The sequence below is a fragment of the Pocillopora verrucosa genome, chromosome 4 (assembly GCF_036669915.1).
Source record: "Pocillopora verrucosa isolate sample1 chromosome 4, ASM3666991v2, whole genome shotgun sequence".
In the NCBI taxonomy this organism is placed as follows: Eukaryota; Metazoa; Cnidaria; class Anthozoa; order Scleractinia; family Pocilloporidae; genus Pocillopora; species Pocillopora verrucosa.
In genome coordinates this window covers 15,758,472-15,992,826 of record NC_089315.1, presented here as the reverse complement: position 1 = coordinate 15,992,826, position 234,355 = coordinate 15,758,472, and the positions used below count along the sequence as shown (strand labels likewise).

The 234,355-nt window shown below is 38.0% G+C and overlaps 19 protein-coding genes, 3 long non-coding RNA genes and 1 pseudogene across 34 annotated transcripts; 12 read left to right on the top strand and 11 right to left on the bottom strand.

The window, feature by feature from the left end:
- The first annotated feature begins 3,809 nt into the window (after nt 1-3,809).
- Nucleotides 3,810-8,798, top strand: LOC131795546 (thyroxine 5-deiodinase-like; annotated as a pseudogene).
- Nucleotides 8,799-15,173: 6,375 nt separating this feature from the next.
- Nucleotides 15,174-17,471, top strand: LOC131795557 (type I iodothyronine deiodinase-like). Its single transcript, XM_059113141.2, has 2 exons — nt 15,174-15,795; nt 16,508-17,471. The coding sequence occupies exons 1-2, from the start codon at nt 15,319-15,321 to the stop codon at nt 16,766-16,768; spliced, it is 738 nt and encodes a 245-aa protein (XP_058969124.1). The 5' UTR covers nt 15,174-15,318; the 3' UTR covers nt 16,769-17,471.
- Nucleotides 17,472-19,087: 1,616 nt separating this feature from the next.
- On the top strand, nt 19,088-25,381 carry LOC131795540 (uncharacterized). Of its 2 annotated transcripts, XR_010717175.1 has the most exons (5): nt 19,088-19,923; nt 23,723-23,813; nt 24,441-24,470; nt 24,600-24,681; nt 24,949-25,381. It is a non-coding gene; the product is annotated as an uncharacterized lncRNA (long non-coding RNA). The 2 variants fall into 2 exon arrangements; XR_010717176.1 differs by lacking the exons at nt 19,088-19,923; nt 23,723-23,813 and adding an exon at nt 23,833-24,155.
- Nucleotides 25,382-25,655: 274 nt separating this feature from the next.
- LOC131796271 (uncharacterized) lies at nt 25,656-27,064 on the bottom strand. Its single transcript, XR_009341115.2, has 3 exons — nt 26,849-27,064; nt 25,880-25,929; nt 25,656-25,780 (listed from the first exon to the last, which is right to left on the bottom strand). It is a non-coding gene; the product is annotated as an uncharacterized lncRNA (long non-coding RNA).
- Nucleotides 27,065-32,876: 5,812 nt separating this feature from the next.
- LOC131796177 (tetratricopeptide repeat protein 28-like) lies at nt 32,877-47,511 on the bottom strand. 2 transcript variants are annotated; one of them, XM_059113799.2, is made up of 3 exons: nt 47,295-47,511; nt 35,824-38,894; nt 32,877-35,065 (listed from the first exon to the last, which is right to left on the bottom strand). In XM_059113799.2, exon 2 carries the CDS (start codon nt 38,878-38,880, stop codon nt 35,827-35,829), a length of 3,054 nt encoding a protein of 1,017 aa, XP_058969782.2. In that variant the 5' UTR covers nt 38,881-38,894; nt 47,295-47,511; the 3' UTR covers nt 32,877-35,065; nt 35,824-35,826. The 2 variants fall into 2 exon arrangements, with proteins under 2 accessions (XP_058969782.2, XP_066021119.1); XM_066165022.1 differs by lacking the exon at nt 47,295-47,511 and adding an exon at nt 44,342-44,498.
- Nucleotides 47,512-50,513: 3,002 nt separating this feature from the next.
- LOC131795634 (follicle-stimulating hormone receptor-like) lies at nt 50,514-61,861 on the top strand. Of its 2 annotated transcripts, none has more exons than XM_059113221.2 (5): nt 50,514-50,544; nt 56,831-57,046; nt 58,158-58,229; nt 58,600-58,671; nt 59,186-61,861. In XM_059113221.2, the coding sequence occupies exons 1-5, from the start codon at nt 50,540-50,542 to the stop codon at nt 60,738-60,740; spliced, it is 1,920 nt and encodes a 639-aa protein (XP_058969204.2). In that variant the 5' UTR covers nt 50,514-50,539; the 3' UTR covers nt 60,741-61,861. The 2 variants fall into 2 exon arrangements, with proteins under 2 accessions (XP_058969204.2, XP_058969212.2); XM_059113229.2 differs by lacking the exon at nt 50,514-50,544 and adding an exon at nt 54,352-54,488.
- Nucleotides 61,862-61,910: 49 nt separating this feature from the next.
- On the bottom strand, nt 61,911-81,600 carry LOC131795621 (prominin-1-A). Of its 2 annotated transcripts, none has more exons than XM_059113203.2 (24): nt 81,228-81,600; nt 79,746-79,810; nt 78,734-78,942; nt 78,433-78,553; nt 78,245-78,311; nt 77,227-77,310; nt 76,671-76,879; nt 76,063-76,137; nt 74,242-74,305; nt 73,704-73,780; nt 73,023-73,114; nt 72,380-72,532; nt 71,295-71,418; nt 70,340-70,437; nt 69,875-69,959; nt 69,096-69,242; nt 68,317-68,397; nt 67,747-67,833; nt 67,596-67,649; nt 66,975-67,055; nt 66,384-66,452; nt 65,804-65,893; nt 65,389-65,509; nt 61,911-62,518 (listed from the first exon to the last, which is right to left on the bottom strand). In XM_059113203.2, exons 1-24 carry the CDS (start codon nt 81,409-81,411, stop codon nt 62,415-62,417), a joined length of 2,541 nt encoding a protein of 846 aa, XP_058969186.2. In that variant the 5' UTR covers nt 81,412-81,600; the 3' UTR covers nt 61,911-62,414. The 2 variants fall into 2 exon arrangements, with proteins under 2 accessions (XP_058969186.2, XP_058969192.2); XM_059113209.2 differs by lacking the exon at nt 61,911-62,518 and adding an exon at nt 63,858-64,181.
- A 106-nt stretch (nt 81,601-81,706) lies between these two features.
- On the top strand, nt 81,707-85,871 carry LOC131795648 (ankyrin repeat domain-containing protein 65). Of its 2 annotated transcripts, XM_059113241.2 has the most exons (7): nt 81,707-82,167; nt 82,538-82,821; nt 83,304-83,571; nt 83,704-83,776; nt 84,118-84,282; nt 84,667-84,811; nt 85,574-85,871. In XM_059113241.2, exons 1-7 carry the CDS (start codon nt 81,832-81,834, stop codon nt 85,767-85,769), a joined length of 1,467 nt encoding a protein of 488 aa, XP_058969224.2. In that variant the 5' UTR covers nt 81,707-81,831; the 3' UTR covers nt 85,770-85,871. The 2 variants fall into 2 exon arrangements, with proteins under 2 accessions (XP_058969224.2, XP_058969232.2); XM_059113249.2 differs by lacking the exon at nt 84,118-84,282.
- A 962-nt stretch (nt 85,872-86,833) lies between these two features.
- LOC131796100 (leukocyte cell-derived chemotaxin-2-like) lies at nt 86,834-90,387 on the bottom strand. The gene is made up of 6 exons (XM_059113741.2): nt 90,239-90,387; nt 89,712-89,762; nt 88,940-89,039; nt 88,248-88,414; nt 87,655-87,840; nt 86,834-86,943 (listed from the first exon to the last, which is right to left on the bottom strand). The coding sequence occupies exons 1-5, from the start codon at nt 90,342-90,344 to the stop codon at nt 87,656-87,658; spliced, it is 609 nt and encodes a 202-aa protein (XP_058969724.2). The 5' UTR covers nt 90,345-90,387; the 3' UTR covers nt 86,834-86,943; nt 87,655.
- A 2,430-nt stretch (nt 90,388-92,817) lies between these two features.
- Nucleotides 92,818-97,558, bottom strand: LOC131795783 (leukocyte cell-derived chemotaxin-2). The gene is made up of 5 exons (XM_066165041.1): nt 97,420-97,558; nt 96,244-96,349; nt 95,309-95,487; nt 93,487-93,672; nt 92,818-93,020 (listed from the first exon to the last, which is right to left on the bottom strand). Exons 1-4 carry the CDS (start codon nt 97,475-97,477, stop codon nt 93,488-93,490), a joined length of 528 nt encoding a protein of 175 aa, XP_066021138.1. The 5' UTR covers nt 97,478-97,558; the 3' UTR covers nt 92,818-93,020; nt 93,487.
- A 2,157-nt stretch (nt 97,559-99,715) lies between these two features.
- On the bottom strand, nt 99,716-102,124 carry LOC131796111 (octopamine receptor beta-2R-like). The gene has a single exon (XM_059113748.2). It carries the CDS (start codon nt 102,105-102,107, stop codon nt 100,980-100,982), a length of 1,128 nt encoding a protein of 375 aa, XP_058969731.2. The 5' UTR covers nt 102,108-102,124; the 3' UTR covers nt 99,716-100,979.
- A 1,943-nt stretch (nt 102,125-104,067) lies between these two features.
- Nucleotides 104,068-110,869, bottom strand: LOC131795773 (uncharacterized). Its single transcript, XM_059113397.2, has 2 exons — nt 109,722-110,869; nt 104,068-105,563 (listed from the first exon to the last, which is right to left on the bottom strand). The coding sequence occupies exons 1-2, from the start codon at nt 110,865-110,867 to the stop codon at nt 104,436-104,438; spliced, it is 2,274 nt and encodes a 757-aa protein (XP_058969380.2). The 5' UTR covers nt 110,868-110,869; the 3' UTR covers nt 104,068-104,435.
- Nucleotides 110,870-114,591: 3,722 nt separating this feature from the next.
- On the top strand, nt 114,592-119,706 carry LOC131795664 (transmembrane protein 223). Its single transcript, XM_059113262.2, has 5 exons — nt 114,592-114,711; nt 115,301-115,576; nt 115,972-116,051; nt 116,255-116,376; nt 118,571-119,706. The coding sequence occupies exons 1-5, from the start codon at nt 114,634-114,636 to the stop codon at nt 118,690-118,692; spliced, it is 678 nt and encodes a 225-aa protein (XP_058969245.1). The 5' UTR covers nt 114,592-114,633; the 3' UTR covers nt 118,693-119,706.
- On the bottom strand, nt 119,686-138,435 carry LOC131795768 (Na(+)/H(+) exchanger beta). The gene is made up of 27 exons (XM_059113384.2): nt 138,061-138,435; nt 137,864-137,909; nt 136,345-136,386; nt 135,563-135,631; nt 135,137-135,218; nt 134,852-134,879; nt 134,643-134,743; nt 134,464-134,539; nt 134,085-134,155; nt 133,579-133,690; nt 132,998-133,079; nt 132,118-132,213; nt 131,813-131,934; nt 130,174-130,250; nt 129,517-129,645; nt 129,233-129,322; nt 128,809-128,874; nt 128,010-128,122; nt 127,310-127,366; nt 126,690-126,746; nt 125,811-125,852; nt 125,132-125,190; nt 124,442-124,521; nt 124,269-124,339; nt 123,029-123,194; nt 122,760-122,890; nt 119,686-121,970 (listed from the first exon to the last, which is right to left on the bottom strand). The coding sequence occupies exons 1-27, from the start codon at nt 138,299-138,301 to the stop codon at nt 121,787-121,789; spliced, it is 2,490 nt and encodes an 829-aa protein (XP_058969367.2). The 5' UTR covers nt 138,302-138,435; the 3' UTR covers nt 119,686-121,786.
- Nucleotides 138,436-138,498: 63 nt separating this feature from the next.
- LOC131795683 (kynurenine--oxoglutarate transaminase 3) lies at nt 138,499-149,801 on the top strand. Of its 6 annotated transcripts, none has more exons than XM_066165029.1 (16): nt 138,610-138,695; nt 139,465-139,516; nt 140,443-140,510; nt 141,175-141,226; nt 141,922-142,020; nt 142,211-142,288; nt 142,619-142,690; nt 143,258-143,344; nt 143,972-144,088; nt 144,179-144,299; nt 144,750-144,826; nt 146,007-146,096; nt 146,223-146,409; nt 146,897-146,973; nt 147,798-147,884; nt 148,509-149,801. In XM_066165029.1, exons 3-16 carry the CDS (start codon nt 140,449-140,451, stop codon nt 148,572-148,574), a joined length of 1,272 nt encoding a protein of 423 aa, XP_066021126.1. In that variant the 5' UTR covers nt 138,610-138,695; nt 139,465-139,516; nt 140,443-140,448; the 3' UTR covers nt 148,575-149,801. The 6 variants fall into 6 exon arrangements, with proteins under 6 accessions (XP_058969267.2, XP_066021126.1, XP_058969275.2 ...); XM_059113310.2 differs by lacking the exons at nt 138,610-138,695; nt 139,465-139,516 and adding exons at nt 139,746-140,099; nt 140,210-140,335; XM_059113284.2 differs by lacking the exon at nt 139,465-139,516 and having other exon boundaries at nt 138,499-138,695.
- Nucleotides 149,195-154,603, bottom strand: LOC131795675 (tubulin polyglutamylase TTLL11). Its single transcript, XM_059113272.2, has 5 exons — nt 154,182-154,603; nt 153,043-153,142; nt 151,893-152,784; nt 151,227-151,394; nt 149,195-150,789 (listed from the first exon to the last, which is right to left on the bottom strand). The coding sequence occupies exons 1-5, from the start codon at nt 154,530-154,532 to the stop codon at nt 150,441-150,443; spliced, it is 1,860 nt and encodes a 619-aa protein (XP_058969255.2). The 5' UTR covers nt 154,533-154,603; the 3' UTR covers nt 149,195-150,440.
- A 549-nt stretch (nt 154,604-155,152) lies between these two features.
- Nucleotides 155,153-183,716, top strand: LOC131796019 (hemicentin-1). 2 transcript variants are annotated; one of them, XM_059113679.2, is made up of 33 exons: nt 155,153-155,771; nt 157,024-157,220; nt 158,314-158,644; nt 159,554-159,778; nt 160,315-160,572; nt 161,518-161,784; nt 162,874-163,128; nt 163,408-163,677; nt 164,645-164,914; nt 165,523-165,795; nt 166,172-166,450; nt 166,941-167,216; nt 167,665-167,913; nt 168,594-168,863; nt 169,281-169,532; nt 170,126-170,161; nt 170,672-170,932; nt 171,276-171,446; nt 171,922-172,092; nt 172,567-173,032; nt 173,731-173,912; nt 174,392-174,454; nt 175,294-175,416; nt 176,121-176,252; nt 176,582-176,722; nt 177,699-177,812; nt 178,135-178,266; nt 179,503-179,631; nt 180,079-180,201; nt 180,780-180,902; nt 181,532-181,657; nt 182,079-182,199; nt 182,411-183,716. In XM_059113679.2, the coding sequence occupies exons 1-33, from the start codon at nt 155,504-155,506 to the stop codon at nt 182,775-182,777; spliced, it is 6,921 nt and encodes a 2,306-aa protein (XP_058969662.2). In that variant the 5' UTR covers nt 155,153-155,503; the 3' UTR covers nt 182,778-183,716. The 2 variants fall into 2 exon arrangements, with proteins under 2 accessions (XP_058969662.2, XP_058969654.2); XM_059113671.2 differs by having other exon boundaries at nt 157,009-157,220.
- A 742-nt stretch (nt 183,717-184,458) lies between these two features.
- LOC131796010 (membrane protein FAM174-like) lies at nt 184,459-188,146 on the top strand. Its single transcript, XM_059113660.2, has 4 exons — nt 184,459-184,635; nt 185,600-185,817; nt 186,336-186,415; nt 186,967-188,146. Exons 1-4 carry the CDS (start codon nt 184,575-184,577, stop codon nt 187,085-187,087), a joined length of 480 nt encoding a protein of 159 aa, XP_058969643.2. The 5' UTR covers nt 184,459-184,574; the 3' UTR covers nt 187,088-188,146.
- An 8,824-nt stretch (nt 188,147-196,970) lies between these two features.
- On the top strand, nt 196,971-210,129 carry LOC131795946 (hamartin). Its single transcript, XM_066165326.1, is given in 18 exon segments — nt 196,971-197,380; nt 197,491-197,580; nt 198,977-199,039; nt 200,013-200,157; nt 201,013-201,167; nt 201,901-201,974; nt 202,430-203,966; nt 204,399-204,444; nt 204,609-204,775; nt 205,347-205,423; nt 205,747-205,800; nt 206,720-206,816; nt 207,434-207,529; nt 208,209-208,342; nt 208,758-208,854; nt 209,219-209,287; nt 209,996-210,067; nt 210,070-210,129. Coding segments are annotated over 18 exon segments (3,264 nt in total). The 5' UTR covers nt 196,971-197,149.
- Nucleotides 210,130-212,453: 2,324 nt separating this feature from the next.
- Nucleotides 212,454-213,572, bottom strand: LOC131795980 (5'-deoxynucleotidase HDDC2-like). The gene is given in 2 exon segments (XM_059113625.2): nt 212,454-213,087; nt 213,090-213,572. Coding segments are annotated over 2 exon segments (567 nt in total). The 5' UTR covers nt 213,493-213,572; the 3' UTR covers nt 212,454-212,923.
- Nucleotides 213,573-213,683: 111 nt separating this feature from the next.
- LOC131795972 (aminoacyl tRNA synthase complex-interacting multifunctional protein 1) lies at nt 213,684-220,717 on the top strand. Its single transcript, XM_066165043.1, is given in 11 exon segments — nt 213,684-213,906; nt 216,377-216,398; nt 216,807-216,920; nt 217,016-217,146; nt 217,148-217,206; nt 218,232-218,338; nt 218,646-218,660; nt 218,663-218,718; nt 219,952-219,992; nt 220,250-220,412; nt 220,501-220,717. Coding segments are annotated over 11 exon segments (1,032 nt in total). The 5' UTR covers nt 213,684-213,708; the 3' UTR covers nt 220,627-220,717.
- A 395-nt stretch (nt 220,718-221,112) lies between these two features.
- On the bottom strand, nt 221,113-229,807 carry LOC131795955 (uncharacterized). Of its 2 annotated transcripts, XM_059113604.2 has the most exons (4): nt 229,661-229,807; nt 229,181-229,384; nt 222,584-224,942; nt 221,113-221,501 (listed from the first exon to the last, which is right to left on the bottom strand). In XM_059113604.2, exons 2-4 carry the CDS (start codon nt 229,338-229,340, stop codon nt 221,333-221,335), a joined length of 2,688 nt encoding a protein of 895 aa, XP_058969587.2. In that variant the 5' UTR covers nt 229,341-229,384; nt 229,661-229,807; the 3' UTR covers nt 221,113-221,332. The 2 variants fall into 2 exon arrangements, with proteins under 2 accessions (XP_058969587.2, XP_058969580.2); XM_059113597.2 differs by lacking the exon at nt 229,661-229,807 and having other exon boundaries at nt 229,181-229,480.
- LOC136280204 (uncharacterized) lies at nt 228,973-233,057 on the top strand. Its single transcript, XR_010717177.1, has 3 exons — nt 228,973-229,126; nt 230,553-230,599; nt 230,835-233,057. It is a non-coding gene; the product is annotated as an uncharacterized lncRNA (long non-coding RNA).
- The last annotated feature ends 1,298 nt before the right edge of the window (nt 233,058-234,355 follow it).

Below are 234,355 nucleotides of genomic sequence, written 5' to 3'. Positions count from 1 at the left end.
GCTGAAAGGAAAATCAGGTCGACTGTCAGGCGCGAGCATATTACCACTATTGCATATATAATCATTATTATCGATAGACTTTGTAGCTAATGCTAACACAACCTCGAAAATCGTTTTCTTCTTGAGGTATTTCTGAGTAATCTGTTTAAATAACGCTACTTAAGTCGTATATCTAGGGTTACCCCTCAGCAGCCTTGACTGGAACTGAAGAAAGCAACCCACGCTTATCTGCTACTTGCGACCGAATGACGCCAATAATACTTTAATAGTTTAGTTTGATCATGTTTTGAAAAGGTTTTGATTAACTGCGGTCCCCATGGGAAGTTCTAGTACTCGGCTATTTTCGGCGGCGATTCGACGTAGTTCCTGTAAGAGATCCGCTCAATATTTCCGGAAATCTGCTATGTTTTGAAATATCAAAGATGAAGCTTCATCGGCCATTTCTGTTTGTGTCTCTGTTTTATTTTTTCGGTTAAAAGTTAAAGGATTAGTCTGACTATTGCATAATAAGAAAATTGCTTTTAAGAAATGCACCCACTTACACTTTCCAGTGAATCTGCTTGGTGTCATCGATACGTTTAATGGTTCAGCTTGATCACGTGTTGAAAAAGTTCGGAATAACTGCGGTCATCATAGGTAGTTCTAGTACTTGGATATTTTCGGTGCTTCGACGTACTTTCTTTGAGAGGTCCGCACAATATTTCCAGAAAATTGTTATGTTTGAAATATAAAAGCCGAAACTTCGTAGTCCATCGGCTATTTTCGGTGATACGACGTAGTCTCTTTGAGAGGTCCGCACAATATTTCCAGAAAATTGTTATGTTTGAAATATAAAAGCCGAAACTTCGTAGTCCATCGGCTATTTTCGGTGATACGACGTAGTCTCTTTGAGAGGTCCGCACAATATTTCCAGAAAATAGTTATGTATGAAACATAAAAGCTGAAGCTTCATCGTCCATTTTTTTTCTTTTGTTTCATTTTCCGGTTAAAGGTCTAGGAAGTTATCTGACCATCACGTAATAGGAAAATTACATTTATTGAAGACAAAAAAAATAAAAAAAATAAAAATACTCACGCGCACTATCCAATTAATCTGCTTGGTATCTGAAGCTTTTAATTATGTATTTTACCTTGAAGTAGGTAAAATCGTCAAGATATTGAGTTTTATAAGAGCACTTAGTAATTACAATTTACTAATGATGGATTTACGGTTACTAAACTTTTAGTTGTACGCAAGAGCTACAACACAATATTTTACTCATTTGGTTAGTTTCGTTTTATTATTCAGCTTTCCCTGTTATAAGCGCACAATCGCTCAGGAGAAATACACAGGCGATGATGAAACGTCAGCTCTGTAATGATGATAAGTAAAACGGCAACGAAGTGTTTTTTTCTGCGCGATAATTAAGTTTTTTTTTTCTACGTGATAGTTAAGTACTTTTCTTTTGTACTTAAGCCGGAAAAAGAAGGATACTGTAAGATCTGTTGCCCTCCCGCCTTGCTTTGTTTTACTCTCCAAAAATACCTTTTTCTGTGCATGCAAGTACCTAACCTTTGACATTTTCAGTGGTTGAGGTATCGTCCATTTGAATTTTATTGAAAAGCCATCAATGTGTACCGGAAAGTTCCACCATGTGATGATTTATCTGTTCTTGCTACGCCGGCATCTGTGTTGGTTTTCTTGGATTACTTTCACCGAACCTGTACGTAAATTCTACGTAATTAAGAGCACACGAAGACGATTTTCTGATTAACTTAGAAATAACCGTGATTAACCAGTTAGCCGTGTTTTCGCCGTTCGGCGAGGTCTGCGCACAGTGCAGCTATTTTTGTCCATGATTTTGCGAACGGAATGCTTCGTCATAGTAAATTTGACACGTGCGTAAATGGTGAGTTGTAGTAATTTCGACATGCGCGTGGATAGATAGTCAAATGCTATTACAGCTTTAGTATTGCGCTATTATTACTGCATTTGCTATACAACCTCTTAGCTTGTTGTAAATCCTGATTTGCAATTACATAAATAACAACCCCACGTTCAGAGATCATAAAATGTTCACGTGACTTTCTTCAGCGTTAGCGTGACTATCTTCAGGGTTAGCGTGACCCTATTTAAGTTCTTGTGACTAGTCTGTGAATCTGTTGAATCGAATCTTCAAGATTGTTGAGCCATCGTTCTGCTTCAGCGGCGGTTGCGTGAAGTCGCTGAGTTACCCTTGTTTTGATCAAACAGAGCCGCGGGGAGTATTCTTGAGAGCGTTTTTCATAAGAGGCTTTAAAGGGGTTTGAACAACAATGACATCTAATAGGGAAAAACAATTAATAGATCCACGTGGAAATTTTGTGTGCTTCATTTTAGAATGTTGGACCGTGTGACTGTGTCGTATGTCAAACACGTGTACGAAAGGAAAAGGACATTACTGCAACTGTACTAAGTTCTCTTGAGCAAGTTTTTCTTTTCTTTGGAATTAAATCCGTTACAACAGGGACGGTTTAAGAAAGAAAGTGTTTCATTCGTTATAACAGGGACGGTCTAAGAAAGAAAGTGTTTCACTTAAGAGCTAGAGATATGTCTCGCATGTATGTTTATAAACCACAACAATGTCTCAGGTTGTTCGAATATCACTCGTTTTTCCCGGTAACCTACTGTCGTTGCAAACATACCTGGAATACTTAGAATACTTTTATCAAATGCGTTTGTTTTGCAAAATGGAAAATCTCGTCGACGTCATCTGAAGTCGATAACTTGGCCTTAACTATCTTCAATGCAATTGAAATCACGAAAATCGTTTTCTCTTAGCAATTAATGTTACCCTTCCTGAGTTGCCTGTTTATGAAGTGCTTTAAGGCTGAATATTTATCTGGGGTAACGCCACTAAACAAGCGTAACCCGGCGAACTCAACATGCTGCTTGCGGTAGCGAGCGACGTCATCGTCATACTTAGATATTTCTGTTTAATCATGTTTTAAAAAGGTTTTGATTAATTGCGGTCGTCATAGGCATTTCTAGCACTTACTACACTTTGTAACGGTGTTAGAACACTTGAAATAATGAACGCTTACTTGAGTTAGCAAAGAAGCCTTGATGCCGCCGTAAACGTTTATTCCTCTGCTCAATAGACTATGAAAAATTTTAACTGTTTAAGAAACTTTTTCCATCTTCCTTTTCATTATGTTATTTGATCACTTACGTTTTAGGTTAACTCTTTGAAGGGTTTGTTGGTTATCATAATGATTATCTAAACATTCTACTCAAAGGCGATAGTACTTCTCTCCGATTGGAATCAAGTGACGGGTCCGATGATAAACAGTAGAGCTATCTACAGAGGTTTGTCAAAATCTTGATTATGCGGTCGTATCATTTTTTTTCTGATGTCGTCGATTTTATTTTTTGGGAATAAGTGAATCGCTATGGAAACACTGGAAAGTAGTTGGTTAAAGAATTTTGAAGGAACAATAGTTTCGTGAAGCTATTGTGAAACGGACTGCATTTAATCCAACCTCCAATTACATCAACGTAAAAGTTGTAAAGTGTGATTGCTCAGAAAGGTCATTTACGTGACTGAACTAAGTCGATCAGAGGAACCATGCAAGGAAAAAAGAGAGAAAGAAACACGCCCCCTTTTTTAATCCAACTTCCAGTCACGCTAACGTACTTTTAAGCTTTTGGCACAAAACGATACAACTTTTCCTCCATCCAAATGAGATTACGAGTGAGCCACTAAGATCTGTTTTCTGTGATTATGTAAAGAGTTTCCTTATTTTAACGTAACAGCCAAACACTCGTTTGTTTATTGTGCCATGAAAACACGCGCACGCTTTCGAATACGTTCTGCTTCGTTTGACGCCAGCAGAAATACAGAGGGCACACTCGCGCAAATGAACGTGCAACTGAAATAAGCCCAATATCTTCAAGTGCCCCATACAAAACAGGAAGCTAGACCTTTCGTGACTTTACCCATGACACGCGAATTTCTTTGAATATTGTTTTTGTAAGCATGAATCATACCGATGTTAAGCTGATGACGTACTCACACGCACTGCACGTGTATATAAGTCGGTCAAAGAGGTATCGCAGTGCTTAAATGAGTTTTCGATGTCTCCAATCGTACAAAGTACAAGAGCTCTTCAGAGCCTTGCAGCAGCCGTGCTTTCTTCAGCAGCATATGCTGTTCTTTGGCCGCTAACGGTAATTCGTATCACTTTAGCAATTGGCTTGATGCGAATAGCGTCTTCGATCCCTATCCTCAAAGACAGAATCAAAAGATACAATGAGAAGTTCCTTCTAGTGCCCTATGAAGATTTCTGGCAGTCGTGGTGCAGCTGGAAAATGTTGCGCGCAGTTATGCAGTTAACTCTTGGCGACCTAAACAAAACAGCGCGACTTGGTTCTCCAGCGCCAGACTGTGAGCTGGTTTCGACAGACCAAAAAGAGTGCAGATTGCTAGATCTAGCCAGAGGGGAACGTCCATTGGTTCTTAACTTCGGCAGCTGCAGCTGACCTCCGTTCTTCATCCGTCTCAAGAACGACTTCACCAAAGTCGTTCGGGATTATGCTGATGTTGCGGACTTTAAGGTTATTTACATCAGCGAAGCACATCCAAGTGACGGATGGAAATGGAATGTAAGTTTTGGATTTTGTTGTTCTGTTTTTTTTTTTTCGTTTTTATGCTATCTTTGGTTTTGTTTGTTTGTTTGTTTGTATAAATATATATTTAAGCGAATCTTGCAATTCATATCTAGCGTTATCGTTTGTTGTATATCAAATTTAATTATTACGAAGCATCATTTGTTACTAAATTGTGAAGACGTTTCCATGCTTGCAATTGAAGGGATGAAATACATCATGCTTTTGTTTATCACTTAAAGTAAAAGCTTAGCCGTCCCCCATTAAGGACTGAGTATCAACGGAACATTTTTCGTTTATTAAAAACAAGCAACACATAGAGATTACCGTTTCTAAAGTTCGATTGAAGCTTGCGTGAGGTCAGGTGGAATTTGCTTTTCACTCTCTGCACTTTAAACATAGCTGTGAGCGACTCTTGAAAATGCAATGTTCTGAGGAAAATGCGATTTGACGTAACGAAAAACAGACTTCAGAAAGCATAGCTATTCATGGGCGGATGACGGCGGCAGATCATGTGCACCAGCATTTCAAAAAATTTGCGGTTAATTGAAGAGGAGTTATTTCACGAAAAACGATTATTTGTATTGGTGTGGAATTTGATAGCCTACATGGCAAGTTTGCGCAAGGATTTTTTCATAATTAGCTTTTTTAAAGCAGAACATCAAAATAAGCGCATAATGAGGTAGTTTATAGCAAGTATGATTGAAACCTCAAACATTTATTTTTGGCGTCAGAACGGCTCCCCGCAAGCAAACAAGATGCGATTAAAGTGACGTAATTCGTGATAAAAGGAAAACAATTGGAAGAGTTGATTTATTTTGCGTAATTACTCTTGAGGAAGACGAGAGAAAAAGGGAGTCAAACGCAAACTAATATGTTTCATATCAAACTGTTTGCTAGTTTTCAAAATGAAATTTGAATACTTTCACTTTCCTGATGATAAAAGGAAGTAACACAAAATTTTATTGATAATGTATTTATAGTTATGTCGTTTGGGTTATAGGGCCCATATGCCATTCAGTTTTGGCTTCCCTTCTTCAACCGAACAACAGTAGTTTAAAGTATCTGTTATGGAACTTGTTGGTCTTTTGAGTCTTCTTCGCGACGCAACAATCTAGGATGCGTTATTACGTGCGGAAATGGTCATACAAAACGATTTCAATGCGTGTATTAAACGACTGTTACCTTTATAATCAGCATCATTCTCTAAACTAATTGGTTCAACAGAACTGACCCGCGAAACCGGTGTCTGATCTTCTTGTCTCTCCCTTGAAATATTGTGAGCTGATCGATTAGTGGAAAACTCCAGGACTGATTCACCACGTGGTGCTGGTGGAAATGTTTGATATGTGGGATATGAATGAGTATAAGGTTGTGATTTTTTTGAGTCAGAAGACGAGTTAGATGAACTGAAACCTTATGGATCGTGGATTTTAAGTTATTTAAGTTCCGAGTTTTAGTAGACAATGATTTTAAGGGTATTGTCTCTCTTGCGGTTTCTTTCAGTGAAAATGATGCCATAACTCTTTCCCACAACAATAGAGCAATCGGTACCGGCAGAAACAATTTTCCACTTCGATCATCGTTAACGACTTCCTTAGTTCTCGTTGGCCCCGAAGCTATATCACGCTTTACATCTTGAAATTTCAACCTAATTCCCTATTTACTTAGCAAAGTTCCCTTAGGAAGTGCGTTTTTCCTTTCGCAGTTAACTCGTGAAGGGAAAACTTGGCATCAGTGCTCGCTAAGAAATGTAGACAAACCCGAGAGAAATTTCTTATTAACCCTCTACAATTTCCTTCACATTGCCCTCCCTCTTTTTGAAGAAACAATTTTCATCCTTGGCAAGTTTCCCTCGTGGATACCAAGGGAAACGTGCCAAGTCAAAAATACCAGTGTTAATTCTTGGCTTTTTCAAGGTTCTTTTCGCGATCTTCGTCTTCTGTAATCCCTCAGGGTTTTGTTTTGGTCTATTATTATCGCTGTTACCATGACATTTGAGCAGACGCATAATAGCGCAGGGCAAAGTCTGCCTCTAAAAACTAGATTCCAAAAATTTCTTGTTATCTAAGATAACTTTCAACAGGTGTTTCAGCATCACAGAATGTCTCAGTTTGTCTGACTGAAGATTTATTTATCGAACTTTTGATCTTTGGAAATAGGGATTTTTGTTAAGAAACTTACGAAAAACACTTCACCGTCGAAAACAAAGCCTTTAAAAATAGGAAGAGCATACAGAACTGTTAGTTTTATTGTAGTTTAGTTAGTAATTGTTCGTTAAACATTGGTCTGCAATTTAAACATATGCGAGAAAAACAAACAAATTCCATGTACAGTAATAGTTATGTGGAAGTACGAAAATGAACTGACTTTAAAAATTCACTCAAAACAATCAAGGTCTAAACCCAAGTTTTCTAGCATCTTGCTCAAATTGTTTTGCGATAAGCAAACTTCGGGGTCTCAAGCAGTTACACAAATATTTAAGCTTTTACTGAGTGATTTGATCGTGATATGTTCAGAATCAAGAAGTTGATGATCTTTCTATCAATAAGACTTAGTAAGATGTTGACATTGAATCAATGAAGACATCACATTGGTGATTTAGAACGAACAGTCAAACAGAACGTTTGTTCTCGAGTGCTTTTACTTACGGGCCAAAAAAAACTCTGATCAAATTTCACCAACACCTTCTTAAACGAATATCACTAATCGCATTTTTAAAGTGCAAGAGGTGGCAGAATCGTGTCTGGTTTACCCACATAAACCACACCATGATTTATTTCAATCCTCACATTTGTCTTTGCCAAAAGTTACCGCCAAATTACCGACTGTAAGCCACAGTGCATTTTGCCGCCTCAGACTGTAATTTTTTTGTGGTTCTCTATCGTTATCAAACAGTATAAAGACCTCCTCAGAACAGCAAACAGCAACAAAAAAGTTTAAAAGAGTGCTACCCCTCCGTCAGGATGTCTATAACCTTTTATTTTTGGTGATGTTTGCTTCAATTTTGCTGCGATTCTTAAATTATGGAATCGTTATTTAGTTGCATGACGGCTTGAAGCGAAAAAAAAGCAAACTGCCCGAAGCTATGGGAACATGCGATTTGCCAAGTCACGATTGATTTTATTTTTCACCTGATTGGTTGAGAGGAACGCACGATTTTTTTAAGCTAATCACTGGGCGCGTTGAAGCAAACCAGAGCGATCCCGTATTAATTATTTCATTGTTCACACAAAGCCTTCTATTTGTAAAAGTTTTAGTTTGTTTTAAAATACACTTTTTTGCATCTTTAGAACAATGTTGAAATTGCTCAGCATAAATGCTTGAAAGACCGATTTGCTGCTGCAGAAATCTTAAAGTCCAGCGGTTGTCCTGCCCCTGTTATAGTGGACACCATGAAGAATGAAGCTTCCATGGCGTATGGCGCGTGGCCCGAGAGACTGTTTATTATACAACAAGGCAAAATAGTTTATGAAGGGGGCACGGGTCCGTACAATTACGACTTGACGGAGGTGCAACGCTGGCTGGAGGAGTACAAAGCTGAAATAATATAGTATTGTGTAATGTAAAAAGAAAGTTTCTTAGACGTTAAAAGGGCCACGTTACAGTTTAGGCATCTTGAACAATTTCAATTTTCATGCTAGCTACTCTTGTTCCGTCTTAGTTTGTTAATATAATATACCTCTATCATATTTGTTAGCCTCATGGTGATAACATTTAGCGGACAAGTTCAAACTGAAGTTGGCTTGGCTGGTGACGAAAATGACTCGAAGATTAAAATTGCAACGTGGCTCTTTTAACTTTTGTTAAATTAATACGGCATATATTTATATTATTTACTATGTTATTTATTACCGTTCGTTCAAATTCCGAGCTTTGTGAAAGTTCCATATTTATTCATATTTAAGAGGAGCGTATATAATGAAAAGAAGCCCTCGTTTAGTTAATAATGTTGGTCATATAACAGATATTACGTCCAGAAATTCGACCACTGTTTTTTACAAGGTACGATTATCATGCACCCATGTCGTTGTTATTTTTGTCTGTGGTTATCGTGTAACGAATGAAAGCTGACGATATAAACCTCACTCGAGGGTTCATCAGCTGGATGTATTTGCTCGTTTAACAGAATGGCAGAAGTACGACAGTTGGAGTAATGAAATAAAACACTTGAAAGCAGTCTTCCTTTGTTTTTGTTGTGGTTTTTGATGATGTATGATACAACTGTTGCTGTTGAGCCGATGATGGTATCGAGGAAAAATGAAGATTGAATGTATTTAAGCCTGGTAAATGTTGCATCCCCTTTGCAATTTAACCCAAAGAGGTACATAAAATCACCTTGAATAGCGTTGCAGTGGTTTATTGTGTCTCTATATCAGTGGTTTTGAAGGCCTTAACCCAACCAAAGTGGAATCAGTAACATAAAGTGACATTGAAATGAAAATATGGCTGGATGATAATTATTATTATGGTATATTATTTTCCTGAAGCTGTTATATATCTTTCCAAATTAGTTTGTCTTGCTTTGGGTTTTTTTTTAGGAAACATTCATGTCCAGCTGACACACTAGGTCTGTCAGCAGAAATTAAGGCATTCTGTTAGTTTAGATCCACCATAGTTTGCCGCCGGATAATTTAAGGAGGCTTTGCAGTTAATGCAGTTCAATGATCTGGTACAGAGGATACCAAACTTGAAGGCTGTCCTTCATCCGAACTCGAGGTAAATTTGGAGAATTCCGCTTTCTTTGTCCTTTTTGTGGTAAGAGAAATGTTTAAATTGTTTATATATCAACTTCGGGGTAGTCTCCTCGCAGTATCTGCTTGGTCTCGATAAGACCAAAAACGATTGTGAAGGAGACTGACTTCACGCAGGCACCTCTAAGGTATTGAGACAGAATATTTAAAATTATAATTTTTACAACTTTTAGTACCACACGTGTAGAACGTGCACTTCCAACGCTGAACCTGCATTTAAAGCTTTCGATTTGGTAGAAGGGACTTGTTCATTAACGTAAGATGGTGCACTCATTACCTTGCAAAATCCACTTCCCCCGTCCCACCCTCCCGCGGGATCGATTTTTCCCTCGGCTACAAGGATAGAGTCCAAACAAGTGTTTTCCGTCTGTTAAGTCGTCGCAGTAATCTGGTGCTTCAAGAACAGGTAAACACCTTAACTTGTATAATGATAAATGGGACTTTCTAGGTTGCCATTTATGAGCAAGTAGCGAAAACTCGTCGCCGTAATGTTTCATAACAGGACATGTGCTTGGAGACATGAAATTCGTCTTAAGCCTCTTCATAAAACGCGGTATTCTTTCATTCGGAATTATTAGCGGTTCTTTGTGATCTTCGTAAACCTATTAACACTAATCGGAGTAAATTATATCGATTGCTATGGATGCCTGCGCAAGCTCATTGCGTGCTTTAATTAACTGCAAAGAATCCGCCCGTCCAGTGAAATCTTCAAGGTCACCATATCATCTTCAATGACTTATCAGCCGATGAAATATGGCCGAACACAACTCCACAGTTAGGTTTTCATTCCATATGCGTAAGGAACTGATACAATGTATTACTTCGGTGCTAAGTAGGTATAAAAGTGCCAACCACGGCTCAAATAGTCGTGTTTCCAAAATTCAAATGGTCATCCAAAGGGTCTGAAACGGGGTATGGTATTAAGTTAATATCTCTGAGCAAAGTCAGGTGTGCGTTCCGCACGGGCCAGAAATACAATAATTTCCTGTGTAGCAATTGTAATTACATCGTTGCGGTCGCCATGTCTTTCTGACGACTTGATTTTTTTCTCTGAAATGCTATCTTCAGTAATGTCGAGATTGCATCAAACACTGAGCAGAACTTTCTTCCAAGATCAGCAACCGGTTGATTTTCTGACACGTGCTGATTAATGGACGTACTTAAAGAATTTGTCAGATTTTAAGAAGCCTAATGGCGGGTAATTCCTTTTATTTAACAGTTTTCGAGCAGATATAGTTTGCTAAAACGCTGTTAAAAAGGCTATGGTGTCTATCACGATTTGAACTTGGCGTACGATGAAGAGTTCTCTCTGTTGGCAATTATGGGCTGTTATGATACAGGACTAGATTGTTTGTTTAGTTCTTTTGTTTCCATTGCTCATATGCTGTTGTTTTTCTTCTCCAAAGACTAAAAACCTGACTGAAGCCGGTAATTTTCGTTTTATTTCAACAAAACATGGTCACTAGGCAGGAGGTTACGATAAGCCAAGTGTTGCTTCCATAATGAATACACTCTTTCAGCGAAAATTGTTCGAGAAACGCGATACTTGCCGGCGACATCAGAATCAGAAAGTAGAGATTAGAGTAGATGACCTTCTTATCTTCAGTTAATCCCTGATACGAATAAAAATGAATGAAAAACACAGAGCATCCACAAAAATTCTTAAACTTGAGTGGTTTCGCTTGCAGTTTAGGATTATGAGGATTTATCGGATAAACAAATCCCTAAATCTAATTCCGTTAATTGCATTTTTAGAATCGCAAGATACGACAGTAACGCATAAGCTTTTTGATTTATGACAGAAGCTATATGAAGTTATTTGTCGGTTTTCGCCAGATCGGGCATTTATCCTTGATAAGAAAACCGATGACAAATTTTTATGGCTTTAATCAAAGGAATTCCCAGCGATTAAAACGGAAAATTACTTTAAAATTGAACTAATATCGCTGATGACAGCTATACCTCTGGTACGTAATTCGGTCTATAACTGTTGCTCCGTTTTCCAATAAGCACAGCCATTCATTTTTGTGTTCGTTCATCTTTTCCTTCAACCATTGCTATTTTGATCCGTTTTCCTACTTTCTACCTTGTTTTCATTCAGTCATTCATACCTGAGCCATAGATTCTCACATGAATTCTAAAATTGTCGCTCAGATTCGATAAAGGCTTTCAAATGCAGGTATATTCGTCTCAGAGAGGGTAGGTCAGTAAGAATCTTGAAGCTCTATACGCATGGTTTATTCTTGAGTGGGAAAATTGAAGTCTTACTCAGGAAGCTTATTCGAGGAGAGAGGACTAGTTATAAACTTGAAGCTCTACACAGGTGGGGGGGGGCTCATAAGAGAGAGAGGGAAGGGGGGTTGGTCAGAAACTATCAGAGTTGTGGATTTAGAAGAAAGGGAAGCATATTTCTTACTTTTCCATTGAAAAAAAAAAAAGATGTTTCTATCGCGCTCAGAAAACTAAGCAAGACGTACCTGACCACATGGCTTAGCACGTTAACTGAATTAACAACTTATATTCAATTTCAGAGTTAAATTACCGATAAACAACACAACTTCCGAGTAAGTTAAGGAGCTTTCACTGATGTAATGGAGATTTGTCAGACAATTTACCGCGCGACATTGATGAGTATTTTTTTTCTTATGTTTTGGTGGTCGTGTGAGCCTCATTGTCTCTCTCTCTCTCTCTCTCTCTCTCTTTCTTGTCGTTACAAACGTGCCTTTCTTTTATCGAGAGATGAAATTCGAATAGAGATTCAGCTTTTCTTGATGGAAAACAAATCATCTTTACTTGAAAACATTATTGGTTACCAATGTTTACCACAACAGCTACATATGCTTGATGTTCTGAAACCTGGGTCTTTGTGGTTTTCCGGTTTACAGTCTGTGAGATTAGGATCAAAGACGTAATTTTTTAACGTCATAAATGATAAAAAGGTGAAGTTGTAGCATTTACATAGCTTATAATTAAGGTCCGTTCTCTTTTGTAAACGAGCACGACCGCCTATTTACAGGAAATAAAGTCGTGTTTGATTTATGTTTGATTCACGGGCTAAAAGAAGGAGCGGCCGTAAAGCTCTTCTAAATCGGAACACTTAATTTATTTTAAAATTGCGTATCCTCTTGAAAGTAAGTTAAGAAGGCGAGTTTCCAAAAATGTCCAACTTTTACGAAGTCGTCTGAAGTGGAAACGACATATAGTCACTCGTGCACGGTACCAAAATAACAACTAACAACAGGGTCAGTTTGAGGGTGTGGCTTTAAGTTATTCCCAAAGCCAAAAAGAACCACATTACTAATTGATATCAGTAATCTCCCATAAGAATATCAACTGTTTGAAATTTCTTGTGAAAGGTAACACAGGTCATGTATATCTATTTCCCTTGTTTTCAAGTACACCTAGTATGTTCAAACTGTCTGTCTGGGCAACCAATGTGAACGTGAGCGCTACCGCAAAAAAAAAAAAACAGTGTTTGACCGATGATAGAACGGCAGGATTCTTTCTCCACTTTGCACACCACTCTTTTGATTGTAGCATTCCAGAGACGTCGACATGATACACTTACAATGATAATGAAGAAATGTAAACGTGTCATTCGTTCAGATCTTGTTAAGTGGTGATCTTTATTGATTACAGTGACCTTTCTCACAGAGGTTATCAACAGTAATTTCCGCATATCAATTTGTATGGTTACTTCACCAATCAACACCGAAAGAAAAAAAAGGGTCATCATGGTTTTTTTCCTTCGTCTGTTCAAACGTATATCAACCCAATTGCTCTGACGAAAGGCTAACGCTCAAAACGTCAGCCTTTATACTCTATACGGTGGCCAATTTACGTTTTCAACTCAGTTGATATCACTATATTACCCTGTTATACTCTCCCAGCGAAGCAGTACCACAGTTGCCTTTGTTCCTTAACAAGGAGAGAACAGGTTACCCAGTCGTTTTTACTTATATACCTCATAGATTGATTAATGATTCATTAGCTTTTATTCATTATGTGGGTATGTCTGTGTCCACTTAGTGACGAACATCGATGGAAATTTCCGATCTGACATTAGCAACCTTTAAAATTCTTTACCTTCATTCCGTTGTTTCTAACAACACTTCAGGAGACAGTTAGACATAACCATTCGGCTATCTTAATGCTCTATATCTTTTTGCATCAAAAAAGGTCTTACTTGAGAATTTTTTGCACCATATCGTTGCCTGATCTATTTTGTTGCCATCCGCAATGTTATGTTCAAAGTCTATGGTTACATAGCCCCCTTACCACAAAAATGCTCCATTTTACCGGCCTAGTGGCAATTTCAGCCGGGGGTTGCTATCCTGAGATCACTAGTTGTTTAAGCCCTGTTGAAATTGTTGTCGCTTTAAAACTAAATAAATGTGTCGATCAAGTCGATGAGAAAATTGCGGAAAAGTCGCTTTTACTCTTCCCTTCAGAGCTGTTTAATACTTTTATTGCATTACAGTTGAAATTTGACCTTTCTGCTTCACATCCTCTGTCAGTTGGTTTTGTGGAAACGTAAGGGTTGAGTTATTTTGAGAATGTGTCCATTTTGATCCCATTTATTTCCTCCGGGAAACAGGGAAAATATATGTTCAACTTTCTGAACGTCTAATTTTCATAATTCAGAGTTGATATGTAAGTGTAAACATTTTAGCAGCATAGTTGTGACTTGTTTTCTTCTCATTTAAAAAGAGAACTCGATGTTTGAGGTCACACAAACGGTGTGACCTTCATATTTGTGTTAGAGGAAATATATGGCATATGCCGATAATTCTTATTCTGTCGCACTAAATTCCGAGGAATATTCTCGATTATAAACAAAATAAACTTACCTGGAATGTTGTACATAGTCGTTTCTTTGGCTGAAACCGCGAATTTTCAATTATGCGCCAAGATGAGTGTCCGTTGACGAACCCTTTAAAGTGTTCAAAGTCATATACTGTGTTTGAGTCAAACAGACTGAACTGTTAAAGATCGTTTGTCTGCTTAATGCACGATTCCTTTGTTCTGTGGTTATTGTTTACGATCCATTGTTATACCCTCTTCAATCACGAATTTGCTCATTTAGTTTTATGATGACCCAAGTCAAAGAAGATGCATCAAACCTTTCTCTTCGCGTAGGCCGAGATGAATTGCTGTACTATATTGATGCTTTGTTACGTTAAACGATGAGTTCATTACTTAGCAGCTTACTCTTAAACATTCAATACGTTCGTCTAAACAACTTAATTAACAATACATTCGAGCAGTTAAATGAGTAGTCATGTATAAAATCACTGATTTTTGTCGTTTTATCATCGAAGTTAGGACGGTTCGACCTCTTCAAATCTTCAGGTCTGTTGCACTTTATCAGAATTGACGTCAGTATGAGTCGTTGTCACATTTTCCTCAAGAGGTGAATCTAATTAAGCTGAAGGTTGTAATACTTATTCCTAATTTTCAAAATGTCTTTTAACGGGAATCACTAAATGGAGAGGTAAAATCTGTGGATTGGATTATAGTTGATGTAACGGTTTTGACCGGTTAAGTCCCTCAGCTTAAAGACACCACTTGAAAACAACGCCCTACACTAATAGTTAGAAATACGATAGATATGACCCTCTGGCTGTACAACGCGGCCAGAAATTAACTCTGTTCCCGCTGAGATGTAACTGTCCTGCGGAGACTTTCAAATCCAATTTTTGCTTTGTTGATAGTTGTAAAAAGTGTTTCATCTTGAGGAAAGGAAACCCGAATATTCCGTGACTCCCACAGCGATAGTTCAAACATTCAACGCGAAAATTGATGACAAACATCCCAAAAATGCTGATTGTTCAATCATTTTCTAGGGTTCACTGCGGTCATTGGGAATCACTCTTATCGCTTCTGTTGAGTCTGCAACTTCAGAGCGAAGACGGCTTTTAACGCGCCAACGTGAAAATGTTGGCCGAGTTGGGCCATAACATCTTGCTGAGCTTAACAGCTCTACATGCCACAATTCTGGTCATATTGTTGAGAATCGGCTCCTCCATTCCCTATGTCAAAGAACGCATCCAGAAATTCGAAGAGCGCAATCTTCTGGTACCTTACCAAAATTTTTGGGATGAATACGGCGGAAAGAAAATGCTCGGATGCGTCTTAAAGATAATGTTAGGAGATGTGAACAAGACAGCCCGCTTGGGTAATCTAGCACCAAATTGCCGGCTTATTTCAACTGATGGTAAAGAGTGCAGGCTACTGGATTTCGCTAAAGGCACGCGCCCACTGGTTCTGAATTTTGGCAGCTGTAGCTGACCCCCATTTTTCATTAACTTTCTGAACAACTTCGCCAAAGTTGTTCATGATTATGACGACGAAGTGGATTTCCTTACTGTTTACATCCTCGAGGCTCATCCAACCGATGGCTGGCGCTGGAATGTAAGTTTGTATTTGTTTTTTGATCGCGTGTTTATGCAGTAGTTTACTTAAGGAGTAAAAGTTGATGCGTTCCTCTTTTGTAGCGCACCTGTTTTTCAGGTTCTTACGACTCATCTTGAATATCCAGCCATTTCTAATATTCAACCTCATTGATTATTGACAAGCCGCTACTTCAGCAGAAAAAGAATAGCTCTCTAGAAAGTTTCATAATTCAGGAATATTTTTGTTTTCCTGTGTGCATAAACAGTCACTGATTTGATTGAAAACATTTTCGAAAGTTCGGTTCGCCAACTTTACGTTATGGTCGGATTCCCTTCCTCGAGGGAAAGAATTTCAGGATGACAGGACTTGAATAGCTTTTATGTAATCATCATTTATCGAAAAAATAAAACGTAATGCTCATATGCCCGAGGCAATCAAACCAAAACACGTGATTAAGTCAGTTTGTAGAATAGTAATGAGATACTTTAATTTCTGTTGCATGCATAATTTTACGATGAAGCGATCAACCGATAAAGCCGAGGAAGACTCGGTCGAGGTCAAACGAATCACAGAATTGTAAAACCAGCTCACTCAAAGCCTTAAGGAGAAAGTAGCGTTGATTTGTCATTCTAACTTTTGTAATTGTTTACTGAATCATGTTGTGATGCCATTCAAATAAAACCTAGTGTAGGCTTGATTTCCGGTGATATTTTTTTCTCTATTCCCACAGAATAATGTCGAAATCCCTCAACACCAGAGTTTAGAAGATCGTCTTGCTGCGGCGGAAATGTTGAAAAAATCAAGTCGATGCTCTGTTCCAATCATGGTCGATGCGTTTGAGAACGAAGCTTCGAAAGCTTATGGCGCGTGGCCTGAGAGACTCTTCATTATACAAGATGGAAAAATAGTATACGAAGGGGGAACGGGTCCGTACAATTACAAAATAACAGAGGTGCAAAGCTGGCTGGAGAAGTACAAAGCGAGACTGTAGAGTGCTGTTAATTCGGTTATTAACTGTTAAAAAACGAACAAACAAAAGAAACACTTTTAAACATTGTCGCACTTTTAAACGTTCGTGTTCTCCCGAGACCGGGTTTTTTAGTTCAGTCACATGACTTATGTAATCTGTGTCCTATGTTTCTCGTCTGACCCTGTCAACGTTTCACGAATGACAGCCTCAGGGGTAAGCCTGCTCAAATTGTGGGTCCCTGTGGCTCGAAGATGAAAATGCTGACTTCACGGATAAGAAATGGAGGGAAAGGGGACGTGGCAACTCCCAAAGTATGGTGCTACATACGTCATGTGATCTAAACTATTTAACCATACTCTAAAGTAACTGTTACGTAGTTTTACTGATAAGACGTACATTGTAAATCTGTGTAATTGGCTCCTACTGAGAACGTATGTTGTAGTTTGCAGTAGCGTTACTATTACCAAACAACATCAACCTTCAAATCACATCAAAAAAAACGAAAAATGATTCCAATTGAATTCCGCTGTGTAAGTTAGTTCTTAGTGAAAAGCAAGCAAAAATGACAACGAATTTAGACGGAATCCATTGATTGTTTCCTGTAATCGAAATTTTTTTTCCCTTTTTGTAGGCTACCCCAACAATAGTTATCGGACGATAAACCTTTCAGAATAAAAAGTGTCCAACTTAGGATAAAAAATAAAATAAAATAAAAACAGAAATAACCTTAATGGGTTGAAATGAAATTAAAAAATATTTGTGTTAATCTTCTTCTTTGTTTCACATTTCGGGCGCTTTTTCTTACGTAGGCCCAACGGCTTTCACCTTTTAATGCTATGACTGACCCGAACGAAATTTCTCCTCACGATATCAGTAATAATACCAAGCAGACAAGTGATGAGAATAAAGAAAAACATCAATTAGGGGATTATTAGTTGATCCGATAACAAATTCTTCGAATTGACACAAAGGGAATTGTATCTCTGACAGTAAGGAGAATTACTAATGAGATCTTGGGAGAGAAAGGGTTAAATAGCTTGTGTTAATTGCGTTAACCAGCTCTTGACCGTGGTCTTTAAACTGTTGCGAACATGCTAGATATTTCCGTTTGTTGCGTACATACTTTAAACGATTTTGTCGCTATGACGAAACTGTTTCATTACCAAGGGGCTTATATTCGTGACATGTACGATTTTCTTTGCAGCCTTTCATAGAAAAATGCTTTTTGCTTTTGCTGTCTACGATCGAATGATAGCAATAAAGAAGAATAATAGAGAACCAAACAATACAAGCGCAAGCTATAGCCTTAACATGCAGACTTGGGAGTGATTGGATTATGTTGCCTACACCAACAAGATTGCAACATTGTGGTTTGTTACACTAGGCTTACAACGTTGATATCTTGTTTCTTGTTCACGCCACGCCGTGCCATTCCCATTGTTCGACCTAACCGAAACCGGCTTAATTGGAACAAGTCGAGATCACCGTCGAGCGTCATGAAAGCTGGCGTCAGTTCGAATCGTAAAAACGGAAAAAAAAAATAAAAGGTACTGAGTGATTTAAGAAAAAAGTCTCTGTCGGGGTAAACCAAAAGCACTTTGGAAGTTTTCGCCGACATACATTTATTTCCTCGATATTAAAGACTTGGTTATTAAACCTGGGTTCGATTCATTTGAGCTCCAGCTTTACTGGCTTGTAAAACTACTGAGAGGGAAAACTGAAAACAGTTTAACAACCCAAAAATGATTTAGCTTCATCAACTGAGTTGATGATGTAAATTGGCCACCGTAAAAAGTCTCTAAAGCTGACGTTTGGAGCGTTAGCCGTTCGTCAGAGCGAACACGAAGGGGTAGCACTCGAAAACCCCCACTGACGCAGCACCACAGTTCCTATAAAAACTATAATAATTTCGAGTTGGAGGTACTACAATTGTTATCCAGAGACAGAGAGAGTATAACGATAAGACGTGTTCTGAAATGTTGACCTCTTTCAATATTTGGTTGTTGTGAAGTATTTTGATGTGTTTATGTTTTTTTTAAGGTTACCATTGTGATAATCGAAGCCCGCACCTAGAGTTTCCTGCTTGTCGTCTGTTTTGTCTCGTTGTCTGACTATTTTCTTACCTAAATTGGAGATGTTTTTCACTTAATTGTGATTTCTTTTCAAACCGTTTAAATTTAACTGATTATTGTGTGGTCCTTATGTAAGTCGCATGCCAAGTGTTCGCAGGACCGAAAATGTAGTTTGTACCTTTGAGGGGCGGTTTCTACAGCTTATCTATCAAACATTGATCATGACTTCCCTCCGGGTGGTCAGTCTTATCTGGGTTTGTGTACTGACCTTGGTTCGGACCGACACCAAAGTTCCTGTTTTGATTTTGGCTTTCAAAGAATGGCTTTTTGTTTGGAAAATATATAGTATTTTGTTGTTTAATTCAGTCCACAACTTACATGAAAGTATTTGAGTCAGTTCTCTAATTTAGAGGTTTAATCCTCCAAAGTCAGTTGGCCCTTAACCCAAACATGCTCGCCAATAGAGTACTTAAGGGCATGTAACGGAGTCTTGGTGCCTCTCGGTAGCGCGGGTCTTCTCAGAAAATAGTTTCCCTCGTCACTGCGTCGTAACATATTTGGTGGAGACCTGAGCTGGATTCCCCCGTTCGGCGGCTTTGAGCCAGAATCTTCAAACCGATAGTACACCTCCTAAGCCGTGTAGACCCTTCAACAACCAACCTATGACTTGCAAACATTAATATCAAGGTTATGACTGAATGAAGATAACACTAGAAAGTCTATAACACCCTGACCGAACGTTTATGTGATTGTTTTCCTAAATAAAGTAAAATTAGACACGTAGCGTGGGATACCTCAAAATTCGCGCGATATCGCGCGTTGCCGCGAAATTCACCGTGACGGACGAGGACTGGAAAAAAATGAAAGAGAACAACATGGCGGCTGATGCGAAAAATGACGCTGGAAGCAAGATTGGCTGTAGTTTGTGTCCAGAACCTGTACGTCATTGGTACTTTTAGCCTCATATGGTTTTATAGACTTGTGATCCCTTACTAAGTGGTTCGAAAACGCTGGAAATGGTGAATGTTTATGCCCCCACGTGTCACTTGGAATACATGTTACTGGTGGTTAAAGAAAAGCGATCTTCAACTTGCAAGAGTTCAGGTAAACTATTCTCACATTCTTTCCCTTTCTGTTTTCAGTTCTGGACAACTTTCTGTTTGACCCCATACTCCATCATGCATACAGTTCTTGGATGAAAGAAACAATGACCAAAACAATCGGTTGCCTTTGGGACTGCGGTTTTATTTTGGAGTAGTATGGGGTTATACGGATATCTCTCCCAGTTCTATGTTCTAGACAGGTAACTTAAGACCTTGTCAACTCATCTTGATGTTCTATACCTGTCAACCTTAATAGAGTCTAATGCGTGAGATTTTTGTCTCCTCATGACCGGAATTTCCGAAAATGATCGAGCGACTTCCGATGATTTCTCAAACTCAACATCAAGTGTCGGAACATTTTCGGGAAAATTGAATTGAATTGAATGTGGATTAAAATAGAATGTGTAGCAGCTGGAGGAGAGAATTGACAGTGATATCTTGGGAGCTGATGGGTTAAAATACACTTGCCTCCATGAAATAATTGCTTGAATATAGTTTTAATCTTTATAAAGCAATATTCTGCTTTTGGTAGTTTAATGAGATAACAGGTGCAAAAAGTATTTTTTTTAACCAGTGAGAGAACTGTGCTCTACACTTGTTCCATTTTTTTCAAATTTCCAATTTTGGAGACTAAAATTGCCTCTTTCCACTGTAATGTACAAGAGAGAGTGTCGCATGCCATAATCAATCATAGAAAATTTTTTCAATCAGAATATGTGTTCTTAGTTTTCATGAGATCCCCAAATACTAGACAGTCAGCTGTCACAAATCAGTATGGTTATTTTACTTCCTTCAGTATTATCAACTTGATTAAAGTATATCAGAGGACAGTACAAAGATGCAATCAACATGTACCTCTGAGTGAAAATTGATAGATTAACAAGTGGTCAAATTATCGTATGTAGTGATGTCCTTTCACAATGAACTATGATTTCCCATGAAAGACCACATTAATAATGATAAATGGGTGTAACACGACAAGGTTAATTTGATTGCAAATGTTAGTGAGACTGGAAATTCTGTCAGATTTCTCCAATGTCCTTCACTACAGAAATAGATCAGTTATAGTCTATGTGCTTATTATTAATCTAAACACAAAGTTGGTCTACCTGTCAGTAATTCAGTCAACAAATGACACCATGTTCCCACAAAAAGTGTGGCTCCAATTTTTCTGTGTAGAAACAACACAACCCACAGTTCTTCTATTTATTCAGATTAAGGGCTAGCACTTGAAACATCAGCTTTAGAAAATCTACAGCACTATCAAAAACTTTAGAAACTTACCCTCTTGACTATGTGATTGTATTACAACTGTAGGCAGACAGACTTTATGATGGAATTACTGATCAGCTGACTGACTGTAAGTTTGGATTACTGATTAACTCTTTGTATGATTTATGATTGATTGACTGTACAACTGAATGACTGTTGGAATTTTTTAGTTAATGACTCAATAACTATTGACTGACTGACTGACTGACTGAGTTACACATGGATTGTATGACTCACAGACTGATTGACTGACTGTATGTATGGTTGTATAACTAAATGACTGACTGACCCACTGATGGCTGACTGATTGCCTAAGGGCCTTTCCACACTGATGAAAAAGTTGTTTATTTAGAAAAATTTTCTGTCATTCCCAACATTTACAAGTGCGGATGGTTTGTCATGACTTGGTAAAACTGGACAAAATCAACTAAATAAACAAAATAGTGATAAACTTCTCAATCATTTGTTACAACCAGAGTGCAATTAAACTGAAATCAGTTTACTAGAAAGGCAAAAATTGTCTTATGTTCCAAAACTCAGGGACTCTAAAATGTTTAAAAGACTTTGGATAAATCCTGGAAATTAAAGGTGGAATCCTTTGGCAAGCTACGATGGCTGGTCTTATGAACAGATCAGGTGCTGACAGAATTTGACAGCTTTGAAATTTTTAATGCAGATGGACAGACAAAACAAAAATTTTTCATGAAAAAATTTGTCTTTTTATTTTGTCAGGACAATTTTAGTTTTGTCTACCAGTGCAGAAAGGCCCTAACTGACTTACTGACTGTATGATAGCAAGACTAAATGACTGACTGACTGACTTACTGTGTGACTAACTGATGACTGATTGACGCACAGACTGACTGTATGAATGAAGACTAAATGTCTGACTGTCAAACTCATTGGCTGACAGACTGACTCACTGAATATTTAATGGTGTGACTGTCTGATTGAATGACCAATGTCAGTCTACCTGACAATCAATATGAAGGGAGTATAGCTCCCTTTTAGTTCATTCTACTCTTGGATATGAATTGCAAATTGTGGTGTGACTGAAATTTTTACAGCATAAGGCAACCCAGTGCAAAGGTTAAGTTTCCCCACCAAAACAAGATTCTACAGCATTTTTAACATCTGTGTTTTGCTGCCAACAATTAATTGTTATCATTTGTAGATATAGATGTACATGTATGCCACCCCAAAGTAAGCAATTGTTGTGAGTCACTAAAAACTTTAAAAATCCTGCAGCAAATAATTGAACTTAAGCAATCATAGTAGATGGCTGACCATAGCAATGAAAAAGAAAGTGGGAGAAGGAAAGAGTAAGAGAATACATATCTTTTAATATCAGCTTTTTGCTCCCCCCTTACCTCAGGACAACAATGTGAAAACAACATCATCAGTGCTCATCTAATTGACAGACTGACTGACAGTTTCTCTGAAATGGCTTTTATTTCTCTCGCAGACTTAGCGACTGACAGACCAAATGTTTAACTTTAAGAAACTGATTGACTATCCATTGTAGATTAAAAAGCTGTGTTGTTGTTGGAGGTTATTAAACTGGCTGATACATTGACTGACTAACTCCTTGATGACTTTCTGACATAAAGACTTCCTAGCTGAGTGACCAACTGACTGGCTTGGCAATAGTGTTATTGATTAATAGAGACATTCGCTAAATGGAAAGTTGACTAGATGATTGACTTGGTGTCCACCAAAATGTTTGACAAGCTCTGGACTGACTAACTGGACTTACTGACTAAATGACTGACTTATGTACTGACTTGACTGGCTTGTTGCCTACAGACTTACTGATCTACTGACCTACTGACTGGCCAACCGGCCAACCGGCCAACCGGCCAACCGGCCAACCGGCCAACCGGCCAACCGGCCAACCGGCCAACCGGCCAACCGGCCAACCGGCCAACCGGCCAACCGGCCAACCGGCCAACCGGCCAACCGGCCAACCGGCCAACCGGCCAACCGGCCAACCGGCCAACCGGCCAACCGGCCAACCGGCCAACCGGCCAACCGGCCAACCGGCCAACCGGCCAACCGGCCAACCGGCCAACCGGCCAACCGGCCAACCGGCCAATTAACTAACTGACTAACTTAACTATCTGGCTTATTGACTACTTGGCTGGCTGATCGACTGTCTGACTTACTTCCTCAATTACTGAACAACTGACTGACTGACTGATGGACTGATCCAAGGCTTTAAAAGGAGGGGGTCACGGGCACCTGTGGACCCCTCCCCCCTTGCTATGCTCTTGCCCACGAGAGTGAGCAAAAGATTACGAATTGGTGATCTATCCAAAGAGCCCAAACAACTGGGGAAAATCATCAGTTATACTACAAATTTGGAGTAGAGTCATGGGAATCAGTTCCACGTTTTTAATTTACTTTATTCGTTCAGTTTCTTAAAGCCTCATGACTTGAGATACTTCTTCACCCTGGTATAGTAAAATGTGTGGAAATTTGTGAGAGGCAGAACTCATTAGAAATTCTTTTGCGCTGATGTCTTTCAGGTAAACAGGGGATTGTTTGCAGAGACCTCGGTTGTACCTGAACTGTTCGGGATATGAACATGAACGCTGATATGATATGAACATGAAAGATGTAAGCTTATTTTGTTAACGTTAGCAACAGGTTAGATTGTTCTAGTTATGAGTAATGCTTGAAAATGTTGTCGATGATATCTCGAAGCCTTCATGATAACTGCGATACTTAGCCTCTTCTGCCTTGGTCAGAATAATGATCATCATTGGCCTCGTATAATTACAGGGGAGGAGTAGGTGTTAATACCGATGTTGTCGAAAGAATTCTTAGATGTTTCCTAATTTGTTTTCATACGATGAATAGAAAGAAGTCGCGTTGTGGTGAAACGTTGATTCTGTAGAAGTAGAATTTGTTACATACATCTCGCGCTGACTAACGGCAATTCTATAGGACTATACACAGGTAATGAAATTTTTTTTTCAGGAAAATTGAGTAGTTCTTTTCCGAGTACTGAGCAAAATGTTCGCTCGTATTATGTTATACCATCGAACAGAGGAATTTATTTTTTGGCTTCTACTTTAAGGACATGCTTTATCTGAGGAACGTATCAAATGTGCAAAAGACGAAAACTACATGAACAAAAGAAACCGAGTCCTTTGGGAAAAATTAAAAACAATATGCAGCTTTAGATATGGCAAGTGTCGACGAACAATAAAATATATTTCTCGCGTTCCTTTTCTTTTTCAGATATCGCAACGATAAGTTCAAAAGGTTAAGGTGAGTATAATATGTAGTTTAATTCGGGTAAATCCGTCTGAGTGAGCGCCTTTGCATCCACAAATATTTCTTCATTGTGGTTGAGCAGCAAAATTTTATTCATACATTGCTCTTTCACTTTTCTTCCAGATAACTCAGAGTTTTAAAACAATTTTAAAAAAAGAGGCTTAAATGGGAAGAAAACAAGGAATGCACAAGCGGTGGACGAAAGGTAGAAATTGTACAGCGAAAAGACTTCCATTGTATTAATAATGGTAATAGGACTGAGCGGAGTCCAGTTTAATCTGGAATCACACAAGTGATTGTCAAAATTGGACGACCGTGAAACGGGAGTCCGATTTGTTAATCACGAGTATGATTACAGACAGAATTGGACGACACGAAGTCCTGTTACCAATTAATCAAAACTATGACAATTTGAGAAAGAAACTAGACGTCGGTAGAAAGAAACTAGACGTCTAATCTATTTGTTCTTCAGGTTGCGAGAAGGAGCAAAGCGGAATGAAAAGGCCCAATACAGAATCGGAGTGGAAAGGAAGGAGAAATGTCAAGAATATCTCACTCTCTCTTGCAAGACTTGTACATGTACTTTTATAGCTTTACCGTTGTTTTTATTAAGCTCGTACACTTGTACAGTGTAGTGCAACTGGAGAGAAAGCGCAAATTGGGAGCCAGATAACGGCACAGACGGACATCCTTGTTGTATTTGAAGAATAATTTTTCTGAGTCTTTTGGCGGGAAATTTGGGTATGGCCCACTTGAAGTTCTCCCTACCTTACTTTAAGATGTCATGAAAAATGACCATATCCAGCAAGAGCCATTGAAAAATGTCAACCTTGGAATGAACGAAAAACTGGGGGTCGATCCGCCACCGTCCCCCACCACACCCACCTCTTATAGACAGTTTTTTTGTAATTTGAGACAAGTTCATCCTTATGGTGAAACTACATCTTTATTACGAACACATGCGTATTGTAAGACACATGCTTATTACGATATGTCGTACCACAATGTTAAACTTGTCTCATATTACAAAATAACTGTCTATAAGAGGTGGGTGTGGTGGGGGACGGTGGCGAATCGACCCCCGATTTTTCGTTAATTCCAAGGTTGACATTTTTCAATGGCTCTTGCTTGAGATGGTCATTTAGTGGAAATTTTTTTCTCCCAATACAACAAGGATGTCCGTCCGTCCGTACTTTACATTATCGAAGTGATCCACAAGGAAGAAGTTGGTGGAGGTTTTTATATTCCAAATAAAGACTTCTTTTCAATTTTAAATGTTGGTTGTTTTTTCAGGGCTGAGATACCTGCGAGATAGAGATAAATAAATGAATTACTCACTTTCTATGAAATTATTATATATGGCTACAATTTTTTTTCAACATTACAACAACAGTTATACTCACCAAAATATTAAGTATCCTGGTCTCCTTAGCCCTTTTGCTTGTAATCTCCGCTGTATTGGAAAGAAATAAAAAAAAAGAAATGTTAAAAAAAAAACTCCCAATTCCTACATAATCATCAACTTACTACTAGGAAATAATCCAGCAAGGTTTCGTTCGAATTTGTGCATCTTCTCCGTCGCATGATGAAGTAGCTGGCTTCTCGAAAATATCAGGGAATTTGCAGAACAACATAAAACGAGATGTAAATTTTCACTCCTACATCTAAACAGTAAACAGAAGGCAATACACGATTTTCACACTAACTTTTCACCCACTACGCTGGTTTGAACATTTAACGCAATGGTTTAGCTCACGATAAGAAATTAACCCTTCATGCAACCTGGGCTTTTCCAGTTTTCTTTTATTATTTTCTTCGTTCCCCGAGAAAAAAAAATACGTTCGAAATATATCAAACTGGATAAACCTTTTCGTCAAAGAAGAACGATTTAAAAGGAATTCTTATGTTAAAGGCTTCTCTTGAAACGTAAATACTCAAATGTAGCTCTACATTTCTAGTACACATGAAATTAGCCGATACGATAACAGTAGTTCTATGCCTTCTATGTTCTTATATGCCTCGTCGTAAATTTTCTCCCATGAAAATAAGTGGAATTTGGGTAGGCCTTTGTAAAAGGGGCCCTGCACCCTCGAAAGGAAATGAATATTTTTCAGGTGGACTGCGGACACGTACACCTTACCTGATGGTTCTATAATAAGCACAGATATTTTGATGGCAATAGGATGAGCTAAAAAGTTCTTTGCATAAAAAAAGTCAAGCCTACAAACCGGGAGGAAAAAAATCAAAGTTTGGATCGTTCAGTGCGGCCGTTTAGTTGCTCTCCTTCCCCTTAGAGGGTTAACTTGCATACTATTGGAATAATAACATGACAAATCTAGCGAAACATGAAGACATTAAAAGCAAAGTGTCACCTGCCTCGAAAATGTCGTTCCTCTTGAGAGTAAGCCAACCCTTGGGGTCCAACTCTCTCTTGCTTGAAATTCATGATGAGATGGAGCTATCCAAAATTTTCTGGTTGGGCTACTGTACTTCAAAGGGCATCAACGAAGTTTTCGTCATTATGGCTTCTTCAATCCAACAGGGAAACGATGTGCTAGACTTTCATATGAACAGATATCTTGTTTGAAGTGTGTGTTTCTTCAATCTGGAAATCAAAACATCACCAATTGCCAAGCTAATTATAAAAAGTAATACATTGCTTCATATAATATCATCTTCTGGAATAAGCATGCATCTAAACAAAGAGGAGGGAACTTGCTATTTCAGAAAGTGTCAGAAGATTAATCAGTACTCCATCAGGTGACCATTCAATGTTCATTAAGGAGGCACAGGCATGAGTTTATTATTGGGATATTCCCTTATCAGCACCTTCAGGAGAGCCTTTCTACCCACACTGTCCCTTTATGACAAACATGTCAGTAACACCTAACCAGTATCATATAATAGGCATGAAGCATTGAAGGGGGGGCACTTCCTAGTAATAGGCTTGTGGGGATGTGCTGGCATATTTACGACTTCACTGACAATAGTGGAGTAGCATTTTCAATAAAGTTTCTAGAATGGGGTCTCACATTTTCAAGGTTTTGGTTGTAAGAATAATTCTGGTAAGTTGGGATTTAAAAGGGTAACCTACTTAAAAGGCTTTATAAGGTAGATGTGTAAACATAAAATCACTTAGTTGGGATTTCAACAATTAAATTTGCCTATGAGTGACTAAGATGGGGTGTATAATTAGTCACAGAATAGACCATAATAGGGTAGGGGGTTCTTAGAGGCCAGCAGGACATACCCAGCACAAATTTAATCTTCAAGGATGCTTTCAAATTGCCTGATTTGTTGTTCTATGCAAAGAAAATCCTATTGTTAACACGCATTTTATTTTTACTTTTGGCAAAGTGAATGGGGATTTGCTTTGTCAATCAAAGAGAATTCCTCACTGAGACAAAGTGACCTACTTAGTCTCCATGGGCTGGGGATAGTGTTCTCCCATTTCTTATGCAAAGTCAAAGATCTGCTCAACACAGAAAGACAGTTAAATTTCTTAGCATCCCAGATGAAGACTGAGGAAGAGACTTAATGGGTGAAGCTGGCTCCATTCTAGGTTAAAATTAGTCACCCATCTCTTATACAGAGTTCAAGATCAGTTCAACGCATTAAGACAGTCAAGTTTCCAAAACAGTTTTCACACACTTCTCTTTGACTGGTTTCAATCATATTTAAAAAATAGAACACAAACAATTCAGATTGGAGAGCACTTATCAACAAAACTTATCTCCCCCTGTGGTGTCCCCCAGGGATCAGTCCTAGGACCTCTTCTATTTTTACTTTACATAAATGACATTCACCTTTGTTCTGATAAACTAAAATTTTATCTCTTTGCGGATGATACTAATATACTTTATGCTGATAAGAATCTTAAGGCGATCGAGCAAACGGTTAATGTAGAGTTGAATAACGTACATGACTGGTTAACTACAAATAGGTTGACATTGAATACAAAAAAATCAAATTTCTTAATTTTTCGTCCTCGTCAGAAAAAAATGCATTTTTCTCCACAAATAGGTATTTTAGATTGTGAGACAAACCGAAGAGTTAGTTTAGAGCAAAAAAGTTATATCAAATATCTAGGCGTTTTAATTGATCAAAATTTGTCATGGAAAAACCATGTTGACTCTGTTATCGTAAAAATAAGTAAAACAATAGGGATGATTGCAAAGCTGAGGTACTTCGTTCCCTCTACTGTCCTTGTAAATATTTACAATTCATTAATTCTACCTTATATAACTTATGGACTCCTTGCCTGGGGCAATGCGTCAAATGCTTATTTAAACAAGATTTTAGTTCTTCAAAAGCGAGTTTTGCGCCTAATCTATTTCACCGATCGAAGAGAGCATGCCATCCCTTTATTTGCCAAAGCAAAAATTCTGCCTGTTACGTTCCTATATTATGAAGCCGTAAGTAAACTTATGTTTGATGTGCACAACCAGAGGGCTCCCATTAATATTTTGAAACTATTTACTAAAACATCTCATATTCATACCTACAATACTCGATCATCCAAATCGCAGCTCTTTAGTACAAAGTACTCTAGACTTAACCTACAAAAAAAGGCTTTCTCGCGTGTTGGTGTCAAAATTTGGAATAAGATACCAAAAGAATTCAAAACGTTATCAAAACATTCCTTTAATAAACAAATAAAAACGTCTTTATTTCAGATACTAGATAATGAAGATTCTTATCTTGATGTTGAAAAGATCTCCTCTAAACTTAAGGACTGCATAATTAAAACAAATTGATCCGATTGCTTTCAGTACTAATTTATCTGCTTCTATACTTTATTGAACAACTATTGATGTATTTACCAGTTATGCTTCTCTTTATAATTTAACAATATCTAACTATTTAGTTTTTAATTTTCTTTATATATTGTAAATGTTTGTTGACGATTGACCCGCCTCGAATAGCAAATTTGCTATCTGCGGGTCAACATAATCTAAATTATTTTGTAAAAAAAAGAAAAATAAAGTGTGTGTAAAGTGTGTGTGTTTTTTGGTGGACCAAGTCTTAGCATCCCAGGTCAAGACTGAGGAAGAGACTTTATGGGTGAAGCCAACACCATAGTGGGTCAGTTATCAGTCACCCATCTCTTTTACACAGTTCAAGATCTGTTCTGTGCAGCAAGACAGCCCAGATTCCAAAACAGTTTTCACACACCTCTCTTTGTTTTTTGGTGGACCAAGTCTAATAGCATCCCAGATCAAGATTGAGGAAGAGACTGTATGCATGAAGCCGACTCCTTTGTGGCTCAGCTGCTAGTCACCCATCTCTTATACACAGTTCAAGATCTGTTCAGCACAGTAAGACAGTCCAGTTTCCAAAACAGTTTTCACATTCATTTTCACATTTCAGATTACAGCTACAAGTTCAAACAGTCAACCCAAAGACAGGCTGTAGGGCAACTCATTCAACTATTAGGAAGAAAAAGATGAGACATGGTTAATTAACGTGGACAATTCATGAATCTGATCAAGTTGATTGTTCATAACTTCAGAGTGCTTATACATTTAGAGAACATGACAAAGGTGGAAAATAAATTAACATGATACTGAAAAATGGTATTTTATGCAGATCTAAAACTAAGTTGCAACCACTGTGAATGCCATCTAATGATAAATATTCACCAGCGTGTAATCCACACTAACATATAAGCTGCACCACGAGTTTGGCAACTTGCAAGTTTTTGGCAAAGAAATCATAGGAAATCCCAAGTGGCGTCTTAATATTAAAAAGCTATTTTATATTGGTTGCTTCATCAAATTTCACTGTTTGTAATGAGCAACAGATATTTTTCAGTGGTGATTATTAATATCCAAATTCTCTTTTTAAAACATAGGAGGACAAATTTTATAGAACCAAATTCATCTCTGTCACACAGTGGAAAGAAATGATGAACCTTATACGAAAGAAATATGAGGAACCATAATAAGTTGCCCTTTAAATACCTGCAATCAAGAAATTGCAGCAAACCAAAAGAAAAAGATTCTTTTATGCCATCTAAATCACAGTCTCATTACTTTTCTCAGAGAAGATTGATTGGCAGAAATGTAACATTAATCAAATGCAATAAAATGAGTAAAAACATTTCATGCCAAACTGAAAGTTGCATTTTAAATGATAGGTTACAAATCCAAAGAATTTTTTTGTGAACATGAAGATATGTCTTTGCCCTTCAAATATTGCGGGTAACTAAACAGGCAAAAGGAACAAGGTTAGCAATAGTATTTGAAACAACAAAATCTGATTATCAGGTAATGGCCTGTAATGGTCAAAAACCAAGTGACTACTCTTCTAGGGGAAAATGACTCTCACCCTTAAACGATGACCAAAACAACAAAAGAATAAAGAAATTCTTAAATTATTGGAAATACAGTAATTGCATACTTGTGTTACAGTTACTGTAATAACTAAAGGGACCATCAATGCAGTTACATGCAGTACAATTAAAATACTGTATTTGGATGGTTAGATTCTGCACATTAAAAATGGATGTAAATATATCCTATTAGGTGTATAGTGTTGCTGATTATTAAATGGAAAGGTAGTCCTGGTGGAAATCCATATGTTCTGATTGGTTCTCATTTGAACCAAATGTGCACAATCCCATAGAAAACCATAGTGAAAGCTGATATGTTTAGGGCTGGACAGATTGACATGAACCAGACCAGAAAAATCAGAACAGCCCTGCACTCAAACACCTTGGTTTTTAAAATCTTAAGAAAAAAAGTTGTGTTTTTCAATGAGCTGTGGGTTTTTTTTTGTTCCTAAATGAAAATAATACAGAAAAGTTTTTACTGAAGAATACTTTTTGTAGTTGTCCTGCAAGTGCTTGTCTCTTGCCTCCTATTTAGGTTGACACAAAATTTTTGAAATTTTCAAAACTTAGGGACTTATCAAGCATTTAATCATACGACCATCGTGTGGTCATAATTATGATAAAATGCTTATTGACTCAGTTTGGTCAGGCCAGATGGTAAAATATTTGGCTCTTGGTCATGACACACAAACTATGCTGTGCCCACCTCAAACATCATGACCTCAAACCAAGTATTTTCCTGTCTAACCCTCCCACTCAGTCAACAAGTATATAACATCATGCCATGAAATTCTAACGGTCTCCATTTTAGAGTTTTTCGGCCACTTTTGCGCCACATTTCCCACGTAAGTACCATCAAACAGCAGATAAGATAAAATGAAAGATACAAGATGTCTAAAATGCCATTTTTTGCTCCTCCAGTGGCATCAGAATAGGCAGTTCTTCCCACCTTCCACTTGCACTGCAACTCAAAAAGGCCGCCATATTGTGTTTACTTCTTACTAGATCCCAATGTTTTTCGTTTGTGACGCAATTGCGTTATGCCCCACGCGCAAATACGCGGCAAAGCGCGCGTAGACTTTTCCACTGTTGATTGCTTTCCCGAGCTCCTGTAATTTTCGATTTTTGAGGAACTTCGTCCGGAGCAAATAAAACAAAGTCTTTTTGAGTTTGAGCACCTAGGTATCCTGAGCAATTTAGTTTTTTAGCCTTTCGTTCCTCATTTTAGCTCTTAGGGTAGAAACAGTTGTAGAGGTCCTGTAGAAAGCACAGGAGAGCACCCCTTCTGTAAATTTGAACTTAATCGAGTGTGAAAAACATCTGAGTCATCCCGCCGTCATGAATCAACGGTCTAGATGCATCATGCATGTCAAGCCAGACTAAGACTGAGTTATCAAACCGATTATTGATAGTGAAATCAATAACGAATGTTATAAGATCCTAAATTAATAACCTCGGAATTCGTCCAATTTGGCGCTATTTCTCAGAGCAGGAAGATGTTTCAGTTTTTGATGGGTTTACCTACAGTTTTACCTGCACAATAAACCATACATTTGTGACTAGTCAGAGTGCACTTTGTGTCTAATACCCCATTCACACCAAAGATTAAACATATTTTTATGCTGTTTTACTGAAATACGGTTATAAATTGATTTGCTGCTTAATTCCTCGGTATTTGAAAGCAACGAATTGAGGGACGTTTAAAGTCGATGTCATTTAAAATTCTGTTTGTTCCATATTCTCGATACTTTTTGCCTATCAAGTTTTTTTTCAAGCGTTACTTTGAAAACCCTTGCTTCCAGCTACCGCAAAATTTACCGTGAACCGATGAAATTACGCGCGTGATTGGTGCCAGTTAGGCCTGTCCCGACTTTGATCATAAAATTCTGGAAAGTTGCTCACTGGAATGCCAAAAAATTGCTTAAAACTTGCGAAAAACCCAAAAACTTGTTACTAAATTTCTTGATATTGTTATATAAAACATGTTATATGTAATTAGTTATTTCGCTTTTATCATCTTTTAGTGAGGCCGCAATGTCCAAGATGTCCAAGCTCAACTCGCAGGATGACAAGTGCGGTAATTGTTTTATTCTAAACATTATCAACATATAAGCTTTGTCTTTAATGAATGAAGGCCTTGTGACCCTTTCACTTCATTTATTAGTAACGTAACTTCTGATGTTTATTTCTGGTGATAGGGAGAGAATTGGAGAAACTATCAGCTAGAGGGTGTTCTCTCGATATGATAATAAAGTCCCTGAAAGGGAGAATTCTAAAGGAGTTTAGGAGTTCAACCTTTATAAACAATAACTTATTAATTAGCCTTGTTTCTCTCTCCCTCTTTCAGGTTTCCTTGATGAGACTAAACTGAATTAAATTTATATTATTTTTAAGGGTGGGGTTGGAATACCAGTTAGTAATATTCCGTAATGAGCACAAGTCAATGAAGTGACGCATGAAATGAAAATATAAAAGTAGTAACAAAACCAGCAAAATTTTAAAATAAAATTGCATTTCACTAATTGGAATACATTGTAAGACACTGGCGTTTAGTCGTACGTTACAACACATAGTTGCCTGAAGTAGACCTGAAGATCAAACTGTAAATATACACTTCTCCATTTGAAAACTTACTTATACTGTTTGAGTTTTGCTACTGATAAATTTTAGATCCGTGCATTCTTAGAGAAATTCTGAACTTTATTGTAAGGCATTGCTGGATCTACATCTTTTATGTATACTAAGCGGATTTTATTACAGTCTTTTGTTTCTATTTGAAGTCAATTCAGTTTGGTGTCTATTTTACTATGATTGACAGGAATCTGTTGAATAAATTGGTAGATTAATTTTAATGGATACACTTTGCATGATGAGTCCTTTTTGAAAATTATAATCAGAATTGACATCCATTTTCATTTACAGTTTCTGTATATGGCTAATTGCAGTGCTCGAAGGATAAACTTGTTTTAAAACCAATATTGCTCGTGTTGCAGTATACTTAAAACGAGGCCGCCAAGACAAGGGAAACAAACCATAACATTATTTGAAGGGCCAACCTCATTTCAAAGATCTCTCTCTCCTTCTCGCCTTCTGGAGCGAAAGAGAAAGAGAGAAAGAGAGAGAGTGGGCGAGTAGAAGAGGAACTCTGGGAAAGAGGTTGTTGAGCTATAGCCCACGTTCAATATCGTTCGCGCGCGGTCTGGGAGGCCGAGCCAAGTATACCTGAACCTCAAGTAGTTATCTGAATGTCACGCGTTGATAGCTTTTAAAAGTTTTTCACTCAGTGCGGAGTCATCTATTCTATCCAAATGCCACTAATCAATAGTCAACATGAAATGAAAGGAAATGTTGTTTGCACCGTTTTTGTTTCCGTTTTGGAATCTTGAACTCTTGATATGTACGCCATATTGGATTTTCTCTTATCTAGTTTCCAGTGTTTTTCATACGTAAATCAAATGCGTCACGCAACAAGCAAAATTTGCGCGGCAACACTCGAGCAATTTATGAGCATCACTACTAGTACTATCTACGGACGAAATCCTAAGGCGTTATTACGCGTATTGATTAAAGGAGGATGCCCGTTTTGTTAACAATCAAGAGAGAATTATGTAACCGATGGTTATGCATCAATTATGCATCAATCAATTCAAAGCTTCAAATCCCCCTCCCCCACTGGACACCCTCCGAGAATTTGAACTATAGAAGATCGGTTCGCTGAACCATTCACCTCTCGGGGCCAAAATCATGTTCACATGCTTAACGTAAGGACCAGATTTGATGGTCAATTTTATTATTTTATTGTACAAGGCAAAATCAGCGACCGTGGCTTTCTATTCATCGACTCAGCTTTAACACTTAGACATTGTGGACCTTTTCTTCTGAGCCATTTGCTCGTAAAGATGAAGTCTTCGCCTTAAAACACCTCCATGTTGAAAGATTCCGGCTCAAATTCCCCACCCCCTGGGCACAGATGACAGTCAAATGCTCAGGGAGAGGGGAAAGGGGGTGTTGAAGCTTCGTATTGATCAGCGTAATATTCGATTTCCCTTTTTTATTAGGGGGGGTTTCCATACCCTGGACGACTGCTACCATGACCATGCTCGAGAGCTTCATTTGATATCTGCTCGGATACGTAGTCACTGATTTCCTCGCTTCGACTTCGTGAAACTTGTTGGACTTGCAGGAAGCAGATTTCTGGTCACCAATAAACAATCAAGAAAGCATGAAGATATTCCTCAATGTGCTCTCACCTTACCTGAAAAACAGCAAAAGTTAATGTGTACATAGCATGACATGTTCTTTGAAAATCGAGTCCTAAAAAAGCCCCAGTCACATGTGGCCGCACTAAACCTTTTAAGGGCAAACAGACAAAACAGGTAGCGGTTTTATTAAGAGATACTCGAGTTCATGTTCCTCCTCTTACATGAGCAGTACAAAAGCAGACAAAAAAATTAAAAATAAACAGATTTTGAACTGTGAACTAGGAAAATACTGTGATTCAGATGAAATGGGAATTATTTTCAGAAAAAAAAAGAAACAAAACAATCTATAATAAAAACTGTTACCGCAAGAAAGAAAAAAAGCAATCTAGAGGTCAGCAACAAAGGGAAAAATTCAACTCAGAACGTATTGGGTGACATTACAAATTGGCCGGCCTGGATTTAGATGCACGCAGAGTGGCCAAGAGGTCAGAACTTCAGGGCCTGAAGATACCAAGTTTGAGGCCTAGGTTACTCTTACACAAATCCAACTTTGTTATGAATAAATGGGGTAAGTTTCTAAAGAAACTGTGGTGCAGCGTCGGTGCGAGAGTATAACGGGGTAATTTTGTATCATCAACTGAGTTGATAACGTAAATTTGCCACCATGAAGAGTTTAAAAGCTGACATTTCGAGCGTTAGCCCTTCGTCAGAGCGAAAGAAAGTTCAATTTTGCTATGCTTCGGATCATTAGCTGTAAAACCTACAGAAGGAAAAACAGCGTAGATACTTAACTTCTTTCGAAATTACTTACTCCTTAAAAGGTGAGAGTTACATCGTCACCAAGTAACACAAATGGAGCCCAATGCTTCTCATCGCTGTACAGCTCTGACTCTCGCATCTTCCTCATGGTCTGGTGAAGAGATTCACTTGCACTGAGTTTCTCGCGGATCAAGGACTTGTAGAATATGTTCATAAATGTCTTAGTAGCTCCATCATCGACAGCCCACAATGACATCAGAACTGAACGTGCACCGGATCCAAGAAAAGCGCGAGCGATCCCAACAACTCCTTCGGCTATGGAAGTCTTCCCACTAGCACTATGACAACAGCTGAGTACCACCAGCTTGGCTCTGATCCCAACCTGAGCAATGTCGTTCATTGTTAGCAAGACGTCTTCTTTCATAGGAACTCCAACCACAGACCTGTTGGGAGCAAGAGCTATTTCCCCGGCGGGTTTATCACCATGGGCAGCAATGTGCACTAAGCTCACTTCTTGGATTCTCCTCAGGACTTCCTCCTTTGTGGCCTCCTCTCCTATCAAACAGCGCACTCCCACCAACCTTGAAACCATCTGCGCTTCTTCTCTGGCTTTAGGCAATGGATCTAGAGTCTTTACACTTCCATTTATCTCTACAAGGCTAATCGCTGGATCTCCGACGATCAAAGCTCCACTTTGAGAGTGGTAACTGGCTGCCGAGTCGTGAATGAGCTTCAGTGTCGTTAGTGACGGGATGAGGCGGACCCTCACAGTTTCAGAAAGGTACTTTCCATTTTCATCCTTTAACGAGGCAAATGGTGTCAAGAAAAAGCTAGGTTCTGGGGATATGATGATCTCCGGGCTGTCTATGAGATCAAAAATAGGAGCAATCAAGGCAGCGTACGACTTGACCATGTAAGAAAGGCTAATGTAAGATCTGCTTCCGATTTTTTTCATTTGCATTTTCACGGAACCTTTGTTTGGTTTTATCTTTTGTTCTCGTGAAGCCAATACATCATTTTCATACAGCGAGGCCAATGAACGATCCTCACATTGCAGGTCATCCAAAGTTGACGAAGAAGTATCCATTCCTAGCTCTTCAGTGGCACTACTTTCTTTTGATAGCTCCGTTTCCAAGTCTACATTGACCTGTTTGAATTTTACATTTCCTCCTGTGTCGACAAACCACAAGGAGAATCTTTTCATTTTCAACGTTGCTATGAAGAGAAAGTTCTTTTTTTGTTCTTTTAAGAAGCTCCGAAGGGCATTTGGAGTTAACTCATTTTGAATAGGATTCCTGCTGATTCCGTAATTCTTCGAAATAAGATCAACCAGGGCACGACTTCGTCCGACCTCTAGAGTGAAAAGGGCTTGGTCGAAATTCCTCTCGCAAAGAAGAAGCCACGAAAGAGATTTGTAGCAAGAAAGGTTCTGATTATCCAATAAAATCTTGTTTGTTTCATCTCTAAGGGAAGAACGAGTACTTTGGTGGATTTTCATTCCTTCACGGAAGGTTTCTGTCGCCTTCGAAAGGTTTCCCTGAGAGGAATATGCTTTGCCTAAGATATGTAGAACATCGATTTGCGACTGATCTTTGATTCCAATTTCCTTCTTCATTTCAAGCGCTTTGCTCTGATACCAGATTGCTTTCTCGTTCTGACTTTGAGCGAAATACACACAACCGAGGACAATATAACAAGACACTTCGCTTTCTTTATCACCTATCTCCTTAGCGATTTTCAGTGCTTTTTCAGCATACTCAATGGCTTGTTCATATTTTCCAAGAGAAAAATTCGTGGACCCCATGGAGCCTAATGCTATTGTCTCTACTTGTATGTGTTGGGTTTCTCTACTGATTTTTAGAGCTCTCTCTGAGTAATCGTGTGCTTCCTGGTATTGGCCAGCAGACTTACATACACTACTGATGTAACAAAGTGTCGTAGCTAGGAACGATTTGTTTCCAGTCCTTTGGTGAATAGTTATAGCCTTTTTTAAATATGTCTTGGCTTCTTCATATTCACCAAGATAAAGAGGCAGTTCATAGGCATTGCTTAAGCAAATTCCTAGGTGTTCGATATCCCCTATTTCTTCGCACATGTCAATAGCTTTTTTATGATAATGATCTGCTTTCTCGTAATCACCGAGGGATATATAGTGATTTGCAAGGTCACTGAGAACTGCAGCTGTTTTGACACCGGTCTCTTGGTTGATTTGTAGGGCTCTTTTGTGGTATTCGATGGCTTTTTGAAGCTGACCTAGGAGCCTATGAACCTTTCCAATGAAGTAGAGATTCATTCCCTCTAGCACCTTGTCTTTGACTTCTAAACTAATGTCATAGCTTTTTTCATAATATTCCAATGCCTTTTCATAGTCACCACGGGCCTCATAGACTCCACCAATGTTGTTATAGGACGTTCCTTCTACTCTTCTACATCCAAGTCTTCTACGAATTTCGAGTGCTTTTTCATGGAAGTTAAGTGCTTCATCAAGTTTAGACAGATAGTTATGATGCAAAACTCCTAGGTTGTTGAGGCTTGCTGCTTGTTCTATCTCATTTCCTGCTCTAATGCTTATCTCAAGAGCTTTCTCATAATAGCTTTTAGCTTCCTTACATTCTCCACGAGAATGTTTGACCTCACCGATGTTGTTGTACACTCTTGCTTGGAGCTCTTGTCTCATGTCATTTGAGTATATTTCGTGAATACCACTGAGAACCTTTTCATAATGTTCCATGGCTCTTTCATACTGACAAGCAATGTGGAGCGATCTGCCCAAGCGGCAATGACACCATGCCTCATCTGGTTTGGAACCAATTTGACTGAAAAGGGTCAGCGCTTTCCCAAAGCATTTTATTGATTCCTTAACTTGACCGAGGTCATAACATATCTTTCCCCGTTCGTAAAAGAAGAGTCCTCCCTTTGCAACTTTTTCTCGTATCACTCGTTCAATTAGAGTCATCACTGGGGAAGTCTTCGTCTTTGATACAGAATTCCAAAGCGCAAGGCATTCCAAATAAAAGTCAATGGATTCAGTCCAGTGATTTGTGTTGCTTAGGAATACCGCCACAGCATACCCAATGAAGAAAGCTAATTGCGGCATTATTTTGTCCATCTTTTTGCTTCACCCTAACAAATAAATAAAGAGAAAAACAAAAGCAAAAAATCATTTGCAATGGGGCAAACTAAGGATGTCCCTCTTTCCCAAACTAACCAGCAAATAGTAATCACCAACGCTCGTCAAACATGAACCTGGCAATGACCCACGTGATCAACGAACTTTTGGTAAGTGATTTTAAGCTTAATGATCCCTCTCAATCATCAGAGTCAGGCAAAGATCTGCGGCTAATATTCTTGTGGGAAACTTTGATTTTTCCTCTTTCTCACGCTTGCGACCAAACGAGGAGCTTCTCTGCTAATTTCATTTTTGTCCTCCGGTCAAAAGACCTCGTCTTCTCATAAATGTGGAAAGCACTTTGATAGAAGGGAATTCACAACCGAGTTTTGTTTCTATCCCGGATCCTTCAAACAACCTGCCTTTCAAACAACCTGCCCCAGACGATTGCCCTACTTTTCTGTCCCCATATTTTTTTAAGCTCTTAAGGGCCGGGTCGCACTAAACCTTTTTTTTTTTTCTCTTTTAGGTGAAAAATCTGTCAAGAAGTAATGTAAAAGTGCGACCCCCAATTTGAAAAACTTGCCAAATTTTTGCAGATCACCAACTTTTCGCCAAACTGTTGTCCTGCCTGAGAGGCGAGTTTTACTAATGGTCCTGGGTCGTGGGTACAAGTAGTGGGTCGTGGGTGTGGGTGTGGGTGTAGGTGTGGGTGTAGGTGTAAGTGTTGGTGTGGGTGTAGGTGTGGGTGTAGGTGTAAGTGTAGGTGTGGGTGTAGGTGTGGGTGTAGGTGTGGGTGTAGGTGTGGGTGTAGGTGTGGGTGTAGGTGTGGGTGTAGGTGTGGGTGTAAGTGTAGGTGTAGGCGAGGGTGTAGGTGTGGGTGTGGGTGTAGGTGTAAGTGTAGGTGTGGGTGTAGGTGTGGGTGTAGGTGTGGGTGTAGGTGTGGGTGTAAGTGTAGGTGTAGGCGAGGGTGTAGGTATGGGTGTGGGTGTAGGTGTAAGTGTAGGTGTGGGTGTAGGTGTGGGTGTAGGTGTAAGTGTAGGTGTAGGTGTGGGTGTAGGTGTGGGTGTAGGTGTAAGTGTAGGTGTAAGTGTAGGTGTGGGTGTAGGTGTAAGTGTAGGTGTAAGTGTAGGTGTGGGTGTAGGTGTGGGTGTAGGTGTAGGTGTAAGTGTAGGTGTGGGTGCAGGTGTGGGTGTAGGTGTAAGTGTAGGTGTGGGTGTAAGTGTAAGTATAGGTGTAGGTGTGGGTGCAGGTGTGGGTGTAGGTGTAAGTGTAGGTGTGGGTGTAGGTGTGGGTGTAGGTGTAGGTGTAGGTGTAAGTGTAGGTGTGGGTGTAGGTGTGGGTGTAGGTGTAAGTGTAGGTGTGGGTGTAAGTGTAGGTGTAAGTGTAGATGAGGGTGTAGGTGTGGGTGTAGGTGTAAGTGTAGGTGTGGGTGTAGGTGTGGGTGTAGGTGTGGGTGTAGGTGTAAGTGTAGGTGTGGGTGTAGGTGTGGGTGCAGGTGTGGGTGTAGGTGTAAGTGTAGGTGTGGGTGTAGGTGTGGGTGTAGGTGTAGGTGTAAGTGTAGGTGTGGGTGTAGGTGTGGGTGTAGGTGTAAGTGTAGGTGTGGGTGTAAGTGTAGGTGTAAGTGTAGATGAGGGTGTAGGTGTGGGTGTAGGTGTAAGTGTAGGAGTGGGTGTAAGTGTGGGTGCAGGTGTGGGTGTAGGTGTGGGTGTAAGTGTAGGTGTGGGTGTAGGTGTGGGTGTAGGTGTGGGTGTAGGTGTAAGTGTAGGTGTGGGTGTAGGTGTGGGTGTAGGTGTGGGTGTAGGTGTGGGTGTAGGTGTAAGTGTAGGTGTGGGTGTAGGTGTGGGTGTAGGTGTAAGTGTAGGCGTGGGTGTAGGTGTGGGTGTAGGTGTAAGTGTAGGTGTGGGTGTAGGTGTGGGTGTAGGTGTAAGTGTAGGCGTGGGTGTAGGTGTAAGTGTAGGTGTAAGTGTAGGTGTGGGTGTTGGTGTGGGTGTAGGTGCGGGTATAAGTCGTGTCGGTAATAGTTCACAGTTAATGGTTGATAGTTATGTTTAATAATGATAATATAAATAGTACTACTAATAATAATTAATTATTGTTAAGTACTGATTTTTTGGTAAAAATTAGTTTTATAAATTATGTATTACTTATATGTAGGTGAATCAATAAAATAATAATCTCACCGAGCTGATGAGATGATATTTAAACAATAATATTTTACAGTTGACAGGAGCCAGGAGCCAGGAACCGGGGGCCAAGAGCTAGGGGCCAGGAGCCAGGGGCCAGGAGCCAGGGGCCAGGAGCCAGGGGCCAGGAGCCAGGGGCCAGGAGCCAGGGGCCAGGAGCCTATTACTGGCTTCTGACAGTTGGTGAAGGGTCGTTTAATTTGTATACATTACGTCATGTTAATTAAGTCAACTTAGACCATAATTGAAGTGGTAAAGGGGGGGGTCTTAGATCACTTTTCACGGCCATTCACGTTTCACGCAATATGAAATGGTCATTTCATGATACGAAGATAAAAGGTGTTTAATTACCTGTTAAAATAAAGAGACCTAGGGCCCAGAATGATGATTAGCTAATCACAGTCATGTTTCTACACGTGATCTTGTTTTGAGACGCTTACTGGATAGTTTTTTTTGAAGGAAGAGAAACAACAACGGTTCAAGTCACGTTTCGCAAAAAAAAAAACAAGTCGTCTCGCAATTTCCAGAAAAAAAAAGCGATTTACCGTTCACGGCTATGTAACCAAATCACGTTTCACGAAAAAAAAACCGTTCCCACCTACAATAGCAATAACTAATTATTAGTAGAAGTACTATTAATAATATTATTGATAAATATGAACTATAACCATTGGACACGACTTGTACCCACACCCACGACCCACGACTTGTACTAGGAGCCCATTACTTGGAGCGTTCAACTCCCACACTGGCCTAGATCGACCTGATGTCACGGCATTTTCACGACCGGTTTATTTTTAGACTATCTTTTCGCGGGAAATAGGCTACTCGTATTGTTATACTTTAGTAACCCATCTATTTAACCCTTTAACTCCCAGGAATGACCAAGACAGAATTTCTCCTAACAATATCAATACAATATCAAGCAGACAAGTGATGAGAATAGAGAAAAATATCAATTAGGGGATTATTAGTTGATCCAAAACCAAATTCTTCTAGCTAACATCATGAGAATTAAATGGCAGACAGTAAGGAGAATTACTAATTAGATCTTGGGAGTAAAAGGGTTTGGGGCAAAATAAAAGCCGTCCGTCTTTCCCAAAGTAATCAGCAAATAGTACTCAGCGACGTTCGTCAAACATGAACCTGGCAATGACCCACGTGGTCAACGAACTTTTGGTAAGTGATTTTAAGCTTAATGATCCCTCTCAATCATCGGAGTCAGGCAAAGATCTGCGGCTAATATTCTCATGGGAAACTTAGATTTTTCCTTTTTCTCACACTCGCGACCAAACGAGTAGCTTCTCTGTTTCTTTAGACAGTTTTGTTTATTAATTTTATTTTTGTCCTCAGGTCAAGAGACCTATCTTCTCATGAATTTGGAAAGCACCCTGATGGAAGGGAATTCAAAACCGAGTTTTGTTTCCATCGTGGATCAGTGTCAACTGCCCTCCAAACATCCCCCAGACGGTTGCTTTTCTTTTCTGTCCCCATATTTTTTTAGGCCCCTAAGGCCCTGGTCGTGCTAGAGCTTTTTTATTTTTTTGTTAAGGTGAAAAATCTGTCAACAAGTAGCGTAAAATGAGTGCGACCCCCAATTTGAAAACCTTGCCAAATTATTGCGGATCACCAAATTTTCGCCAAACTTCAAGAATGTCCTGCCTGGGAGGCCACCAAATTTTGGAAAAACAAACAATCATGTTTTTTTAACCGCTTAGCTGTCATGTTGTGCAAGACGTGTCGGTATAAAATTTCAGTGGGAAAAATATTTAGTACGCTAGTCTAGTTTGGCGCGCGATGGCAGGACTTTCCTTATCCATTTGACCCTTTCTCTTTCGGAGGAAACGAGGCATTTGGGCACCGCTTCTATTCAAATGCTTGTGACTTGTAGCAATTTGGAAAACGGATAACTTCAACGTAAAATTTTAGCTAGCCCTCTTTCCACCGCAATTATCGAAGCCAGGACAAATATCGCAAACGTCAACCAAAACGCAAAAGATCAGCGCAAAACATGTCCGTTCCTGCGTTGTACTGATTCAACGAGATGGGTTTGTGATTGACTTATGAATCAATCAGCGAATGTTTGGTCAGAGAACACTAGCTTGATGCGACCGCCGCCAAAATTTGGAAAATGCGGAAAGTTTGCCAAGTTTTGACGCGTGAAAAATTAGAAATATATTTGAATTCGCTCTTATACGACCCGGCCCCATTTAACAGGCTCGATTTCCACCGTTTTCACGTGTCCGGTCTTCGATCTTCCAGAGGAGGAACCTTTGGGGCTGAACGCAGGCTCATTTCCCCAACAGTGGCTGGTAATCGAACCTAATTTTTAAGGTCATCCATTTTTTATGAGATCTGACAGAAAAGTCTTATTTCTATTAAAATTTTGACGTCTGATTTATTAACGGAAACACGCACAGACCCAAAACTGAGGCAGATTGTTGACTGTTCAATATTCTCCAAAACCTTGATATCTTGAATTTAGGCTTTTAGTGACTTAGATCTTCGTTTTTACCACGGTGTGGCAGTGAAATTTAAGAGCCTCCATCAGACTCGAGTCATTCGAGAAGTCGATGAAAAGTTCTTCACGAGGTCAGTATAATGAAGCATGAAAACTGCCAACTGCACACAGGTCGGGTACCAAAACAGGTTAATCCTTTAGCCCCTAAGAGTGATAAGCATCTAATTTCTCCTTACTATGTCAGCTCTTAATCAAACGTGAAAGTCATGAGGAAAGAGAAGATGATTACCAACTTGAGCAGCTCTTGAACAAATTAAACAAATTCTCATTGTTGGCCGCTTTGGGAGTGTATAGAGAACAGTATGGAGAATATTTATACTGATATTAGGGTGTAAAGGGTTAACACCGCCCAGACAGAGAAAAAAGACACTTTCTTTTAATGGATCTTCAATAAGAGGAATGTTCCTCGCTCATTTCTGGAAACGAGTTTTTTAAGCGAACTGATATGAATACACTCACTTATAAACATCGCATCTTGTCTTCAAAGACATTTACAAATGTTTCCACTTCGATCGCAAGTTAGTAGTACATGTAAAGACCCGTTGATATATGATACCGAGACAAATATGTGGTTCTGGACCACATGCAAACACAAATCAGTTTAGTAATCCAGTCTTTTTCTTCGTACTTCAGCAATAAACCAATCGAAGTTAACTTTTTCAGTTTTTTTTAAGTGCAACCCAACTCTTTCTCTCATTCAAACGTAATTTACCAACAACCTCCACAATATATTCACTTGTGAAAGTCAACTCACCTTATCAAAGATGTCACTCTTTCCAATTAAACCTCTCAAACTATAACACTCAGAATCAGTCAAGCAGCTTTCATAAAATAAAGACGTTTTCAGCCATTTCGACGCTTTGTTACGATATGGAAGCCTTTGGTTGATGGTGATAGAGGAATTGGTAGTGTTGCGAATTAAAAACCTTATCGTTATGGTAGATGAAACCAAGTCATGTGAACGGAAACTGTCTGACATCATTTCGTCTTTGTTTAGCGTGACCTCTGGAAATCCTGATTATGGTAATCAGCATTAACTTTGAATTAGTTGTAAAGATCACGCCAACCACGGAAGCTTTGATAGTGATCTCTCCGATATAATGATAGAAAGCACGAGGGAAGATTGCAGGAAATGTAGCATCTAAAACAGAATTGTGGAGACCGCTAAGGTCTGCTAAGCTTTTAGTTGCAGAAGTCACATTTAATTTATACGATTGTGTTTTCGTTGTGTGACTAAAACAAATGATGTGACCGAACTGTCGTTTTCCAACCTCTTGAATAACATGAAAAGTAAATCCTCTTTCGGAAGAGGCAAAAATTTCCGGGTGTAAAGAAGGAAGAACAAGAACAAAACCATCGTTTATCCAAGTGGCATGTATATTTTAACCATTCGCAATTTTAGTTGAAGAAATTTGTAAAAGGAGAGTTTATCTGCAATGAGTAGGATCTATATAGGATCAAAATTTAATCTAATAGAGGATAGAGAGGAATTTGAAAGCCTGGGCATGGATTAGATACAAGCACGACATTATGTTACCAGAGCCTCCTCATGTATGATAAATAACGCGTATGATTTCAGCCCAAATTGCACTCCACTCAGTTCAATTACCATTATTAATGATCCCTCTCAATCATCGGAGTCAGGCAAAGATCTGCGGCTAATATTCTCATGGGAAACTTAGATTTTTCCTTTTTCTCACACTCGCGACCAAACGAGTAGCTTCTCTGTTTCTTTGGACAGTTTTGTTTATTAATTTTATTTTTGTCCTCAGGTCAAGAGACCTCATCTTCTCTTGAATTTGGAAAGCACCCTGATGGAAGCGAATTCAAAACCGAGTGTTGTTTCCATCGTGGATCAGTGTCAACTGCCCTCCAAACATCCCCCAGACGGTTGCCTTTCTTTTCCGTCCCCATATTTTTTTAGGCCCCTAAGGCCCTGGTCGTGCTAGAGCTTTTTTTTATTTTTTTCTTTAGGTGAAAAATCTGTCAACAAGTAGTGTAAAATGAGTACGACCCCCAATTTGAAAACCTTGCCAAATTATTGCGGATCACCAAATTTTCGCCAAACTTCAAGGACCCGATGTCCTGCCTGGGAGGCTACCAAATTTTGGAAAAACAAACAATCATGTTTTTTTAACCGCTTAGCTGTCATGTTGTGAAAGACGTGTCGGTATAAAATTTCAATGGGAAAAATATTTAGTACGCTAGTCTAGTTTGGCGCGCGATGCCAGGACTTTCCTTATCCATTTGACCCTTTCTCTTTCGGAGGAAACGAGGCATTTGGGCACCGCTTCTATTCAAATGCTTGTGACTTGTAGCAATTTGGAAAACGGATAACTTCAACGTAAAATTTTAGCTAGCCCTCTTTCCATCGCAATTATCGAAGCCAGAACAAATAGCGCAAACGTCAACCAAAACGCAAAAGATCAGCGCAAAACATGTCCGTTCCTGCGTTGTACTGATTCAACGAGATGGGTTTGTGATTGATTTATGAATCAATCAGCGAAGGTTTGGTCAGAGAACACTAGCTTGATGCGACTACCGCCAAAATTTGGAAAATGCGGAAAGTTTGCCAAGTTTTGACGCGTGAAAAATTAGAAATATATTTGAATTCGCTCTTATACGACCCGGCCCCATTTAACAGGCTCGATTTCCACCGTTTTCACGTGTCCGGTCTTCGATCTTCCAAAGGAGGAACTTTTGGGGCTGAACGCAGGCTCATTTCCCCAACAGTGGCTGGTAATCGAACCTAATTTTAAAGGTCATCCATTTTTTATGAGATCTGACAGAAAAGTCTTATTTCTATTAAAATTTTGACGTCTGATTTATTAACGGAAACACGCACAGACCCAAAACTGAGGCAGATTGTTGACTGTTCAATATTCTCCAAAACCTTGATATCTTGAATTTAGGCTTTTAGTGACTTAGATCTTCGTTTTTACCACGGTGTGGCAGTGAAATTTAAGAGCCTCCATCAGACTCGAGTCATTCGGAGAAGTCGATGAAAAGTTCTTCACGAGGTCAGTATAATGAAGCATGAAAACTGCCAACTGCACACAGGTCGGGTACCAAAACAGGTTAATCCTTTAGCCCCTAAGAGTGATAAGCATCTAATTTCTCCTTACTATGTCAGCTCTTAATCAAACGTGAAAGTCATGAGGAAAGAGAAGATGATTACCAACTTGAGCAGCTCTTGAACAAATTAAACAAATTCTCATTGTTGGCCGCTTTGGGAGTGTATAGAGAAACAGTATGGAGAATATTTATACTGATATTAGGGTATAAAGGGTTAACACCGCCCAGACAGAGAAAAAAGACACTTTCTTTTAATGGATCTTCAATGAGAGGAATGTTCCTCGCTCATTTCTGGAAACGAGTTTTTTTTAAGCGAACTGATATGAATACACTTACTTATAAACATCGCTTCTTGTCTTCAAAGGCATTTACAAATGCTTCCACTTCGATCGCAAGTTAGTAGTACAAGTAAAGACCCGTTGATATATGATACCAAGACAAATATATGGTTCTGGACCACATGCAAACACAAATCAGTTCAGTAATTCATTTTTTTTCTTCGTACTTCAGCAATAAACCAATCCAAGTTAACTTTTTCAGTTTTTTTTAAAGTGCAACCCAATTCTTTCTCTCATTTAAACGTAATTTATCAACAACCTCCACAATGCATTCACTTGTGAAAGTCAACTCACCTTATCAAAGATGCCACTCTTGCCAATTAAACCTCTCAAACTATAACACTCAGAATCAGTCAAGCAGCTTTACATAAAATAAAGACGTTTTCAGCCATTTCGACGCTTTGTTACGATATGGAAGCCTTTGGTTGATGGTGATAGAGGAATTGGTAGTGTTGCGAATTAAAACCTTATCGTTATGGAAGATGAAACCAAGTCATGTGAACGGAAACTGTCTGACATCATTTCGTCTTTGTTTAGCGTGACCTCTGGAAATCCTGATTATGGTAATCAGCAATAACTTTAAATTACTTGTAAAGGTCACGCCAACCACGGAAGTTTTGATAGTGATCTCTCCGATATAATGATCGAAAGCACGAGGGAAAATTGCAGGAAATGTGGCATCTAAAACAGAATTGTGGAGACCGCTAAGGTCTGCTAAGCTTTTAGTTGCAGAAGTCACCTTTAATTTATACGATTGTGTTTTCGTTGTGTGACTAAAACAAATGATGTGACCGAACTGTCGTTTTCCAACCTCTTGAATAACATGAAAGTAAATCCTCTTTCGGAAGAGGCTAACATTTCCGGGTGTAAAGACGAAGAACAAGAACAAAACCATTGTTTATCCAAGTGGCATGTATCTTTTAACCATTCGCAATTTTAGTTGAAGAAATTTGTAGAAGGAGAGTTTATCTGCAATGAGTAGGATCTATATAGGATCAAAATTTAATCTAATAGAGGATAGAGAGGAATTTGAAAGCCTGGACATGGACCAGATACAAGCACGACATTATGTTACCAGAACCTCCTCATGTATGATAAACAGGATAAATTCAGTCCAAGTTAGGATTCGTTTTCAGCGGTAAAAAACTCACCATAAGACATACCAGACCTGAAAGGGCTTACATCTTTCCAGAAGACTTCGCAGACGGGAGTTAAAATAACAGGAACAAGCTTGGCTTAGAGTGGGCGTAATTTTATAGTTAGCTTGACATCGAGAATGTGATGAAAAGAACTTCCTAAAAACTTATCGAAACAGTAAGGGCTCCTTACATCAACCATATTTGGCAATACCTCCTACGTATCATTGACGTTGACAGCCAGTAGTACAGCCTAATGTTTTCATACTGCTCCCATTTCTAGTTATTTTTTATACATGTCACCAGGTACCTTTTCTATACTTAAAATGCACCCTGGTCTTACATCTATAATAAAAGTGCTTCTTACGTCACAAGATTTGACGATCGATGACGTTTCCGCGGTATTTTCGGATGTTTACTTAACTCCACATTTGTGAACCCCAACGTAGCATTACCAGAATTTTCTTGGCCTTCTATCTTAAACGCCTCCTCCAATTCAATTTTTTGGTGAAATTGCAGCTACTTAGAGAGAGTAATTATTTCCCGTCTTAGATCAATTATCTACCTCTACATGAATTCGACATTCTCCATATAAGAGAGATAACATCTTGTAACTTGACTCAGTCCAAACAAAACCAGGTGATACTCATAAACGACGTACTGCGGAGAACCACGGTAAAAATCAAGGTAAATTTTTTCATTTAAAATTTGTTGTATCTCATCTTACATTCCTACTTTACCGCAGGCACGGTAAAAAAAAAATAACGCTTAAAATTTATTCTAGGATTTTACTTTATTTTGATTAGGTATACCTTGTATGTTTCCGCCATGTTTCATTACTTTGTCCAAAATAAGAGAAAAGATTCAGAACGTTGGAAAAACAAAGTCAGCTTTTCACCAACAGATTTCGCGTCAGATAGATAACCTATCTTCACCTTGATTATTTTCCCAAAGCGACGACTAGCTGCCGCATAAGAAAGAGAAGTATGTTTTGTTTATGTGAATTATATCAAATTATGCGTGCAGGCATTGTTTTTTCGACCATTATCCTTGGGCGTTTTGGTTTTTCTTCATTGTAGTTCTCTTTCGAGTTTATACGGAATCAAATCTAGAAGAACTATCACGAAAATGACACGTTCCACATAGTCATTCAAACACTTTTATAAAAAGGGATTAATTTTGGAACTTATGTCGCAAGAGCTTTATTTATGCTCATTTACATCAAGAAAGAAAATGTTTCTTTTCTGAAACATTGTTTAGCCATGCATGGATATTAATGAGACTTACTCGTTAAATGCGTTATTGAGAATAGTCAGTACCGACATTTTAAGTAGTCACAAATACTTTGTGTAATGAAGACCATTTTTCGGTGACACATCATGCACTTTAGATGTTTTAAAACTCACTGTAATGTGTTTTTAAGAGTCTCCTCAATTATGGACGCAATGAAAAAGCCAGATAAACTTGTTCAACATCCGTTAAATTTGGCTTTCATATTTGCTCATTTATTTCACTAAACAAGATACCTATGTTTTCACAATAACCATTATTTGATTCAGAAGTATCAACAAAAATGTCGATCAGTAAAAAAAACCTAAATCGCAAGGCTATCATTTAGTAAAGATCTGGAAGGTAACAAGATATCTGGATATCAATGTTAAACTGAAATTAGGAATATTCTATTGAACTTGGATCATTGATGGCGCATGGCATGAAGAAAACGATCGAGTTTTTTTTAATTCTTCTATTTTTCCTTTATTTTCATTATACGTTTGATTGCTTAAAATTTAACGACATTATTTTTTTAGTGCTCAAGCTTTCATTTTTATCCCTTTTCCCTTAAATAGAGTGAACGAGAGAAACGCAAGTGATGTCTTCAGTGAAAAATAGCCCTTTTGTCACTTACGTAACGTGAATAACCAAATTGCGTTTGCAAAAACTTAATATCCTGTCATAAAACAAGATAAAATAAGCCGACCCGCACTACAGCTGCTGATATGACTTAAACTGAAATGATCTTTTCTCAATTTGAATTTCACATGAATTTTTTTCGCTAGCCTGTTAAGGTAATCTGCAATTTGAACGCTTGTTACCAGGTACTCGGTAATACTCCAAAAGTCACAAAGGAGGTTCTCCTGTTTAAATGTATCTCAAGGTGGTATTTACCAAGATATGTAAAAATATTTTTCACCATTTACAGCGAGAAATCTAAAAAAATACGCAATGAGGGCAAAACCTCGATAGCTGTGACGGAATATAAAATATGTACCGCGGTGTCGGTCATTATTAGGTTTAATGTTTGTCATTCCCTCTGCATTTTCAGCGCAAGTAAGAATCGAAAAAATATTTTGAGCGGTTGGCGGAAACGAATGGTGAAGGAATAGCAACTAGATACCTGCATGTATGAGGTAGGATCTAAGTTTCGTATTGGATTTCTTAATTTTTTCTTTTTTTTTACTCCAACAACGAGAAAATGAAGAAACGTTAGCACATTTTTTCTATTGTATTTTCAAGTAAGTGAAAAAGTAGAAGCTAATTTGCGTTTCGCGCGTAGAAATTTAATTGCCATTTTGGCTACACGTTTAGGACGAAAGAAAATGTTTCATTGTTTTACGGTGTACACTCTTTTTAACCCTAAGCAAGTTTTCGGATTTTAACCCCAAGATTTAAGTTACACTTTTTTCGAAATTCTTTAAGTTCCGCAATGAGTGGTCGAAAGTATACAACACCCAAGCCGATGCTAGTTTGCGACTCGTGGCGTAAAGCAATTTCGTCCAATATCTCCTCTGCGAATCAAGAACCTTTCATCTCAATTCTTGTTTACAAAATTCGCCCAGGGATGCATCATTGGTAACAAAGAAGCTTTTTGACGGTTGAATAAGCCAATTCTAAAGAGATGTTATTTTACAGTTATTCGTAGGCTTCAAGTAGCGCTTTTGATTATTTTCAGACAAAATTTTGCACTTTTAATTTTATTTTTTAAGCTCACTTTGGTGTCAAAACAATCCCATAACGGTGGTTATAACAGTGTCACTTTGCGCGTAAGAGTGTACACGTAGTTTATTGTTTTTATTTGATTAAATAAAACTTAAAAATAACTTTTCTAGTTCGTTTGCATCTATCCTCGGCTCCCAAAAACTTATTAAATTTACGGGAAAACAGCTAATTTTCCATCAAATGCTGTGGTTGATGATAGCCTCCATTCTGTCATAAGACGCATCATTGATTTTCACGAAATCACCCCCACTGAAAAGGGATCGCCAGGGTACAACATTGATGGAAGAGTACACTGACCTTTCTCTTTGTAGATGCGGGTTAATAAGCAACAAATATCTGAAATATTACGTAATGTTACCTCTTGTTCTTTTGTTCATGGGCATATCATGGACCATACACGCTTGGGCACCTCACTGAAAAGCGTCTCGGGTAATTCACTTGGCTGTCGCAACAAAGTTCTCCTCATACCTTTGGGGCGATTTTAGACAGTTTAACACGCGAAATGGCAATTTTGCGTATCCACAACGCTTTTCAATTCAAAATTGGAGTCTTAAAATGAAATATTGAAATGAAATATTCCGTAATTATTTCATTTGAGGCGTTTATAACTTCCCAAACAATAACTTCCTCACATGTGCCATCTCATAGGTAGCAAAAGGTAAGTCACATGGCCGAGTTCGCTTAAGAAAGAAATTCTTGAAAGAAAATGGATATTCACAAAGTGTTCCCTTACTGGTGGTGGTCGTGGAAAAAAAACATATTTAGAAAAATGTTCAGAAAAAGTTCCAAGCAAAGGGCAAGCCCTAACCTCTTAGGACGGGAAATTCTAATATCAATTTTTCAATCTTCACATCCTTATGCAGGGCAGTTGTACGCGTGTCGCGAGCGTTTACGCACAAACGGATCTTCGTGCCTTCGGGAACCTCTTAGATCAGTGAAAGTGTGTCCACCCATCTGTTGACGGAAAGCATATATTGTGGTCAAAACAGTTTGTCTGATAGAGTTCTGCTCTTTGCCTTTTAAAAATTTGTACAACCTAAAATAGAAAGTGAAAAACTTCGAAAACAAAACCTCTTTTAACGATTGCGTTTTGCCTGGCCACCAGCTGTCAAGATTCAACTCCAGGTATTAGTTTCCTCACACATTTCGTCTGACTCACGCGGCGAATTCCACTGTGAGAACTTGGGAGGTAATGCCCGTACACCATCAAAGATATAAGGGTGCATTGTATATGTGTTTTGATCTTCTAACATTAATCTAAATCATTCTCACAAAGAGAGAGCCCCTTTATTTTCTTTTAAAGGTAGAGACTTATTCATAGCTAGCGTTCTCCCATTTCTTGATCCATGATACTGCTTTCTGGCAAACTGTAATGGCATTTCAGAGTCATCTGAGAGTAATGAAGTAAAGTCACCAGACTTCCTTGGGTTTTTCGCTGGGGAGTAATCCACGACAATTGCGCACTTCACCTTCGCTTATGTCTATGCTTTTGGAAAACTTCCAAGGAAAAAAACCCTCCTTCCAATATGAAAGCTTCACGTACAGGAGTTTTCATGTTCTAGTGGACTTACAAGAAAACGAATGCTGAAAAAGGGAAAAATAATCGAGATTACAAGAAACGTTTAAAAGATTCTTGCCCTCGTGTTTCAACTGATGTGATGCAAATTGTTGTAAGTGGCCTTTCCGAAGTCCGACGAAATCCTGTCGTGATTGTGAAGCTATCCCGGATGAGACTCCGCTCTGTCATTTGTGCGATACTTATTAGTTCCGAGGATTTATCTTTTAAGGGAAAAAAAACACCTACGTTTAGTAATCAATTCGACAAATTGAAGGGCTTATAACATTGGATTAAAAGTTTTCCTCAAATGAGAAAAAAAAGGAGAGAAACCAAAATAACTACGACGGAAATAAATTCAAAGCTATGAACATGGAGAACCCTAAATGAGAGGACATGTCAAAGTTTGACAAAAAAAAAACAGGAAGTTTAGTTATTTCACGATTATTGTCGTAAACTTCCTTAAGCCTGCGGGGTGTAGTTAGGAAACCAAACATTTGGAAATATCCACAAACCTTTAAAACCAAACCGCAACGGGATACTCTAAAAAGCATTGGTTTTTAATTTGGACGCTGTACTACACAAACGGCTCGAAGTTACAGTGATTACACGTTTCTAGCCTTGTTATGCACCCCCCCCCCCTCCCCCCTCTTTTTTTCCAATCGAATATGTAGCCTAGCTTGCAATAATGTTTGCGACTTATTCCTTGGCCGGAAATAAACGACGCTTACAGCTTCGCTTTGATAAGCGTGAACATGTAATAGAGTGAGGGAAACAATCTCAATAATGAACAATTCTAATAAAGGACGTTTTTTTTTTTATATACTTCGTAACCATCAACACAGCACCCGACTAAACAAGCTTAGTATTTCATGCTTTTTAATCAAGTCAAAACGATTCTGTGAAAATGGCTTTCCCATCATTTTTATCTCCACAATGAGATGAGAAACTAGCAGCAAAGTTTCCTATGTAAATAAATATTATCATTCACATTGCCATTTAATAACTGAAAGGGGTTTGTCTAGGCCTGTTTTGATGAAAAAATAAAGGAAGATCATCCAAAATTTCATAAAGCTTGACTTTGTCAAATATATTTGAGCAAGAAAGAGAACCACAGAGGAAAAGGCAGTATGCATGTTCTAAAAACACATATTTATTTCAGCGTAAACTGGTACCTTACTATTGATTTTGTTCCATATTTTGAAGGAAAAAAACGAGCCGACGTTATCGTTACTGACGCACTCTAAAAATATCATAAGAAAATAATAAAAAAAAAACGCCTCAAAGCTCGAATATATAACTACGATGGTGAAGTTAGGTATGGAGGAAACCTCGACGATAAAATATCCTCTTTCAAATTTTAAAATGAAATAAAACCACAAATCGTTGAGAAACATGGAAACGCTACATCTCTGATAAACAAAACTTCTTACTACCCCTCGCTGCAATAGGTAGCTATTTTAACATTACAGGTGGCTCTTCCTTCTAGTCGTAAAACTGAAAGAAATTTATAAATTCAGACATCCACCCAACAGGAAATAAATAAAAACTTTCATTAATTGTTTTGACCGGAATGAGCTATCACTGTAAAAGAGATTGATAAAGCTGACCAGGCCATTCTTAATGAAATCATTCCCTTAAGTTTGTGCTCGAAGGATCGGGAATTAGTAACTGCAACCGTGAGACAACTCAGAGACATAACGTCTTCATAATCATTTTTTAAGCAGGATAACCACAAAATCCAATGATATATTGAGTTTTGACTAGAAGATATTCGACCTCGCATCATTTTTTCTGCAGGTGAGTCTTCCTAAGCACAACAGAAGTTATCTAAGGTAGAAAAGAGCGATCGGGATTTATTCCTTTTAATCGAAAATTGCGCCTGAACTCTTTGCTATCTTACTAATAGTGTCACCTTTCCCCGCTGCAATTTAAATTCAGCTATTCAACTGAATGCTATGATTCAACTCCTGATTAAAACCATCATGATTGTTCACTCAAAAAGAGGCTTTAGGTTTGAGATGCCAAACGATCGAATTTGCTTTTTTATCTTCAGGATATTATCGCTGTTACCTTAAACATTTTTTCCTTTATGGCTGATATATTTTCTTGTGGGAGCGCGTAGGAAGCTCTCCTTTTAAGCATTTAAGTGTGATATGTAATTGATAAGGCTTTCAGTACTCACTCAGAAACAAAATTGCAAATGTAAACTAATTCTGAGGTCGGAACACGGATGTTCAGTATCCATTAGTTGACCGGACTGGTTAAGGGAGCAAAAAATTAGTTTTTCTTTCGTCTACGCGTGAAAAAAACTCATGTATAGTAACCGAGTTTTAAACAGCTTGTAAGCAGCTGGGACTAAACGCGACCAAAAAATTGATATTTTAGCCCAGAATTTGTCTTCCAAGAGCCTTCTGCCGCCTCAAAAACTCGTTTTTAATTAAAAAGCGACAGACAGGATGCCAGGTCATGAAAGAACTTCGTTTATCTTCCTGTAGAGTAGTAATGAAAATATGGTCACTTGAGGCTCCATAACTTTTTTATTCGCTACTCTTCTCTTCCTTTAAGGCTCCAATTGACAGTCGAATGTAACTGGCTCTTTTACAAGCTGTTTTTAATCTAGATTTCCTTTCAAGTTTTGCCCATTAGATCTTTAGAGTTCCAGGTTTAGGATAAGCAGATATCGTGATGTAAATTTTTTTAAAAATGATCTTTGAACGTAGAGGAAAAAATCAAGTCAGACAGGATATTTGCAATGGCAATTTTTCAACTGTAGAGCAGAGCCTTTTCAAAATTTACCATTAGGAAGGAAACAGAAGGGAAGCAAATCTAAATATGATAAAATCCCTGTCACTTGATGCTCGGAATACAAAAAGCATATTTGACTAATACAACGTTACTTTGTCAGAACAAGATAATTTTGTGCCAAAATAGTCCACCTACCATGCAATTTTAATTTGTTCTGCCTATATACGGATAATTTTGAAACAGAGGGGAGTGCCATGCTTTTCCTAGAGCCTCTGATGATAATGAAGTAATCTCCTGAAGCCTTAATTCATGCATTATTCATCTTACTATTGAGCACGGAAACATCGCTCGCACCTAGCATAATATACGAAATGCGAAACTTAAATGAATCATATCTTTTCGATTCAATTTCGATACCAGATGATGTTCTTCCATTCAAATAGGTAAAAACCTCCATCAAGTTGTTGTATTTTTTTTGACAAGTTGTTAATTGCTTCGCACACAAACTTTGCACCGTCAAAATAACCCTTACATTTTGTATTATGAGCACGGCGTTAATCGCCTGTATTGCTCCTGGATCCAGATTTCTATCGCTGGCGACTGTAAAGGATGCGCAAAACAATTAACATTTACAATACTAGAAAATGGCGAAAATGTGGTGGCGACACCAAAAAATATTTAAAAGCAGGCTTAAAATAACTTTTCCTAAATACAGTTTTCTTAAACAAAATCCTAGTTTCCGCCTTTAAAGGAAAGGAAAAACTCTTATTATTTCGGTTAAAAGCCAAATTTGTTGGCAAGGGGAAATCATATTTGTCACGCTTATAAATCAGGACATATTTCCCCTTGCAAATTAACAATATGTTTACATTAAAGCATTGTCCAATGCCTACGAAAATAGACAGCAGACATTTGAACACCTTGCTTTGCAAACAGGCAATACAGTTCATTTCTTTCTTCTTGGAGAGTAGCAAGCGAACTCGACAAGGTAACTGACAATCGATGGCAAAAATCGATAGGCAGTGATCCCTAAAATGAAACACACTTAAATTACGAATCGAAATGTTTCGTCGATAACCAGACTACCCCAGAACAATAATAGCACTGATTTAAACGGTTTGAGTCCTGATTTTTTTGGTAAAAACTGTAAGATTAAAGGACCTGACAAACACATTTGTTTTGCTGAAAAGAAAAAAAAAATGAATGACTGCCCTGACAAACACATTTATTTTGCTGAAAAGAAAAAAAAAATGAATGACTGTGACTTGTATTTTTTTAACCTATCAAGTGTAGTTATATTACAGACGATCGTTTTCGTCGTGCATCCATATGACACCAAAAGTGATGTGATAAACACAGAAAGAAAGAAATCTGGTTATTTTCTCTTGATACAGGATGAACACATTTCTACTTTTACTGGCATTTTTTGCGTTCTGTCGATGTTACTGTCGTGGAGAGATCACGCAAATGAGGAATCTTTCCAGCTGGACTCCGTGTTCTTCACAGTGTTGGTGCGCGCACGATGACAAGAATCGTGTCTATGGAAGATGTGTCGTGAACAAACTGGAGGAGCCGGTAGAATTCAACTCTTCCAGGCAACTCCACTTTTTGTAAGTAATGAGTGAGACACTTAAAACAAAAAATTTAGAGGATCATAACTCGGTTATGCCGTTATTGAAACTTTAAAGCGAAGAACGTATCGTAGAGCACTCTTGCATTGCTACGCAAATGATTGTTAAGAAAAAAAAATTTATAAAATGTAAGCGATGGCTGAAACACTTCCTGACCAGAAATACAGACTAAGCGACTTGCTTTTCTTTTTAAGTGTTAGTAGCCTGCACTGGAGAACGCTTCGTAAAAGAAGATCAGTTATCTCAAAACTTTGTTGCATGCTCCAGGCAAGGGAGAATGAATAGGTGTAGTTAATTTGTTTCATGTCTTTTTAAATGCAATGTTTAGACTACATTCAACGCTTTGAGGCTTCCTCTTATTAAAGTTTAATCCCTACGAACTATCCCCGTTAATTTTTCCCTTTTGAAAGAAGAAAATATCAATTGAAAACCGTAAACATCGATAATAATGACCTCGGTTTTGTCGCACTAAATACTAAAGCACTTCTATGGTCCATATTATTAAGAGAGATTTGCACATTTTCAAGGAATGTTCTATGAAATCCATAAACAATTGAGAATTGACAGCAAGACTAAGAGGCTTGAATTAAGAGCACAACCACCTTTAAGAACTCTGAAATATCATGAAAGCTTCACGGATTACTGCACGCGGTTTTAAAACACGGAGCGCCGGAGCAGGGAACAGCGCAGTGATTAGGGTGCTTATATTCCTCACCACTAATCTCAGTTTATGGTTAATTCGCGTTCTTGCTGCAGGGGTGTTTTCCCCCGGATTCTCTGGTTTTCCTCCCCCTACAAATAAAAAAACATTCCGAATTCCCATTTGATCTGTAAACAGTGGATGAAGAAGCACCTTGAAGATGTACTTCGAGGTAATTCCTCCAAAATCTAATTTACCAACGAAAGTTTCTTATTTCCGCCGAAGTGACTTGCCCCCGCGTTATGTCGCAGTAATATGTCCGCTTATCTATGTTCAATTATTTATTAAATTCGCCTTTTTAAGATCATTGATAATGGGTGTCCGCAAGGACACTGTCATTAACTCGAAAGTGAGATTTGTTTGATATAACAGCAATTTTTCGATCCGCAGGTCCTTTGCTGATAATGGAATCAGAGTAATACCAAGGGACATCTTTACAAACCTTCACAACCTCGAGTTTCTGTAAGTGCCCGCGCTATGATTAATGTTTTGTGCGAGGTTCATTGCAGTGTAAAAGCATTTTTTTTTGTTTTTATTGGCTGGGCCTCATCAACGTCTTAAGACCTTAGGTGGGGACAATTAATTCATGGTATACGAGTCACGACAGACGCATTCCGACGGGATTCGGGTACTTTGTAATAATCCCCTATGACACTGCATAGGATTCTCACAACATAGTAACACAACGTTTACTTATTTAGTATATTTGCTGATCTGATTTATAACTGTCAGATGCAACAAAGCGATATTTTTTTACGTAGTTTACGTATTTTCCACAAAGAGTCGAATATCTCATTTGGAATTAACCAAAGAGAAATGTTTTTCCTTTCAGATCTTTGTCAAACAACAGCATTGAAATCATCAACGAACATGCATTCAAAGGCTTGACTAACCTGCGTATCTTGTAAGTTTTTTAATGAATCCTTTCCTAACTAATTTTTGGTTAAAATACTGGAACACTTGTACAGAGCAACGGACAGGCATGTGATGAGACTGAATTCCCCTTACAGCCTCTATCCCTAAAGAAACCTTCCCATGGACGTAGGTATTAAATCCACAGGGAATAATGCTCCGTGAACTGTGCACGCTGCTTGCTTGTCTTTGATGGTGAACGGATAGATGTCCAAAAGAAAGCAAAGATCGCAACAAAAAATTGGTTATTTTCAGGTCTTCCTTAGATCTCCGAAAACGAGACAGTCGTAAAATAACATGCATATGAGGAATTCTTTTGGGAATGATACTAATATGAAGGATCCAGTCTTTTCGCTTCATCCTCTCTCACGTAAATCCTACCTCGTTTTCAGGTAATTTCTATGACGTACCAGCCTGATTGTTCGTTATTCGTTACAAAGAGAAAGTACTCTTTTTATTAAACAAAAGTTCATTTTATTCAAAAGAAGTAATTTTTCATAATCTAGAGATCTCCAAAACAACAATCTGAAGGAATGGAACGGGGATCCCACAGGAGACATGCCATTTCTTGAAGTTCTCAAAATTAACGGCAACGAGGGCTGGATACCCAATCAGCATATCCTTCACATGCCCGAACTCAAAGAGATTCTTGGGGTTACGTGGAGCTCGCACTGCTCTGCCTGCGACCTCCTTAAGATTCCCGGAAATGAAACAATGTCAGGAGATGAGGAAATGGGAGATTACGAGGAATTCAGTGGAAATGGCTTGAGTGGGGAAGGAGAGATAAGCGAGATGAAGTGTCACGTAACTCTCGAGGAGTTTTACTACTACCCTAAGGCAGTAAATTATGGAGTTTCTGCGCAATTTGTGAGACAAGGCTTCTCGCCACAATGCTTCTGTGACTTCAGCTCGGATTGCTACCACCGCGATGTCGTTGTACCGTATTTAACAAAGTTGTACGACTTTCCTCGAAAACTGTTCCTTTCACAGTATGCCTTAGGAGGATTGATTGTTGTTCTCAACATGTCTGTTCTCATTGTGATTATGACGTCAAGACTGTTAAGGAATAACATTTCATTCGTCTTGGTTGGCAGTATGGCGTTAAGCGATATTCTGATTGGTGTTCACAGCGTGATGATCGCCAAATACAACATATTCAGTGACTCAAACGTTAAGCCGCGAGTTGTTATGGAAACGGACACCTCCACCTGCACATACATGGGCATGGTATTCACTATAGGCCAGGTTACAGCTGTATTCACCTCTCTCATGCTAACTGTAGAAAGATATCTTGTCATAGTGTACTTCCAGAGATGCAGAGGCAAGGTTAAAACCAGAACTTTGCTCATCATTTTAATTCTTGTGTGGACAGGAGCGATCACCTTTGCGAGCTTGCCTTTGTTTGGCGTAAGAAAGCTAGAATATCACAGATGGTTCCAGTGCACGATGCCCTTCCATACAGGAAAACATCTGTTACAAACATCTAACATAACTTTAAGCATCTCGGCCATATTTGTACTTCTTTACCTTATCAGTCTAGGACTTTACATTTTGATATTCTGCTATGCAAGGAGATCCAGCATGCAGTTCGGCATTAAACGTGAAGCGAGACTAGCGAGGAAAATAGCAGTGCTGGTGTCATCAAATTTTATCCTATTCACTTTACCAACTGTTCTACTGCTAGTCTACGTATATTCCTTCTCTGAAATTCTTGACGCTGCCGAGTCATTCCCGAGCATGCGTTCTTTATTCATTATTGGTGGTTGGCTTCCAGTCACCTGTTTTAACCTGAATTCGCTGGCGAACCCGTTTCTCTATCCATTCAGACACCGTCGATTCAAGAAAGAAATACGTTCGATACCCCGCAGGTTACGCAACAGTGTCAGTCATTCGTTTTACCCAGTGTTCGCCACGGCACAGCACTTCAGCTTGCGCACATCTGCACGTAGCCACCAGTTGCGTCAGCAGTTCCATTCCTTCGCGCCTCGAAGGGAGGGTGAGAACTCACTACACGTTGATGCAGATGTTAGACATGGTCGTGGACGAACTGCAACAGTGTAAGACTTTTGTTCCACTCAATGTGAGTTTATTTCGAAGCCATAGAACATCGCCGCAAATTAAATTATCATGCAGCCCGACATCAGCAATGCAGCTTTAGGATTTGTACCCATAAGAGACATACCATATATTGTTGCGACCTTTTTGCATTTATGGAATTATAAAAAGACTTTAAAAAAAATCAGTTGGCAGATACGCCCTAGCACGCGTGCAATTACGGACTTTCGTGAAAGCCGTCAAAACATACATCTTTACGAGAAAAAAAAGGAAAAACACAGCTATAGAGATACTATCATCGAACAATCTCTAAGACTATGACCACGATAAAAGCTCAAGTCGAAGTGGGAGCGCAAAATCTAGCGTACATGAACTCAATCGTAAAGACAGATCTCCAGTCATTGTGTGCGAGATCAAAAGCACTTCTTAGTTCCATTAATTTGCCACGCAGGACATTCCGCATATGACATTCTTCGTCGTTCGAGGATCGTTTCCAAGCTTCTTGTGTTCCTCGTGCAACATAACAATCTTGTTCTTCCAGTTAAGGCTAAGATCATTATGTCGCTAGTAGCCGGATCAAAGCATTGAAGAACCTCTAAAAGGATAGGCGCAACGGTCACACGGTAAAATCGACAGGGAAAATGTCTCAGTAAGGTCCAGTTCAAACGTCGAACTTCACTTGAGAAGTCCACTGAGAGAATCAAGTTCAAGTTGAGTTCGATTTTTAAATCAGTTGAGTTCGTCCAACTGAATTTGGATCGACCAACACGTTCTATCCGTCTGCATCGGACGGATAGAACATGTGAAGATCGATCTTTTCGTGGTAATGATTAAATTTCAAATTGTTTTATTTGAAATCTCTCTGACCGAAATATTCGTTTTTGCTGCTCTAAATTTGGCTCGACGAATTATGTTCTACGAAAGACCCAACGGTCGAACATTACCCGTTGGGGTCGACCAAAATTGCAGTTTAGTTCGCCTCATGTGAAGTTCAAAGTTTGAAAAGAGCCTTAATTATAGTGAATCCATTTGGAAACAGATCGGAGCGTCATTTGTTGTGTGACAGGGCAGATCGAAGCTAAAAAGCTCTAAAAATTCTTTAGAAAATGCTTTTATTTGTCATTTTTTGGATTTTTTAATTTAAATTTTACTTTGCTTGTAATGAACTAGTTCCTTCTTGTTTTTGTTTCTCTGTACATACTTGCATTACTAGATATAAGGCCTTGATATAAAAGTTTTCACTTTGTAACAACTGAAAGGAATGCCCTATTGAAATAAAGGTAACTTTTCTATCCTTATGGCTTCACAACAGAAAAACGCCAATCATTCCCAAGATTCACAGAAAAAGAATCTCTACTTTAAATCGAGCTGAGCACGTGATAAATGCACCCGTCAATAGCCGGGCGACAGAACTGAGTGCACAAGTGTTATGCTTGTATCGTAATCTTCAGAGGTACACTAATATAGTTCTTAGTCGTTCACTTTTCTCTTTCGGTTTCAACACAGTCAAAAAAATAAATCTGATTGCAACATAATCTAACTCCATAAATATTTCTCATGCAGAGAGTCAGCAAAATTTTGGCTTGTTTCCCGTATGTCTCCGGACACGCTCACGAGAATGCGTATCCTCGTCAGATTTAAGGAGATAAGTTTATCCCATAGTAATACCGTAAATTGTGGTCAAATTTCACCTAAAGACTTAACGTCGACCAAGTTGACGTAGTTGTCTTTGATCCCCAACCCATCCAGCCATGGAAGCTCCGACGGAAAATCTGCAGAAATTCCTGTAGTAAAACAATGAGGTCTGTTAACCCTTCAATTCTGCTTCCTCGCTTAATTAAGATTTACGTAAACTCGCCATAGAACTTCACAGATCGTAATTCCAAACCTCCCTGTAAGACATTAAGTTTCTGATAGTCGCCTATGCATCATCTCCAACATAAACCTTTTAAGTGAAGTGTAAGACAAAATGATATGGTATAGTACTGCTATACAAGTACTGGAGCTTTATTTCAACTCGAAACCCGTTTCAGGGCCAAACGTAACTGTATTTGAAGCCTGTATTAGTTTCCATGTTTTTAAGAAATGTTGTTCTTGAAGGGCTTCAACAAAAGAAATGCATATTGTAGTCATTTCGAATGGGCAACAGTTCAGAAGAACAATCATGTGTCACATTTTAGGTTTAACCCTTTAATACCCATGAGTGACCAGAAGAGAATTTCTCCTTACGATTTCGATATGTCACGCAGATAAGTAATAGGAGTAAAGAAAAATGTCAATTAGGCGATTGACAGTTGATACAACACCAAATTCTCCAAACTAACATCATAAGAACTGTATAGCAGACAGTAAGGTGAATTACTAATGAACTCTTGGAAGTGAAACGGGTTAAAGAGTCCTTTATGAACTCCCTTTCCCTACAAAGCCACCTTTTCCTCAAGCCACTCGTCTGAAAGCCCAATATATCAAAAAGCCGCCTTAACACCACACCACCTAATTAGACCGTGAAAATTCCTTAAAGCTGAGGGACTGGTAATTATTTATCGCTGGGGAGGGGTCTGAGGAGTTTGGTTTGTCGCGATAAAATTTACTTAATCCCCCCCAAGTCTTTGTAATATTCCTGTGTTCCCCTTCCCCCTCCCTTTTTGACAGTTAGCCCTCCATTTCGCCTGAAAACCATGTGATCCCACAGCAGAACCACTTGTTACCAGATTCGTATGCTTGTGACTTTTAGACGATTTTAGTAGCACTCGTTTATAATAAAGGCTTTTATTGGAACACTGCTGTTTTGAAGAAACCCGCGTGCTTTAAGATTGCTCGTGACGCTAAAAGGAGTCTTATGGCCCTTAATTTACATTATTGTGTAAATCGTAGAAATACTATTAGTGTACCAAGATTCACACTTGGCAATGTTTAAGTTTACCTTAAACTTTCTTAAAATTAACTGGTCTTTACGGGATATTTTTATTCTGTGTAAACAAGTCAGTGAGCTAAAAGAAAATATTGTCATTTCAATGTCTTTTCTCACAGATGATTTTGTGTTCAGTATTCCTCTGTCAACTGCGTGGTGTTCACCACGGTATAAATGTAACGCCTTCATCAATTTTCACAACAGCCCATTCGTGGTTGTACCCTTGTTGGCAAAATTATTTATTGCTTTTGTGGAATATTACATCTCCAGAAGGCCGTCAGCTAGGCCATTAAAAACTACATACAGACCTAGTTGCTCCAGAATTCACATTACCAAGGATACGCGAAAATATTTTAACCTGCATACTAAAAAACCCTTGATAATTTATTTTCATTTTCATTTAATCACTTTTTTTTTCATTTTTTTCTTTTTTCCATTATTTCTTCGTTAACTGAAGCACCTAAGCGAAAGCAATTTCTAGGCATGATGCATCGGCCTTTCCTCGAGGCTGTGCAATTGAACCATATCTTCTGGTTCTGGAAAACAAAGTGTTTATGAAAATTAGGTTAAGAGAGTTTTAGCGAAAAGGAAAAAAAACGATGAGCATCCCCCATACCTCCATCCCACTACCCTCCCCTCCCCTCCTCTCCCTTCTCCGCCAATCCTACCCAGAAAGTATTTAATTTTCGCTAGGAACCCGCTACTGATCAGAACACCGTGTGGCTTATCTCTAGACTGAGCCTAGACTAGGGCAATGCCGGAGTTAACATACGGCAGCACCACTGAGAAATTCACCACAGCACGACCAAAGATAAGTCAATGGACTAAACACAACGCGCTCAAAGATCGATGGTATCCAAATATCTTTCATATCGCAGACTACCGGCTTACGTCCTGGCGAATTGTTGTTACCTATGTTCAACAACGCACAATATTTTCATTATGTTTGCGATTTACTTGCTGCCGATTTAAAAAGCAATGTTTTAAGTTAAGTCAAGGCTCTCTGGGTGAAATAAAAATAAAAAATTGAGACGGAAGTCTTTCAAGCGCCTTGAGAAATACCTAAATTAGAATGAGTCTTCAATCCCGGATTTAATTTATTATAAACTGTCTTCAAAAAGTGGCTGTTTCATTGCGAAATGATTGACCTCATATTCAAAACGGTAAGAAGTTAAGATCAGTGAAACCTTTGCTTTTAGCGAGCGAGCCATTGGTTTAGTTCTTATTTCCTTTTCATCACCTTTTGACGTCACGTGTGAACTATATCGTAGCAGTCATACTTATTTTTGAACGAAAATTGTCTTTTGGAGCAGTTGTCATCACCATTCATATCAAATGAGAGACACTTGCATTCTACTAGCTTAAAAACTTGCGTGATTTTAGTAATAAAACACTAACTTTGAAGAATGACCATATTGTGAATCCTTGAGGTTTCAGACGAAGAAGTAGAATTACATAATGACGTGAAATAAAATAAATGGAATGAAATTGTCCTGCACGTCCTCTAGTCGACACCACAAGACATTCATAAAACATCATCAACTGGAGAAGGAAAAAATATGGCAAAACAGCCCAAAAATATTTTGAAATCGTGTGCGAAAACTTGGCAAACCAAGACAGGATCAATTAGATCTAGAGATAGTTTGACTTATATCCCCCATTTCTTTTCTACAATTCACAACCTTGTTTGCCAGTTTACATGTGGGTTGCCATTGAAATTGTTTGACTGAAGCAAATACATACCTAGTTTGTTAAAAACTCCAGTCTTTTTCGCCCGTAAGAAATGTTTAGACGCCTTTACGCAAAGAATAATTGAGACGAGGAGTACAAGAGAACTCAGACCAGATGCTACCCATGAGGCATTCTGCATAATAACAACAACAAAAATTAGTCAATAACATCTCAGATAACAATGTTCAATTTTTCAGCTCTAATGGTTTTCGGTTAAAATGGCTAGAGAAATAAATCTTCCCGCGGGCGGAAAAAAGCGAGTACTACAGCGCTCATAATGAGGCCTGCTCGCAGGCTACTACGCAAGGTGTCTTGAACTTGTAAGGAACGTAGGAGAACCTCCATAGCAGGCTCAAGACTTCTTCATGTGTTTAAACACAGGGCTGACTCATCTTGGCAATATTTTTTCTCTTTTCCTTGCACTTACCATTCCGGCCGCATATTCAGAACATACAGATCCAGTAAACCCGTGGTATATGTTTGACAGGACTTTACACTTTCCAACGTCAAATCGGACCTACGGAATTCAAAGCCACTTTCATATAAAAGCTATTGTTTTTTTGTAAGGTCAGAACTGCACCTTAAGCCCCCCACTTCCCTCTCAATGCTGAATACTCTTCGTGCAGTCCAGTTTCCTCGTTAAAAGCCCAACAAGTTGGGAGGAGTGAGGATATTTAATCAGTTGCGATGAGGCGTTCGAGGTAACTTAATATCTCTTTCTAGATACTGCCACAAATTAAACAAAGAAAAAGGAGGACCTAACACATAAAGCTTAAAAATACAATCAACACAAGACTGAGTTGATATGCACACAGTAGTCGATTCACGGAGAGATTGAGCCGCGTTCTTTACAATCTTGAAAGGTTTCAAAATCTACGCAAAATCTAATTCATACTCTGGTGAAGTCGAACGCGGTCAAGGGAGTTACATGATAAAACGTTCAGGAATTTTCATAAGTGTAAAATACTTTCCAAAGCACTAAATACACAGATAAATTTCAAATGTACCTGACGGATGACATAGTCCAACAAATAATCCACATTACCAAACACATTGTCCCAGTGCATTGTTACCCCCTAGTAAAGCAAATATTCAAAAAGAAGCAAGTGGTCATCTTTGAGACTGGAACCAAAAGGAGCTGCCGTATAGGAGCGATGTATAATAAATTTTCGAGCAGAACACATAACAAGCAGTTAGGAACTTTAAGAGTACTGTGCTACAAAAAAATAGAACAAAACGTAAACAATAATAAAGGGCGTCTTCACTTGCCAAGAGGGCCGTGCAGCGTCTAATTTTCCAAAGTACCATTAACTTTAGGGGGCCCACAGCCATACTTTAAAATCTAAATCGAAGGGATGGCCGCGTGGGTCTTTCTAACAAACTACAACCAAATCTGTTGCGTTTACTAATATTTTCCATGTTTAATTTAAACACTATCACCTTTTCAATCTTGGATACAAATACAACAACTAAACAACTTTTTTATCGGCATTGGTAGTTATCGAAACAAACAAGAAATTGAAAGGCTCTTAATACCAAATGTCTCTTACATTCTTACAAAGCACTAGATATTCGCAACAAGAAATAGTACCACCAACCTTTGCAGCAATTGACAGAGCATCATCCTGTAAAAAGGTCGCCACTTCCTCTATGCTTTTAACAACTCTTTCGCCAGAACTCTGAAGTAAAGATACACAATTATTACTTTGTTGTACAACAATATTGACACGTACTAAAATCTTAGACAAAATTCAAGAGAAAAGGTTGCTTCTACGCCACAAACAGACGACCAGCACAAATTGTGACACGAACAAAACAGGTATAAATCCACACGTATAAACTGAATTTCTATCACGTTTAGTAAAACCTAATTCACCATGAATTCCTCGCTGCTCAGAGGTTACGAAATCGAATAGCCTAGAAGTAGGCTCTCATTGGCCCTGCGGAACGAGCGCTGAAGCCCGCGGGTTTTGAGTCAGTGAACAATGAGTGAGTGCGAGAGGTCTACGAGTGTTCTCGGGCCAGACGACCTCACAGACCTCTCGCACATTCGCTTCGCTCGGCGGCTCGAGAGGAAGCTCGTATTTTAGTCAAGAGTGCTAACTTTTACATGTTCGCATTTACGTCCTATCAGAGAATGGGATTTTTTGTTGCCTTACGATAAACATGGAGCAGAAAACCGGTACGGTCATTTTGTTACTATTGATCACTAAGCATACCAGTATGGCTTGGCCCGATTGCTGAAGATCACTTGCAAGTTTACCTAGATCTTTCTGAAAAACACAAAAAAAATCGAATAAGGTATTGCATCCACATGCCTTTCATTGAATCGATGACAATCAAATTATCAGTGAAAAGTTACACACTTACTGCCTGTTTCTCCGCTGGTTTCACATATGTTTTGTCTAGATTGTCCAGTTTGTTTGCTTCATTCGCCAACTTATTACTAACCGAAGCCTTTTGCAAAATAAAAAAATTATATTTAAGAACCAATAAAATTAAACTCCAATTGATTGAATGATTTCGAGGACACAGTATATTTCATCGGCCAAATCTGAAAAGGTCGTTCGTAGGAAAAATTCAATCAATTTTCCTTCATCTCTGAAAAACACAGACAAACAAACAAAAAAAAAAACACCAAGAAAAACCACTGCAAGCTCCTGTTGGTAGACACCCAAAGACATAACTACAAATTTGTCTTGAATTGCCATTGTCTAGGTGCCTGTAATGCCGCAATGCTAACTTCTTACATTGGGGAAACGTCATAAAAATGCCTAGTGATAGTCAGAATCGTAAGATACCAGTACAAAGGCAAGAAAATAAAACTTATCAAAACCATGGTTTTATTGATCTTTTGAATAATTGGTTGTATAATACCGCAAGTTATTAATCGAAGCTGTAATGACAAGCAAATGGTCCCGGGCAACTGTATCGACATACCTGACTTTTTGTTGTGTTGGCAGCCTTGCTGACATTGGATGCAAATGATGGCAAGGAGACAGTGACGATAGGTTTATTCACCTGGAAGTATAAAGATGTACACAGGAATGACGTGACTAAGGAACTTTTAATTCTACCACCATATGGTTGTTACGTGTATCATTAATCCAGCGATTCAGGCTATTGCTTTTTGCTTTACTTCTACATGTTTTGAGGACACCAGGATGCATGTATTGCTATTCTGGCGATTAATTCCTTTGCCTGGTCTTTATTATTCAGACGTCTGACGGTCTATTTGTCTGTCGTACATCCATCTGACCTTCTATCCACCTGTCTGTCTGATTGTTTCTACCATGTCTGTCTGCTTGTCTTTCAGTCTCCGTACCTGTTTGTTTGTCAGACTACCCATCTCTTGTCTGTTCTTTGAAACTCTTTACGGTGGCCAATTCACATTACCAATTCAGTTGACAAAACCAAAATTATCCTATCATTCCTCTGTTTGTCTGTTACAAGGGGAACCCTGAATTAAATCTTGGGAGGCTATTCATATAGTTTTTGGAGGAAGTGGGGTTGAAATTGTAGCATTTGGGATTTTGGGAGATAGGAGATTAGTTTGAGATTTCAATAACTATTTTTCAGGAGGCACAATCAACACGATAATATGGATATTTCCTCCATAAAATCAAGTTCAGTCGTGACACCATGGTGAATGACATGCCCAAGTTTATCATTAAGCATCCTATTAATTTAACAATAAAAACCTTCTGTCCATACTTAACCTGTTCATGATACTGGGTGAAGTTAATGTCTGACACCCCTGCATTCAACGAGTCATTTACACTTTTCTTGGTCTTCTCAGGAATTACTTCAGTATCTTTAACAGTTTCATTTAGTGTAGCAAACACTGCGTCCAGTTCAGGGATTCGCTAATGGCACATAAAAGAGAAAATCATGCAAAATGCAAGATTGAATTCTAAAAAACCAAACACCAATACTCAGCACACCATTTATCAACAGTCACATATCTTTGAACAGAGACTTGAAGTTCATGAAATTCAATTTCACTTCTTCAGAGACTCTGGTTAAAACAAAGACTTAAATGAAATAGTGAACCTCCCACTTTTTAAGGACGAAGTAACTAACAGGGGCAATAGGATGAATCTAGTTCTTATGAAATTCATAAGATTACATTTTGTAGAGGATTAATGTGCAATTTGAGGAGAAACGCCATATCAATGCAGACAATTAAGGCACTCGTTATCATTATCTGACTATCACAAATATTGATACCATTATCTCTATTAGCTGAAGCCCTAACGAAGGTTCACAGCTTACATTAACATAATGAGAGAAAAAAACTGTCCCTTCCAAAATCCACTGATATTCTTAACCTGTAGAAATCCACACTAGCCTTATTCAGACAACTAATTAATTAAGTCCAAACCAAGACACAAACCTGCACTCAAGCATTATAAATACTAATCTGGTGTGTTTAAGTTCCTTGAACATGTGACCACACAAACAAACTTAATTTTCTTTGTTGTTGCTTGAAACTTACATCTTTGTAGTTAAGAACAACAGAGAGATTGAACACATGGTCCATCTTGAGAACATCCCAAGGAGCTTGATTTTTGGAACATTCACTGTAAGTTCACACAAGACAGAGTAACACATTATTAGTCTTCATTATCCTGTGAAACATGAGCCTCAAGTGAAATGTGAAAAGCCAATGCAAAGGGGGGGGGGGTAGGGGGCAGGGGGCAGGGGGAGGGAGTGTACAGGAAGAAATGGAAGACTGTCTGTGGACTTCTTTGAAGTGACATAAATGCAATTCCCTGCTTCTCCAGAAGTGGAAAATTTCAATGGGTTAACTATTAATAAAATAATTGTCACCAACATGCACAATCAAAAATATTTGATGGAAGACAAAGTCAAAGATGAAGATGATGATCCACTCAAAGACAAAAGATGCTTTCAGTCTTTCATAATTTACATGTTCATGTACATGTACTAGAAAACTTACCTAAGCACTCCAGACACAGTCAATGGAATATTTCCATCATTTAGGATCATTTCACTCAGCAAGTACTCTCCTCCCATAAATTTTGGGTCATCTATAGTCTATGAAAATTATTATGCATAAATGGCTAGATAAAATTGAATGCATCAATCAATTTAAATTTAAAATTTTTTTTAGAGTGAACCTCCGGGCATTTCAACTTTTTAAGATTGGTAAGTGCAGATTCCTGCCCCCACGCCAAAATTGCATTTAAACACCCAACAAATGATTCAGAATTTAGCAAAGCCACATAACAGTTTTTGGTGCTGCTGTGGGGTTCATTGCATGTAAGTATCATTCTTCATTGTGAAAAAATTTTCTTATAAAAGTGGACTCTTTACAAATACCTTTCAATTCCTCCATATGTGAAATAAAACACTTATGTTCCACTGTCTCCAGGCAAGGTTCAAATTCCCCACCCCCAGTGCACAGACAACAGTCAAATGCCCATGGGTTGCTAAGGGAAGGGGGGGGGATGTTAAAGCTTTGAATTGATTAGCACATAAATTTGCACCCAAATCCAAATCATTTGGGAACATTGCTTTGCTTAAGCTGCCAAATCATCAATTAGTTTAAAAAATAAAAAAGGCAGCTACTTCAAAAGGTACAACAAGCCAACAAAGGTTGGTATGACAATAATATTATTATTTTGACAGGAAGTAAGTTAATCTTCCAACTTCCAATCAAAGTACATGTCCAATGCCTTGTTTAGGTAACATGTTTGAAAGCACAGAGCAAGTAGTAAAACATCTAACAAAGGAAATGACAACAAGATAGTTAAAGAAAAGCTACCAGAAATTTCAATTACTCACAAGAAAGTGAGAAGAGAATTACCATCATGAGAAATCCTTTTATGCTATTTGATATAATAAGGCTAAAGTATACACATGGGTAGAATGAATCTGCACAAAAGTAATACCTTTTCAAGAAGCTTATAATCAGGTATGCCATCACAAACAACCGCTATATTAGCTCCCAACATGAAGGTGATACCAGTCAACAAATTAAAGAGAAATGCAGAAAAAAAGAACAAACCAGCAGCTCTAGAATGGGAAAAATGGTCAGATAAATATTATAATTTACCTATAATCTTAACAATGTTCAACCTGAATTTTGTATCTCCTTTAGTTAGTTTAGATCTCTAGGTAGTTAATAATACAACTCTAGTTCATAATCAGAAATAAAGAAATGACTGTTAAATTGAATGAATGTGCAAACAGAAAACCAATGAATAGGGTTGTGATATATTCAGCACATCAACATTTATCTTTTGGTAGCATATTAATAAAAATCATAAGTTCAGAGCCTCCTTAAATCAGAAAAAACCAATGAAATTTAATGTTCTGTAAATACAGAAATATGCTGAAAACAGTTCAATAACAACAAAGTTTGGGGTGTTTTGTAGAGGATAGAGTAAACTGTCCTACCATTCTCTAACAAAGCTTGCAATCAAAGCTTACATATAATTGTTTATTTTCATAACACAATTATAATTGAAGCAACAACCCAAAACTAATGGTTGCATGTATCCTTAGACAAAAGGTGTTAAAGATATGAGGGATGCCTTGGAGTTTTTGAAAATACAAGTAATTTCATAGATTAGGAAAAGATTCCAAGTGACCCCAACTATAATAGACAACTAAGAACTCTTCTATCAGCCAGGACCTCAGAAAAAGTTTCCAAGTGCCATTTGGCTGAGACAAAACCATTAATACCAAGCAGAATAGAAAATTGAAACTCAGGGTAGAAGCATGAGATTAAATGGAAGTAATTAAGAAGCAATCAAATGATTTTTTTCTTGCAATTTGTATTAAAACGAGTTTTGAGTTACTCATTGTTCAAAGATCACAAGTTCCACTCGTGGACAGTCTTTGATAAAGCAATTTGAGCTTTTTCACAATTATTCCTACAGTACAGTAGTTGAAATTTAACCATTTGATCACATACAAGTACATAAGTTATACTTTAATAATGAAATGGGTTGTCAAAGTATCCTCAACTTACCCTAACATAAGCCTTCCTGCCCCGTGTGAAAGATTACTTCTACTACTGGGTGTATCATAACTTAGAGAACCACACAAGCCCATTACCACAACAATTATCAACAGCAAACCATCCAACAGAGATAGGATTCCTATCAAAACAAAGGCTATATGCCTGACAGAAGAAAAGATAATCAACAAGATAAAATTAATTATTTTCCGTTTTTATCTCTTTCTTTCTCTCTCCTTTTTGCCCCACATTTCATTCACATCATGTCTGAGTCATGAAGCCCAATCCAAAGAAATTGAAAGGTCTTATAATTACTATAATTATAGGTAAGTTGTCTACAGTCTACACTGTATCTCCCGTTAGCTTCTCTTCAAACCCACTAACACATTCTTATACAACACTGAATTGTTCTGTTTTTCCCTCTGTGAAGCTAGCTCAATCCTTAAATTTAACACTGGAAAGTAACAGAACAGTTTTGCACCCAAAACATTCAGTTTTGGACAGATACAACATTGCATAAAGGTGGAGAGAGAGAGAGAGAACCAAAGGAGAAATGTAAAGTGTCAAGATTTCCAACAAAATTACATACACCCTATAGCAGCGAATACATGTATACAGTTATACAGAATACAGGATACATGTATACATACTGTACCTATAGTTGTCATATTTGGATAGCAATCCATCTGGACTGAGATACTTCTCATCTACATCATCTCTGATCGGAAACAGAGTATCTGCAATGTACTATCATAACAACAACAAACAAATTTAAAACACCTCACTTCACATGCACCTTGTAATGTTATTTCTTTTTGTGGGAACATTAATCATTTAGGGGACACTAAGGTTACTGCAATCAACTACAATCCCACAAACCCTAGTAACAGGCTAGTACTGAGGTTACCTTTGACCCCACAGCATGCAGCTAAGAACCAGCAGCTAATATTCCCATAAACAAAAACAGTTTTAACCAACTCTGGCCAGATGGAAGTAAGATTCATGAACATATCTGAAATTTTCAAATGATTTATAAGACCTGTCTTGAGCAAGAAAGAAAAATAACTTGACCCTGAGACACTTTTCTAGTTCAAAGACTTAAGACATGAACAAGGTCCTGTAAAAAGAATACTGTACATTGCAATCCAAACTCAGAGTCAAAATAACAATGGAATAACTACCCCTTCCTTATTAGAATTTCATGGTGCTCAAAGGGAATAGGCCAAGTCCAAAAAAAAAAAAAAAAAGGTGAAGGGCAGAACAACTATAACCAGATAACTTCAAAGAAGGTGTAGAAATAAAACTATAATGTTCTAGTTCCCTGGCTAAAAATTACCTTATTAATGTCATCTCTAAAAGGCTGAACAACATCCACTGGCATATCTTTTATTTTGGAAGTAAAATTCTGAAATTCTGTAGACAACAATTTGTTGCATCTTTGAGTGATATGTGATCTCTAAATTCAGTGTTCAAAGTCCAACTTTCACTATATTTTGACCCTTCAACTACTTAAAGTGATAAGCAATTCAACATGATAATTCTCCCCTCTGGCTCCCACATATATATTACAGGGAGAGTTACATGGGTGATCACTTTGGAGAGTTTAAGGGTCGAGGATTCAAGGATTCAGTAAATGCTTTTTTCTTTTTTTTTTGTTTCAGAATTTAGTTTCTGTAAGTTCTTTATCCTAATGCTAAGTTTGCTTGTTTGTTTTTTGTTTTTGAAACAGATTAAGAGCTTTCTTTCTATATCTACTGGCAAAAATACATGTACAAGACAGCTCAGTGGTCAAGCAAGCATATATTATATAAAGTTGTTTTTAAGTGTAGCATTACATCACATACAGGAATTTTCACACAAGTCTTATTTCTTACCACTGGTTAAATTTGTAGTCAAGTTTTGAACTCTCTCAGCCATGTCCTGTAGAGACTGGTTACCCTATTTTGATAATGGAAGAGAACATGGTTCACTTATGACCTCCTAACCACAACCACAAAGTTCTAGTGACCAATAGCTATAAGTAAACTGGTCTGAGAATTTAAGAGATAAAAAGGTTGCAGTCACATTCAGTTTCTGAGTGATTGTTTTATCACTTTAAACTGATGACCTTAGATTAATGTAAATTAAGGTAAATTAATGAATTGCAAAAACTTTATAAATGGTTTTATGTCAGTCAGGATACTTCACTCCTTTTTCCCCAAGAATGTAAAAAACAAATTCAGTGATATAATTGGTCTGTATTACTGTAAAGATTTTCAAATCCCCTACTGTATTCTCAGGCACCCTTTTGCAAGTTTTTGCTCTTTTGTTCACAAGATTGAATCAGTTTGTACCCAAATTTAAGTTTAAAAATAGTACAAAACACTTTAATACAAAAAAAGAATGAAATTTTTAGTTCAGTTTCAGGTTTAAACAATTAATATGGTAAATATGACTGAGTGGAGTCCAATTTGGTCTGTAATCACTCAAGTGATTCATGAACTTGGAAAACCATAAAGCAGGAGTCAGATTTGTTCATCACAAGTATAATTACAGACAGAATTGGACAACACGAAGTCCTATTAACAATTAATCAAAACTATGACAAAATTTGAAGAGAAATTCAATAATTTGGTTATATGTTTTCATAAAAACACAACAGTTAACTAAGCAAAATATTTGTGACCCTCCACGGGAAAACAGACACTAACGCTTTTCCGTTTAAGCTGTAAAACCGTTTACTATCCGTTTATATCCGTTTAAACGGTTCATGAAAGCGTTTAAGCGGTTTGCTCATCCATTTAAAAAAATTTGCATCCGTTTAACGCTTTAGCTAAAACGTTTAAGCGGTTTGCTCATCCGTTTAAAAAAATTTGCATCCGTTTAACGCTTTTGCCAAAACGTTTAAGCAGTTTGCTCATCCATTTAAAAAAATTTGCACCCGTTTAAAAAAATTTGCATCCATCAACACTCTAGCAGAAACATTTAAACGGTTTGCTTACCCGTTTAAAAAAAAAAAGCTATCCGTTTAAAGTTCCACGGAAAGCTTTGGACTGTTTGCCTATCATTCTGTTATAGGCAGTTCGAAGTATCAATGTTACGTTCGCTCGATACTCGCCGGTTCTTGAAATACAGAAAGACCGTATCTTATTTTGGTTTTATCTTTTGCGTGATCATAGTAAGCGAGTTTCCATCGCATCCTTTGACAAACAAGTTAATTTGAAATATCCGTTTGTAAAAACCAAGAGCATCGAGCCAATTGCAATGAAGCCATTCATTTGACCATGACCCTGCCATCGACTTTGTTCAATCAGACAACAACGCATACACATGATGCATACTGACCACTTACCCAGGCACAACATGTAAACTGTCCAAATACATTGTCAAATTACTAGCATGACACATACACTGTCCTATTAGTGAAATTTTGTTATAGTTTTGATTACAGTGTATATCAGTTATTATACTTAGACAGCTTCCCTCTAACACATTTTTAAGGCCCTAATCACAGGCCTTGATCACAGTGTTTCCATTGCAAATAGCTCTCATAACCACACATAAAATATAAATCATAACCTTGCCTAGGTACAAGTAAAATATTTAGCACCTGAAAACTTAAGAAATCACCTTGAATATAAATGAAAATTGTTAAATTATTATCAAGACTTAACATATGAATTTGTAACAATAGTTGTTAGAGTTTAAAATTGTACCTTTGCAACATCATCTCCAAGACCACTCTTTGCCACATCCTCTATTTTGTTTTGGCTATCAGTAACATTGGGGACCTAGAAATAATAAGACTGCACTCAGTTGTATATGATACACTTCTTTACTACCATCTTAAAAAATTGAACAAACAAGGAACTTTTTGAAGGTGGCATGTTGTAGGATGGCAAGGAAAAGCTTCGGGGCACTAAATAAAGCTAATTTGTCACTAAACACTTTAAATTTACCCACAAAATGACTCACTTAATTCTCCCTGAGATACACAGGATAAAGTCTAAATTAACAGTAATTAGCTGAACAAAAAAAAATTTGCCTGACTGTATTAAAAGTACATACAAGATTTAAAAAAATCCAGATATTCATTTAGTAATAATAGTTCATTAAAATCATCTGATTTTATAGAGAATGCTTTCAAGGTCACATAGCATCCATGTGCCAGATTTACTCTTGTGTTGCACTATCATTTATATGTACAATGAACAGTAAATGTGTATTTCATTGACATCAAATTACTATTGTGACAGTCATATCTTGAACAATAATTTTTTGTTACAATTAATAAGTGAAAGTTACGATCTACAAAATCACACACCTTGTTAAAGTCTGCTTCAGTTTCCACATCCTTACCAAATGGGATTTCATCACAAAGACTGCTTCCTCCACTACTTTTACATTCAGTATGAATGGCCTCCAATGCTTTTTGAATGGAAATTAGTTCATTTTGAATGTGGCTGCTTTTTGAGATTAGGGATGACTTTGCATCTGCTATCTCCCCAAAAAGCTGTGCGGTCTGTTTCACAGCTGATAATAAAAGAAAGTAAATTGTTTTTAGCTGCATTAGGAATTCAGGAAACCAAAAACCTGGGAATACTTAATTCTTCACTACCCCTCCACACCCCAACCCCTTCCCAGCCTAGCTTAAATTTGATGACAGATGACTCTGTCTAGACCAAAAAGAAAAAAAAGAAAAAACAATTGACAGCACTCCAAGCTACACTTTTTCCCAAGCTGCAACTTGCAGAAAAAAATCATAAAATAGTTACCAGAAACAAAATTCTGGTTGCCAAAAAAAGAGATTAAGCAATATAATGTGTAGTATCATATGAAAATTCCTTTTCAGGAATATGGGCACCATAATGTACATTTACCTTGATCAACATCTTTAACAGCAGAGTAGAGTTCTTGAAATACAGGTGACTGTATTATAGGAACAACTATATCTCTTCCCATTGCTAAACAAATTGATAAATTAACACTATGAATCCACTTTTCAACACTGTTCCAGGTTACATTTAAGTGTACTACAAAACAATAAAGCAAATATAAGGTGTTTCTACAATTGTATGAACTAAATGAACACTTGAATTACATTATATAATTAATATGTAACCTTTTTCTTAACTTTTTGTTGGAGAAATACTTTTTGTTATATACAATCTAGGAGACAGGAATAATTACAACAAACTTTACAAAAACTCTTAAGAATACTGTTAGGAAGTCTTTGCCTCCACCAGGCATCTTTGCTTTGACACCCACAAAGTACACAGTATCTCTTGATAATATTGTCTGGTGTAGTAACTTAACCCTTTAAATCCTAACTTCAGTATGCATATTCTCCATACATTTTTTATACATTTCCTAGGGTGCTGACTAGGAGAATTTGTTAAACAATCAAAAGCTTCTCAAGTTGGTGGTCAGTTCCTTTATTCTCCTGACCTAAATGTTTGATTCAGGGGTGATATGGTGAGGAGAAATTAGATGCCAGTCACTCAAGGGCTATGGCTGTACTACATAAATGTAAATTTGTGTTCCACTTCTAACTCTATTAAAATGGGCAATTGTGCTTACTCATCATTGTTAGAGTTCTAAAAGTAAAACATACTGTAGTGATCCTGGCCTAACCTCTGACTGGGACAACTCAATCAGAAAGTATCATATCCCAGGAAAAATTCTAACTGGGCTAAAAGTTTCCAAAGTAGAAGTAGTAGAGGTTTCTGGCATTTCTGACTAGTCACAAAGGAATTCTGGATTTCAGAACTGCCAGATTAGTTTTTAGTCAGAATCACTAATTAATATACTACATCCTAAAAATCCTCCAGAGGTCAAAAAACTTATTTTACACTATATCCATTACCCAAATGTATGACCTATGCCCACAAAACTCACCAATAACTGCATCAAACAAAATGTCAATTGTGGGAACAGCTTCTTGAAGTAATATGTGATTTATTTCCTGAAATTTTTAAATAGTATATTTACACAGGTCACTTTTCAGCACAATTAAGTATTGTACCAGTATCAAACAAGCCCATCATGAATACACAGATTCATGAAATGTATAGTTTATCCCTTACCTGAAGTAAATTGCCTGTGTAAATTTTGATATCACTAAATGAGTCATTCCACACTGTTCTTGCATGTGGGATACTGTCATTCATATGAATACTTGAAGCTAGAATAAAGCCACCTGAAATACTGCAAGACATAAAATAGAGCAACAAAAAAATTTATTATGTGGGCTGATCAATAAAGCTGATCAATGGAAGATAAACTGTTGTGTCAGCAAATGACATAAAAGTGACCCAACATGGACCTCAATTTATTTGTAAACAATTAAAGCAAAAATGAAGAAAACATTTAAAAACTCAAACTTACATCAGTAAAGATGCACAAAGAAGAATTCCAGCAGAGTATGCTATTCGTTCTTTTGCAGGATGCTGTTTGAGTTCATCATCATATATAATGCCACCACATTTTCCTCTGCAACGACAACAGCAAAAGACTAGGCCAATAATAGGGATAACCAATGCAGCAATCAAAGAGAGGGAAGCCAGCACTATCAAAGGAACTTCATAGTCAATCACCTGAGAAAGTAATAAAACAAAAACACTGCTGACCACATCATACAACAAACAATCACAATGATAAAATTCTTCTATGGGCTTTGTCAGTAACACTTGTCAGTATTCTCCAGCAGCACCAGTCACCAGAGTTTTCACTGGTTACAGTACTTGTTTCTGAAACACTGGCTGCTTTGATGTAAAAAATGGTGAAAGAAGTTCCTTGAACTGCCATTTATTTCAACCTTTGCTTTGTTTCCTATATACTCAGAGAGACTGATTAAAACTGGAAAAAAAATCACTAAGTAAAAGCAATGGGAATAGATTTTAAAGGAATAGATGCTTGTATCCTAGGGGAAGTCACTTTTTTACCACTGGCTAATCTTTCATCACAGCTTCCTTCTGAAAGACCTACTTTTTCTACCTGTAAATAAGATAAGTTATCCTTGCTATTTCAAGAATAGTTTTTGTCTTAACTAAAGGTAAATTTATATGTAATCAGCACATTTTGGTCTTCATGTGCAGCTCACTCAAGACTTGTAAAAAGAGGCTACAGCCATTTGCATAGTGGCTGAACAGCAAAGGGAAAGAAAGTCCTTGTATGAGGGAAAACCTATGAAGTTAAAAGTAATTATACTTCTTTGAGATATTATCGGGAAGCTATACATTTAGAAACAACTTAAGCAATGGTTTTTAAAACTTACTTTTTCAAGGTGGGTAAGATCTTTTGTTTTACAAAATTTTTCTATGACATAAAATTTGCATGAAGCTTTTTATAAAGTATAACCTCTTTCAATTTTAAGTGAAAGTTAATTGGTTTCACAAACCTCAGAGATTTCTGGGGACTTTCCTCCTTTACCAAATGCATTACTAAAGGTATTTCCAATAATTTCTGCAAAAAACCAAAGAGGAGGTATATATTTACTTAAAAAATAGATTCAATGTTGCTGTATGTCTGTTTGGTAAGATCACAAATGTGGTGTGAATGAAAAAGTGGCACAAGAGAGGCAGCCACATGAGTCACTGATGTTCCTTCCAAATTTTTGCGTCATATGTGAGCTATTACTGAACTTAATGGGATCTAGTTGTTTTGTATTATAAAGAGGCAAAATATTTATGGTGGTGTCATCCTTAACATGTATATCTCCTCCAATAGTTCATGAGTAATCAACAGTAAAATTCAACTTATTAAAATATAAATGTAGGTAAATTGCTGTGATTTCAGAGACAAAAACAAAAAACCAATCAGCATTTACTTTCTGTTATTAACTGTGAATGAAAATGAAGGGAAATAGCCTGCCGAACAGGCGTGATGTTGGCAAGTGAGTGCTCAGTATTTTCTTGGTGAAAATTATTGCTACCATCTTTGATTTTAAAAGCAGTAGAAGGTCGGAAAGAGAAAAGATTTTGATTTTCAACTCATCACCTCCACGTGTCAGTATTGGTCAGAAGACAAATACTTCTTAATTTGAAATAGACTCTACAAAGTGGACACTAGGATGGATGATATACAACGTTCAGGCTCATCTAAATCCGAGACGGCGTCTAGTTGTCGATCGAGAAGCACGTGCTACGTTTTAGAAACAAACTTAATGAAGAAGTTTGCCGCGGATTTATCTTTGCAAATCTTTTTAATTCACTATATCTCTTGGTAAGGTTATGATGAAACGTTCTAGTCACCAATTTGGCGACTAACTTTGAAAAATTTAGTCGCATTGGCGCCTGTATTAGGCGCAATTTCACGCCCTGAATAAGCGGTCGAAACGTTGTTTAGTAAAATATTTTTCTTCGTTCGGATTGAATTACCATAATCCTGGAACAAAGGAACAACTACCCAATAAAAAACTAGTTTAAAAATATTGAAACTGAAATCACTTAAAAATATAACATTTGAGTAAAAATTAGGACGTAACCTTTAAACTAGTTCGTTCACTGTGTAGCCTAAGTTATCATCACAGCGAAAGTCAACGCGTTCAATGTAAAATGTTGCCAGCTTTAAAATCCTAATCTTAAGAATATATTTACCTAACCGCATAACGAGAAGAAAACTGTTAGACTTTGTGCAATATTTAAGCGCATGTCTTATTCCGAAGGATAGCAATTGCCTTGCAGCACTACATTCGAGAGGCAGCACACTTATGAAGTGATACTTGTATTTGCACAAGCGCGGCTATGATTCTGTGGACAGCATCCCATTCAAAATATGGTCCAGTTTAACGTGCCTTGTGTAAACAGCGGCTTAATTTTCGGGTAGAAAAGGTCAAAATAGTCACACACACGATAGCAGTACAGTTGTAAACGATCCTTACCGTAAGGCGCTTGATTTCTGAGCGTCAAGGCGATGTCATTTGCAATACTTGTAAGACCGTTCAAACTCCAAGAATCCTCTTCGCTTTCTAAACTGTAAGGCTTTCCTTGAGGAAGTGGGGGGAACTCCATGTCACAGCCAACATAATTTGCACAGAACAGACAAAATATCAACCATGTCCTCATTGCGGGAAACCGCTAGAGACTGCCGCCTTGATTGGAAAGCAAGGGTGATCGCTTTTTAAGTCTCTAAGTTGAGGCTTGGCCAGTCGTCATGGTGGATGAACATAGAACCGCAAGTTCGCTAACTGGGCCAGGGCAGATAATTTATTACTGCGGTGTAAACATATTTTTGAAGCAATTCAACCAATGACATTTTGGAAAATACTTTTGTTTATTTGCACAGAAACTGAGGAACATCTGTCAACTGAAGCTGAAGTGTCAAGCTGGACGAGATCCCAGGATGCTGCGAGATCCCAGGATTTAGCAGCTGAGAGTACGACCGAGTTTTCCTAAAAGATTGGGTCCTAGGAAACAAAATGGCGTCAAAACACTAAATAAGTTGCCAATGGAAGTAACTGATATTTTTTAATTCGACTTTGAACAATGTCAGTAAGGGAAGTAGATAGTGCACGCACTTTTGATCTTAGTTTGTACACATCATTGACGGCAAGTCGAGCGAAGGATTTCGAGCTTGGCGAAGGAGATATCAGTGCAAAAAGTGAAGACCTTAATCCACCGTTGCCATCGGATTTTGTCAGTTTCTCCTTGCCTCCGTTGCAGGAGGCTGCTGAAAGAGGTGATTCAGATACTGTATCCCGACTGCTTTTAGATAAAAGTATTAATGTGAACGAGAAAGCTGGAGGCCATCGAGCTCAGAGGACCGCTTTGCATCGCTCCGCCGGGTATGGGCATTTGACGGTTGTTAGACAGCTTCTTAAGGTAAGTTGGAATGATAAATGGAGCGGTACTGGATTGACAGACCTCACGAGTAGTTTCAGCCGGGATGTTGAACATCCTTTAAAAGTAATACGTTGTCCTAAGATATTCGAATTTGAGAAAGACGTTTTTCGTCTTGTCACGAGTATGGGACACGATTCCGCGCCCCGATGATCCGAAGGTCTGAGGTTCGAATCCTCGTGGGGACTTTTTCAATACATTCTCCCGGGCCCTTTGCAATCCTCCTTTGTGTTTTCTGTGAACTGAAATCTTTTAAAAATGTAGGTAAAGTTCAATACTTCTTCAGGGGATATAGATGTTGCTGAAAAACCACATGACAAATAGTTTTATCCGAAGTAATCAAATGTTTTAGGCAGGTGCAGATCCTATCAAAGGTAGCAATGTGCAAAGGACCCCACTCCATGAGGCGTGCATTGGTGGTCACACTCTTGTGGTGAAAGAACTTCTGAAGCATATGACAGATATCAATGTTGTTGATTCCAATGGACAAACAAGTGCTCATCTGGCAGCATATCACGGTGAAAGTGAATGTCTGGAAATCTTAATCACGAATGGTAGTAACATGGTGTTAGAGGATAAACAGGGACGTACTCCAGCTCACTTGGCAGCAATGAAAAATCATAGAGCAGCATTGAGGTACTCAATAATATTTATGTATAACTGGGCTCCAAATGAAATTCTCTCTCCAAAAAGACATGTTACTGGAGTAAAGAGTTAAAGCCTGCATGATGTTATCATGCATGCAACACAGATCAGAGAATTCTCCAGCTGTTGCACAGATTTCTCTGCTAAATTTGGTGGCGTGAACCATTTTATAATTTAGATGTAGAAAATATTCTCTCATTGCTGATCCTAGCAGTATGCAGGATGCGGAAGGTGGAATCTGAAGTTCTGAGGTTTGATTCCCATGGGGACTCAGAATTTTTTCTTTGTCCCAAGCTTGGGATAAGACAAAAAATATCTTTCTCTATTTCTTTACTGAGCTCAAAACTTAACATTTCTCTTACTCTATTTACAAAATATTCTCTTGTTACTTATTATTGTACTGTTTCCTTGTTATGACACTTTTCAGTGAAAACTGTGATGTTGTAAATGTAATGTTTGTCATTTCACTTCAGGTGTCTAATAGAAAATGATGTTGAGGTAACCTGTGTTGATGATCAAGGACGCACACCAGCTCACTATGCAGCAAGTGCTGGAGGCTTGGAAGCTTTGAAAACTCTTGCACACAGTGACATTGATGTAAATTCTAGAGACACAGCAGGATGTGTTCCAGCACATTATGCTGCAGCACATAATAACTGCCCCTGTTTGGTATTTGTGTTGGGTTCAGGGCTGGCAAAAATAGATGTTAGAGACAGATCTGGAAAATCTTTGCTTCATGTGGTGAGTATGGTGGAACTGTTGTAGAGCTCTGAGTGTTCCAACTTGCTTGTTTGAGTATAGTTTTTTTTTTGTTCTTGTAGTTGTTAAATTTTGATTTTAGACACTAGTGACAATTTCATGATCAATTTTTAGGCTGCACAAAATGGTGCTACAGAATGTGTTAACTGGCTCCTGGAACACAGAATTAATCCCAACATCAGAGATGGTAAAGTTTTTTCTTTCACTAGAAGTTTATTACTGCCCCACACCTAAACACATCTTTGCTATTATGTGATTGTAATGAAACAGGTTCTGTCATACTAAAGAGAGATGATGTTAGTGAGCAATCTAAAAATGATCCCTCTTAAAGTTCCCATCACTGCTTTCATCAGTATTACAGAAAAGACCTGAAACTCTACAGACTGTCATGTTTACATACATGTACATGTTGTATATAGATGCATTAAGAGGAAAGACTTCTACATGAATTAATTAACCTTGACATGAGACAATTCAATACAATATTTTATGGATCGAGAATGTAATACCCACCATGTTGGCCTTCAGGTTCTGGTGCAACACCAGCCCATTTAGCCGCATTAGGAGCTCACTTACAGAGCGTGAGCTGCCTCATTAAACATGGTGCAGACATGAATGCACAGGATGGCAGTGGTGATGTACCACTTGATTATGCTAAGAGGACTGGAAATCCTAATTCATTTCTTAGAGCAGGTAGATATTGAGTTGTAAAATAACAATGAATGGGAAATTAAATGAAGGCAAGGGAGACATGAAAAGCAGAGAAAAGAGAGGAAAGGGAAGGGACTTCCTCTTTCACATTTCCATCTCAACAGAACGCTCTTCAGTATATATCTGTAACTGTTCCAAAGGCTGAAAGTGCCCTTAGTAATAACCTTTTACCTTTCTTCTATTGTTTTCTTTACCTTGTCATGCAATATACATTAAAAGTTAAAGCAAGCTTAAGATAATATCAACTTACAACATAACTTAACATGTTGCAAACAAAACCTTACAAACTTCTCTATGCCAGTTTCAGGCTTATTTTTGGCTTTTTTATTTTTTACTAGTTACTAATATCTATTCACATATTCACAGTGAATGGAGAAACTCCTTGTAAGTTTTGCACTTCCAAGCAGAAGAAAATTGAGTATGATTTGGCACACCAGCCAACATCAGTGGAAAGAAATATCATTAAACAAGAGTCGGAAATATTTGTCTCACCAGAGGGATCTGAGGAAAGGTACAGATATAGTTATAGAATATTGTGGGGGCTAAATATCAAGGGCAGAGGGGTTGTGCTTTACATATAGATAAACAATCACTGTGTTCAAGTATTTTCCACTTATTTCATAGGGTTACAACTCCAAATTAATCTTACATTTGTTAAGCTGTTTTTTATTACTGGGTTGTAGTTAAATTCAAAGAAAATTGACTCCTGTACTGTTTTGGAAAAATGTAGGGGTGGCATAGCAAGAATTAAATTAGTGCAAGGTTTGGCTGAAAAGCAAGTGGCCTTGATAGGAACTTCTGTGGGGTCTACATTTAAGAAATGTTTGAATATAGACTCAGAATTGTACATTTTTGGGTGGAATATTCTTCTTCATTGTCCTCCAATTGTTTTGGAAAATGCAGGAAGAGTCACTTTAAATAATTTCAGTGTTCATTATAAAGAAATATTATTTACTATGAATATTCTGGTGAACTCTGTTCAAACACACTGAATTGAACTACAAGACACAACTAATAAACCCCCCAACCTGAAGCATCCACACCCAGAGAAACATCAGTATGCATATTCTCCATACAGTTATCCATACATTTGTTAAAGTACTAACAAGAAGAATTTGTTTAAAAGTCAAGAGCTTCTCTTGTTGGTGATCATTTCCTTTATTCTCATGACCTTAATGACTGATTCAGGGGTGATATTGTAAGGAGAAGATAGATGTTAGTCACTCATAGGGGTCAAAAGGTTGATCATATTTTTATATTCTTGTGGCTTCAGGGTCCATCAAGTATGTTCATCTCATTCTTCAAAACGACCTTTGTCCAAATCAAGGGGAATTCAACAAACTCTTCCAAAACGAGACCTGGCAACCAAATACTTTGGAGAACATTTGTTCTCTCTTCCAGCTAGCATTTCTGGCTCACATTCAGCTTTGAGTACAAGCAAAACTCAGGCAGCTCGCAGGAAAAGATAACCTTGATGGTGAAAAAAAATCTCTGATTATGTAAATAACCTACATGTACCTTTCCTTGCGTCTTTTTATTTTCAAAGAAATAATAAAAATATTTAAACACCATGCATATTTGATTTTTCAAAATTAATTAATTCTATTTATTTCTACTTTTTTGTTACCGTTTTAGTTATCTTTTTAAGTTATTTGTATTACTTTGCATTTATTTTACTTTATTTTCTTGGCAACTTCTTCAAATTGTCCTATTTTAACAGCTAAAAAAACGGCATCTGGTACGTTTCATTTGATTACAAAAATGATATCTCCATTAACTTCTCCCATAAAATAAGTCGATGGAACCTTTAACTATTTTCATTAAATGCATTCACCCACGGGAATGTTATGACAAAAAAAGAAAAAAAATCAATTTTTTGGAAGTGTTCACCGATTCCTGATATTGTCAGAAGTAAGCTAACCATTAACAGCCAATGGGTTAAACGCTACACTTCGTCTCGTCCGAATATTATCGTAAATCCTCTCGTCAATAACACAGACAACAATTTACGAAACTTTACTCAGGTTTGGGGAGGTCGAGCATCGTCAGTGTATCGACCGGAGAGAACGGTCTGGAAACACGATCGCCAAACACGCCGCCTCGTTTTTGCTTGCCTCACGCGAAGTAAATCAAGAATTCAAAATGGCAGTCACATTTCGCGGAGGGGTATTAGACGTTCACATGAAAAAACCATGCCTGCAAAGCCGGCGACACACTTTGAGATTTATACGCCGATCGGCAAATATCGTCAAGTGTGCCCAATGCAGCGATTGCGATTTTCGTCAATAGCCGTTGTAAATCACCAATATCTGGCTTGTTTGATATCAGCGATTTTCGCTGGTGATTAAATTCGCCACGATCGGCGTGTAAATCGCCAAGTGTATCACCGGCTTTAGACACACGCTTTTGAGAGAATGGGATGGGTTTCCTTTTTGTCAACCGTACGCTGAAACGAAATTGAAAGTTGTCCTCAAGTGATGTGATAAACAAGAAGTTTATCAACTTAGAAAAAATAATACGAGTGCATGTCAGATTCTTTGATTTGAACAACTTTTATTTTCCTACTCCACTGTTGAAATAACTATTTGTGCTAATTTATTGCAGGCTAAAAATCACTCCTTACAGCTAGCCTAACAACAGATTCTGAAAGGAGAAAAAAAAACCAGTTTAGTTCTATGGACAAAACAAACTAGCAAACGTTCAGACTTGATTTAGTAAGAGTTGCTCAACACCTAATCTGGGCCAGTGAATGAATTGGGATCAGCATGTGTCAAACATAGCAACTTTCTTGAAAGAAATCTATGGCGAAAGGTTGTTTCATTGAAGACAGAAACAAGTTTGAAAAAAGGCTGTACACAAGTTAGCACAACGGAATAGATTTCATTGAGTTATTTCCAAACAGTTAAAGCTAATTTTCTAATATTTTATATTTCTTAACGCCACATATCTCTTTCAAGCAATTTGCAAAGTTTGACCCTGTGGTGATCCCAGAAAACTTTGAGCAGACTCATGGATCCGATTAATGGCAACTCATTCATTCAAAGTATGATGCATATGGTGAAACTGAGTTTTTGGTTTTAGGAAAACAATGAGTAATGCACAACTTTCACCAAGATGCTTCACTGCGTCTCCCTTACTCGCTCTTTTGTACGGTCTTTCGCCCATTCATCGTTCGGCCCTTCCTATTTTCTTTGGTTATTTCGTTTTTCCTCCTTCTCCTCATCACTTGTTCATTGGTTTCAAGAATCTTTCACGGTTTGTTTGTTTTTTTTTCACTTTAACTGCAAATCATTGGTTTGCCCCTTATCTTATTCATCCGTAAATAAAAGCAAAACAAAAACGACCCGTCCTTACCCTAACAGTTAACAAAAGAAGTGGGATTCACTATCGCCCCATCCTTGTAGAGCTGCACATGAACATGGTTTGTCATCCCAGGGTCCACAGATGCCCTGTCAGTCATGGTGCCAATGGAATCCCCTGAAGCCACGATTCTTCCATTGCTGATTGTCTTCCTCACATAAAACAATTTTACTTTATAACCTAAAAAAACAAAGTAGCAAAGAGGGAGAGTATTTTTATTCTGGTGTGTAAATCTTTTTAATATAGAAAAGTGTGACTTATTCTTCACAAGCGTTGGACAAAGGAAAACGAGGGAGCTCCCGTGAGGGAGCGAACCATCAATAGGTTCGGTTGATCGGCTGCTCTACCAAATGAACCACAGAGAATATCCAGGCCATAAAAATTGTTGGTCACAACTAAGTGACCCGTCCAATTAATCTTGAACGCAAATCACTTCCAAATTCGGCAGTGTCTGTGCCTGAATCATAACGTTTTGTAGGGGATCCGAAAATAGATAAAAACTCAACTCTCTTGAAATGAGGGGGAATAGCTGAAGGTTATTTAAATTTTCTTCGTGCTTTTACGTTTTATTTCTTTTGGCTCATTACCTGCCCAGGCTCCAGTTCCCCTAAGTTCAAGGCCAGTGTTGTATGGCTTGCCGCGATGTTTCGATGCACTATACACAGTAAGTCCACGGACAACACTCGCGGGAAATGGAGCGTACACACGAGATCCCACAGCACACACGATATCAACGCCTTTATGGGTACGACTCCTAAATATGAAACATAACGAGACAATAGTTTGCATCTTTTTGTGAGTACAATCTGTCAGCTCCAAAATGCTGACATTATGGTTCACAAAAAAAGCCTTTAGTGCATCTATCATAAGATCTCTCCTGTTGCCTTTTCACTGATAGCGACAGAAATTACAACTTTCTTGGACAAGATAACGAACGTGTTCATAAAGGTCTATCTATTAAATAATTATGTGGCATAATATTAACACAGCAAAAGCTCAGAGATCGCCCAGGGATTCTTAAAGTGATTATTTCAATTACTGTATGAGTCGCTCTTTCGTTTAAAATTTTACTAAATATTTTAGATGACATTTCAATGCGGAATTGTTCAAAATATGATTGACGCTAATCCAGTTGTATCTCTCACTGAAACAGATAATTTCTGTATGCTGCTGACCCAGTATTTTAGTTGATCGGCCCCCTCAAATGTAGAAATACCCAAACCGTGTATAATATAAATTATTTTAGGATTTGACGCATCTTACGATACGTTCGCCTTACCCCCTCGGTGCTCCAAAAGCACCACTGCCATGCCGATCTGTTCCTCTTATTTGATTGGAAGGATTACTGGAGCAAATCTGCGCAAAACATTTGCTGCCACCTGGAAGTTACCAAAAAATGTGATCAATTTGACGAACATTACCATAGTCAACAAAGTGATGACTAATTAGAGATGCTTTGAAGTGTCAAGGCGCAACGTGATATGCAATAGAGGGGTACGTATTTGGATACATATCTGACGAGTCTTCGAGTGTCTCTTTTGAAAAATGAGAAGAGTCTACGCCTCTCGCTTGAGTTGCTGTAGTTCTTGGTTTAGTTTATTCCAACAAGTCTACTCAACCTCTGTGCCTCAGTTTTTTTGTTCTTACCACATTTTGACGTCATCTGTTACAAAACTTCATCTATTACAGAACAGACACACGGCAACATTGAATGGCGTGTTGCATTTGTGATGGAATGTCAGTAGACTGAAACCGGATTGAAAAACCGGATAGACTGAAACCGGATATAAAAACTGGATAGACCGAAACCGGATAGAAAATAATAGACTGAAACCGGATAGACTGAAACCGGATAGAAAAACCTTGAAGTGCGTCATGACTTTACCTCTCATTGTATGCAGAAACTGATAGATTTTCTAGAGTCTGTTATAGAAGTATACTTGTGATTGAAGTTTTTAAACTGATCATGAAACCTTCAAACCTTGAAGACGATTTTTTTTCTAAATCCAGTTTCACATTACGGAGAAATAAACAACAAGAAGTAGTTTTACCTGGTGTTGGTGGCTTTGGCTTAGGCTTGCTTCCACCGCCGCAGCCAAAAACTAAAACAACAAAGAAGATAAAGAAAATGTTTAAAATATTTGTAATAAACTTACGACAAAGAAAAGTAGTTCACTGAGTTAGGATTCAAGCTTCTTGCAAATTCCTTTTCTTTGCTCAAATTGCAAATTAGAAATTGATGGTCACTGACGACCACGTTAAACATTATGGAAAAGTCAGGAAGATATCTAGTTTATCACGATATCCGTTTCCAATGCAAATGAATATCATTCGGTTTTCGTTCCTTCTTCCACATGATTCGAACTAAAGAGAATCAGATAAATTGAGTATTCCAAAGATGTTATCCACTGTTTTGGATCAGGTCAATCGAAATATGTGTTTCATCGCGTTTTAGTTTTGAACTTGAAGGAGCAAAATTTTGACAATGAATTTTCTTAGCAACTTGCCGTCTGCAATTTTGGTAATTTAGTTACTTAAAATACTGCAAGGAAGCTAAAAGAGTAAGGAGTTTACTAACCTTCTTGAGACTGAAATATTCCTATGAAAACGATGGTAACGAAGATGGGATATTTCATGTTGAGAATTGCCTTTTCTACCTGTTCTTCCGTAAGTCTCAGGGGCATTGATCATAAAGACCGCGTTACAAACGTCTATATATAGGGCGTTTTCTATATTACCTCATCTAGGAAAAATGTTATTTATATCCGTTTACCTCGACCAGTGGTTAAGGCATTGTTTACATGTACTGCAACGGTGCTGAAATACCGAATATAAAAAGAAACGTTTTTTTAACAGCGTAATGATTGATTGGTCTTTGTTAAAACAGAATGGCGGCGCTGTCTTACAAAACGCACGTTTTAACTTAATTAATACATTTATCCCGCAAAACTAAGACACATTTACCACATATTTATTTTCTTCCTAAGGTAGGCTAGCAACACAAGTGCAATAAGCCAAGACAAAGCCATTTTGTCCTGAGTGCCATACTCCATAAAGTTTTTTCATTCGAGAAAGAAGAGGTCCTCCAAATTAAACGATCCCTGGAATGTGTGAATTTTCTAACTGTTTCACAAAGAATTTTTTTCCTTTCCCATCTTGAAGTTAAGCTTGTAATTTGGCAAAACTCCCTTACGGAAGTTAGCAATTTATCAGGACAAACTAGTCCGTGATTTCAAAGTTTTACTTCAGCACTACTTACGAGCTCAAGCATTCGACATCATATTTCAGAACAATCTCACAGACAAACCATAGGAAACCTATATAATTACTGCAGATCGTAGTTATGAATTTAGAATTTCAGTCTGTCGGTCCAACCTTACTGATCGTGCGGGATTTCAGTATCGAAGTCAAGGTTACGATATAAATAACTTAGTGAGCTAAAATAGTCAATTGTTTGCTTAACTCCAATCACGCAAGGCTACTCATGCGGTTTATAACATCATTATAAATGTATCTCCATATATCCGTATAGGTCATTCCACAAAGGCGGAAATACAGCTAGTATTGATTTTTCTTCGATGCCTCGTTTCAAGCTAAAAGTTCTCTTAATCGAGGAAAAAGGATTAATTAACCTAAAAGTAAAATGATGATAGAATCGTCGCCATTTTTGATGAAGAATTTAGTTATCAGAAAAGGTTGTGTGTCTATTGTGATGTGAAATACGGGTTCGGCTTGTGGTGGATAATGACGTGCAATCGATAAAGTGCGAGAACCCACTGTATTGTGGCTGTCTGACTGACTTGCTTTAAGTTCTTTACGAGGACGTAGCGACCATATTCTCCCATACGCACAGCATGCCAAGAAAGATCTTTAACCCTATATCCCCTAACATCAGTATGCATATTCTCCATACTGCTCTCCATACATTTCTAAAGAGGCTGACAGGGAGAATTTATTTAACAGTCAAGAACTGCTTTGGTTTTGTGATCATCTCCTCTTTTCTCATAACTTTCATGTTTGATTCAGAGTTGATATAGCGAGGAAAAATTTAAGTCACTCTAAGGGGCTAAAGGGTTAAAGGTATGTCTTTCATAATCAAAACTGCATGTATGACAGAGTGTTTCTCGACACTTCACTACAATTTTACAAACTGCCATACGAAGTAAGAAACGTTTAAAAAAAAAATAGCGCTATTCAGTTCACTATCACAATGATCCTTAGATAAGAGTGAGTGCTTGTAAGCTATCAAAACTTCCCTAATTTGATATTTGAAACTGTTCCCTAGAGATACGGGAACGGGAATCTCTGAGCCTCCGAGAATAAAAATTTCTCAGAATCTTCGAGCGACCCACGTCTCAACTCTTGATTAAGTTCCTCTTTTGTACGTGCTCCACGCAAACTGCTCATTACACCCCCGTTGTTCATCCGATTAGTTTCTTGAGTAGGCACGTAAGAACCTTTTTTCTCGTTTTTTCATCTCCCTTCAATACGTCGGGTAGGTATATAATTTGTTTTTAAACAGTGGTGTGTGGCGATTTTAATGCAATGTTAAAATTATCCGTTGTTTCAGCGTTTTCAGGTTGTTCCGTGTTGTTAAGTCAAGAATGATGTGAACGGAAACGACTAAGAAGTAATTTAGACAGAGTAATATAGTATTATCAACTGAGCCCTTCGTCAGAGCGATTATCGCCCTGGCGAAAGACGTTATCAACTCAGTTGATAATACTAAATTGCCCTGTAGCACCGATTGGTATGTAATCATTAGGATTCTATTCAATTTCTATCTTCTGAATTTTTTTTACTCCTGCCTAAGTAGTGTTCATTACTGCGAAGATCACTTCCGTGTTCATTTCTTTGTCCGCAGTTCACATATATGATTTTCATATATTTACAGTCATTTATAAGATTTCGCTTGTTTTCAGTCTGATATCAGCCAAATTTGTAGAAACTATAAACTCTTTGTTTTCATAGGTTTTCTTTAATAACTCTACTAAAGATCGTATCGCGGATCAGTAGAATAAATAACACCAACAATCGAAGTGGTTTATAGGCCGTTCCTTCTGGGGTAGCTAATTACACCTAATTGCACAGGATATGTTGTGTCAAGCAGTTGTAAGCGGTAGAACGAGGAACTCCAAAAAACGAAAAATTCATCAATAATTTTTGAACGGCTTTTATTATCCGAAAGAGAGAGTATTGATTTTAGGTAGATACTGCTCATGTTTAGTTTATTATTTCGTGATTTGAATGTATCAATTATTTTAAATCAAAAATACTCAGAGACCAAACAGCAGACGAAGAGACTTTTGTCCTTTGATCATGCTTTTACATTACATTATCCTTCGCTCCTGGTGCATAGACTGCAAGGCATAACATACAAAAAACAAAAGGAATAAGAAAATCAGTAATCTTATAGTTAGAGAGGTTTGTACAGGTTATTCAAACTTCTCTCATTCTCAAAGTTTACGCACAGAAAAAACTCATTCGGAACTCTGTTACGGGTCTCCTCTTATCGGACTTTTTTTTAAGTTATCATCATTGCAATCTTGGCAGCGTGTAGTGACTGCAATGAAGCGTTGTAATCTCAGAGAATATAGATATCACTGATTTGTTGTAGACTTTGTCCGTGTGTTACTGTAATTTCATCCTAAGTATCTCGAATCTAAGCTATACAATCCCCAGGTGTGGACATGTGCCACTGTGTCGGCGTAAATTAGCTTGCATATCTCTACCTTAGGCCGGGCACGTAGTCGAGAGCAACGCGCGGTCATGAGTGTGGCCTATACTCGTTGCTGTACTGAGAGGAAGAAAGGGGAAGAGTCTTACCTTAACAGAAAAACTTAGTTGGGTTCATTGTCACTCCATTCTTGTCAACCTGCACTTGAATACTATTAGTCATACCGTAGCCATACTCGGGCGCCATGTTGGTCATGTAACCAATGAAAGTTCCGGCAGAAACGTAACGTCCATTGCGAGCTCTCTTCTTTACGAAAAACAACCTCACACCATAACCTGGAAGAAACGTTAGAAATGTGTCATCCCATCCCCTCATATCCCCTTTGTTCCTTCTTGGAAACTTGATGACCTATTTAACAAATAGAGAAGCCTTGACTGTGCTCTGTTCTGTTATAAAGCACGCAGGAAGCGGCTAGAGCACGAAAGAAGTGTAGGGAGAAACACGAGACGTTTCTCCCCACTTCTTGAGAAATAACTTCTTGATAATAAAGAATCCATTAAATTCCCCGAGCATTACTTTCAATTTTCAAAACAAACTTTATTTCCAAAGCGAAGAACAGTGTCGTCAGCATGCTCTATACTCTCATAAAGCACGCTACAATAAGCCAATCAGAATCCCTGTTAGAATGGTTGAAATAATCTGATTGGCTGTACAAGACTAAAGCTGTCAAAAGTGTCAATCATCAAAGTTTAAAAACCATCAAAGTTCACCTTATGCGATCGTTTACAAATTAAAATAGTTTGGTAAGTCGAATTTAACACTTTTGCCTGAAGTTTTTAAGTCTCTAATACAGAATCTTGAAGTGAAATGTTCAGTAAACTTCAGCCGAATTATGGCTCATAAAAACACGCGAGTTTTTTTCACATGACAAGGTATGAAAAAAACTGTTCAAGGCGAGCGTTTTTTGAATGAACGACAGCCGAATTCACCGAAACATGAAGATCGCTCGGGATACGGCAAAACTCGGCTGCAGTGACTTTCCACTCAACGCATCGGAAAGGATATCAGAGCAAGCTCTTATTTTTTCACTCGAAGGGCGGCCGATATAGTTTCTGAGACTTGCTTTACTGTGATGACCGGAGATCGCCATGATGAGCGAGCCGCGATGGACTTTAGCATGATCATATTCGCTCAGACACCGTCATGATTAAAATGAATTTTAACAGTTATGCCAGTTTGGTTATATTTTTCATCATTTCTGTTTTGTTCTGTTTTGTTTTTGAACACTGAACTTTAAATACTATATGAGTATTAGTTGTGTTTGATTTTTATTTCCGTACGTAAGCTTGCAATCTAACTGAGCGTGAATTAATCTTTAAAACTCGGAATGTCTATTTTGTTTTTCCTTTGAGGATTTTCGTATCTGCTCACGTTTTAATAACGTAAATTACGGCGCCTGGTATGTTTACAAACCTTTATTTGGTTCTTCTGTTGCTACTTGCCGGCTCGCTTGTTCCGAAACTTCACTTTCAAACATAGCACAATTTGGCAGATGGCGTGACAGCTTTAGCTCAGCTCTATGCTCTATACTCTCATAGAGCACGCTCTTTCAACCAATGACAGCGCGCGTTATATCCGAACTTTATTATAAAATGAATTAGGAGGTGAACTGAGGTATGATCCAGGCCACTGTGAAAGTTTTTGTGATATTGAAAATTTCTGGTGGTGGCTCTGAACTTACAATACTGGTTTGTTTAAGACTTTGCTCCACATAGAAGGGATCTGTGGGCAGATGCCAATTTGAGATTAAAAAGCTAAAAGGTGTTAGTTTAAAAGGCAATCCACGAGACTACAATATTTGTAATACTGGTAGATTTTCCAGTTTTGTATTAAAAAATCAGCGAAAAAAATGAGATGAATTTCAAAACATCTGACTTTGATCAATTGTTAGGTTTAATGTCCATGTTTTACCTTTCCATGCTCCAGTTCCTTGCAGGCGAATCGCAACGTTATATGGTCTCCTGTTTTTCAAGAACGGCCTGTACGAATAGAGAACTCTAGCAGGAAAAGGTGCATATACCCTCGAACCAGCAGAGCACTTGATATCAATTCCTTTGTTGGCCCAGCGAGTCCCATCCTTCTCGCAACACCTGCGTCGGAGAATAGTGAGCATAGCACAGACCATTGTTTGCATGAAGGAACCCAAAAAGACACTAGTAGTATTGGTTCTGCCCCCACCCTCCCCTCTCTTCTTAACCCTGATTTCTATCGTTAACATCTCCAGTACATTATGGGGCTAAAGCAGTAGCAGATCTCTTGTTTTCAGACAATCGCCGTGGCCAGGTTGGCCCAGACGCGTTGATACCATTTTGTTCCGCAGAAGCGACGAGATTTCAAGATTGTTGGCAGTCAAATTTTAAAAGGAACATCTTTTTAAAGCTGGGATCTTAAAATATGTCTTCCTTCGAGGAAAAGAAACAACGAAGATGCGAAAAATAAAAACAAACAACTTTTTTTTTGGAAGTAGGCACATGCTCACACCTACACATAAAGCTCAACCTTTTCCTTAACCTGCAATCTCAAAAATGCTTGTCATAATTTCAATGGTTTGACGCTTATCGCGATTTCAAAAGCAACAGGGGGTGTTTAGATATCTCGAAAGAAGCAGCCCCTTACAAAGAAGGTATAGTTATCAAGAAAGGCTGCTCAGGAAAACCTAAAAGTAACGAGCAGGTAAAGAAAGTCTGCAACACTTTCTCCCCCGAATAATCAAGTTTCAAGCCCGGTTCCTGTTGCCTTGAAGGTCTGCGACTGTAGAGTAATGTTTCACAAAAGACAAAGAAAAATACATAGAGAAAGAAAGAGGAGGTTTCTTGGATGATTTCCAAGAATAGAGCGAAACATACCTTGGGGCCCCAAAGGCTCCACTGCCAAATCTATCCCATACTCGCATCATATTGGAGGGGTTGCTGGAGCAGATCTTAGAGAAGCACTTTTTTCTAATCGCTCCACCTAGAAATTATAAGAGTCCTTAGCTTTTTAAATCTGTCGTTTTCCCGTAATTAAAATGGTAGTGTAAACTTCTGTGAGTTATCACAGTACATACGTTGTTGAAGTTCATATAAAAACAGCGGATACAGGGCTGTTTCGTTTCGACTTGAAGCTGTCAAGATTTCCCTATTAAGTAAAGAGGACGTCTCGGAAACGGTCCGAATCGTTTGCTTTAGATCGAAACCATAGTTATGAGATCTTAGCAGAGTTTCTCTCAGCGTACTTAATGCACCAAAATGGGGAACAACTGAGCTTAAATTTTGAAAATACGATGCGCGTGATCGAGATTTTATAGCCTCATACTTCAAGTCGTCTTCATGAGCAGAACGGCGAGGATGTAGTTTTAGGATTAGTTCACCATTTTTCCATCCCAGAAGTGCCAAAAAGGTTTTTCTTTGTTATGAATTAAAGAAAGCGTGTAGTCCATCAAATGCCGTAAAACCGTGATTGAAAAGCCAAACCAGAAACGCAATAGTATTCATATAAAATGATATACAGCACACACTGACACAGTCGAAAGAAAATTTACATTGCTGTTATATTGCATTGTCTTAAAATTCGAAACTAAACTCAGTGTCATTTTTACATGGTAGCTTCGAAACGGCACAATTTCATTTCGCTAACTTTTATTATCAAACATAAATGTGTAGATGTTCCTCGGTTATAATTTTTTAAAGGAAATACATGTCCAATAAAATTTTTACACTTTTAAACTGGTTTGCCAACTGTGAAAACAGCTCAAAATACCATTCCGCTTTCTCTGAGTGGTAACCGGACGAGCTGAAAAGATGTTTTCGCAATTCAAGTATTCGTGTATTTCTGAAATAGCAAATCGATTTGTCTAAAATATCGTTCTCGCTGAACTCTGTCGTAATGGCAGCATCATTTGTATAAACTTTATATTATGAGTTTTCATATATCGAACACTGTTAAAAATGGTTGCCGGTTTAACTCGCTGAAACTGCGCAGATCGTAAATATGCATTTTGATCAGAAAAAATTATATTGTACTTCGAATAGTCCTTGTCTTACCTTCCATTGATTGAGCAATTATTCCGAAGGCAATGGCAATAACAAGCGGAAATTCCATGGTGAATTATCAACAGCGGCCACCGAAGCAAAGAGGACAATTCACTTGAATGCTTGTGGCGTTCTGTGTTAAATAATGTTGTCATCACGTGGATAAACGAATACTTTAACACTTTTAGTGGATGTTATTTTACTATAGTTTCGAAACTGTTTAATTTAATATGAACTTCCTGAAAAACCGAAAGTGTCGTTCGTGAAATCTTTAAGAGAGCAGTCGTCAGTTTGTGTGAACGATGGAAAGGAACTTGTCGACTAACATCAAATATTTTTGTCACTTCCCGTCTTTCTCGATGAAGGTTGGCTGATATCGTTTTTTTGTAAGCCGATGCGATACTGAGTACAAAACCAACTTTTCTTTCCTTGAATATCGATATGCATACTTGAGTTTGCAAGCAAGTCACTTGACCTTCCTACCAAACACAAGGTTGTCTCGCAAGGTCATTAGTAATTGCAGTTCAGTGCTCTGACATCTCGTGAAAATCACAGACAAACAAGTTAAAAATTGCAATTTATTATCCACATTTGTCCACAAAATCATGGTAACCAGAAGAACGCAGGATCCCGGCGGAGGAGAAAAGCTTTAAGTGGATTCTCATATGGTTGTCGTATCAGATATCGGTATCGGCCCACTCCTTACTTTTCGACCACGGACGAAAATGCGACTTTATCACGGAAAATCTTGGATTTAAGCCATTAACTTTTTAAACTCGGATCGAAACCTAGCAGGCAGGTAAGAAAGGATAAAGCTATGGATTTAATAAAGAAACATTTCAATTAAATGTTCGTAACACTTTTCATGCAATTTGTCTGCTGGATCGGTCTTTGAATGTAAGAGTAGCCCTGCAAACTGACGGGCACATAGTTTATGTTCTGTTGATCGCCAAGGACAACTTAAAAAATAAATTTAGAAAACTAGACAAGGATCAAGACGCCCCAGAATCACTTCTTCACGGAAAATCAGAAGTAAAACCATTAAAAACCGGTTAAGGAAAGTGATTCTGAAATTCAAGGAGCCTTTTGCAGTTGGCAAATGCTAAAGAAGCTTCTCTAATCTCCTCATTCCTTAATTAATGATCGATCTTCTCATCGATATACAGAATCGTTATTTTTAAGAAGAGTAATTTACTTTACTAGCCTCTCCGATTGGCGTACAAAGACAAGGAAACTGGAAAATATTATTTCCATTGTGAAAAGGTATCTTTGGCATCTGGAAGGGATCCCAAGCAAATTTTAGCTTGGCATTGTCTCTTCCATATGTTCGGAGGTCATGAAGGGCTACTGCTATAATTCCGACGACTGACAGCATCATTTGATATAAGCACCAACTTCAGATGTTCAAAACTTTTAAGGCTGCTGGTTAAGGTCAGATCTGTATGTGGCAGGTCAGTATGCTTTTTTTTTTTAACACAGTTCATTTTAAAAACTTTCTGAACACTGCGATTACATTAGTTTCTAGCTTCAAACTTATCTTTCATCTGAAGGCGTAAAAATTCAGCATGATAGTTTGAGGTTAACAACGAACCGATAACTTTCAGAGTGATTAATGATCTGTGACATCAAACCAAATTTTTAAAAGATCTCTGTAAACGAGCACAGGTCGTGACCTCTAAACAAACCTGGCTGGCCTATTTGCATCTTAAACCTCATGGATTTGATACTAGGAATCCCCGCCACCAACCAAAACCTAAACATAAGGATTACAGTGGTGTGAAAATTTTTACACAACGTCCAATATATGGGGCTTTAACGCTTAATAAAAACAAACAAACAAACAAACAAAAAAAGTCAGATGTTTAAATGGAATATTCACTCATTAATGTTTTGCGGATTCTTTAGGTGGGTTTCCGCAAAAGGCCACCCGGATAGAGGGGCAGACGGTGCTAGAATATCTCTGCGAAGACTTTTGACTTTAGTAGATGTCGTAGGTCAGGTAACCAATCGTGGGTGATTCAATTCAACCCGCCAACGCAGGTCGCGTAAGGAAGTTCCATTGCTTATTTTCGAAGCCAAGCTATGATAGATTCTCATCGGCTACGGAATTATTATCCTGTAAAAATGCAAGGATCTACAAGTAACTTAAGAGAACTATTTGACACAAGACTTTTCTTCTAATCCAATAATTAGAGTGAATAAAGAAGGGTTGGACTTCCTAAGTGACATTGTAAGAGTCAAGAAAAGGATCGAAAGCTCTTTGTTTTTATTGAAAACTAATGCACAATATAGGCAATCGATTTATTTCATATTTCAATTCCGATATTGGTAACAGCTTCTACTGTAAACACGAATTTCTTTCTGCTTTCGCGTTGATTCATCACAACTTGACGTAATCGAAAGAGATATCATGACAAACATTAATATTGTTTAGTGGAAAACATCATGGAATTTTCAAAACGCAGAACCATACCTATTAAACTTCAAGAACTGAGAAAGGATAATTAGAAGGAAATAAATTTTAAAATTTTTCAATCTTGACTGACAATCATTCCGTCGTTTTTATTAAACGCAAACAGACTCGGAACTGGACAATCTATCCTTGACAACCAGACATTTCTAAGTTTTTTGTACATATTTTAGAGATAATTCTAGCCTAAAAGCTAAGGTTCTTACACTCATACACTTTAAATAAAATATGTTTGTGTCACTTTTTGAAAATGACTTCATGTTTTACGATAAATATGGGAATGTTGGGTCCAATATCAAAACTAACACACGTCTTTACACTGTTTGTCAATGAAATATTAAAGACAAGTTCAACCTTTTGTTACAGTGTACCATTCCTAAAAGAATACTTTTTATGAAAACAAAAAAAAAACAAAAAAAAAAAAGAAAAATATCTTACAAAGTACACGAACATACGCTTGTTGTCTATTTGGCTCCTCGGAAAAAAGAGCCGTGTCATTTAATTGCAATCTTAGAGTGTAGTCAGGCGATTGATGAGTAAGTACGTATTTATAAACAATGCCGATTACAGGACAGATTTTGCATGGCTGGCAGATTCTGTGTCATTCCTGTTTCCACTCCTTTTTACAAGGTGATCGAGACAATTTTTTTCGATAACGTGATTTTCTTTCTTGTCAGTCCCAGAGCGCTCTCTTCTAAAATCTTCGTGAAAGAAACAATGAAACAATATAGGTATATCTTTATTAATATTGTTGGAGATGGAGTTGTTACTTCCGTTGCTTTTATGGTGATATGCGACCTTTAATTTGCCGCAAGAGACTGTTAAGTAAAAATTTGTGATGCTTACTAGTCAATGGGTATACCTACCGCACTGTAATCTTGAAGTAAGAACCAACACCTTTCAACTTATCGCGCAGATGTTTTAAAACCGGTGAGAGAATACGAAAAAATGCTATTCAGAGAGTCGCCTGACTCTCCATTTGGATCGAGGAATATCTCTCTCACTTTGTTCAGCAAATTCTTTGCAATCCACTTATGAATGAAAATTAAAAAGACTGAGTAAAAAACCAGTTAAACTATCCTTCTTCATTAAGGAATATCTCTTATTTCAGACTACCTACTCTGCCCAGTCCACGTCTGACCGCTCTGAATAATCTTCTGTAAGAGTCCATAAAGTTTCTGTTGTTGAATGAGTAAAGAACAGGGTTTAAAGCAGAATTTAGGTAGCCCGTCATGAGGGTGACGTAAAAGGCTTCTTGCGGTATGTTAAGGAGACATTCGTGACACAGGTTACCAATGATGCTGAGGATGCTGTAAGGCAACCAGCACAGTAAGAAAACGCTTACAATCACCGCAATCCGCTTAGCTGCTCTGATGTTCCTTTGAAGCAGGAGGTTTGCTTGGGTGTTATGCGCCACTGGGGAATCAATAGGTCGAACAGCTCTAGTGTGGCGACGGATCTGGCCATAGATCATGATATAAACCACGCACATAGCCAATGAAGGAACAATGAAGTGCAGCACAGACACTAAGACACTGTATAGGTGAGAACCGTTGAAGAAACATATACTACCGTTGACGCTTTTCGTCCTAAAACGCCATAATGTCCAACCCGTCATAGGCAAAATGGAGAAACCGAGGGAATACACCCACAGAGCTGTCATGCAGCCGACGATGCGACTTCTAGTCGTTTCCTTTCCGCTGCGGAACTGTTTCAGAGGCTGGCTTAAGGTGAGGTACCGATCGATACTCAAGCCCAACAGAGTGAGATTCGAGGCAGGAACAGTCAGCAGGTAGGTGGTGGTCCAAAGTTTACAGGCTGCTTCTCCATGAAACCACAACCCGTTGTTGAGAATGACATAGACGTCGAATGGAACCACTAACATGGCTGCAAGAAGATCAGACACGGCCAGAGATACGATAAAAAGACTTGTGGTAGCTTTTCGCAAGCTTGGGCTGAAAAGTGTCGCGGTGCAAACCAGAGTGTTACCAATGATCGCCGCCACCATGATAACAATAAAAGCAGTCACAATGAATACGGTGAATTCCTTAGAAAAGTTCAAATATCCCTGAGGTCCCACTGGGGATTTCGATGTGGTATTATGAGCTTCATCCGAAGCGTTGGTCGTAAAGCTGCTCATTTTTTTTTCCCAAATCGTGCGAGCGCAGCTGTAGAGTGTTGTGAAGGACACGATAACAGCGCGATATAATGCGAGTAAATGGGAATGCATTGTTATACTCTGCTCTTCTAATTAATGATCAGATTCCATTACGTGAGAGCACTCTTCAGAGTTCCTTTGTTCTCAAGAATGAATGCCATAAACAGTTAGACTGAAGTCACTTTCTATTTGTATCCTCAAAAGCGTGCGTACCTCTGCAGAAATTAAAACGTATTTTTTGGCCACTTTTAATCTCTCTTTTGATCACTCATTGCGTTGGTAAAAGCGCACAGCTCGCTAAAAAAGAAATAATTTCTGTACTTTGCCCTTATACAATAACAATATCTTCCTTAAGTGACTAAAACTGGCAAGTTCTTATGTTTTTCGAACAACAAGATGGAAAGACTGGTTGCAGTCAGTTGTCTTGGTTGTTTGAGATTCCTCTACTCTTCACGAAAGTTGCCCCAAAATTTTTCAGGTTCCCAACAGGGCAGAGCTTGTTTATCTTTCGGACAGTTTAAGACACTCTTACCGAAACGTATTCCGTGACACAATCAATATTGGTTCAATTCAACCCTCATTCAAAAGTGATATAACATCTGTGGTTCAAATTCTTTTGTACTTTATACTTCAGAAGATTTTTTGTGATACATATTCTTCCGCTTTTAGTTGAAATACTTTAATAAGAGCACTGGATGACTAAACAACTTAAGGAGAGGATGCGGAAATCCTTTCATTTAACCCAATAAAAAAGGTTCCTGAACGGTTAAATCTAAAACGAGGCTAAACAGAAATTTGTAAGACGTGCATTATCAACAGAAGGCCGACATCAGCTTTTATTACGACCGTTGCCATTAACTGGCGCCAGGAGTGCAACTGATATTACATTTTTTTCTTTTTCACTAAACAGTTTTAAGATTGCTAAGCTATATTGCCATTGTTTGATGAATTTTCTTCGGATCTTGGACGGTGGGTAATGTCAAGTCTAGGAAATATAGTGGATGTAACTTCAATATATAACATATTTTCCTCACGATACAGTCATAGTTGGGAATTAAGCTGTTACTAGTTTGTTGTCAAAGCTACAGCAGTTCAAAGGTCACTACTCTAGAATTATTTACGCATCATCTCTCTAATTTTGACTGACATCTTTCATCTTTCATACGACCTAAGCAGAAATATTTACCAGTGAGATTATCTCGACAGCTATAACATGCTATTAAAGCAATTTTTAGATGGCTGAAGCAAAAAACACTCAAGCTTATCCAAAAAGACTTCTGACTCCAAATATCAAACAAAGTTAAACAGAAACCGCTTTCGTTTTATCTATGCAAAGTTTCATATTGCATAATTTATATGAAACGAAACGATGGGATAATTTGAAGAATCGTTGGGAAAGCTTTTGTGCGCGACATTTTACAAAACTTTCAAAATATTTTAATGTGTTTTGATTTTTGCTTTTAGAATGAAATTGCTTTGCAATCTCTCTCCCAATGGTCATCAAAGCTTGTTCAATTTCTAACATTTGATTTATGAGCGCTTTCACCATTAATTTTTGTTTCTATGACAATATTGTCTTCTGTGGATTTGGTGTCATTTCAAAGCGACAACAATTATTCAACTCTCAGCGTTTGTTTATAAACTTTCTCCTTGATTCACTAAAAATAGGACAGTGCTGAGTGGTTTTTAACATAATAAATAACACAGTAGATAGTACTGAACCTAAAAGGAAAAATTAGCGTAAAACACACCTTTCAAATTTTTCCTCCTAAAAAAAAAAAACTTCAACTTTCCAAGTATTCCGTTGATCTCTTTCTCCTTGACTGTGTCGTTCGAAGCAAGATTCGCTCTAATACTGGTTTGATTGTCATGGCAACCTATGGGTTTTGTATACGCAGTCATCTTGGGGTTGATGTCATAAAAAAATTGTTGTCCATCGTGGTTTTGTAGATAAAATGAAACGTTTAATCATTTTCCTCACGATGTTGATTCAGGCCTGGATTTATGTTTATCGGGTCACGAACAACCCAGACCTGAATATCTTTACGTGACGTTCAAACTGAAATACCGTGGAAGTCGCTAACGCGATTGAGTAATGAGTGTTTGCCATTTTTTTTAGGGTTATATTTTCAGTTTTTAAAGATACATCCATTCTGTAAGTTGCCCGAGATAATAGTTTGAAATGATTGTATATAGTATTGTTTCCATAAATTATATGAAGCGCTCGTGAATTCCACATAGTTGACGCTCTTTGAATGTTACTTAATTAAAATAAGGGTACAATTTTTCGAATAATACCTCTTTCATTTATGAACTAAACTAAAACCTTAGCAGGCAGCTTTAGAACTAAACAGTTACCGAGAAAATGGTTAAATCCAAACTCAGCACAGGCAGCCCAGTTTACAAAGTGGTGGTTCGGGTTAGCGTGCTCTGTCCTGTACTGTTGTTACCCAGTAACTTTCTGCACTTTTGGTTTCCAGTTGTAAGAGTTGAAGGTATCCGCGGAGTAACCTTGCAACGGAACGCGGGAGCAAGCCTGGATAAGGCGTTCCTAAACTGCTTATTCCTTAACGCATAGAGATAAGGATTCAAAGCTGAGCTTGAGTATCCTAGCATAAGAAAGACAATGTACAGTTCTCTGGGGATGGCTAGTATACATGACTGACATGCCATGAGCATGATTGTCGCGACGATGCTGAGAACAGTATGCGGCATCCAACAGAAGAAAAATGCGCAGGCAAGGATAAGGATATTCTTTGTTGTCGTTATCCGCCGTTTCAGGCTCTTGGCCGACTTTCTTCCAATGTCAGGTGAATTCTGCAAAGGATCTAGCACCTCCTGTTTGCTAAGACCACTCGCAATTTTGTAGATTCGCCAGTACAGCCCGCACATAAACACGGTTGGCAAGATGAAATTCACGGAGGAGCTCAACAAAGAATATTCTGTAGTTATGTTGAAGTCACAAAAACCGACCGCAGTTAGGCTTTGAGGAACCCGTTTCCAGCCTAAAACTGGTGCAAGCGCAAAAAGCCCTGAATAAATCCACAGCCATAGGATCACCAGAGCTGCGCGCTTACGGCTCATGAACGGAGTCTGGCGAAAACGGTTCAGCGGGTCCTTGAGGCTCTTGTAGCGGTCCACGCTCACAGCCAAAAGGTTCCAAATAGACGAGGGCACAGTGAGGAGGTACGCTGTGGTCCATATCTGGCAGAGGAGCTCTCCGTGGTACCAAGTATTATTGGTTAAAAGCTGTTCCAGATCGAAGGGCATTGCGAAGCACGCGGTAAGCAAATCACTTACAGCTAGCGAAAATATGAAATGATTCGTCGGTGAGATGCGAACGATTGCACTCAAGATAAATGCGAGACAAGCCAACAGATTTCCAGTGAATGCCACGGTGATTATAACAACATAAAGTGTCACACTGAAATACTTAAAGCCAGGACTCCACAATAACACTACTGGCGTAGCAGAGTGATTTGTTACCGAGAAATTCATCTTGACTTGACGGATAGGACAACGAAGATTTACGAATTTTTACGAAATACCTCGAGTTTGTTGTGGTGAGAGAGATCGACCATTACAAATGAAACTATTAGCTCAGAGCTCAGTCCTGTGTCGATCAGTTTTCGGTCAGTACAAAGAAATAATCCAAATACTTGACCAAACTGATAATGGTCCACCTAAGCTCGGCTTTCACTTCGCAAGATATTCGTTGTTCGCCTAAAAAAAGGGCAAAAATTCGTTCTTTTAACAAAGCACTGTCGGCAATGTAACCAAGAGACGTTGCAAAGTCTCTGGAGTTCTTAATGCTGATGTTTTTCGGGATTTCAGATCCTGCCTTGCAGATTTCACAAACTGAGATTCATATGTGTAGAAATCGTGAAATATTCCATTTATACCACTCGAGTGCTCTGGCTGTGAAGAGATTTAATGCTGAGGGAGAGTTGCGCGGCAATCCTTAGCACTTCTGCAATGAACTTCACGCTTGTGAATCTGACAAGAAAATGCCAAAGGTTCTTGACTGTAACCTCCTGATACGAGCAGCTCACAAATGAATGACCTGTTTAGAAAACAAAATTGGCAATAACATCAATTTATTATCGTTTATTAGTGAGTTGTTCCGGTGATTGTTCCGCACTGAAGGACAGTAAGTGACGAATTGATGTTCAGGAGGAAATCATCTGTCAGACTACAACAAGAAATAACCCTTCAACTTGACGTTTATAGGTGAAAATCATCGATCACGGCTCCAGTTTAATGAAGCGACACCAATCGCAGCACACCAACGAAGGGATACCTCAAGGCTAGAGCTAGGCAACCCTCACGTTATGGCTTTGATTGTTTGCCTGATATCCACAGATATGCTTTAATCGCATCTTAATTCCGATATGATATTAACCGCGAGTCATTACACCTCAGAGTTTGTAACCAAGTGTAGCTTGATGTTTTTTTGTGCTCAATAAAAAACGTCTGCAAAATTCCAGCCCCTATTCGCCTCCATTTAAGCGAACAATTTTTTTTCTTTAACAAGCTTGAATCAAAAGACTTCCCATGGTTTTGAGTTCAAAACGCCCGAAAATTGTTTCCCGAGGCGATATTAATTTCAGTCCCTTTTCGAACAATACTCGTTTGATTTTAATTTTGACTCTTGCCGACAGCATCATATGCAAAAAACACAATTGAAATGGTGAAATTATTCAATTAATCAAGCTGTGCGGTATTGAAAAACTGTACGTTTTTACGCGCGGGATATAAAAATTACACTATCTTCAAAACACTGCTGAATCATAAAATTGTCAGACGAAAAATTCTAAATTTCAGACAAGAGTTACCGGAACAATCACCGGAACAACCCAGGGAGTAACTGCAGGATACCCTGACATTTTGGTCCACCTCATTTGGATGTGACGTGAGGCTTTCAAGAACGAGGCACAACACAGTAGACACCATTCTTATTCAATAACATGTCAGTGAGTAGCAGGGTATTCTACAGTTTAGCCTTTCTGATTGAATATTTTCCTTTTTATGACTTGAATTTTCATCTAGGCAATGATCCGTCTACCGGAGATCATTTGAAAACCAGTTAGTCGCAAAAATTGTTAGCTAAATCTCGTTTCTAGAGTTTGTGACTTCGAACATTAGTTCTTTAGCTCTGTTTGCTAATGTGTTGATGTTTTAAAGAAATTCAATTTTAAGTGCAAATAGATCACGAAAACTTTCAGCATTTTATGCCTCAGGCCCGAGCAAATTACAGTAATTGCTTTCCTATTTTATCCAGCAATACTTCTGGGCTTGCATCATGTATTTCTGACAGCGTTTTGGATCCAAAATATCTTCTTCATTGAAACAGCCTTAACTGACAACACAAGCTAGATAATGCACCCAACCAGCGAAGTTAACGAACGACTCAAAGTAAAATATCTTGGTTCAGTCAAAGAATGTCTCAAAAATAAGGATTTTTAGCCACAGAGACAAGAAAGCCTGTCCAGCCCCTATTCATACAACCAAAATACAGAGATAAAAGTTATTGTAACAGTAGCGATAAAAATACACGTCCGTCCATTGAAAACAATAAATTAAAATGGAATATTTAACTCTTAAGTCGATAAAACTAAGTTTGTCCTCTTAGTACTGAGTACTTACACAGTGTAGACCGCGAAGATCTTCGAAGATTTTCGCACACTGGACAATATATGATGCCACTGTTTTATATGGATATGGTGGGAGAGTTTATATGTACACATATAAGAAGTTTATCATTGGTTCAAATTAAAATCGTTAGCTGTTTTTTAGACAAGAAAAGTGCGAAAAGCTATTAAGGTAAAAAAAAACTGCATTACCATCGAAGTTTTGAGACTTAAAAATCATTATTCATGAGGTTGATGACCAACTGGTTTAGAATTAGGAAGAACAAACCCTGATTTATACTATGCAAGGAGTGGCATCGCAGATACAAAGTGGCTTTATCGTTGACACGTTTATCATAAATCTCTTTATGAGTACGAAAAACATTCCATGCTGAAATTCCTTCAAAAAATTTTAATTACAACGTAGCCCACAACTCAGTCACAGATTTATGCGTTTCAGAAGGCTTTATCTTTGTGTATAGCAAAATTACAATTTTTCATTGTCTCAGTATGTGTTCTTTTTCCTGAGAAGTTTATAAAGTCTTTTCCAAAAGCGTTTTTCCTGTTATGAAATCTTACATTCTAATTTATCTATTGAAGTGCACTATCAATTAAATACGCCTTTTTATTCAGGAAGCAGCGCAAAACAGATGGTTTTCAGCATTGTCTCTGTTTGATTATATTGATTCGAACACTAACGGTTTCAAAACATGAATCCCATCGTAATTTTAGGAGGCGTTTTAGCAGACGTTTTTATTGAGAAAAAAAAGTCATTAAGACGGGTTTTCTCTGACTTTGTGCGAGAAAAAGTATAGGTCTTTTCATAGATCAGATTCATAGTAACTACTAATAAATCTATTTTTATATAAAGTGATCTAAACGTCTCGTACATGAAGAGTAAAGAGGATTTCTGTTTAAATCTGTATAAGTTTCGTTCAAATTTCTATCCTAGCTTCAAATTTCAGTTTTCTTGATTCCCTACACAGTAATGTATGATTGATGATTTTAAATAAATTTTTAAAACGATTTGAACAGCAAGGCTGAAATTAAACCACAGCCTACGCACTCCTATCAAACACAAATCGATATCGCGTTTAAGTGGCGAGTGACGCAAAGTTATCAAAATCCTTCGATCTATTGGTCCTGATTTCTAGACTCGTTCAATTTTGAGCCTATATAGAAAGGGAAAAGCTTGAATTCAGCATTATAATTTGGCAACATGGGTTGTTTTTATATTTATCTTACTAATGGGAGCTCCAGGGGGCGGTATGATTACAGATAAAAAGTAACTCTGCCTAGAATAACAAATATGTGTTTTTTTCTTATTTTTTTGTGTAAATAACAGTAAAAGAACCGCCCATACCACAGCAACCATGAGAAATCTTTTAAAACGTTTTGTCGGGCTTAAATGACAAAAAATTGAAAGATGTCTTCCAAATGTATATCTGGAAACTGAGAGGGCGTAGGAAATATCGGCAATTATTGGAGAATTTAATTCCTCTATCAGCAAATTATGCACGTAAAGTGACTGTTGTTCATGATACATTTTTGTAACTGTGCCATATCTACTTTTCATTGCAAAGTCGAATATCAGCGACGTTTGGAACTGTGTCTAAGTCGATTAAATAATAATTCCACCCTCATGTTATATACTTAGCTCTTCCAAAAGAGAGTGTCGTTACACATTTCCAGTTGAGACTGTCTTTCTCCCACAAGGTGGATGAAAAATAGTACTAAATGGAGAGTTTTAAAAACTTTCCGTTTGAAAAGTTTTAGTATGGTTCTCTAACACTAAAGCTCGTCTCTTGAGGAGTCAACGTTGAGCAGCTCATTTTGATATCTGGTTTAAAAAAAACTATCAAGTTATGTCAATAATACATGAAACACGGAATCTTGTGTCGAATGCGTTTATCTGATTAAGTAATTTTCTGGCGCAGAACCAGTGAAAGAACCTCGAGGATTTGTAATACAATCCCTTGTTTGGGCGGCTGTTTAGGTGCGCTGATCATTCGAGGCCAGGATTCTGATGTCCGCGAGCTGAACTTTGACTTTATACACTGTTTTCGTCCATGTGAATAAGTTCTTCCATATTGTTTTCATTGTCTGTATTTGGCGTCGGAGACCCCGAATGGTTCGAGTCGATGTTGCTCAAGGCCGTGACGTTCGAGAATCGATTTGAAGGTGGAGTCTTTTGTCTCTTGAGCCCGAGGCATTTTATGTAGGTTTCTTTAAACCGCTTGTTGTGGAATGTATACAGAGGTGGGTTTAGAGCGGAGTTCAAATATCCCAGGAGCAAGAATACTGTGAACAGTTCCATGGGAATTCTGTGTGCCAACTCTTTCCCGTGGAAAATGAAGGTCAAACTGAGAAGTGTGTGAGGCATCCAACAAAGGAAAAATGCGGCAACTATGATCAAGATGTTTTTAGCAGCTTTAATGTTCTGTTTGAATCTCTTGTCACATCGCTTGGTGCGCCTGGTGATTTTACAAACATCTTCTGTTGAAGTAGCTTCGTTGGATAATCTTCCCCATGAGCGACCGTTGAGTTGGGAAAATGTGTCGCTGTTTATGTTTCGAGCTATCATAAATATTTTGAAATACAAAAAGCACATGACCAGGAGTGGGAAGATGAAGTTTACGAATGAGCTCAGTATGGAGTAGGTTATTGTTATGTTGAAGTAACACGAGTTATTTCTGACGCTTACAGAGTGGTACTTCCATCCCATGACAGGTATTAGAGCGAAGACTGCTGAGTAAATCCACAGGAGCACAACAACTTGAGCCGCTCGCTTACGCGTCATAAAGGGGCTTTGCCTGTAGCGGCTCAAAGGGTCCTTAAGGCTCTTGTACCGGTCAACGCTTACCGCCAAAAGGTTCCAAATAGACGAGGGCACGGTGGTAAGGTACGCAGTTGTCCATGCTTGACAGAGCCCCTCGCTATAGGTCCATTTGAAGTTAGTGAGTCGCTGGTCGACATCAAAAGGCATTGAGAGACACGCAGTCAACAAATCACTCACGGCCAAGGCAAAAATGAAAACCATTGTGGGTGATGAACGCAGCTGGTTATTGACCAGAATAGCCACGCACACCAATATGTTTCCAATGATGGCGGCAATGACGATAAGTATAAGCACAGTTGCTGTAACAAGGTAAAAATTGTGCGACAAAATCGCCGGCGAGCTGCCTGTATTGGCAGCTACCATTATGGCCGTGCTGTTGTTCAAATTCATGATTTGGTTTCTAACCAGTGACACTTTAATGCCAAAGAGCTGGATATATTCTTTTTCTCTTTGTGGTCAATATCCTGTCGGCTTTTAGATGAAAATGGATTTTCGTGACTTTAAAATGATGCTAATGTTTTTTTATCGGTTACCATCAACTTACGTTCACTTGTAGTTCGGAGATCGTTTCAGCTCGTCAGAGGCAAGAGTTCCCCTTTTTTTTTCTTTTGGAGAATATTTCGCTTTTGAAGCGATTAGTTGAGCCTTCACCACATGAACATACAATTTGGTTTCTTCTCGTAGAGACCGAAGACAGATAAACATCAAATTACAACGAAACTTAAATACTTTTGGAATAAAAAGAATATGCCGGCTTCTGCCGGAAACTTTTCTAAACAAATAAAATCAACATTTACATGATTTTGAATGTGATATTCTGTTTCAGAATTTGCAACTTTTTTTTTAGATATCTTTAAGACGTGCACTGAGTTTCCTGATCCCTTAAGGGCAAGAAAATTTTCTAGTGCGATGAAAATTCGGACCGCGTGAATCGAAAGTTGACCGCAAACTATATTGTGGCGGTTCTATTTGATTAAATCCTTTCTTTTATTCCTTCCCTATCCGGATACAATAATCTTCGACCATGTATATCAATTATTGGCATTGAAAACTCTCATCTCAGAGTGTCAGAGTGTTATTACAAATGTAAGCCACTTTGACGGCGGTTTGAGGCTCCAGGACTGTCACTGGAGGTAATTAGAATCTATAACAAGATTTTGATACTTTGTTTGCAAAGCCTTGTCATGAAAAGATAACCCCCAAGTGTGGTAGAGCATCAACAATTATCGGCGAAAGAACTCAAGTGATTGCACGTTCCCGCCAGCGCAACACTGGGCTAGTCACATTAGTTCCAATACTTAATAAACATCTAAAACTGCTTTTATTGTAAACAAGCTCCCCCGAGTAAATAATTTTGTGGGAAATCTCACCTGTTTTTCTTTATCCTTTGGGAGTTCCTCAATCTGTTTGAAAAGGTGTTATCCTGCGAACTGCAAAATGAAATATGCAATTTACATCCTCGAATTAAAGGAAATTATAAATACTTGGTTCATAAATGTAGTAAATTAGTGTGATAATCAATCGAAATAAATCTCAGTGAACACGAAACCTCTAAATTTCATCTTGACGTCTTTCTACGAATTTTTCAGTTTCTTTTTCTTTTTCGCTCTTCACAATTTGCATATTAGGTCGAAAAGACGGCAGAAGTGGAGTTAATTATTTGCAAGAGAACTTTGTAGAAGGGCTTCTTTGAAATCTTTTCTATCAATCTATATTGACTGTTGATGACATACTTGACATTTCAATTGAAATTCCTTTTTTAATTGTTTCTCAATGTAGCTATCAATCACGAGGTAAATCTTTTCGGTTTTTAGAGCGAGCGATTGTTTTTTATATAGCATGATGTAACTGCTTCGTGACATTTAAAGCAATACGTATTTTATCTTAACACATGGCTAATATCCTAAAACAACACTTTCAGTGTTAAAGATTGGAGCTTTTTCATTGTCATATTCACTATATTCACCATTGAATAAATTTGAATCGAATGACACTCAAATCTCTTTAATTGTCAGGTTAGCGCGAACTTCAATTCAGGATCACGTACAACAGTCTCACCTGGTTATCTAGAATATAAATTTCAAATAATTGTTTCCTGAGGCAGAAAGCACTTAGTCTCAATCTAAAATGTGTTTTTTCAGAACATCAAAGGGCATGTTACAATTATTTGAGGATACAAACGGGAATAGGCTCGAATGACCAAGGATAGTATTTACAAGTGAGGAGCTCGTTTTGCTAAGGAAGCAGCTAAAACGAAACAAATTTTTACCCTCAATTTGGGATTTTGAAGCCATCAACGCTAGCGTGTGTGGCTTCACGCTCGCTTTCTCCCCTTAAGCACATCAGACCTCTTCGTTATTACTATCTAAAGGTAGAGACAGTATGTAGAGACAACTGGTTAACGCCGCTAACAAAAGAGAAGGAAAACATACCGCCGTACAAAAAGGAGAAATTTTTTAAAAACTGGATACATAAATCTTTGTTTTCCCCATTAAAAATGTGTCATAAAGTCTTCTCTTGATGTATCCAACTTTGGCTTCGGTATGATTAGGAAACACCCCATTGCTTTGTGCTACTAAAACCGCAGGCTTTATTGTAAGGCGTTGTTCGGGAAATGAGCCCGCGTGAGCTTAAAGAAAGAGGATGTTGTGTACAGGAGGGAAGCTAAGAAGTCGTTACTTTGCAGCGATTCAACAGGAAGGTTTGATTATAGCGATTGAGACTCTAAAGAAACCGTGGTGCTGCGTCGCTGGGGGCTGTAGCAAGATAATTTGGTTTTATCAACCGAGTTGATGATTTAAATTGGTTCAAACAGAATTATACCGCTTTCCAGCTACTTCTCCTTAAATAGAATAACAATGCATCTTTGTTCTTTTTATTTCAGAATTTCCCGTTCATGCATCGTGTGTCTGCTTCAACTCTTTCACTCTCAGACTCTGACAGTTAAAAATTCTTTAACGTGTAACGTCTCCCTACAGTTATACCAATATACTATTCAGACAATAGTATTTAAGGAGAAATAAATTTATCAGATGGAAGATCTTTTATTGATGTAACACTTCATTCTCTACACTTTTTTACAGTGACATTTGTAATTTATAGAGAGAAGACTTGCGAATTAGAATCAACAGCACAAGTATATTTAGGTTATTTTACTAGTAGCGAATCTCAGCCCAACCTGAAGCGCCGGAAAATGGGCTCCTCTCTAACAACATGGTCCAGATACGCTGTTGATCTGGGGGAGGGGGGAGTCTGAACGGGCTTCTTGAGCTGCAGTTCTTTCACTGACTAACTGGAGAGAGCGTCCTGGGGAAACGAACAAGTTTAGTCTTTGAATATGCTTTGTTGCGAAGTGAGGTACAAGTCACCTAGTCAGCCTAAAAGTGATGCGAGCGTCGTAAGTGTTATTTCAACTCGCACTATGTGTGCCTTGCTGCTCACAACAGTTACTTCCGGTTGCAGTGAAAAAGGCCTGGAACCGACGGGTGTGCGCAGAAGAATAAGCGATTAAAAGTTGGATTGTTTTGAATACTTAAAACCCATGCGATCGATAAGATGCTGAAATACTGCCGTATGATTTGTTTCGAAAACTAAACACCAAAATACCGTAAAATGAAATAACAGTGGAATAATAAATCCCTTTTTCAATGGTTTAATATATGATCGGTAGCGATATATTTCTACTCCTCACAAACGATTGGTGGCAATACCGGTGATTGACATTGTTATGATTGCTGTATTTTAAAAGTGACATAAGCAATAAAGGTTTAAAATTACCGATTGATGCTTAAAAATACGATTGATCTTTTTTTCTCTATCGATCTGCCCATGCCTCAGAACACCAGTGATTTATATTTAGAGCTTTACAACGACGTTTGGTGCAACAACACAAACGATTGGGGTTCAGCACTAACGATTGACCATTTTATACCGGTTACTAAATTTATTTACAATAAAGATATTTTGCTTGCACTAACGACTGATTTTGATCTTAGGATTCATACTTTTGGCGCGCACAAATATCTCCCGCACAGTCGGAGTGTCCAACATTTTCGTCATCGGTCGGACAATTTAGTGTGGAGACTGGCACTAGATAACTCTCAAAATGGCGGACAGCTGAGCAATCCCAATGTTTCTCTTCTCTATCTCCTTTCTTCAAAGAAAGGCACCGTCAGTCTCAATCTTACACTACGTAAGGTGCTTAAAGGTATGCACTTTACTTCTCTCTATTTCTTTGGTTTATAGGTGTTTTATTGAGATATACTTTGAAATAGCACCTTCTAACGGATAACTGCGTTATTTATCATCAATTGCCTTTACTTGTTTGCGGGAAAGCTCCTACAACCAAAGCTAACTAATTAGACAATATAAGAGTATTTATGTATATTTGTAAATTTATGACGTTTTGAGAAGAAGTTGTATGTTGATCAGTTATAACAGTAGTGACGGGTGAAAGCTTATGTCAGGCAGTTCTAATATAAGCTCAACTGAATTTGTCTACAAGGAAGCAACAAACTATTCAAAGCCAGTTTTTTTTAACCTGCTCTGAAAATGCACATGTGTAAATCAAATGATAAACACAATACCTTTCAGTGGATATTTAAGAAAACAGCTAAAATAAAAGCAAAAATTTAAACTAAACTAAGTGTTTCGTAATCTATATTGGTTAAGTTTCAAAGGAAAATCTTTGTGTATAGCTGTAATAGAAGCATTCTGGTTTAGATGTGATTTTCATATACTCACAATCATTAATTTTATTTTGGTTTATTGTGTTATCAATTTTGCACTGTCTTCAGAACCTAAGGGAAGTAAGGCTGTCATCATATGCCAAGAAGAAGGAAACAGATATAAAAGATGTGACGCTCTATTACTACAATCGTCAGAAATTTTTCCGTCTGGTTGGCTTTGCTTGTGCCAGCCAGTTTATCTTTTGGTCATGGATGGCATATTTCAATTTAAGCCAAGTAAAATTGGCCGACCTTGTAAATCTTAAAAGGAACAGAAGCCAGGATGAGATTCTTGATGTTACTTCAAAATCAAAAGGTTCATGGAAAATTGTCAGATTTATGGAGGTCAGTTATAACTATCCACAGAGTTACTCTCTTGTTGAAATGGTTGGGATGCTTGTTGAAATAATCATTAGTGTGGAGGGAGGGAATTTTGAAAGAGAAGTGTCTCACATGCTTGCCTAAGAATAAAACACAATGAAATGATGAGGAATGAAACACAGCTCTCTCCTTTCAATCTAGAGTCCAGATAGCTAATCACTGCATCTTCCTTTCATGTTAGGACATATAACAAACATATTAACCACTTGCACCCTCATATCAGTATGCATATTCTCCATACTGCTTCTTTAACATTTCCTATGGCACTGACAAGGAGAATTTATTCCACTATCAGGAGAAATTAGTGTTAATTACATTATAAGGATTGAAGTCATGCTTTGTCTGTTGACAATCTCTAGGACAATCCTGCATTATTGGCTGGTATTGCTGTGGTTATGGGACTGTTTTTCACCACATCTGGGTTTCTTTATAGTTTCAGGTATTAATTTAATGTGTGCATTTGACATGTTTGAAAGGTCATTAAATATTTTAAACCATTCTTGATATTACAAATATTGTGAACTTTTTCAGTTTGAAAAATCATGATTTCTGCTACAAAGTGATCAAAATCAGAGAATCATGACTTATTCTATATTTTGTATTGTTTTGATTTTCATATACAAATGTATGGCACAATCACAGGAGTATAAATCGGCTGGTCCTTCAAGGAAACAATTTAAGGGTGGTAACACACACCCCTTTGGGAGGTACACGGTCATTTACAGTGCCAATTTCTGATGTGTCCTGTGGAAGTTCCAGAACAGGTAACCTATCATATTAAGAGATTGATCAGTTGCAAGATCCAGGGGTACAAATGCGTAACATTAGGGAAAAACTAGCAACTTCATAAAATTACCAAAAAATCATCAAAACATAGATTATTCATAAACTTTTATTGTAAGAACTACTTTTTGAGAAAATATTTGATGTTATCTGTTAAATTATCCTCATTACTTAATACCCATCCTTGAACTAAAAGCTGGTGTGGTGATGTTGACTTCCGGTTTCGGTTGCGCAAATGATGACTCTTTTCTATTCTGACGAAGTTTTCGAACCCTTTCTCGAGTTTGCTGTCGCTTTTTCTCTTCCCTCTCTTTTTCTCTTTGCTTCAAAACCTTCTTCTTGGTAGCTGATGCAGCATTCCGCTCACGGTTGGCTCTTTTGTCATCAGCCTTTTGTGCAGATGTGCGTGTTTTCACTGCGGCGACTGTCGCGTTTTTTTTCTTGCTTCGAAGCAAGCGCATTCTTTCTCTTGCTTTTTGTGCAAGAACTTCTTTGTTTCTTTCATAGTATTCCCTTTGTTGTTTAAGCTTTTTTTCTTCTTTTTCTTTTCTCCATTGATCAGCAGAATATTTTTTGTTTTCCATTGAATATTTCGCAAGCGAAGCGTGTAAATTCTCGACGGAAGAAGTCACGCTAGGGAAGTCACGTTCTCTAGTAATTTCCAGTCTCAAACGATCGTTTGTTCATGGGTGTATATCAATTAATTGTTGTATACCCCCTCTAGATGTAATGTACAAGGTTGTTGTAAGCGAGGAAGAAGCGAAGTTTAGATGCGAAGATTTCTAAAACTGCCACTATTTTGCGCGTGTAAACTGATACACCAATGCAAACAATACTGTTCCAAGATCGAATATGTTCGCGATTCAAAAAAGACATAAATTTAGATGTTAAATTGAGTTAGATTCGTGAACATTTGGTACCGATAGAAAGTTTAGAATTTGAGAATGACAGATCTGCTAGTTGAAGAGCAATTTCATTTTAAGCGCGGCTATCACAGACCTTATTTGAGATGAGGATAAATAATTTTAAGGTAAATTTTCTATGCATTTTATGTGTTCGCGATTCAGACTTTTTGGATTTTTTACGCTGTCTTTGAATTAAATGGAATAAAAATTTGTATACAGAAAATAAATCATCTGAGAATTATTGTATGTATTTTTTTAAACTGATTTGAGCTTTTTTTGCGACAAAATCTTGGTGACTATGAAGTATAGTACAATATTGTATAAACAGCGTTACATGTTCGGTCGCCGAGAAAATTGTTTCGTAGCGCGAATATTACAATTCAGTGTTCCAATTTTAACTATTTTATTGAAAAGTCTATGTTTCTAGTGTATTTCTAAGTCAAAATTATTTTGAAATTTTAAATTTTTAAGTAAGAAATTTTTGAATATGTTTGATGCTTTGTCAGATTATGTTACGCGTTACATAAGAATTCGCCTCACTTTTCTGAATACTAAAATCCATAAAAAAATAAATTCTTCCTCTATTACCACGATTTTTGGTTTAATACAAAGAGGTTAACTATATCTAACAGGATATATAAGTTTTAAAGTGTTTTGTTTGAAATATATATTTTTTTGCTCAATATGGTTTTCGTAAACATGCTTTGCCACCCTGGATCGTGCTACTGATCATTAGCCTCATAAATTTGATTCTCAGGTCATTCATGAATAAGATTGCAGATATACCATATGACTTGTGAAGAAGTGTTCCCCCTCTCTTTGCTTGGAATCCCCTTTTTTCAGTGTGCTTATGGCTTAGAGTGTTCATACAGTAAGGGCTGATTTTTTTTTTCTTTAATATGTTTGACTCCTCTGGTGATTAAATGAGAAAGTGGAACTGCTCATAGTCCACTTGGGAAGTAATCAATCCGATCATTGAGCAGTTTTCAGCTGAATGTTGAAAGTAATTCCATAATTGCCCTTGCTAGGTTTTCTTTACTTTTCTGGCAAAGTGCAAGGTGGCGCAAAGTCCGAGTCAGGTGTAAGGGGAGGAGCACAAAAAAATAAGTATTCTTTTTGTGCTTTGCACTCGCCTTGCACTTGCCTTGCGCTTGTCTCCTTTTGCCTTTAAAAGGCAAAAAGGTTTTGCCTCTTCTGCAGGCTAACTTGGATCTCCCTTTTAGACTCTTGTGGTCAACAAATTTCTCATGCTTGGTTCTTTTCTTTTTAGGGACAAAGGCTCATGTGTCACTGAAGATAAAAGGGCATCGTTTCTTTTTCCTTATGGACAAAGATGGAGACTTCCTTCAACCTACTCTTTTTGACAGGACTGTTGGATTGAAGAGATTCTAATTGCTGGGTCTTGTTGCCTATAAATGTGGACAAATGGTGAATTCCCAATGTACAATGCACTTTGTTGGTCACTATTGAGGAATCATGTGCTTGTGCTTGTCTGGTTCTGTGAGATTTCTTGTTAAAGAACTGAACTGTCATGAAAATTACAGGAGATTGCAGCAGAACAGTAGATCTAAGAAAACTGGTGAAATGTTCAATATCAATTAAATTTGTTTTCCATACTGGGGCAAGGCTAATATGATATGAATTTATTTTCCCACGAGTCACAAATCAAGAGGGAATCCTTGAAAAGGTATAAAGTGGTTATATTTAACCTTTGCCATTAAAATAAGAATGATTTTCAGTTACTCATCTTGTCAAAGGCTGCTGTATGCACTAGGAGATTACTGGCTTCTTCTTAGGAGTGCAAATTTTTTTAAACATGTGCCACTGTTGTGCACAGTCTGACCCTTAATGTGTTCATGATTCCAGCAAGCTTTTTGCTTATAAGACCAAATCTATCTATCCACAAACCCATCATTTTTTCCTGTTACCATTTTTCCTTTCTTTAGAGAAATGTATTATTGGAGGAATGCTACTTTTCAAGGAATGTCTTCCTATTTTAAAAAGACAGTGGTTAGGCCACTTAGCCTGCAGTGATTACATAGTCTAACTTACGTACTTTGAATAACTATGTGTAAGTTTAAAAACAAGGGAACATAATTTCTAGACTACGGGCACTCTCCCTTCCCAAGCATAAGCCATTGCAAAAGTCCATAGAAATGGGAAAAAAAAACCATTGCGATCACTCAACTCTTACTGTAATGCTGGTTATTCTTGGCTATGTCTTTGTGTTGTACCAGTAGACTGGGTGATCAAAATTTACATAACCCATGGTGTTCTGGTGGATATTTTTGCAAAAGAGAAAAGTGTTTTACATGCATTTCATTTAGTTCTTTTCACTTGGCAAATGCCAAAATGGATACAGAACAGACAAAACGAACAAATAAATATCCAAAAATAGGTTTATTTTCTTAAAAACTACAAAATTTATTGATTAATTAATCATTCTAGTAATTTACAGCCAGTAAGTTAAAAAGATGAAGATCATTCTCTACTTTCATTGCAAACAGCTATTAGCTTAAAGTAAACAATTGTGCATGTCTTCTTCTTGCAATTGTCTCATTTTACCACCTCAATGTGGCATTTCCACAATTTCAATATTTAATTTAACTCTAAATAATTGCCTGGCATTTCCACATGTTAATAAATAGCTAAATCTTATTTAAAAACATTACCACATCTTACTACATCTAACTACGTCTAATTACAACAACTACTTACTAAAAACCTGCTAATTTTTACCATTAAATAGCATTAAACCTGTATTTTCACCAACTATTTGCCTGGTTTTTAAATATTAAGTAGCATGCAACTGCAATTTTAAGATTATTTCCTTTAAAACAGTTTAATACTGATGGGTATCTTCAGGTTACCCATCAATTTATGGGGGTTGCCCCCTTCTCAGTTTTACCCAATTCTCCTAACAAATTCATATTTAAGGTGAAATTCAATGAACAGTAACAGTCTATGAAAGAACTGGTTGAATTTCAAACTTTGATTACTAGCTTAGTTAATATTTCAAAAACATTTACAGGTAATGAAATTCAAACACAGCTCTAAATTGCAAACCACCAATCAAAAATTGAGTGGTTTTAAGTTTACACTGTTTTGCAAAATGGATCAGTGGGACTTCATGAGAGACTCAGAAATGGTCAAAAACTTTTTTTGGTTCTGACAAGTCAACTGTATACCAACCAATCATGTTAACCCTTTAACTCCCAAGATCTGACTGTCAATTCTCACCTCTAGCTGCTAAACATTTTCTTGTAAATAAGTTATGAGAATTAAGTGTTTGATCAGGATAAAGACTTCTACCTGATATGTTTGAGTATTCTCATTACTTATTTGCCAGATTATGTATGAATATGATAGGGAGAAGTTTCATGTTAATCACTTCTGGAAGTTAAAGGGTTAAAGTTCAGGCCATGAGAAAAAAAAAATCCTCAAAACCACAAATTATGGTTGGTGTTGCAGTTTAGTTTTCTCACCACTGATTGGCTCTTTCCTTATTCATCATTTCTACAATAACAATCCTTAAATATTATGATGATCACCATTTTTGGGTTTTAAAGTACTGTAGTTCATACTAATGTGCCTGATTGGTTCATTTTGATGTGACCCTTCCATGTGTGATCCAATTTGCAAAGCAATCAAGACTTGACTAGGTTCAAATTCTCAGTGAGTAACATCCCTAATGTTCCACTTCAATAACTTATCATGCAAAGCCAATAAAGTCTACTTTGGTGTATTTTTTTATGCATATACATGAGTAAAACTTGAGTCAAATATCTGGCAAAATTTAAATGATAAGCAAATTAAACTGCTAAGGACAACTAAAGGTCACATTGTGAAAACTTTTCTTTTCTTTACAAGAATTATCAAGACAAAATTTTAAAAAATAACAAAAAGAATTCTTATGCTTTTATATCCTTTGCATTTCTGTCAACTTTACTACAAAAAATAAGACTTCTTGACTTCCAAAACAAATGTAATTCAATTCCTATATGTCTTGTCTACATAAGACCAATATTGAACAAAAACAGCAAAACTCAAAGTTTTTAGAAGTGGACGTTAGACTAGATAATTATTTTCCAATACAAAAAATTAACAGGAAAACTGAGTTTTGTCAGCTGCAATGTGTACAGTTTAGCGAACATTTTTGTTTTTCTTCGTCGTCTTTGATCAGGGCAGTAACATGCGTGGTTTAGCGTATTTTTTCACAGGTTTGTTAGCACGAATAGGTTTGCTGAAATTTTGTCATTTCCCATGCCTTTCAACTTGCTAGATCAGACAGCACATGCTTTTCGATAAATAAAGAGAATCGTTCGGTAACGTGAAACGTTACGCGAGACGTTATTACCAGTTGTCACACTTTCTATACCTTCGTTACTTGTCATAAGTAAGCGCATAAATACTTATTTCATTTTCTTTTACTTTTACCTTAAAGGAAAGATTCTACATTAAACCTACAATAAACCAAATTCCGTCGTTACATTTTGCTTTCAGCAATCTTTTCTTCTCCTTCGTCATTATCTACTTGCACCACAAACGAATCCAAGGGAACACTACCAAGCTCTGTCGGTGAATCTTCGGTGGGTTTACTGTCGTCGTTTTCTTTGGCATCTTCATTATTTTCATTCTTAAGGAGTGGTTCGCCAGGAACTGCGTCTTTGCTAATAAAAAATAAAAGAGCATGCATTTCACACATCAGCAAATCGTTTGCAATGGAAATGCAAGGCACATTTTTGTGGAAACTGCAGGTCTTAGACAGCGTAAAAGCGCGCAAGAAAATTAGAGAAGTTTGTGACGTTAATCACGATGTATGGCCTTGTTTTGATGATATTAATATTTTAAAACCAGATTGTAAAGCGCTAGCTATTTTACATTTATGTGGCTAGTACATTGGGATAATTTTGTGCTTCATCAAGATCACACAGTCCAAGTGAATACCTTTGCGTACGCCATCATCTGTTTTATGGCACTGCATTGATATTGTAACAGTTACTACTCCTTGAAGTGGCTCTATTTGATTTATTTATGTTGAGATCAAGAACCGCATTTGGAAGTTATCAGATGCAATTTGTTGCTCCTTCCTACCCATTTATAATCTATCCTGATAAGTAGGGCCGACGTTTTTCACCCAACTGTAATCTGTCTCCAACTTTGCACATTCGTGCCACTGATTGGCTTTAAGTTTTGCATTTTTTCAGACTTCTTTAGTTTCAAGTTGTTTAATATTGTGATCTTTTAGTTTTGCGAACCGTTATTTCGGATGTCACGAAAAAATTAGGAGGAGCGTTGTGTGACATTCCAAAGAAAGGCTGTGTACGAGACTAGGTCTTGGATGAATGGATTTAAATTGGAAAACCGAACTCATATATACTGGCTACCACTGAATCTCGGAAACAAGGGATACAGAAGCCTTTGCTACTGGTTACACTGACTTTTGATAACACACCAACCTTTCAAAGGAAGGATATCGTCCTATTCTGCCCTTTGGCTTTGCCTCAAAAGATATACCAGGCTCTTCATCCTCGCTGCTCGAGGGAATGGGACCTACTGGATATTCAGCTGATGGAGAAGTCCGTCCGACCTGGAAGACAGAAAAGTTTACGCTTGAAATTAGCGCACGAATGGTTAGAATTAATCCATTTGCGCTACCCTAAATTTGACTGTTGTATTTTTCGTACGGGACCTGGTACGGCACATATCGCTGAGGATACAAACGTACCTCATCCTCCTCAAAGATTGCAGATAGTTGTTTCTTGGGAGGCTGTTCATGTCGCTTATGATGCTTGTGTCGTTTGTGGTGATGCCTTGGTTTATGTTTATGATGAAAGTGAATAGGTTTCGAATTCACTAAAAGCTGGTTTTGATAAGCCGTTTCCCTTGGTTTCCTGGTACCAAAGAAATAAAAAGAAAATAAAATTGAGGTAACCATCGAATAGGGTGGCTAATTGTGCATAACGTCGACTCAGAAGTAACCAGAAACGTAGTGTGGATGTATGAGAAAAGTATTCTTGAAAACGACTTGGTCTGTGACAGCGATAGTGATTAACGAAGGGATTAAAGGAAATTGTTCGTAAAAAATGATTGGTCTCTTGTGATTTTGCGGCGACGCGACATTCAAGTAACACAAAATTCATCAGAAGGGAGCTGAAGTACAAACGTTTTTGAGATGTGGACAGCGACCGGAAGTTAAAAGTTCTTATTCCTGGTCGGCCCAATTTGGTTTAGAATCCTCAAAAGACGACTTTACGGCTGATACATTAGCGTCAAAGCGAGCCAATGTTAGTTTTAGGCTTCTTCCAGTTGCCGTCCACGTCTCAGAAACGTATCTGCTTAAGTTCTCTTGTAGTAATTGTTTCGTTTCGATCCTCTGTTCCAGTAAGAAAGAGTAAATTGAAAAATCAGCTAAGGAAGATAGGTGCTCAGATGAAGAAATATTCCTTGTAGAAGGATAGAAGCTTTAAATTTTTATATTGTGCAGGTGTGCCCAAAATTAAGCTGATAAGTGTTGGAGTGGTTATGACGAGCGATGTTTTCAGTGCGGCAGAACTCTGTCGAGTTACTGTTGAGTATTGTTTTCGTTATGGGTCTTTCCACTCAATTATAAAATAATTGCCTTCACAAAGCTTTTCCATCAAGTTTGACCTTTCCAAAGGAAAAAAACTAGCCACGAACAATCGTATCCGCCACTCAGTTTTTTCAACTAAGCAGACGCATTCAAATCTTGACGCGCTCTGCGCAGTTTTCCTTTTTTCCCCTTGCCTGTGACGCTTTGCACATTCATCCGTGTTTAACAAGTGTTTCGTCCTTTAACGTGCTGGAAAACAATTGCATGTTCTTCCGTTTATTTTGTTACTGGCGTTTTACAAATGTTATGATTTTTCCCTAGGGTCTTAAGGTTAAGTCGGCAAAACCAAAAGCGTTTCAATACGATTGCCATAGTTACAAAAAGTGGTACTTACATGGGGAAAAGGTAGCGAGGAAAATCTTCGTCGTCGTCAAGTATGTTATTTCTATACATTTTCCTGTGCCTCTGTTAACGGAAAGAAATAATCACATCAGGTTGAGAAGGAAAATGAGGGGCCTAAGAAAGTGGAAAATTGAACTGATGGAAAATTTATGTAATAAAACTTACACTTCTTCTGTTTCTTTCGATGAGATTGTTTAAGCTGTGCATAGAGGTGTCGTGAATTTCAAGCTCGCCTCCACTTGGTACTGAAATATTAAAGAGTCATGAACATTAAAACCTTTGACCCCTAAAAGTGACTGGCATCTAATTTCTCCCCACAATATCACCCATGACTCACACATTAATGCTAAGAGAATAAAGGAAATGATCACCGACTAAGGAAGCTCTTGATTGTTAAACAAATTCTCGTTGCCAGCACCATAGGAAACGTAAAGAGAACAGTATGGAGAATATGCATGCTGATGTTAAGGTGCAAAGTGTTAATTGGGCGAAAAGTTTATTCCAGATTCTATTTTGAGACAAAGCTGTTTGATTCTTATATGTGCTGACGCGTTTCTGTCTTGTGACAGAACTTTTATGTGTCCATGAACAACTTTGATTTCAAGCATTACTGGAATATGCCAAATTCATAATAAACGTTTTTCAAACGCTAGAATGAACAACTACAATCCTGAAGAGTAAGGGGCAATTTTTGAGTGAGTACTGAAAACAGTGTCGTTTAATACTGCATCAATTAGTTTTACCCTCTTGCATATTGTATTTATTATTTAATTTTTTTTCATTAGGTCTCTGCTTTAGACTTACGAATCATACGTTTTGGGTTTAAGGCTTAAATATACATATACACTACAGTACCTCCTGACGCTCGCCAATCTACTTGAATAGCATCAGGAACACGAACATCTTCTCCCGCCCTGTAGAAGAAACGGCAAGGTGTTAAAATTTAAAAGCAAAAGTTTTTATCTTCAGCATAGTCAAAATTAAACGTCGTACAATAGAAAAGTACTACCATTAAGGGGGTTGCACAATAGATGCCTGTTTTCAAGCCACCTTCAAGAACCAGAAAATTTGAGAGTATCTGTAAAACGACCAAATAAGTCAATCCCTAAGGTTACGTACATGTGCACAGGTGACACGAAAGGTCGACATCGCGAGACAACAGCAAATAACAAGGATTCGAGAGAATTCGCCCCAAAGGCTCCAAAAGAGACTTGAGTATAGAAAAAGGGTTTAACCCCCTAACTCCCAAGATCTGATTGTTAATTCTCCCCTCTAGCTGCTACACATTTCCTTGTAAATAGGTTATAAGAATTTGGTGTTAGATCAAGATAACAACTTCTACCTGATACGTTTGAGTATTCTCATTACCTATTTGCTGGATAGTGAATGGATATCGTAGGGGAAGTTACTTCTTAATCACTTCTGGGAGTTTAAGGGTTAATGTTGAAGGTTATCTTAAGAGACTGGAACCTCTGATAGAATTTTGAAAGATCTAAAGTTACTACCAAAGTATCGTACACTAGTTTTTTTTTACCTTAGCATGGGTTTATTTTCATCTTCATTCTCATCGGAATCACTAAGAGAAAAACATACAAGATGAATTAAATCATTTACAAACGAAGACCACTGTAAAATTTATGTTTAATGATAGTTAAGGTGTAAGGGTTAGTTTCTACATGATTTCCTTCATTGTCCCAATCAACTCAGTTTGGAAAAGATCGGAATGATACAGGCCATCGTATGAAACAGGGCCTCGGTACCAACTCAGTTCTAATTGGACGATAGACGTCGCCCTATTGTTTGAGTAGTTAGTGATGATTTAGCCTGGTTCCCATACGATTAACTTTAACCCTTTGTACATTAAGGGTGACCAGCATCTAATTTCTCCTCACAATATCTTCCTTAAATCACACATCAAGGTCACGAGAATACAGGAAATGATCAGCAACCAAAGAAGCTCTTGATTGTGAAACAAACTCTCTTTGTTAGCACCTTACGAAATGTATGGGTGACAGTATGGAGAATATGCATACTGATGTTAGGGTGTTAAGGGTTAAAGCGATTTAAACTCAATCGATCACTTTGAGCATATATAAGTTAATAGCTGCATTTGACCGAATAACTCCTCTTTGAATATGGCTGAACACAGGTTTTAAACGAAGTTACTTTGTCATGCCACGTTGAACGTGTAAAGAAAAAGGTATCTGATTCAGCAAAAATAATGTGATCATTATGGCTTCAAAATTTCCGAAACAAGGTCAAACTCAGACGGAGTGGTAATTTGATGCAGAATTTTGTTTATTATCGTGACTTTATAATGAGTGATCCAGGGGTGATATTGTAAGGAGAAATTAGATGCTAGTCACTCTTACGGGTCAATGGGGCAAAGTGCACTGTTGACAACGCCACTTACTTTGCACAGATGGCTGACGCTTCAAACGCACTCTTTGCCAACAGCTCAATTGGGATACTGCAAGATTAATAGATAAGCATTTTAACTACCGCCGAAGGAGGGAGTATCCCATATGTAACAGACAGGAATGTTCATCATCCTCAGAAAGGTTGAATTTAAGCCTGTTAGTATGACTCGAACTGTAATTGACTCCTACAGGACATAATAAAAAGTTAAAGCTCTCCCCACCCCCGACGGAGCTTCTTCGTCTTCACATCGGTTTGGCTGGTGTGAGGGGAAAATAAATGAAGAAAGGGAATCTAAAAGAAACTGTGGTGGGAAATCTAAAAGAAACTGTGGTGATACGTTGGCGGGAGAGTATAACAGGGTAATTTAGTGTTATCAACTGAGTTGAAAACGTAAATTGGCCACCGTTAAGAGTTTTAAGGCTGACGTTTCGAGCGTTAGCCCTTCGTCAGAGCGATTAACGAAGGGCTAACGCTCGAAACGTCAGGCTTTAAACTCTTTACGGTGGTCAATTTACGTTTTCAACTCAGTTGATAACACTGAATTACCCTAAAGGAAAGATAGCCAAGAATAATGAGACTGGAAAACGCTAATGTTCGCGAGATAATCCTTACTTTGAGGGATGTATGGCTGATCCGCTCCCTTCTCTCTCTAAGCGTGTCAAGGCATCTCTGAAAGATCATACATAGGAGAAAGTTTGAAGTTATTTCCCGATTCACAATTCACCCCTGTAAAAAGTTATAGCTCATCAGCTCTACGGCTCTTCCGTTGATACCATTACAAAAACTCCAAGATTCGTTGAGCAAACTTAACTGAATTTCGGTTTTCTTTCGGTACGCTTCCGAGTAATCTAGTATTTCAATGTTCATCAACTACCAAGACTTTACCGATCTGTACCAACCCCACTAAACAACCTCAGCTTCACCAAACTACACCAATCACATTAACTCTTTCCACGCTAACATTAATAGTCAAATTCAGCACACTATTCTCTTCGCTCTTCCCAAAGTATTGACAAAGAAGATTTGTTTGACAATCAGGAGCTTCTCAAATTTATTATCATTTCCTTCATTCTAGGGACCTTTACATTTGATTCAACGCTAAAACTGTAAGGAGTGATTGGAAGCCAAACACTCTTAAGAATGAAAAGGTCAAACAACACCAACTATATAGAACTCTACCATACTCTGCTCTTAAGCTGTCTACATTGTAGTCTATATTCGTCACGGTAATCATGGAACTAATAACCCATAGCACCTTGATATCACAGTTAATGTCGTCAACTAAAAACAAAATATATTTGATCTGCCTTACTTATAAGCCAGTCTTCTGTACGCCAGCAAAATGTCTTCATCTTGGACAAACCGATCACCGTCACGTATTAACCACCTTCTCAGATAATGTGTGTGTACATACTCAAACATTTCCTGCAAAACAAAAACCATCATGAGAATAAATGGTTCCATTGCAAATGTGATTTAAAGAAACGCGTGCTTTGATCGGTCGAGGTTTAAACTGTATTTTTCCCCATTCAACTTCAGCCCCCTTTCCGAGTAATTATGATACTACAAAACACATTTTTAAAATTATCTTTAGAAAACAACCCCTTTTTCTTCAGGCTAAAGAAACTGGAAAGGTGCAATTAGAGATCTTCCATGGCTACTGGTCATATCAAAAATTATCAAGTTATCAATTTGTCAAGTTTAATTTACTAAGGAACGAAGGATGAGGAAATATCAGTTGTAAACTGTTAATTATGAAAACGTCAGAGAAATCACAAAACTACATCAGTAAATGAGTTGGGGCACTTTTTGATTGAGTATCATAACACCAAAGAAATCACAACGGCCATTTAGGGAAAAGGAAAATGTTTTCAAAAGCCAACGGGAGTTCAAAGTAAAAACAAAGAAACTGCCTAAAGCGCGGGAAAACGCGGGCGACCAAGTCGCAATTGGTTTAAGTTTTCCATTTGATTGGTTGCCGGAGAGAGTGGCACGAGTATTCTGGACCAATCACTGAGCGAAGTACAGCAATATCAATGAAATTTCGGATTACTTGGGACACTCAATTGAATACTGTTCTAGTACACAAATCTCAAACTGAAAACTCTTACCCAGTAATACCCATGACCATGATGGCCACTTATTTCTTCAATTCCAGCCACAAGGTGGTCTAAAAACTATAGAAAGGGATGAAAACGTGTTAAATGTTTTGAGACAACTTCAACTTTATGCATGGGAACTTCGTTAGTCGTTGGGTTCTTTACACAACATCCCAGTCTTTCTCTTCAATTACGAGTATAAACAGAGACCAGTGAATCATTACAATAAACTTGTGGGGTAACTAACATTCACCCAGTATTTCAAACAGAAGTATTGCATGAACACTCCTAATTAATTGCTGGATTCTTGTTTTAGAGAACAGAAATAAGGAATCCGGTGTAGTTACTAAGCGAGACGACAATAAGGCACGAGCCACATACAATTACACGACTGGTTTGCAACTTTTGTACGACGCGACCAGATTAGGAAAATTACCTTTTCATTGAGCTCTACACACATAGTAAGCTGTTCCTTTCCCCTCAGTTTCACATGAAGAATCCGCACAAGAGGTTTGATTGTCATACCCTAAAACAATAAGAAATAATAATGTATAATACTAATATCCGTTACTTCCATTTGACTTTTATCAGAGTGCAGCTGTGCCTTTTAAAAAGATTGAAGAGCAATGCTACGGAATTGAGCGTAGAAGAGCGAGAGTTTCGCCCTGGTGTTCGTTTGCAACTTGAGAAAATTTGCCAACCACCATATGGCTCATTTACCTGGAAGAAAACTGTGAAAAGGACGATAACAATTGTGGTCGTGACAAACATGTTCTTCTGTGGAAAATGATGTTCGTCCAGTAAAACTGCCAAGGAAAATGACACAGCACCTCTGATACCACCATAGCTCTAAAAACAAAGACAAAAGGAGCAATTTTTAGTGGGGAATCCCAAAACACAATTGGAATCCATGTCTATAAAGTCTAATAACCCGCGTTGTTCAAAGCTGGCTTAAGATAACCAGGGTTAGCGTGAAATCTGGTGTCAGATCTGAAAGCTTTAAAAGTAAGATCAGTTAAGTTCTTCATTCCTCCAATTTTATGATTGGATGCTCTAAAAAGAACAGAAAAAATTATCCCAAAAAGGCTTTTGAACAAAGGAAAAAAAAATGAAATAAATTTATCCCTGGGTTAGCACTAACCTGCCTTTGAAAAACTGGACCCAGGTTCTCATATTTTGGTACTTACAGGTACATTTGTGTAAGGTTTACATCAAATGTTTATCAACACTAGTTTTGAATTAACGAGTACAGTTAGAGGTTTTGATTGAGTGATTCATTGTATTAATATATTTCCAACAATGGATAGGGGTGTAGAGAGCAAATTTGTACTGCTCATGTAGTTAGCCATAGCAGATAACAATAAAATTGATAATTACCATAATAAATTGGTCTACAGCACTAAGTTTATTAAGTCGACCAAATCTATTAGCAAGGAATGTGAGGATGACCACCCCTGAAATAAATAAAAAAACGAACAGTTACACTTGACCCTCAAACACGTTGCTTGATGAAGACTCGCAAGATAGCAGTCAAAATGTCATCATCAATACATTAGATACCCTGACTCTATTTGGAGACAAACAACTTAACATTACATACATATACAAAACCATGAAGAACAACAACAGTCGAACTTTTAGAATTTTAGTAATTCTTCTAGACTTGCAGTATCATGTTTTGTTCTTTAACATATCAGGATTATGTGTATTTACAAGTACAGTCTACTATACACTAGCCTGATTATAGAGTAGTTCAACCCTTTACACCCTAACTTCAGTATGTATACTCTCCATAGTGTTTTCTATACATTTCCTTAGGTGCTGATAAGGAGAATTTGTTTGACAATCGAGTCAGTTTCTATAGTTGGTGATCATCTCCTCTATTCTTGTGACCTTCATGTTTGATTCAGGGGTAATAATGTAAGGAGAAATTAGATGTTAGTCACTCTTAGGGGTCAAAGGGTTAAAGTTCCATGCTTCCTCTCTAAGACTTTTCAAAGTGAGACATGGTTTGATGCCACTCTGGTCTACAGATTTAGTGAATGTAACCAAAGAAGTTACAATTCGTACACCCAACATTTTGACACTCCTGTCTAGTGCCTTCATCAGGGGTGATCTAAACGCTGCAACAAGAGGTCCTTTTATATGATCACTAATTAGGCATCAGGAAGCAAACTGCCATCATCACAATTTAAAGGACTGTGGGCGGAGTTAATATGCCAAGCCTTTGTTTGGGGGCTTGGCATATTAACTCCGCCCATGCTCCTTTAAATCGTGACAATGGCAGTTTGCTTCCTGACGCCTATTTACACCTCGTCAGAAAAAAAGCCACTAATTAGTGATCATATAAAAGGACCTCTTGTTGCAGCGTTTAGATCACCCCTGATGAAGGCACTAGACAGGAGTGTGGAATCGTTGGGTCTATGAATTGTAACTTCTTCAGTTACATTCATTAAATCTGTAAACCAGGGTAGCATCAAACCATGTCTGATTGTCCACCTGGTTGTCATGTGAACTTTAATATACTTTTCAAAGTCTTCGTGGCATCAAGAAAAATAAAAAGCAGTCTGTGACTGCATGTGCCTACTGCTGTATAGTAGAAGAGTACAGCAGCAAAAAAAATTTGGTGAAACATGCAGAGGGGTTATTGAACGAGAAAATGGTAACAAAAGGAGGACTTGGTTAGAACAGTTTGTACACTGGGCTGTTGACAGGCTGGGGACAGGGCAGGAAATTAATAGAATAAGTACATGTATTAAGTATGTATCAAATGTATTTTGATACAAAACTTCTCCACTTTGTACGCTATCTGTACCTAGCACAATGGATCAAGTCAAGATGAGACAAAAGAGACAATAAGAGTATCTCACAATATTCCACCATGTTTAAAACCATGAGAGGTTTGGGGAAAGGTTCACAGACTTACATGATGCTGTAACATAGTGCATACAGCCTTCCTAGAAGGAAGGCACAGTTGGCACAAAAATTATCAGTAGGAAGATAAAGTATGGCTCACCTAGGGCCCTGAAAACAAGGATAAATACCAGGGTGACAAAAACAAACTTTGTGTTCCATTCATGACCCCAGCTAACCACTTGCACTCCAAGGAACATAAAGATTAGAGTTTCACTGCTTGAACTACAAACAGATAAAAGAAAAAGAAATTATCAATAACACAATTTTGGAAGGAAATATTTGTTGGTTTGCTTGCCTAGCTGCTTTCATGTTATAAAGATGAATGAGCATGTACAAGGCTAATCAGAACTTACAGTAATTAGAACTCAGACAGCAATAAAATAGTATGAAACAAGACAAAATCACCTGAGCATCTTCAGAAAGTACTTTATTGTTGTATGGGACTTTCTTGAGATGTTAAGTTCAACATAAGGCTTCATGACAATAGCACATGTGACGATACTGTATTGAGAATAAAGCAATCAAGTTTATTAGCTATAAATTATTTTCACTAGCATTTAATGATTCAGACTTGTAACCTCAATCATTATCATTGGAGAGCATGTTGTATTTTCTTGCATGCATAACTTAAATAATGATGAACAAATTTTTTTCACAATTGAATAACCTAACAGCTTCAACAGATAATTAAAGGTATTTTGCCTGACTTGCATGTGGTTCATACTATTTCACATTTTTAATGTGATAGTTTTCTTTTAATCCTGTGTACAGCTAAGCAGTAACTGATGAAATTATTATCCAACTGCACTGAGTAAAGTACAAATAACATGTGAATAGTATAAATGTCACACAATATTTGGACAGCAGGTTATTTTGTACTGTAAAAATAACATGTTTCACCAGTTGCCTATGCACACTATGCTTCTCTATCTGCTTTGTTATTCCTGCCTGATAAGAAATGCCCATAAAACAGTTGGATAACAAATAACTTATTAGGGATTTTGTTGTGTAGTATTGATCGCTGAGTATTTTAAATGTCTGTATTTTGACTCACCCTACAGGATCATCAAAATACAGCATAGCTCTTAAAAATACTCAGCAATACTACACACCAAAATATTAAATAAGATATATATCTATTAGAGGTACTGTCAGCAATCTTTATGAAGAAATGATTAGGTAATTGGTTTCCTTAACCTCTTCTAGTTTTTATATTCATTTGGTTCTTAAAATCAGATGACGTATCACAGATAAAGACCAAGCACTAATACGTTTATTACAGTACCTCATAATTCCAGACAAGTGGAACAGTTCTGCTGTTAGGTATGAAAGGTAACTCATGACAAACACAAAGATGGGTTCAATCACTACAAAAAGAGAACCAAGAAAAAAAATCCATTCCAGCTCACCAAATCATTGTATTAATATCAATATTATCTGAAGTTTATCATCACTTTTGTGCCCATCATGCCATATATAACTTTCATCACCCATATGATCTCAGTTGTCTTATCGCAAAATAAGCTTCAATCATGAGTATGGAACTGCCACATATCTGAAGAAAAGGACTAACACAATAGGCCATTTTACAGTTATGTACTCAGTTGCCAAGCCTTTGAGTTGGAGTGCAGCTTAAGGTGACCTTGTTTTGATAGAGACCAGTTTCTAGTTAGCATGATAACAAAGTAATTTATATTTGAAAAGCAATAAGTTTTGTATCGTAACAAGGTCACCCTTAACCTCACTCCTATTCAAAGGCTTGGCAATCAAGCATGCATTGCCAAGAGTAAAATCAACTACTGGATCCCTCAGCATACGTAAATGTCAAGTCCTCCACCAAACTGATTGTACAGTGTAACAACTTACCTCTAACATGATCAGTAAACTTGGTTACAAATGCTGTGGCTAAACCCCACAGCAGTCCCAGAGTTGTCCCTCCGATACTGACCACAAAGAATGAAGCAAAACCAATAAGGATCTGAAAGAGTTGATTGGTTAATTTACTTTTAATATGAATATCTCATTTTAACAGGAACCATGATTTGAAAAAAAAAATAATGCTTGTATCAACCCTTTAAACTCCAAAAGTGACCAGCATCTAATTTCTCTTAAACACTTATACTGCTGAATCATTTCATTAAGATCATGAGAATAAAGAAAATGATTCCCAGCCTACAAAGATTTGATTGTTCAACAAATTCTCCCTGTCAGTACCAACCAGCAGAGAGAAGAGTATGGAGAATGTGGATACTGATGTTAGTGTGTAAAGGGCCATTACTCAATCAATGATAACACTAACTTGGTGAGTTGCTCCTAATTGATTGCCTTTGGAAAAAACAGTGTTCATTTACATATTTTACATGAAAATGCACCTCTTTGTAAGAGACCACATCAAATCCTGCTAAAGCCTCAAAGAGATGGTATAGAACTACAGTCACAGCATCTGAAAAAAAAAGAGAGCCAGTTGAGATGTACATTCCAGGACCAAATTATTTTATCCATAAGCTTGAGGTTAACCCTTTAACTCCCAAGACCTGATTGTTACTTCTCCCCTCTAGCTTGTAAATTAGTATCATGAATTTGGTGTTAGATCTGATAAATTTGAATATTCTTGTCACCTGTTTTCTGAATAATGCATGGATATTATGGGGAGAAGAGAATGATGAAACTCTAAAACAAGTCACATTTTAAATTCAAAAGAATTACCTTTGAAAAACAATTAAAGAAGAGACCCAGAAAAGCTCATCTTACCATTTAAAAGTGATTCACCAAACACCAAGATATAGAGCATGACATTAACATGAATTTCCTCAAACACAGCCAGCACCTAAAAAAATAATCAAAAGTCACCCTGAATAGAGCATGATTAGTTCTTAGCTAAAAATCATGACACAAGATACCAAACTTTTATTCACAGCCAGGCAACTTACAGCAACTGGATCCACTGCAGCAATCAGGGCTGCAAATGTCAATGTATGCATCAAAGTCAAGTTCATCCCATCTCTAAATGATACCCCAAACAATGACAGACCTGGTGACGAAATTTGAAAATGTGCCTATTTTAGGAATTAATATTTTTCAAGAATTGAGATGCTATGCTTTAAAAAAAGTAGTGAATGGAAAGATAAAGAATACCCACCTACAGTGAATGTATTGAAAATTGTTCCCTGTCCACAAAAAGAGAGTAAAAAGAGAAAAAAAACACTCACTCAATCATACTTTCATCAAATAAACAAATAAATCAAGTCAATATCATTATATGCAGGTCTGATAATACCTCCGAAAAATAATGATCATATATGTATATAAGAGCTACACAAACAATAAAAATATCCATTGGCAAGAAATTTACATTGGTTTGTTTGAAGTAATGTTTGATAAAGAGATTACAAAAAATGTTTTAATATCAGAATATAAAACATACCACAACAGCGTACAACAAGATTGTTCCTATATTGTTGAAAAATGCTTTGTCCTGAAGAAAATAACCAGCCTCAAGAACAATTCTGGAAACCAAAAAGTAATACAAAGAAACCATAAAATAATATAGTCATGTAAATTAGATCAAGCAAGATACACAAATTGCTTGCTAAGAGGGATCTAGAGAGGTAATCTTCTTTGCTATAGACCAAAGTCTTCTGGCTGACCTTTTCCAGCTTTTTGTCACACAACTAAAAACACAAGGGTATGATATATATAAAAAAAATGCATAGTTACAGTCATTACCTTACTTTCAAAAGTAATGTTGTTTGTGACTTTACACTGTTACTTATTCCTTTATAAAATATTGATAACCAACCCTAAAGATTTAAAAGAGGCTTTAAAATTATTTACAACACAAACAACTTACGGTGGCAGCATAAACAGAAAGAAAGTGCGTGATGAGAAGGTAGGAACTGTATCCAGAATGCCTATACCCCTGGATTAAGGCAAAAGTACAATGATACTGAGTCAGTTGTTTATTATGAAGTTTAATAAAACATCTCTGTTTTAATGACTCAACTACCAAGTACCACACCAACAGAAGAAAAGATGAAGATGTGTCTGATACAGTTCACAAGGAGAGAATTCCATACCTTCAAGTACTCTATTTTCGAATAACTCAAAAACAACTTTGGTGACTCTCTTTTTAAACATCTAATCAAAGAACATCTTAAAGCACAACTTAAATTAAGAATTGTTTGATGACTGGAACAGAAAGACCTTAACTCTTAAAGTCCCAAGATCTGATTGTTAATTCTCTCCTCTAGCTGCTACACATCTCCTTGTAAATTAGCTATGAGAATTTGGTGTTGGATTAAGATAACAACTTCCACCTGATTTTTTTGAGTATTCTCATTACCTGTGTGCATAATATTATAGAAAAAAGTTACATGTTAATCACTTCTAGGAGTTAAAGGGTTAACTTTATCACAGTTAAACCATGTTTTTTATCATCTTCTACTACCCAGTGTTTTCATGTGGATACTGGTGTAATTAGTCAGTTTAAAGGGATTAATTATATTGAAAGCTTTTGGAAATTTGAGCACAAATACCAATACATAAATCTAAATACAGAGGTACTGTGAACTGAGTGACCCTATTACATTCAAGTTATATCAACTTAATTATACATAATTCCTCATCTCTTACTTCATTATTCCTCCAATGATGATTCCAAGAACAATTACCAAACTGAAGAAAAGGAATTGATCAATAACAATGAATAAATATAATAATCATTACTTAAAAGGAAAAACTTGATCATCAGAAAATACAATAAGAGATACTTGTTCAAGGTATATAGGTGCAGATTTCTTAGTACCGATATATAAGTTGAACCAAATCATGCATAAAGTGGAAATTGCTTAGATTTCAGTGATTTTTTTTTATTTCAACAAAAAAAGTCAGATAGGTTTATCAATTAATGTTTTGAAATTAATATGGAGTTGAAAACATTTATAGTTAGTGAGCTCCTCAGTTATGAGATCCCTGGATGACTTTGCCAATAACAACATATTGCTTTGTTATCATATAAAACAAATAGAATCTAAGATGCTTTAGGCCAGTACAATTATATTAGATTATGAAAGAAATCAAATGTGGCAAGAACATTGGTGACATGCTAGCACATGTCTTGATTGCCACTTTTTGGTTATCACCAGATTTTGACGTCATCTGTGATCTACAGCTGAATAAAAAAAAAATGTAGGAAAGGTGGGCTGGGAATGAAAGTGTATAATACAGCATAAAATTTGGCATTTTGAAATATCTGCTTCATCATGTGACTATTGTTGAAACAGCCATCAAGTAGAGTCAAATTTGTGTGCAGTAGATCAAACTGCAAGCTGTCACTAATAAAGAACTGGATTATGTTAAAACAAAAAATTTCAAAACAGAAAATTGTGTCAGCAACTAAGTTGTGACAGTTATTAATACACTGAGTTTTACAAAATGAATAATGAACATCTGACCAACATGCTAGAGCTTTGGCACACAGGAAACAAGGACAATAATAGGTGATTATAAAAATCCATGTCTATGAAAAATATGTCCAATTCACACACAGCCAAAAAGGCAACCACTAAGGAATTCTTAGCTGGCTGATGTCTTTTAGCAAAATTTCACCTACATGAAGCAGCTGAAGAAGACATTATTTTTTTAAATCAATGTTTGATTTCCATATCAACCTACACATAACGTACATAACTAAGATCAACAACAGATCTAATCAAGAGAGACAAAATGGCTGGCCGGCTGTCAAATACAGGTCGATCTGCATTTTAATCAAGTACGAAGAAAAAATGCGACTACAGAATTCACGTTATCTCCAAAGGCTCCTAAAATCCACTGGATAACTTCAAGTTTTTTTTTTTTAGGTTAACTTTGATTACCCAATTTTTTGATGTATGGCTGTTCGGCTGTCAAACACAGTTCGATCTACATTTTAATCAAGGACGAAGAAAAAAAACGCGACTACAGAATTCACGGTATCTCCAAAGGCTCCTAAAGTCCATTGGATAAATTCAAGTTTTTTTAAATTAATTTTGATGACCCAATTTTTTGATGTATTGATTTTATGATGTGCAAAAAATGACAGCCTTTAAAAATATCTGCCTCTCTAACACTGAATAAAATTAAGTCGGCAGCTGTGTTAATTAATTCTACTCACCATGACTCCGGTACAATCGAAGACAGCTTGTGAGACAAATGGAAGACTATAAGAGAACATCGGTTTTTTAAATTCTGAATTTTCCCAATATGTGACTGAAATATTTAAGAAATCGATCGTCAGATTACAAGAAAAGTCACGCCACTCCCAGCGAAGCCGCTAATTACCTCAGCATTACATTTGTCGTCAACACTTACCGAGTTTGGCAAAACTTGCTATCAAAATCCACACAATGATCGTCAGTGGCCCAGCTACATATGCAAAGTCAAACTTTGCCACTTTGAGCTCCGGTATCGGATCACTGGCATGACCTGGTGTTCCGTTTTCATGTGAATTGTTGTTATGGCTAGTACTAGCTTTGTCGCCAACCGATGAGTTAACACGGAGGATTAGCACGCACACTAATAACAAAAGTGCTGCTGGATTTATGAGAGCCATCTTAACATTCAGACCTTGCCTCCTCCAGATGTCCCTCTTCCCCCTGATGTCTTTAAGCGATGAGCATTTTAATCATCGATCTTCGATAATTAAGGAAGAGTTTCTCCTGCAATTTAGCTAGTCCTTTTCGTAAGGTCAACGGCAAAAGACTGGTAACTAGTAGCAAAAGTATTTGCTTTGTGTAAACAACACGAAATTTGAACATTGTTGTGGCGTGAAACCAAAACAAACTAGAACGGTCAGTCGATTATCGCGAAGTGCTCTACACTGCAGAAATTCAAGTATGACCACAACTGTTTTCAGAGGGAGGCATTTATTTAGCAGGTTCGAGAATCTGATCCAAGAAGGACGGTGTTCCATACTGTGTCTCAAGCATCAGAGATGTGAACAACATGTAAGGACGTTTAGAAATTATTTTAATTTAAATGCGATTATCAATGTTGAGAAAGATGTTTTTTTTCGTCTTGTCACGAGCGTAGTACAAAGAAAAGTTAATGAGGGATCGAACCTTCGGACCTTCGGATTCCACGCTCTGATGTTCTAACCACTGAGCCACAGAGACTCCATAGTGAGCGAGGTCTATTACGAAGTTCATATGACACGCGTCCTGCATACTGCCAGGATCAGCAATGTCGATGGCTTAGTGTTTGTAGATAGAAACAATGTTGTTGTTTTTCCAACCAGTTATTTTTACTGAATGTTTATTCGAGCCTATTATTAATTTTACAAGGCAATGATTTGCTGTAGTCTGTCACCATGTCTTGACTGATGACAATATTCTATCCGGGTACCCGGGTGAGTGATTGCCCATGCATGAATGTGTAAGATATGTCAAATTTTCCGTGAGCAGTTCAGCTCAGACAGAGGAAACCCTTGAGGTGGTTGTCAAGTGTTGAAGACGAGCAGCGATCATCGTAACCGGAAGCAAAATTTGCAGACATTTCGACTGAAGTCGTTGTCTAAACGTTTTGAGATGGCTCTCCGTTAGGCCTTTCCAAGATACTTTATGCCTATGTTCATGACTTTAACGAGGATTAAATGCGAATCTCTTGACATGAAACCCGGAAGTGGCCCACAAAGCATTTCGGGTATCATCCTCAGTTGCTTGGCATCTATTTCCCATACGGGTATACTACAGATACTGATATCTCCTCTCTTCAAAGGATACACAATTTAAGAAATAGAAAGCAAAGAAGACAGGAGTACACTTGAAAGGTTTTATTTCATATTTTTTCCTTAACTATTATTTTCTTTCCATTTTGAAGTGTAATAATGTATGTGTTGAAGATCCAGATCGTCTCCTGCGCGCTGCATACTCTACCTATACCCTCAAATTTTGAAAGGAAACATGACAATTGTTAAAAAGTTATGGCTGCTGTCTGACGTGTATATAATTTCCTTTTTATTGAAAAAAAAATATTTGACGCATTTTTATTGATCTTCTCAAGAACAGTAGTAAGGTCTAATCGATCGCGCGAGGGTGAAGGCGACCTTGCTTGTATAGAAAAAAATAGAGAGGAAGAGACTCTTTTTGCTCAAAAACTACAATTTTCGTATCATTTTGATAAAGTGCCACTATCGTTTATTCCATTCTTGCGTTTAAGTCGCAAGGTTTTTTCCGACTCTAATAACCACGGTCAGCCACACAGCGTCGATTGTTGAGTCGTGGAAACTCTTACATTGAGGGGATCTGAACCCTAGTATCATCTCGTGGATGTCATGCAATCTTCATTAGTCTAAAGATTACCTAACTCTTTTACGAAACACAGGTTAACTTAACTAAAGGTCGTGAAGGCAGGTATTTGTTTTCATTCAATGAACCTGATATTTTGTTATAGAGAATTGATTATCTTGTAAACGAAACCAAAAATATATGTTCCTCATACAATAACATTCGTTACTTTTAAGTATCATATGCGTTTGTGGTGGAACTACATGTAAGACCTTAAGAGTGGGCTTTGAAAAGCTGTGTATTATCCTATGACCATGGCTTCAAAGTAAATCATGGGTTATAGCACTGTATTTTGAAGAAAGGTTATGGAAAGGTCAAGGACGTGTTTCTCCTGCATTATAAATGTTCCCAAGCGTAAATGATGTATGGGATGTCTTATTTTAACCTAAAATCTTTGCTTTTCTTGTAGAGGAAAATGAGCTCAAAAGACTTGTACAAACCAGCAAACAGAAATATAGGATTTGACAAGAACGTGTGGTATGTACCAGAACTGTAACTGATCTGGATGTTGATGTGTAGAAATAAATATCTTGTGCAGAAGTTTCTTTTTTGTTTGGTGGGTTATACTGTGCATATTACCCTTTGGAAGGTTACGAGTCTGTACTTGAATTCATTACAGGGTCAAGAATCGTTTCGTTATTACTTTGATTATCTGGAAAGTCATCTTATTTGAAATATACATTTACTGGTATGCTGATAGTTTCAGTCGGAGTTTATTTGCATTTTCTTGAAATGAAGTAACAAGGAGTATTACTACTCCCCACTGGATGGGATGCTAGTCTATTGTAAGGTTATCCCCCCCAGCATCACATCAGGCTTCCCTGACAATTCACTAGTACCCATTTCATACTCTTGGGTGAAGAGGGGCACTGTGAGAGAAAGAGTGTCTTCTAGAACCCAGATCTCTTGACCCGGAGCCCAGTACACTGACCACTAGGCCAGTGTGTTAATTAATAGTTAATAGTAATCTTTAATGATTAAAGCCAGTATGTCTTCCAGTGTGTCAATATATCTTATAGCAAATAATGGAGTTGCACTCTAGCCTTTTTTTTTTTTTTTTTTTTTTTTTTAAAGAAAGGATCTTTAACAGCTTTGATAGTGTATGATTTATATGTGACTGTTTTTTTTTTTTTGTTCACAGGGTTGAGTTTACTGCTTTAGCAAGAGACTATAAAGCAGTGAACTTAGGACAGGTAATAAACTATAAATATAGATTTTAAAAAAATGAATAATCTTGTTATGTAACCAGCTTCAGCTGTAATGATACCACATGAGACCTTTCTTGGGTTTTTTTAACTGTCAATGTGTTCATTTTTCACTTTACTTCCTCTGATTTTAAGTAAACAAAAAGCAAGTTGATTTTGTGAGTTTAAAGATAATAGAATTTTTCTACAGTGTCCAGCCAAAAACAAGCCTCTCAATGTTATTTGATGAAGTATGTCCTGTTTTCTTAGCCTATCATGGCTAACTCTCATTTGCTCTATTGAAGGGCTAACACTTGAAACCTCAGCTTAGAAACTCTCTACAATGGCCAATTTCCATTACTATATTACCCTGTTATACTCTCCCACTGATGCAGCACCACTGACAGTTTCTTAAGAAACTAACCCCTCAACTCTCATAATTGCTCAACTGAAATTCTGCTTGTAGGTCTCAAGCCTTTATATATTTTGGTTAACTTATGTGTAGGTAGCTATACACCTGCACACTCATTAATTACTGACAATGAATGAATGATTGATGATAAGTGTGCAACAATTTAATGTTAAGAATATTTTTCTGGGAGTGTTCACTATTACATTTTTTATTAGCCTAGGATACTTTTAATAGCTTCTTTAGGTTAATGAAAAAAAAAACCTCATTTATAATCTTCTATTACTAATTATAGGGATTCCCAGACATGCCCCCTCCTCACTTTGTCAAAGAAGCGCTTGGTAGGGTGGCTGCAAGTTCTGACTTTGCTGTTAATCAGTATACAAGAAGTCAGGTGAGACCTGAAGGTGTTAATAACAAATGACTTTGCTTGGTGTTCTTGGAAGACATTATGCCTTTCACATTCATTAGCATTTTCTTTTTTAGCAGAATTCACACATAGTATCCCATATAGATTTGATGATTTGTAGTTCAGATCTATAACTTCTTTCCATTTTAACAAAAATTTCCACCTTAATTTTCAGGGTCACCCAAGATTAGTTAATGCCCTTGGAAAGCTTTACACCCAGTTGATGAAGAGAGCTATTGATCCTTTATCTGAGGTAGCTATTACCTATTATGAAACTCTGGTTTTGCCTATTAAACAATTATTTCTCTTAGAAATTAGCATTACCTTCTCTTGATCAATTAAATGGACTTGCATTGATCATTCATATTTTATCAGCTTATGTGTATTTTACTTTAAGTTTTAAACATATTTTTTTGCAGTTTTTCAGTTGTTTTGATGGTCTTTTGTTTATGGTTTTTAACACTTAGTTGTAAGGCACTTTTCTTGACTGTTTAACATTCTACAGAATGTTCACTTTGTCTTAGTTGATAGTGCATTAAAACTGTCCACTAAAATGTTACAAATTTTGGGTTCCATTCCATAGATTTTAGTCACAGGAGGAGCCTACGAGTCACTGTATTGTTCATTTTTGGGTTTAATGGATCCTGGTGATGAGGTATGGTAGGTAGAAATTGTCCGCTAACCCTTTACATCCCAACATCATTATGCATATTCTCCATACTGCTGTTTATACATTTTTAAGGCGCTAACAGAGAGAATTTGTCCAACAATCAAGAGCTTCTTTCCATTTCCTTTATTCTTGTGACTGTAATACATGGTTCAGGAGTGATATTGTAAGAATGAATTGGATGGTAGTCACTTGATTGGGTCAAAAGGTTAATGAGGTGTCCTTGGTAGTTTAGTGATTGAAATTAATAATATAGAACAACATTTATCTTTAGAGGGGGGTTAAGGAGGAAGTGCTCATTAACAATTATCATGGCTCCCTTTCTTCATGTCAATTTAGTTCCTTTAAATGATTGTTATTCAAATTTTATTTCAAGTCTGTAATCCTTGTTCTACAGTTCTTTGGTCAAACTTTCCTCTTAAATTCTATTAGAGATGTATTGCACGAGTTGTTGTGTGGCTTCACAAGACTGGATAGTTCTTTTGATTTGTCATAAGACTGATAAGAGCGCCTAGTTTTGGTAGTTTTTTGTTGTAATCCTCTTTTGATGTACAGGTAATCCTTATTGAGCCATATTTTGACTGTTATGTACCTCAAATATCAGTGGCTGGTGGGATACCAAAGTTTGTCCCTTTGAGGGCTGTAAGTATGTCATTGCTCTTACCAGTCTTTAAGTTGAACAATTATTCCCTCCCACTGAGGGAGCAAATCACTGAATAAAACAGCAAGGATTGAAATGCTTCAATCAGAGCTGTTGAAAAACAACTAATCACAGCGAGCATCATGCTTTATAAGATCACACATGACCAGTCAATCTCATCACCTGAAGAAGACTAGCAGTATGCAGTCAAAACATCGCGATCTATATCACATGTGACTACATGTACATCGAGAGACAAATGGAAAACTCAGCTTTTATTGAACAAAATAATTTGGATTTATTATCTAAGTTGATTACTGTCAGTAAGTAAATTGGCCATTGCACAAAGAGTTTCTAAGCTGATGCTTAGAGTGTGAGTCCTTTGTCAGAACGAACAATGAAGGGTTGATGCCCAAAACATTAGCCTAGAAACTCCTTACGATGGCCAATTTACAACTCATTTTATAAAACCAAACTGTCAACTTGTAATAACCCATACTAATGCAACACAATTATAGTTTCTTTTATGAGAAACTTATCTGACTTTATTCACTTAAACTGAATGGTTGAGTTGGGAAAAACTATGATCTGAATGGTGTGGAATAATTTACCCTTTCTTTGTGCACCAGAAAGAAAACGCTACCTCAACAAAGGACTGGATTTTAGACAAAGATGAACTGGAAGCAGCCTTTAGTGAGAAAACCAGAGCCATTGTTATTAACACTCCACATAATCCTATTGGCAAGGTAAAGTGTTATTCTGAAGAAGTGCAAGCTGAACAACATTTTAGATGATGGAGAGTATTTGCAACAGTTTTGTGAATTTTAATCTCAAAGGTATTCAGTATGGAGGAGTTGCAGTTAATTGCTGATTTATGTAAGAAATACAATGTCATCTGCATCAGTGATGAAGTTTATGAGTGGCTTGTGTATGGTGGAGAACAGCACTTAAGGATTGGTAAGAATGTTTGTTCATCTTTTGTCTGAGTATTTTTCGGAATCACTGGCCAATGACTTTAATTACCTTATTTTACCATTTCATGTTAGTGATCAGAGTGGAGAATCCTTGAGAATTTATTACATTGTCTGGTAGACAGGCATTGGGAACTAGGAAAATAATCAAATAGGGGATTGTTTGATGCAGCACAAAGTTCTCAGTATTAGCTGTAACAAAGAGATGATTTGGTCAACAGTTGAGAGAGGAAAGCTCTCAGATCTCGAAAGTAAAACTTTGCACAATAGTATCATTGCACTTTTGTAAAAACTGTTAAAGTTTCACCGTTATCATCATCACTACTGGGTAATAGTCAGATCTCTAGGTAATACTAATATTTAGTCACGATCCAATATATGGATGTTAAACTTTTTTCATTTGCAAGATTTACTATAACATTGTTATTTTAAATAGCTACACTTCCTGGTATGTGGGAAAGGACAATAACAGTTGGCAGTGCAGGGAAGACCTTTAGTATCACTGGCTGGAAGGTAACCTTACTTATTCAGTGAATATTCAATGGCCTTGAAACTCATGTAGGTCTTTGTTTGGAGGCTTGGCATATTAATTTCGCCCACACTCCTTTAAATTGTGACAATGGCGGTTTGCTTCCTGATGCCTATTTATACCTCATCAGAAAAAAGGCTGCTAATTAGTGGTCATATAAAAGGACCTCTTGTTGCAGTGTTTAGATTACCCCTGATAAAGGCACTAGACAGGAGTGTCAAAAGGTTGGGTCTATGAATTGTAACTTCTTCGGTTACATTCATTAAATCTGCAAACCAGAGTAACATTAAACTATGTCTCATCTAGGTCTCTTGATTCATTGTGAAGTTCTGCAATTACATTTAAAAAGTAACAAGACCTCTTGTCAAAACCTGCAGCTTTTGATTCAGACTGGTTAACTTTAAGCTGGGTAATCAGGCCTTTTAAATTGAAGGAACAATGCATTATCGTTGCGTCTTCCACTGCCTGGCATTTCTCAGTTTGCCCTCACATGTGCAGCATTTGTTAGGACACTGCACCCTCTACCTTTGCAGTTCAGTTAAAAAGTAAGAGTCTAGTCTAGTTCAGTCTTGCTGATAAGATGAGTGGCCCATACTTCCTCACATTTGGTTGGTTTTCCTGGGTGTATTGCTTCTTCTCCTGAGTGGAATGCCCATTGGATCTCTAGTGTTCTCCTCTATTATAAGTGCAGCATGTAATAGCAATTTTCAAACCATTTCTGGTTGAATTTCTAAGAACTCCAAGCAATTTTAGGCAGTAATAACTGACTTACTACTTCAGGGGTAAATTTTACTTTCTGAATAGGAGTACATTACGTCTCTGACAATTTTTTGCCATGCCAACTATAAATACTTCAGAGAGGAGAAATTCGCTAAAGGAGTAATGTGTGTGGCCCAAGAAAATGGCATAGCATTTCATGACCACAGCTTGATCGTAGACCTATCAGGTGGGGGCTCTGCATGCCAACTGTTCAGCCTTTGCATCTTCAAAAACATGAAAGCTGCACTTTCAGTTGATTAACCTTGTATTGCAGCTGATAGTTTGAAAGTAATTCTGATCAGTTTTATTGGCTTTACTTCGCAATACTAGATGCTAAGAGTATACTTTTAAATGTTGAGGAAGTATTATTTGTTGTTAATATTGTCATTTTCTTATTATTTTCAGCTTGGCTGGTCAATTGGTCCTAAGGAATTAATTAAAAACTTGCAGACAACTCAAGCACAAATTACTTATAACCTGGCAACTCCCACGCAGGTAATCTAACAGGAAGTATGAAAAATAAGTTCACTTGAAGTTCTTAGTTTATTTTGGTCAGAGGTAAATAGTTAGATAGCAAACGTACAATTCTCCATAACATGTAGCTGTGTTTGTCATTCACAGGAAGCCCTTGCCCAAGCCTTTGAACATGAAATTCCTCTTATTGACACAGAAAAGTCATATTTCACAGGACTTAGAAGCATGTTGGAGAGAAAACGGGATGTGATGGCTAAACTACTGACTGAAGTTGGTTTTAAGCCAGTCATTCCTCAAGGAGGTTACTTTATGATGGCTGACACATCAGGCATTGGTACAATTACACAATTTTTTGTTGTTAATAAGCAGTTTGGGAAAATGTATTGATTCTTGCCACAAGTGTAATGCTGTGAGATTCATCAGCTGAGGAGATCACAAAAACATAGATTTGAAAGTAATGCAAGTTATGAAATAAATCGAGAATTTCCAGAGTGATGGGGTTTTAAAAACTAAATCACCTTCTTAGTGGGACATGACTTTTTGTATTTAACAACCAACCAAAATGTCAGAACTTATTATTGTACAGTTTTCAGGTCCATGAGTCTCAAGATAAAGACATCCATATAAATTAAGTAAAAAGTCCAAGACTGTTGTTAGAATGCCTTTAAAAAAATTATAATTCAAATGTCCAAAGTATGAATTAAGCACCAGTTACAACTTTAGAAGACCTATTACTCAACTCAGATTGTATCCTGGTCTGTCACAGTTGAACATGATAGTATTTCTAATTTACAAGTTAAAATCATTGTTTTTTTTACCAGATGTGAACTTTGATGAATATGATAAAAGTGATGACCCTCCTGACTATAAATTTGTACGATGGTTGACAAAAGAGAAGGTGGGAAGAAAAACATATAATTTAATAGGATCAGTGTCCAAGATCTTTGGTTTTTTTATTTATTTAGAAATATTTTTTTGTCTAGTGTAAAGTAGATAGTAGATAGAGGATACATTGATCTGTAGTATACATGTATCAATCCAGATATGTTCTTGATTTGTATTTAAACAATGTCATTTTTATCTTATACCCCTTTCACACCAGTAAACATGTTTAGTGAAATAGGGTTTACCTGAATGAAAATCAGAAAGGTAGAACCTAAAAACTGGATTTTTTCATCTGATTCAATTAATCTCAAAGTAGTTTTTTCCAAAAGCTACTTACACACTTGACAAAGATTGGTTTAGGGTTAAACAGCCTCTATGAACAAAAAAAAATTTAAACCTTACTGTGTTTTACAAAGCAGCTCTTTAAAACGTGTTGAAGCTTTGGTGTGAATGGGGTGTTAGTTTTTTTTCTAAATATTTAGTCATCATTGATAATCTTATTCAAGGTTAGGCCAAGGTGTACATGTCAACACACACACTACCCACAATTCCTCCATTTGCTCTGACAAGAGGCTATTTGTCAAAACATTAGCTTTGAAACTCTTTATGGTGGCCAGTTTACATCATCAACTCAGTTGATAAAACCAAAACTAGCTTGTCACACCCCCCCTCCCCCCCACCAACACAGCACCACACTTACTTTATAAACATACCCCCTTTATACATGTCCATAACCATTAATTTGCCATTTGGTAGCATGTATCAACATATATTCTTATTAAGTTCTCAATAAGTAATCAGTACTTTAAATCTACTTTTATTTGATATTTATCACAGGGAATTGCAGCTATACCTCCATCAGCTTTCTATTCCCTTGAACATAAATACATGGGAGCCAAATACATTCGATTCTGCTTTATAAAGGTTAGTACTTGCTTTCCTTTTAATGGACTCTCTGCGAGGGTGGTCCTGAAGAGGACTGTTGTTGGTGGTTTGACGGATGTTTGGAAAAACCTCAGGGAAAGTCATCATTGGAGCTGCATGACTTAAAGGTTGTCCAAATGCCAGTCACTAAGGACTGTTGTTGGTAGCAGTGACTGAAGTTTTCTTTTGGGAAAAAACTTTGCAAAATTGATCATCAGAGTCAACTTTAAAGTATTCAAAACATCAGTCACTAATTCTGCCAAAAGTTCTTCACAGATTTAATCTTACTTTTACAATCTGTTTTAGACCCTGATTTGTTGTCGGCAATGGAACTTCACTTTACACCCAAACTGCCCCAACATACAATTATAACTAACAATATTATCTTCCTATAAACTCAAAATATGGTGTAAATATTCACTTCTGATGTTGCTTCTAATGTGGTGGAAAATTGGATGCAGATAAACTACTCCTCACACCCCAAGAATAAGTCTATGGTTGAATTCAATTATACTGACTTCTCAAGCTTGCATTTTACTGACAACTACTGACTTGAAGTAATCAAACTCACTGTCTGGCATTTTGCTAGCTGTAATTATGAACCAATTTTGTTTTCAATTGTAGGAGGACAGTACTTTAGAGAGTGGAGCAAAAAAGCTTAAGGAATGGAAAGCTGAATTGGGGAAATGAAAATTAGTGTAAAGGTCAGGTCTGAAATAAAGTAGTGTGTGGTTTCCTCTCTCTACTCATAAAAAAAGATGATTTACTATGCATTAACTGTAGAAAATCATCATATGATCATACCTACATCTTCTTAATGGTACTATCATATAAGGGGGTAGAGTTGTTATATAAAACCTTTAAAAAGTATATTTTTAGTAATTAAACTGAGGACTGAGATTCTTTTGCCATAAGACAAATAAACAAATTAAATTCTGGAGTATGGGTGGCAGCTGTAGATTGTTAAGTTCAAAGGTGCTGCTTCTTTTTTAATATTAGGAGAATTTTAATTTAGAGTAACTGTCTATGACTATTGAGGTAAGTCATGGATACATGTAGAATTCTGAGACGTCCCTGACTTGTCATATGCAGTGACCAAGGGGTGGTCAGTTGAGAAAAACTACCACTTGCTGTAACCCTTTATTCCCTAACATCAGCATCCATATTCTCCATACTCCTCCTAATATATTTTCTTTGGTACTGACAAGGAGGATTGGTTTTAATTAACAATCAAAGTCTCTTTAAGTTGGTGATCATTTTCTTTATTCTCATAATCTTAGTGAATGACTAAGTGGTTTTTCTGTAGGGAGAAATAAGATGCTGGTCGCTCTTAGGGTTTAAAAGGTTAACAATAAACTTGAATTTACCTAGAATTCATTGGTCATGGAATCATGAACCACACACAAGGCAGTGTTTGAAACCTGACTAACAGGAATCCTTGATTAATTGAAAAGAAAAACAATTATTATACTTTGCTATTAATAGTAAGTATCTCTGGGTTAGAATGCATCAAATTTCAAACAACTTGGCATGAATCTTGGCCAACTTTCATGTGTTACTATTCAATGGAAGACACTTAAATTCATGCTGAATTATTTGGGAAGAACTATTTGTTCTTGGTGGTAGTGTGAAACAGAATTATCCAACACCATGATAATTAAATAAAGAGAAAATGTAGTGTACTGAAACAATAACTACAAAATGTTATTTTCTATTTGGTTCTTCAGTGTTCTGACTTAATTGTCACACACATGTACTGGTAAAAAAATGTGGGAATTGTTTTGTTTGATTTGTGACTTATGCCAAACACAGAAAATAATAAGAAAATAGTTGTCACAATTACATTGTATTTCTGTGTTTTCAAAGTCCCCTTATAGAGGGCTTTCCTAGCAAAATTAACTATCATACATCCATTGAAACAGTCAATAAAAGAACTCAAAGTGTTAAATGTGAATATGGAGTTAGCTGTGCAATGGTTCAACATTCATTTAGAACTTTTAGTAAGTTTATTTCCCTTGAAATTTTTATTTACAATTGATGATTTACAGTTGTAAGAGATTATAGTTGTAGTCCACCATCTTAAATTAATTGAGCCTTATGTTGCTTAATTGAAGATCTCATTCTGTTGGGGTACCATTGAGAGAAACATTACATCCTTTGCCTGGACATTGCTAAATTAAGTTTACTGACTTTTATGTCTCTCCCCTCTGACTGAGAGCTTGGAACAAGCTAATTAGTGTCCAAGTTCCATTCAATCTCACATTTTTAAATACTGGGGTACATCAAAGTAATTCCTGAATTCAGCATGTGTGAACTTGAGTCTTGCTCATGCAGTCTAGTGTGGCAAGGCCTGTCATTGGTTGAATTGTAGCTGTGTGGATCTTTGGTGCCAATCTGCTAAAATTAATGGCTTTAAATGTTGTTTTGGATTTAGCTTGGCACAGAAATAGGATGAAATTTGGAACTGAGTTACCATTGGTCACTAGTAAATAGATATTATCTCAGTCTAAACACAGCCAAGTTCAGGAAGGTGTTTTGAAATCTTTTGGCTGGTGATTAAAACAAAGAACTGGTAGCTAAGGGGAACTGAAAGCAGCTCAACAGTTTTCTATCACCTAGCGACGGTCTCAAGTAAGGCTCAGGCATCTTGCGGCGTTGTGAGGCATTCACATTCCTTTCCAAGTGATGTTCACAATGTTTTAAAACATTCAATAAAATCTGAACAGGCTCTTTCCGCATAGTCAGTGCAAATTTCTTGTGTCCTATTGCAATGAGTGATTCATAGAAACCATGGAAATTAAGAGAAGCACGGCCTGATTCACAACCTGGATGACGACGACTCATGTTGATGAACATTATGTCAAATGAAGCAAGAGTGAAGCCGAAATCTGTCAAATGACATCTCCTGATAAGACAAGAAAAGAGGAGTATCAGGTTAGATCAACCAAGCATTGACTCTTTGACCCTTAAAAGTGATTAGGATATTACCTCTCCCTACAATGTCACCCCTAAATCACACAATAAGGTCTCAGAATAAATTAAATGATTACCAATTGAAAAAGCTCCCAAGTATGAAAGGGTGAAAAATTGTAGGTCACACCCTGCTCATGTGATACCAATAATTTGTTTCCACCTGTAATGCACACTGATATCAAAAAAAATAATTATTTCATACTGTGCAGTCAAGGGAGGGAGATCTGTGAACAAAGTAGCCATAAATCTTGGTTCTTGATCCTAGTCTACCCAATGCATTGGTTGACGCATCTACTACAATGAAATAATTTTCAGCCTCAGGGTACATAATTCTGTCTCTATGTCGCACAATATGTCTCAATGTCTCACCTTGCCATCATTCTAAAGGAGGTAGGTCCCATCTTGTTGGATGTGCGCACCCCTACAAAATGTCTGAAAAGTGTCACACATCTTTCCACTACTCTGAAATGATCTAAATGGGAAGCCAGTTTGGGATAAATTTGGTAAAGACAACCTGACTTTTCTGGTAGTGTGTCCCTGGAATAGAAAGGTTGATAAAAAGTTAATATAAACTTAATTTCTGAATTTTCATGATTGTGTTAAACAGCACACAGCATGTTATACCACAACTTTCATGAAAAATGTTAAAAAAGTTTCTATTTTTCTCCAGCTTAATTTTTCTATTTAACATATTCCTTAGAACCAAAAAATTAAATACAAAAATATTAATTTTAAATTTTCAGTACTTTAAAAGTGATCATGAACATAACCAGTATATTTTTAATGGTATCAGGACTAAGTGGGGTCCAATTCAGTCTGGGTTCAAAGGTTTGATTATACAAAGTTAGTCAAAACTACAACAGAATTTGAAAAACAGACTTAATGGAGACCAATGTGTAAGCATGGTCATGCAGACCTTGTTGTCCTCAGTCTGTATTTCATGAGCACGAACCAAACATTTTGCTGTCCAGCCCTCCCACTCAGTCAATAAGTAAACACTATTAAGTTGGCCAGCCATTTATCCTGATAACTTACACTTTCTTTTGTTGCCATACCAGTGACATGGTATCTTTCACAATAGGAAGTTTGATTTCCAGATCTGTTTTGCTGACATAGTAGTCAACTTTGCCAGGGACTGTCTCTTCTTCATAGTCAATTCTTAAACTTGGACTGGAGTTCACTTCAAGCAAGATTGGCTTGAGGTCTTTGTTTAATAGAATATCAAAACCTAAGATTTGAAAAGATCTGAGATCTTGCTTCAACTCGGCACTTATGATCTGAGTTTGAAGTTTCAATATTGGTAAAAGAGCAATGACAGTCTTGCAGGCAAGTTGGTCTATTTCAGCCCACAAGAGTGGAATGTTGCATCCTTGTTTCTCCAGTTGCTTGAAGACAGCACTTATCTTGCGCTTGCTTCCCTTATCCTCTGCATCACTTTGAACATAACCTGCACTGTGTTTGTTTAATGAATAGTTTGTCAAGTGCATGTAAGTCTTGGAGATGTTCTTATGCGTCGGTGGCTGGTAGTGTTCAGTACAAAAACGTGCCATGCCTTCACGGCAAATGAAGATTTCTAAAGGTTCCAACCTCTTTAACACAACATAAATCCTAAGATCAAATTTAAACTTTTCAAGTAGATAAGGCTCTGCAACATACTCCTGCACCACACAGGGCCTTGCAAGAGCAGTGCTTAGATGTACATCATGAATGTTCTGCATTAAAAAAATTCCATCCCCCTGAGATCCTCCATCAGGCTTGACAATAAGAGTGGATGGCTTCTTTGCTTTGGACATGTAGGCAGAAACTTCACCAAATTCTTCTGGCAGCATCCAAGTCTTTGGATAAAAGCTAAACTCATGAGGAAATAAAAAGTGCAGTCTGTTGATGTGTCTTGTGAGTTCTACTTTGTGGGCAGCCTCAGACATGCCTAAGGAAATAATTTAAAATACATAACAAATCAAATCAAATATCAAAAAAGGCCAACAGCATATAATTACACCAGGCACAATCCTGATGGAATGATTTGAAGAGACTACGAGACTGAATCTTTTGGTGCTAAAACGTTAGGAGGGGGAGCCCTGCCACTTATGAAGTGTTTCATTGCACATCCTCATTGTGAAATAGCTGTGGTGCACACTCATTAAAAACACAAACTTGCATTTTTTAAAAATAAAACTGATCATACCAAAAAATTTGCTCAGCCATCCTGTTTCTGGATATTCAGGCATCTCAAAGTGTCCACCAAGCCAGTAGAAGTCGCAACCATTCCGTCTACCTGTCGGGTACTAATTAAAAATGTCCATATGCATATAAGCGAAAATGAAAACAAAAGTAAGTGGCCTCTTACGGAATACGCGTAAAACTCCTTCGAGCTCAGGATTAGTGATAAAAAAAATTACGGTCCAAGTAACAAAATGAAAACATCCAGGAAATGAAAAAAATGTGTATCAAATGATGTCTAGTTTTTTTTTTTTTATTTCAAAGTAAAGCGTTCGATCTTACCTATTTGCGAGGATAGAAGTGAATATCTCGAATGGTTCGCATTGGTGGGTGATCTTTTCTTCTCGCCTGTGTCGCATTTGTTACGCAACGCTTTACGATCGCATCCTTCTTTACGTTAATTTTTTACTCTGGATTTCTCTTTAACAAAACAAACGCGTAGAGGGAAAGCTGAACGAATATGATAAGATAAACAACGAAACTTCATATATGTAGTCCACATTGAATTTTATTGAAGCGTTTGCTTTTCTAGCTAATCATTGCTGTTCTGTTTGTTGTAAACAGCTGTTCCGATTTTAATATGAGCGTACGTTTCGAAACATAATGTTTTAAGGATTTGGAGCCATTAACAGATCTCAACAGTTGTACGATAATTAAAAGCGTGTTATGGTTACGCCTCGTCGCTCAGAATTTAAAATTAGCCAATTTTTTTCGTATTTTAGCACTGGGGTATCAATGCCTTTCAACTATTACATCTAAATTCATTGAATTAGTACGCAAAACTAATATTTGCATGGCCTTTAACCTAGGCTATTGGAACTGGTGGTGCCTTTGTCAAAGTAACAATATAGCCAAGTAAATCTAAAGTGACCTATACTGTTGAAATAGCGAAATGTGTACATATTTGATAGTTATGCAAGATTTTGATCAAAGATCCATTAATTAGAATATGTTTCAAACGCAAGATCGGACTCGAAACAGTACAGTTAACATGGAAGCTGCTCTTGAAATTTCAATTACTCTATATGCATTGCAGATTTTACTTTTCATTTGCAAAGCTGGTACAGTTGTAAGAAGAGATATTAAATCTAGTTCAGCACACACCTCTCGCCATCCAAGTTCTTTGATAGCAAGACGCACAACATCAGAACTTCCTCTCGCTTGCGAAGTATCCACAGATGGCACGCGAATAGCTTTCCTTCTTTTGCCTTTGTCTTTACTTTTCTTCACCTCCATTAGAGTAAGTTCAGATACCAGCCTGCGTAATTTTTTGCGGTCTTTCTTGCCGCTTTCAGAATGTGTGATGGTGGCCTTAGCAACGCCACCGTTGTCTCTTTCATGTTCACCTTTCTTGTCAGTAATCGGCGCGATCACGCGAGGGACACTCCGAGCCAGAAGTGGTTGTATTTGCCTAATGGACACGGTTTTGTCCGTTTCAGGATCGTCAGATTTCATTTTGAGCAAGACTGAAAATTGTTCATGGAGATGAGAACACTTTCTGCAAATCAACTGAAGACCCCGGGGTTGTTGTCAGTGTTGCTGATCGCAGGCTCAAATTTGGAATGCGGTGTTCTTGAAGAAAGTACAGGAATTAATCAGTAAAATGGCAGAACAACACAGTGTTTTATGTCTGTGTAGAGATTCATGTGGAAAGTTAAAAATTTACAAAAAATTTCACCGAATTTCCATGAATTTCTGATCTCTCTCCTTGGGTTTTTACTTCTTCTAAGATGTGAAATTAATCTAAATTAGTCTCTCGAAATTAGTTTCTCGAAAACCGCGTCATTGCCGCACCAATGTTTCTTTAAAAGAAGTCACAAGATTAATTTATCACGGGAAATTAAAGTTAAAGAGTGAACTGCAGTATGTATTTATTCATTTAATTTTTTTATCAGCAAGCAGTCGAGTGCCTCTGTTTTAAGTTTACAAACCAAAGTAACAGGAACGTCAGGCATCCCTGCAAGTCCTGCAAGTGGACTTACTACAGCCGTCAGCTGCGTAGGTTAACCGCAAGGTATCGGATAACAATTGTCATAAACTAGTATCGTTTTACGATACGCTAGTCGCCAGTTTTGAATGAGTTCGAAGTGGCTGGGTCATAAGAGTGGAGCAGATCAGACGTCTCTGAACTGCACTATTTTATCTTTCTATCGCATATGCTAATGTTATTACACCGCGTCAAACAAGTGTTGTTCAAAACCCTCCGGATTTAATTGGGGTTTATGATCTGCTCTGCGTAGACTTTGAGTTAAAGACATTCAAGGCAGGCAGAAACTAACCTGGAAGTTGAGCCACGATTCGCCAGTAACAAAGCTATTTATCGTCATCATCGTGATCTGGAAGTCTCTCAACACATTTGGAGCGGACACGAGGTTTTCAGATTTTTTCAGCATAAATCTTTGATTGCGTTGTGAAATTTGAAGACGATGACGGCGAAAGCACGGTTGAGGACACTTTACGCAGATCTTATTGTACATGTGCTCTTTGTTTTTATTTCAAATTGGGGATACTCCAAAGCGCAGAATGGAATTCCCGAAGGCGCTGCCTCGCTAGTGTTTGTCTTCGACACAACGGGCAGTATGTACGATGATCTTATTCAAGTTCGCGCTGGAGCGGCGAAAATTCTCTCCACAACGTTAGAGAGGAAAGTCAAGCCTTTGTATAACTATGTCTTGATACCTTTCCATGATCCAGGTGCGTTTTTTGGAATATTACTCGGCCATTTGTTTAATTATGCTCAGATAGACACTAATTGATATGGTATCGTGACGATCTAAAGTTTGTCAATATCATACTATGATTGTACGTGTTTAATATATACTAGCACTTTTGTTTACGTCGGTTAAATTTCAACACAAGAACTAGGGCGAATTTTTGACATTCATTGCATTTACTACAAAATACTCCGTTGTTTCAATCTATTCCTTGTGAATTTCGGAACCTCAGACATACACAATCATAATGAAATTAGGTCGTGTTAGTCCATTGCTGTAACATGTGTTAGCAATTTGGTAACACGGACGTGATCAAATTAGTGCGGCTTTCTGTATCGCGTTCATGTCGAAGAGATTTTTTGTATGCAAAATTCCAAACAATTATGAGTAGCTGTTCCTTTGAACTTGGTGCAAGCGCGCGTTGGACGTTGTTGGAGGTACTAATTAGGTCGCGGAACGAGTTCAATGTTCAATGAATGCGTCGGTGAGATAAGATGACTCTCATAATATAAGCTGATCTTACCGGAAGCCTGCGGTCTAAACTTACAGCTCTTGTTACTATGGCATTATACAAAAAGCTTGCCAGTAGGTTTGATTCACTCGATTTTATGGTGGCTCTATGCCTTATGCTAAGGGTTGAATGAGGGGATTATGATTGGGGTTATGTTCAATTATCAGGGAAACCTAGTATTTTAAGAAGGCCGTGGTTTTATGTTTTCCTTTGAAATTTTGCTGGAAAATTGGCATAGGGCCAGCTAGAAACGATCCCCTTGGGCATGCCTGATATTTGACTGCTGTGTTCATGACTCAATCAATGGCTTTATCCTATCCCTTCCAAGACAAGCTCCTCTTCTTGTCATTCTGGCAGAAACTGGAGATGTGTACATGTAGTCCAGACCACCTAGCCTCTAGATTAAGCCTTTAACTCCCACAAGTGATAAAGATAGAATTTCTCCATACAATATTACTACAATATCAAGCAGACAAGTTAGGAGAATTAAAAAAGTGTATAAATTAGGGAATTATTGGTTGATCCAATACCAAATTCTCCAAACTAACATCACAAGAATTGTATGGCAGACAGTAAGGAGAATTACTAATGAGATTTTGGGAGTGAAAGGGTTTACCTTGTCCTTCAATTTATGTATTTAGTTTGTACTGAATCTTTAAATTAAAAGAGTTATATATTACCATGTTCCTTACCATTCAACTTGCAGCCTTTATATCAACAGATGTGGGTCCAGCCATAGTGACAACAAGTCCAGAGAAATTCCAGGAACACCTAGACAATCTTTTTGTGCAAGGGGGAGGAGACTGTCCAGAAATGTCCTTGAATGCCATCATCTTAGCACTAGAAATCAGCTTGCCTGGCTCTTTCATATATGTCTTCACAGATGCAAATGCCAAGGATTTTGATCAAACTCAAAAGGTGACATTTGAATTATTTGTACTTTATACGTTCTGAGGTATTTTACCCTGATTTAGTCTAACCCTTCACCCTAAAGCATCAGTATTCATGTTCTTGATACATTTCCTAAGGTGCTGATTGTGAGAATTTGTTTAACAATCAAGAGCTTCTTTAGTTGGTGATCATTAATTTTATTCATGTGGTCTTAATTTTTGATTCGGGGGTTAATGTTTGATTCGGGGGGAGGGGGGGGAGGGGGGGAGATATTGTTAGGAGAAAGGAGAAATCAAACAAAACCAACACTTCCGGGGGCCAAATGTTTGAAGTATTTACAAACCAAATTATGAAATTGAATTAAATGAATGAACCCTTGATGTAGTGTTATTTTCTTGCTAATGCAGTCAAAAGTACAGAGATACTGATATGGAGAATGTCCTTCTCTACTTAAATTTTGTAAATTACATTTTGTCCCAGTCTCTTCTAATCACTGAAAATTGCCTCTGAAGGTGAACCCAAACAAACCAAAGTCAAAAAAAGAAAAATTAAAAAATATAGCCTATCCTTGAAAAGGAAATCTGCCTCTTTTTTTTCAGTGGAGATGAAATATATCTGATTTCTCCTATGTTAGCTGTAGACCCTTTAACTCCCAGAAGTGACTAACATATAACTTCTCCCAATGATATCCACAGGTTTTTTGGCAAACAGTTAATGAGAATACTCAAACTTATCAGGAAGAAGTTTTTAATCTTGATCTTACACCAAATTCTAATAATTAATTTACAAATAATTGTGTAGCAGCAAGAGGAGAGAATCAACAATCAGATCTTGGGAGTTTGAGGGTTAATTTTTTTTGAGGGAGATGAGATGGCCTAATTGTCAGTGTATTGGACTATGGGTCAACTGGTTTAGGTTGTGGATCTGACTAGATTATGGTGCTGTGTTCTTAGGCAACGCACTTGGCTCCCATACACTCCAAGGAATAAGGGTACTGGTGAACTGTCAGGGATCCCTGATGAAATACTGGGTTGTAACCTACAGTAGAGAGACTTCCAGATAATCCAGATGAGTTGGCTTATTATGAAATTAGCAATCTCTGTTGCCTTTATCTTTCCAGGTGCTAAAGTTAATCCAGCAGAAACAAAGCCAAGTCCTCTTTGTAATTACAGGGGATTGTGGTAATCAGACCATCTCTGGAAGCTCAACAGCATATGAACTGATCTCTGCTGCTAGTTCTGGACAAGTGTTCTATTTAAAGAAGAAAGATGTTAACCAAGTGTTAAAGTTTGTGGAGGAATCTCTTCAGGTGAACAGGGTAAACCTTATTTCAACTGACACTGGACATGCTGCAGACAAAACATACTATGTTCCTGTGGATAATGCTTTGGTGGAGTTGAACATTGCTTTAAGTGGAAAGCAATCAGCATTGAATCTATATCATCCTGATGGTAATTTGCATTTTTCATAATTCTTAGGCCTGTCTATATTTGAAGGGTGTATTTTACTTAAGCTCTATTAAAAAAAACTATTTCGGACATTTCAAGCTTAGTTAATGGCTTCCACGCCTTGATAGAAGGTGGCTTTTAGAGATATCCAGGGACTTCCACTGAGTTCCATTACCTGCCCTGCCCCTCCCATGGTTGGCAACCCACCTATGAGTCTCCATTTCAGGCACTCATTGACTAATAATTTAGGGACCAGAATCCACACGAGGTTCTAGCCCTGGTCGGGTGTCTTGTGTTTTGTCCTTTTGAGAGGTACTTCACTCTGACAGCACCTCATGCAGCCCAGAAGGGTAAAAGGGAGTTAACCGATTATGAAGGGATTTCTGTGAATGAGTGGTGGGAAGTGGGGATGGGTTGTCTCTGATGAACTAGCAATTATGGCAAATCAACATGGTAATTTTGGTGTGAATTTAACTAAAAAACATTGTTACTTGTTACTCCTTACGGCAGTTGTTGGCTATCATGTTTGGCTATCACTCCTTATTACCCTCCTTAGCATGTCAGTGGAGAAATTTTCAAAATGCAATTCATGCAATCAATTCTTTGAACAAGGTAATTTAGAATTATAAGCAGATAATACTAAAAATTGGCCACAGTAAAGAATTTAAAAGCTGACATTCTGAGTATTAGTCCTTCGTCAGAGCACTTAAGGACTAACACTCAAAATGTCAGCTTTTTTAACTCTTTACAGTGACCAATTTACATTATCAACTCAGCTGATGATACTAAATTACCTTGTTATACTCTTCTACCAATGCAGTATCACAGTTTCTTTAGAAACCTGTCCCCTTTATTCAATTGTTTGAGCAGTCTATTTTTTTATTTTTTCTCATTTTTTATCTATGTAATCAGGTCATCTTTTCACTGAAGAGTATGAACTTGAGAGGCTTTTGAGTCTGAAAGGTGCAAAGATTGTCTCTGTGAAGAATCCCAAGCCAGGTCTTTGGAAACTGGTCACAAGTAGTAATGGAAGCCACACCTTGAGAGTGACGGGTTTTAGTTCTTTGTCTTTTACCAGTGGCTTTGCAGTGCGGCCAATTAGAAGTCTGGATGAAGCTATGCCGCAACCAGTTGCTGGTTAGTAAATATAGCATCCTTCCCTGGGCAACCCCCTCTGCCTCATGGCATTTGAATTTCTAACCCTTTAACTCTCATGAGTGACAAAGGCAGAATTTCTCCTTACAATATCAATACAATATCAAGAAGACAAGTGGTGAGAATGAAGAAAAATTGTGTTCAAATGCCCCACCCAAGCACAATATTTTATTAAACAATTATTTGTGTGATCAGGGAATGTGGTAGAATTTAGCAAAGTCACATTTTAGTTTTTGGTGCTGCTCAGTGTTTGGTTTTTTGTCTGCAAGAATCATTCTATGGTGTGAAAATTTTCTTCTCAACCATTTACTTACTATAGCAGACTCCCTAACAGTAAACTTTCCCTAACTGTGCCTATTTGAAATTAAAACTGCTGGTACAAGTTCCCCACCCCACCCAGGCAATTGAACAGTGCATAACTCCCTGGTTAGCGTAATATAGCTTAAGACATGATTGCTTGGGTAAGAATTGTATAATGATTCTTTGTCTTATTTACTGATTTACTCTCCACTTTGAAGGTTTTAGGAACTTTGCCCTTGTTAAAGTACATGGTTTGAAACCTCCTGGAAGACCTGAACGAGTAGAGATACTGGACTTACAAGGTGGACTGATTGATGAAGTACCATTTAGTCCTCGCAGCACAGATGAATTCACATTTGATTGGGAAAATTTTGAACCTCCTAAAGGACTGTTTTACTTGCGTGTGGTTGGTGTTGATGATGATAGCAATGTTTTCTACAGGGCTAGTCCAACAGCCCTTAGTGCAGTGCTGCCAGGTTTGTTTAATACTCACATTTCACCACTTTGCTTATGAGAATGCTCATTTGTAAATCAAAGACAACAACTTTTAATAAAATAAATTTCTTAAATTAATATAACTACACTTGTTGTTATCAAATTTCTTTTCGGGAAAGAAAAAACCTCTAAAATTTGCATTGCTCCTAGTGTATGGCTTGGTGTAAAATCAGTTGGCACAGTTAGTACCCCCTAACTAGTATCTAGTAGGCAGACATTCAAATCTCGTCAGAGTGAATCTTTTATGGCCTCTTTTCTGCAATTGCTAAAATTGCAGTCCATCTGCAAGGATAATTTCTTGGCTTAAACTCCCAGATCAAATCTGTAATTCTCCTTACTGTCAACCATACAATTCTTATAATTTTTGTTCAGAGAATTTTATATTAAATCAACTAATTATCCCCAAAATGATATTTTTCTTAATTCTCATCACTTATCTGGTTGATATTGTATTGATATTGTGAGGAGAAATTCTGTCTTGGTCACTCATGGGAGTAAAGGGTTAATTAAAAGGATGTGTGATTTCACACATACAGTGTTAAAAATTATAAGAATTATTTTAACCTGGCTGTATATTGAAATGAAAAGAAAAGCCAATATGCATGTTTTGTATTACTTATAGTTTGATATTGCTCAGCCTTTTTGCATTCCATTCTCCTAAAACATATTAAAAAAAGAAAAAAATTTGGTACTTGAAGGTGGTTTATCTTGAAAACATCATATTAATTAACTAAAATTTGCTATAGTTCCAAGCAAACTGTCGTTCAAGAATTTATGTGAGCCACACCCATTGGTATTGGGAATTTCAGGTGATCACCCCACAGTCTTGTGCAGAGATCCTCATACTCCTGGGCTTGAAAGTTTCAGAGATGATGATTTCCTTCTTCAATTTTGGCAATGCATGATTACCTTACTCTACATTTCAGATCCTCCTATTGTCACAGCACCAGCAAGTATTGAGGTCCTTCCAGGTTCTAGAGTGGAATTATGGTGCAGTATACTGACTGAAGCTCCTGCAAAGGTCCAGTGGATCATGGACAGAAGAACTCTTGGGCCTGTGCTGACACGCATAGGATCAGCAAATGTCACCTACATCATTGCATCAATCACAAGCAAGGATCAGGGTCCATACACTTGTTTTGCCAGTAATGTGGGAGGTACAGCCAGTGCTTCTACTACTGTTAATGTTAAAGGTAAGACATTTGTGATTACATGTTATTCAGACAACCATATGCCACATGATAATGCATCAACCAATTTGAAACTTCAGCATCTACATGAGCAATCCCCCAGGTATCTGAAATTTTAATGATCAGTTTGTTTAAATTCTGTTCCCCACGGGGCCAAAATTATTTTCAAATGCCCTACTCAAGTGCTAGATTTGATGGTCAATTTTTTTGTATTATGGGCAAAATCAGTGACCTTCAGGCTCCACTTTCTACTCATTGACCAAGCTTTAAAAGCTAGACTTGGTGGATCTTTTCTACTGAGCCATTTACTCAGGAAAGTGAACTCTTTACCTTTACTTGTATTCAGTTAGAAAGACTTGACACTTCTGGGTCAAATTTCCCACCCCAGCCAGGCACTGTTCAAATTTCCCATCCCCTGGCACAGACAACTGATAGCTGAAAACTGTCAAATGTCCATGAGTTGCATAGGAAGGGCTGGGTGATGTTGAAGCTTCAAATTGATCAGTGCATTAGACCAGCTAGCAACACAAGTGACAAAGGCTGAACCTTCAAATCTCTGCTGAACCACCAGCTATGTAAAGTGTCCCCAAAACATGGGTATGGTGCTTCATTGTTGGATGTAATTGAATGGAGCTCTTTTGCCAGTTCAAATTAAAGGAACTGAGCTTCAATAAAGCCCAAACCTACAAACTAATTTGGTTTCCAAGATTTTTGTTTTCACAAATTTTCAAGGATTTCATATAAAGAGGCATGATAGCCTTGATATCCATAAGATAATCAGGCTGGAAATTTTTTATATAAACGGTTGCGTGTGATCGTACCTCTTTCTAACTTAGCTGAAATTTTCGGTACATGAACAGTATTCGGGTCAAAATTGCGGCTAATTCTCTGAAGGGTTAGTCTTCTCTCTGAAAAGAAGACAATTTGCCCATTTGCTGGACTGGTACAAAAAAAGCCCTATTAGAACCTCAGGCGTGACGATGTGATCCACCCCCCATAGGGCTGGGCCAGCCTTGTTAACTGACTGATGCCACAGCCAATGTTATTATGATTGACTCAACCTGTACTAACCTGGAAAATTTTATTCTCTAGTTCCACGTCCGGTTGTCGTTGATAAAAACACAAGCCTGACGCTTGTTACTGGTGATGCTGTCATTCTTAATTGTGCACCTGACGGTGACCCTCCCTTCAAAGTTTTGTGGCGAAAGGATGGCAATGAACTGACTCCCCAAAAAAACAATTCTCTCCTGCTTCACATCCAGAGGAGAAATGATAGTGGAAGGTATGAATGTGTTGCCACAAACACAACAAGAGAAGAGGTTCTGGTCGTAGATGTAGTTGTTTATGGTGAGTAGACTATGGTGGTCTCTTTGCGGTTTCTATCTCAAGGCTGTTTCCTTTTGAAAGGTATTTGCTGTGATTACTGAGGTCGACAGGGAAGAGCTTTTTGAGATAGGAAATGTCCTTGTCAAATAGGCACTGGTATGTACATGTGCTGCCTGTGTAAGTCATATTGTTTTTCAACATTTCAGAATTTGTACCTATGACAATGAGTTTCCCTAGGACAGTTTTGAAGCAGATATGATTTTATCTGAAACTCTTGTTTCTCTCTTCTTTCATTCTTAGAGCAACCATCTGTTACAATTCACCCGCCTATCAAGACCTTCCAATCAGGAAATAGTCTATCGATCAAATGTCGGGTAAATGGATTTCCAGCGCCCTCCATCATGTGGTATAGAGAAGGTTTTCCACTGCAATTAAGTGAGAGAATTATTGTTAAGGAGGGTGGCGAGTTAGTCATCAACAATGCTCAACTGTCTGATGCAGGAGACTATGAATGCACGGCGTGGAACATTGCAGGGCAGAGCCAAGCCTCTGTAAATCTGATGTACACAGGTAAGACGATTGTATAGTTGGTGGAACTTGGTTGCATGCCAAGTGAAGGTAAAATGCTGTAATCGCTCTGATCCGCATTCGAGGGGTGGTGGGGGAAGCTTTTAACCCTTTAACTCCCTAGATCTGATTGTTGTTTCTCCCTTCTAGCTGCTAAACATTTTCTTTTAAAGTAGTTGTGAGAATGTGGTGTCAGATCAGGATAACAACTTCTACCTGATACGTTTGAGTACTCTCATTACTTGTTTGCTGGATAATGTATGGATATTATAGGGAGAAGTTTCATGTTAATCACATGTGGAAGTTGAAGGGGAGCTTCCAGACTAAGACTTTCGGAGGAGAAGGGAGAGGGGGGAATGAGGCTTGGCTAATAAAAAAAAGACCTTTGAGAGCCACAGTGTGAGTAATTTTTCTTCTGCTAAACTCTCGCCCAACTTAAATGAAGGCTGTGAGCAAAACAAATTTATTCTACTGATAAACGCAGACACAGGTTCTCAAATATATTTGCAATTTATACGAAAACGCTCCTAAGCCGCAATGAATAGTAACACTAAAGCATAGACGTTTGTCCAACGTTATTACAGCTTCATTAATGTTTTGCTTTTTGATTGTATTTTTACATTTTCAGTAGGGAGAGGAAAGACAAACTGCAGTTGTAGACAATGCGTTTTCTTAGAGTGTTTTTTGGGGCTTAAGACACTTATGTCCAGAAAAGCACGCAGTAACGAAAATGGCAGATTTCACGAAATTTCGTCAAACTGAGTGAATGTTCATGTATTTGAGGATTTTGGCGAATTTTAGTCAAATTCGTCAAAGCGAATTTTGACGATTTTTCGACATTTTCGTTACTGCATGCATTTCTGAACATATCTCACCTAACAGAGAAGAAAGCGAGTGAGATCTACTGAAGTAGGACTTACCGGAATGTCCACAATGATCTTGGTAACGTTTTATCTCGTTTTCTCCGAAGTACCACCCTCGGTGTACGTAGATCAGGAAGAAATGACTGCTAACGCTGGTGAGACCATCACAATTCAGTGTACAGCAAATGGTACACCGAGGGCAAAGATCACGTGGTATAAGGGACAAGACAAAATCACTACTAGTAGGCGAATTGCTGTCAGCAGCCAGGGACATCTGGTTATCAATGCTGTGGAGTTGAAGGATGGTGGATATTACACGTGTCTTGGTAACAATACCGCTGGGGAAGACTCGGTCACTATAAGTATACAAGTGCAGAGTGAGTTGAGATTTTTTTCCTTGGGGATTTAGTAGAGAGCTTTCCGATGCTAAAGAGGGCGATCAAGGAACACCTGGCATCGTGACCTCGAGGTTGAGATCAGAATGACCGGCCACTCATGGAGCCAATGAGAAACGATGGCCCCGAACAGAGGTCTTTGGCGGACTTTTGTTGACAGTTTATGCTTTAGGAGGAGCGATGGGCTTAGATAGGTAGATAGATTTTAGACAGATAGATTTCCGATGCCAGGTGTAGTAAAATCAAAATCGATGTAACAGTAGCAATGGCCAATTAGAGAAAAGGGAAATCTCTCAAGGAGCATGTGAGATGTCAAATTACATGCATGCATCGATCAAAGCTCAAGTATACTTGCACAGTCATGAAACTAACTAATGTTGGATTATTCACTGGACGTTTGCCTGCCAATGAATCCGTGGGTCTTTCTACTTTTCCTGAGCAGTCTTGGTCACGGCGTAAACACCTTACCATGGGAGCACGAACTTGCCTCAACTTTGGATCCTCCCCTGGGTCTGTTGAAACGAGACGATCACCAAAATCATTTCTTGAGGAGAGTGACTGTTTCATTGAGTTTTTCTTTATCTTTACAGTTCCTCCACGCGTATCAGTCGACTATGATGAGGTTCCTGTGATTCTTGGAGAAACATTGGTGTTACAGTGTGCAGCAGTCGGTGTACCAATGCCGACCATCACATGGGTGAAGGATGATAAGCCCCTGAGGTCAAACGACAGAGTCAACATCACTGATGATGGAGCACTGATTATAGGGGCTGCTATCCCACAGGATGTAGGAGAGTATCATTGCGTTGGGAGAAGTCCAGCTGGAACAGATAGAGCGCTGGTTACTCTTTGGGGAGAAGGAGGTTTGTGTATGAAGGGAGTGTATTCGATTTTGTAAAGAAAATTGATAGCTGATCGTAGCGATATGCCGGAAATTTGCCATGACACGAAATTTATTTCATTACAAGATGTTATCATATTTCTCTACGGGAAAGAAGAGCCCTCTTAAATTTGCCTCGCTCCCAATGTGAGGCTTTGTAACTCAGTAGGCAGTTGCGCCCAATTAGTATCTGGGAGGCCTGGGTTTGAATCCCGTCGAAGCCTCAGCTTGTGTGCTTGTACAACTCCCTCACTGAAAATAACACCAAACTTATTGGAATATGTTCGCGGGCAACTAGCGTATTCAACGAGGATTCCACTTTTCCTCTGTGTCAATTTATCTATCATTCTACGTTCCAGTTCCTGCAAGTATAACAACTCGACCTTCAGATAAAACAGTCACCTTTGGCGGTAATGTAACATTCACTTGTCGAGCGAAAGGAGTGCCTCAACCGCGCGTCACCTGGCAGAACAGTTTAGGAATTGCCGCTGACACCGATCCTCGAGCCACAGTTCTGCCGTCAGGTGACTTGTTCGTACAGGATATAGAACTCAAGGATGCAGGGAGATACGTGTGCAATGCGGAGAACAGTCTGGGGAGAGATTCAGCTCAAGTCGCCCTCATTCTCACGGGACTCAGTAAGTTTGTTATATTTATTTTAGTATAAGGCTATTTCCTATCAGTTCTTTAGCTGTCATTGAAGTCTAGTGCACAGGCCACTATGCGTATCGCAGGCAATAAGAAGCAATCTTTAATTTTAATATGTATGACCTCGAGCCGCAACCTCTTATGCAGCAATTTTCTTGCCAAAATTAGAATCGGCGTATGATGCAACGATCTTCTCCATTGGGGAAAAACACTGTGCATGAAGCCAAAGAAAGATTTCTCTATTTTAAAGATGGTCGTTTTTCTGCGACATACAAAATTACCAACAACTCAAAGGAAGCTTCGAAACATTAGCTTTGTAGGATTAAATTTTAAATTACAGCCAATTTTTCAGGAAATACAACCCGTGACGCAGATCACCTTGTAAGCTCTTGTTGAAGTTGCAAATGATGTGTCCTACTATTGGAAGTTTATTTTTTTTCAGTGGAATGTGTTCATTGTACTTCATTTTTATTCCCTCAGCACCACCTACAATTATCAAACCAGACACGACCACCATAATTACCGACAGAGGTAAAACAGTTAGACTTCGGTGCCCTGCAATTGGTAACCCTCGGCCCACTATCACTTGGCAGAAGAACCGTCGGCCGATTTCCATGGACGGCATCAAGTTCAAACAGATAGATGACGGGTCGCTGGTGGTCAGTTCATTAATACCTTTTGATTCGGGAACTTACCTGTGCACTGCAAAGAACCCCACTGGCCAAGATTTTCTTATCCTCACCCTTTATGTGTACAGTGAGTGTTAAGGTTCATTTTGGTTCGTATCCTGTTACGATTAATCATCTCTGTAGCGGCTTTAGTGAAATATTACCAACTTATTAAGGGGGATTTCGACTGAGTGTCCTAAAATCAGAACCAAAGTAATGAATGACCATTGAAAACAGGGACATTGCCGCAAAGAACCAGCGAGAACTGCATCCAATCGGTTGGGAGCCGAGTGATGCTGGTTTTCCAATCACAGAGCGAAATAAAGCAAAACCATTGCAATCCCACATTGATTTGATACTTAGTCGAAAAACACTCTTGTTTGTTAGTTAATTTTTCACAGTTTTCCATAATTGGCGAACTCAAACAATTGTTCGTAGTTTCAGCGCTGAAAACTTAAAAAAGGTAGGCGAAACAATTAGGGACCTTAAAGAATCATCAGGGTATGGCTCGTAACTTCCTTCTTCGTCTCATTTAGTTTCCCCAGAGATTATTAGACCGCCGCCAAACCTGACTGTAGACGTGGGAGACTCCATACTGTTGGAATGTGTTGCAAGAGGTTTTCCTATTCCAAGTATTCGTTGGTTCTTGAACAATAAACCTCTTCCATACAATGGTTCTGTGATTGAAATAACCAGCTTATCTTTACAACATACTGGGGTGTATCTATGTGTTGCCGAGAATATGGCTGGAAATGACACTGCTACTGCGACGCTTTCTGTCATGGGTGAGTACCTATAAAATTATGTGCTTAGGGACCACTCATTATTTTTTGCCTAGGAGCAGGGCGGGGGGGAGGGAATCACGTGGTTTTCAGGGGGAACGGAGGGAGAATCAGTCGTTGCAAACAGATTATAAAACGAAGACTATTGAACATCGACTGCCAATTAACTGCCAATGCCGGGGAGGGTCATAAGAACATTATATATTATTGAGCCTTATGGATTCTCTCCCCCTCCCCCCCACCACGCCGTCAGAATGAAGTGTCTCTTAAAAGAACAATGCACAGTTCACTCGACTAGGGTTGGAACCACTGGGTGTGAAGTCCAGCCTGTTAATCAATAGTCATGTATGCAATCGTGTCTTCCTCAAGTTCCTAAGCGTTACATCACTTAGAGCGCCTTATGTTAAACGTGTGAGGTGAGGTAAAACCAAAACCAAAGTAATCACAAGAGCCAGTCAGAAGAGAGGAAAATACCTTTAAGAGCCAATGGCAACTTAAAGGAGAAACAACCAAACTGGTTATTTAAAGCGGGAAAACGCGGGCGACCAAGTAATAATCGTTTTTAGTTTGACCTCTGATTGGTTGAAAGAGTGGCGCGAGTTTTCTGGATCAATCACAGAGAGAACTAAAGTAATCAATTGAAAATGCTCTACCATATACTCCTGTATTGTATTTATTGGCAGCTTCACCCAGTATAGAGCCCATATCTCCTGTGAAAGTTACCTCTGAACGTTGGACGGAATTGAAGTGTAATGTAAGTGGAAACCCAAAGCCCAAACTGACTTGGCTACGACAAGATGTTCCCATCGGTGCGAGCAACCCGAAGTATCTCGTTCTATCGTCGGGAAGTCTTCGTATTTTCGAAGTAAAACCATCGGACAGTGGAACATACACATGTGTGGCCTCCAATCCGCTCGGTGTGGCTCGGCAGCCAGTGGAACTCTTTGTGCAAGGTGAGAAGAAGAACTTTCTTTCCTTGAGATGGTTTGTATGGAGGTGGCCTGGAAATAAAAGTTTCTTTAGATGGAAAAACGACAAAGAGGCGGGAAAAACTCCGAGGGGAACAAGGATAATCAACCCTTAACTCCCATAGGTGACCAAGATAGAATTTCTCCTTACCATTTCAATGCAATATTAATTAGACAGCTAATGAGAATAAAGAAAAATATCACTTAGGTAATTTAGCTGATCCAATACCAAATTCTTCAAACTAACATCACAAGAATTATATGGCAGACAATTAGGAGAATTACTAATGAGATCTTGGGAGTGAAAGGGTTAAAGATGAAAATGTTAGGAGGGATAGAAATGACGCATCTGAAACATGGCCTAAAATTACCATATCCGGAAGCTTTCCTTTTTCCTTGCAGTTCCACCCGAGATTATTAAGCGTCCTCAAAATATTTCCATCAACGAGGGTGACACCATAATTTTGGAATGTGAAGCGCGTGGGTTCCCTGTGCCACGGATCACTTGGTACCGGAATGGTAGTACTGTGGTGGCTAATATTTCGCTAGTGGAGATCACCGAAGCCAGAAAATCAGAACACGAAGGGATGTATCGCTGTGAGGCTGAGAATCCGGCTGGGAATGTTACGGCTAGTGCTTGGGTTGCAGTGAAAGGTCTGTACAATGCAAACTACTATAACTTTGAAGTGTTTAGCTGTAGTGCTACTGACATACGTTTCGCAGTTTAGGAAAATTCAGTTTAGTAAAATTTTGAAAAATTTTTGAAGCTACTGAAGTTTATCATCAGTATACTTATGCTTTATGCTTTTTCAACGAAACACGATATTTGATTTACTCGTCCTTAATTTGTAAAGACAGTTGTAAGCAGCTGAAATTGGAAAAAAAAAGATTTGAAAAGAGTTTATGCGCAGTCATGACATATCTCATTAACTCTTTAACTCCAATGTGTGACCAAAACAGAAGTTCTCTTTACAATTTCAATACAATGTCAAGCAGACAAGTGATTAGAATGAAAAGAAATATCAATAAGGGTATTAGTTGTTGATTCAATACCAAATTCTTCAAAGTAACATTATGAGATTTGTACGGCAGACAGTAAGGAGAATTACTAATGAGATCTTAACAGCGAAAGCGTTAATCCACTGAAATCTTGTCCTCAGTGGAAATGTTTCCTTCATTTTCTTTTGCTTAGGAGCTAGATGTTGCCCTTGTAATGCACATTTTTGCTTTATTTCTATGTTTCGCAGGAGAAGACGAAAACGTTGCCCAAACAGGAGGGCCAGGTAAAGATCAAAGGCTTAAATAGCAGACTCTCATTAGTAGCGCTTCGGTACGAAGGAAAGTATGATGCCTCGAGCAAAGCACGCCAGCGAGAGGTCTTCAAACGGCCTGGCCCTAATAGTGCCAGACCCCGGCAAACCTCTCCCCAACTACCACAGTTTCTTTAGAAACTCACCTCTTTACTCTCCCCAACTCGTCTCCAATCTTTCCGCGAGCGGAAAAATGCGCGTCCAGCAGCGCTTGTGATGAGGGCTGCTCGGGCTTCTCGGTCATCTTATTCTGAGCCTGACGCTTTTGTTATTATTAATTCTAAAATTTTATCGAAGACTTGTCTCATAATAGTCATAAATAAACGTTCCAAGGATACAGTGATAAAAAAAGAAGGGAAAAAAAAAACTTTGTTACATGCTCCGTTTTAACAGCATCACAAAAGGTCTCCCAGAGAGAGTGTGGTTGTCCGAAAATATAGATTTGACTGTGTTTGTTAATAATTGACCTACTTATTTCTGCAGAGTTTGTGGATACACCTCAGGACACCATAATAGATGAAGGTGCAACTTTTGTATGGGACTGTACAGCCACAGGAAAACCAACCCCTGTGTTATTTTGGGTAAAGGATGGACAGCCTGTGGATCAGCTTGAGCATTTCAGTGTCCTGGCTAATAACAGTCTGGTAATTAGAGGTGTTAAGTCTGAAGATGGAGGACAGTATCGGTGTCGGGCCGATAATGGCGTCAGTACTCGCGTTGTTCAAGCAACACTCACAGTTCGAGGTGAGATTCTTTTTCCGTTTTTTTCGTTTCATACAGCTACAACCAGTTGCAAAAATGTTGAGACACTCTCTGAATAAGAAAACAGCTTTCCCACTAAAATCGATAACCGATAAAACTAAGGTTTTCCCAAAGAGATCAGCCAGGATGTTTTTTTCACTTTTTTAAATGATTTGGTCATAGTCTTGATTAAATTCTTCAATATTAAAAAATGAAAATGTTATCGTTAAAAAGTGCTTTGTATCAGTAGTATTCTTTTCGTTTTCTGTGACTCTTCCTTTGTTGTTGTTGTTGTTGTTATGATAAGATTGTTATTATTTTTTTAATTTATTCTTCTTTTTCATAGTGAATGGGAATTGGAGCAAGTGGCAAGAGTGGGGTCTTTGCAGTAGTTCGTGTGGATCTGGGTTCCAGTTTCGATTCAGGTCATGTGATAATCCTGCACCCAGTAACGGCGGTAAATTTTGCCCAGGGAATGATGTACAGTCGCAGCTTTGTAATGTGCAATCTTGTCCGGGTAAGTGCGATGTGATCTGTCATTATCGTGCTACTTTTACTGAAGGCTTCTTTGATCAGAGGTTCTAAAGTAAGCCTCGAGTCTAAACCAAGCAAGTGGAGGTGTCCATGAGCTAAAAACGAGAACAGCTACATGTGACATTCATAAAGTGCTCTTCTGGTGTTTTAGCCGGTGTTTAAGTCGTGTAAGTACGAACACATGGGGAGACTGCCGTAATCTTTGGTGTATGGATTTCCCGTTGCTTCTTAAATCAGAAACGAAACATTCAAGACAGTAGAAAAAGGTGTTACGCTAAGATAACGAGAATTTTCACAAGAAGGCAACAGAGCTCCCGGGTTTACTGAAGAGAGTGAATTAAGTGGCTTACGCAAGAACACAGTAGATGGCGTTAGACATCAGGCAACCTTGTCTGCCCCCCATCTTCATGCTTATGCTTTTCCCCATTCGCTTTTTATTCTTGGATGTTCTTTTTCAGTGGACGGAAACTGGTCCACGTGGACAGAATGGACACTGTGTTCGAAAGTTTGCAATGGCGGTGAACAGACTCGGTCCCGAGAGTGCAATAACCCAGCCCCACAGCACGGCGGTAATGACTGCTCGGGAGATAAGCGGGAAACTAGACCCTGTAACCTTTTCGCATGTCCTGGTAAGACAATACCTGGGAAAGATTTTCTTGTAATGGAGGTTTTACGTGCATAATTTACGTGGCAGACAGTTCAGGGACGCAGAAAAAGAAAGCATTTCTGAATGTGCGACACTTGTGAGTGTAGGCGAATGTGCGAAACTGTGAGTGTAGGCGATAACTGAAAGAGTTCTTTGACAAATGATAAACAACCTCTTACGAGCAGAAGGATTACACCTCGTAATCCTACGCTCTTTCAAAGTTGTAATCCTTTTTTTGGTGTTCTTGCTGTGCAGACAGGGTCCTTTTCGTTGAAATAACAATCGTAAGCGATTGAAATAAAAGAAATTAACAAGCTGCCTCTACCAAGCTGTCTTCATTTTCACCACGGCGGACAACACAGTGCTTGAGAGGCGTGCAAATTAGTGGCGCTTGAAGTGGTTTTGTTCGTTGTCACCCGCAAAAGGAGTAATTATTAAGTGCTAACCTCTTTTTTAGATGGCGTCGGAGTCGTTATCGGACAAGTTCACGGAACCGTGAATAACGTGATGTTACCAACCCTTTTCCTATTGGCTAACCTCACTGAGACACCAACCAATGAGACTCAAGTATCGTGTTCTATCAGCGGACTCCCTGGACCAATCAGAAACTGGCTCAAGACATTGTCAATTCCATTAACCGCCCCAATCTACTGGGCTACAGCGGAAGAGAAACCTAATGCGGAGAATGGTCTTACCATCACAAAAGGGCGCTTTGTGTACAAGACTTGGGTGCATTTTAGCTCAGGGGAAACCATGCTTATTGAACACGATGGAAAAGGGGTTAATGAAAAGGGTGTGTTTGTGGTGGATGTGGCCATCAAAGGAAAAACGCCTAAGATTGCATCTGATGCTGAAGTCAAATTTCCGGACTTTGCAGAAACGTTTGTTCAGACGGGTATTGGAGAAATAAGCTCTGCATTACAGTAAGTTTCTTTTGTAACCTTCCTATTTCAACTTCAAATTCTCAATGTGACTTTTTTCGTTTAAGGTGTTAGAGTCCAAACTCCGTTTACTGCTTTGTACAGGAAGTATTAAATTGAATGCATTTGAGTGGAAAGAAATCTTTTGAACATTCTTGAACTCCCAAAACAAAATTAAGCAACAAGTTTAAGTTAACGAAAATTCAAACTTAACAACATAAAGATGAAAAAGTAAAACCAGTGTACTTGTCGACTTCAGATTCAATTTCAAGGTCTTTGAACATGATTGGTGAAACGATGAGAATATGAAACTGAGGAAGGGGAAACGAACAGAGAGTTCTATTCAAAATTATTGCTCCGGAAACTTTGGAAAATTTTCACAATTTTCTTGACTGGTAGTCAGGCACGCTTAGTGCTATGTGTCGAGGAAATAATTGTTCAAGGAAAAGGAAAAAGCGGTGCGCGAAAATAGTCAGTGCAGACGAGCAAAAAAGCAACGCGCGAAAAATGGCAGGCAAACGCACGCGCGGCGACTTAGGTTGTCAGGGAAGCGGCTGCCGAACGACGGAGAGTATCGAATAGGCTAACTGTTGACTCTCGTAAGAGCCGTTTTAGTTTAAGACCCTTTTTAGTTTGTCTCCAAAAATTGTGTGCCTTCGCACGCATTCATTTAATTTATCCAATCGTTGTCTTTTTCGCAGGCGGGTAATGGATGTGAACGGGAAGCCTTTCCCTTTCTCGTGTAATTCCTCCATACTTTATTCTTCTGATGATAAGAAGCGAATCAGGTCGCTGTCTCAGACCGTCCAAGTTTCTGCTGTGGATTACAGCTTTCCTCAGTCTGATACGCTGAAGGTAGATATGAGGTCATCTATTCAAAGAGGTACGTACGCTGTCATTTCTCTGCGTTTATGCTAAAATCACCCTAGAGTGCAGTTAACTCGTTGTGGCTGACTTGGTCAGTGATGAAATGTTCGAGTTAGTGGGAGAATTGGAGTCATCTGGGGATGAGGAGAAGTGACTGGCACGAGTAATGATTGTGTGTTTAATGGTATTCATTAAACAGCAAGGATTACAAGTGGAACGATGGTTTGTTAACGAAACCAAGCAACAGGAAAGAAACAAGTGATTAAAGAAACTACCATACCTTCTAATATTGATGATAGTTACTTCAAGCTTGCAGGATCTTTGAGTCATGAGAGTTCGAGCTATTTTAAGTAAAATCACAATAAATGCATGTAACATGATGGAGAAAAATAGAGAAAATCAATGGTTACCTAAGTTACCGCGTGATTCCAGTTACAAGACGGTAAGAATTACTAACAGTCAAGTGTAACGTCAGTCTTTTGTACCTTGTTACAGCATCAGTATCCGATCAATGCACAGAAGGTTTGGCTGTTCATCCCACAAGTCAGTTTTGTGAAGGTAAAGCTTTTGTTAGAGCGTATTCTTATTGAGCTCTGTGCGACCAAAATCAATGTTAATATAATGGCCGTTGGGAAAAATGGTTGATATTAAGGTGACAGTTGGCACACCGCCTGAAGCGCGGGAAAACGCGAATGACCAAGTCGCGTTTGCTCTTACCTTCGAATGTTATTGGTTGAGTGGGTGATCTGCGGACCAATCGCGGAGCAAAATGAAGCAAAGCCAATCCAATCCTAGGTTACGTTTGACACTCAAGTGATAAGTTCCGATGTCTATTGTTGCTTACTTTTCTCAACATCGACTTTGGCGCTTGTAATTGTCCTTGTTGTTTTCGGTTAACTGGTCGTGTGGTCCTAATTTTGTTTTTTGGTGGACGAAAGATCATTGCGGTTACGGTTATAAACACAACTTAACCTTTTAACTCCCAAGATCTCATTAGTAATTCTCCTTACTGTCTGCCATGTAGTTCTTGTGATGTTAGTTTGGAGAATTTGGTATTGGATCAACTAATAATCCCCTAATTAATATTTTTCCTTATTCTCATCACTTGTCTGCTCGATATTGTATTGATATTGAAAGGAGAAATTCCTTTTTGGTCACTCATGGGAGTTAAAGGGTTAAGAAGTTGTGAAAATTCTTGCAAAACCGAAAGGAAATGTTTTTCCCCGCTTTATTGCCACAAATGTTTTTGTTATTAACAAAATTAGTCGACAATTTGACTGGGGAACGCTGATAAAATTTCTCCCATTTCACTCTTCATAAAAACGATTGTCTCTTTTTTCCTTTTAAATTAATCATTCAGTGATGTAATGAACGCTGTCCTTTTGTTCATTGTTTAGATATCGATGAATGTGCTGCTGTTCCTCGAGTTTGTTCTCATTTTTGTCAAAACTTTTTTGGATCTTTTCGTTGTTCCTGCCCTGGGGGTTATGCTCTCTCCTCAGACAATAAAACTTGTGAAGGTTAGTTATTCTTAAATAATGTGTGACTTGTCTCTTCACGGCGTACTTCGTGTGTGTCAGAAGGGTGGGGGAGGGGAGGGGAGGGGAGGGAAGGGGAGGGGGGAGGGACTGTTCACTTACTTTGTGTATTTCTATTAGGTGGGGGAGGGGGAAAGAGGTGATGGGTAATTTTCTTGGATATGATCTTTTATGGTGTACAATGTTTTCTTTTGAGAAGGGTCGTTCAGCTTTCAAGAAAAAAATGGTCCTATCCACACATCTCTCACCAATTTAGTCTTCCATCTGTCGCAAGTTTATGTGGGTTGGCTCAGCAGGGTTCCACGGGGTATTTCTTGGTTAACAACACCAATCAACTCTGAAGTACCTACGCCTCGTTTCCAGAGAACATCCAAGAAAATTTAATGCCATAAACCCTAAACTTGATATGCATATTCTCCCTACTGTTCTCCTTACATTCCTATAATACTGTCATGGAGAATTTGTTCAACAATTAAGACCTTCTCTGGTTGATGGTGATCATTTCCTTTATTCTCGTTGCCTCAATGTTTGATTCAAGAGGGATACGGTGAGGAGAAATAATGTGCCAATCGCTCTCAGGAGTTAAAGGGTTAAATGATTGTTTATTCATATAATTATGCTTGTAATTACTTCACACATCCGTGCATAACCCCTTAGAGACAAAATTTCTTAATGTTTTCTTCCAGATGTGGACGAATGCAGTCTGGGTACTGCTTCGTGCCCATCAGGTGAAGAATGTGTCAACACTGCTGGCTCATACCGCTGTCGTGTTAAGTGCGCCGACGGATTTCTAATGACTGCGAATGACACCTGTGTCGGTAATGTTTGTGCTTCTCTAGTTTGACCTTTTGCGCATGTCGGCACAGCTATGACAAAACAGCTATGTTTTCGCGAGGAAAATTAAAATATTTAATAACACTGGAAAAGGGAAAGGGGGAAGAAATAGTAGGATGTAAAAAGAAAATTAGGAGTACTTGCAGTGTAATTGTCTCAACAGTCTTGTCAGAGTTCGTAAGCTGTTTCTGTAACGTGACGTTCACCCACTAATGAGAAGATTAGCTCGGAAAGTTTGGAATTATCTTTGAGTAATTTGGCTCTTTGTGTTTTTCTACCTAAATGTGTTTCTTTTTTTTTTCTCCTCTCTCAGATGTGAATGAGTGCGAGTTTGCGAATTCATCGAACTCTCTTCACCGGAATGATCCATGTTTACATCGGTGCGATAATCTGCCAGGATCCTACAGGTGTTATTGTAAGGACGGATATCACCTGAAGGGAGACCGATGTGAAGGTTTGAAAAATATTATGTAGTTATGTTACGCAGCAAAGCCATACGTGATCTGACAATAATTAAAACGTGAACCAATGAACACACTTGATCGACCCCTGGTTTCTTATTTTAAGGAAGCATCATTTATGATGGTAATTGAACTGAGTGGAGTGATTGTTATATTTTAGTAGAGCTTCCTCATTGGCTGGGAAAAAGATGGAATGTATAGCAAAAAAAGAGCGATTCGTGAATAAATCGCACCTACGAGAGCCAATCAGATTGAAAGGATCACCAGTGGTTTTGAAAATGGATGTGATAAAAATCTGCAATCAGGCGTCCCCTCACTAGACTAAGAGTATACCGTGGACACTCTGTCCACAGCTTTTAATCTCCCAAAACGAAAGAATCGTACCTCAATAGCACAGACATCATTAAAATGATAACAATAAAGTGAATGTGATCAGCAGTTCATTGCAGCAGCGAGGTGATTTGGGAGAACCAATCTACTCGTCCCAAATTCCCTGCTTCCTGTAGGTTTTGTAAGTCATTATTATTAAAGAAAAAACCTTTAGTACGATGGAGCAAGAGGATATAAAAGGTTGTGTTCAAATTTAAAGGTGTCATTACAAAGGGGATTAAACGTCAAGCTCTGTTGCTCAGTTTTCAGGGATTGTTGGGCGACGCCTCATTCATTAAAACTGTAATGGGGATGTATATGAATCTGGGATTTTTTGTTTTTGCTTTACTCCACTCTGTGATTGGTCCAGAAAACTTGTACCATTCTCTCGATCAATCCCATGCAAAGCTAAAAACCAATCACGACTTGGTCGCCAGCGTTTTCCCGCGCTTTAGGCAGTTGACTTGTTTGAACTTTTACTAAGTTCTCACTGGCTCTTAAGGGTATTTCCCTTCCATTTGATTGGCCGTTGTGATTACCTTGGTTTTGACGCAACAATACTCAATCAGAATTTGACCCGTTTAACGCTTATGCTTACAGACATTGATGAGTGCGGTACCAGGCTGTGTGACCATGGATGTGAGAACACCGAAGGTGGCTACAGATGCTTCTGTTTCCAAGGATATCGCTACGTATCTGACAACCAATGTGTGGGTGAGTTAATGCCGCTTGATGATTCTTGAGGTGAAAATGTTATAACTGAATGTCTTTACGGCACGTTTTAAAACCCTTTAACCATTAAGACTGACTAGCATCTAATTTCTTCTTACAATATCAATCCTACATCAAACTTTAGGCCACGAAATTAACGGAAATGATCACCAATTAAAGAAATTTTTTTCCAGCGTCTTAAAAAAATTGTAAAGAGAACAGTATGAAGATTACGCATACTGTTGTAAGTGTGTAAAGAGTTAAAAAGGGTAACGCTGTGGAAAATCAATGTTTCACTTGTTGTTGTTTTTTTCTTCTCGTCAAGATGTGAACGAGTGTGCCGAGAACAGCACTCTTTGTGGCAATCTTCATTGTGTGAACTTACCCGGTAGCTTTCAGTGTTTAGGAAAGTGTGATGTGGGCTTCAAAAGAACCATGGATGATAAAGAGTGTGTGGGTAAGACCTATTTTGCTTAAAAAATAACTGTTCAATCCCATCTTGGGCTGTTTACAGCATCTGCACTAGGTTTTCCCCGACCAGTTTGACACATTTGTCTCTTGTCTAGGATACTGAATTTTTCGATCATAAGTTTGCTGAAGTTGCTAATTTGATCTGGACCCAGGTGCAGGAAATTGTCGATGGTTCAAAGGGTGACCAAGACAGAATTTCTTCTTATAATATAAAGCAGACAATTGATGATGAGAATAAAGAAAATATCAATTGGGGGATTATTAATTGATCCAATACCAAATTTTCCGAAGTAGCCTCGTAAGAATTGACTGGGAAGCAGTAAGGAGAATTACTGATTAGATCTCGGCAGTGATAGGGATAACCAGTCTTCTGGACAAGCCCACTTACCAGGGAAAAATCGGCAGTGTTAGAACGTCTCACCAATTTTTTGTTCCAGGGTCTAACTATTTATTCTCAGTACTGTCCTTCCTATATTTCGTATAATTTTGGCTGTGAGAATTTGGAGTTAGATCACGAATGATCCATTCGTTGATACGAAACTTCCTGTTCCTCACATTTTTGATGGAAATTATATTAACCTTTTAAGGAAAAATTATTCTTTGGTTACAAGCTGAGAGAGAAAGTGTTAACCCTTTAACCTCTGAAGGTGACTAGCATCTAATTTCTCACAAATGTATCACTGCTGAATGAGAGAGTAGGCTCGTGAGAATTAAGGAAATGATCATAGACTTTGAAAGCTCTTGCTTTTTCATTAAATTCTCCTTGTCAGTGCCATAGGAAATTTATAAAGGACAGTATGGAGAATTTACATGCTGATGTTAGGGAGGGTAAACGTTTTCATTGTCAAGTAGTTGGACTAGTTTTATTTCAGATAAAGTGTTAGTCATAAAACCGTCTTAACTTTAGAATATATGTCTTTTCATCATTACCGGTCGTAAGCCTATCTTTTCGAACAATATTTGGAAAAATAAATATAGTCTTGCAATTATCAAATACAAATTTAAACCTCTGAAAAAAATTAAGTAGGTAATAGATCAGAGAGACCTTTCTCAGTAGGTGCAGTAAATCAGTGTCAGTGGAATCCTTTTACCTTTGCAAGAAAATTTGAACCTGCGAAAGTCGCCGTATTTCCACCAGTTGCTTCGCTATGCGCAGACGTATTGTTTCGCAGTGCATTAAAATTTCAATTTACATTTATTCTTGAATTTCGTATGTTTTTAGATCTTGATGAGTGTGATGAAGGCCGACACAACTGCAAGTCAAACCAGATGTGTATGAACACATATGGCAGTTTCTACTGTGTATGCCCTAGAGGGTATTCAGCCAAGACGGTCAATTCACCTTGTGAAGGTAAGAACAGCGCAATGCAAAGTCGAGTGACTGCAACTTGTTAGCTGTTTCTCCAAATAAAATGGCAACAAAAAGCACATGCAGTTTAGCCATAGGAAGACTTGAGTGTTTGCTGTCATTTGTGCGTCAAAAAGAAAACAGCATCAGGCGACTTTGTTATGTTATTTTTGATGCTTTCAACGGTTTGAACACCAATCCTTATCGCCAAAGTTGTCATCGTTAGTCGAGTTTCGTTGTGGCAGAATAGTATCCCTTATAAGTGTCAGTTTAGCTTCTAAAGGTTGGTTCGCGATGACTAGAGGACTTTTCAAGTTGGCTCGATTTTATCGCTGTTTCACTTTCCTGTAAGGAAAGAGAAACCTCCTCCAGTGCTTTATACCACAGTTCGGAAGCAGCTACTGTATAATAACGATTGTGTAAATTAGCTAATAAATAATTTCTCGGTAGACGTGAATGAATGTAAGCAGTTTCAAGGCATTTGTGAGCATCAGTGTGTTAACACTATTGGCAGTTTCGAGTGCCGATGTCCTGGTGGTGGTATCCTGAATCCCGATCAACGAACCTGCTCAGGTAAGGACATACAACAAACATTGTTTAACTCTGGTATCATCGTGAATTTGGAAGTGATCTTCGCAATAATGCACTCTACTTAAGCCGTAGTGAAAATAAGGCCTGAGAAAATTAAGGCCTGTACGGGATTTGAACCCATGACCTTTGCGATACCCGGTGCAGTGTTTTCTGATATCATTAGTATCTACTTTTGAGTTGGATTCAATTCACTTCTTTCTTATTCTATAAACACACGCAGTCCTCTGATATTGCTGAGCCTTGCAATACGCAGAACGTCTGTCACACATGAACCTAATAATGGCTTCGCCCATTGTAGAATTTCTTTTGCTTAGTAGTAGGGCGCTGGAGTGCGAAATACAATGGTCTAAGGATCGACTTCCCATGAGGACTCGGAATCTTTTTTTCTTTGTACCACGCTGGTAACAGGACGACAAAACTACCATCTTGTTTTATGTTTTTTTGTTTGTTTGTTTGTTTGTTTGTTTATTGATTTGTTTCAACGTAAGTAAATACCAAGATTTGATTTTTGATCTTGTATTACAACAGTGGGTACAAACGATCCCAAACTTGTTCCACAGGTGTAGACGGTTGCGCCCTTGAAAAGTTAAGGTGTGAACAACAGTGTGACTTTACTGCGCAAGGATACAAGTGTTCCTGTTCGCGTGGATACCGACTTGCAGACAACAAGCAAGATTGTGTAGGTACGAAATTAACAGATCAAAATGTTGTATTGTGTGTATCGTTTTAAGCGGACATGTACCCCTATGCAATCCCTCTGACCAGCAATGATCTTTGATGTCCATAACACTAAACGACTTAACCTATTTCTACTATCCTTTAGATATACTGATGTTAGGCCTTCAGTCTGCAGAATTCGCTTCATAGTTTTTGCGTTTTTCATGCGAGCGGAGGCAAGAACAAAGCTAGTGCGGAAAGAACGTAAAGGCAGGTCACGCCTGATACGAGGAGCGCTTCGTCTCACGAGTGTGATTCCTGCTCCGCGCTCACCACGCGCTTACCTCCCGTTTCTCGCAAGAAATGACGACAGTGGTGTAGGCTACAGGCCCATTGCATCGGCTTCCCGCCCCCCGTCCTAAAAAAATAATAATGATAATAATGAATCTCGCGTTTTCGCTTTCCAATCTCCGATTAATCCCGAGTCTAAAGGGTAAATGCCCTAACACAAAGAGAAAATAAAAAGAGGAAGCGAGGGGAAGTTCTGAAGACTGAAGAAGCCATGGTTTTTGTCTTTGTTATCCTTTCAACAATACTAAGTTATGATTAATATCTATGTAATTATTGTTACATTTGTCTCATCTTTCTTTCTCAGATGTGGATGAGTGTTCATCCAACAGCACCAACTCGTGCCAGTATGCCTGTATAAACACGCTGGGAGGTTACAGATGTGAATGTCCAGTTGGTTATCATCTCAGTGCTGATGGGAAGAAGTGTCAAGGTAAACTGATCCGCCTTCTATGACTGGGTCATTTCGTGAACGCTCTTTATTTTTTATTTATGCCTATAAGTCGAGTTTCGCCCTAAAATTTTATTTGACGTGAAATGAGTGATGCAATGTTTTGAAGTTAACTCCTTCTTCCTGCTTTTCCTTTCCTCTGCCTTAAACTTTCAAGACGTTTTCTCGCTTCATTTTGAAGAGATGTTGTTCACTGCTGATAGTTTGTAGATGATTGAACGTAAAGGAATGTCCATGGACTCAATTAAGCTCTCGCAAAAAAGCCCCTTTTCTATTTCACCGCGGCATACCTTCCAAATGATTGAAAGTAAAGATCGCGCTATTGGAGGTGGCGTGAATTTATAGCGTAAAGATTTTTATTATATTTAAGGGAGTTAACTTTGCATATTTGTTGATTCGTTAGATGTTGATGAATGTGCGCTGACAGGTGGACCTTGCAGTCAGAATCAATGTTATAACACGAGAGGCAGTTATCAATGTCTACCTTCTTCATGTCCACAGTATTATAACAACGTCGGAAGCGGGTAAGTATCTCGACCTTTTCCGAACGGTCTCCGATCGTTTTAGCATCATTTTCCGATCAGGCGTCGACATTCATTGGATATTACCTACATTCAGTATACTCCCTATGAAGTCGGCTTTGTAATTGCCTTGATAGTCTAGAGGTTTTCCTTAATTTGTCTGAGTTTTCAGGATCAAACACTGTCATTTAGAAGAAGTCTTTTTCAACTTCAGGTTCTGCGTAAATCAGTGTTCGACCCCAGGCTACTACTGTACGGCTCAAGCAACGCGCCAGGAAGTGTTTACACTACCGCTTGGATTTCCCGCCGATACCGACATTGCCCGTCTGATCCCATTTTTCCCGCCATACATGGCTTCGCTTCGATATTACTGCCAGTTTCAGTATACATTCTCAACCCAGCCATCCCCGTTCGGTATCAGGATGCTTGGAAACCAGGCGGTCATATTCACAAAAGAGAAGCTGGGAAAAGCGGGAATCCATCAGTTGCAAGTCACTGCAGATCTGCACTACATGGATGGAACGCTAGCCTGTAGAACTGTGTTTACAGTGTATATAGACATTTCTAGGTTTAGCTTTTGAACATTTGATGTGCTACCACAGTTAACACTTATATCCAAATGTATTTTAACGTTGCAAGGATCTTTGCATGAGTTGTGTTAACTTTGTCATACTTACTCATGCTTAGTCTGGTCTAGACTTCAGGTTTGGAGCTATTTTACATCTGAGTGTCAAAAGTAATCAGAGAATGCATAGCTTTTACAGAACTTTGCCTAGTGATTACCTTGGAAAACTTAGCAACCAGTTATTATTTATCACCTGGGTTGGGGGGGGGGGTCACATGGTTTTCAGGGGGAACGGGGGATTCGTGGTCGTCAACGGAGTATAAAGGGGGCACGATAGACATTAATACAGAGCGTTAGGGGGGAGTCAGGTAAATTTTATTGTGATAAAACCAAAATTCTCCGGACCCCCCTCCTTTTCCTCCTCGATAAAGAATGACTGGTCCATTACCTAGCGCCACCTTACTAACGAATCACATCCAAGGAAAGGGAAAACAGACTTAAATTTATCTCCGGCGTTTTCCTGCAGTTAAGGAATTTTACTTGTATTTATTTTGAGTTCTCATTTGCTTCTTGTAATTTTTTTCCTCTCTTTTGACCGGCCGTTGTGATTACTTTGATGTTGGTTTTATAATAGGGACCATTACTAGAATGCGCTCTTACTGAAAATCATCTTCCCCGAATGCACCTTTATTTTGTATATTCTGTACTCTTTTAATTATTTATATCCGTGCCCAGCAAGCCGTTAAACTGGTTTTAAACCATACCAGTGTTAAAGCCATAATTTTAAACGCTCATTCAAGTAAGCTGTGTCTTTGTTTTTATCCTTTTGTTATGGTCGTACATCCTGAGGATTTGCAACTCATTTTATTACTCACCGCAATAAATGTCTTACTTTAAAAATTGCTGTGTCTCAAGAACGTCGCACAAAGAGTTGTAGTTCTAACCTGTGAAACAATATGAAAAGTGGATATTTGGTGATTAGAGCTTCATAAGGAATACCACGTAGTTGTTCATTGAATTATTTTTTATTAATTATTTCGCCCATTGCATCAAACGCCCTCGATGAATGCAAGAGGCCATTTAAACTTTACTAGGCGCAGATATTTGCTATATTCTCCCTTATCACAATTTTCATACCATAAAACTGATCAAATTATCCTCTCAGTGCTGATGCTCTCTTTGGGAAACACATTCAGCAACTTTGCCCTTCTCACTTGATTTGCAAAGTGCTTATGTCCCCAATCAAAATTCGAATTCCGATCCTAGATAGAACGTGCTATCCTCGTTTACCTCCTTACTCCAAAGCTTTTTCTTTTCTTTCTGTTTTTTCGTTTGGCTCCTTACTCCAAAGCTTTATCTAATTTAGCTTTAAAAAGTGGAATAAAGTCGGAAGTGTCCTTATTTGGACAAAAAGATGGATTAGAAGTACCTTTTACCAAGAGGCTGATCGGATTCCTTTCGAAAATGTTCCTCGTTCTTTGATATAAAATATGATGCCTCATTTGATTATAAACTTTCATTTGCGTTATTATATAAATCTCAACACGTTTAGAAAAAAAAGGAAAAGAAAAAGCTGTAAAATGAAAAATGTGCAGCTTGGGTGCAGTCGCATCTGTGAAATCCCGGAGATCATTGTAAGCGCAAAAAGCTCAAGTCTTCATTATAATAAGGAGTGGTTACATAGTATTCCCAACGATTTTCATATCTTTTTTATCTTATTAGCATATTACGTCTAAATCGAGCGCTTTTCTAATGTCTTGTGATCTCAGGGACACGACGATCTATCTCGCTTTCACATACTGGTGTCTGTAAAATGAACATCTTACTGAAGCTGGTGATTTTCGCCGTTTGCGTCTCTTTAGCTCCTGCACAAGGTAACACAATTTTATTTGGGTAAAATCAATTTGACTGGTACTGCACTTGCCACAACACGTCGTTTGAAATTCATGTAAATTTGAATAATTAAAACGCTATCAAGTACGAAGGTTGGGAAATAGAACAAACGTGTTTTTAGTATTTACATCTTTTTTAGTATTAAAAACGCCCTAAACTGTTATAATTTTTATAATTGCATCACCGAAAAGCAAGAGCTTTTCGGTTGGAATCGAGCGTTTGGCCCTTTCGGTTTCAATTCTATTCATTTAGTTGTAGTCAGTGGTACGTTCTTCATACTAAACATTAAATGGTTTGTTGGCTTTCGATAAAAAGCTGGAACGCATTTATTTCATATCAAGGATCAGTGATTTTACGAGATTATAAACTCTGGTTGCTTTTATTAAGCCGGGGTTGAATACTTCAATGAAATGTTGAAATCTATTGTCAAATAAACAGACGTTGTGTTTTTATCATCATTTACATAGAAATACCGCCTATGATTTTTGATCTGTTGGTTTGTTTAGTTGCTTTTAGTTACATTACTTCAGGCTCAAATACTAGTTGTTTGAATGCTTTTCGCTTTCAACCACACTCGTGACCCACAATGGATCTCATATTTCGCATTTTCACGATGATTATCAAAACATGAGACTGATTTGAAAAAGAACATTGATATGCAGAAAAATTAAACTGTTGTGTTCTAAAGGATTTTAAAATGTATGCTTCAAAATCTGAATGATCAATTTACGAACTTTTTCCCTTTTCTTTTCTCATTTAATTTTTTTCTTTGACGACAAAATTGTAGTTTTGTGTAAATAATTTGCTCACTATTAGTGAAATATCACATGCATTCATAATGACAACCATTGCATTTCTTGTGAGCGAAATAACCAAAGCTATATTTTTAGTTGAAAATAATATCTGTAAGCAAGACAAGGCCATTGCTTATTCTTGTGTACACAGAAGTTCATGTGCAGGACCTCAATGGCACAACCCCAAAACCTGCACCTACATCCAAATCCTTGGTAAGAAATGAAACTACTACAACCACACTTTCCACAACCAGAATTTCTACACCCACAAGTTTTAACAGCACAGAAGAAGTGAATTCAACCTTGATTCTTACTTACCATGTCAGTGGTGGTTCAACTAATGGTATGCTTCAGAGGTCATTATATGTGGTGAGTAGAATATAATCAAAAGTGCAGGTCCTCATTAAACAATGACCTGTTTATCCTGCCTCCATTCAAGCACTGTAATGAAGAATTAAGCTTTTCCATCACTGTATGTAACACTAAGAAAGTCCTGGAATTTTAGTTTGACAATTTCCAGGACTTTCCAAGCCTTTAAAACTGGCATAAGTACCCCCCTACTCCCTGTCCCCCCCCCCAGTTCCCTCCCTTTTTGCTTGTGACTTTTGAGTAGCTTTAAACATATTATGTATGGTTTTGATATTATTTTAGTATGCAGAAAATTTCAGTATTTAATGATTTTTAAGGGAATATAATGGGGTTACCTTTTTCTTTTTTTTTGTTATCAAGATATATCATATGAAGAGGCTTTTGCTTCCCTCTTGATTTAGATTGATGGTTATATCATTTTTAGTAGAAATTAAAATCAGTTGGGAATTTAATGTTACTCTTGTCTATCCTTGCTCTATTCATTTTCACATTAAGCCCCTAAAATAATTTATTTGCAGGCCATAGGAATCAGTACTCTTGTTGCACTTTACTTTATCGTCCGAACCCTTAAAACAAGAGGAAGACGGAAAGCTAAGAAGTAAGCTTTAGTAAATAACTCTTTATTGTAATTCTATTTGTCTTCTTTTTTTTAATTTATCCATTATTTAATTGTTCTGTGGCATGTGAACTATTTTCTCATCATTACGTTTCATTTTATACTTTTTCCTGAAAGGATAGAATCCTTCCACTTTTTTGTAGGCTTCTTGCTTAGTCAGCTGAAGTTAAGTAGGCATACAACCTGTTGGCAAAAGGTTTGTGAGGTCTGCCAAGACCTGTCACACTGAGCTCCACTGGGTCTTTAAAGTGTGGGGGGGCCCTACTGGAAATTCCAATTTTGATACCTTTAAAATAAAGGGAAATGCATCAGGAAAAAACCCAACCCTCTCTCTGTATTGTGCCTGTCACAGACTTGATTCTCTCAGCCTTGTGAAGAAGCCCAAAGATACATGTGTAGCAATACCAGTGAAAAACTGCTCATAGGCTATTAATTATATCCATTTACTAAATCAAGTGTGTGTGAAGTACCATGATTTAGCTGCTTTAATGTCATATCCCTCTTTTTTCCCTTTTTTTTTTTAATTTCACAAGGTATGGGGTAATCCATGGGGCAGCATCCGTGGAATTGCAGCCACTAGACAGAGATGTTGATGAGGAAGAAGAGGATATGACTCTTTTTGATATGAAAGATGCAAAACGACCATTGAAATAAAGTATGCTGAAATTAATGCAATAATCACCTCAGCTGAAAGTAAAGATATACAAGTATTTAGTAACTAAGAAGAAGGCTTAACAAGATAGGTAGTTGTTACACATTGGACCCTGGTTTAACTGTATCATCTCACTTTGAACAATCCATGACAATATGCTTAAGATTCTTGAGGCATAATTTTCTAGTTTTCTGCCAGAGGGATCCACAGGATGAATTGTGCATCTTGTGTACTTAGCTTAGTCAGGGAGAGCAGAAGGGCCTATGAACTCCTATTTGCAAAGACAAAATTTATTTTATTGGGGTGAAGGGAGGGTGAATTCTCCAGCAGGGTGAATTTTAATGATAGCATAGCATGAATTACTTATTACCACAACATATTAATTTTAAGTAGTTTTATAACAAAGCATACTTACCTTAACCCTTTAACTCCCAAGATCTGATTTTCAATTCTCCCTTCTAGCTGCTACACATTTCCTTGTAAATAAGTTACAAGAATTTGGTGCTAGATCAAGTTAGCAACTTCTACCTGATAAGTTAGAAGTATTCTTATTACCTGTTTACTGTATGATTTATGAATATTATAGGGATAAGTTATATTTTGATCACTCTTGGGGTTTTACTTGGCTTGGTGCCAACCATGACAGTATCAGTAAGAGTGTACATTCTAAGACTCAAGATAGAATTTTGGTTATCAGTATATCAAGTTGCCTTCTAAAATTCTGTGACTATTAACAGAAATCATAATTTCATGTCACAAATTAGTGTCAACCATTGGGCTCTTATTTATTCACTAGTAGGTAATTATGATAAGTCAATATTTATAAGCATTTGTTATCCACACGTAACTCTACCATCTGATCAAAGATAATTGACCTCAAGAAACTGGCAGGGTTTAAAGAATACAGGCAGAGCACGAAAGGATATTCTTGTCAGACATTTATTCTTTGGTTGATCACTTGCTGAAGGAAGTAAATAGTTCAGTGGCAGATTACATTTGACAGCACTTAATCTGTTTTTGGCGAATTAATAGTTGCGGTTGAAATAAAGAATTAAAATTTTCGGAGTCTTTTGGGGGGTTTTCTTCTACGGTTATTTATTTTTTGTGAAACGGGAACAATTTGCCGATGTAAAACCTGCAAAATGCTCGTGCCACATATGAAAGGTCAAATCTGTCTATCATTTGTCATGTTCGTGTAAACATAGTGTAAAGACCTGGAATTCATGATACTACTTTGCCTCGCTTAAGTCAAACTCGGAGAACTACTTTAAGTTTGAAAACATGGCTGTTGCCGGTGAAATTCTCCATAGTTAAATCTCAAGAGTACGGTGAAATGATTTTTTTCATTTTGAACAACTACCCTACCATAACTTTTGAACCCAGAAACCGCCCTACCAGCACTAATTTCCTTTCCTTTCAAACAAGTAAACAGGTAGGAAAAAAGCACTTCGACACTTGGTCGAAGTTTCCTCTTTCTTGACACGTTTACACGAGTGTTATTCAGTTCAACTTTGACTCGTAACTGAAGACGTCCAGATTACCGTCAGCTCGCCAACTCCTTTGGTCAACTCGCCGACACCACTGGTCATCTGGCCGACTCGATAGTTTAAGCTAAGAAGTGATCCTTGCAGTCAGACTACTAATTAATTTCTCGATTTCAGTATCAAAGACGACCGTCAGTGAGTTGGTCTAAGGTGTCAGTGAGTTTAGTATTGGTGTCGGCGTGATGAATTTCCGGTGAAGGGACCGGATACCGGTGTCCATTTGTTGGAGCGATGGTTGGGTACTCCAATTTAAATGGGTACCAGTGTAATGGCCTTTGCTTACATAGAGAGATCAGGTACGTTCTCAGTGAATTTTGAGAAACAAAGAAAGATTGATAAATGAATAATCAAATGAACGTTGAGTCGCCCCAAAAATCATTGAAAGGGGAATGCCACACTTTCGGACAAGGAATTTTTTCGTCAAAAAGAAAAAAGTAGACTGCAGGGTACTCATATTATTTCCTGAGTCGGGATAGAGGGAGCATATTTTTTTTTTGACGGGATGGGAGATAGGGAAGCTCAATTGAAGGCCCGCCAGTTTTACCTTACAAATTTCTGCTTAAACACATCATTGTCATTAATTCAAACAAAAATAGGGAACTCCGTGTTTCGATAGTCAAAGATCTGAAAATGCCGTACACACGTTCACTACGCTTTTGCAACTTCCCCCGTCTTGGCGCTGAAACATACCCTACCCATCTTGATCCTATTTGAAAAAAATTAATGTAGCTCTATCTTATAAGTTTCACCAACGCGGCGCCTATGTACTGTCATGAATACTGCACGATTTTAAACATCTATTGCCACAGTGTTTTCGTAAATGAACCGTGCTCATTTAGTAATCCGTTCTTTCCTGGAGAGACGTTACAGCCCAAAACCGTCGTTGATTTGAATCGAGCCCGAAAATTTACGATATATCAGGTCAAAAAAATGAAAGGAAATCGCAATGCTGATCACAGACAAAGTAAAACTTAGAAGTAGCAAGAGACGGTACCGTGATTTCCCCGGTTAGGTTTGAAGAAAAAATTTTTGTTGGGGTTCCTGTTAGAACAATGAACACAAATTTTAATACCGTTCCCCAGTTTTACTTCAACCTCATTTTACATGTAATTTCGGTTTTTGTATTTAGATCTAACTACTCCCACAGGACTATTCGCGAAGTAGATTTTATGTTCTCCTAATTCCTGAGTTAACCTGGAACTTCTAAACGTGAAGGTGTTCACGCTGGGTTCTAAACGTCCTTCACCTCAATAAGGTTCATGTCGTGACGGTCTCAACATCTGATGTCCTCTCCGTCATTTCGATCACAGTAATAAATCTCCCACTTAAAAAATTTTCCTACCAGACGTCAATCTTATACTGGCTTCCTGCAGCTTCGGTTGAGTACAGCCTGTATCAGGCTCTGCCCTGGCCTGTAACGCCTCCCTTCCATGAAACTTTCTCTGACCTGTTCGGGCGTTGGAGTGATTTCGTGGGTATGCGCCCTGGCGTAGTTCTGGTCGCGTCTTCCGTCCCCAGCGAAAATATCACTATTGTTTACTAAACTAACTTGCATTTCAATGGAAAATTCCTAACCTGACTAAACTTTATGGGCCGGTTATTTAAACAAAGTTTAACTGTTGTTTAAACAAAAGCACGTCCTAACCGATCCTCAATTTAGACAACCTTTTATAAATGGCAAGAGGGCCGGAAGCTAACAGTGGAACTGACATTTATTTAGTCAAATCAACCCTCTTATAGAGGACTGAGGCCCACTGATTGCATAAAACCATGCTTTGGGTGAGACTGTGTAAATCACCGTCCCTGTAAGTTTTTCTGGTCACTTCTTTTGCATATCTTGTTCAAACTATACTCAATTTCCAACACTCTTTGGAGGAGAACAGAAACAAAACAAATTGCATTTTTAGGGTTGTTTACATTAAACGCTTACGACGAACGAATATGATGATTTTTAAAAGCTGCCATTAAGGGATATAAATCGGATTACACATTGTACTTTACAAACTCCCTAGCAGATAGGGAAAGATATCTTTTTGCTATGATAATTTCAGGCAGATTTTTCAAAATTCCGTAAAGGTGAGATAGCGACAAACATTGGCTCATAAAATGTTCGACCAAGATTCTTAAGGATAAGGAACCAAAGTTTTTGCCCACGGGTGTAGTCAATTTTGATGTGAGGGCAACCATTTTAGTTTAGCTCGAAACGTCAGCTTTAAAACTCTTTACCGCGGCCAATTTTCATCATCAACTCAGTTGATAAACCCAAATTATTTTTTAAACTCCCTCACCTACGCTGCACCATAGTTTCTTTAAAAAACTTATCCCCTTTTAGGTATAATAATGTTGCGATATCCTTTATTTGAGTTGGTTTTCAACTTCAAAAATTCCCGTCCATTAAATTAACATTGCCACTATCTACCGTGGGGAATAAACAAAAGTTTCAGACATTAAAGGAACCACCGCTCAGTCAAAACCAAAAGGAGATGTCGCTAATGACACGAGCTAAATTGATTGGTCTTTTAATTAAGGAGTAGTGAACACATGAAAAACAATTAAGACCAATTAGTCATTTACGACCCTGAACTTCATGAATAATTTGTTGCAATTTTTTTTGCTGGACTGTTAAACATATTTGTGCCCTTCCTGGTGCCTGTTGATAAAAAAAATTCATAAGACCAAATTTGAAATAGAAGAAGAAAACACAAAATTGCAAATAGCGGGGAAACTGCTTAAGTAACCCCTATTTTTCCGGCTTTTGAATGATCGGCAGAACAATTTTCACAAATTGTGAAAATTTTGAGAGATTTCCCCGAAGCAATTTGAAAAAAATCAAAGGCAAAGCTTAATTATCACTAGCGAGCGCCTCCGTTTGTGGAGCCTTAATTTAAGAACAAAAAAAAATTAATTTTGATAATATTTACTACTGCAAACAATAGTCCCAACCTTGCTCATTACCTTTTGATGGCTTTTAGTGACCTTGAAAAGCGAAAACATAACTGAAATTTTCTAGGAAAACATTATGCTGGTGCACGCGTCAACATTGAACAAACACCCTACGGTTTCTATGCTTGAACATAGCCTAAGACCAACTTGAACATAGTTTAAACTTGACGCTGACAGGAACAGCATTCGACAAATTCACTCAGTTTTTTCCTTTCCTCCATAAATGCTACAAAAAATTGGGGAAACATTTTTTTCTTCAGGAAATCTAGAATTGTTCTTTTTGATGTCACAAATAGTTACCCACAGCAGATGCCAAGTTCAGATTTCTCAATTCCCGATCACGCTGAAGAGTGATGTTCAGTTGCTTGGCACACTGAATATTCCATCTTGCCACTTGAATTTCTCTCATTAATTTCAGCCAAGCACCACAACAATGGGAAATAACATTTTCGGACCATTATTGCACTCCTCCTTTTGCACTGCATCGGAGTGACTGATTTCATTATTTTTCTTTTTCAGGGGGTGTTCCTGATTTTCAAAGGTGAAAACAACCCAGGGCTTTTGGGCGGCCGCTTGTGAGCTTTTTTCTCTTTGGAGTGTGGAGTTCACTGGATTTTCATGCGGAACACTCGACGATATTTTCACGCATGAACGTTTTGCTTTGCGACTTTTCAAGATAGGAAGGCACTTGAACATAATGCCTGATGTGAGCCTTGCAAGTGGACAGGCAGCCTTTCACGATCCAGCCTAAAAAAAACATAAGTTGTTTTGAGTTTACTAGAGGAGTTACCGGTCGTTTCGTACCCAGTCGTCTTGTCCCCAACTCGGTCGTTTCGAACCCAGACTAATAAAGTTTGTTTTCCACGTGACCAATTAGAGAGAAAAATATCATACAAACATGTGCTATAACTATTAAAAAGGTCACAAGTATAAAACATAGACTTTTTCATTAAAAATTTCACTTACCCTGTACCAGGAAAAGGTGAAGTTGTTTCTGTTAAGTAGGTCACAAGTATGCGCAACAGATTTTTTGTTTGTATCTCACTCGCCTTACTTTACTTATTTGTCGTTTGCAACGATTAACATCTGTTCACGCGCTGGCGCGTTAGGTATTTCGAATAAATGTATGAATCGATCAGGGGTTTGAGTACGGAACGAATCAAACTTGGGTACGAATCGACTGCATTTGGATACGAAACGACTGGACATGAATGACCGTAAATACGAAACGACCGGATACCACCGGAAATACCTTGACATAGGCGTTTTAATCATTCTCCAAATCTTGAATTTATAGACGTTTTCCGATCTAAGTGTAGAGTCAGACTAAAAATAACTAACAATCAGCAGGAAAAGATTCCGTGTTTGTGTTTTTTTTAATAGATCAGAGGCGCCCGAGAGAAGCGTAATTAGTCTCTAATTCTTTTAAATGAGAATCCTAATTAATATTGAAATGTATGGTGAATCTAAAAACAACTTGAAACATATCGAAAGCATTAATTAATCGAAGCTTCGCGGAACCCTGGAAACGGGCGCACGACAACAGGACATTTCCAACTCCTGCCTGTATCCACTTTTGAACAATCATCCGTTGACTTTAAGTTCATATTCCTCGATCGTAACAAGAATTTAACGAAAACTCGCAGACAACAAAAATCGTTCTTCAAAGGTGCCTTTGCTATCTAGCCTTTTTTAATAATGATTTTCTTGGGAGTTTCTTTTCAAGGATTCGCGAAATCCATCCTTTTTTTTTTTTGCATTTCAGACTGGATAAACAAAAGTTTCAGCTTAAATAAGGGGCCATAGAACCAGGTTTTCTGCATATGAAATGACGAGTGATGGAATTTGAAGATAAAGAATTTCTTTGGTTACACCTGATTTGAAATTTGACGCCTAAAATTTACTCAGGGTCAGTTGCACATCCTCCTTGCCTTATACCGAGTCCTTCTTTTTCTCGGGCCACACGTCAGGAACCCCTCACAGTTCCATGCGGCCCCAACAAACAGTCGCACAGAATTTTTTCCGGCCGGTGGTCCATCACTTTTATTTTCCTCTCTTTACGACAACTACCTCCCCACAACGACAACTGATACCTGACAGCGTGTAAATTGCCAAAATAATCCTCGAAGAAAAATCCTCGGAGCGAGGACGAGAACCGACAAAAACTTCGGGTCGGGTCCAGGAATTGAACGGGAGGACAGCACATTCACCACTGCTCCATCCCCCCTTCCCGGTCAGAATTTCCTACCAGAAAAATGTTCTAACCTTCGAAATGGCAGGGGGTACATGGTACCCCTACTTAGCTTTCTATAACGGCAACGTCTTTACTATAGTCAATAAAGAAAATTAGTGAAGTAACGCCTGAGAGTTATGTACTGAAAGTGAAGCTAATTAAGTCTTGGTCACAGAACATTTTTCTGCCTGTTATCAAATTTTGATGCCAAAAAAACGGAGTTTGTGTCATTTACAGAACCATGACAGATATTGAGGAATAGCATACTTATAAATTTTTTTACATACAAACTTTTCTCTTCCGTGACCTGCTTAAATTAATGTTACAAATTGAAATATAAATCATAGGTATTATTTTCATATTTCGGGAGTATCCTTGAAGATCGGCACTTTCATGTATCCCGATTACCTCGATCGCCGATATAGTTATATTAAGAGATCCACAGACGTTTTCCCCAGATTCTTCTGCACGATTCTTCTACACTTGTGACTCGAGCAACTAGAGGACTGGTAGCGAGCCAAAACTATCTCCGACGTCCCTGTCAATGAAAATTGAAGTTTGATTTATCGTGAATGAACGCTGATCATCGCGTCGGGAAAAAATAAAAACGTTCTCAATTTTCCCAATTTAATTGTGGCTAACCATCCCAGACAGTCGGGGATCTCTATGATTTCGAGTTTTTATTTGTCGGAAAAATCTGGAACGGTCAAGAAGCAGTGAAACCCCCGATCGCCTGGATTTTCCCGACATGCGCCTCGATTAGTGATGACGTAAAGTTTTTAACAGCTAAGCTCAGAAAATAAGACATATGTTCTTGGATACTCAGAAACTTGCTGTCAAGTTTGCACGATAAAGTCCTCATAAAAACGTTTTCTACGGGTTATGTTGGGTCATGTCAACTATCTAGCGCTGGGTATGCGGATTTTACAAATTAAGCGGGTCGCAATTATAGTTAACCAATTAGGGAAATGGCTTGAAGCGTAATTAGGAAAAAGCTAGGAATAGTTGGGATGTTGATTAATAATTCAGGTCATGATTAACTCAGTTGAGATGTAATTTTCTGGTGTAGATGCCATTTAGATGTAACAAATATATATTGATCGCGAAATGGGACTTTTTCGGACTGCAGACTTAAGGAGGTTCGTAATTAACACGGTAAGTGTGGTTCGATCGATATTTAATTGAAAAATTGCGACCTTTGCTCTTTTATCTCTAAAAAAAAAAAGCGAAACAAAACATTTGACCCCGTTTAAAAAAAGTTCTCGCAAATTTTTCATACTCTAATCGAAAGACCCCTAGGAATGACAAATCTGATAGGCAGTCAAGACATGATTATAGACTCTTGGAATTTTCAGGGCTGATTGCGCAATAAGCAGATGGTTATTTTAAAGCGCACTAAGCACTGCTACGAATAACTTCATCTGGGGAGAAGACCAATATTTTTTCAACCAATTTTGATTTTCTTTTAGCAGAAGAATGGGAGTTATTGTAATTGAAAAACCCAATCTCGGCCATGCATCACGGCATGACTGAAAGTCGTAGATATTTACAGAGTTTTGAGATCTCTCAATTCTTACACATATAAAAAATGCTTTTTCTTGAACCCCAAATAATAATCTTTTCCATCTCATTGGCTGTAAACGTAGTTAAGAACGATGTTGTGTGTAGTTCATAGAATTGAATTGAATTGAATTAAACCAACCAAGGTGAATCAAACGGAACAGTCCGAAATTGGATGGAAGCGTCCGAAATCTAACGGAGCTGCGTTATATTCCGACGGAGGCGTCTGAGATCGGATAGAAGCGTCTGAAATCGGACGGAACATTTCGAAATCTCCAAATGTCAGAAACAGGGCGGAACCATTTTGCTAACTTGAAGGGAAGAAGAATGCCCCGTGAGGAACTCCGTAGGCTTTCTGCTCTCCGGCTACGCGTACTAGAGCCAGTCTTTCCTACCCGTGTCCGAATAAAACCGTAAACGTGAGTCACGTATTGGATAGCGGAGGATAACCCTGTATAGCTATGTATAGCCCTGTACAGTGGTGTATAGCCCTGTACAGGTAATTTAGTGTTAACAACTGAGTTGAAAACGTAAATTAGCCACCGTAAAGGGTAAAAAAACTGACGTTTCGAGCGTTAGCCCTTCGTCAGAACGATAGACCTATCGCTATCAATCGCTATCGCAATATCAATTGCTCTGACGAAGGGCTAACGCTCGAAACGTCAGCTTTTTTACCATTTACTGTGGCTAATTTACGTTTTCAATTCAGTTGTTAACACTAAATTACCTGCTATACTCTCCCACCGACGCAGCACCACAGTTTCTTTAGAAACTTACCCTTTTATTATAGCCCTGTACAGCCGTGTATAGCTGGGTGTAGCCCCGTTTAGCTGTGCATAGCCTTGTATAGCTGTGTTTAGCTCTGTATAGCTGTGTATAGCCCTACATAGCCATGTATAGCTGTGCATCTTTCTGTATAGTTGTGCATAGCTCTGTATGGCTGTGTATAGCCCTGTATAGGTGTGTATAGCTCTGTTTAGTTGCGTATAGCACTGTATAGCTCTGTATAGCTACGTATAGCCTTGTACAGCTTTTTATAGCCTTGTATAGCTGTTTATAGCTCTGTCTAGCTGTGTATAGCTTTTTATAGCCCTGTATGGCTATGTATAGCCCTGTATAGGTTTTAGGTTCAGGGTATAGCTCTGTATAGGTGTGTATAGCTCTGTTTAGCTGCGTATAGCTCTGTATAGCTCTGTTTATCCGTGTATAGCTCTGTTTATCCGTGTAAAGCTCTGTATTGCTGTGTATAGCCCCATATAGCTGTGTATAGCCCTGTACAGCCCTGTACAGTGTATAGCTGGGTATAGCTCTTTATAGCTGTGTATAGCTCTTTATAGCTGTGTATAGCCTTCTATGGCCCTGTATAGCTATGTATAGCTCTGTTCAGCTGTGTATAGCTGTGTATAGTTGTTTATAGCGCTGTATAGCTGTTTATAGCTCTGTATAGCTGTGTATGGTTGTATTTTGTCTTGTTTTGCGCTGTTTGTGTGTGTAGGGTAGTATATGTAAATTATAGGACATAATATGTGTTGGGGACATAATAATTCCCCATACATGATATACTTACCCAGAATGTGTGCACAGACAGCACGTGACTAGGGGAAAAAACTCAAACAACAATGGCGACCGAAGATGATCCAGACAGTGAACGTGCTTCAAATGTCCTGGGCTTTTGGCGATGAATGAAGGCAGCGAAAGTGTTGCCTCGTGGAGCAATGCCTCAGTTTTACCTCTCTTTCTCGTGATTACAACGGAACGCGAGACAAGCTCAGTCGCTCAGTACCATGCATGCAGCCGAGGGGACGTGGACTCTTCCAAGTCAGGGAGAGTTTTCCCTGCTCGATCTAGATGCAGATAACATTAAAACTGTGGAAGAGACTACAAAGCGGATTCAGGAAAACCTTCACTCTTCTCGTGATTCAGGGTTGTTAAATACCATGATGGAATATTACTTAAAAACGCGTTCCCCTACATGTTTGCAGATTTTGAGCGGCATCCACGAAGCGCGAGCTCAGGTAAACTGATCTGCGACAATTGAATTTTTTTCTGAGAGGCTTTGTTCGTTATCCGCTGGCATATCTGTTTCTACAATGTGCTCTAGCTGTATGTTGTTTTCTCTTCAAAGGCATTATTTGAGAAAATGAACGAATGCCTGAAACATGCGCCGTCCCGTTTGGACACCCTATCGCTACTAGGTCATATTGTGCGAAGGCAGGTAAGGGTAACCATGGTAGGAATTTGAAAGTATTTCCTCAGGAAATAACGTATCCTTAGTTTTTTAGATTAAATAAATAGCTATAGAGTCATGCTGGAATCGTAAGAGATGTCGTTTCCATGCATGAAAAATAGGATTCGGTAGCTTTGCAAACTGAAACACGTGTTGCATTTAGGTCTATTATTAGTTTACGATCCGGAAGTTGGGATCACGTTTGGTTTACCAACTTGCCTGCTCTTTATCACTCTTTTAACACCTACTTCCTCGTGCACTATCGTCATTGGTTGATTTTCGCTCAAAATTTGTCATTTAATCCCGCAAATTGTTAAACTACAGAGATAGGAAGAGGTGTCACTATTATTTTTAGTATTTGTATAGAGTCCCTGTGGCTCAGCGGTGGAGCATTGGTGTGTGGAATCTGAAGGTCTGAGGTTCAATTCGTCATGGGGGCTAAGAATTGTTTCTTTGTTCCACGATAGTGACATCTTTCTCAATTTCTTTACTAAAAACTTACCATGTCTCTTATTCTATTTACAAACACGATGCTATTGACATTGCTGATCCTAGCAGTATGCAGGACGTTTGTCATATGAACTTTGTAATAGACCTCACTGACTGCAGATTTTCTGTGGCTTAGTGGTAGAGCATCAGAGCATGGAATCTGAAGGTCTGAGGTTCGAATTGTCTTGGAGAATCAGAATTTTTTCTTTGTCCCCTGCTCTTCATAAGACAAAACACATCTTTCTCAAGATGATTCCTGTTGCCATGGATCTTTACAGTTACTTTTGAAATAGAAAACCGATGTCAAAATGTGGTAAGAATGTCAGTGACACATTTGGCTGTACCTTGTGTGACACTTTTTGCTCTTACCACATTTTGACATCATCTGTGATCTAATGCTGAACAGATGTACAGCAACATGCAGTCTATTTGCTTACTTCTCAATTGCTTATCACAGTCAGGGACATTGAATTTTTGGGTCAGTAGGAACACGAAAAACTATTGTTATAGTGAGGAAAACTGCACTTTGCAAGATATCAGTGGACAAAGCAGCCTGTGCTATCTGACTAGAAATTCACCTCAAAACCTAAAACTTCCCTGACCATGATGGTATCTCTGCATAAAGTTGCAAGATTTCTATAGGACCCAAGACTTCATTAGGATACATTTCTTTGACAGCAGGGAACAATTGCAGTAAACAATTCAAAACGTTACCTTTTGGGAGTGAGCTCTTTTTTTAGAATAGCATGGGGTTATTCAGAAAATATTCCCAAAAAATATTGATGTATCTGCTTTTCAGTATAGAATTGTTTATTACTAAGAAAATGATGAATCAATTGTTATTTATGTTTGTGTCACAAAATGTTGAGTTTGTTAAGTTTGCATTTCATTGCAGCCTTCCTGGTTGTACAAGATTATAGACACATCCTTGTTTGAAAGTCTCTTGAAGTGCATGAAGGTAAAGGCAATCTTTTGTCCCCAAAATACATCACATCCCTTGCTTCACCAGGAATAATTACTGTTTTGCATTGCTTCTCACTTTGCAGTTTGGGAGATGCAGTGGGATAATGCTTAATTTGCTGGCCTCTTGGTAGAGAGGTCCAAGTGTGAGAACTGGTGGGGTGAATGTGTTGTGTTTTGGGCAAAACACTTTACTCTCACAGTGCCTCTGTTGACCCAGGAATATAAATATATGAATGGGTACTGCCAAATTGTCAGGGAAGCCTGATGAAATGCTGGTAACTTTACGATGGACAAGCATCCCATCCAGGTTGAGGGGGGTGGTGATACTCCTTGTCACTCCCGGATAATAAAAATGGGATATGCTCTAGCTGGCATCACTTGGCTTTAGAAAAGTACCTTTTTTTTCACTTGGAAACTTTTCTATCACCATGAGGAATATTTTGGGGATAAAATTAGAGTTTGATGTTTTAGGACAGAGGTTTTTTCTTTTTAGGATTTCCAGTACTTTGTCCCTGAAATCTAATTTTAACCATGTCATCTATTGGCCTTGCTTTGAGCATGATCCTTCAAGTGAAGATCTGGGGAACATTCCCACTTGGCTTTCAAGATGTGTTTCAATAATGAAGAGGAGAAGCAAGATTCCTTTAAGAAGCTGTCTTAGTCCCAGAGTCTTCCTATAGTCAAACTCATGTCACTTGATTCTGTTAATTCTTTAGAGTGATCTTGTGATCTAATTGTCTGGGCGAGGGTAGTCCTGGGAAGGACTGTTATGGGTATTAGTGTCTGATCTTTCCAAAATCTGAGCAGAAGTCATCCTCGAGTCAACAATCAACAAAAGTCCTTCTCAGGACTACCTTACCCAAACTATTGAACTGCAAGATCACAAGTTACCCCTGGGTTCAAACCATCTGCTGTTTTTGAAAAGGTTCTTGTAAATTGGCTGAAGAAATTCATTATTTCACTTGTAGGGAGATGAAGATGTGTTGGTTTTAACAAGTGGTGTTTTAACCATTACGACTTTGTTACCATTGGTACCAGCCTCTATTGGTCATTGTTTACAGGATTTGTTTGAGATATTCTCCAGACTGTCCTATTTTAGAGTTCGTCATTCAGGTACAATGCTTTTATAATTACCTGTATACATAATGCAGTTCATGTAGTTTTGAGTAATAATTAGGTCAAAGTGATTTTAAGCAAACATACTTATGTTTCTGTCATTCGAATGAGTCACCACCACACCCAACAGATTGATTGACAGTCTGCATTACAAACGGTTCAGAGGGAAAATACTAATCACATTCCATTCACTCTCACATTCCACCCTCACAACCCTTCAGATTGATCTATCATTCTTAACAACTTTAAATAACTTCATAACGATTATTAATTAAGAGACTGGTACCATCTTTTCACAACCTAATCTATGGCATGAAAATATTCTGGTTTTTGAAATGATCATCCATATTCTGCTATGATGGGTGTTTATATATATATATTCTGTTCACATCTAAAAGCTGAGTTATCAATACATCCATTTAAGGACTGCAAGGGAAAAAAGTCAGTGTTTTTCAGAGATTTTCAGTTGTCAGCTGTGCACTGTAGCATTAGCTGGCAAGAGACAAAAGAACACTTGCTGGGTATCAATATTTATTATACTTGTATCTACTGCCTCTGCCATCCTTTTGGGTACCTGCAAAGATTAAGCAAAGGTTAAAACATTCTTTCAGTTCAAGATGTGCATTTAACTGTTTTGGCTTAATTTAAGTAGCTAGCACTTTGAAAAATAGTAGCCAGTGAAAACACCATTTTCTGGTGCTTCTAGAAAATGTTGATAAAGGCCTGAATGAGTGCTGATGGACAAATTGAGGATTTTAATTTGCAGCAAAAGTCACTTAAGGTTTTACTGCATGTATCCCTTCATTTGTAATGAAAATGAGTCAAGGCATTCTTTCTTTGTTGTTTGCCCAGGTAATGCCCCAGAAGTGCACCTCCTCCACCTTCACGTCGCAGTATACATGTTTTTTCATCGTCTGTATGCCATGTATCCTAACAATTTCCTGGCATACCTGAGAGTAACCTACAGTAAGCCTTCCAAACAGAAACTTTTCCAGAAGGCAATTAAGGTGAGGATCTTAATTTGAGTCTGGGTCTTTTCTTCAAAATTTAAGTTTCATTTAGCCACAGAGTTTTGAAAAACAGTCTGTAGTCAGCCAACCTTTCCATTGCTTTACAATTTTTTCCAGCAACTTTAGTCATCAACTTTCAAAACCCTTTTACTCCCAAGATCTGATAAGTAATTCTCTCCTCAAGCTGCTACAGATTTCCTTATAAATTAGTTACAAGAATTTGGAGTTAGATCAAGATAACAACTTCTACAAGATAAGTTTGGGTATTCTTATGAACTATATGCTGGATTTTGTATGGTTATTATTGGGAAAGTTAAAAGTTAAGTACTTCTGTGAGTTAAAATGTTGAGATATGTAAGAAGAGACAACTTATTTCACATACATTGTAACTTATTCCACTTATGACCCCATTGGAGCATGGTCCATGGAAACCACCCTTCAACTCACCCTGTTTTGGGAGAGTTTCCCCTGTTGTCTCAAGAGTTGTCTTGCCTTGTCACATGTAGGTCTCCTCTAGGTGTTACCAGGATCAACATCACTCCTTTCGTTGAATAGATCTCACCACAGAGCTTGATTAAATTTGTGGTTGGTTTCTTGAGTATACACCTTATTTAGTCCCACTTCCATCTCCCTATATAATGTTGACAGTGTATTTTGACTTCAGATCTTAATACCCATCACAAAAATGTACATAAAAACCCGGTACATACTTTTTGTTTTATCTTCTTAGCCAATGATGGAGCATGTGAAACTTCACCCATGTATTATTACAGAAACTGTGCACACCGAGACGGAAAAACACAGGTTAGCTGGTGAATAAACCAGTGGTGATACTAGTTTTTAGCATACAGGTTTTTTGGTTTGACGTACTATTTTTGCAGGTACTTGTAATATCCTATATCTCAGGGTTGAAAGGTTGACCCAAGGTATGTCGCATTTTTGAGAGTTGAATTAAACCTTTAAACTCTGAAACAGGTTGAATTTCCCTTTAACCTACATGTATACTCCCAAACTCATTTTTGGGAGATGCAGTGCCTCCCCTGCTTGTCTCAATGTTGGTCTGTAAGATGGCATGGACACATTGGTAGTTAACAACATTGGAAGGGGTGAGGGGTGAAAGAAGATCACAGGTGTTGATCTGAAGAAGTGTTCCAACTAATTTTGTCTAGGAGTGTAGTGAAAAGGAACTTGTGTTGCACATCACTGTTGGCTACAAAGTGGTGTATTCTCATTCTGACTGTATTTTCCATGTGATCCAGGTGGCGACAAAAAGAGCCTCACGATATTGTGATAGAATGCATGAAGCTGTCACTGGACCCAGTTGATAGAATGCAAGAGAAGGGAAGTTTAATGTCATCATGGACTTTCAAGCATAGTCACCAAGACCTTTTTGCAGACAAATCCATCAGCTCTGTATTGACAACATCAGGTGATAGTCAAGGACCTGAACCAAGCAGATTAAAAGAACGTCGTATGTCAGACTCTGCAACACAGACTGGCAAATCTCTACAAAGTGGTGACAGTGGCACTGGGTCTGAAAGTTTGCCAATTATTGCTACCGACAGGATTGAGTTAAATGCAACTCCTGGCTGGAGTCCTTCTGATGTTTGTGGGTTAAACACCCCACCATCATCTCAGATGTCGCCTTCAACAAGCTATCCCGATCTAGTAGCATCCATACCTATCCAGTCTCACTGCAGTACCCCAGGAATAGTTTACACCCCAGGGCAATCCCCGACAACATCTCTTGGGGACGACTTACAAGGATATTCAAGCTCACCTTCAGTGACTGCTGGCAGTAGAGGAAAGTTTGTGACTTCAGGGGGGATGAACAATGGAAAGGGGAATTCAGTTAAAGGTGGGAAGGCTGCTAGTCAAGAGGGGCCATTAACCAGAACTTTAATATCATTGTTAGCTGAGCAAAGTTATGATTCAGCCCCTGCAGCCATTGGGGAACAACAGACATCAATGCCAGGGAATTCAACAAAATGTGAGAAAGACAACTTTGATGCAGCTCTATCTGATAGACAAAATTTACTGACTTCTCCAAATGCTGATGAAGTACATGAAGAGGTGTTTAATGAGGATCCCTTGACTTTAAGTACAGAACAATTTCAATTATCAATTATTTCTCCTAAGGAGGAATTTAGAGACTCTAATGACCAAAAGGATTGTGATCCAGATGCAAGAAAACTTGACACAGTTGAGTCATGGAAGGATGCTATGTGTAATGATGTTATGGAAGATGCATTAACCCCTGTATGTGGTCGATCTTTAGATGCAGAAACATTATCAAACACACCCATTAACGAAACCAATGAATCCACAAATGTTTGTTCTTGTATAGAAGTTCAGGACACAGAGAGTAGTGATATATCATATGCTCATGCTGTCCCTAATGTTTCATCAATGAGTGAAGAAGCAAGCAAGTCTTTAGTGACTGTACCTGATTTACATGTACACCAAGAGCAAACAAAGTTGGGAGAAGTGGACGAAAATGAAACAAGCCTGAAGTGGGATGAATGCTCCTTAAATGTTTCCAAACCACACGCTCTAATTCAAGCTGGGCTGCAGGACCACCTTCCATTGCAAGCATGGGACTTGATCGCAGCTTTTCCACAGCTGTTGCCATTGTTTAGAAATGAACAGGAGCAGACTGTTAACAGTACTATGGCTGACAGAGAGGACTTGGGAACACAACCACAGATGCATTGTATAACGCCAGTTGAGATTCTTGACAATTACCTGAAAACAGGCAAGGGCATACACAATGGTGAACTCACAAGGTAAGAATATGTCCATCTCTACTTACATTTTGTTCTGATTGTTATCTTGCCATGAAACTCCTATCATAAATTTTCCCATCTTGTACTGGATTTTTAAAAACCTCCTCCCATTCCAGTGTTATTCCCACTTCCTCCGACACCCCTCCTGTCAAGAACACTCTCTGGCTGAATGTGATAATGCCATAACCAAGGTATTGGTATCCACAGTAGTTAATCAAGTTGATAGATTTTATGATAACTATAGGTGAGACAACTCAAAGAGGAAACAGTGTAGAAAACTTTTAGGGAAAATGTGATTGGTTTCATGGAAGCTTTGCATTTCTTTGTCTTAAGGTCACCAAAGTATCTGTAGCCAGTCACTTTCAGGCATAGCAAAACTAAAAGGATTTTTGATATAATTTTAATTTTGAGGTCAGTTGACAATTTTGTGATTATTATACAGGATCCTCTTGTCAATCAAGCTGGTACAGTTTGGACTCATTTTGGAGGTATAACCTGATTTTACATTTCTGGTTTAGTGATCAATGACTTCCCAGATTAACACTTCCTCTGGTTAATTGTGAATTAATTCATTCCCAACAGAAATAACCAATGATGGCTTATACCTTTTATTGCTATCATGGCTACAGTGATATTGTTTTTAAATTTGCAGGTGATCCTCCATTAGATGAAGTAGAGATTTTGAGAGGACAAGTTAAGTTGCTTCATAATCAGCTATTGTTTGAGCGACACAAGTGTGATCTTCATGCTATCCGTAACAGGAGACTTGTAGGGAAGACACTCAAGGCTGTACAGTATCAGGAAGAACTTCAGGCCACAGTATGTTTTTGATCTTCCCTTTTTCTCAAAATATAGGGTCCAGTTGTATAAAGGGCAGATAATGCTATCCAATAGATAAATTGCTATCCAGTAGATAGGTGTTAACAAAACATACTTGGCAATCTACTGAATAGAGATTTATCCAGTGGATTATGTTATCCGCCCTTCGAACTACTGTGTCCAGACCCTCAGTGGAGCCTCTCTTTGCTACACCTCTTTTCTGGGGACACCTATGCTCATCTCTCTACATTCACCACTTTTCTGGGGACACCTATATTCAATGGAAGCAAACTTTGGTCTTGAAACTAAGTTCATGTAGCTTTAGTATTTGCTACCTTTGTGGAACGTACTCTGCTAGTGAAAAAAAAAATGTTGAATGAAAATGTGTGATCTGGATGAAACAGGGGAAGTCATTTAAATGCAGTTTTGAGAGTTATCCTTGCCCCTCCATCCTAATGTTTGATGGAAGTTGTTGACTGTCTGGCCTGGGCCCACTAAGTGAAGGGAAATGGTGCACCTATATTGAACATGTAATTTACTTGTACTCATTTTTTTTGTGATATAATTGTAGAAAGATCAGCTGAGACTACAGGAGGATAAAATGAGGGAACTTACTGATGCACTCAATAATAAAGTGGAAGAAAACAGGTTTGGCATGAAGTTGGTTGTAGTTACATACATGCATCTAGGGATTTAGTCTCTTAAAGAAACTGGTGCTGGGTCAAAAGGTGTATTTCAAGATAATTAGGGTTTATCAACTGAGTTGATAATATGTATTGGCCACCATAAAGAGATTCTAGAATCTCTTTGCAGTGGTTTATTCACATCAACAGGACAGCTGATGAAATCAAAGTATCTTGTTACATATATCTGGTGATTACTTTCAGTTGTAAACCCCCATAATGTCTCTAGTAGTATTTTTGTTTTAGAGATTTATGTCTGAAACATTTTATTTCCTTTGCAACAAGCAGGAAATTTAAAGGAATCACTTCTGCATGGGATCAACAACAACGGATGCAGCTGAGGTGAGATGTTAGCCGTTCCTGTAGGAAAAAAGTTCTGACATGAGACAAGACCTAGAATTACTTTAACCCTTCAACTCCCAAGATCTCATAAGTAATTCTCCTTACTGTCTGCCAAATGATTCTCATTATGTTAGTTTGGAGAATTTGGTGTCAGATCAATTAGTAATCCCATAATTTATATTTTTCCTTATTCTCCTCACTTGTCTGTATGGTACTGTAAAGATAATAGTAAGGAGAAACTCTGTCTTGGTTACTTGTGGAAGTTTAAGGGTTAAGTTGACAGGGACCTGAGTCAGTCATGAGCAAAGATGTTGTACGAGTTAGTGGCATGTTGTTTCCAGTTGTAGTAAGAGTAAACTGGGTTTGGTGGAAATGTAACTTGCTCAGCAGCTAGGGGCAGTGAATCTTTTATTGCATGAATTGAACAAACAAGAAAAGCTTAATCATATGAGTTTAATAAATCGCCATATGATTTTAATTTTTACTTAACCCTATAGCTCCCAGAAGTGATTAACATGTAATTTCTCCCTGTAATCTCCACACATTATCCAGCAAACTAGTAATGAGAATACTCCAACTTATCAGGTTGAAGTTGTTTTTTTGATCTAACATCAAATTCTCATAACAAATTTACAAGGAAATGTGTAGCAGCTAGAGGAGAGAATTAATGATCAGATCTTGGGAGTTTGATGGTTAACAAAATAGTTGGATACAAATGGTAACAAATGGTGGCAGTCTAGGTGAGGAAAACACAGAAAGAGCAAGAAAGGATGCTTAACTAGAAGCATCCATGTGATAACAGAAGAGTATAATATGCTATTCTGGTATTTATCCTTCTTATGCAGCAGCCAGGATTGGGAGTGGCTCTGACTATTTCTCATGTAACATAAACAGGTTTTCTTTACTTTGTGCCTTTTAGTGATTTGTCGAAAGAGAATACTCAGTTGAAAAACACACAAAGGGAACTCCTTGAGAAGCTTGAAGTGCAGCAGAAAGATTTTGATACAAAGCAAACTGTAAGTGGTGATCACGTTAAATTTAAATGCTTCTTGTGCTTGCATATGAATGCGACAAAAATCAAAGGGCTCTTGGAGCGAGCTCGTTCATGTTTATGGCTAAAGTTTTTATTGATTTCTTGGACTCGTTGAAGGTACAGAGGTATATAGGAAAAGGAAAGTGAAACACCACTGTGACACTAATCAAACAGGGACTGTAAGAGATAAGACTTTGGGTCAAGACTAACTCATAACTTGGCAAAGGAGATTTCTTTCTAAATGCCACACAAACTCTTCATTATGCAAGCATAGTGGAAAGTTTGTTTTCTCTGACATTTGGATTATTTCTGGATCCTCAGATACTACTTTTACTAGGTACCCCATTATTGGTGTGAATAAAGTAGACCTCAGCATGGGAAGAGATAAATTTTTTTGCCCCAGTGGCAGCACAGTGGGTAGAGCAGCACATCAGTAAAGGATGGCCTCTCTAAAGGGACTGTCTCTTCAAAGTGACCACTTTCCTGAATCTTAGAAGTCAATTAGCCCTGTCATAATGACTCTTTGCCATTAATTGTATGTTATGTATGATATACATACACTTGTTGCTATTGTTGACAAAGAGTGTTATGTAATTTCAGGAGGTTAACCAGGCAAGAGCTAGAATATTCACATTGGAAAAAGAGTTAGATCATCTGAAAACATGCTTAGCAGAAAAAGACCGGCTATCAGATCAGGTACAGCAAATGTATTTAACATGACACCTTTAACTGTTGCCATCTGTTGCTGGTTTATTTTTTTTTTATCACCTTTGCATTGCTAATGATGATGTTTTGCATCATAAATTTTGAATGACATTTCTTTGAATTCATTTTAGTATCCTTGTTTGCAGTGCTTTAAACTGATTATTAACTGTGTTTAGAATTCTGCTTTGGAAAGATGAAATGAATACTTGGATGATATGTTTCTGTTTTTCGATACGTCCTTGCTTTTAATTTGAATTTATTTTTTTTGTTAACTATCTAAATTGTATTGCCATTACTATTTGTTATTAGCATCATTTGAAAAAAGGAAGTAAAAACCTGTCACCTTTGTAGATATGGGGAAATGTTTGGATACTGAACTAACAAGAAATCTTCAAATTATTAAAGGACAAATTGATTTTCTTTGCTGGTAATTTAGTGTTAACAACTGAGTTGAAAATGTAAATTAGCCACCACAAGAGTAACAAAGCTGATGTTTCAAGCATTAGCCCTTTGTCAGAGCGATAGAAGGGCTAATGCTTGAACCAAAAGCTTTTTTTAACTCTTTGCGGTGGCCAATTTACGTTTTCAACTCAGTTTTTAACACTAAATTACCTGCAGCACCACAGTTTCTTTAGAAACTTACCCCTGATTTTCTTTGCTGCATGTTCAGATGGATCACCTTGTCAAGGAACACCTGATCATGGGAGAATTAAATCAACAACAGAAAGATACAATTAAGAAACTTAGTCTGCTTGAGGGACAGAATCCGGAAAGCAGCATGCAGTTACATAGTTGCCACAGGGAAACTAGGAGGTAAAGATGTGAAAGCTGTTTTTTAGAGCTGTGATACTGATATTGTGGTACTGTGCAAAGACAGTTATTATTGGACTTGAGACATCTGATGATAATTGGGGGTTAGTTAAATGACAAGATGTTTAGAGTTTTTACTCAACAGCTAGATCATTAAGGCATCCCTCAATCAACATGAAGGTCATGAGATTAAACAAAAGGGTTGCCAACTGAAAAAAGAGAGAAAATCATGATTGTTAAACAAATTCTCCTTGTCAGACTATAAGAAATGAGTAGAATATGCAAACTAATTATGGGGCACAAAAGATTGAGTTATTAATTACAGTATTTGAAAATTTTTTTAGACTATTGGTAAGGTACCTCTACTTGAATCCTGATCCAAAGGTTTTTGCATCTTATATGTATGTTTACTTTCAGCTGCCAAACAGACAGTGAAAAGGCAGAAAGCTGAACTTGAAGCTCTGAATGCAAAACTTGCAGATATAGAATCACTCACTAATAGCAAGGTACTCAGATATGTTGTGCCTAACGTTTTTGTCAAACTACAGTGAAAATGAGTACAGGAAGTTAAAGAAAGGAATAAGTTGTCATTCTTCTCCAACATAGTCACTTAATTTTTTTATCTATTTAATAGACGTTTGGATCCCTGAGGTTTTTTTGTCCAATGTACATTATATGTAGAGGCATTCATAAAGAATGAAGGAAGTACAGCAAGATACACATGTAAATTTAGAAACTAGTCAGTTTCAGCTGTCAAGTGTCATTGCTCTTTTGGATAATAGATCAGCAATCATCTTAATGTTCTCTCTCTTTTTGTTTGTTTTTATTTCTGACTCTTGGTCAATACAGTTTTGATCTCCATCTTTGCAGGATATCGAAATCAGAGAATTAAAGAAATTCTCTGAACTGTTGAAAGGAACTTACAATGGAAAAATAGAGGTGATCGTTTTGAGAATGGTTCTGTCCTTGTTGTTGTTGTTTTTTGTAATTGTTTTGTGGCCGTACATTTATTTACATTAGATTTATTAAAATTAAACAGCGATATTTTAATTATTATAGCTCAGATGAAGATTAATTTCTATTAACAAATTAAGAAAGTAGCAACAAGATTCAAATTCAAAGTTTATTCCTACACAATAATTTACAAATTGGTCGTAACTTTAATTGAGATGGAAATTTTGGAAGGTTGTCCATAATATCTGTTTGCATCTGTTTGCAGTTTCTCCTGTTGTTCTTTGTTTTACAGGATTCATAACGAGACGTACACGTACTGTAGGAGGTTAGCCTTGAGCTTTCCAAAACTCTGGTCATGTAACATGGTCCATTTGCTTATCCAACCCTTTATCTTAATGCATCTTTGAAAAGCCACACAATACTCATATGAGTAGATCTTTGAGCTTGTTAAACAATCACACTAAAAAATTTCACTTCCTCTTTTCTGTTGATTGATTGGTTGGTTTGTGGATATTAATAGGAAAAAGTTTCGTGTTAATCCCTTCTGGTAATTAAAGAGTTAGTTTAACTTTAAGTAGATCTGGTCCATGAGCTTGGGACCAAAAAGTGTTCACTGACCTTCAAATCATGTACATGTGGTCACTTTTTATTTGACCTTACATTGTTGCTTACTGTTTATTACTCATTGCTTAGAGTTTGGAAGAAAAATACAATGCCCAAAAGAAGGTGATTCAAGCCCTAGAATCTCATATTTTACATGTGCAGGTCAGTGGGAAAGTGGAAAAAAGGAGGAAATGGAGCGCAACCCCACTATTCAACTTATTTAAGTAATTAAGTGTTTAGACCCTAACTTACTTAAATTAATATTTATTTTTTTACCAGTAGATATTCCAACGGTCTCTTACTGCAGCGTGTTCTCCAGCTGACTGGTTAGAATGGTTTACTGCTGTAGTTAATTTATCTCTGGATTTCCAGCACAGAGAAACTTTCATGTGTGTGTTAACTTACTTTTGCCTTTACTTACTGTTGTAAGACGAGTCTACAACTGAGACTGCCTTGATTTAAGAATCATATTCACGATTTTCTTATAGTATTAGTACATATACTGTAACTGGCCTACAGTACCAGGCCCTCTGTCACTGCACATCCTACTAAATTGAAGAGTTTGTTTGCTTGAAATTTTCCCCTTCTATTTGCAACTAGAGAAAAAGTAAATAACTTGCTTAGCCTTGTTTTCTTGGTCGGTACTGGTAACGTTACAATGCAAACCTCAATTTTGGTTAGTTAGTAAGAGGAATGTATTCCTTCTCCCTTCCCTAATGGTAGACCACTATTTTACATTTATGTAGATATTATGTTCATGTTCTTATTAATGCTTGTAATTCTGATCCCCATAATTATTGTTGATCATCCTGTAAGACATTGGCTATGTTTAACTTCATAGGTTTGTTTTATAGAATCAATATTTACCAGGGGAGGAGTTTGTGAAAAAAAAAAAAAGTAGTGCTCCACCTCTGGCAGGGCTTCCCACGACTTGAAAAGTGTTTGGCAAGGACATGAAAAAATTGAGGGTCTTCTTGGGGTTTTTGTAATAGCACAATTCTGTAACCTCTGTAGAGTCCACACTTCATATTTGCGAAAACTATGTTGTTATACTTATTTGTCATGTTCTTTCTTGCCAGTTTGGGAGGATAGTTTTTCAGAATGTCTTGCTTGTAGTTTAGTTGGCCCCCCCCCTTTTGCTGGCATTCATGGTTAACTTAGTGTAGGAGTGAAACAGAGCTTGATAATTTTATGTGGTGGCAAACCGCAGCAAATTACCCCTGCTCTAACTGTTGATGAAGTGTTCTTTTATTAACCATTATTTTTTCTTATATGTACAGGAAGAGCTTATTTTTGAGTTTGTGAAATCTCATCATTCAGAGAAGTAAGGTTTCCTTTTAAGGATAACAGGTCATCAGTCATGCGCCAGGAAACTCAGTCTACTTTCCATGTACATAATGGTGGTAACTTTAAGATTGTCAATTTTTTGCTCTGCAATGAGTTGAACAATGTTCTTGCAAAGCTTTTTACAATGTGCATGGGTATTGTTCCTGGAAATTTAGCTTCAATGGACAGTGTGGAAAGATGGTCCGAAATAGATATTATACTGTATTTGAAACTATTTAGGACTCCTGATACTTATTGTTTCAAAGAACAGATAAAAAAAAAAAAAAAACACAAAAGAAAGCCAAAATTGGCCCTTAAAAAAAGGAGAAACTCAAAATACTGTGCTGGCCTGCATGGAAACCGTACTAAGTTATTCTAGAATATGATTTTATATATAGTTAATAATGACGTCAAAATTTTGTATTATCAGGCAAAGCTGTAATAACCATAGAATTTGCCCTTCTTGCAAAGAAGTGCTAAAAAAAATCCCGAAAATTTTATCTTTGATATTTTTCTTCTTGGACAGCTTGAGGACAGTTTTATTATTATTAGCATTATCATTATTAATTAATTATTATTATTATCATTATTATCATTATTATTACTATTCATTTATTATTCAATTGTAAACAAGAACCAAATCTTGTACTGTTAACCTAACTTTATTTAAACTTTTTCTTGGTCCCTCATTTCAGATTTTCCCAGATAAGTTGTTTGAAAATTTTTTTTTTTTGAGTAGCATGAGAACCCCGAGAAACTGAGGTGAGGGATTTCTAGATGGTAAATCACAGGTCATCACTTGATTGTTGGTGATGGGAAGGGAATTTTAGGTTTATTAGGAATATTTATTTCATCATAAACAAGATGTCATTTGCTTAAAATTTGCCCCAGGCCTGTATAACACTACATTTTAATTGGCATTTACCACTAGTGATTAGTGCGTGGGGAATGTTTTCTTCATAAGCCTTGCCAAGAAGTAGGGCTGTGTCCTTAAATTGGCTCTCCTTCTGTGGGTATGGTCAATGGCTTCAGTTAATGTAGAATGGGTGGAGGATAGGAGAACATGTTTTGGCCAGGACCAAAATGTAATTCCATATAGTTGTGATTATTTTCAGTGGATTACTTCAAATAAAATTATTTTACTTTCAGATTAGTTTTTGAATTCTTTGCTTTCTTTACTCTGCATTTTTCCTTAAATCATCTTGGACAAAGATGGTTAAAGTAGGGTTCTATGTATTTGTCTTTATTCTTTCTGCTACATTGAAAAGGACTTATGTGGTACGCTGTATCTCTATTGATTTAATACCACACCTCAGTAGAAACTTGGCCAACATCAATTAGAGTATGCTGTTCATGCTGAAGGCTACCTTCTCCTGGGTATACCTGCAAGTGTATATCCCTTCAGTCAATCCTGGAAATTTGGTTCACTTATAACCAAAAAAGCTTGGCTTGCAGCCTTTATTAGCCACAGAACAATTTAGTTAAGGCTTGTCCAACACAAACATCATGGTACACTGTAAGTGATGTTTTCAAAAGATCTGACATCGAAACCTATCTCTTATGTGGGTCAGTCACCTCCCCTATACAATTCTCAGCCTTTTCATTCACACCCTAAACCATAACCTAACTACCACCCTGTACATTACCAGATTATCACAAGATATGTTACCTAAAGAATGTGATAACTTTATTTTAGTCTTTTGGCTGGTGCCTTAATCGATTAAGCTGTTCCACCCACTCTTTCACGATGGCATGCTGGAATTTATCTTTAGTGCAATCAAAGAATTCTTGAAGCCATCCAGTTCCTGTCTTCCCTTCGCTTTCTTCATACTCATGAGCTTGTAAAATCATCTCAATCGATCCAAATCTTTCACAAATCTGGCCTCCTCAGTCTCCTGGGCTTCGTATTCCTTCCATAATAGCAGAAATTCCTTCCCTGCTTCTTCCCCAACCAAACTCGATAAATGTTCCATAGTTTCCTTCTCACGCTTGTGTTTCTCTTCCTTGCTCACTCCATCGAATGGTGTAATATCGCCAACGATGCACTCTGCCATGTCATGAACCAGCGCTAGTTTAATACAATGATCTCGATTGATGTTTGAACCTTCTTCACGACTGTTCAAGAGAAAACTCATCACAGCCATTCGGTACATGTGATCTGAAACGCTCTCTGGCGATTTCACCCCGCGGTATACCCAACCAGTACGTTTAGTAGTTTTAAGTTTACCCACTAAAGTCATAAATTTCAGAATATCAGCCATGTCTATCAAAAAATCTAAGCTTATACTTGCTTGAAATTTAGCACTATATTCCGCGGGTTTCCAAACTGTTTTCAACGAGGCGTTCCTTTCTGGCAACAAGAAATAAACAGGAGAATGGGATCAAGCTTGTGCGTCGTAACATGTCTCATATATGAAGCTACGTGATAGCCGCTGAGAACCATCCTGTTTCAATTTTTAATCTCCTCGAGGAAGTAAATGCTTCGAGGGCTTAATTGTTGGTGTGGAAATAAGGGCATTTTCTTCAGGAGTAACAGTTTGAGGCATATTTTTCAGTCGAGAATTATGATGAATACGGGTGGAGAAGTTGTAGAGCGACTTGAAAAACGTGCAGTGGAAGCTGAAGAGACCATTTCCCTGTTGAAATCTCAGTTGTACTTTTACAGAAAGCAACAGGTTAGAGATTGTGATAACTCATTTTGAAGATTCCGATACTAGTGTAACCTTCATGTGGGTTTACTAACATTATAGAGATTATGCACAGAACTTTAATTCAGAACTGTTATGTTGTCATGTTGCCCTTTAACTTTTAACATCCCAGAAGTAACCAAAGAGAAGTAACTTCTACTCTCAATTTCTAAAATATCAAGTTAAGTGGTGACGAGAAAAGACAATATCAGACAGATGATGTTTTTCTGGATGTAGCACCAAATCCTGTGTACTACATTCTAAGGAAACTGAGGCAGGAAAAGGGAGAAAAAATTATCAGATGCTTGAAGTTACAGGATTAATTATTTAACTCATTTTTGAGTTATTTTTATAACAAAAGAAAAACTATGTTAGCATGTAGAGTGATATGTTGCTCACACCAACTAGATCACTGCATTTGGGTTTATATCTCACACCAATCAGATTTCCACATTAGGGTATGTATCTTGCACCAATCAATTGCCTCATTAGGGTATGTATCTCACACCAATCATATTTCCACATTAGGGTATGTATCTTGCACCAATCAAATTGCCTCATTAGGGTATGTATCTCACACCAATCATATTACAGCATTTGGATATCTTACGCCAATTACAGCATTTGGGTATTGTTTTTGCGCAAATGATGTCATTGAATAAGGGGGCTGTACACAAAGAATGACATTATCCAGAAATTTTGGGTTCATTTGATAAGTATAATGGTTTGTGACCTTCGCAAGAGCCTCCTCGATTGAGGTTGAGATCTGTCGGGATGTGAAAGGTTAACATTTAACCTTTTTGTATAATTTTTAAGTGAAAACATGTTTTTTCCGCACCTACCAAACAACTTGTATTCCATCACATACCATGAAAACAACATCCAAAGTCCTATCAGAACATACCCAATCATTTTATTCAAGACTGCTATATAACTTTGGTTAGGGTCTACTAAACAGAGTTTCAGTTTGCTTTTGTTGGAAAAATTACCTGGAGCTATATTTTTGAGGCAACTAACTGTCCCATCTCAACCTGCCCAGCCAAAAAAATAACTCTTGCATGCTACATATGCCTATGTTTTTTGTTTACTGTGTATCTAATGAATTTATGAAACTTCATTCATTAAAAAATTTACTGTAACTGACATCAACAGGACTAATTGTTCGTATTTTGTAATTTTATCCTCAGCTTCATTTCTATTGCATTTTTCCTTGTTGGAAGGATAGTCCTGTGTCACAATTAGTGTTAATGTATTATTACCCTACTTGCATTTTGCCAAATATTAACCCTTTACACATTAACATCAGTAAGCAAGTTATCCATGCTGTTTTCTATGCATTTCCTATGTTCTAACAATCAAGAGCTTCTTGAGTTTGGGATGAAATTAACAATTACTTGCCAAAGGTGAAGTGATTATTGTTCAGTAATTCCCAAGACAAAGTTTAGGGAGTGTTCAATATTATGACATAACTTAGACACAACATGTAGTCTGATTGGTCAATTAAATTTGGGCCTGTGTTTAACCCAGGGGGAAAAAAATTTTGACACATCCCCCCATCCTGTGAAATGCCACTCCACAGGGCAAATTCCCCAGATTTAATTTAGCAAAGACCTTTGATTCGGAGGATGAGGAAGAGGAACACTTTAAACACAAAAAAAAAAAAATGACAGAGATTTTATTTGTTCTGACAGTATCAAATTTCTATGTTTAATTTTAAGTTTAACTTATTTGTTGCTTAGTACAAGTTGAAAGAACTTCAGAAAATTCCTTGAATAGAAATCCATTCTAAAACCATTCTGTTCCAATTGTTTTGATAAACCTTGTATCTGGATAAAAAAGTCAGTTTCCCTTGAAGTGGGTAGGTTCATTTAATTTAATCACCAAAAACTTTCTTATCTTTCTGTTGAAAGTGTTTACTCCAAACGTTATAGCATCTTTTGATGCTCTGTGGAATTGAAATTTTCTTTGAGTATTAGGTTAATCACTCTCAGAAACACTACTATTTATCCACACCTACTATAAGCCCACCTGGTATGAGGTGGCTATACTTAAAGCAATATATGATGCAATCCTCAACCAATTCCGAGCATGATGCATCTCTATAATCACTGGAGCAACTATGCTAATTTCCTTTACTCTCATGACATTAGTGTTTGATTTAGGGGTGATACTGATGAAATGAGAAATGAAATGCTCATCACTCCAAGAGGTTAAGGGATTAAAAGCAGCTTTACTAGGTACTAGTACCCCAATGTAACATGGGAAAAAAATTAGAGACTCCTATATTTAACAAATATTTTCATGGTAAATAACCTATCACAATGAATTAATGCAAAAGCAATCAAACTACTGTAGCCTATATTTATCTGAAAGCTTTAGGTCATCATATCAAGAACACCAGATTTTCAATTGAAATTGTTTTCTTAAACTACCTCTGCATTTTAATTCCCTTTTAGAGAAGAAGACGAATTCATTGGGATGTAGGTCAGCTGATAGAATAATTTGTGATAAATAATTAGAGTCAAATGGTGATTTCTGTACCACTGTATTTTTCATCAACAATATCACCCATAAAAAGAAAGTGATTTTGCAAGAAAGCACAGCCATCTTAGGACCAATCAATTGATTAGGATTGGAAATCAACACAAACACAGTATGCACTCCTTGAACAGTGCTGAAATAAGTCAAACTTTGCTCAAAAACTAATACTAGGATCAAAACCTCCCCTGTATTAAACTGGACTGAGCCAGTTTGTAATGTCATGATTTTGTTTGTGTTTAAAAAAAAATCTGTCTTTTTAATGCAGCAGAGCTGTTTATATTATTTGATATTAGACTATGGAGCTCTTTTTTATACTTTGTGCCCACAGTTTGAGATTCTTTCTAAAGCTCTGCTGCTTTTTGTGAAGGATATTTCAGCTCTCAAACAAGAGAATGAGCACTTGAGGCAGGAAGTTGACAAACTTAAAGCAGAGCTGGAATATTGGGAAGTGAGGAATGGATGTAAGTACAGAGTTTCATATGCATGTTTGCATTTTTTCTTTTGAAACTGTTCTATCACTGAATTGAAATTGGCCATGCTGGCTTTTTTTTTTCAGTGAAACAAGTTATTCTCCCAGGTAAGGCGCAAGGCACATCTTTCATTGAACAAGAAAAAGTTGAAGCACTTGTCGCTGAACAAGCAGAAGTGAGACCTGAAAAAGCAAAAGAAGAGAAGCCAATGGAAAAGAAAACAGAAGAAAGAGAAAGCAGAGAAAAAAAGGAAAGGAGAAACCAAAAGCTGTAGAAGGTGCTAAATGACAGTAGATGTACATGTTTATAGCCTAAATGCTCTATGTACTTTGTTTTTTATTTCTGTTTCAAAAATTATTTTAGTGTTATCTTTGCAATTGGAATTTATTTGTAGAGTGCCCTGATGAGTTTTGGTTCAACCAAACACATGGTTGTAACAAAGGCCCCCTAGTGCAAAGGAAAGCGTAGTAAGGGGTGCACTTAAAGTGAAAACAAGCAGACCAGTGTACCTAAAGCGCAGAGAAATGCGACTGACTGATTAACACAAGTTTTGGGGTCAATTCCAAAGAAACTTAAAGCAAAAGCAATGCAAATCTGGATTTTTTTTTAACATTCAGTTGAATTGCTTGACCCGTTGTGTTTTTTTCTTTTAAAGACTCTGCCAAATACATTTGTTCAATTACTGCGGGTCGTTTCTTTTCATTTGATTAAGCAAAACATGAAACATTTAAGACAAAGTTTTACTGAGAACTTGGCTATTTGGTGTCATTTATTGGTATTATACTTGAGTACATTAACCATATGCTTCAAGCAAACACCTTGACGTAAAAGAGAGTTAGTTTGGATGTTTTAATTCGTGATTAACGTAGAGCAAGGGTAACATTAGTAAGCATATTCTCCATACTGTTCTCTATACATTTCCTAGCTAGGTGCTGACAAGTAGAATTTGTTTGACAGACCAAAGCTTCCTTAGTTGGTGATCATTTCCTTTATTCTCCTGACCGTAATGTGTGTCTCAGGGGTGATATTGTGAGGAGAATTTAGATGCTGGTTACTCTTCGGGATCAAAGGGTTAACGAGGCAGTCGAACTTGTTCTTACACTTGGCAAGCTCCTGAAATGGACTTACTGACTAAATTACTTATTTTATGTTAATTTCAGTTTTAAGAAATGTTCCAGATTTTCGTAACAATTTTTCATTTTAATGAAGTTTTGGGTATTCTGCAATTTAGTTTTTAACTATGAGTAATTGTTGTCTTGAGGTGATTGGTGTGAAATTCTTCTTCCCCATGTTTGAATTCAGAAGCGGCCACACTGTGGAACCTGATGTGTCTCGTATTGACTTCCGTGTGGGTAAAATAGTGTCCGCCAAACGTCACCCTGATGCTGATACACTGTTTGTGGAAGAAAGTAAGTAGTCAATGTCCTCCTGCGTGCCGGCTGACGGCTACCAAAAGTGGCTCCCCCGATTCTGAGCCGCTTTTTCTTTTTGACGAAGTTTTGCTGAAATGTGTCGCGTTGAACAAGGGGTTTCAATACCTTTTTTCAGTTTCGGCTGCCAATCGTGTGATAGGCGGCTGTGCCCGAAAAGGTGCCGTAAGGCGAAACCCAAACACGAGAGCCTGCGAGCAGGCTAAACGGACAGTGGTAGGCCAGCTTTTAATGAAACCCTTGGTTTAACATTTGTTCTGGTGTACTCTTTTTTTTTTTTTCTTAGTTGATGTTGGAGAAGAAGTCCCCGAACAGTTTGCAGTGGCCTTGTAGGATCAGTGCCTCTAGAGGAACTTCAGGTAATGTACGCAGTAGGGATGCGCCGTGGTCAGTTGTAGATCACATATGACGTCGAAATGTGGTGTGAGGAATGTCTCATGAACAGACGATTTTTGCGATCTTTAGCAGAATGGAAACCCCGAAAATTAGATTATTTTTTATACATTTAACATAAAAAAACCAAGCAAACAAACACACAAACAAAGTTGCCTGTGCGCCATGTTGGATGAGGCATTAAAAGCCATATTTGTGTACTCCTATAGACCATGGGCAACGACCAATCACAGCGCACACAACATTCAGCTCATCGTGTAACTACTATCAGAAAAGATTGGTGCTGCTCAGTGTGCAGATCAGTCAAAGCCAACTAAACTGTTTAATGTGTAAGGCTTCTAAGAGGAATCATAACATGGCTAGTAAATTTGTCTCATCAAATTCAATTGCGCGAGCGTGCTTCATATTACTATTGAGCACGCTCATGACGTCAGCAAACGTATCCCTCGTGAAAAAAATTTTCCATCGGGTTGAAAATGTTATAAATCAATTGGTTCATACGTCAGCTCTGCGTTCATCGAGATATGAAGCACTTGGGAAGTTTAGAGAGCACTCAAGAAGCTAGAGTTGCTCTCGGCACGCATCTTTCGTGCTCTCCAAACTTCCCGGCGTGCTTCATATCTCGATGAACGCACGCTGACGTATGAACCAATTGTTAAGTGGTTTTCCTGAGAGGATTTTTTTTTCAATATTTTCGGTACCTCACGAAAACAAAAATTCGAAGAAGGAGGATAAAAGGAACGATGATGGTTAATACAAGGAAAGATTGACGTGGATTACAAACAATGAACTTCATTAATATCGGCAAAAATTTTCAAGATGTTCTAAGCTTGGCATAGCCACTTAAAAACTGAAATGATATAGAAGAACACTATAAAAAAAACTTGAGAAGACATGATGGTACTGTAAATTGCAATATAAAAAGAGGATGGCTGGGTAAGGGGAAGACTTCCAAGTACGCATTCAAAACTAACAGCTCCATTTGAAAGCTTCAAATAGCTTAAATTATGGCGTGAGTCTGATGCTCAATTTGGTTTTCACACTGTCGCTATCTTAAGATAAAATCACTTTCGTTACCTGCACTGCATAATAGCTTTCAGTCCGAGAGAGCACCTGTAGTACCTGGGAGAACATATAGTTGCTGATACAAAGACGCATGTCTGGGGTGAAGTCTAATTTCTCCGTTTTTGCTCTTTTAGGATCGTGTTGTAATCGTGATGTGCAACCTTAAGCCAGTAAAGTAAGTGAGTTCGTATATCGAACACAATGCTGCATGGAAATGATGAAATAACGATTGGTGAAACATGAAATATCCAACGGACAACAACAACACTTTTGATAAATTGTCAAAACCAATCCAGAATGTCTGAGTTTGCCTTTGCATAATTGATTGGCTTAATAAATTAAGGGAACCAATGACTTGATCAGACGTCAGACGAAATCAAACCTACATTGAAAGGTAAATCTATTATTCTGCGATGTTGTTTGTGATTTTAGAATGCGCGGTATCACGTCGCAAGCCATGGTGATGTGTGCAAGTCCCGATGACAGATCGTCGTTTGAACTACTGAATGCGCCCGAGGGCAGCGTGCCTGGCGACAGGGTCACATTTGATGGCTTTCCAGGGGAACCAGACAAGCAGTTGAATCCAAAGAGAAAGGTATTTGTGGCCTGCAAGTCAGGTTTGATAGTTTTATAATTAACTCATTGGATCTGATTTTGTTTTTGTTTGTTTATATTTTTTGTAGGTTTGGGAGCAAGTGAAGCCTCACCTTCGTACAAACGATGCAGGGATCGCATGCTACAAGGATACTCCTTTCAGTGTATCTGGAAAAGGTGTTTGTACATCGAGCAAATTTTTAAGGCACCCATAAGTTGAAGCCGTGGATAGAAAAACGATGCAACCTGACGAAATAAAATCTAAGATTTCTGAAATGAAATAAAGGAAGCTCTTGATTCATCAAACATCTTTGAAATAAACTGTTTTCATAAAAGAAAATTCCAACCGGTTCTACTGCTAATAAAAGTGTAGGAAAAACTCCATTCTTTTGGTCGATATCTAATCCTAGAGAACCATATGTTAGCTTTGGCAAAATTGACGTAGCGGACTTGCAAAATTACCTAGCGTGTATGTTGGTAGTTGGTTTAAGGGCATTTTCTTTTTTAAACGGGCTTAAGTATATATCCACCATGGATTTTAATTTTCCCGCGTACCGTAAGATATCTGGGTGCCTTAAAGGATACGCACTCAGTTCGATAGTGATGAAAGAAAAGTAGATGAATTCAAATGAGTTTTTTTAGCAAAATATTCTTTTTTAATCATTGAATACACTTAAATCAGTTGTTTTTTCACTTTTTCTTAAAACACAATAGAAAAAAAATTAATTATTTCTTTCCCTCTAAGTATCAAAAATCGAATTCAAATCGATCATTTGGTTATTTGGCCTGTCACTCTCCGCGATAATTGCTTAGAAGGTTTTATGAAATTTCTTATTTTGAGTTGTATAACTACTTTTCTAGTCTTCGTTGTTTCAGTTCGGAGATTGTGAGTGTTTAATTTCTATGCGCGGTCGTTTCGTTTCATTCGTCTTGTAGCGTCAATAACAAAGTTTTAAAGTAGTCATCTAGAAGAGATAAATGGTTGAGAATGTTTGCCACCCCAAAAGTGTGCGACGCAAGCTCAAATGTATGAAGTAGATCGTCCTTTCTACTGTCTTCGATAGTCTTATGCAGCTCTTTCAGCGAGTTTCTGTAGAAAAATTGAAACAAGAGAAGCAAATCAATATGTCAGAGTTTAGCCACAGTATGTTTGTATTATTTATCGTTTTTAAGGATGATAGAGGCTGAAAAACGGGAAAAGCCATCTCTAATCATACCAAGCTAAGAGAGAATCAAACGGAGGGACCCTTAACACGATCCTAGATTGAATCATAGCAAAGATTTCTGAGAATAAACACTCTACGCTATCCCGGGTTGCTGTTAGTACGATATGTGGTTGCTTTGAGACAGACCCAGGTCGGTATTTTTAACGCCGAAAAAGACAAACGATATAGGCCACAAAGATTTCAAAAACAAGAAAATTACAAACTCGAATATGTAGGACGGAATGATAGTAATTGATGATCAAGGACATGATTTTAAGCAAGAAATGCGGAATAAAGGTGCTTATTTGAGTGGATTTGCCATTCCGGCCTAGCTTTTGGGCTTTTGAGTCTGTGTAACATGAATAAATTGAAGAAGTTTTGAACCCTTCTACTCGAGCCAGCCTGCATTTCGATAAGGGTTACCTAACAGAAAGGCTTGATCCGACTTGAAAATTTTTCATGTAAACGCTGATAAACATTTGAACTAAAAGGGTGACACTTTGCGGTTATTCAAACCGGGTAATTAAATAATAATAAATTTTAGCTCTTTATAGAAAAGCGCAAGTATCTTTTGATATTTTGCAGTGTACCCGATTCTCATCGTTCGAGCAGTGTTTGATATCTGATATGTTATACACGGTGTTTCTTTTATATATGATACAGCACAACTGGCTGAAGATTTGCCTTGCCATCATGTAACGTACGTTTCCAGTTTCAAATTTAACCCCTTGAAATACCAGTAGCATTCTATAAAAAGGACGGTCCACCCTGAACCGTCTCTGCGATGATTTCCAGGTGAGCGATGAGTGTGATACAAACAAGACATCATCTTTTTGTTGAAACGGTTGCTCCATACGATGTCATTTTCCCCTATTCCAATAACCAAATCTAAATACATTCCCTAACTGTCTCAGAAATGCTTACTGTTAATACTTGATCGATTTGCTCAACGATTTGTTACACTGACCTTGTTATTTCAACATCCACAATTCTTCTTCTGAGTTTGAGTCTGCAGTCCTCACAGTTCTCTACCTGACAGTCGTCGTCCTTATAAGCGTCGACCGTTTTACGAGCCAGCTCTGTAAGCGGTAGATAGTCCCTGTTCATCTTCTGTATTCCTTCGGCTAAGACTTGCGCCTCACCCTCGCAAACGCGCGAAAGAATAGTGGGGCGCGAACGATTAGCGGTGACGATGTTGTTTTTGTCCAGGAGAACCCTCCCCGATGACTTGGCCTGTCTCACGTATGATATCATTTCAACTCGTGTTAGTGTCTCCGGCGGGTTCATCCGTCTTTTAAGCTCTCCTAGGCTGATGTTAAACTTTGTTTCTTTGAATCCGGGCAGTGAAAGAAGCCCGTTTACCTGACATACCGCGGCGTCGTCATCACGGGCAGGTATATCTTCAACACCGTTTGGCTTGCGAACTGGAAACGGTTCTTGATCGGAAACAGACTGCGGAAAGACAGAACTGTTATCGAATTCGTTTCTCATTTGTTGAGGCTTTTTCTCAGGGTAGCTAAAATAATCCATGTAGTTTCCAATAGGATTTCTTTCTTCTTCATCATCGTCATCATCCTCTATCGTTTTCTCCGCTAAATTCTCACTGTCGCATCTTTGGTCGCTCTCTTGTTCAGAATCGCTCAGATTTTCCATCCGCTTTTCGAGTCTTCCTATAGACGTAACTTCATCATCATCTCCATGTGCGGTCGAGTTGTGATTGTTCTCGCGTTTCTTCATTTTAATGACTGTTTGCAGTTCTTTTTTCGAATCTGAAGTAATAGCCCTTTTCCTGCCATTTGTGACGGCTTTTACGATCCTGTTAAGACGCAGAATCTTTGCTACGTCTTGGGGACAACGACGCAATTTCTCGGGAAGAACCTCTGTGTTATCATTATCTATTTGGCTGCTGATCCCTTCGAAAGTGTCATCTCCAAGGTCAGGGGACATTCGTTCTTCGCCATCAACGATTTCAACGCCTGTCTCTTCCCTAAACTTAGTGCTGCAGTCTTGGTTTCTTGCTTTTAGTTCTTCATGGCAGAATATGACAGGCCGAGCTGATCTTTGTTGCTCAATGCAGCCTTCCCTACCACAGAAACAATAAAAGTTTCCTGTCCTGTTAAAATCGGTTTCATCCGCGTCCTTGAATCTCTCCAAATTGTCTTCGTCAACGTTGTGAGTAAGGTTACCCCTGGGCAGAACGTACGATTTGTTTGCGCGCTCCAAATTGTCGTGGCCCAGCGTTTGTGGAGGTGGGGAACGTAGTTGCTCAACAACGGCAATGTTGGACTGCGCCTCTCCGTAAGAATACTCATGAGTGCGAGCCCTTTTAGGAGACAAAGGATGCGAATGATTGACTTCTTTACCGTTGCCGAGAAACCAAGACTCTGACGATCTCCTCCTGCCTGCGTTCACTACCTTTCCCTCTTGTACTCTTCTGCAGCGGATCTCGTTGTACTGCATGAAAATGGTTTGCTCTAATTTACGCGGTTTAGTCTGTTGAGAATGTGGTCGCTTCCGGTCTCTGTACCACTGGTATTTCTTCCACACTGGCTCCTCGTCCTTCCTGTGGACAGCGCCCTGTTCTGAATTTATTCCAGTTGCGGAGACCCCGTTTTGATACGTTTTGGGGTCGTTTGGCGATGAGCCATTCACTTCAGGCCCTTGCTCTTCTTGGAAACCATTGGAGGTATTCTTACTTCTGGGTTCACTTTCATTTAAGACTTTTGTAACACCGTTTCTGTAAAGGGAAGGCTCCCTATGACTAACCTCGTACAGAGAGGACTGTTGCCACTCGTGGCGCAAAAAATCCTCGTTGCTTCGTGCTCTAAAACGTGGAACAACAAAATTTTCCGGGTAACGTGAAACCATGGTAGGAACTGAACCATAATGGCTGTAAACCCTCTTAGAGGTGCAAGGAAGATCATCAGCATGTACAGTCGAACCTTGATGGTTTTTTAGCGCTTCGAAATGTAGATTTCTCATTCGTTCGTCCGGTCGGAACAACCGAGAACCCGGTACGTGTAAGGTTGTGTTTGAGACAACAATGGCCTCAGAATGCGACCTCCTCTCAAAAAAGGGAGAATTTGGTGAACGAGCCGCGCTCCCAGGTGGGGAAACATCTTCTGAATATTCTTTTTTCATGTTGTCTGGCGAGAACTTCTCGGTGAATTGGTGGGGCGATGCATTATCCTGGGGCGATTTACTTCGCCTGTTTCCTCTCGGCGAAGGGCTCCTGGCTGAGCGAGGCGGCGTTGTAATGTTATAGTTTTCGTCTGTTTCTTGCTTTATAATCCGGTGAGGATCAATTTGCGAGAAAGACACGTTCCCTGAGAAGAGAGAAACAAGAAAAATTAACTAAAACTCGTTCAGTTATATGTTGGGACCTCGCACAGTCCGTGCCAGGCCTGTGAACTACAAACCTTAACTGTCCAGTTGGTCGTGTGTTCATAGTAGACCCATACTGAATTCCCTAAATAATTTCTAATAATAAGTTTGCTTCCCGGCCATCGCAATCAGACAAAAATTTAGTTTTCATTGATGTTACTTTAGGATATGTGAAATAAGTTTTAACAAAGACGAATATTCGGTTAAGAATATATGAAAGTCATATCATATCATTCACAAAGACGAATATTCTTGAATGAAAAAAGAAGGATGAGTAATTTTTCTCTTGTTTTTGATTTTGTTGTTTTTATTACAGTTTTAACAATGGGAACACACCAATACTAAGGCACGTTTATTATTTTTCTCACGATGTAATATAGTTACATGCGTTGGCGGGTTTGTTTTTAGTCGGCAGGCAACCTCTCCTCTATGGAGCAAATGAATGACGCACGTGCTTGAAAAGTGACTGTGATAAATTGTCGTTTGCTTTGGCTCTGAGTTCATATGTCTCAAATTAGGCTATACATAGCCCATGACACTTTTTTGAGCAAAATTATAGTAATGATATCGTGCTTCTGAAAATTGGATTCCGTGAAGAGCCATAAGAAGACCATTAAAATCTAATTATGTCCCCGATATCATGGAGCGGTTCGTATCTCATAAGATTTTACGAAACCCAAGCCATTTGATTCCTAAGCGCCTTAAAAATACACCTTTCAAAATGCACTCTCTTTAAGTGTACTCTCTATAAAATTTAATAAAAAGGGTATTAAATTATACGAATAATATATACCAATACCAATAAATTGATTCGACGAATTGCGCAAACATGCGTGTTTATGTCCACAATTTTTAATAAAAATAACAAAATGCTGTATTGTCGTTCGAATGCGTAAAATGGTTCGTTCCCTATTTACTATATTTATAAAACGTTTATATAGTTAGTCTCGGTAATAGTGAATTGATTTCCATATGAGGCAACTCAACCACTTCAAGTCAACAACTGATCTAAATTTGAGATACTGAGGCTAATACGTCCGTTAGATCTGCAGGAAATTAAGGTTGTCAAAGGCACTTTGGTTTCCTTAGCAACCTGGCACCTTTTCTCGTGACTTAAGCCCGTGGATCGTATTTTTTATGTTTGTTTTCCTGAATTTTTTCCATATTACGTAAAACTGATATAAGTGATATTGTCCCGGGAAAAATATTTTGAAAGAATCAAACCAAGATTACATTTTGGGTTTGAGAAGCGTAAATGAGTGGGGATGTTACCTTGTAGCCAGTTCAAATCTACAAAATTTAAGGAGCAAGTTGCGGTTCAAAGTAGGTTTAATTTTCTTTTTTGTGAAGAGCAAAGCTTAAATGAGACATAAAACTTGTGCAGGTAGCTAATGTGTTGACTTTTCCTTCACGTCTGGTCGATAAGGGGAGTGTAAGACTTTTGGAGAATCTTGACCACTAAAGCTAGATAAATAAAAATTAAAGCTATGTTTTGCGTGATTTAGAGTATTAAGGAATTTCGATTAGGTGCATTCCAAAGGATGGAGACATAATATTTTCACCTTTAGACTTGATAAAATCTACGTTCTTCGTAATTCAACCGTGGTTTGTCAAGGAAAAGTCAAAGGTCGTGTGAGTACATCTGTGATATTATTTGAGTAAAGTGATGTGTTAGAATCTATTATTATCAAAGACATGTGTTAGAATCTTTACGAGTCTCAAAGAGATGGGAGTTGTCTGATCCAGTGCCTCTCGAGCTTAATTCAAAGGAGACATCATGTCAGTTGTAAAAGCTAGAAACTTGCCAGTTGTGAACAAAATACTTGCAATCTAAGTCTAGTTTTATACATCGAAAGGCAATTAGTTTGTAGCCGACTTAAATGGTACCGACCTACACGTTGTTTGTTAAAAGTGGTCCCTTATCTGGGGGTCATTATGCTATAGTAACGTGAGAGCAAATATTAGTGGCAAAGCGTACATCTGTTTGATTGAGACTAGACGAAACGAGCTCAGCAAAATATGATAAATTATCACATTGATATGGCAACTGAAGCTACAGTAGAGTACAGACTGTCAATATTGACAAGAAATTTTGCTTAAAACCCCACGACCCATGGATCACAATTCACTGATCTGTGTTGTCAAAAATGTTTTTCTTGTTCGCGTTGGCTTTGGCTTCTGCTGTAAATTCCTTGGTTTCAAGTTAGATTTTTGTTCCTCTTCTTGAAAGTCAGGTCTCCTACTTACGTAGATGCAGATACATTTCACAGTGCATTACATGAAGGTTCAAGCGAGACTGAAACAGAAGTCTGCACGATAAAGGTGAACGATATATTTCAGACGTGAAGTTTTTAAATCAGATTATTTTAAAACCTTGACGATAACCTGTCGACGATGTGTATATCATATGCTATTAAATTTAAATTACTAATGTTGTGAAAAGCGCACACGATCATTCCATTATGTAGTATGTGGTTATTAGAGAAGGAATCATTGTTATTGGCAAGCCTATGTAAGAATGTGTTCTAGTTTGTGGCACCAGAGTTAAGTTACACGGCATGGGAAAATTTAATCAAGTTCGAGATCCTTAAAAAGGCCAACAACTGAAAACTGCTTTGAACGAAGTGAAATAAGTTGTTTAAGGGTGTTTCTTTACCTCCCTTTAGACTTGTTAAACTTGTTAGCGAAAACAGGTATTGCCTATATATCTACAGAAAAACACTTCAGCAGAGAATTCAATGCATACTATCAATTTATCTTCTGAAATTTGTTTAGCAATGAAATGAATCTGGTCAAAATTAATCATTAAAACTGTAGCTTTAACTGAAAACAAAATGTGCGTGATCATTTTACGCTTCGTTAACATGGCCTTCTAATGCCTAGATAATGGAAGGCTTACAATTTCTATTTTAAGCTTTGTTTTCCATTGTGAAAAAGATACGCCAAACTTGATGAAGTAATGAATTCCTGAGACAAAAAGTTGCCTCAAATGCGATCAGGCAGTATGTTCACAAATCTTTTCTTCTTTTCTCGCACTATAATTCCAGTTGAAGAATATCTCTGCTTTCGAACGACTGGAAACTTCTCTTCGATTTTTTATTGAATCGGTTGGTTATAAAATGAAAGGAAAATGATCTTTTATGGCTGAGACAAGCAGTATATAAGTACTCAGTTTAGCGTATATTTAATTCATGTAAAAAGCTTCACTACTTAGACAGCTGAATGGTAACAAGTGATTTCCGTTTAAGAGGCTTCCAGTGAACGAACGTGTCGAGTTCAAGCTAGCATACAATGAATGTCTTCGTGATTAAGATTTATGGCCTTGTAGGAAATATTTGGAGCCATAAGATTAACCAAAATCACGGGCGAACTTTCCAGAGGAAAAAAATAAACAACTCTTTGATTTATTATCTACTTAACAGTCGTGCGGAAGCCAGATATTTTGCTAGAAAAGTGCACAATTCAGCCATGTCCTTCATTTCACGACAATCTAGAATATATAACTTAAAACGGTACCTTTGGAATTTCATTACCCTTTCCAGTCTAGATCTGCTTTTCATGTAAACATGTTTACAAAGAAAAGCGGTTGTTTTTTTTTGTGCGTGTTTTTTTTACCGTGGAATAGATTAGAGTAGCAAAATGTTAGGAAGAGTAGTATTTGTATTGTCTTCAGATGTATTTGACGGGCTTCATCACGATCTCACCATAATTAATGTAAAAAAGCCTGAGATGCAAAATGAGTAAACACTCGTTTCTTATTTTCCAATTCGATAGGTCTTTTATTAAATTGCAGTGAATGAGAATGTGAACGTGACAGAGGAGAAATTGTTCAGGGAACCGAAAAACGCCTCAGGCTTTTTATTACCTCATGCGGTATTGTGAATTTTAAAGCCCTAATTTCGCTTTCATCATATTGTGCACAAGTTTGGCACATGACGAATGAAAGCAATTAAACGACTATAGCCTCCTTAAGTCAGCCATCCCTAGCAACAGTTTTTATTTGAGGAAATTTGAGTTAAGTTCTCACGAGGGTTGTGCTTAGCTGAAAAGGAAGAAACCAGCTGGCCGACTAGAGCCTAAAGCTAACTATCTGCCGCTCGAACGTATCCGCCGGTCACATTATCACGTACGTAAAAAAGCTTTTAATTGGTTCAAATTTTCTGAATCACTATTTCCCTACCTTGTGCAGTTTCATCTACAAAGCTCGTTTGTTGTCTGACAAGGTCAAAACTTTCATCATTTGAAGCATTTTTCTGTAGCTGCAGAGAATCCACCTTCCCTAAAGCCCCTGTACAATACGAGAGGTGACTTTCTCTGTCTGTCTTCACCCTCACTGCCATCTTTCCTTGAAAAACAGTTTGCGAAGTTAAACTCCTTTCGTATGCTGCAAAAAACGCATTTCATCCAGTGAGCTACCACTGACGGAAAATTGTTATTAGAAATTTTTAAGCCGCGTCCTTTGTCAGCGCGGGACGTTTTGACAAAAGGACCTATTTAAAATGCTCAATTATACCTCACTCCCCTTTATTCAAATTTTACAAGTGACAGTCGGGTATTGTGTGTAAAGCAGGCCTGATTATGCTAAATTGGCCGGCAGCTCTTAGTCTAGAAGCCGTTTGCATATTTAACCCCCAGGAGACGTTTATTATATGTGCCTTACCAAAGTGTGTGTCTTTATAGCCTCGGGAAATACAATGCTATTCATGGAGTTATATTTGGTTGTCTACACGTCCTGCTGGGCGGCTCGCAAGCTAACCAGGGCGAGTTCAAGGTGGCTTGTGCAAACAGACTTGCTAGGTCCTTCCACTCATTTCGATAATTATTTCAAGCAAAAAGTGCCTCTAAGTTAACCTATAAAGTTGAAATCGTAAGTCTGAGTGAGCAAAAGACTTCGCGTAATCTTTAACATTTTTTGTGGTAAACTACGCTATTTTTACACGGCCTTTTGTGGAGATGATGATATTTTTCAAATCTGTTAGATGTCCTATTTTCCTCGCCGAAAAAATCTGACAATTTCTAATCTTTAAGCTCTGTGAGGGCTACTTCAAACCACTTACGTTTGACTGCTTGCTTTCTCTGAAAATAAAATAGATACTGTACTTGCAGTAAAAGTTTGGTGCTGTTTTGCTGTTTGGTTATTTATAGAAAAGAGATACAAAGCATCCTCTTGTTGTAAGACACAATATTTTAAAGAAAAGTTCACTATTGCTCTCATGTTACCATGGACGAAAGTCCTACTTATATTGACTAACTTTCGTACTTAGAGGGACGATGTAACTATCCCATGATATAAGGACATTAATCAACAAACGATCCATCTTGACCAGCGCTAGAACCTTCTTCAAACTCTAAAACATCTTTTTTCATGTTAATGCATGAACGCTGGCATGTTATTGATATCTTGCTTGAGGCTATCTTAAAAACGTTGATCAAAAATCTATTCATTCAGTTATTTCTCTAAAAGCTTCGCGAGGCTGATCCAGAAAAAAGAAAAAAATTAGTGCTCGAAGTTCTCCATTTTAATTAAAAGTTTCCATTCCGACGCATTTCAGCTTAAAGATCTCTGAACATGGAATCTGTAGACCAAGGATTTATTGAAGTAAGTTATAAATTTTCTGCGCCTTCAGGCATGTCAGCCTTTTTTAGACAAGTTATTGGCATTAAAATGCTAGCACTCTTAACATCTCAATAGGGGCCCAAGACACCAAGGCGTCAAACTAAAATTGGTGTCATTGCCCAAGTAGATACTCTTTAATCGGATCAATCAAACCATGCACGCACTTGACAATTAATTTTTCTCAGTGGTTCAATGTGTTTCTTCGTTCAACTTTCAGTTTTCGACGCTGAACTCATCAAAGCCTGCCTGCGGCAATTTATTTATCGTGATGCTATTCCTAACTCCTGTTCTTTACCCTGGATCTGTTCTGCTAAGAACTAAACGAACTAAATGCCAAAATAAGAAGAGAAAGATGTGGATGGGAAAACAAACTAACTACAGAGAATGAAAAGAGCGTCAATACAAAAGAAGAAAAATAACTGATAGGCCATGCAAATGCATCAGAAACTTCCGTAATCAACCACGCAAAATAATCAGCCCTGTGGAGGTGGTGGCATTTGGCGAACAAATATTCGATGTTCGTTCACCTCCTCGTTAAAACACTATGGTATTTTTAGAGCAAGCCGCCAGCGTTTCCGAGGCACCGTGATTGAATGTTTTGGTAGTGCCCACAGCATTTTCAGCCGGGTGCATGGCGCACACCTCATGCTCTTGAACCGGAACATGACCAGTCTCTCTCTGCGACCCTTTTTTTAAACCTCTTTCCATTCACTCACTGAGCTTTGAATAATTTGTTATTTCTATATTTCAAGAAAATCGTGTTGTCTGGTTGGGTTTCATCGGAGTTGATGTAATTTATTGGGTCACCTCAACACAGAAATGTTAATGGTTATTCAGACAGGTAGCATAGATTAGTTTGTGAGAAATTCTACGTTAGGTTTTGATTGACTCTCTCTGTGACGTCCTTTCCATATTTGGCAGGAAAATATCTTACCTGAGATATCGACTGAGGATGGATGAGGATCAAGTACAAGCCCAATGAAGGGGAAGTCACGTGGTTGAACCACGTGACCTTCCAAACGTTACTACCTAGCTCAATCTTTGGATCGATGAGTATATGTCAGATATTACGAGATACATTTTCGCACAACAAACGGTTTTAAAATTACGACAATGATTTTGATTGAGCGACTGTAAGGAATGTTTATCACTTATTAGACTTCACATTCATTTGTATTGATGCATTTGAACTAAAGAAGGTTTACTTAACCTATATACTCTAAGCAAATTACAATTGCCAAAATGCGAAACTGTGAATTAACCGCTATCCTCCATTACAAATTTTATAAACCCAAGACCGGCCCGAGAAAATATGACCGATGTTTACTTTAACTGTATTGCGTTTAAAGCTGAATCCGCTGTAGCCCGTGAGCTGGGGTTTTTACTAGGTAGGCTTCAACACGCGACGGTGGCGAAGCCTTGAAAAACAAATATGGTAAGGTGTAAAAAAAACTCTTATTTACATAATTTCTTTTACAATCCGGCTTCCTTCTAAATTGAATATATTCGTTGACATAGTTCCTTCGAAAAACTTACGTAGAATACTAGATAATACGGTCTTATCAACGGAATAAATATTGTAAATTGTGCACCGTTTCAGTCTCTAAAGCTGACTTTTCGAGCGTTAACCCATGCTTCGTCAGAGCTGTTATCAACTCAGTTGATGACGCCAAATTATCTTGTAATACCACCCACCGACGCAGCACAACCGCAGCACCACAGTTTCTTTAGAAACAGACCCCTTTTATTAACAGAGAAGAATACCTTTTGCACGGAGAGCGAAAAAAAAAGAAGAATTCGCTTCAACTCAAAATCCCGGGGAAGTACATATTAAAGGCCTTCACTCAAGTTGAAGTTAACCATAAATAATCATTTGTGTGGGTAATTTATCCATGCGAGTGCTTTACGTACATGAGTTTTAGTCTTCATCACATGTTCAAGACTGAAATTGAGACACTCAAATTTGTCTGATAATTTTGTTAATTCCGCAATTTACATGTCTAGTAAAGATGTAAAATTCATTTGTAACGTGCGTGAGACAGAAGCAATCTTAGTTTCCAAAGTGGATTGATTCTCTGTTTACCCATTGTGAGTCCTGCAAAGACCTCCTGATACCCCCTGGGTACGTCAGGATGTATTTTAGCTTTCTAATTTTCCTCTATAACAAATACACTGATCACGTGAAAGACTTAAATCACATGACGTATTAAAGAAGTTCTATTATCCAGTCCAAACGCGTAGTTTCGCTTGGAAATTAAGCTTTGTTCAAGCAAGGAAAGTGATAAGTTTGAAGCAAACTTTTAATCATTAGTTACCAGCCAAGAGATTATTACCACGTAGTTGCACAAAAAGAAAAAAGTGAAAGAAAAAAAAACTGTTAACGTCCGAATTATCAGCAATATTCACAAAAAAAGGTGCTTTCACTCAAAAAAGCCTAGAAAATCCGAGTACATACTATGCCCGCCTGTGTTACACATTTTCTATGCAGTAACATTGACCGATATCTTCACATAAAGCAGGTTTTGGTGCGAAAGTATCGTGCAAATGTCTATGTTGTTCTAAGATCTGATGTCGTAATCATGCACCGTGTTTTGAAACGGGGATGATATGTGTAACCTGAGTGGAAGTGGAGAGTTACTTCGAAAAATATTTCGTGACGATCGACAAAGACACCTTGTTATCCTGGCCTTATCGCTGTTTTGTACGTAGATGTGAATATCACGAGAACGAAAACAGTTTCTTAGACGCAATGATTTGAATTAACTGCACAACTGTATCTTCATTTAGCACTGTCTTACCTGCTTAGAAATCTTCTAGAGTACCTGAGGCTCAGCTGGTGCCGAACGAGCATGGACAACACGGCCAACGAAACTACAACACAGGGTAAATCGACATCAAACGCTCGCAAATTGATGCGCCTAATGTCCGGGGGGTTTTTTTGAGATGTGGGTTTCGCTCTGCTTTTCGTCGTAGAGAATACTTCACTGATGCCCTCAAGACAAAAAGCCCCAGGGCTAACGTTTTCTGGAGACAAATTATATTTTTGATAGCACTTCAGCCGACTTTCAGCTGCTTTCCTATGCCTGGAGGACTAAAGATAATGTTTCATAGGATCTATGCCTGAGGCGTTTTGAAAATAAGTCGGGTACAAATCACGCGAAGACAAAACTAGCAACAATGCCATCTAAAAAGAGTAGAACTGTCATATTTCCCTTTGTAAATGATTATGGACACAGGCCGCGTGAAATATAGGCTATGCATCTTCGGGCTTGCAAAATTTTCTGTTAAAGTTACAATTAACCCCAGCTCCATTTGAGTTCAATGTTATTTTACCTGGGGCGAAAGACTGAGTTCATATGAATGAAGAATTTTTAATGAGGTGTGTTTGCTTATAATGAGTGACAGAGTGACTGACGGCAAATTTTAAACATAAACGGAAATTGTGCCAAAAAAAACCATGGTTGTCGTGTTCAATTTTTGAAGGAGTTGGGAGGTCCGAGTTCGAAAATTGTTGCGAAAAAAAAATACAACGACTTAAGCTTCAGTATCCCCTTCCATCCACCTGGTTGAAACTGACGGACTCGAAACCTCCCCTCAGTTTCATCTCTTTCGATTTACATGCTGCGTGATTGAAAAAAAAATGTTGTGACTGACCTCTGCTAGTCAAATCAATATCATTTTCAAGATAGATTGTTTTCCAGATTACTTGTGCTATTTCTGATATGATAGAGGTTCGAT

What these genes read in the sequence shown, in the direction of transcription:
- LOC131796177 (XM_059113799.2), bottom strand. Translation starts at nt 38,880, where the DNA reads ATGGACAAAATAATGCCGCAATTAGCTTTCTTCATTGGGTATGCTGTG.
- LOC131795634 (XM_059113221.2), top strand. An exon ending in TCCAGGCAACTCCACTTTTT is followed by an intron (nt 57,047 to 58,157) that starts GTAAGTAATGAG and finishes TTCGATCCGCAG; the next exon opens with GTCCTTTGCTGATAATGGAA. An exon ending in CTTCACAACCTCGAGTTTCT is followed by an intron (nt 58,230 to 58,599) that starts GTAAGTGCCCGC and finishes TTTTCCTTTCAG; the next exon opens with ATCTTTGTCAAACAACAGCA.
- LOC131795621 (XM_059113203.2), bottom strand. Translation starts at nt 81,411, where the DNA reads ATGAGGACATGGTTGATATTTTGTCTGTTCTGTGCAAATTATGTTGGC. An exon ending in AGTCCCCAGAAATCTCTGAG is followed by an intron (nt 78,943 to 79,745) that starts GTTTGTGAAACC and finishes TTACTTTCTCAG; the next exon opens with GTGATTGACTATGAAGTTCC. An exon ending in ACTGTGTCTGGAGTGCTTAG is followed by an intron (nt 69,960 to 70,339) that starts GTAAGTTTTCTA and finishes GTGAACTTACAG; the next exon opens with TGAATGTTCCAAAAATCAAG.
- LOC131795648 (XM_059113241.2), top strand. Translation starts at nt 81,832, where the DNA reads ATGTCAGTAAGGGAAGTAGATAGTGCACGCACTTTTGATCTTAGTTTG. An exon ending in GAAAATCTTTGCTTCATGTG is followed by an intron (nt 83,572 to 83,703) that starts GTGAGTATGGTG and finishes ATCAATTTTTAG; the next exon opens with GCTGCACAAAATGGTGCTAC. An exon ending in TAATTCATTTCTTAGAGCAG is followed by an intron (nt 84,283 to 84,666) that starts GTAGATATTGAG and finishes ACATATTCACAG; the next exon opens with TGAATGGAGAAACTCCTTGT.
- LOC131796100 (XM_059113741.2), bottom strand. Translation starts at nt 90,344, where the DNA reads ATGCCCCTGAGACTTACGGAAGAACAGGTAGAAAAGGCAATTCTCAAC. An exon ending in AATATTTCAGTCTCAAGAAG is followed by an intron (nt 89,763 to 90,238) that starts GTTAGTAAACTC and finishes TTGTTGTTTTAG; the next exon opens with TTTTTGGCTGCGGCGGTGGA. An exon ending in GCTTTTGGAGCACCGAGGGG is followed by an intron (nt 88,415 to 88,939) that starts GTAAGGCGAACG and finishes TTTCATATTTAG; the next exon opens with GAGTCGTACCCATAAAGGCG.
- LOC131795783 (XM_066165041.1), bottom strand. Translation starts at nt 97,477, where the DNA reads ATGGAATTTCCGCTTGTTATTGCCATTGCCTTCGGAATAATTGCTCAA. An exon ending in AATTGCTCAATCAATGGAAG is followed by an intron (nt 96,350 to 97,419) that starts GTAAGACAAGGA and finishes TATAATTTCTAG; the next exon opens with GTGGAGCGATTAGAAAAAAG. An exon ending in GGAGCCTTTGGGGCCCCAAG is followed by an intron (nt 95,488 to 96,243) that starts GTATGTTTCGCT and finishes TCTCCGACGCAG; the next exon opens with GTGTTGCGAGAAGGATGGGA.
- LOC131796111 (XM_059113748.2), bottom strand. Translation starts at nt 102,107, where the DNA reads ATGCATTCCCATTTACTCGCATTATATCGCGCTGTTATCGTGTCCTTC.
- LOC131795773 (XM_059113397.2), bottom strand. Translation starts at nt 110,867, where the DNA reads ATGGTAGCTGCCAATACAGGCAGCTCGCCGGCGATTTTGTCGCACAAT. An exon ending in TTCACATGGACGAAAACAGT is followed by an intron (nt 105,564 to 109,721) that starts GTATAAAGTCAA and finishes TAAAAATTCGTA; the next exon opens with AATCTTCGTTGTCCTATCCG.
- LOC131795664 (XM_059113262.2), top strand. Translation starts at nt 114,634, where the DNA reads ATGTTTCTCTTCTCTATCTCCTTTCTTCAAAGAAAGGCACCGTCAGTC. An exon ending in ACTACGTAAGGTGCTTAAAG is followed by an intron (nt 114,712 to 115,300) that starts GTATGCACTTTA and finishes CACTGTCTTCAG; the next exon opens with AACCTAAGGGAAGTAAGGCT. An exon ending in GGGTTTCTTTATAGTTTCAG is followed by an intron (nt 116,052 to 116,254) that starts GTATTAATTTAA and finishes GCACAATCACAG; the next exon opens with GAGTATAAATCGGCTGGTCC.
- LOC131795768 (XM_059113384.2), bottom strand. Translation starts at nt 138,301, where the DNA reads ATGGCTCTCATAAATCCAGCAGCACTTTTGTTATTAGTGTGCGTGCTA. An exon ending in TACTTTCTGAAGATGCTCAG is followed by an intron (nt 131,935 to 132,117) that starts GTGATTTTGTCT and finishes ATCTGTTTGTAG; the next exon opens with TTCAAGCAGTGAAACTCTAA. An exon ending in TCAGCCATACATCCCTCAAA is followed by an intron (nt 126,747 to 127,309) that starts GTAAGGATTATC and finishes TTAATCTTGCAG; the next exon opens with TATCCCAATTGAGCTGTTGG.
- LOC131795683 (XM_059113284.2), top strand. Translation starts at nt 138,585, where the DNA reads ATGACCACAACTGTTTTCAGAGGGAGGCATTTATTTAGCAGGTTCGAG. An exon ending in AGTTTGTCCCTTTGAGGGCT is followed by an intron (nt 143,345 to 143,971) that starts GTAAGTATGTCA and finishes TTTGTGCACCAG; the next exon opens with AAAGAAAACGCTACCTCAAC. An exon ending in GATGGTTGACAAAAGAGAAG is followed by an intron (nt 146,974 to 147,797) that starts GTGGGAAGAAAA and finishes TATTTATCACAG; the next exon opens with GGAATTGCAGCTATACCTCC.
- LOC131795675 (XM_059113272.2), bottom strand. Translation starts at nt 154,532, where the DNA reads ATGAAATCTGACGATCCTGAAACGGACAAAACCGTGTCCATTAGGCAA. An exon ending in GTATGGCAACAAAAGAAAGT is followed by an intron (nt 151,395 to 151,892) that starts GTAAGTTATCAG and finishes TTTCTATTCCAG; the next exon opens with GGACACACTACCAGAAAAGT. An exon ending in TCCTTTAGAATGATGGCAAG is followed by an intron (nt 150,790 to 151,226) that starts GTGAGACATTGA and finishes TTGTCTTATCAG; the next exon opens with GAGATGTCATTTGACAGATT.
- LOC131796019 (XM_059113671.2), top strand. Translation starts at nt 155,504, where the DNA reads ATGACGGCGAAAGCACGGTTGAGGACACTTTACGCAGATCTTATTGTA. An exon ending in GATACCTTTCCATGATCCAG is followed by an intron (nt 155,772 to 157,008) that starts GTGCGTTTTTTG and finishes TTCAACTTGCAG; the next exon opens with CCTTTATATCAACAGATGTG. An exon ending in TATAAGTATACAAGTGCAGA is followed by an intron (nt 164,915 to 165,522) that starts GTGAGTTGAGAT and finishes TTATCTTTACAG; the next exon opens with TTCCTCCACGCGTATCAGTC.
- LOC131796010 (XM_059113660.2), top strand. Translation starts at nt 184,575, where the DNA reads ATGAACATCTTACTGAAGCTGGTGATTTTCGCCGTTTGCGTCTCTTTA. An exon ending in CTCTTTAGCTCCTGCACAAG is followed by an intron (nt 184,636 to 185,599) that starts GTAACACAATTT and finishes TTGTGTACACAG; the next exon opens with AAGTTCATGTGCAGGACCTC. An exon ending in TTCAGAGGTCATTATATGTG is followed by an intron (nt 185,818 to 186,335) that starts GTGAGTAGAATA and finishes ATTTATTTGCAG; the next exon opens with GCCATAGGAATCAGTACTCT.
- LOC131795955 (XM_059113604.2), bottom strand. Translation starts at nt 229,340, where the DNA reads ATGGCAGTGAGGGTGAAGACAGACAGAGAAAGTCACCTCTCGTATTGT. An exon ending in TGTAGATGAAACTGCACAAG is followed by an intron (nt 224,943 to 229,180) that starts GTAGGGAAATAG and finishes CTCTCTTCTCAG; the next exon opens with GGAACGTGTCTTTCTCGCAA. An exon ending in GTGGATGTTGAAATAACAAG is followed by an intron (nt 221,502 to 222,583) that starts GTCAGTGTAACA and finishes ATTTTTCTACAG; the next exon opens with AAACTCGCTGAAAGAGCTGC.